This window comes from Podarcis melisellensis (genome assembly GCF_964234715.1).
Source record: "Podarcis melisellensis genome assembly, chromosome: 8".
Taxonomy (NCBI): domain Eukaryota; kingdom Metazoa; phylum Chordata; class Lepidosauria; order Squamata; family Lacertidae; genus Podarcis; species Podarcis melisellensis.
The window spans coordinates 70,956,499-71,244,101 of NC_138540.1; the positions used below are offsets into that span (position 1 = coordinate 70,956,499).

The 287,603-nt window shown below is 43.9% G+C and overlaps 10 protein-coding genes and 1 long non-coding RNA gene across 21 annotated transcripts in view; 7 read left to right on the plus strand and 4 right to left on the minus strand.

The window, feature by feature from the left end:
• The first annotated feature begins 1,563 nt into the window (after positions 1-1,563).
• Positions 1,564-98,397, plus strand: THEMIS2 (thymocyte selection associated family member 2). 3 transcript variants are annotated; one of them, XR_014170813.1, is made up of 7 exons: positions 1,564-1,720; positions 14,263-14,403; positions 16,949-17,179; positions 18,916-19,946; positions 22,988-23,159; positions 25,724-26,110; positions 98,381-98,397. XR_014170813.1 is itself a non-coding variant. In XM_081920667.1 (6 exons), the coding sequence occupies exons 1-6, from the start codon at positions 1,627-1,629 to the stop codon at positions 25,819-25,821; spliced, it is 1,767 nt and encodes a 588-aa protein (XP_081776793.1). In that variant the 5' UTR covers positions 1,564-1,626; the 3' UTR covers positions 25,822-27,113. The 3 variants fall into 3 exon arrangements, 1 of the variants encoding a protein (XP_081776793.1); XR_014170814.1 differs by having other exon boundaries at positions 98,384-98,396; XM_081920667.1 differs by lacking the exon at positions 98,381-98,397 and having other exon boundaries at positions 25,724-27,113.
• Positions 27,332-35,480, minus strand: RPA2 (replication protein A2). The gene is made up of 9 exons (XM_081920908.1): positions 35,332-35,480; positions 33,146-33,237; positions 32,210-32,311; positions 31,760-31,873; positions 31,112-31,186; positions 30,212-30,325; positions 29,313-29,426; positions 28,079-28,173; positions 27,332-27,978 (listed from the first exon to the last, which is right to left on the minus strand). Exons 1-9 carry the CDS (start codon positions 35,348-35,350, stop codon positions 27,894-27,896), a joined length of 810 nt encoding a protein of 269 aa, XP_081777034.1. The 5' UTR covers positions 35,351-35,480; the 3' UTR covers positions 27,332-27,893.
• On the plus strand, positions 35,623-50,023 carry SMPDL3B (sphingomyelin phosphodiesterase acid like 3B). 3 transcript variants are annotated; one of them, XM_081920723.1, is made up of 9 exons: positions 35,623-35,947; positions 39,330-39,550; positions 40,566-40,782; positions 41,783-41,880; positions 43,410-43,553; positions 44,959-45,131; positions 46,445-46,625; positions 47,950-48,083; positions 49,448-50,023. In XM_081920723.1, the coding sequence occupies exons 2-9, from the start codon at positions 39,415-39,417 to the stop codon at positions 49,817-49,819; spliced, it is 1,455 nt and encodes a 484-aa protein (XP_081776849.1). In that variant the 5' UTR covers positions 35,623-35,947; positions 39,330-39,414; the 3' UTR covers positions 49,820-50,023. The 3 variants fall into 3 exon arrangements, with proteins under 3 accessions (XP_081776849.1, XP_081776848.1, XP_081776850.1); XM_081920722.1 differs by lacking the exon at positions 35,623-35,947 and having other exon boundaries at positions 38,462-39,550; XM_081920724.1 differs by lacking the exon at positions 35,623-35,947 and having other exon boundaries at positions 38,463-39,550; positions 40,569-40,782.
• XKR8 (XK related 8) lies at positions 50,027-58,631 on the plus strand. The gene is made up of 4 exons (XM_081920744.1): positions 50,027-50,523; positions 52,458-53,618; positions 54,589-54,779; positions 56,396-58,631. The coding sequence occupies exons 2-4, from the start codon at positions 53,296-53,298 to the stop codon at positions 57,166-57,168; spliced, it is 1,287 nt and encodes a 428-aa protein (XP_081776870.1). The 5' UTR covers positions 50,027-50,523; positions 52,458-53,295; the 3' UTR covers positions 57,169-58,631.
• Positions 63,709-118,206, minus strand: EYA3 (EYA transcriptional coactivator and phosphatase 3). 4 transcript variants are annotated; one of them, XM_081920674.1, is made up of 19 exons: positions 117,664-118,206; positions 113,925-114,064; positions 96,279-96,373; positions 91,600-91,643; positions 89,564-89,643; positions 87,047-87,113; positions 85,280-85,422; positions 81,623-81,760; positions 77,281-77,366; positions 76,902-77,085; positions 75,005-75,144; positions 73,644-73,727; positions 72,473-72,562; positions 72,107-72,165; positions 71,026-71,183; positions 69,708-69,822; positions 67,824-67,945; positions 66,914-67,014; positions 63,709-66,023 (listed from the first exon to the last, which is right to left on the minus strand). In XM_081920674.1, exons 3-19 carry the CDS (start codon positions 96,309-96,311, stop codon positions 65,943-65,945), a joined length of 1,725 nt encoding a protein of 574 aa, XP_081776800.1. In that variant the 5' UTR covers positions 96,312-96,373; positions 113,925-114,064; positions 117,664-118,206; the 3' UTR covers positions 63,709-65,942. The 4 variants fall into 4 exon arrangements, with proteins under 4 accessions (XP_081776800.1, XP_081776799.1, XP_081776801.1 ...); XM_081920673.1 differs by lacking the exon at positions 113,925-114,064 and having other exon boundaries at positions 117,664-118,205; XM_081920675.1 differs by lacking the exons at positions 113,925-114,064; positions 117,664-118,206 and adding an exon at positions 117,188-117,467.
• Positions 118,207-121,680: 3,474 nt separating this feature from the next.
• PTAFR (platelet activating factor receptor) lies at positions 121,681-139,274 on the minus strand. Of its 2 annotated transcripts, none has more exons than XM_081920811.1 (3): positions 138,956-139,274; positions 133,443-133,608; positions 121,681-124,822 (listed from the first exon to the last, which is right to left on the minus strand). In XM_081920811.1, the coding sequence occupies exon 3, from the start codon at positions 124,771-124,773 to the stop codon at positions 123,712-123,714; it is 1,062 nt and encodes a 353-aa protein (XP_081776937.1). In that variant the 5' UTR covers positions 124,774-124,822; positions 133,443-133,608; positions 138,956-139,274; the 3' UTR covers positions 121,681-123,711. The 2 variants fall into 2 exon arrangements, with proteins under 2 accessions (XP_081776937.1, XP_081776938.1); XM_081920812.1 differs by lacking the exon at positions 138,956-139,274 and adding an exon at positions 133,741-134,190.
• A 6,796-nt stretch (positions 139,275-146,070) lies between these two features.
• On the minus strand, positions 146,071-159,366 carry DNAJC8 (DnaJ heat shock protein family (Hsp40) member C8). Its single transcript, XM_081920931.1, has 9 exons — positions 159,219-159,366; positions 156,327-156,428; positions 155,100-155,156; positions 153,528-153,594; positions 153,206-153,300; positions 151,553-151,624; positions 150,428-150,519; positions 147,597-147,672; positions 146,071-146,850 (listed from the first exon to the last, which is right to left on the minus strand). The coding sequence occupies exons 1-9, from the start codon at positions 159,285-159,287 to the stop codon at positions 146,728-146,730; spliced, it is 753 nt and encodes a 250-aa protein (XP_081777057.1). The 5' UTR covers positions 159,288-159,366; the 3' UTR covers positions 146,071-146,727.
• A 1,245-nt stretch (positions 159,367-160,611) lies between these two features.
• Positions 160,612-169,213, plus strand: LOC309375681. Its single transcript, XR_014171002.1, has 3 exons — positions 160,612-160,743; positions 160,813-161,893; positions 168,950-169,213. It is a non-coding gene; the product is annotated as an uncharacterized lncRNA (long non-coding RNA).
• A 469-nt stretch (positions 169,214-169,682) lies between these two features.
• Positions 169,683-172,367, plus strand: ATP5IF1 (ATP synthase inhibitory factor subunit 1). Its single transcript, XM_081920991.1, has 3 exons — positions 169,683-169,843; positions 169,981-170,093; positions 172,114-172,367. Exons 1-3 carry the CDS (start codon positions 169,751-169,753, stop codon positions 172,253-172,255), a joined length of 348 nt encoding a protein of 115 aa, XP_081777117.1. The 5' UTR covers positions 169,683-169,750; the 3' UTR covers positions 172,256-172,367.
• Positions 172,368-175,646: 3,279 nt separating this feature from the next.
• HNRNPR (heterogeneous nuclear ribonucleoprotein R) lies at positions 175,647-196,968 on the plus strand. Its single transcript, XM_081923222.1, is given in 12 exon segments — positions 175,647-175,712; positions 175,715-175,738; positions 183,289-183,457; positions 185,444-185,562; positions 186,050-186,157; positions 187,682-187,795; positions 189,013-189,189; positions 190,812-190,947; positions 192,442-192,647; positions 193,456-193,605; positions 195,400-195,521; positions 195,687-196,968. Coding segments are annotated over 12 exon segments (1,986 nt in total). The 5' UTR covers positions 175,647-175,661; the 3' UTR covers positions 196,297-196,968.
• An 86,120-nt stretch (positions 196,969-283,088) lies between these two features.
• HTR1D (5-hydroxytryptamine receptor 1D) overlaps positions 283,089-287,603 on the plus strand; it is a 5,772-nt gene continuing 1,257 nt past the window's right edge. Inside the window, exons 1-3 of one of the 3 annotated variants that reach the window (XM_081920803.1) lie at positions 283,089-283,541; positions 283,686-283,811; positions 286,255-287,603. The exon at positions 286,255-287,603 is cut by the window's right edge and continues 1,257 nt beyond it. In XM_081920803.1, the coding sequence (XP_081776929.1) occupies positions 286,431-287,522 (1,092 nt within the window). In that variant the 5' untranslated portion in view covers positions 283,089-283,541; positions 283,686-283,811; positions 286,255-286,430 and the 3' untranslated portion in view covers positions 287,523-287,603. The remainder of the gene's footprint in view (positions 283,542-283,685; positions 283,812-286,254) is intronic. The other 2 variants (XM_081920804.1, XM_081920805.1) reach the window with 2 other exon arrangements.

Genomic DNA, 287,603 nt, shown 5'->3' on the forward strand with positions numbered 1-287,603 from the left:
TAAGTATCTATTGTTCTGAACCTGCATATCACTTCATCCTCTAGGGTGTATTTGTTGTTTGAAAAGGTGCCTTGAGTGCATTTCTAAACATGACTTGGGCTGCATATGCACCATACATATAAAGCACATCTCCCCACCCCCACCCCAGTGCAAGGGGGAGAAGCATTGTGGAGGGGGGAGAAGGCTTGGGGTGAGGGGGGATGACCTGTAAAGGGGAGGGGGTTGGTCATGTGTAGAGGGAAGCAGCCCCTAGTAACTGTATATCAGCATTAAACCCTTGCTAGATGTGCAAAAGTTGGTTTGCAGCCAGTGTGAACATAGGAAACTGCCTTATATCAGGTCAAGGCATTGGGCCACCCAGATGAAGACTGTCTCCTCTATAGGGGTGGAATGATCTGTCAATTTCAGTTCTCTTAATTTCTCATTTTTAGGAATGTTAAATTCAGTTCTCCACATTTCTGCAGCAATTAAAAAAATAATAATCATGTAAATTCTCCAGCACGTTAATGCAGATTTCTCCTGATCAACACATTTTTGCATGCTGCTTTGATTAATGCACACAGTTTTGCAAGCAATTTCTCCTCCTGATAGATTGCATTCTTGTGTGTTACTCTCCACCACAGTATATTCATTTGTATACATACTGTCCCCTAATAATATGCCTGTTTGTAAGCAATGGTTGGTTGGAAGAACCGCATTGCAAAATTTGGATGGGTGTGGATTCTGAAAGGTGGCTGGCTGTGTTTCAGTTCTCTGGTTGTTTTTGTAAGGCATGAGTTTCATAGACCTGCCTTTAAAAGTGAACTGAATCAAATTTCTCCCCTATCCCTGCTCCTCTGTGGTTTTCCAAGGTCAGGCAGAAAAAGTCTTCTCCATCAGCTGCTACCTGATTCTTTTAACTGGCGATACCAGGGTCTGAATATTGAACTTTCTGCATCCAAAGCAGGCATGTGCTCTACCACTACATCATGATCCCTCCCTGAACCTGAGAACTTCCTTGTGCGAAACTGTACATTTCCTGCAGGCCTGCTTCAAAAAGATGCAAAAGCACTCTTCTGCCACTGCCAACGGGGCGGTTTTGGTGGGTGACACCGCTCGCATCCATGGCATACATTTAAAGCACACTTCTACAGTCATGGTTCCCTCCCCCCCCAAAAAAATAATCCTGGGAACTTTGCAAAAGGTGCTAACCTCACATATCTACCATTTCCAGCATGCTTAACAAACAGTTCCCAGGATTCCTCATGACTGCTAACATGATATAAGAGTGCTTTAACTGTAGGCTGTGAACATGTCCCAAATCACCCAGGGACTGCATTATGGTTTCCTGTCAAACTCGACTACAGTACTTTAAATGGCAATTTGGCCACCAGTAGGATAAGCTCAGGTGACACAGCCCATTTATGCGGTGCACTGTCACCACAATAAGCCAGTACCTCTTGTCTGCGTTGCACTTCTTGTTAAGTGCCAAGCATTAAACCCAATCTTGGGAAGCCTACCCCTTTAAGACAACCCTTAAAAGAGGAAGTGAAAATCACAGCTGAACATCCACAGACGCAGCACAGCTGTCCTGCAGAGCAGCAGAACCTCCCACACACTTCAGCAGCGCTGCCTGCAACAGGAGTTATGGATTCTGTTTCCTTCCACCAGTACATCTGCGATCTGGATCTTTGCTCCTTGCCTAGAGTGGTGAAGATCTGCTCTGGAGTCTATTTCCAAGGTGAGCAACACTGACTGCTTCTGTCTTTGCCGCCAGCAGATTCATCCTAAAGTTGGGAGGCAGGAGAAGACAAGTAATGGAGCTTTTTGAGCATGCTGGTTGTAATTAAGACAAAGCTTCAGCTGCAATCTTAACCCAAAGCCAAGATTGGCCTGGGATGAGAGTCTTATGCAGGACGGCATAAGGCCAGCAAGCCCCTTCCAAGCCTAGCCCTCCGAGGTCCAGTGCAAGTGTCTCTGGCTGCTTCCCCTCTGCCCAGACCTGCCCAAAGCTGTTAAGATATGCCAGGATTGATTTGCGCAGCCATTACGGGTGAGATGGCCAGTGTGCAGTGTTTGGGGAAGCAATGACTGTGTTGCTCACTGTGAAAGAGTTGTGCGTGAGGACTCCTTCCACAACTATGTCCAAGTGGGGAAGTGGGAACAGGAGGCGTCACTGATCTCCCACCCTGCTTTTGGACTTGCCAAAGGTATCTGCTTGCCCACTAGGGAAATTTGTCTAGCGAAGTGACGCAAAAAACGAAAAACCCTTTCGTCTTGCGCGTTTTTCTTTTTGCGACGCATTCGTCTTGCGGGGCACCACTGTATGGGAAATGGAAACCTCAGTTCTGATTGACCCGAGCTCCTTGAAGAAGACATTGGCATGTTTTTCCCCCTGTTCTTATCAACAAATTTACGGTATATGTCAATCAGTGACTGCTAGCCAATAGCAGCAAAAGGGGACTGCCATGTTCAGGGAAAGTATACCTTGAAATGTTTGTTGCTGGCAAGCGAAAATGGGAGAGGGCTGTTACTTTCATGTAGGCCTGTTTGTAGGCTTGCCAGAGGCATTTAGTTGGCCATTGTGAAGAACAGAATGGTGGACTAGGTCAACCTTTTTTTCTGTCTTCTGAGGTGACTTGAGCAAGGCTGTTCCTGGATGTGATCAGGAGCCATGGTGCAGCATTTATGCAACAAATTTACTTGGGAGGATGGAAGGTCAAGGTTAATTAATAGAGCTCCATTGCTAGCACTATAGAACAGTGGTCCCCAAGCCTTTTCCTTCCATGGACCACTTGCCATGGGCTGGCTGAATGCAGAGGAGGTGGTGGGAGGCAGCAGCTGTGGGGAACCCCCAAGGGAAGAAGGCTCAGAGCCCAGGGATTGGCGGTGGGATGACCATGAGTGGCCAGAGGGACAAGAGGGAGCAGACTGGGAGGAGGAGGTGTTGGAAGCTGAAGAGGTAACAGGGTTTAGTGAACAGGAAGAGTCTGTGACAGAGAGCAGTTCAGAATCGGAGACGGAAGTGGAGGCTGGAGAGGAGGGGGGCCTAGGGGCAGCAATGAGTCAGGCTGGTTAAGAAGCTGGATCTTCAAGTGGCATGACTTGACTTGACTTGATTTGATTTATTTTATTTTATTTCTATGCCGCTTTTCATTCACATAAACTTCAAAGTGGCTTACAATGAATAACATAATAGAACATCACAAACACAACACAAATCATATAAAATAATTAACAAACCATCAGTAAAACCATTACCGTCTATAAAATACTATTAACAAAACAACTAAAAAAAATAAGCTAAACAACATAATTACAGCATTCACAATGCACTACAGCATTGATAATCTATAAAACAATATTAACATTAACAAAATAGCAACTAAAAATTAAGCTTAAGTTTTGTTAAATTCACACCCCCACACTCCCCACCCCCATGACTAATAATCTTCCACTCTGTTCAGTTCGTGAAAAGACATCTGCAGATAATGCTCCTAGGGTTGGTTGGTGGGCAAGACAGGTGGAAAAGCCCATTGCCCGATGACCAGCACAAAGTCTTTCTCCTCCACATTTCAGGCTATATATGTATACTAAGTAGAAAAATGGTGTTAAGACACCAAAAGCATCCAATGAGCTTCTGCCTGAACATTGCATTCTGATGCCACAATTTGGGAAGAGGAGAACATGCAAGCTTTTAAAAATATATATGTAATGATAATCTTCTTAGCCTCAAAGTTTTATTGGAGTAAATTTGGAAAGTGAAATAAAACATTAAGAGATGGCTAAGATGGTGTTAAGAGACTGTTTTGACGGAATAAAAGTTTTGCTATTATGACCAATGTTGTTAAGACACCTTTATAATTGACACAATTTTGAAAAATGGAAGTGTCTGTGTCGCAACAATCACGTGTGCAATTACATCAGTGTTTTGGAGAAAGTAAGAAAAATAAAAGTTTGAAGAAAGAAACGTGTTTTCAGCAAATATGTGTGAGTCTAGAGTGTGTGGGGATTCCAAGTGTATCTTAGATTTTATTTTATTTTTAAATGGTGTGCGTTTGTGGCATGCATGCTATCTGAAACTGCTGCTCAGGGTTCCGCTTTGTTGTTTCCTGCTGACTTGTTTACTTTGCCCGCTTTTTTATCAGAGCCTTTATCCGATCCTCCAGACCTTTGTGCTGAATGTGGATAGGGCTAAAGCAGAGATTGCCCATGATTGCCTTCCTGATGTTGCTGGACTACAACTCCCATCATCCCAGACCACTGGCCATGCTGGTTGTGGATGATGGGAGCTGTAGTCCAACAATCTCTCTGGAGGGCACGTCATTGATTATCCCTGCTCTAAAGTGGTACTCATGTGCGGAGACCTTGAGACCAGGGCTTTGCTTTCTCACTTCATTCTCTCACACACTGATCCAGCCAGGGCTTCTGTGTTGTCTCCTGTACTGAATCCTGTTTTATCTGTATGGGTGGGTAAATCTGTCAATTTTGGTTTCCCTCAGTTCGTTCGTTCTCTCTCTCTCTCTCTCTCTCTCTCTCTCTCTCTCTCTCTCTCTTTTTTTTTTTTTTATAAAAATTTTTATTAAGATTTTTTACAGATACATATTTAACAAACAAAATAGGTTTCATAACATCTTTTCATTCTATTGCGGACTCCCTCACGTCTCCCGCTTCCACTCTCATCATTAAAAACGAATTTTTCCAAGCAAATTATCATCTTGTTTATACTCTTAAGTGCAATGTTTAGGTTAAACTCAAATAAAAAATTATAATTTAATGGTAGACAGTTATTTCTGCTCTGGCTTCCTTGTTAGGATTCAACCAAATTACAATACTTTTGTAAATAAATCTTAAATTTCTTCCAGTCTTCTTCAACCCTCTCCTCTCCCAGGTCGCGGATTCTGCCAGTCATCTCAGCCAGTTGCATATAGTCCATCAGCTGCATCTGCCATTCTTCCAGTGTTGGTAGATCTTGTGTTTTCCAGCTCTTAGCAATAAGTATCCTTGCCGCCGTTGTAGCGTACATAAAAAATGTTCTATCCTTCTTTAACACGTTCTGGCCGACCATGCCCAGAAGGAAGGCCTCTGGTTTCTTGGTGAAGGTATACTTAAATACCTTTTTTAACTCATTATATATCATTTCCCAAAAGGCCTTCACTTTAGGGCAGGTCCACCAGAGGTGAAAGAATGTTCCTTCATTTTCCTTACATTTCCAACATTTGTTATCAGACGAATGGTATATTTTAGCCAATTTCACTGGGGTCATGTACCATCTATATATCATTTTCATTACATTTTCCTTCAGAGCATTACATGCTGTGAAGTTCAGCCCGGTAGTCCATAACCTTTCCCAGTCCTCAAACATAATGTTGTGCCCAATATCCTGGGCCCACTTTATCATAGCCGATTTAACCAATTCGTCTTGTGTGTTCCATTTCAGCAGCAAGTTATACATTTTTGAAAGTACCTTAGTCTTAGGTTCTAGCAGTTCTGTCTCCAGTTTCGATTTCTCCACCTGGAATCCTAACTTTTTATCAATCTTAAACACTTCCTTAATCTGAGCATAGTGTAACCAGTCTCGCACTTTATCTTTCATTTTCTCTAAACTCTGCAGTTTCCAATTGTCTCCATCCCTTTCTAGTATTTCCCAATATTTTGGCCAATTGGCCTCCATATTGGGTCTTTTTCGGGCCTTGGCCTCCAAAGGTGACAGCCACCTCGGTGTTTTGTTTTCTAATAAGTCTTTGTATCTTGTCCAGACATTAAATATTGCTTTTCTGACAATATGGTTCTTAAAGACCTTGTTGATCTTAACCTTGTCATACCATAAATATGCATGCCATCCAAATGCATTGTTAAAACCTTCCAAATCCAACACATCCGTGTCCTCCAGAAGTAGCCAGTCTTTTAGCCAGCAGAAAGCTGCGGCTTCATAGTACAACTTTAAGTCTGGCAGGGCAAAGCCCCCTCTTTCTTTTGCGTCCGTTAATATCTTAAACTTAATTCTGGGCTTTTTGCCCTGCCAGACAAATTTGGAGATATCTTTCTGCCACTTCCGGAAGCACTCCGTTTTATCTACAATCTGCAATGTCTGAAACAAAAATAACATTTTTGGCAATACATTCATCTTAATAGCAGCTATTCGACCTAACAATGAAAGTTTCAGTTTTGACCAGCTATCCAAGTCTCTCTTAATTTCAGACCAACATTTTTCATAATTATCTTTAAACAGACTCAAATTCTTTGCTGTTATGTTTACCCCTAGGTATTTAACTTTCTTAACCACAGTTAACTCTGTCTCTCTCTGAAACCGTTCCGACTCAATATCTGTCAAGTTTTTTCCCAACACCTTGGTTTTTTGCTTATTTAGTTTAAATCCCGCCACCCGACCAAAATCCTGGATTAGTTGTAGTACTCTTTTCGTACTAGATTCTGGCTCCTGTAATGTCAGAACTAAGTCATCTGCAAACGCTTTAAGTTTGTATTGTTTCGCTCCGACCTGTATCCCTTCCACCAACCTGTCCCCTCTAATCGTGTTCAAGAGCACCTCCAGGACCGAGATAAATAGTAACGGGGAAATCGGACAGCCTTGTCGTGTTCCTTTTTCAATTTTAAACTCTTCTGTAACCACATTGTTAACTATCAGTTTAGCCTTTTGTTCTGAATATATTGCATCAATCCCATTCTCAAACCCCCGGCCCACTCCCATTTCTTTTAGATTCCCTTTCATAAACTTCCAGGATATGTTATCAAAGGCCTTCTCCGCGTCTATAAAAATTAAAACAGCTTTAGTATTTATGTCTGTTTGTAAAAGCTCCAATATATCTATAATGTTCCTTGTATTGGCAGACATATGTCTACCTGGGAGAAAGCCTGCCTGGTCTTTATGGATTACTTTGTTTAAAACCCTCTTGAATCTACTTGCCAAAACGTCTGCGAATATTTTATAATCCACATTTAAAAGGGAGATGGGACGGTAGTTCTTAAGCTGTGTCTTTTCAGTTTCCGATTTTGGTATCAATGTGATGAAGGCTTCTTTCCACGATTCTGGCGCCTTCTTCCCCTCTAAAATTTCATTGCTGACCTCCATCAGTGGTTGTATCAAATAGTCTTTCAATGTCTTATAATACTTGGAGGTCAGCCCATCTGGTCCTGGTGATTTGCCCTGTTTCATATTTTGGATGGCCTGCTCGATCTCTTGTCGTGTTATTTTGCCATTCAGAATTGATCTATTTTCTTCTGACAACTTTGCCAGTCCATTTGTCTTTAGAAATTGTTTAATCGCTGCTTCATCTTGTGGCCCTTGAGTGTATAATTTTTTGAAATATCTCTGGAAACACTTTCTAATCTCTCTGGGGTTCTGGATACATCTTCCTTCAATCTCTAAGTTTGTCACTGTGTTTAACTTTTGTCTCCTCTTCAACTGCCAAGCTAGCAGTTTTCCACATTTATTAGCCGACTCAAAAGTTTTTTGTTTCATTAGTTTGATTTTCCATTCTATTTCCTGATTTATCAGTTTACAATACTGTGCTTGGTAAAGTTTGATTTCTCTCAGAATCGGCTGGGACTTCGGATTAAGTCTTAACTTCTTCTCCAACTCCTTGATTTTTTCCAAAATTTTATCTTTCCTTTCGTTTTGTTTCCTTTTCTTTACTGTGTTCTGTTGTATCAGGAACCCCCTCATCACGGCCTTACTTGCGTCCCAGATAGTTCTTTTTTCCACTGTGGTGTTCATATTGATCTCAAAATAATCCTTTAGGGCTTTTTGGGCCTTCTTAGTGATCTCCTGATCTCTAAACAGGCCATCATTCATCTTCCATCTGAAGGAACCGGTTGGAATCAATGTCATGTCCATTCTCAGTGCGTTATGGTCGGAGCATGTCTTTGGGCAGATTTCCACCTTTCTGATCTTAGGTGCCAGACCTCTAGTTATCCATATCTGGTCGATTCTTGTCCAAGTCAGTTGGGCTTCAGAGAAAAATGTTCCTTCCCTTCCCAAGGGGTTTCTCACTCTCCAAATGTCAATCCAGTCCATATTGTCTGTCATTTCAAAGAAGGTCTTTGGTAGTCTCCCATCTTTAGAAATTTTTTGGCTCTGTGACTTATCCATATTGGTTGATACAACTCCATTCATATCTCCCATCATAATGATGTTGTTGTAGTCCAGATAGTCCAGCATGGTCTCATGCAACTTCTTATAGAATTCCGATTTTCCTTCATTTGGAGCATAAATTCCTAATATCAGTATTTTTTCCCCTTGATGTTGTATTTCTATCGCCAAAATTCTTCCATGCTCATCTTTAAACAGAAATTTAGGTGAAAGGCTCTCTTTTGCATAAATTACCACACCTCTCTTTTTAACTGTATCCGAAGATATAAATTCCTGACCAAGTCTTTTATTTATTAACACTTTTCTGTGGAGCCTGGTCACATGTGTTTCCTGTAAGCAAATAATGTCCAAATGTTCCTTTTTTAAAATGTGAAAGATTTTTCTCCTTTTTCCTGGAATGTTACAGCCATTTATGTTCCAGCTCAAAAGTTGCAGAGACATCCTGAATATATCTGGTTATTCTTGCTGTGGGGGTACCTTATTGTCAGATTTTTGGGGGTCCGAGGGTGCAGGAACCCCCGGAGGTTCAGGCCCTGGGGGTAATCCAAGTCCCTTATGAAGATCTTCTCCGTGTGCCACCAAAAACTTGTCTCTATCCTCCGGCGTTCTAATTTTAATCTTCCTCCCTCTGAAAGTAAACGACAAACCTTGGGGAAACTCCCACCTGAAGATGATTGAGTTGCTCCTTAGCAGTTTTACTAATTCCGAGTAGTCTGCTCGAAGATCCAACAGCTGTTTAGGAATATCCTTATAAATTTCAATTCTTTTGTCCAAAATATCCAGTGACTTTCCGTAGTGCAGGCCTAGAATCTTGTCCCTTTCCTCCTTTGATCTCAATATTATCAAACAGTCTCTGGGCTTCTCCTTCTTTATAAGTCTTCCAAGCCTAAAAGCAGATAGTATTTTAAAGTCTTTTTCTTCTAAGTTCCAAAACTTGGAAAATTCCTTGGTAAGGAACTCAGTTAAGTTACCTTCTTCCACTTCTGGAATTGAGCGTATCCTTAAATTGGCCTCCCTGTTCCGAAGTTCTGTCATGGAAAAGTAGATCTGGTGTTCTCCTACTTGTTTGCTGAGTGGTCTTACTTCTTTTTCAAGCTGTCCCAATCTTTGGCTAGTGTCTTCCGCCAGTTTCCGATTTTCACCTACAGCCTCCTTCAATTCTCCAATAGATTGAACATTCTGTGCAACTTGTCCAGTTAGTCTATTTAAACTTTCTGTGTTTAAGTCAATTTTAGCTGATTGCTGGTCAGCCTTTCTGTCCAGAGCCTCCAATTTTTCAAAAATTTTCTCCAAAATAGTGCCACTTGCTCCTGAGGCCATATCTTCCAGTTGTAATTCCTCAGTTTCTCCCTCCCCTGATTGTAGCAGGGAGGCCGCTTCTGCCTCAGGAGGCAAAGTAGTAGGCAAAGCAGGCACAGATGATCTACGCTGTGAGACTGTCGGTAAAGTTAACGTTGTTTGTCTGGTTCTTCCCCTTTTTCTTGTTCCACTCATTCCAAAGTTATCTAAAAGCCAAGGTCAAACTGAATTGTTCCCATGAGAAAGTAAGAGCCCAGATGGTAACACTCAAACAGGAGGCCGGGAAAGAGAAAGTAAAACAAAGTCACTGCTGTAAATCCAAAAATCCTCTAGGTGGAGCTTAGAATGTCTTTGGGGAGGAAGTCCAATCCAATTAAAGTTAGTAAGTCTGAATTGATCTCCAAAGATCTTCACAAAGATAAGTTTTAGCAGAGTTAAAACTTAAAGCCAGACATTGTTTCCAAAAGTGCTTAGACCACAAGTGTTTCAAAGTAACAAATTCAAACTCAGTATGTTCCAAAGTTCAGATTCAAAGTATCCAAAGCTTGCAGGCTGACTGCTCAGTTACTCAGGCAGCTCCAGTACCTGGGTTTCTTACTTTTATTTGTAATCCAATAAATCAACAGAAGACAGGTACCCTTGTCTCAATGAAGGTCCAAAAAACAGCCACTTAAAGTCTTTAAATCAGCCAGAAACAACAGTTTAAATAGATGCCAGATCAGTCAATGCAAAAAATTACTCTTTGTCTCCACTCCTCCTGCTCTTTACTTTCAAGTTCAGTGTCAGCGGAAGACGGACTTCCTGTTTTTCGTCACTCCGCTTTCAGCCAAATTCACAATTTTTAGAGGCTTTAGAAGTATAGTGTCCAAATTACTCACGGGTTGCTGCTTTCCAAAGTTAGCAGTTTCAAGAAGAAAGGTCAGCGCTCACCGGCAACAGCGACGCGGCTTCGCTCCGTTGATCGCGCAACGACCCACAGCGCCGCTACCCCCTCCGCGGTCCGGAGCCCCTTACGGGGTCCCTTCGTCGTTTTAGGGGCTGCTTTTGGCGCCCGCCGGGTCTCAGGACCACAGGCTTCTGCTGCCTGTGGTTTTTCTGGATGGGTCCCCGCTTCGCCGTAGCGGGCGACCCGTTTCAACGGAGCTACCCTCTCCCGTTCAGGAGCTGGCAGCCATTGCCGTTCGCGCCGCCTCCGGAAGTGCTCTCTCTCTCTCTCTCTCTCTCTCTCTCTCTCTCTCTTTTCATTCTTAAGTTCAGTCCTTCAAAGATCCAAATTGGTTTGAGAATTTAACTTATTTAAGTCCTTATTTGCAGACGCTTCAGGTTACAGAAATTTCAGGTTACAGACTCTGCTAACCCAGAAATAATACCTCAGGCTAAGAATTTTGCTTCAGGATGAGAACAGAAATTGTGCAGCGACAGCACAGCGGCAGCGGGAGGCCCCATTAGCTAAAGTGGTACCTCATGTTAAAAACAGTTTCAGGTTAAGAATGGACCTCCAGAATGAATTAAGTTCTTAACCTGAGGTACCACTGTATGCACATTTTTGCAAAGCAATTTCTCCTTATATAATGCATTTTTGGATGTAATCGTCACTAATATGCACACTTCACCCATATGCTGCCTTGCGGGACCTCTTCGGGAAAAGAAAAGCCTAAGGAGTAAAACCTACTCAAATCCAAAATGGTGTCTCTAAGATGGCTGGATGGCGTCTGTCCGCCTCCTTCCAGCAACTCCTGCAGCCAAGTTGGTACCACATCAGCAAGGCTGAGGGGGGTGGATCATGTTGTCAAGGCAGCCCAGGACCTCCATACAGTGGTACCTCAGGTTACATATGCTTCAGGTTACACACACTTCAGGTTACAGACTCCGCTAACCCAGAAATAGTGCTTCAGGTTAAGAACTTTGCTTCAGGATGAGAACAGAAATCGTGTTCTGGCGGCACGGCGGCGGCAGCAGGAGGCCCCATTAACTAAAGTGCTTCAGGTTAAGAACAGTTTCAGGTTAAGTACGGACCTCTGGAACGAATTAAGTACTTAACCTGAGGTACCACTGTATACACTGCCTATATGTGTGCCTTGCAGAGTTCACTTTGGTTCTGCTAATGCAACAAAAACAAAGTGAGAGGCAGACATTACTGGTCTCTGCAGCTACAGCAAGCGCTGCGATTCTCCACTGATTTGACTTCGCCCCTGGAGGCAACACTCCATTGTATTTCGAGACAGATTCTGACAACCACCCATATGCATTTTTGCAAACATTGCACGGTTGAAGAACTGCATTGCAACATTCTGTGAAGTATGAATTTTGAAAAAGGGCTGTTTCAGTTTGTGTATTGTTTTGGACACTGAAAATTGGCAGTATGCATTTCAGATTATTTCTCCCCCATCCCTAATTACATTGGGCTTTTTCTTTCTTTGGGCTGAGCATGGAAGATATTGAGGGAAGCTATAAAGCAGAAGGGCGAAACTACACATATTGCGTCAGAGGAGTTGAAAAGTAGGAACTGGCGATGTTACCGGGAAGACAAAATAGATTGGGTATGTGAAATCAGGAAGTTCATGTGACAGATTGCAGAGCCTTGGGTTAAAGGAGAGCAAAGCTAAGCTACCCTTCGGAGTAGCTTGTATGGGCGTGGGAACAGCAGGGGGCTGGTTTATTTCAGGCCCGGTGGGCTTTCCCCTTTCTCTCCCCTACTAAACAGACAGCAGAAAGTGGCATAGAGTTGTGTGCATTGACGAATGCTCAGAATAGAGAATACCAACTTGAGGATGGCATGTATACAAATTAGGAACATGCAAATTGGAAAGGCTAAAAGCATCATAAATAACTTGGAGGGTTGGTTTTTTAAAAAACAAGCAGCATACTGCTACGGTAAATTCCGGGTGCGAGATTGCTCAGCCACCCAGCTCGTCGGACTAGGTCCACGGGTCCTAGCGGAAGAAAATGAGCTCAGCCGGAGACAGGAGCAAAATGTGGAGACAGGTTCAAGACGAGATTGAACAGCGAGAAAGGGGTAACATAAACTTTTGAAACTTCCCTCCATGTCCCAGAATACAGTGCAAAATACATCCCAGTTACATCATGAATACATTAAGGAAAGGTTGGGTTACACAGATTACATCATGAATACATTAAGGAGAGGTTGGGTTACACCGGATTAACATATGGAGGAGGGAGGGGGGAATATGCAGAGCTGGAGATATGCGCAGATAAGCGCTTCCTGAGTGCTGGTGATGGGAAGACAATGGTCCATGTATGCATAGTCTGCCACCTGGCATTGCCCGGAGGAAAGGCTTGGCAGAGTGATTTGACAGGATTAGGGTCTTGGCACCTTACTTGAGGGATTATGGAGGACAGGGGAGGGGTGATGGAGTCCTAGAGAAATTGAGCAAATTGGCACGTTGATTTTCTATGGATTTTATAGATTTTAGTCCCTGTTGACATTGACAATTGGGAATAAATGGATATATTGTAGCGAAGAAGGTGAAGAAGACATGCCCCCCCTTCCGTAACAGTACAAATTTTATGAAAGAGAGAGAGAGAGAGAGAGAGAGAGAGAGAGAGAGAGAGAGAGAGAGAGAGAGAGAGAGAGAGAGGAAGATGTGAATCAAGGTTTAATATCTGCAAAGGACTCAGATTTCATTGGTCTCATGCAGGGGTCAGCAAACTTTTTCAGCAGGGGGCCGGTCCACTGTCCCTCAGACCTTGTGGGGGTCAGGACTATATGGGGGGGTTGAACCAATTCCTATGCCCCACAAATAACCCAGAGATGCATTTTAAATAAAAGGTCACATTCTACTTATGTAAAAATAATGCTGATTCCCGGACCATCTGCGGGCCGGATTGAGAAGGCGACTGGGCCAGATCCGGCCCCCAGGCCTTAGTTTGCCTACCCATGGTCTCATGCTTTCAGGGATCATTTCCATAGTACTGAGTTAGGGAAATCTGCTTCAAGGTGATGGGGCCCGTGATTGGTGGCTGGGAAAAAGGATATTGAGCAAAATGGGGTTAGATGGGGCAGGTAAGGAAGAATGGGGGAAAAGAGATCTGAGAAAGAGTGGGAAGGTGTTGTGCTGGTTTTAGTCACTTGATTCTGGTCTGTTAGGGCAAGGGAGCACTGACCTGAGGCATTGCCCACCTGTGTGGCTTTTTACTTCTATCCAGTCCTGAATCTTGAGGCTGGCTCTGAGTCAGACACACACCTGTGCCTTCCCTTCACTCATTAGGATTCTGCATGCACTTGATGAAGCAGATGTAGGCCACCTCTTTTCCAAGGGTCATTAAAAAGAGGAACAAAGAATGCTATTTGAACAGATTCGTTCCCCCCCCCGCCCCCACTCCCAAATCTGTAAAGAAAAGTTGCATTAAGTCTCCCACCTAGAGTGGCTGTGTGCCCTACTTTAGAGAGGACAGTCCTCAATTCAAAGGAGTCCTTTATTGAAAGGCTAATAATAATACAATAATAATCTGATCTTATAATAATAATACTTAGTATTTGTAGAATGCTTTTCATAATTTTTTAAAATCTTTACAGCATCCCTGAAAGGTAGGACAATACTGTTATTCCCAACATTAGAGAAAAGAGAGGGGGCTCCTAAAACTGTGATAGCAGCTCATCAAAGTCCCTCCCTGGATTTGAACTAGGAGAACCACAGCTCTGGTCCTACGCTCTACCCACTAGACCATATTGTCTTTCTATCTATCTATCTATCTATCTATCTATCTATCTATCTATCTATCTATCTATCTATTTATTTATTTATAAATAAATAAATAAAAAGTAAGTTTTTACCATATTGTCTTTTTAACCACCCTGCTAGCAGTTTGTCTTCCTGTATACCGGTACTAACTAAGACCTCCACTTTCTCCAGGATCTGTTTATGAAGTGTCTGGCAATGAATGCTGCTTATCAACAGGAGATCTGATGAAAATTATTGATATTCAGCTGCAGAACATCTCCTGCAAGAATGTGGAGAATGGGCACATATATGAGCTGCCGCTGGATTTTAAAGGTATGTGCACTGTTTGCTTGTTTGATTAAATTTGTACTCTATCCGTCAGCTGAAGGTTCCCATGCTCTCAAGGCAGTTTACAATACAAAAAAGTGTCCTCTGCCCTTTTTAGTAGTGCCCACAGTGGAATTTTCACAGATCGCCTCCTGCACACTGAGATGAAAATATCTCCAATGTGGGTCTAGCACCTTCCTGCATGACTGGGGTGTGGATTTTTTATGTTTACGTTTACAGTGGACTTCCGTGTGGAACACACAACTGGTGAGCCACTTTGCTTCCTGTCTCACCTTACATAATGTAACATATATGACGTTATAAAGCCAGGTGCTTTGGGCAGGTAGGCATGGTTTGGCTGAAATTGCATTTTGTTTAGTTAGTTATAACAGCATTTATAAACCCACCCTCTTGTAGAATATTGAGGGTGTGTACAGCAATACAAAAACACCTTATAAAAGCAGTATGGAACAATTCGTGAAAATGACTGGCTACTCAAGAAAATCTTAAACAAGGGCATAGTCCTGTCAGCAGGAAAAAGGAGTTTTCAAGAGACGCCTCAAAGAGTAAGGCAAGGATAGAAATTTAGTGACTCAGAAGGAAGGCACATATTAAGAGAACAGACACCAGGAAGTGGCTTAGCAGAAACAGTATCGAGACAGGGAAGAGGGACATGGGACTAGTGACACCAAATTCCCGACTGGTTAAGACAAGCCGTGGCTCTATAATGTGGGCAACAGCTGCCATTGCTGCTCTGGATTACCTCAGTGGATTTATATCCCAGCCAGATGGGCACGATATAAATTTTTTAAAAGTGTTGTTGTTGTTGTTGTTGTTATGGGTTGCCAGTGCAGATGTCTTAGCAGAGGTGTTGCATGCTGTCAGCCATCTGCCCCGATCTAGCTGTTGCACTCTGCCATACATTGGGCCATAGTTCAGCGGTAAAGCATGGGCTTTGCATTCAGGCCCCAGTTTTCATTCCTGGCATCTCCAGGCCAAAGGACCGGGACTTCTGGCGACATTAACTCTCTCCTCTTCAAACTTCACAACAATATGAATCACATGAGCCCTCTCGTAGGGCAAGGAAACAGAAGAGCCTGACGCTTTTTCTCTCGCGAGTGAATATGTCATCCGCAAGAGCAGGATTTGCCAGGGGTTTAGAAGACGAGGCAGGACCTGGCACACAATCACTTTGTTAGGTAGACCAGGCTCACACTGTGTATACACACCATAAATTTAAAGCAAATAATATTGGCAGCTGTAATTTGTTGAGGGTGCTGGGACTGGGAGTAACTACAATTCCCACAATTCTCTGGAGGAAGCAATGTACTTTAAATGTACATTGGGCCCCTCCTGATGACCTGTTTATTCAGCATTCAATGTGATGTACTTGCACAGAGTTTATACTTGGACAAGGGTGCCAACACGCCCTACTTCCACTGGTGAGAGGCACTATTTAGTGGGCTGTTGCTGGGGCCTGACACCCACCCACCCCTCCAACTTTAGTTTCTTAACCCTCTGTTTTGTGCAGGTTCGATATATCAGAAAACCTGTTCCCTATTTAAAAAATGGTCTACCTGCATGCATGGCCACAATGGACATTAGGTTCCTGGAATAGGGAGAGTGAAGAAGTACAGTACTAATTGTCGGGAGGAGACAAAAACACAGCGTGAAAATGCATCCCATCAAGTACCACCCACGTTTGTGAACGGGAAACACTGAGATTTGAGTTCAACCGAAAGTGCTTGTGTGTGGATGATGGTGCACAAAAGCCCATGTGAATTAACACAGCTCTTGCCTTGTATTTTATTGCTTTAGAAATAGCTTGTAGTGAAAGTGGCGTGTATAGGGCTGTCATATGTTTTGCTTTACACGGAACAGTGCTAGGAACAGGTGGAGCAGGACTCTCCTCCTGACACTGCCATTACTGCTGCTTACCTTCAGAAGACATCTGAAGGCAGCCCTGTTTAGGGAAGCTTTTAATGTTACCACTGTATTTTAATATTTTGTTGAAAGCCGCCCGGAGTGACTGGGGAAACCCAGCCAGTTGTTGTTGTTGTTGTTGTTACCTAATGCAGCAAGGCAATGGTGAGGTTGGGGCAGTGTAGACCACCAGTGGAAGCACCCGACTGTCTCTGCTGCTGTACCAGCCCTGCCTGCAACCTCGCCATTGTCCTGCCCCATCCAGGTAACCTGGTGTCAGGCAGGCGGCCACAACTCACCACACTGGCCATTCCTCTCTCTGAAAGGCTGTTCAGTCCAAGTCTAGTTTAAAGATCAAGAGCCCTATGAAGAGAGCGCAGCAGACTTGGAGTTGCCCATAGACGAACTGAGCAGTCGCCTGAGCCACCTGGTCTTTCCTGCTATGGTGAGATCGTACTGTATTCCTATCAAAGCAATAGGAATTACTTATAATTTGGCGTCTGTACATATAAATTAGCACATGAAGTTGCTATGCAAATCGGTGTCCTCTCCATCACCGCCACCCTGGCAATTTGCAGGTGGACCCTTCTCTTAAAATAACAACTCTAATTTTGCATACCCCACCCAGGTCTTTTTCAGCCCAGTTCAGAACTGCCGCGTGGAGCAAAGAGGAAATCTTTCTCTCGGGGCTCTCCCTTCCGCAAGGACAAGTTTTTGGACTGCCAACAGCCACAGCGCTACACGATCCAGGAGGTCCTGCGGTCAGCAGTCTTGCGGCAGAAGAGGCTAACCTGCCCAGAAATTAGCAAGAGTGAGGTCCAGCTCTACCCAACGTATAAAGTGAAAGCGATAATGCATTGTAAGTATAGACTGAGCTGCGGCTTCCTCTAGGCTGGGAAGGCGTGGTGGAGGGAAGAGCGTGATTTGGTTTGCCTTTGCAAGGCAAGGTGCATGTGTACACATCTGCCAAAATGTCTGCTTGGGGAACATACCTTCCTGATAGAGCATCTTCTTTGCACACGGGAAGTTCCAGGTTCAGACCCTGATATCTCCCTGCTTAAAGAATCTGATAGCAGGCAATGGGAAAACCCAGGCCATTTAGGGGTTACAAAAATGGTAGCTGTGTGAAATTCAATTAAGTTCCACTCTGAAAGGCAAACCTAACGGACACTCTCTGAAGAAATAGGCAAACCGAAACACAACCATCCTTCAAAATTCACGTTTCCAAATTTTGCAGTGCAGCTCTCCAGCTAAGTAAATGTATACAAAAATTTATATACTAGGGTAAAGTCTGCATAAATATTCGTAGACAAGTGAAAAGCACATACAAATGCATTCTTTTGGGGGAAACTGTTTAGCAAAAATGCGTATATTAGTGAATACAAATGTGTATATTAGGAGAAAATCACACTACAATGCTGATAAATTTTCATGAGGACTCTTTAAAAAGGAATCAAAAGTTGATGCAGCGATAGGGAAAGCTGACCTTAACACTGCTGAAATTAGAGAGAGAAATTAAGAAGCAGATTTGCTGTTCTTGCCACCAGTGCTGAAGAATTTTGGTGCATGTGATGAGTTCTACAAAGACAGAGAGATACAGAGATGGTTTGCATATTGATACCATTTGCAGATCCATCCGAGTACAGCCATAGCAGCAGGTGATGGGATTCCCCTGTAGACTCTGGAATGCCACTGATAATGAGTGTGGGCACTCATGAGTCTACGCTTCTATGAATCTATGTCACAGGAAGTTTCCTTATCCCATATCAGGCTATTGATTCATCTGTCCACACTGACTGGTAGCAGCTCTCCAGGATTTCAGGCAAGAGATACCAGGGACTGAAGTCGAGAGACATTCTGCATGCAAAGCAGATGCTCTTCGGTGATCTAAGGTCCTTACCCTTCTGACTGCTGTGAGGCAGATGGGTACAAAAAGCAGGCCTCCATTTTAGTCATGGCACTGATGCTTTGGAATGCCCTCCCCAAGGAAACCACCCTGGACCCATCGCCATATACATTCTACCAGCTGGTTGTAGCACAGCTCTTCTGGGAGGCTTTTGGGAACTGAGTTTGATGGCCAATATATTTCTGCCACTGGGATTGTAGTATGCATCTACTGCCTGTTTCATGGTACAGTGGTACCTTGGTTCTCAAACATAATCCGTTCCTGAAGTCCGTTCCAAAACCAAAGCGTTCCAAAACCAAGGCACGCTTTCCCACAGAATGTAATGCAAAACGGATTAATCCGTTCCAGACTTTTAAAAACAACCCCTAAAACAGCAATTTAATATGAATTTTACTATCTAACAAGACCATTGATCCATAAAATGAAAGCAATAAATTATGTACTGCACAATCAATCAATCAATCAGTTGCTGAACTGGGTTCCACACAGTCACAAAAACAAAACGAAAAGAACCGCAGAAACAAAAACGCAGAATAAATATATATATAAAGTTAAGTCCCCTCTCCCTTAAGCCTCCCACCCAAGTTCCAAAGATAGCTTCCACAGGATGTCTCAACTGATGGTCAGGTTCCTGTTTGTGGGAATCTTTGCCAGGGCTCTTAATGACCATGTGGTGCTTATTTCTCCAGTTCGAAATGACGTTGTGCAAATCAACTCTACCCTGGATGTAGAGGTGGTCGACGTCACCAAGGAGTCACGGCACATCCACTTTATTAAGCCGCTGATGCTCAGCGAGGTTCTGGCAATGGAGGAAGCCCTGCCAGCGGAGGCAGAGATCCTTGAGGCCCCAGAGAGCCTACCTGTCTTCCAGAGCGACTGGTTCTCCCACCTACAGAAGGGCTGCCAGATTCACATCCACAGCAAGTCCTCAGCATGGAGGGTCCTGGCCTCTTCTCGCAAAGGCAAGACCCGGACCTGCTACTTCCTTCTCTCCAGCAGCTACCAAGGCCGCTTTCGCCGATGCCCACGCCGATTTAGCTGCACTTCAGAGCTGGCCCTCAGTTTAGCCACAGCCAAGAAACTGCAGGTCGTTGTCACCAAGGACTGTGAGACCAGCGAAGGGGAATTTCCTTTGTTCAGTGTAGGAGACCGGCTAGAGGTGCTGTGGGTCACGAGAGCCAACAAGCCTTCAGCCATGGACATGCTTGTGTGCTGCAGGGACAATGGAGATGAGGACAGAGAGCAAATCCATGTGCCCCTGTTCCTGGAAGCTGGCTTTGTAGAGGATGTCCGTGACAGCCGGAAATATACCATCTCTGAGGCAGTGGAGCACCTGCAGCTGCCCTGTGAGGTCAAGGTGCTTAGCACTGACTGTGCCTCTGATCCTATAGGCTGCTCCTCTGTCCTGACCCTGGAGGCCAGGATCGACTTGCAATTTCTCACCATCAGCCTGGCTAAGGAGCCAGCTCTCACCTTTGACATTCCTCCACAGTGGTTGGACATGTCTCTCTTCTTCACTGGAGGACCAGCAAAGGCCACCCCTCCCACTTCCAGTCCGGCGGTGGAAGAGTTGACAGAGGCCTTTTATTATCGTTTGCTAAAGTTACTCCCCAGCAATGCATCAGCACCTCCGAGACCTCCAAAGCGAAAGGACTCCAGGTGCAACATGGACCTCAGAAAGGCCAAAGGAGGAGAGAAGAATGCAGCAGAAACATCTAAGGTAATAAGGAATACGGGAGAATTAGAGAAATACAGCAGGGGCAGGATGTGTTTGTGCAAAGCATTAAATACTAGAACTGGAACCATTTAGTCAACTATAGTGGTACCTTGGCTTAAGAACAGCTTAGTTTATGAACAACTTGGATGAAGAACACTGCAAACCCGGAAGTGGGTGTTTTGGTTTGTGAACTTTAACTTGGAATAAGAACATGTTTTGCTTCTTGTTGAGTGTGTTCCATTTGTAAATTGAGTCCCCTGCTTCTATGAGAAAGCACACCTTGGTTTAAGAACGCTTTGGTTTAAGAACGGACTTCCGGAACAGATTAAGTTCGTAAACCAAGGTACCACTGTAATGCATTTCCAAAAAACTGACTGATGAAAGAGGTGCCACTGATTGAATTTATTATTTCGGTCACAGACCAGTTCCAGCCCACAGTATCAAGGAAGTCATAAAACACAATAGGGATACATTTGAATTTGCAATTAGGTATAGCAGGGACAATACAGATATAGCAAGTTAAAAAATATATAAATTAAAACTTGGCCACTAAAATATAACCTAAAATTATCATTTACTTAATCATTATGATAGCACAGCTTGTTGCCACTGCTTAATAAGCCAGCAAGTTTTTAAACAAATAATACTTATTTGTATTTTGTGGCCTTAAAAGTTTATAGATTGCAGGTATCTCAGAAGAGGCATTCTTTCATTTGGGAATGCTTCTTCTAAAATTGTGTCTGCCACAACACAGGTACACATAATCTAAAAATGAACAAAGATAACCCTCACTCGTTCAGAACCAGTTTCATCATATTGAAAGATTGGGAAAGCCAAATTGTGTGCTGTCCCTAGGAGCAGACAAAATAATACTGATGTAAGGGCAGAACCATCTCCAAACCTAGTTATGTCTCCCAACAAGTTGTGCCTTTTGATTCCCCTCTTCCATTTGTTCAACTTCTGAATAGCTTTAAAAAAATTGTATAGGTGGCCCATTTCATGACTTGGATGCATGAGTTGAATGAATGATTAATTCCTAACACAAGGTACTAACTTTGCATGCATGGATCTAATCACAATTGTGCTCGCCCCCTGCCACCCACTGATTTGTTATGGATATCATGGATATCCATGGACGCTGGTGGCGCTGTGGGTAAAACCTCAATGCCTAGGACTTGCAGATAGTATGGTCGGCGGTTCGAATCCCCGCGGCGGGGTGAGCTCCCGTCATCCGGTCTCTGCTCCTGCCCACCTAGCAGTTCGAAAGCACTCTTAAGTGCAAGTAGATAAATAGGGACCGCTTTATAGCAGGAAGATAAACGGCGTTTCCGTGTGCTGCCCTGGTGCTGGCTCGCCAGCTGCAGCTTCGTCACGCTGGCCACGTGATCCGGAAGTGTCTTCGGACAGCGCTGGCTCACGGCCTCTAGAGCGAGATGAGCACGCAACCCTAGAGTCGGACACGACTGGCCCGTATGGGCAGGGGTATCTTTACCTTTTATCATTTTTCCAGTGAATTAAAAAAGAAAGAAAAGGAATGTTAGTACAATATTGGCCATGCAGGTCAGAGTTGCCAACTTGACAAAATAAGATTAAATGTTTGTATTATTTATCTCAGCTGTTGAGGGGATAGCTGAGTAGACAGAAGGTGGCCAGCAAGAGCAACATCTGGTTAAGACTTAGAATAATGGAATCATACAATCATAGAACCATAGAGTTGGATGGGACAAAGGGGATAGTCTAGTCCCCAACCCCCCACAATGCAGGAATCTCAACTAAAGCATTCATGACAATGTTCACCCAACCTCTGCTTAAAAACTTCCAAGGAAGTAGAGTCCACAACCTCTCAAGGGAAACCGTTCCACTGTCTAACAGTGTTTACGCTCAGAAAGTTCGTTCTGACTTTCTGACAGTACAGAGGATGGCAGGGTAGATGGCTCAACACAATAAACAGGAATGGTCCAACAACAGTTATGCAAAGTAATAACTTCAACCCCTGTAAGGCCATTTGAAGTCCAGGAAGTACAGTGGTACCTCTGGTTGCGAACGGGATCCGTTCTGGAGGCCCGTTCGCAACCTGAAAAGAATGCAACCGACGTCTGAGTATGCGCAGGTCACAACTCGCCGTTTCAGCAAATGCGCGTGACATCATTTTGTGCGTCTGCGCATGCGCAAGTGGTGAAACCTGGAAGTAACCCTTTCTGGTACTTCCGGGTCACTGTGGGACGCAACCTGAAAACGTGCAACCTGAAGCAAACGTAACATGAGGTATGACTGTAATACACATTACTATCTTAAGCATCCACCCCTGATAAGACCATTCAGTTAAGTGTAAAATTAACTAACTACACAGGAGCCCTACCTCAACCCCACCACCTTGCTTCCTGAGCCAGACACCCACTTCCCACTTTGGCACTCTAGGAGGGCACTTTCCACAAAATCCAGCTCTGCCCTCAACTATTAACACACTGCTAAAAGATTCTTCTTAGCCTGCTAGCCTCTGCTTATTTACTGTGCAGTAGCTTATCCCACAGGGGCGTGGGTGGCGCTGTGGGTTAAACCACAGAACCTAGGACTTGCCGATCAGAAGGTTGGTGATTTGAATCCCCGCAACGGGATGAGTTTCTGTTGCTTGGTCCCTGCTCCTGCCAACCTAGCAATTCAAAAGCACGTCAAAGTGCAAGTAGATAAATAGGTACCTCTCCGGCGGGAAGGTAAACGGTGTTTCCGTGTGCTGCTCTGGTTCACCAGAAGCGGCTTAGTCATGCTGGCCACATGACCCGGAAGCTGTACGCCAGCTCCCTCGGCCAATAAAGCGAGATGAGCGCCGCAACCCCAGAGTCGGCCACGACTGGACCTAATGTTCAGGGGTCCCTTTACCTTTACCTAGCTTATCCCACTGGCTTCTGAAGCAATCATTAAGTTTCCTTCTTAAAGACAGAAGTTAAGGGCTGGGTTTTGAGTAGGTTTGCTAAACTGGTCTTAGCATCTTAAGATATAAATTGCCTTCAGGGGAAAAAAATACTTGTTCTGTTTTCCTGTACCAGTTACCTTCTGGCAAGTCAAGCAGCACATCTAGAGAGCCTGTAAAACTTCCCTTCTCCGGACCTAAGCAAACAGGCGCAAGTGGGAGTGTCCTGAACAATCTTAATGAGTACACCATGGAATGCGAATGTCAAAGATTCCAGGAGTGTTCTAATCCCGGGAAACAAACCACAGGTATAATTACTTTTTGCTTGTGAACAACTACAGCATGGGTGGGGAACCTTGTTCAGCCCAAGGGCCAAAGGAAAAAGTGGGTGGAGCAGTGAATACTTTGTTGAGTAAGAAGCTAGCCTAGAGAGGGCTCTGGCCTGGGTAGATTGCCCAGAGCCAGACAGTAAGGCTTAGAGGGCTGCATTTGGCCCCTGGGCCTGAGGTTCCTCAGCTCTGAATTACAGTGAAGGCACTGAACATATCAAACCAATCAAATTCTCCCTAGATCTCCCAAATCATTAGCTCAGTATTCTCTGGAAAGGGGAGCAAACAGGCTAAGTGGGAAAGGGACCATAACTCAAAAGAGCATATGCTCTTGTCAATTCCGGTTAGCTGCAGTTAAAAGATCACATAGCAGATGACGTGAAAGACCCTAGTCAGAATAGATGGATTGGGAGCACAGGGGTGCAGTTTGCCAGACTAGCACAGATGCTGAGAAAATGAGGATAAAAGTCCAAGAAGAGGCTGAATGCTAGTACTTCTAATGATAAATATCATTGCAAGACTGAATCAATTAGAAATGCAAATGGTTTAGAAATTGAACCTATGAAATCAGATTACCGTATTTTTCGCACCATAGGACGCACCGGACAATAGGACGCACCTTGTTTTAGAGGGGGGAGAACAAGGGAAAAAAATTCTTCCGCTCTCTGACCAGTGCCCCTTCAGCAAAGCGGCAGGAAGCGCTGCGCAGAGAGAGGGAGAATTTTCCCCCTCTTGTTTTCCCGCTCTAAAACAAGGTGCCGTTTAAGGCGCGTTCAGGCGGCTACCTTGGAAGCCTGGAGAGCTAGAGGGGTCAGTGCGCACCGACCCCTCTCGCTCTCCTGGCTTCAGGTTCCTTTCGACCTGCTCTTTGGGGCTGGCGGGGGGAAGCCCACCACCAGCCCCAAAGAGCAGGTCTGGGAGCAGCGGAAAGGCGCAGCGGAGAGGCTGCTGCCATAGTCACGCGTCACTTCTCCAGCCGGGAGAGGGTCGCGAGGGGCTGCTTTAGTCCCACGCGCGCTCTCCTGGCTGGAGAGGTGATGCGCGGCTATGGAGGCTCCTGCCATAGCCGCGTGTCACCTCTCCAGCCAGGAGAGGGTCGCGAGGGGCTGCTTTAGCTCTGCGCGCGCTCTCCCGGCTGGAGAGGTGACGCGCGGTTATGGAGGCTCCTGCCAGAGCCGCGCGTCACCTCTCCAGCCGGGAGAGGGTCGCGAGGGGCTGCTTTAGCTCCGCGCGCGCTCTCCGGGCTGGAGAGGTGACGCGCGGTTATTGAGGCTCCTGCCATAGCCGCGCGTCGCCTCTCCAGCCGGGAGAGGGTCGCGGGGGGGCTGCTTTAGCTCCGCGCGCGCTCTCCCGGCTGGAGAGGTGACGCGAGGCTATGGAGGCTCCTGCCAGAGCCGCGCGTCGCCTCTCCAGCCGGGAGAGGGTCGCGAGGGGCTGTTTTAGCGCCGCGCGCGCTCTCCCGGCTGGAGAGGTGACGGCGCAGTTATGGAGGCTCCTGCCAGAGCCGCGCGTCGCCTCTCCAGCCGGGAGAGGGTCGCGGGGGGGCTGCTTTAGCTCCGCGCGCGCTCTCCCGGCTGGAGAGGTGACGCGCGGCTATGGAGGCACCTGCCTGAGCCGCGCATCACCTCTCCAACCGGGAGAGGGTCGCGGGGCTATGGTGTCTTCGCTCCATAGGACGCACACACATTTCCCCTTCATTTTTGAAGGGGAAAAAGTGCGTCCTATAGAGCGAAAAATACGGTACTCCCAAGAAATTATGAAAAGGATGGACACACCTTAACAAGTAAACTGTTCCAATTGCACCTGTATTCAATAAGGGGAAACCTTGTGCATCAGAGATTAGAATGGAGTTTTAAATTATAATGTAGTTTAGCAGCAAGCAATCTTAGAAATGAATGGAATCAACAGTAGAGGTCTTCACCTGCAAGTCCCTGGATATCAACACTAGGACAACAGAATAAGTAGATAAAAATTATTTGTATTAATTGCATGACTCCCTTCAGTGTATTGATGATAGAGTACTAGACATAGCCTGAGAGAGACCTGGCTTCACATTCTTGCTGAGGCAACATTATCCTTCTTCACCTGCCTCAGTGTTATAAAATAATTTACCCATTTATGCTGACCAGGGCTGCTTGTGGGGAATAGTGAGTGAAGTTCCTGCTGCAGGAATCTGAAGGCCTAAGTTCATGCTGGGTGTACAGGTGTCAAACTCATTTTTTTAGGCTCATATGGCACGTGATCCTTATATGCCTCTTTAAACATCGCTGTCAACATTCAGATTTGAAATAAGGGATCAGCAGCCTCACCTGTCCCAGGGAGTCTATGGGATATCTAACAATCTGGGATAGCAGCGGGAAATGGCACTGAAATAAGGGAATTTCCCGCAAAAAAGGAAGGTTGACAGCTATGCTCTTTAAATCATGATCCAAGGTCCTGTGTTATATTTCCTGTCTGAACTGCCAACTAGCTAGACTAGGCAAGACACAGCCATTAGTACCATAGTGGGATATAATAAATATTTTACATGAATTATTTTTCAGGCACAGCTTTCAGTGATGATTCGGATCATGACTATGAAGAAGTTAAGGAGGTTTATGAAATGACTTCCAAACTGCAAAGAGCTGTTATTAAACACTGAGATACCTGTCTACAAAGCCACAGTGCTAGGCTAGGTCTTTCGTTCCCCACTTCTATGGTCAGAGCCAGTTCAGGAATGAGGGGAATTCTGTATTTTTAAGCAAACAGATCAACTTTACACTTTCTGGACTAATACACCAATCAGAATGTCATACTGCACATTTCACTGAATTTATGGACCCTGAGCTCAAATACATATTCAGATAACCAGGTTCAGAGGTTCTAGTTACAGGTAGGTAGCCGTGTTGGTCTGCCATAGTCGAAACAAAATAAAATAAAAATTCCTTCCAGTAGCACCTTAGAGGCCAACTAAGTTTGTTATTAGTATGAGCTTTCGTGTGCATTCGTGTTCAGAGGTTGATGTAGAAATGTGTTAAGAATGGACTTGCGAAAGAACACTTGTGAAATTACACCAGAAACAGATTTGTCCATCCCTAGGCCACTGGCCACTATAACAAGCTGCTCGTTCTTTTCCCATTATTTCTGCCCAGCAGCAGCCTCACTTTTGAGCCCAGTGCCAGGAGAGACTGTGTGTGACTGTAATTATAACTTCCAAGCCCCAAACTGGCAGACCATGACCACTTTCTCCATTCTGAAGAAAGCACAACGTATGAAATGTGGTCTTTGGAGCCTCACATGTGTCCTTATGCTTTACCTAAAGGAAGTCTGGTTCCAAAATAAGTCACCAGCACTGCAAGGAATCAACATTACCAAAGACCACCCAGGGTGAGGAAACTGCAATCTCCTTCTTTCAGGAGACTTAGCTTTGGCAACAAAGAGGGTTTTTAAGAGTACTGTCGCCTGTCCCCACCCTTACAGTAAAATGAGGACCTGACGTTAGGCTAGAATAAGGTTACCAGATGTCCCCATTTCCCGGGGACAGTCCCCAGATTTACCAATCAGTCCCCATACAAAATCCATTAAAGTTGGAAAGAGTCCCCAGATTCATCGAAAAAAAATGTGGTAACCTTAGGCAAAAAGCAACCATGCCAAACACAATGCAGTACATAGAAACTATAAGGGGTCCCTCCTATCTGGGCTGCCAGACTCCCTTGGAGATGACATTTCTGGGGCCTAAGAGCTACCATTAAAAAAAAAGTGCTAAAGCATAAAATGATATGGGCCTGCAATTCAAATGCAGCTGTTTTTTTACCAGTGTACTGGGAACACAAATATGTTAAGGGTTTCAACATAAGACTTTTGCCTATTTCAAAACTGCACAGTTGCATTTGCATTGTGTATTGACAACGGTCTATTTTAGCGTAACTAAAATGCAAGTGGTGGTTAAATTTTGAGGCTTGACTGACTTTCTTTTTTAATGTCACTGAACTACTTTTTATGCCACACTAAAAAAAGCCTAGCTTTTAGGTCTTATCAGTACTGCAGTAAAGTATATATGCCACGCTAGATTCCAGAGTCCCCCAGACCGAGAAGTTCCCCACCCTTGCGTTAGCTATATATAGTAATTGCATGATCAACTATTCTCAACAAAAGACAAAGAAACATTGATGCAAAATAAAAATAGCTTTATTGAGATAGGAAATATTTCTTGAAAAAAGGCTACTTGGCATTCAAAGTGCAGTGGGGAACAGACGTGTTCAGAATTTAAAAAAATACAACTCTAAGCATTTTTCTTCTACCTATAGAGAAATCTGACATGCCATTTCCAAACCATGGCAACCAGTCAAGGGTCACAGCTGGGTGGAGTGATCACTTCCAAAATTGCCCAAAATATAACACGCTCAAAGACTTATAAGTTTGTATGTTCTTCCCATCAAGCCCATTTTTCTCTTCTGAAATACATACACTTGCTTGTGTATCCTTAATACTATTATAAATTTGTGCACTACTTATGTCTATCCAGAATACTAAGTTCACCATCAACAGATAAAGATACTACCTTCTATAAATGTACAGCTTGTTGTCACTTCTGCATTATCATCTGATGGTTGATCTGGGCAGAAACCACTTATTCCATAACAGTCAAATTCAAAGGACACTTCAGCTCAGTTCAGATATGATGATCTTGGTCTAACAATTTACTAGACCAAGGTATTATATCTAAACAAAGCATTAATCGGCATCTGTAGATTTAAAGTGTTCATCATCAATAGTGGAATAGATATGTCCCTCGCTGCTAAGAAATTCAACAGCTTTCCTGGAAAAGAGAACAAGAAATAAAAGATCCGGTTGGAAAATTGAGATAAACACTGGGTAAGTTCTCCTTTCAAAAGCCTAGGCTGCCTATATATACGTACTTCAGTGTTGGCAGATTAATACTACGCAACTGGGACTGCAGATCCTGAAGACTTATCCCCTCAGCAGATGTGGAGCTTTTAATCAAATTCAGAATCTTGAACACAAAATAAAACAGTGTTACCCAAACACAAATAGCAGTGCAGTATAGACTTCCAAGACTAATATTTGATCTGCTTTAAGAAATACATTCAATGCACATCACAATTTTAAGAATGTTATTCCTCCTGTTGTCATGATGAACATAACTGCTGAAATTCTAAACAGAGGTGTAGCAAAAGCAAATCAACGTTCAGCAGTGGATTAATATACTAACTTTAACTGATAATAAAGAGGTTAAACTACTACTGACAAAGACTACTTGCACATTTTTAGAGAACAATTCAAGGCCTTCCTCTTCAGGAAGGTCTTTAGCAAGCTATGATCCAAACAGGATTTTATTCTGATATTATTCTTTTTATACTATGATGGATGGTTTGGTATTTCATACTATTACTGTGTGTTTGTCACTGTCACATCAAATTATAACATTTTAGCTGATCATATTCATTTTTTATTTAGCTGCCTTGATTATTAACAAAAAGACAAAATAGAAACGATCAAAAATAAATGTTGGAAATAATATGTATTTTTAACAATAATTTTGCAAAAGTAATTGGGGCATTTTGACAGAATTAATAATTCATATGCAGCTTTCTGTACTTGATCCCAGGGGAAGAACACAGCAAGAAGTGTTTTTACTCTACCCTAAGCAATGTTTACATGAAAAAGAAGAAGCAAGGCCCTAGCATATGTGCATCTCCTCTGTTGCAATTCAGTACATTCTTAGGGTTTTGTTTTTCCCAGTCAGGGAAGTTCCCCACTTTCTAAACAGCCAACAGTCACTCCTAGAAGGCTGCTTTAGTGTTTTATGTTGCTTGATATCTAATGTTAGTCTTACTCATGAGTAGACCCACTGAAAGGGCTAGTCTTAGCATGACTAGAATTGGTTATCACCCACTACATTTATGACTAGACTGTACGGCAAATTCCCGAAGTACAATAAATTGTGTGCATGACAGAAACTCAGAAGAAGCAGTCAGACTGCTGCCTCTGTAGATATAGGGGCTGAAAGCAATGAGTTCGAAGCCAGGAGTGACCCAGATGCCAAGACCTCAGACAAAGCAGTCACTGGAAGACCGAGATACAAGAAATCTGACACGCTGCCCAGAATTGTCCTGTCATCCTTATGCATACCTGAGTTTGGTGTGCTGTGAGCCCACTCACTGGCAAGGCGCCATTTCCTCCATAGCTTGACGTGTTGCCCATCCCCATCAAACCAACTGGTTGCGGCATCTTCATTGACATGGGCTAAGATACATGGAAAAGGAACAACCACCAACTTTGGTTATTATATAATACTACAGGTGTGAAATTAGAAGTTTTAGAACTGGGGAAAAACATTTGAAAGGCAACTACAAGATTCCAAAGCAGGGGTCTGCAACCTTTAAGACAAAAAGAGCCACTTGGACCCGTTTCCGAAGAAAAAAAAAACCTGGGAGCCGCAAAACCCGTCATTATAAAAATAACTTTTTTGTCACTTTTTTATTATTTCTTTGTTTGACCCCTCAGAATTACTCCTCCTCATAGAAATAAACGTTAAATTAACAAGTTACCTTTTTGTGTGTGTGTGTTCTTCACTCCCCTTCAAAACAGTGACCAGGGTACATGCCCCCTTTCAATGCAGTGACCAGCTTACATGCCCCTTACAATGTAGCGGGCGGGCGACGTCGGGACGGTGCATGACTAACGCACGCACCGCCCCCATGCGACATCACAGCCAGTACAGCGCCTGACACAATGGGGAGTGTCGGGGCACACAATGCGCCTCCTCCCCTCGCTAGTATCTGCCCCGGAGCTGCGGCAAAGCTGTAAAAGAGCCACATGCAGCTCCGGAGCTGCGGGTTGCAGACCCCTGTTCTAAAGGATAGGGTTGTTGGGAGGTTGTCTGTGCCACTGAAAAAGACCCAAGGCACCTCTGGCTGTGCCAGTGCAAACCTCCTGCTTGCTAACACTTTCTGTGCTGCTCAATCAAATGTTTCAAAGTTGTCTGCCCTCCATGAAAGGGTTAGTGTGCACCTCGTTTCTACATGTACCATATTGCCTTTTCTGAGGATCATATGGGCATTTACGACTTCAAGCAGGTGCGTGGTAAATTCGTTCATATCTTCAAGCGGCAGGATCTTGAATGCAACCAGGCTCTTCTTGTTCTGTGATAAAGGAAACAAGTGACATCTCATTGAACAGTTATTGCCCAGGTATTACTATTATATATTTATTTATACCCTGCCTTTTTCCTGGCAGGGACTCAAGGCAACTTACAGATAAAATGTTAGCTTCTAAATTTTTTACATTAGTGATAGGGGGAAACAAACTTTTAAAAAAAATGTAAATGTGCTCCCTGCTAATTTTAGTGGCATCTAAAAACAATGGCAGAGTGCATTTTCCTAATTATGTTCATGATCTTAAGAAACTTTCACCCTCCCTTTTAAAGCCAAAGCTCAAATTTTCAGCATTCGGCTGACTAGCCCCACATTTTAAAGAGTCTTCTGCATCCAATAATACATTGGTAAATGAACCACTCCTAATCAACATTTTCAAAGAATTATAATGAATTTGGTACACCAGAAGTTGACAAATCATATTCTCTCTCTAGAAGGAATATTGTTTTCACATATGCCAAATCCACTTGTTCGGACACTATATTTTATATAGCGGTGAATGAAATGGGGAGGAGTATATTAGGCTTGGAAGCATGTCTTCCATCGCAACGAAGCTAGAGTGTATCTACTAATAAACTAAATACAATACAATTCCCAACCAAGGAGGAACACATTTTGAATTAAGTATCAAGGACTGATTTCACAGGAGCACAGATCCTTCCTACTTGAGTAATTCACACAAAAAATGAACAGGACTCTGTATAGCAAGGATTAGTCCTTTTGGTGTGTGGGAGGGAAGAGTAATATTAGTAATGGATAATCTTGTCTTCTTACCTGGAAAGATCGCAGATGGCCTAGAACTTTCACATACGTTCCAGGAGGCACCACAACATTCTCACTGCCTGCCTCCTGTATAATAAAATTGAGAATAGGATAGTGGTTTATTGGCCTTTACCAGCAATTTGGTAATCAAATTTGAGAAAGTGTTTTAACTTTAACAACCATCATATATAATCCATACAACAATATGAGTAAAGCCATTCAAAACACAATTTTTCACTTTTTCATAATTATGGCACAGTTAGAGATGTCAATAGTTTGCATAGTCCAATCAGAAGGGCTCCTCTTGTTTTTATGACTGCTTCCCTACAAGTTTTTCTGCTGCAATGGGTACAAGCAAGAATATATCATTGCCTGATCACAAACCTGTGGAATAATAATGGGCAGGGACTGGGCAGACACTAGCCCAAATTAAAAAATTCTGCACCAAATGAAGTCAAATTCTATTCAACTTGCATTAATAATTCAATCAAGCAAATCTGAACTACTTAGCTATTTTAAATTATGTATTCTACTTCTGCTGCACAGGAAAAGGAGGGAAAGGTAAGATGCCAGGCAAGTCTCCTACCACCAAGTCTCCCCAGTTCTAGTCTAACTATAACATTATGCTGGCTCTCTTAGTTTAGACAAACTGATATTTACATCTGCATCGACCCACTGTCTGACATCCATCGGGGCTGCGGTCATGTCATCCACTTTGTAGAGAATGTTTGTTGGGGCTTTTTCTGCTTGCCTGATTATGCCAACAACAATGACCTGCACAGAGAAACAGATGACATTTCTTAATGACACAACCTCTAGCTTCAAGTTGTATCACAAGCTTAGAAACTATCTCAAGAGCATCTCAAGAGCATTTAGTCAAATAATGTAACATTCTATATGTTATTAACTACTGCCCACAAATCTGTCCACCCCAAATGAATAATACTTTGCCACAACCAGCAGAGATGTCTCATGATTGAGAAGAATGCTCGATTTAAGGAAGCAGGTAGGGAAATTCTGAGGAGTACTTTAGTAAAACAATCCAGGTTGGAACATGACAGATTTCCTTAATCCCAGAACAATATACAGCAGTGTGGCTGGCCAGCTTACCTGTGAAAGCTCAACATCTCGGACCCTGAAAGCATCATCTACCTGCTCAGCAGAAAGTAACTGGGACACTGTGCAGGGAACAATATTTTGTGATCTTGACCTCTGCAAAGACATATTTTAAAATTTTCATCTTCAGGAACTTGCTCTTTGAAAAGAAAATTAACAAGTTTTGTTGCAGCTTTAAAAAAATATATACACATAACAGCAAGAATACTTAGAGGAAGAAATGAGAAACTTTTATAAAAATAAGCAAGAGTAGTAAAAGTGTTCTAATTAATTATCATTGTGCTGCTATGGATCACTGCAAACAATTAAAATGAATGCGTAACAAACTACAAAGCCTGTAAAAAATTTCCTAAAATATGATCCACAGATAAACTGCCTCCAATAGAAATAACGGTTTACCTCTTTCCACATAAATTAAGAATGCCATTATCAAGTTTAAATGTTAAAATGTCAATTTCTAGCTTCAAGAGAACGGGATTTTTGTGGTGCTAACTATTATAACTGTTATACACTAAGAAGCCAGCTATTAAAACTTGCACATAAAATAAACATACTAATGAGTCATTAGGACCAGTACAGCACAACTGGCCCACACAAGACATTTTGCTGCCCGAGGCAAAGAACAAGATACTGTCCTAGCCCATTCCAAATATAGACACCAATCAGACTAGCAATTGACTCTAACTTCAACAGTAGTGATGGAACAATATCTGCACCACTACATCCAAGGGCAATAGGTAAGCCTAGGAGCAGCAAATTCAGCTCTGTCCTCAGATGAGGTGAACAGTTGTGATCCAAACATTATTTCTGTAACAAAGTGCATTTCATTCTATGAAACTGATACGACAACTCTTTCAGAAGTGAAGCAAATAATAATAATAAAATTTCAGAAGTGTAACAGTCCTCACTTGTTACAGGCAAGTTACGTACCGATTTTCTTTCGCCTTGGGTTGCTGAAGGTGATGCAAACCCTCCAGGTGATTGTGTATATCCACTACCACCATAACTATTGTCATAGCCACCTGGGAATGAGATCAGAATAAAAATAAGTTGCAAAGCTATTTTCACACTGTTAGGTCACTGAACTTAAAAAGAGCAAAAGACATCCAAGTGAATGGAGCAAAATCTATGAAACAAGTCACAGAACACTTTAGAGAGAGTTGATAGATACAAGGATCCTAGAAGCCATTAGTTGCAGCTGCCAAGAAACCCCAAAGAAGCCCACCACACTGCCCTGGTTCACTGATAGCCATGGTCAGAAATAAACCACAGCTTACTCACAAAACTTGGCTTCACATTACATGTGAACCAGCACCCAATTTTCTTTCCACAAACCATGGAAGCTAAGGTTTGTTCTTGGCTTATTACTTATAAACAAAGCAGCACTGGTTCATATGCAAAGTTAAGCTAAGCTGCATGGCCAGAGGTAGGTGACAAAACACCTGAGCAGAAGGGAAAGAGTTGAAGGCACGACCCACCAGTCATTTTAACCCACACACCTGTCTTTGAGGATCACCCGCAACATTCTCTTCCACACCCAGATATTTTACATACAGAGCTGCCCTCTTCCCACTTTGATACACCTTTTACCTCCACCTCGCCAATTCATTAAAATTCAATAAAACCATAGAGCTGGAAGGGACCCAAGGCTCATCTAGTCCAAGCCTCCGCAATGCTGGAATCTTAGCTAAAGCATCCATGACAGATGGCCATCCAACCTCTGCTTAAAAACCTCCAAGGAAGGAGAGTCCATACAATTTCATTCAAGTGATTATGCGAATCCTACTGAGACATGGGGTGGTGATTGGGTGGTTTATTATCTTCCCCACCTCCCCCAACTTTGCCTGGCAAAGCCAAGCCATCAGGTGCAGGAACTGAAGCCTCAGAAGTGTATGGAAGAAGGCAACCGAGGAAGAGTCCTCATCCAGAGTCATGGCATTAAGCCACCTAACTCAGTACAGTCCACACTGACTGGTAGCAGCAGCTATCCTGGGTTTCAAGGCAGAGGACCTCTCCCAGCCCTACCTTGGAAGCTGAATGTGGGACGTTCTGCACAGCAAAGCCTTCCCCCAAAGCCATCTCCCTTCCTTGCAGGCGTAGCCACCCAGCTGCCGCCACCAGAAACGAAAATGCCCCTTTGGCCCTACCATACCAGCACTAAGCATGCTGCAGCAGCAGTATCAGTGGCCAGCTTCTCCAACAGTACAGCCCCCACCACTGCTCTCTGTAATGCAGGACACGCATTGGTGCTTTCTCTGGGCATGAACCAAGCAACCCTGCCTAGTGGTTAGGGCAGCCCTGCATAGCCAAACGAACTCAGAAGGGAACGAAAGCTACTTCTGGTTGCTTTAAGCAGCCCCTTGGCAACTCGGTCGAGCCATGTTGAATCTCTTACCCCAATGCACGTGCTCCTGTGCCAATATCTGTGTACCTTTCCACTCTTCCTATTTTGTTAAATGACTTCCCCAATAAAAGAGTCTTAGTTCCTCCAGCAACCTTGTGACTCAGTATCACTAGTTATCTGTGTTGCTCAACGTTTAACAGCTTTTTCCTTATAGGATTAATAATGCAATTAATATTAACAATGAAATGAATGCAATGCAATGTTAAATACAAAGAAGACGTAGGCTGGCTGGTTGCATAAAGGAGGCGCGAAGCTGCTGCACAAATGGTTGTTTCTTGCTTGTGGGGGGAGGGAAGAGGCTTCCTAAAAGGTGGGGACGCTGCCTAGTTTACCCATGGTAGCCAGCCGTGGCTCAGGGGTGCCGCCCCCAAACTGCCCCCCCCTCTATGGACATAGCCAAGGGGGGAGGACAGGCCCTAAATCATTTTTTAAAAAAACAACTCAATGAGGTTCTGCCCCTCCCCCCACGTAAATCCTGCCTGCTCCCGTGCCCCCCCCCCTCCCTCGCCGGGGTTTTGCAGGCCTGAGGCGAGGCACGTCGAGGAGACTTGGGTTGACTCCCAAACTCTGGGCTTGGAGAAGCGGGGCCCGAGGGAGGAGGGGGAGCCCGAAACCCCCACCCCGGGGAAGAGGCTCCGCGGCGTTCCCTGGCCAGCCGCCTTCACGGAACGGCGGGTCCCCACAAGCACGGGCACCGCGCGCAGCCGCTCACCGGCACCGCCGAGCCACATGCCGCGAGGAGGAGGAGGAGGAGGAGCAGCGCGCGCCGAGAGAGGGACCGTTGCGGGAAAGCGGCGCCACGAGCTCTTCTTCTTCCTCACCAGGCTCTTCCCCTCTCTCGCCCCGCCCCATCCCGAGCGCGCCAAACGAGCGCTCAGGATAGGCCAGCCCACTCGAGCGGGCCAATCGAGGAAAGGCAAAGGGGAGGTACTCGCGGGAGGGGCGGGTCCTGTTGACGCGCCGCGCGCGAAGCCCCGGGAGTATAGAGGAAAGGGTCTTGCAGAGAAGCGCGACGCTCTAGGTACTCGTGCGAACGCCAAGGCTGGCTGGTTGGGCTTTCGATGGCGGCGGGCTAAAGCTGTCCAAATCGGTGGCTGCCTCTTATGCGCACGCTAAAGCAATATGCAAAGCCTACAGCGTTTCAGGAAGGCAGGTGCATCATATGCCTTCAGAGTAGACCATTGCTTATTAATTACTCACCACAAATTTCAATGTAAGGGTGGGTGGGAGTTAGAAAGTTGCATTTGCACAACTGCACTCCACCCTGCGATTGCATTTGGACTGGTCCGGCATGATTGATTCGAGGCTTCATGACTCAAGGAATGCATGTGAGTAGAGTTCCTTGGAGCACTTCTGCTTCTGCATTCGAACAAGCCAGGATTCAGCTATTAGCTATAGGTTTCCATTGCATTGCACACCTAGATACTACGGTTAACGTCTGGCAAGCAAGTGGGGATATGAAATCATTGTATAGAGTCTTGTGGCACTTTAAAAATTAACAAAATCTATTATGGCATGGGCTTTTGTGGGCTACTACAGTCCACCTCATCAGATGCATGAGGTGGAATTGTAATCAGTAGGCTGTCTGTCTCCAGGGTTTGTCCTATTCAGTGCAGACCCACTGAAATCAATCAACATGGCTAGCTTAAGCCCGTTCATTTCAATAGATCTACTCGTGAGTAGGACTTCGCAATACAGCTCAGCGAGTTCTGAGGGAAATAAAATTCAGAAAAGCACAGATAGTGATCATTACATAGTTAATGGCTTACTTAGAGGTCCTCCTGATGTTGACAAACCAAGTAACACCTATGAACTGCTGAAACTCCTTTGTCTAGGTACAGTCCACACATCCATCAAGCCTCCTGATTCAGTAGCTTCACTTTGCAGCCTCCTTTAGGAATTCCTTTGTTCCAGAATCGCCACTTTAAGACCACTTACGGAGTGTCCTGGGAGAATGAAATGTCTCCCACGCTGCTTTTTTGGATATTATATGTTTTTATTTAGGGAGGCGGGTGGCGCTGTGGGTTAAAGCCTCAGCGCCTAGGGCTTGCCGATCGAAAGGTCGGCGGTTCGAATCCCCGCGGCGGGGTGCGCTCCCGTTGTTCGGTCCCAGCGCCTGCCAACCTAGCAGTTCGAAAGCACCCCCGGGTGCAAGTAGATAAATAGGGACCGCTTACCAGCGGGAAGGTAAACGGCGTTTCTGTGTGCAGCTCTGGCTCGCCAGAGCAGCGATGTCACGCTGGCCACGTGACCCGGAAGTGTCTTCGGACAGCGCTGGCCCCTGGCCTCTTAAGTGAGATGGGCGCACAACCCCAGAGTCTGGCAAGACTGGCCCGTACGGGCAGGGGTACCTTTACCCTTTATGTTTTTATTTAATAAATTTATATCCCTCCCTGCTTCTCAAAAGAAGCCCAGGACAGCAAACAGTTCTGTAATTACACTTACACATACACATGCATGAAATGAAAGCATATTTTAAACACCTGAAAGCTATTTAAAACTTCTAAAATCTATTAAAAACATATTAAAACATCTAAGTACAACACAATAAAACATCTAATACAAATTTAGGAACAGATGCATCCAACTCATCTGTCTGGGTCTGCCAAAAGAAAAGTTTTCAGCAGGTGTCTAGAAGAATACCGTAATGATGCCCGCCTAATATCAAGAGGCAGGGAGTTCCAATGTACAGGAGCTGCTTCAATGTTGTTGTTGTTGTTTAGTCGTTTAGTCGTGTCCGACTCTTCGTGACCCCATGGACCAGAGAACGCCAGGCACCTCTGTCCTTTACTGCCTCCCGCAGTTTGGTCAAACTCATGCTGGTAGCCTCGAAAACACTATCCAACCATCTCGTCCTCTGTCGCCCCCTTCTCCTTGTGCCCTCCATCTTTCCCAACATCAGGGTCTTCTCCAGGGAGTCTTCTCTTCTCATGAGGTGGCCAAAGTACTGGAGCCTCAGCTTCACAATCTGTCCTTCCAGTGAGCACTCAGGGTTGATTTCCTTCAGTATGGAGAGGTTTGATCTTCTTGCAGTCCATGGGACTCTCAAGAGTCTCCTCCAGCACCATAATTCAAAAGCATCAATTCTTTGGCGATCAGCCTTCTTTATGGTCCAGCTCTCACTTCCATACATCACTACTGGGAAAACCATAGCTTTAACTATACGAACCTTTGTTGGCAAGGTGATGTCTCTACTTCTCAAGATGCTGTCTAGGCCTGTCATTGCCCTTCTCCCAAGAAGCAGGCGTCTTTTAATTTCGTGGCTGCTGTCACCATCTGCAGTGATCATTGAGCCCAATAAAGTAAAATCTCTCACTACCTCCATTTCTTCCCCTTCTATTTGCCAGGAGGTGATGGGACCAGTGGCCATGATCTTCGTTTTTTTGATGTTGAGCTTCAGACCATATTTTGCGCTCTCCTCTTTCACCCTCATTAAAAGGTTCTTTAATTCCTCCTCACTTTCTGCCATCAAGGTTGTGTCATCTGCATATCTGAGGTTGTTGATATTTCTTCCGGCAATCTTAATTCCGGCTAGGGATTCATCCAGCCCAGCCTTTCGCATGATGAATTCTGCATATAAGTTAAATAAGCAGGGAGACAAAATACAGCCTTGTCGTACTCCTTTCCCAATTTTGAACCAATCAGTTGTTCCATATCCAGTTCTAACTGTAGCTTCTTGTCCCACATAGAGATTTCTCAGGAGACAGATGAGGTGATCTGGCACTCCCATTTCTTCAAGAACTTGCCATAGTTTGCCGTGGTCGACACAGTCAAAGGCTTTTGCATAGTCAATGAAGCAGAAGTAGATGTCTTTCTACTTCTGCTTCAATAGACTCCTTAAAAACTTGCCAAATTCTGTTATTTTCCCTGTTTCTTTTTATTGTTGTCTTCATAACAATCATGTAAGGAATACGATACGATACAATAATCTTTCTTGTCATTGTCCCATACAGAACAATGAGATTGAAAAAAATCTACATCAGACATTCAAAAACTAACAAGCCTGCTATCCCAGCCTGGTTAACCCCCTAAAAACTCTGATACCCTATGATTAAATACAATATACTCCCATAGAGACTACCTTAAGGCTTACACTGTGTTTAAAACCAAAATCACAATTGGATAGAAACTGTTTCTCAGGCGGCTAGTCCTAGTCTTTATAACCCTGTACCTTCTTCCAGAAGGCAGAAGCTGAAAGAGATCATTTCCGGGGTGCGCACTATCCTGCACTATCTCTGCAGCTTTCTTATGACACCTGGAAGCATAGATGTGATCGAAGGTGGGAAGAGTGCACCCAATAAAAAGCAAGCATTAAATAGGTCGGGTACAATAACAGCAACCCAGGCTCCTCCCTGCCAGTAAAGTTCACCTGAACTTGCATATTCTTGACGTAGAGAGGAAGGGCCACAAAGCTTGAACTTCCACTCTCTGCCATGCCAAGCTGGCCTTTGTGCCAAGAAATTAGAAACGAGCCAAATCTGCCCTGCTGGGTCAGCAATATATTTCAGCGACTGAAGCCCCAGAGTAGGAGATTCCAAAGCAACGCAGCTTGAGCGCTTTTGGAGAGTTCCTTTGTAAGATGACAGCAGGACCGGCTTCCAGCTAGCTAGCTGCCTCCTTCAGCGTCCTAGCATACACCTTTGGTAAAAGCCTGCAAGTCTCACACACCTTTTTTTTTAAAAAAAGTATTGCAAACCCTCTGCTAAACAGGAAGATACAGTTCTGAATCAGAGCAGAGTTGCTGCTGCAGCAAAAGGCGCCTGTGAGTCAGAGATGTGATAGAGGCAAGCCTGAAATGGAACCTGCTAACATTCCCCAGAGCTGCGACTACAGGCATGGAACTTCAGCCAGCGATCGCTGGCAGCGGAAGATGGGTCTTTTGGGAGTCCTGTTGCTCTTGATGCACTGCAGAGCCACAACTGCTGCCTCAGGTAACTTACCCTTTTGGCTTCACAAGTTGGTAGTTTGAGAGGAAACTAGTTTGGGGGAAATTGCTTGCAGAAATCTGTATATGAATCAACGCTGTGTAGATTAAGAGAAAATTGCATTAAAATGCAGATAATTTATTGTAGCCAAAGTTGATGGGCACTGGATCCCTAACAGAACTAGAAGGGCGACAGGTCCCACACACCTGGTGTAGCAGCTAGGTTTTGGGGTTTTTTAATTGCTGTGTTGTTTTATTAAGGGATTGGTTTATTGCGTATTTTAATTATGGATGTTTATGTTTTAATGCATGTGTAATGGGGCTTTTAAAACAATGGTTAGAAGCCTATCATGGCAAGATATATGAATTGATAAATAATAATAGTTTGCCCTCTGTCAGGGAGCTCAGCTTGTACTTTGGTCTTCTTTTAGCAGATCTTATTGCAGAGGAAGAAGCTACAACTGTGCGCCTTGCGCAACACAAAAGCTCCTCCCCCTCCCCAGAACGTCTTGTGGGGAGGGGAAGGATCTAGTGGGCTGAATGAAATCTGGCTGTGGGCTCTATATGGCCCAGGAGTGCATACTCCTGCTCTGGATTTCACTAAGCACTTCCTAAAGCCAAAGCAGAACCATTTCATAAGACTATCAATGGCTGGATCTACACTGATTAAAAAACGCTATACGAGCTCTCAATGCAAAATCCTATTGGCAATGGATAGCTGCTCTACAGTGCCATCTGGTGCCACATGTTTATAACACGGTTATAACGATATAATTGACGAGTGTAGCCGAGTCCAATGGCTAGCTACTAATCCTGATGACAATATTCTGCCTCCACTATTGGAGGCAGTAGGCTCCTGAATACTAGTTTCTGGAAACCATGGTGCAAGGGTTCGGCTGTTGCTCTCAGGTCCCACAGGTGCTTGGTTGCCCCGTGATAACAAGATGCTGGACTAGATGGGACCCTGGCGTGATCTTGCAAGGCTCTTAGGTTCCTTTTAAAATTTTTCCTTTTGTCCTTAGCAGGTTACTTTTGGCACATCACAGACCTTCATCTGGACCCACAGTACAAAGTGAGCCCAGACCCCTTGAAGGTGTGCCCGTCCGCTGGCGCCCAACCGGTGGCCAATCCAGGGGCTTGGGGAAATTACTTGTGTGATGCTCCATGGATTCTTGTCAACTCTTCTGTTTATGCTATGAAGCAGGTCCTCCCGAACCCAGACTTCATTCTCTGGACTGGGTAAGGAAGTGCTTGTGCATTGTTGTTTTTTGCCGTAAACAAAACAAATACAGTGGTACCTCGGGTTACATACGCTTCAGGTTACATACGCTTCAGGTTACAGACTCCGCTAACCCAGAAATGGTACCTCGGGTTAAGAACTTTGCTTCAGGATGAGAACAGAAATTGTGCAGCAGCAGCAGGAGGAGGCCCCCATTAGCTAAAGTGGTGCTTCAGGTTCAGAACAGTTTCAGGTTAAGAACGGACCTCCGGAACAAATTAAGTACTTAACCCGAGGTACAACTGTATGACTTTCTTCTTTGCCATTTCATTGCTCACTCAAGTTTGGCCAACCTTTGTATCAGCCAGGTGTGGAGATCCTTTGCCCTTCCAGATGTTGCTGAATTGCAACTCCCACCACTTTAACTCTCCCACTTTAAACAGGCATGGCTTCCACACACAAAAATCCTGGGAACTGTAGGCCGTTAAGGGTGCTGAGAATTGTTAGGAGGCCCATATTCCTCTCACAGAGCTACAATGGTCAGAGTTCCCTGTGAAGAGGGATTGATTCTTAAGCCGCTCTGGGAATTGTAGCTCTGTGAGGGAACTAGGGGTCTCCCAACAACTTTGTCGGCCCTTAACAAACTACAGGTCCCAGAATTCTTTGGAAGAATCCATGACTGTTTAAAGTAGTGTCATTGTGCTTTAAATGCATGGTGTGAATGTGGCCTACTAGTTATGATGACTACATATTACCTGCAGGTAATACCAGTTGCTAGGGCCTAAGAGTGGAAGGGGACTATTGCCCTCTTCACCTGCTTATGGGTTTCCTGTAGGCATCTGTTTGGCAACAGAATATACAAAATAAATTTAAAAAACAAAATAAAATAATGTCGGACCAGATGGGCCTTTTGGTTCCTCTTATGTTCTTAATTTGTTAACACCTCTACATCTATCCAGGGACTTGACTTTTCCCAGTATCTCTGTCCTTGAACCAAATAGCCTTTGTGCTGTTTTCCAGAGACGACACTCCTCATGTAGCTGATGAGAAACTAGGTGAAGATACTGTGCTGGAGATAATTGAAAACCTAACCAACCTGATCAAACATGTATTTCCAGGTAGGGTGTGCCAGAACAATTGGGCAGTAAGAAGGCTGTGCCAAAAAAATAGTAATCCAGAAACAGAAGCAATGGGTTTTGAATTGCAGGAAGGAAGAGTTAAGGCTGGCGAATGTCTTCAGTCTCCTATGTGTTTCAACAACGGAGCCAAACTGTGGAATGTAGTTCCTTGAAGAGTGTCAAGAACAGGCAGGGCTGAACCCATAAGTGTAGGTAGGGTTGTGTATATTCTGTATTAGTAAAATTAATAAATTCAACACCAAACGATTCTATGATCCAGGTAGTTATTTTATGGGGGGGGGCATTTTTTCTGTAAAGGTAAAGGGACCCCTGACCAGTCATGACAGATTCTGGTCCAGTCATGACAGATTCTGGGGTTGCGGCACTCATCTCGCTTTATTGGCCGAGGGAGCTGGTGTACAGCTTCCGGGTCATGTGGCCAGCATGACTAAGTTGCTTCTGGAGAACCAGAGCAGCACACGGAAACGCCGTTTACCTTCCCGCCAGAGCGGTACCTATTTATCTACTTGCACTTTAACATGCTTTCGAACTGCTAGGTGGGCAGGAGCAGGGACCGAGCACCGGGAGCTCACCCCGTCACGGGGATTCGAACCACCAACCTTCTGATTGGCAAGTCCTAGGCTCTGTGGTTTAACCCACAGCGCCACCTGCGTCCCACCTGCGTTTTTTCTGTAGTGGCCTGCAATTCCCTTGTAGGTAATCTGTTGCAGGTTAGCAGAGCCAAAAGTGAGTCAAGCCACCCTCTTCTTTCTCTTTCTGACACTTCCTTTCCCTCCCATTTTTCATCTTATCATTTGCACCAGAGTAAGTCAAGGATCACCTGCAGCCCCAGGGCTCCTCCTTGCCCACCCCTGTTTTACATAATGATATTTAGATCCCAGCTTGTTCCCATTAATTTCTTCCCACATCGGAGTGACAAGCAGGATTTACGTAAGCCTTTCTTGCTATACACTTTCCTCACTCCCTGTAGCATAGCCGTAGCTCAGTTGAATCATCATGCTAAACCATGGTTTGTGCTAACCATTGTTATGAACCCATGTCGTGGTCTGAGCCTGCAGGCTCAGAGCTGCTTGCCTGCTTTCTTCTTCCATCTGCTCAGCGCCCTGCTTCAGAAGTTCATAAATGCAGTCCTGTGTCCATGGTGCTCTTAATGGCCCTTAACCATGAATTCAGGCAGACCTGCAAACCACGGTTGGCCCAAACTGTGATTTGTAAGCAGCTTCAAACCATGGCTTGATATGCTGGTTTGGCAGCCCTCACACAAGCTGCCATTTGCCAGCTGAATCAAGTAGATATAGTGTTTGCCTCTCTTGCATTCTGCCTGACATTATGATTTTAGGACAATGTTGTAATGTTAATTATCACAAGCGACAACAAAGCAGGTTCCAGATAGTGCCAGCTTTGAGTTGTTTGTTCTGCAGTCACCTCCAGCCTGTTTGGATGCACAAACTCTTCTCTTCCTCTACCTCTAAACCCACTGCACTGTTGTTTTCTTGTATCCCTTCCAGAAACTCAGGTCTATCCTGCAATGGGCAACCATGACTTCCACCCCAAAAATCAATTTCCAGCTAAGGAGAACAGGATCTACGATGTAACTGCAGACCTGTGGCGCTCCTGGCTCAGCAACAGCTCTCTGCAAACATTCAGAGCAGGTGCGTGCTAGATCCAGTTGAGGAACTGATGAGGGTCATGGGAAATTGAAGAGGGATCCAGTAGGCTGAAATGAAATGCAGGTGAGAAGAAAACTAAAAGATCACAAGCAGGGGGATGTCAGAAGCTGCTTTATGTCAGAAGCTGCTTTGTATTATTGCCTGTCTAGCTCAGTATGGTCTACTCCAGGGCTTCCTTGGGTCTCCAGCTGTTTTTGGATTGCTGTTCCCACTATCCCTGACCACTGTTCCTGCTAGCAAGATAAGAGCTATCCAAAACAGCTGGTGACCCAAGTTTGGGAAACTCTGGTCTACTCTGATTGCAAATGGTTTGGCATGATACTTATCTTCACCTGCTACCTGATCCTTTTAACTGAAGATGTCAGAGAAGTGTTGTAGCTCCACGGTAGAGCAGACCTACTTTGCACACAGGAGGCCCCCAAATTCAATTTCTAGCATCTCTAGGTAGGCCTCATGGGAAAAACTCCAGCTCTGAAATCCCAGATTGCCATTGCCAGTCTGTATAGAAATACTGAGCCAGATGTGCCAATAGACTGATTTCAAATAATGTGTATGATTGAACCCGACACCTTCTGCATGCAAAAGCCTGTGCTCTGGCATTGAGCTATCACAGTTTTATTCTATCATATTTTTTTGTCCTGGTGGGAACAGGACCTTTTTCTAGGTTGGACTACAACTCCCTTCATCCTTGAGCATTGACCATGTTTACTGGGGTTAATTGGACATGGAGCACCACATCCGGAGCACCACCGGTTCTCTATCCCTGAGAATCTAGAGCAGTGTTTCCCAAATTTGGGTCTCCAGCTGTTTTTGGACTACAATTCCCATCATCCCTAGCTAGGCCAGGGATGATGGGAATTGTAGTCCAAAAACAGTTGGAGACCCAAGTTTGGGAAACACTGATCTAGAACAGGCATAGGCAAACTCAGCCCTCCAGATGTTTTGGGACTACAACGCCCATCATTCCTAGGTAACAGGACCAGTGATCAGGGATGATGGGAATTGTAGTCTCAAAACATCTGGAGGGCCGAGTTTGGCTATGCCTGATCTAGAGGGTAGCTTATCTTCGGTTCCGTATAGCTTCCATCTCTTTGTTTTGTGATTGATCCAGTTGGTTAGTATCTATTTGACAGATTAGTAAGGCAAGGTGTTAAAATTTCTGTTCACTTGTCATAGACATGTGCTAATCTGCCCATTCTTCAAAAGACAGTTTGATGGTTTTTCAGCAAAAATAGAAAAGGCATTAACTAAGAGAGTTCAAACCTTCTTTAGGGAAAGCCAATGCTGATTAAAGTGATCTGTTACTGCTTTAAATGTAAGGAGCAAATGAGATGGCATGGGGAACACAACAAAACTAGATGGAACTGTGTTATTGGTTTTTTTGCAGGTGCTTTCTACAGTCAGATGCTATCTGGTCTTGGCCCGGCAAGGCGAATGATTGTCCTCAACACAAACTTGTACTATGACAATAATAATCAAACCAGCAGCCTAGAAGATCCAGGAGGCCAGTTCCTTTGGCTGGAAGACATGTTGACCAAGGCAGCAGAAGCAGGAGAAAAGGTTCCTTAAACTTGCCTTATTGTTTACGGATTACTAAGCTTACCCAGTTGAAAGCTGCATGACTGGTGAAGGCCTTACTACAGATTGGTCACAGAAACAGTATCAATCAGAGGTTTTTTTTGGAGGGGGCAAGGTTGCATGATATCAAGTATTATAGATTGGGCTCAAGGGAAAGTATTAGGTGAAATGAAGCAGGCACCATTGTACTGGGCTGTGACATATATTCGGTAAAATCTGTGTGAAATATAAATTTCCATCCCAGATACTTAGGACTGTGGCATGTGTCTGCTGTAGCAAGGCTGGCTCCAGGTTTCAGGCATCTGTCAGCAAAATGACCTCTTAGTGGGCCCTCTTGTCTGTTTGTGGGCCCTCTCAGGCTTATCTGGCAAGGGCAGGTGCCCACACTTGAAGCAATACTACAGGCAAGACCAGGTAGTTGCGTTTTGTCTCATCATTATTTCCCACAATGCCTTGGAGTGGTGCTACTGCAGGGCATTGTGGGAGATGAATATCATAGCTAGGCCCAGCCAATCAGCAGAGCTTCTTGTGCTGAGGTGGCCATTTTTATAACAGAGGACCAAGATAGGTGTTAGCAGCAGGTCTTATTTGGAGTGCCAAGAGCTCCCCCCAAGGATGTCAGGTGTATTTTAGATAAACTGCTTTGAGATTTCTACTGTTGTTGTTTAGTCATTTAGTCGTGTCCGACTCTTCGTGATCCCATGGACCAGAGCACACCAGGCACTCCTATCTTCCACTGCCTCCCGCAGTTTGGTCAAACTCATGTTCATAGCTTCGAGAACACTGTCCAACCATCTCGTCCTCTGTCATCCCCTTCTCCTTGAATTGATGCTTTTGAGTTCTGGTGCTGGAGGAGACTCTTGAGAGTCCCATGGACTCCAAGAAGATCAAACCTCTCCATTCTGAAGGAAATCAGCCCTGAGTGCTCACTGGAAGGACAGATCCTGAAGCTGAGGCTCCAATACTTTGGCCACCTCATGAGAAGAGAAGACTCCCTGGAAAAGACCCTGATGTTGTGAAAGATGGAGGGCATAAGGAGAAGGGGACGACAGAGGACGAGATGGTTGGACAATGTTCTCGAAGCTACCAACATGAGTTTGACCAAACTGTGGGAGGCAGTGAAAGACAGGAGTGCCTAGCGTGCTCTGGTCCATGGGGTCACGAAGAGTCAGACACGACTAAATGACTAAACAACAACAACCTGGTGGGCGTTTGGGCTGTACAGGAACGTATTGCCAAGCAGGTCCTACTGCTCTGTCCACTCAGACCTTAGCATGTTTTCCTCCTCTTTACAGGTCTATATTATTGGGCACGTCCCTCCTGGCTTCTTTGAGAAGAAACGGGGCAAGCCTTGGTTCCGAGAACACTTTAACCAGAGATATACTGAAATAATTCAGAAGCATCATGGAGTGATCATGGCACAGTTCTTTGGGCATCATCACACTGATAGCTTTAGGATGTTTTACAGTAACACAGGTACATTCCCACTGATGCCATAGCTTAGTGGTAGAACATCTGGCTTGCCTGCAGAGGGTCCCAGGTTCATTCCTCAGCACCTCCATATAGGACTTCGAGAGACTCCCATATGAAACCTTGGTGGGCCACTACCAGTCAGTGTCGGCAATACTGAGCTAGATAGACCAATGGTCTGACTCAGTATACAGCAGCTTCCTATGCCTACAGGTTCAGAAATCCATTGTAGGCTATCAGGTTGTTTTTACACTGCTTTTCAATAGAACCAGGATGGTTTGCATCAAAGGTCCAGCATGCTTTGGTGAAAGTCTGCTGTGCCCCCTTGGATCTGCTCCTTCTTTTCACCATTTTCTTTTCATTTATTTTATTTGTATATCGCTTAACTGCAAATGAAACCTCGAAGCGGTTTACAAAAAAAATGATAACATATACACCAGAATAATCAGTAGCAGCCAAAGTTTGAAGCAAGTTTTAAAAAATTCAAAATATAATTAAAACCAGCTGTTTAAAAGTACAAATGAGAATAATAATTTAATGCCATTCCATGGACATTGCTATTGTGTTTTAAGCTGGAAGTGAAATAGCGACTCTGCTTCCAGACGTATGTAAACAAAAACAAAAAAAAACTGTAATGAACTGGTCACTCCAGCCCCAAATCCTGGAGAGGGCCATTTTTCTTTGGGACTGAAAAGGGTTAAATACTTCGCCTTGCTGCAGTCTCAACCATGATTGCCCCACGTGGCAGGGAGGGCAGAATGAATATAAGACAGTATTAGTTTGGAATGCAAGGGTTAAGGTGATAGAGTTGTTTTGGAAAGAGGAGTTGCAGACCATAAAGAAGGAAATGCCTACAGCACTATCTAGTGGTACCTCGGGTTAACAACTTAATTCGTTCTGGAGGTCCGTTATTAACCTGAAACTGTTCTTAACCTGAGGTACCACTTTAGCTAATGGGGCCTCCCGCTGTTCTCATCCTGAAACAGAGTTCTTAACCCGAGGTACTATTTCTGGGTTAGCGGAGTCTGTAACTTGAAGCTTCTATAACCCGAGGTACCAAAGTACAGGCAATTAACCCCCTGTATAGGCTGAAACAGCTGTACAAAGGGGTTGTCTACACTTGGAAGAAATGGTTGCAGTTCTTCCATTATGTAATAAAATAAAATGAAGTTGGAGCTCTGAGCAGGAAATGCATGGGAGGAGGATGCTTTGATCACCATATCCTGCCAATACCTCATTAAAAGAGTGACCAGAACATGCCTGTTCCACCCCAAATACCCAGTTGTTGGGAAGCAGTCTAATTTAAGTTTAATATTGCCTTTTCTTCCAGGTTCTCCCACCAGCGTCATGTTTTTAGCTCCAGGAGTAACACCATGGAAGACAACCTTACCGGGCGTGCACAATGGGGCCAACAACCCTGGCATCCGGGTCTTCACATATGACCGTGACACTCTGCTGGTGAAGGTAGGGGGCACCGTCATTTGCTTGCGTTTGTCTCTAGTAAAGCAAGCGCTCATGTCAAGGGTGACCTGACAACGAGGCCCTGGAGGGAGAGCATTCTGGCAGAGTTATTAATCCTGCCCAGTAAAGACCAGAGAAGGAAGTGGAACAGCCTTCTGCAGAGATTGGCTGTGACTATCTTTTGCCCTGGATTGCATTACATAGTGCCAGCAAGGCAGTAGATGCCATGAAGACAGCAGCAGCTGGCACAGTCCTGCTAATGTGGGCTTTTAATTACCGTATTTTTCGCTCTATAGGACGCACTTTTTCCTTTCTAAAAAGTAAGGGAAAATGTGTGTGCGTCTTATGGAGCGAATGTAGGCTGCGCAGCTAAGCCCAAAGCCAGAACAGCGAGACGCAGCGCTCCGTCTCACTGTTCTAGCTTGGGGATGACTGAACAAAGTCTCCGCAGGGCAGCGGGGTGCCTTCACCCCGCTGCCCTGCGGAGGCTTCAAAGGCTGTCCCCGAAGCCAGAACAGCAAGAGGCTACCCCAGAAGCCAGATCCCTCTTGCTGTTCTGGCTTCTGGGGTTCAGAATTTTTTTCTTCTTGTTTCCTCCCCCCCAACTAGGATGCGTCTTATCGTCCAACACGTCCTATAGAGCGAAAAATACGGTACCTTGTTTCTTGCATTAAAATACTTAAGCCATTATTTTTAATTACTTTTTTTTTCAAAATGCACCTGCATGTTGCAACAGACACCATCTTAGAAAAAGGTTGTTGGCGTGTATATGTTTGTTGAGTGAGATAGAGACAGGGAGATTTTTTTATTGTATTTTATTGTACAGTGGTACCTCTGGTTAAGAACTTAATTCGTTCCGGAGGTCTGTTCTTAACCTGAAACTGTTTTTAACCTGAGGTAACACTTTAGCTAATGGGGCCTCCTGCTGCCACTGCGTGATTTCTGTTCTCATCCTGAGGTAAAGTTCTTAACCCGAGGTACTATTTCTGGGTTAGCAGAGTCTGTAACCTGAAGCGTTTGTAACCCAGGGTACCACTGTAAAAACTTTTAAAACAATAATGGCAGCCAGCTTCTTTTTTTCTTATAGCACAAAGAACATACAAAGCAGCTTAGGATAAATACTGATAACATAAAGGTGCTTTTTTGTTGTGGTTGATTTATTTTTATTTTTGCAAGGCTAACCATAGCCCCTAGTCCAGTAAGCCCTTCCAAAAGTTTCCATGAGTCTGGGGCGGGGAATACCTTTTCTAAAACGATGCCTGCTGATTTTGTACGCTCTTTTGTTTTAAAGAGTTCAGCATTTAGTCGGTCAAAATAAGTTTAACCAAATACCCACCTTTGACCCAATGTCTTCTCTTCCATTTCAGGATATGGTAACTTATTATTTAAACCTCACGCATGCTAACATGGGGGCCCCTAAATGGGAGAAAGAGTACAGCCTGACAGAAGCTTTCCAGATCCCAGATGGTTCCGCCCACTCCATGCAGCTGCTGGTGGAGAAGCTTGAGAAAGACCAAAGCTACCTACAGAAATACTACCAGTATAATTCAGTTCAATACGACCTTTCAGACTGTGATGATGCCTGCCAGACCGACCACATCTGTGCCATCAGGGAGGTTGATTTTGCAAAATACCACCAGTGTATTCAAGCCAGAAGTGACGCAGCAGTGCCTTCAGTCCCAGAGTTGGGTCTTCTGTTCTTCTGCTGCGTGATGGGGCTTGTTACTCTAGGCCTTTGAGAGCCTTGAATGAACCATGATACCAGCATGGGCACCTGGCTTCTACACAGAAAAAGCACAGGATGCGACCACTGCCACAGGCCTCAGCATCCTAAGGAGATCACCCTTCTTAGGGTTTGGGTTTTATTTGTTTTGGCAAACCTAGGCTTGAAAGTATGCATACAGATGGGTGACTATTGTAGCTCACCTCCTTCCATGGGCTATTGGACAAGATCATTTTAGCAGAATAAGAAACAAAGTTTCGCGTGGTCTCCTCTCGCAAGGAGTTCCCAAAGGATTTCTCCAACTGGGGGAATGGGCAGTGAAATGGCAAGTGGAATTCAATGTAAATCAAGTGTAAAATGATGCACAGTGGGGCAAAAATGTCTAATTTCACATGTATGCTTTTGTGCTCTGAAATTGCACTGAATGACCAGGAACGAGTGCTTGGGTCATAGCGGATAGCTCCATGAAGACATCATTGACCCAATGTATGGCAGCTGGTGGAGGGGGGGAGTGAATTCCACACAAGCGGTCATTAGGAAATAAAATTACCATTATTATACTGTCGTCATGCAAGTCTTGTGGTGCGACTGCCGCTTGGAATGCTGCCTGGGGAAAGTTCAGAAAAGTTGAAGTGAAATGATCACAGGAATGGAACAACTCCTATGATGAACGGTTACAGCATTTGGGGCTTTTCGGTTTAGAGAGACAAGAAATAAGAGGTGACATGACAGATGTGTATAAAACTATGCATAGTGGGGGGGGGGAGGGGAGCACCCAGTGATGCTGAATGTTAGAAGAGAACAGAAATAACTTCTTCACACAACACATAGTGTGTTGTGGGATTCGCTCCCAGAAGATGTAGTGATGGCCACTAATGTGGTTGACTTAAGAAAGATTAGATGAACTCGTGGGTGATAAGGCCATCAGTGTCTACTAGCCAGTATCTACCTCCACAGTTTGGCGCAATACACCTCTGAATGCCAGCTGCTGGAAAACACAAGTGAGAAGAGTTGCTGGCCAAATCTGCTGGCCAGTCTGCTGGATTAGATGAGTCTTGGCCGATCTAGCAGGGTTCTTACATTCTTAAAAACTTACGTGGGACACCTGTTTACCCTGTGGGGAGTATACTATGGTTCCCAGGATTTGGGAAGCTATGTGCATTAAGCCCAAGATGATAACCAAATATATGTCCTGAAGCTCCTAAGAAAATTTGAGCTGCTGTGTCCTGTACTATCAATTGAAGTTTCTGAATACTTTCAATTCCTCCGGCCTTGAAATTCTGCTGTGCACAACTATTCACCTGCTCCCTATTTATTTGTTTTTCCTGGATAACGAGATATCCTCTCCTAGCAGGCCCATAACGCCATTAAGTCCAAAGTCTAAAATAACCTAATTGCACCACTGCCTATGCAACAGGGGTGGGGAACTGCGTCTGCCTGGTGGGCCGGATTCTTATCTTTCCCTGCCCAGGCCAGGTTTGGCATATGGGTGGCACTGCCCATAAATCACCTGGCATCATGATTCCAGGTGACCTGTTTTTGTGGTGCTTTGAAGCCCTGGCAACCAGCAGAACACCAGGCTTTAAGGCTGTATTTGCACCATACATTTAAAGAACATTTCAAGCACACAACTTCTCCCAAAGAATTCTGGGAATTGTAATCTGCTAAGGGTGCTGGGGATTATAGTGAACTATGGTTCTCATGATTCTTGGAAGGGATGCGCTTTGAATTGGCCACTGTTAAGACCAGTATGCTGGACTAGATGGGCCATTGGTCTGAACCAAAAACTCTTATTATGTTATGTTATCTTATTCTAATGGTGTGTATGTAACTAACCCGGGAGTAGTTGGAACCATGAAGGAACAAGAGGGAGGAACCCAAATGCTTGGGTGAATTCTGAGGTTAATAGAAGGACAATTTTAAAAAAAGAAGCAAACTTAAGAGTAAAATGAGGATGGAGCATGCTCAGTAACCATGGAATGGTGTGTCAGAAGAGAGGGATGGAATGTAGTATGTTGGAGGACATGGCTGGCTGGCAAATAGGCCTGGAACCACATGGATGGGGCGTAAATTAAATAAAATTAGAGAGCAAGTATGAGAACAAGCAAGAGAGTGAAGCACTCCTGCAAGGTGAGAATACACTGCAATATTTTGTTGCAGGTCCCACTTGTACATTTTAAAACCCAAACCTTGTTTTTTTTCTCGTCTGCATGTTTAAAGTCCAAGTCAAAGGGTATGTATTGCGACATCTTACCACATAGGCTTTTGCCTTCAGCCATTTCCAAACCAGACAAGACTAAGGAAGGGCTTTTCCTACAGAGCAGTGTAGCAATTAAACTTTTGGGATTAGGACCCCAGAGACTCAGGTTTCAAATGTGTGGTCCCTTCCAACTCTACAATTCTTTGAGTTTCCATGTACACTACCCTCCGTTAAATCAAAATATACACTTATAAAAAATAAGAGAAAAAAACCATTGACGTTTCGTTCCAAGTACAACCAACTTGATTTTTATTGCATTTTATTTTTTAGAGGTTGTAGCAATGATCTTTCTACAACCTCTACAAAATAAAATGCAATAAAAATGAAGATATGGGCATGAATGCGTCACATAACGGAATCTCAGCTAACGGAGCCATGACTTATCCTTTTTTAGCCTGGTGTGTGATTTCCCCGAGGCCAGTTGCACAAGAACCAGCAAAACAACCACGTCTGTTCCAGACTAGACGGCGAGTGGGGCCCTGGAGAGAGAAGAAGCCCTGCCCTCTTGCTGGGCGGGTGATGGGCGTGCTCCGTCCCGCTTGCTATGCCGCCTCTCCGCCCAAAGAGGCTCGGCTCGGCCCGGCCCAAGGAGGACTTGGAAGCCGGTAGGAGGTGGAGACAGCAGCCCGCTCCGTCTGCAAAAGTTTCTGGTAGGCCTGGAGCGCGGGAAGAGACGAAAAGAGGAGGAGGAGGAGGAGAAAGGCGGGCTGACGGTGCCATGGCGATCGGCCGGCGACCTACCCAGAGCGAATCCCCTTCCGTCGTCGAGGAAGGAAGGATCCTGCGCGATCCAGGGCTGCGGAGGAGGAGAACTGGGGAGCATGTAGGGTCAGCTAGCCGCGGGGAAGCCGTCGGAGGAGGCGGAGCAAGCCGGACATAGCGGCTCAGAGAGACGCCCTCGGAAGAGTCCAGGAAGGAAGGATTGCTTGGAAGTTGTAGGGGATTTTTTTTTAAAGGGGGGGGTTGTTGTCCTTGGAAAGATCCCTTTCCTGGACCCTATACCTCCCCAAAAGACGACTGGGAGGGAGACCACCCACGTGAAAGAAGGCGACATTAGGGCACGCCTTAGTTAAGTTGCTCTCACTTGATTTTAGGAAATTTTTTGATGCAATTGAGGTGGGGGACCTTTGTCCCTTTTCTAAGTGACTAGCAGCAGCGAGGTTGCAGACCGCCCCCTTCGGAGTTGGCACTAGGGACCGCAGACCCGCTTTGGACTTGTTGGCCCCCAAACCATGGCATGGTCTGGCTGTGGTCCCAGCTGCAACGCACCTTGGCCTCCTCGGTACCGTTATTGGGACCTAGCCTTTGCCTTGATGGGCACGGCTGCATTTTTGGTGGACCTGGGCGCTGACGCGTGGGTGGCTGCCTGCTACTTGAAGGCCGGGGACTACCACTGGGGTGGGCTGGTGCTGGGGCTGTTGGCCTTGTCTTCGCTGGTAACGCAGTTCTTCAGCTGCGCCTGGTACTGGAGTGACCCCCCAGACTTGATGGAAGCGCTGCCCACACGGCGGACCCTCCTTGTGTTACACATCCTACAGCTGGGCTACCTGTACAGGTAAGGACAATCAGGGATGCTGTGTCCCTTTGCTGTAAGGTACTCGGGGAGCAAGTACCGTGAAGTTCTGTGATAGGATGTGAGAGTCCTCTTTTCCTAGGAGCCCCTCATTTAGGTCTGTTTTTAGTTTATGGAACCCAGCAAAATAATCTGTGATTCTATACAAACATAACTTTGGAGAATGGGCTACGCAAGGAGGATTGATCTTACCTCCTAGAATGTAGGGTGATTATAGTATCTGTTAATCAGACAAGTAAAATATCGGCAGGTGAGGCCTGTAACAAAATTCTGCAGTGTGGCGTGCCCTGTTCTATGTTCCAGACAATCAGCTTCCCTTCCCTTCTCTGCCCAGTTTCCATTTTCCCCCAACAATCAGCATTCCATGTTCACTGAGTGTGATCATCCTTATTTAACTTAATTGGATGATAATAATAATAATAATAATAATAATAATAATAATAATAATAAGAAGAAGAAGAAGAAGTTGTTGTTATATGCCACTCATGTGACTGGATTGCCTCAGGTCAAAAACCCTGAGGGTTGTTTTCACCTATGCCAAAGGTTGTGGGGGTTTTGTACTTTTGGAAACCTCGGGGTTCCCTTGAGTCTGCTGACAGCTCTTTCTTTCATGTGGGTGGTGTCATTCCAAGGAAACTGAACCATAGGTAAGCGTCTTGAATCTCTCACCACTCACTGCTTGAATCTCTCATCACTCAGAGATGCAACAACATTTATTGCATTTTTATGACCCGCCCTTCACACGAAGATCTTTCCTGTTTTTTAGCCTCACAACAACCTCATGAGGTAGGTGAGGCAGAGAGAAAGAGAAACTACCCCCAGGTCATTCTACTGTACGGTTTGGGGCCTTGTGAGGATTTGAGCTGGATCTCCGCAGTCTACCCGCCACCCCCACATTGGCTCTCCTTCATGACCCACCCTAAGAATTTTGTGTCACCTTCCCTTTGCGCAGGTGTTTCTATGTTCTGAAGGTGGGCTTCCGCGTGTGCCGGACGAAAGCAGACAAAGATATTGCTTATGCTGTTTTCCTGTCCCATGACATCAGCTTCTTGCGCCTCTTTGAGACCTTCCTGGAAAGCGCCCCTCAGCTTGTCCTGGGGCTCTACATTATCCTATGCACGAAAAAAGCAGAGATATTTCAGGGTGAGTGTCCGTCCAGAAGGGCGCAGGATAAAGGACTGGTTTGTTTGGTTCCAAAAGTTTCCTTGTGTGGTTTGTGTAGCTCGTTTCAGTTTAAATCCAATAAGAAGACAAGAAAAGGCTATTAAGTTCCCACTGGTCCAGTGTCCTGTTCTCGCATTGGCCAACCAGCTGCCTATCTCGAACCATGGCTAAGAACAGGGCAGGTCCAAGACATTTTGCTACCTGAGGCGAAGAAGAAGAAGATGGGCCTCTCTCCCATTTCATGTACAGAATACAAACGAGCTGGAGGAAAACAACGAACTGAGGGCAACAGACTAGTATTTAAAGCCCTAAATGGCTCAGCCCCCAAATATCTGAAAGACGGCGTTCTTCCCTCTCAGATCAGCAGAGAGTGAGTGCCCTCTTGGTAGTTCCTCCACCCTCTGGAGTTTGTGGTGGCTTGGTGGCAAGAAAGGGCATTTTCTGTGGTGGCCCCTGAGTCGTGGCATTCCCTCCCCGCAGAGGTGTGTTTGGCACACCTCTTCATTATGCAACTTTTGACACTCAAGATGTATATTTTGGGACCCACTGTAATCATGATACTGATTTGTTTTTACTGTTATATTTTATGCCCTGAGACCCTATGGTGAAGGGCAGGTATTAAACCTAAGAAATTATTTATTTAAAGATAAACAAATAAACAAAAACATTCCAATGAGGTCGCCCCACCCACCTTGCTTTAACACCCCAACCCACCCTGCTGGACGCAACCAAAGCATTTTGCTGAGACAAAGGACAAGATGGCATCTCCCATTCCTTGTGGAGAAGCTGGGTGGGTGGGTAGCTGAAGCATACTTCACACCTGAGGGCAACAGACCAGTTTAAAAGGTACAGAGAAAATAGAACCACCCCAGGTGACTCGTATACATCACATTCACTAATAGCAAAATTATTATTATTTATTAAATTTATATGTCGCCCTTCATGAGAAGATCAAAGGGTGGTTTACAGAGGAAAAAACACAAAATGCATAACATAACAACAACACCTCACTAATACACCCCCAAAGGCCATTTTAAAGGCCATAAACATACATTTGTTGGCCATTATTTTTGGCTGCTTCTGCTAATTCACACTGTCTTTCTTCTTATCAGATAAAGGCAGCATATTCTATTCTCTTCCTGCTTAATTTTTTTTTAATCCTCACAACCACCCTGCAAGATGAGAGACTGACAGACAGTTACCAACCCAACATCACATAGTTTGGTTCAGGGCACTAAAAACCTGCCCCAAGACTACAGGAGGTTATGGAAGTGGCCGTCTATCATGGATGCTTTCGTTGAGATTCCTGCATTGCAGGGGGTGAACTAGATGACCCACAAGTCCCCTTCCAACTCTACAATTCTGTGGTTCTATCAGTGCCCTTTGTACACTTTGCCACCCACCCTGGCATCTCAAATTTCGACAGATATCGCCCATGTAGTTTCAAATGCATCCTTTCAGTCTTAAGGACTGAATTCTTATTATTTTTACACCCAACTTGAGAGTGTCAGCAGGCTGCATGTTCTTCCTAGTAGCACCAGTGCCTGTCTTTGTGTAGTGTGGATTTGATTGGTCTCTTCCTCCTCTCATTTCAGTGCTTGGGATTTGCACCTCTTTCCTGTGTATCGCCTGGGCCCTCTTGGACTATCACCAAACCCTGCGCAGCTTCCTGCGGGAGAAGCACAAGCTGGGCCGCCGGTCCTCCACCATCTACTTCCTGTGGAACTTCCTGTTGGTGTGCCCTCGCATCCTGTGCCTGGCGCTCTTCGCGGTGGTCTTTCCGAGCTACGTTTCCCTCCATTTCCTGGCAGTCTGGTCTGCCATGTTTCTCTGGGTTACATTGCAAGGTACAGACTTCATGGAACACTCCGCCTTTGAGTGGCCTTATCGGGCTGTGGTGGCTGTCATTCTCTACTTCTGCTGGTTCAATGTGGCCGAGGGGAAGACATGCTACCGCTCTGCAATCTACTACACGTTCCTCTTGGTTGACAGCGCCATCCTTGCCGTCTCATGGCTCTGGAACACCTTTCCCTTGAACTACGACTCCCACCTTGCGGCGCATGCGCTCTACGCAGCCCTGCCCTGCTACGTAGCCGGGATCCTTTTGAGAAGCGTCTACTACAAATGTTTGCACCCTACTTTGCAGGCTGCAGTCCCGGTCACTGGTGATGAAATGGACAATGGAGATCTAGCTGGCAAAGGCGTGCCAGGTTTTCGGCAGCTGGTTGTTCGAGGACACGGTGACCAAGAGGCTACACGAGGACATATCAACCGTCGGGCATATGGACTTGCTCAAAGCTTCTTTGCTGGTGCTTCAGAGGTTTCACAGCGTCAAGGAAATGGGACTCTTGGGGACAGCTGTTTGTGAGCCCAGCTATATACTGTGTCCCATATGGCCAAGACTTATTTCTAGTAATAAGTCAAGAGACGAGAGGAGTTCTGGGGTGTGTGTACCCATATTTTGGTCTGTACCTGTCAAGATGATCCCAGGCCTGTTTTTGAACATTATTTTTTTTAATGTAAGTGTTTTTTCTAGCTTCGCAGGGACATCATACAGGGCAGAGGGGTTGGGGGGAGATGGTCAATCCCACCACCATCATTTATTTTTCCCATGTGGTATCCCTCTTACGCCTGGGGTAGACAAAACGTTGTGCTCCAGATATTATTAATTCCAGCAAACATGGCCAACGGAAGGAGTGATGGGAGTGGTAGCCAGCAACATCTCAAGGGCACTACGTTGGCTATCCCCGCTCTAAGGAATTCATGTCATCACATGCTGACCTTCACAGGACTGTTGTTGGCCCCATTGCAACTCGTGCATCATCTGGGGTGGGGGCACGGATACCTGGTAAAGCTGCCTCCAGGATCACCAGCATGGGCTAAGCCTAGAAGATGAAGTCAGGAACATGGCTTCCATGCTTCTTGGCCTGAGGCGGGTAACCTGTGGCCCACCAGATGTTTCTGGATTACACCTCTCATCATCCTTGGCCGTGCTGGCTGGGGCTGATGGGAGTTGGAGTCCACCAACAACACGACTGGTATAGGTTATCCATCCTTGCAAAGGTTCATTTCAGATAGAGGTCATGGTTGCTACAGCCCACTCTTAGAAAAAGACACCCCCATCCTGTTTTGTTAGTCTCCTGTGACACCCCATATTGGCTTGGAAGAGTTGTATGTGTGCAAGGCATCCCTCAGCCTGCATACCTGGTGCATTCTTCATTGTAGCATTAAAGGAGAGGAAACTACAGGGGAAGACTGGCGCTGTCCTCCTCTCTGTAGCCAATAGGCTTTATTTCGTCTCTTCAGGAGACAGCTCAAATAATATTGTAAGCTTCATTGCTTTAGCTGTCCCTTGATTGAGTCAGGTGCTATCTGTGCAATACCATCTTAGCCATCCCTTGTTGGACAACTGACTCAGGATCCTAGAACTTGAATCTTGTTAAGTTGTAGTTAATTAGTGTCTAATGCACTTTTGGAGTCTTCCCTTCCTTCCCTTGCTGGTTCCTCTCTTTGGTTCTGACGTTCTTGTCCCATTGAGTGACTTAAGCCCTTAGCTTCAATGAAGCTTCTACTTGCTGCTGGCTTCATGTAGCCAAATGGCCCATTCTCAAAGAGCCGGTTCCATGAACAGTCCTACAAACTGAGTTTCTTGGCACACCAGTCCCAGGTTTTTCTTTATAGGAGCCACAAATATGTGCCCTACATTTCCAGGTGGAATTCTTCTCCCTCCTCACTCACCTGATGTAGTTCAAGATAAAATGCTTCGAGTGTTGTTACATCAATGTGTTTCAGATGTTCAAATTGTTGAGCCTGATTATTGTTATTATTATTTTTTTAAAAAACTGATCTAGGGCTCAAGTGCAAGCAGATTTTTATTCAGCTGGCACATTAATTGTCTCCTGTATTTTCTTTTTCAAGCGAAAAGCAGCTTTGGGAGGCTGCAGGTTTGAGTGGAGGGATGTGGGGAAGGATAGTGAAAAAGAGAGAAAGAGGCTGCTTAATCCTTTCCTCCTCAGCCGTTTTTCTTCTCAAACTTTATCCCAACCTGCTTTTTCACTCATAGGGGAAAGGATATGGGTATTGTGGCACTGAACCTCCCTCTCACATTCCTTCCCCTGACTCACAGCCTCCTGCAACTGTTTTTCATTAAAAATTGGATGTGCCTTTCCTGCATACCTTCAGCCATATTCCCAAGTTATTTGGGTATAAAGGGCACTCACATATTGAAGCTGGAGCAGGGCTGTGTTGTGGCACCACCCTCAACATAACATCCCCGGGGTAGCCCCCTACTCCCATGTCCTTGCAATCAACACAGTTGATGGATTGACAAAGGAACTTTTATGCATGAGCATCTGCTCATGTTTAGTGGGTTGGTTTGAAGACATCCATGTGTTGGGAGTGTGTGTGTGTGTGTGTGGGGGTAATCTGAAGGTGTGCCATCAGGAGCAGGGGCAAGCAGCACAGCCCCATTCCTTACCCACTGGAATACCCAACACATGAGTAACGCATGAGCAGAGCTGCTGAGTTTGACCTTCAGTTTAAAGCTAGTGTTAACTTATTGACATTGTTGAAGTTGTTTAGAAGAATAAAGTGATTCAGTTCCATGTTCAAATCTTGTTTTATCAGCAGTTATGCGAGAGGAGCCCAATCCCAAAGCATGCTAATTTGCAGGATTTTGAAGTGCTTCCACGAACCACAGTTTGAGTAGGCTTCCATCTTCCTCTGTTCCTTAGGTAGCTGCCTGGTTTAGTGGATTTTCTTCAATTAGCCACACCAGTTGTGAAATGTTTGACACGAGATTTACTTGGGCAGAACAGCAGCAGCCCACAAAAGTGGAGTCCACAAGCCTATAAATCACGCAGGCTTCTAGAGAGGCATTTGCTTGCCTTAGCTTTGCACATGCACAGAAATGAAGCCACATAAGCAGAGTTGCAGCCAGGTATCTAGGCAACGACTTTATCAGAAGAGCAAAAGTAACTTCACAGGGACAGGCTTGAGGAAGAACAAGGCCATAGATTCCTCTATTTGTGTCAGCAAATTCCTCCACAGCTTCTTCACAGACATCACAGCTCTTTTACAACACCCAACATTGTCTTCATGCTTTGTTTTACTGCCTGTACACCTTAGGCTATCTAGGGATAAATACAGCAACACATTTTCCACCACACAGTGATGACAGTTGTTTTTTAACCGGGAGCCCCACTAAAGCATTTTCCGCTACCCATTCATTCTCTCCGCTTTCAGTCACGTACAGCATGCATTAAATTGGCTATATTGATGAGCATGGATCCAACTTACTGTTGAATCCCTGCTTGCCTAACAACAAATCTGCTGATGCCATTTTCTTGTGGGTAGTGCTGTTTTGGCTATGTTAAGGCTCCATATTTGCAGAATGACTTCACCGTTAGTCTGCACAGAATGTGGAGGGAATGAGCAGAGAATATTTTCTTTCAGAATACTAGAGCATGGGGTCTTCCTATCATAAGAACATCAGATGAGGCCTTGCTGAGGCTGCCCTGTACTTTATCTGTCCTGAATCTTCTAACCTTTGGATGTCCATGAATTCTGGTGTCACAAGAGGGAGAAAAACTTCTTTCTGTCCACTATCTCCATGAAGGGAAGGCCACCAGCCAGACACAAGTCCAATAGCATTGTCACTTCTGCTGTGAAGCTGCCACAGATCTGAAATACTAAAGAGAATGGAAACTTCTGACAGGAAGCTTGCTTCACACTACCCATTATAAAGTAGAGAGCTTTATGGACATCATGCCTTGTTTCACGTTTCCTTAACAGCCAAGTAGTCTCCAAAAAGAGGAAGAAGCCTTTTAATAGGACTTCTACTTTCCTCTCTCCAGCTTTTGAAACCAACCGCAGTGTGATATAATATGGAACGTGCACCTGAGTTATCAAGTTTTTTGTGCAAATCAACAGTAGGTGATGCTGTCGGCTGCAAAGAACACACACCGAGGAAAATTTATTAATCCTGAGAAGAATGAACTTGCCCTTTTCTCCCAGTACTCAGGCAGATGAGTTATTGAGGTCCTTATCTGCTCTGATAGTAAAGAATCCTTAGATGAGTCATTTGAAAATAGACAAATGCCCATTTGTTTCAATGCAGCCAGCAAATGGTATCCCACAACTGGGTCATGCAAGATAAGGCTTTGTATTCTATTTGATTGAATATGCATTACTGCTGGCGTCCTGAACACCACTGAATGGAACAGCAGGGGCCTATAAATAAATAGTTAACAGAAAAGCCAATCAAACAGTTGAAAGCCTAGCATGATGTTGTGAGCCTGTGGCACAACTCATATAGGTTGGCACACTTATGGGCTAAACTCCAGTTGCTATTTTCCATGTGTTTCAGCAAGCATGCTTAACCTGGCTACTTTTGTTTTGGAGCAAATGCAGTCACGGGGCCCAAGTCTGGAACACATTCCTGAGCTGAACTGGGACCTTGAACAAATACCCTTGGCAGGGGGTTGGACTCGATGGCCCTTGTGGTCTCTTCCAACTCTATGATTCTATGATGAAACTCTCCCCTTCCCTCCCAGCTGTTTTTCCTGTCCTCCCCCCCCCAAAGAAATTTGTTTGCTTCTGCTTTAAAATGAAACATCCAGAATAAACATGTGACTAACGTCATGAATTTGACCTGAAAGATGGGGCCGCTTTTGCAAACTTTGAAGCCCCAAATGCCAATAGCAGCAGCCACTCATATAATCTGGGAGAGTCTGAAAGTTTTTTTAAGGCCTGGGAAACTAAGAAATTCATGTGCCAAGAGGAATGTAGGCCCAGGACATGCCACTCTTGACAGGCAATTCTAGAGTTGCAGCACCTCAGTTCAGTGAGGGCATCTGATGAAGAATCTCCAACAATCTCAGGAAAAGGGCAGGGTGATGCAGAGATAGACAGTACTCCCAAGCTCCTCCCTGAAAAGCGTCAATGTTGAAATAATGTATGTGGGTTAGTGGGTGCAACACATGGCATCCGCATGACATTTCTGAGAACAGTCCTTTCCCTTTGAAGCCAGGTCACCTGTGCTCATTTCTAAGGGTGGAGCAGCTCTCCTTCAAAGGAATTTCAAACCACTGCTCTAGGTATTTTAGAGGCGGGGAGACATGTTGGCTTGGCGTGACTAATCGCTAAAATAAAGCAATACCAACTTTGCTATGAGGCTATGGACTGACACATTGGGAGTTCCTTATCTTTTGATCGTGAGCCCCACAAGTCTGGCTGTGCTTCGTATTTCGGGAAGGGAAGCGATTATCAGCCTCCTCCACATTATACTGGTGGCAGCTGTTTCTCTGGGCTCGCAGGTCTCTGCATCACAGCAGATAAGAACTCTGACCCAAAGGCTCTGGCTGTCTGCCAAGCTTTCCTTGGGCTGTCCCTTGCATTAAAACTACCCAGAGCATATGCATGTAACAGGAGCCACGTCTCACCAAGGGGATGTGGGGAACTGGTGGCCCTCCAGATGCTGTTCTTGGACTCGAACTCTCATCAGCCCCAGCCAGGATGGTCAATAGTCAGGGATAATAGGAGCTGTAGTCTGGCAATATATGGAGGGCCACATGCTACCCATCCATGATGTACACTGTTTTGAGCAAATTGCAGGCAGTACAGGCCACAAACATTTGAGCTAAGGGCCACATTGATCCAGGGATAAGCTAGGGGGGCATGGGGGGCATGTCCAACTTAGCCTTTTAAAAATAAAGGTTGTTGAGGGTTTGGTGACACAAAAAGCTTATTATGGAATCGCAGCAGGGGAATGGTCAGTAAAAAAAATCGAGAGGAAAATATCAAATTTTGGGGACCCACAAACAATCCTTTGGCATCATAGAATTACCTATGGTAATTAAATAAAATTTAAAAATAGGAAGAAAATATTGGGGCAGGGAACTTATCAGAGTCGAGAAAAATGTTTTTAAACCTTCAAGTGGAAAATGTTTGGTGGGCCTTGGAGGATCACGGCATCACAGTGGGGGGAACCATAAAACCAGTATGGGGAAATGGGGGGGGGAGCATAGGGGATTTTTTTTTTAAAAAAGGAATGACAAAATTTTGGAAGGGCACACAAAAATCTCTTGGGCGTCTGGCTATATAAACAGTGTGGCTTATAATTAATAAGGCTTGCAGCTTGAATGTGAGATATAAAGTCTCAATACAGTGGTACCTCGGGTTAAGTACTTAATTCGTTCCAGAGGTCCATTCTTAACCTGAAACTGTTCTTAACCTGAAGATCACTTTAGCTAATGGGAACTCCTGCTGCCGCCGTGCCGCTGGAGCACGATTTCTGTTCTCATCCTGCAGCAAAGTTCTTAACCTGAAGCACTATTTCTGGGTTAGCGGAGTCTGTAACCTGAAGCGTATGTAACCCGAGGTACCACTGTACATACGAATCCACACACACCAACTTTCCTTGCACCGAGAGTGAGCTTGGATCGAGTTTTCAGAAAGCAGGAATAGAACAACGTTTTTTTTATACAGAAAATAAAGACTTTATTTTTCCAGTTCACAAGGACAGTTCCCATTACACAGAACATGATGCTTGAGGAAACCTACAGCCGTTAATGCCTTCTAATCATAACCATAAGCACAGCTGATGCCAATTCTGGACACCTGCAGGACTCCAAGGGTGAATCAGCATTTCTAATCTACACCAGCGCATGCAGCTGCCGCTGGTGCTTGGTGGGATTCAGACTGCAATGGAAACACAGGCAGAGTTGGAGCTGAGAACGCAAGACTCCCAAGCTCACTGCAGGGACGTAAAGGATGCGGAGAGCCCACCATTGCATTAGAAGGGAACTGGCTGGTGCTTGAACGCTAAACAGTGGGAAAGAGTAGGAAGGGGCGAGGAGCCAGTTTCCAAATACTGTACGAAGACCCAAGAGAAACGCAGCCAGTGAGATCAATGATAACAAGAGCCAGGACAATTTTTATTAACGTTAACACATAATATGTACCATCCCCTGAGTGGGTTAGGAAACATCAGAGAGGACACTATATAAATATTGGTATCTGATGCAAAAAACAAAGCTTCACACACGTCAGCTAAAGGTCTTCTGAAATCTTGAAGGCGTTCGAAACAGTTTCGCCAAGTAAAACAAAACTCAGGGCAACAACGGTCAGTTTCCTGGTGGCTTAACAAATCCCTGCCCGCTACGCTTTCTGCAAACACTTAAAAAACAAAAACAAAACACTAGGTTAATTTAAATGGGGGCCGGGCAAGGTATTCCCCTACAGTTGCTGACATATCCAAGAGTTGCAATGGAAGTTAAGGCACAGAGTTGATTTCAAAGTCAAGCACAGCCCACACCGATACAGTAGGAGATGACTCAGGAGTGGCTGCTCAGCTAGTGACCTTTCTGGCCTTCGCAAAGGAGTTAAAAATTCACAGAAAGCTGGAATTACAATAACAGGGTCTCTTTTAGAAGTGAGTTTCCTTTCTGAGGGAGTGGGATGCATTTTCATCCCAAAGAATACTGTTATGTTGCCTTCTGTGAGCTTGCAATAAACGTCAGGAAACAGCAGCTTTCTGGCACCCTGTACGGCTTTCTCTGTGGTGTATGTTCCTCTGCAGAATCTATTATACACTATGTTCTCGCAGGGAAAGAAAACAGAATTCTGCCTACCTAGCAAGAACGTATTCTCCACCTGCTGGTATGAATGGAACTATGAGTCCCTACAGTTCCTGCCTTACTACTTAAGGAGTATGCAGATAAAGCACTGTCGGGGGGGTGATCAGCAGTAGGTACTGCATGGTACCAAATGCAATGGGGACTTTTCTTGGGACATGAGAGTCTTTGACTGGGACTAAAAAATAAATGCATCTGCACCTGTCAAAGCTAGATGCAAAGAACTTGGCAGGGTCCCTAGCTTCAGCAACCCATTTTGGAATTCTGAATATTAAGTGGCATAGAGTTGAAATAAAAATAATGAAATAAATTGTTGGAGGTTCCTCCTTGAAACTTTCGGGGGTTTCCACCCCTATAGTCATTAGCAATTTGCATTTTCTGCTCTGCAAGTGAGTACAGGTGTCCCTACTTCCCTTTCACTAAGCCAGTGCTTGACCTTGACACTATGGTAACCATCTCCTATTCTGAATTAAAGAGAAGATTCGCAGACCTGCAAGTTGCCAGACACTCCATTCTGCCCAACTCCCCCCCACCACAAAAAAATTGCAAGGAGGCAGCACTCTTGATGCAAAACGAGAAAGCTATAAGTTCCTGCCGAGTTGGAATATTGAATGCAAATTTGAATGCAAATTACACTAAAGTATTTGCAAAGGAGGTGTTTTCCTAGCTGGATTTTCTCTGCTAGCTGGGCAGCTCCTATCATTTCACACTGTGCTGCCTCTTAAAAAATCCTGCTTCTACTTATGCAAGTCAGCTGTCAAAAAGAAGGAAGAAATGGTGTTTTCCCCTTTTCTGTCACTTGGGTAATCTGACCTCACCTGCACCTAAATGTCATGCTGCTGCTTGGGAGTGGAGAGACAGAGAGACAGATTATTCAGAAGAACTGGTCCCAGCCACCCCTTCTTGGAGCCAGGCACTGAGGGGATGGCTGCCTATAATCAGTACCCCGGCAGACACTGGGAGAACTTCTTCTGCCCTCTCAACACACAGAATTGTTTTGTGGCCTTTCCATGAAAATCTACAGCCCTTTCTGGCTTTGCAGGAAGGGAAATGTTTCTGGACCCTTTTCTGTAAAAAAATAAACAATCAGTTCACTTCTCTTTATGTTCTGAAAGCTCGAGAGAGAGGCCTGGAGGTGACAAAGTACTCTACAAAAAAACAAAAAACAAAAACCACAACCCACTGCTTTTTTTCCTTTCCTTTTTTTTTAAGAAAATGCATAATATTATACCACCAAAGGTTGCACAGTGGGTTAGGTCTGTACTGCTGGAGATTCCTAGCCAGGATGCTCTGTTTTGGGTCTCCTCCTCAAATTCCCTTTGCCCAAACGCAGACAGCAGTGAAAGGCTTGGGTGGCTCTCCTGGGAAAAACGACGCTGTGGCGCCTCCTACTGTACACTTCCGTTAGCTACATTGCTCTGTCTGGATGAAAAAGGAAGTCCCCAAGTCTGCTCTTGCCAAGATGGGGCTGTCGGGAGCTGTGCCGGACTGCCTGCTGCTCAGCTCCTCACAGAAAGTCCAGTTCGAGGGCCTGGTGGAGCGACACCAGATCGGCGTGATTCGTGATTCTCCAGAAGGGCATGTTGTGCTGCAAAACAAAAGAGGTGGAGGGGTGTTAAGAAACAGCACATAAGCAACTTGTGCGGCGGGAATGGAAGTCAGTGCTCTGCAGGAGATGAGTGAACACAGGCCTCACCCGTGAGGAAATGAAAAAAGAGTCAGGAAAGGTTCACAGGCAACCAGCCAATGTTGCTATTTTCAGAAGAAGAAGAAGCACGCAGTTGACAGCAGTTGCTAAAGTACAGCTAGGCCACCCTACCTAGCGAGGGTGAGGCTTTCCCTGGGAGCATGTTCAAAATCCCCTTTGACATTGAGGTCCAGCTCCGAGGGCCTTCTGGTGGTTCCCTCACTGCGAAAAGTGAGGTTGCAGGGAACCAGGCACAGGGCCTTCTCGGTAGTGGCGCCTGCCCTGTGGAACGTGCTCTCATCAGATGTCAAAGAGATAAACAACTATCTGACTTTTAGAAGACATCTGAAGGCAGCCCTGTTTAGGGAAGATTTAAATGTTTTATGTTTTATCCTGTTTTTAATATATTGTTGGGAGCTGCCCAGAGTGGCTGGGGAAATCCAGCCAGATGGGGAGGGTATAAATATATATATATTATTATTAATTGTTGTTGTTATTATCTGTGGAGCCATCCTTCCGCCTTGTGAAGATCTCCATTTGGATATGCTGGGCCATCCACAGACACCCCAGGCAAGCTCCAACACACTGCGAAATGAAATATACGCAACAAAAAAGGGGGCAAAGGACACCCAAGGATGCTATGGCTGTGTTGTCTCTAAGGCAAACAGGCTCCGGCCATCTGGCAGTGCCTGCAGGAGGAAGGGAGGCAATGGATTATTACTGGGGTGCAAAAAGGGAGCCCGCTCTTCTCAGGAAGGGTGCTGCAAGACAAATGTAGTCAACAGTCTCACCTGTTTGGCTGCCATCTCTTCATCACGCCCATCTCCAATCACCACATATGTCACCTTCTTCCCAAACCGAGAGATAATCCTTTCAAAACAGCTCTCTTTACCTGTCAAGAGATTACAAACACACTGGAGCTTATGGTCAAAGGAAAGGTACAGGCCCCAGTGGGGCTGGCATCAGTATGTGGTACCTGTGGGCAGCTGTTTGGGCCCCAGCACCATGGCAGGCCTCGCTCTTCCCTTGAACCCTGAACCTTGCCTGCAGGGCCTCTCCAACAGCTTTGTTGAAAGGCTCAGCAACCTTTGGCTCTTCTCCAAATTGTTTCCATTCCTACTGTTCACTACAAGATCTCTGTAATTTAGAATGCCTGAGCTTGCTTTTTTCCTATTCCCTCCTAGTTCTTTTTCTTTTTGCATTGTGTCTCTTAGTGAACTGGGGCAGGGGCTGTCATCTCACCGATTTTTGTAAGCCATTCTGGAAGCCCTCTTTGGTAGAAGGGCAGGATAAAAATGCCAAAACTACTACTACTACTACTACTACTACTACTACTACTACTAATGACCTTTGCAAATTGATCAACATTGTAAGACACAGAGAACCTGTTTAAGAAATAGTAATAAATAAATAAAATTATGTAGCTGATAGGAGTACTAAAGCCCAGTTTATCCACCCACTATAGAGATTGCAACAGTATCTGAGAGCCCAGCTTTGCTCCAAAAGGCTTTGAGCCAACAGAGGTCTTTTAAGGAATCATGCAGAAAGTGGAACATGTGCTGTCGGGGTTGCTTTGATGCACTGAAGTCTCCCCCTCTTTCCAGGGAGGTTGTACAAACCCAGGTTGTACAAGAGGGCCGACTCCCTACTGCCACCCAAGACAACTGCCAAAGAGAGTTGGAATTTGATGTCACCACCTACCTATTTTTGTTGCGCTATAAATATTTTCAATTGGGAACACGTCACCTAATCCATACAGCAGAACTTTGGCCAGAGCCGGCACCAGCTGAGTAGTCGTGATCAGAACATTCACACAATTCTTTCTAGAAGATGGCAAGAGAAATGGGTCAGGGTGAGGAGCTTGCTTATACAAAGTCGAAAAAGAGGTGGGATGCTGCCGGCCTCATATTTGCAAGCACTAATGGAAGGAACAAGAAATGACATGAAACTCAAGACTGGATCCTCCCCTTTTATGCATTACAGTATTTGCTATTCTTTGTACCTCTCATCCATATTTCAAATGACCCTAGCTCTCTGGGGCTGACATTTGCAATGGTTCAGTGTTAAGGCTGGACTTGGCTTCCAGTTATTCAAATGGTGATATTGTGAAGCAGCAAATTAATTGCAAAGAGTTTGCCTGATAATGCACTACAGATCCATTTGAAACAATTAAATTAAGCACATAAAAAGGCAAGAGATAAAATCATGTTTAATATCTAGATAGGTATATCCAGTGCTTTTTTCAGGGGGTACTTAAGGGTATGCAGTACCTCTTTTGTTGTTGTTAAAAAGTGTGGTACTTACTATAACAACTTCCTAGGTGAGTACAGGCACCTATTTTTCATTTAAAAAGCACTGGGTATATCTATATGTGTGTGTCTCTATCTAGCTAAATCTAAATATGTGTGTGCATGCAGGTGAACTAATACCAGTGTACTGGAAGAAGCAAAGATCACAAGTATTGAAGCAATGATCCTTCAACATCAACTTCGTTGGACTGGTCATGTTGTGCGGATGCCTGATTATCATCTCCCAAAGCAACTATTCTATTCCGAACTTAAAAATGGAAAGCATAATGCTGGTGGTCAACAAAAGAGGTTTAAAGACTGTCTCAAGGCAAGTCTAAAAAAATGTAGTATAAATACTGACAACTGGGAAACACTGGCCTGCAGGCACTCCAGCTGGAGAATAGCCTTTACCAAAGGTGTCATGGGCTTTGAAGACACTTGAACTTAGGACTCAAGGGAGAAACATGCTAAGAGGAAGGCATGCTTGGCAAACCCTCACCGTGATCAACTCCCACCCAGAAACCAATGTCCCCACTGTGGAAGGACATGTGGATCCAGAATTGGCCTCCACAGTCACCTACGGACTCATTGTTAAAATCGTGTTTATGGAAGACAATCTTACTCAGCTACGAGTGATCGCTGAAGAAGAAGACATAAGCAGGGCACTGAAATTGCCCTCCTTCGCTTCTGATGATGGGGCAACTGGCAAAAGGTATCTGCAGATTACATTATTAAACACGTAATGGGAAGCAGATTGCTGGGTGGGGCCAGCAGTGCATATGCACTAGCAGAGCCAATCTAGTACTCCTGCTGGTGCTTTTGCACTGCGCTCATCACCACCCCCCCACACACACCTCACCCCTCTCCTCCTGTGTAAGCAATAATGACCCACCCATCAGGAAGCAAGTGTAGCACTGCCGCTCTACCCAGTGAGCTCCTTCTGCATGTAATATAATATTGTGTGCATGTGGCATGTACTATGATCAATAAAAAAAAATCTGATCTGACAAATGCATATTTCCTGTACACCTTAATGAGATGCAAATTATCCCATTTCTCTTGCCCACCTCCCCTGGCCTTTAAGTCTTTGACTGGATAAAAGGCAATGCAGCCGTGTGTTTGGGTACCAAGGCACAAGGATCTCCACCGAAACATTGTAGTTGCATCACAATTCAGACCGTATATTTCTACCCAATAGTGTATAAGACACATCACTGTAAAAAATGCATAGCAAGCACCACATTGCACTAGAGCTGTAAAATATGGCAGCTGGCAGAGCAGACACTTCTCTCCATACCTTGACTGGATGAGCAGCAGAGACTTTAACGCTGTTCCCAACCAGGAATCTGTTAACATTTCTATGTCTTCCCTTAATCTCTGCAAAGCCTCCTTCTTTTCTGGGCTGAGAAGGGCTGCAAAATGCACACAAATTACATTGGTCAGAAAGCAGAAACATAAGTAAAGCAAGTAATGGGTTGTATCCAAATTAAGTTCTGCTCAGAGAAGAGCCACTGAAATTAATGGACCTAAGTTAGCCATTAATTTAAATAGATCTGAGCATGACTCACATTGGATACAACCCTATATTATCAGTGCAATCAGAGGAAGGGCCCAACTTTGTGATTTCTGGATTCATTTCATTTGGAAGTGTTTCAGTACAGAAATGACATTATGAAAATGTCAAGCGAAACATTTTCAACCCCAGCATTTATTCATTTTGGAATTTATAGGTTGCTTTTCTGCACTCAAGATGGTTTGCAAATGGTTACATATAAAACATTCCACATTGCACAAAAACAATCTTGCTCTCCATTAATGGGACTCATTTTTGAATTGGCCCCTCACAGATACATTTATGCTAAAATACAGTGATAAATAACCTATTGTAAAAAGGTGAAAGATCTCCGAGTAATCTGTTTTACCTCTTCAGGCATTTCACCAATGTGGGAATAGGTATTTATTTTATAAAACGGGGGATTTCACAGACATGGATTAGCTATCTCTTTTGCCTTCAATATGTCTTTCAATTCCAGACAATTCAGATGTCAAACTGTTAAGACAATCCAGTTTATCCAGTCTGGACAAAATGCTAAGCCACAGTTTAGCATTATGAGGATGAGCTGTGCATGGCTACAAGAAATCTAGAATCTTTCCCTGATGTTTAAGATTAATCACAGCGAAGGGAAGTCAAGAGTATGGTGATGTTATGGTTGTATATACGGATGAGCTAAAAATTATGGTTTGAATTTTTGTTTATGATTTTTTTGTTTGTTTTTTGTTATTATAAAATTAATAAATTGCATTAAAAAAACAATAAAAAAACAGAAGCCCTGGAAGAGTGGAATGCAAGTCCCAGGCTCAGTGCAACTTTTCCTCATAACAGTAAACCCCTCTTGGCATTACATGTGAACCAACCTAGTTACTAAAATGCTGGCATGGTCTTTAAAGACAGAAAAATGAAACTGCCCCACCCCCGTTTTCAAGGTTGGTTGGCTGATTGTGGCCCCACCTCTCCAACACGAAAGAGCTTAATAACGTCAGAAGAACCCTACCCCTGCAGCCTGGTGCCTATACCCTCAGGTTGCAGCAGGAGCATGGATGCTGCTCACACTCACCTACTACGTTGCTTTTGTATTTGTCATAGACCTCGCGCACCTTCCGATAGCGGAAAGCCAGCTTCCTCATCCAATCCACTCCACCCTGGACTCCCGCTGAACCATGATTGGCGTTGTTTCCTGAGCCACTGAAGCCATCCGTGGAAAAATTGTAGTTGCTGAGACAGAAAATGTTGTATTTGTATTACACCTACTGGCAACTTCTACCTGGATCATTGTTAGATGGATGACTCAAGTCCTCTCGCATAACCCACAGCAGATCTCCCTGCACATGAAAATACTCAGCTCCATTCCCTGCTGATCTGCTGCTCAGAAACCTGAATACCAGTTCTAATTTAGACTTTGTGTACTGAGGGTCTGATCACCTTATCATTATCACCAGATCAGGACAGGTCCGCCCTGAGATCTACAGGCATAGGGCGGTATACAAATTTAATAAATAAAATGAAATAAAAATAAATACAGTGGTACCTCTGGTTAAGAACTTAATTCGTTCCGGAGGTCCGTTCTTAACCTGAAACTGTTTTTAACCTGAAGCACCACTTTAGCTCCCACTGTGCCACCAGTGCATAATTTCTGTTCTCATCCTGAAGCAAAGTTCTTAACCCGAGGTACTATTTCTGGGTTAGCGGAGTCTGTAACCTGAAGTGTCTGTAACCCGAGGTACCACTGTATCTTGGGCTCAGTTTCCTCTTGAATCTTAAGTCCTGAAAGCTGGGGGAAATATGGGGTTCTTCATGGACAAGTTACCCTGGAACCTCTGTTAGCAAGTATTGTTTCTTGAGCTGCTTTCAGAAATGCCCCTATTCGAGAGGTCTATAAAGGAGAGACAGCAGCTCAGTGGTAGAGCAGATGTTATGCATGCAGTTCCAGTTCTAATACTTGGTTCCTCCAGTTTTAAAAAAAATCTCAGGTTGCAGGTGGAGGAGGAGGAGGAAGGGGGGGCAGGAAGTCACTGTGACTGCTTCCTAGGTAGGGTGGACAAAATGTCACCTGTTTGAAAGTCCCATAAAAACACTGTAAGGGGTCCTTTCTGTTGCCACATTTTAGACCTTGGAAGCAACCAATACAAATGTATCACCTTAAATCTTGCCCGTTGTCATCTGATGCAACGTCTTCCACGTGAACTTGGTCACACTCCTGCAGTGAGAGAAAATTAAGTTTAGGAAGCTCCCTTATACCAAGTTGCAGGGGGCTGGACTAGATGGCCCTTGGGGTCCCTTCCAACTCTACAATTCTGTGATTCTAAGTCAGACTATGTGTCCATCCAGCCCAGTTATTGTCTGCCTCGTGAGTAGGGAACTTGCTACTCTCCTAATGCTGCTAGACATCCAACTCCAAGCAGCCCTAGCCAGAATAGCTAGCAGCAGGGCATGATAGGAACTGTAGTCCAGTAACCTTTGGAAAGTTCATGCATTCAAACTGGAATCTGGAAGAGAACACATACCTCTAAGTCATTGAAAAATAAGTGTGTGTCGGCAACTTCAAAAATCATTTCTTCCATGGTCAAACCAGAGCTAATCACTAGAGTTGGATCCTAGAAATTAGAATGGAAAATAGAATGGAAAAGAGGAAGAGGCCAGTATTAAACTGCATTGAAGTAAAATGGGATATTTTAGAACATGAAGCTCATTCTACAAGGTGTGACCGGAAAGTTTAGTGAATGGTCACAGAAATTGGAAAGCGAGAAATATTTGAATGTACAATTGGCATTGGAAACCCACAAAATGCTCTCAATTGTGTACAGAGATGAAGCTGTAACTCAAAAGACAGTGTATAAGTGGTTTAAATGTTTTCATGAAGGGTGGCAAGCCACTGAAGATGACCCTTAGTCTGGCAGACCATCAACAGCGGCAAATGTCAACGGAGTTCATGAGTTATTGATGCAGGATCAGCGTTTGTCCATCCGAATGATGGCGGAAGAATTGCATATTCAGCATGAAATCTTTACTGAGGTTACTGAGTTGTCCCACCCTCCATACTCTCCTGATCTGGCCCCACCGGATTTCTTTCTTTTCCCAAAACTGAAATCTGCACTGAAATGGTGCAGATTTCCCAACATTTCACACATCCAAGCTGCTTTGATGAGGGAACTGAAAGCAGTACGAAAAGAGGACTTCTCCAGAAGTTTCCAACAGTTCTACAAATGCTGTCAACGGTGCATTGTATCAGAGGGGACCTACTTCGAAGGCCTGTAAGGTATGTATGTTCGAATGTTTTTCGCTGTCTGATTTCTGTGACCATTCACGAACTTTCCAGTCACACCTTGTATGTAGAGCTGTCACTCAATGAAAGATACACTACAGTGCACTCTTATGCATGTCAGAAGTAAATCCCAGCAAGTTCAATGGGCCTTACTCCCAGGTCTATGGGACTGCAGCCATAGGCTTACCTAGGAGTAAGGCTAGGTCTGAAGCAAACCAAAAAGGAGAGAGAATGGGAGTGTGGATCTAACGACATCCCATCTCTGTAACAGGGCCAGATAAAAAGTTTCTCATATTTCCTTCTGAGCACTATCCCTGATTCACTGCTACTAGATTTGCAATCAGTATTTATTAGCTCAGAGCAAAGATCAAACAATTCAGAAGTTTTGCAGTAAAAGCAAAAATAATAGTTACCTTCCCGTATTTCTGGGCATATGATCCTGTTAGAAGAGAATGAAATATTATGATGGTCTCATCCAAGTCCCATAGGAACACTCGCTGAAGAAGAAAGGACAAATAGTAGAGGTTAGCTTGCTTTTGTTAACTGCCTAGAAAGTCCCCCCACCTCCATTTTGGAAGCTTAAAGAGGACACCACAGATTAAGTCTGCTTTTGAAAAAATCTTAAATGTAGCCGAGGGAAGATCACCCAATGAAGCTCTACAATAGGAGATTCAGCAGAGTCAAAAGGAAGTCCTTCACACAACACATACACTATGGACTTACTTGCCACAAGGTAAAATATTTGCTACCACCTTGGACACCTTTAAAATGGGATTGGACAAATTCATGAAGAATAAGTCTACTAGTCATGATGGCTATGTATTACATCCTGTTTCGGGGATAGCATGGCTCTGAATACCAGTAGCTGGGGAAGACTTGTTGGAGAGGGCTATTGTCCTCATGTCCTGCTTGGGGGCAAATGGTTGGCCTTTGAGAGAACTAGCCTCTGATCTGAATCAGCAGGGCTTTTCTTATGTCCCTAGTAGGGTTTTGCGTCTTCTGTGCAGGAATGATAATCGATGACACTGCATCTTGAATGTATAAATATGTTTATTAAGAGACACTGTCAAAGACTCTGGGGCTTGAAGTCAGAGGCTGAGGCCTACCATAGTAAACCACTGTGAGCTGGGATGTGACCAAGTTATAAAGCTCTTTTCAGCTGCAGGTAACGTGTGAGCAACATTAGCTCCTCTGATTGGCAGGCAGAATGTCGCTTTTCAATCGGCTAAAAAGTAGACGCCTGCCCTCTGCCTTTGCCTGGTCAGCAGAGTACCTTTACTGGGAGGTTTCTTTCATCACCACAGATGACTTCCAAGTCCTTCTAGTGCTACCATTTTGAAGTGGGATGAGTCTATAAGTTACTTACTAAGCAGACAAGATAAAACCACACATTTTGTATGGGCAGTAATTTAGTTTTACATACTTCCATTTACATTTGTACAACTTCTATTTTATTTCATTTTAGCCATTTCAGTATTTGTTAAGAGTAAGAATCACTTCTTTTTGAAGGGGCAAGGTGTGATTTGCCAAGGAATTTCAGCATTCTAAGTTTGTTTATGTTGTAGTTTAGTTGTGTCCAACTACTGTAAACTATCCTGCCTTACTTTTATATTGTTAAACTTTGCTTTGCAATGGTCTATGGACTAGAAACACAGAAGTTTGATCTGATCTACAATACCAAACACAGTGTTAAAGCTTTGGAGAGAGGGGAGGGAGAGAGCGAGAGCGAGAGCGAGAGCGAGAGCGAGATGTGTGATAATAGCTGGAGACTAACTTCAAGCTCGTTGTCCTGTGGTGAAGAAGCGTCTGCTTTCCTCTTCCCCCTGTTTTTCCCAGTCACGCTTTTCCTCGACTGATCCTCTACATCTTTACTAGCTGTCGCTCTCAGCAAAGATGGACTTGTAGATGGGTCTCCTGGAAAAAAGGGACAGCACAGACTTGTTATTTTATGCCTCAATATACCAACCCTCAATACATTGCATTTCTACAGCAGCTGGTGTAACGCAAAGAATAGAACAAAATGCAGAGTAATAAACATGGCACCCAAAACAACAAAGGAGGCAGCAGTATAACACACCTGGGAGTGAGAAACATTTGTGGGTGGTACAAAACATAAATGAGTTTTAAAAAATCACAGTAGGCACCAGATCAGTATCCCAAATGTGAATCTCTCCCCACCCGCCACATTTCAAATGGTGGAGAAACCAGCTAGAAGAGGGTCTTGTGTTAGTATTTCATGCCTCCGATGCTGCAGAAGAGATTGGTGTAAATCACATGCCTGTCTGGGAAGAGTGTGGGAATGGAAGACAGTCTTATCTCTTCCATTGTATGTACTATGTACTGTACTTTTGCTTTTACTTCTGTCTGTTCTTTTCTTGGAGCTGGAGAGAGAAGACGCCATGAATCCTTTGCCTGTACATAGTGTGTAAATAAATATGTAGATTAGCTCTACGATGTCTCATGCTTCTTGCTGTGTTATGCTAGAAGATTACAGTGGTACCTCAGGTTAAGTACTTAATTTGTTCCGGAGGTCCGTTCTTAACCTGAAACTGTTCTTAACCCGAAGCACCACTTTAGCTAATGGGGCCTGCCGCTGAGCCGCCAGAGCTCGATTTCTGTTCTTATCCTGAAGCAAAGTTCTTAACCTGAAGCACTATTTCTGGGTCAGCGGAGTGTGTAACCTGAAGAGTATGTAACCTGAAGCCTATATAACCCGAGGTACCACTGTAGTGTGCATATATCATTTAATATATGTTGCTGAAGTGCACTGGAGTAAGAAGGGAAATGCATTTTCCAGAGCTGCGCATACCGGAGGAAGCTCAGAGTTTGGGGGCTGCAGGGGCATCCCAGGGCATTTTCCAACACTTTGAAGGTGGCCTAAGTGTTCAGGCAGGTTGAGGTGAGATAGGTATTCCTTCAAGTATCTGGGTTTCAATTTGTGTAGGCCTTTAGCATAAGATTTAATTCACGCTCTGGGTCCCCCTTTATTAGGGAGCAATTCTGTGTGTCTCTGGCACATCTGGATGGCAATTCATTGGCTACTTGATGGAATTCACTGGTGTAAGATGTGCGGACGGCCACTCACTTGGACGGCTTTAAAAGGGGACTAGATGAATTTGTGGAGGAAGAGGTGACCAGTGCCTACAAGTCATGGTGTCTATATGCTACCCCCAGAATCAGAGGCTGCATGCTTCTGAATTACCGGTTCCTGGGTTCCGCAAGCAGAATAATGATTTGCCCTTATACTCTGCTTATGGGCTTTCATGGACACTTGGCTTTCCATGGGCTAGATGCACTGCAGGGGGTTGGACTAGATGACCCTTGGGGTCCTTTCCACCTCTACAATTCTATAATTGTATGAAGAACATGTATGCCACCTTGTATACCTTGGGGGAAAGGTGTGATGTGCAAATAATTAAAAAATAAAGTGGAAGTTGAGACCTTTTGGGACTGAGGGTTGGGGCAGAAGGCAATCGGTAGAAGAGCAAAAAATAATTTCCCAGGGATAAAAGCAAAGTGCATTAATCAGACCAAGGTGCACTAAGACACAACTTATTGTATAAGTGAGTCCCCCACCCCTTCACCCCAATATGCACACACATAAGCATTTCCATACACGCAGCATGAGCATATAGGGGCATTCTGAAATCAGTATCCTTTTTCCATATTACCAGAGGAATGTCTCTGCGCCGTCTGAGTAGGCACCATGGCATTTGGTTTTTCAGAAGGATACGTGGTTGTTGCTAAGGTGGGACTCTCTGTGCTGCTGTCTGCTGGTGCTACAACTCCAAAGCTTGAACTTGAGTAATATGGCTGGTATTGACTTTGGCCAAGAATTGTATACGTAGGATACTCCTATTCAAAAATAAGAGGGAAAGGGACAGCAAAACAAAGTAAGTCTTATTCCAAGTAAACATGGCTTACTATTGCCCTGTTAGCATTCAAGCATACAGTCTGAAAAATAATAAAAAGCTTCCTACCATTCAAAAACGAAAAGCATGGAGTAAAATAAGTTTGATGCAGGCTTATTTCTATGGGAGGAAACCATACCTGCTGAGAGATGCTGGCTACTGCTGATGCTGAAATATTGACAGCAGGTGAGGTGGTGGAAACTGAGTTGGCGTTGGTACTTGAAGCTGTAAAAATCAAACAGATGGCTATGTGTCAATCTGTTAGAAGTGCAAGCAGCAAAGCCAAATGGCATTGGAGCAGGGAAACTGCAGTGCTGGCATTCTTAGCGTCAAGTGTGCTTTCCTTAATCAAAGGTGGAGTTTGCAAAGACTGAGCAACAATGTTGCCCCACAGACATCCTTTTGCTAAACAGGATGGAAGTGTCCTCAGTTCTGGAAGCAATGCTTTTAGATTCTGCCAGATAGTAGTAGTTTTTTAATTTTTTAAAAAACCTACATGAAAAAGATTGTTCCTTCCATACATAAAAGTCGGGAAACTATAACTTCAACGGCACAATATTACTAACAACAGACTAAGTTATCTGCATTTACCTTTCAGGAAAACCAGTGTGAAAAATTAACCAACATATTGGTTTCAAGTATGAATAACACTGTCTGGATCCAACCTAATCAATCATCATCTTCATCACTATAGAGAACTATGGTGATTGCCAATAGGATTGGAGCCAAAATAAGGCTACTGAAGAACATGCAAGTGATATCAGTGTGCTCCAGGGAACTCAGAGGTTTACAGAAACACAAGTCTTTATAAAAAGAAGCAAAACCAGAGACAGCCCAAGGAGGACTGAGAATACTCAATAGTCACAGAATGTTGTATCAGCTGGAAAAGAAAAAAAGGAAAGGGGCGGGGAGTGGAAAGAAGTACCATAGAGCAGCTTCCTGGCTAGAAATAAATAATAATAATAATAATAATAATAATAATAATAATAATAATAATAATGTGTTGATCCTCTTAAAAACTAAGGCCAACATATCATTAGGCATGGTGAAGCCGGCTGAAATCAAGGGGTTTAAGCATGCCTCACTCTATGCCGTATTCAAGCCTGAGTGCTGGGCTGAATAATTGTCCCTTTGCAGGAGAATTTCCATATTAAATAAACTGGCCATGAGCTGAATGTGAGAGGGGGCTCTGTCACATGCCACAGCTGAGCAGCAGCCATATAGAGATGCTCTTAATGGAGTTGAAGCAAACAATTTAATCCCCCAGAGTGAATGACCTACTTCATCAAAGGCAATAGAAAGTTACTTAATTCTAGGAAATCAGCTACATTAGCATCTGAAATCCTTCTGGGAGCTCCTTCCAGCTTGTGTGCCTATTGTTTTATAGTAGACTGTTTGTGTGATAAGCAGAAAGCTCTCAAAGCTAGTTTTTTTCCAGTGGTGCTGTATTGCAGCTTACAATTCTTAATGCAACTGACAAAAAGAAAAGAAAAAGAAAGCTGCACTTAGGGGTTATAGCATGCTGTTGTTTTCAGTCCAGATCTACCAGCTGCTTGGCTGTGGCTCTCCTCATCTTACTTATGTGACATTGTTCACAGCTTGTTTTTGATCAATAAGCCCGCTATGCGTCACAAGGACATAAGATCTGGATGAAAAACACCAAATCTATCCCAGCAGTCTGCATTTCCATCTTATGGGCAAGCGGTTAGGTCTGCATTTCTTCCCAGGTCTGCTCAGTGATACCAAAAGTGAGTTTTTGAAATTCATGTACCCGCAGTACACACAATGTGCCAGAGTCGAGGTTTGGTTTCTTGAGACAGCTGCATACTGGTAACCAGAACATTAAGATCACACTCTTCACTGCTGGGTTTTTTAAAAGAACCCAACGAAAACCCTGTGAAATATGAGGATTCACACAAGGCCAGCTGGGTGAATACTATATGTTTTCGAGTTAAAAAACAGAGGTTATTATACCTACTTGAATGTGCTACAAAACTAAGCGTTACTTCAAAATCAAATGTAGACAGGCAGTGTGATTCTGTTCATTTATATAAAATCTGGTTAGGGTCAAACTACATTTTACATTAGTTTAAATGCAGGCTTTTTGCACACAAATGGCCAGTGTGAGGGGCCCAGTCCAAACAGGTGTGGGGGAGCCCTGTGCCTGCAATTTGCAGTTGAAAAAACTACTCCCATTTACTAGAATGGAAGCACTTTTTCTTATACAAACTGCAGGTGTGGGACCTGCTCCTCCCACCCCCACCCCACCCTTCCAAATCCAGATCAAGACTATATAAAGGCAAAGAGTTAAAAAAATAAATTCCTCTCCCACTCCATGCTAGGGTGCTGATCTGGATCAGGGCCCCCACACTGTGTGTGTGTGTGTGGGGAATACCCTATACTTAAAAGAAACAGAGATGTAACTAACGTTAACATGTTCATTGGCTTTTACCGTATTTTTCGCACCATAGGACACACAGGACAATAGGACGCACCTTGTTTTAGAGGGGGGAGAACAAGGGAAAAAATTCTTCCGCTCTCTGCCCAGCGCCCCTTCAGCGAAGCGGCAGGAAGCGCTGCGCAGAGAGTGGGAGAATTTTCCCCCTCTTGTTTTCCCGCTCTAAAACAAGGTGCCGTTTAAGGCGCGTTCAGGCGGCTACCTTGGAAGCCTGGAGAGCTAGAGGGGTCAGTGCGCACCAACCCATCTCGCTCTCCAGGCTTCAGGTTCCTTTCGACCTGCTCTTTGGGGCTGGCGGGGGGAAGCCCACCACCAGCCCCAAAGCAGCGGAAAGGCGCAGCGGAGAGGCTGCTGCCATAGTCACGCGTCACTTCTCCAGCTGGGAGAGGATCGCGGGGCTATGGCTTCTTTAGCCCCGTATGCGCTCTCCCGGCTGGAGAGGTGACACACAGCTATAGAGGCTCCTGCCATAGCCGTGCGTCACCTCTCCAGCCGGGAGAGGGTCGCGAGGGGCTGCTTTAGCCCCCCGCGCGCTCTCCCGGCTGGAGAGGTGACGCGCGGCTATGGAGGCTCCTGCAAGAGCCGCGCGTCACCTCTCCAGCCGGGAGAGGGTCGCGGGGCTATGGTGTCTTCGCTCCATAGGACGCACACACATTTTCCCTTCATTTTTGAAGGGGAAAAAGTGCGTCCTATAGAGCGAAAAATACGGTAGCTTTAGTAGCTTGAGACCAGCAGCCCTCTTTCAGCCGAAGAGGAAGGAGGTGGCCAATTTATATTCTAATTGAACTGTTTGGCATGCAACAAACCATGATTCCCAGTCAGAACATAATACTAAGCCAGGGGTCATTGTTTGTTTCCCCAAAACATTTTCAGGGAGGAGCAAAGCAAACCCAAATTGATGAGTTCATGGCAATACGGAATACTGTGACATGTGAACAAGGTCAGTATTGGGGTGGAGCATAAACCATCACATGCAAATGTGGATGGAAACAGGTCACTTGCTGCATGTGTAACAGTTAAAACAGTTGCGTCTAGCAGCTCTAACAACATGGGGAGCTAATCATCTGTAAGTGAAATGAGCGTTAACCATATTCCCACCACAATCTGAGGAAGCAGCAAGTGGCTTAACTTGAGTCAGCCAGACACAGCATGAATGGGCTTTGGGCCCAGATACTCTCTCTTCTTCCTCCTCCCTCCAGAATTTGTTGTTACATCCAAACTGGATAAGCTAAATGCCAACATAAAACAGATGGCCTGCAAACCACGGTTGGAACAGAGTTTCCAATTCTAGTTGAGAGGTAAACCGTGGTTTGCAGCAGTAGCTACAGTGTGTTTAATTCAGAGGCAACAAGATACTGTGGTAACTGCAAAGCAGGCCATGAAGGAGGGAACTGGAGTGTATATGCAGCCATTGGCCCAAAATAAGCAGCTTGTAGGAGATTCTTCCCTGTCAGAAAGTCCTCTAACTGCCAGGTTACCAGGACTGCAGCAGTGTGGGTAAAAAGGACACATTGATCTCTGTCACTAGCTAGGAAAACAAGAGCTATTGAATAGCTATTTCCTTTCTTAATTGTTGCAATCTGCCACAGAGACCATTTGATCAACAGGCGGGGTACAAATCTCTAAAATAAAGAAAGTAATAGTTGCTAGCTCTTAACAGCTAGGCCCCTATGCATTCTGATAGCTTGAGCCCAGTGATATTGGGAAACGAACACAGACATGCTGAACAGTGGCATGCATTTGATTTCTGTAACCCATTCCTCCCTTTCCCGAACAGTCACCCTCCTGCCTCTGTGAGAGTTTCAGAAGCACGGCAAAGTAAAATTACCCTGTTACAGACAGCGGATCTCGGCAAATCAGTGAAAAGGGAAGGCTAAGGCAAGGTGGGAGGGAGGGAACCATGACTCACAAAGCACAGAGAAGCATGCACAAAACAAAGACAAAAACGTGCTGGCCTCTTCGCGGTTTCTAGACCGGGTTACAGGGAAGAGGTACGTAGATAAATAACCATGCTGACCTTTACCTTGAATAGGATAAGAATAATGTGCTGGGCTGGATTGGCTTGTGGTTAACCCTGTAGTGCAGGTAAGAACACTGTGCTGACTTGGAGATGGAGTCTGAATTAAACCACTCTCAGGTTTCATACCTGGCCACAGTGCACCTGAATCAGATAAATTGCACCAGTTACAAACAAAATTGGTGGTGGTCAAGCCAGGCTTCCCAATGAGATTCTTTTTGCCTCAGAGTACAAGCGACAAAACCCATCACCTAAATATGGAAGGTGGTTAATGTGCAAATTTTGAGGCACAAGCCTAGAGAAAACAGCAAAGAGGAAGAAGATGGGGAGAAAAGCTAGCCAAAATTAAAAGAGGGAGAAGAGGTATGGTAAGGTTAATTTCCAAGCCTTTGCAGGGGGAAAATGTGCTGGCGTTTCTAATGAAACTCTTACTAGACTGATGCTAAGGAGCTGATTGTCACCCTTTCGATTCCTGCACAGCACTACAGGGAGCTGGTTGTGTGGAGGATAATGTTACCAGCATTTGTTTCCGTTCTGAACTGTTTCTGTGGCACACTATCCACAGGAATATTTCACTGACACATTCAATGATAATTACTGCATGATGCATTTAAGATCAATTACCAAGAATATACATGAGAGATAAGCACAAGAGAACAGCACACACACTTGATGAAATCAATTTGAAAAAAAGGTATTTATTTTGCTCAAACTATCCTCTTGTCACGTACAAGAGCAGCTAGACGCGACTCTCTGCTACTGTGCTCCTCTGTAATCTTTTATCTATTGTCAACTATGTTTAAAATGACCCAGATTCGAGGTAACTCTTCATTTATCAGAACTTATCAGATGTGTTGGGTAGAGAGGGAGACCACAGGTCAGTATGTGCTTTGCACAGAGAAGATCCCAGGTATAATCCCTGGCATTAAACAGATCAAGTAGCAGTTATGGAGAGATCCTGGAGAGCCACTGGCCATGATCACATGTGACAATAAGCCAGATAACAATGACCAACATCCCAGGGAATCTGCGAGAATTTCTGAGGCACTCCTAGCTACCAGAGACACCTGCACCTCCAGTGACAGAGCTTGATCTAAAAGTACCTGCAGACTATGTACCTGCCCTTGAGGGAGAGTGCAACCTCATCCAGGGCAAACAGGACTAACTTCCTGGACCCAGGACTAACTTCCTGGACCCAGGAACTGCTCCCTCACAGAGCATCCACCTTGCCAGGATTCAAGCTGAGCTTATTAGTCCTGATCAAGCCCAACACTGCATCCAGACACTGGTCCATGGCTTTCATAACCACTCCTGATGTTACAGAGAAATAGAGTTGGCTACCATCAGCATACTGATGACACCTCACTCCTAATGACCACTCCCAACGTCTTAATAGATATTTAAAATAGCACCAGAGATGCCATAATGCCCCGCAGCATCCCACAGCTCAAGGGCCAGGGGCCCAAGAAACACTCATCCAATACTGACTTCTGGAAATAAGGATAGAACTGCAGAACAGTGCCCCAATACCCAAGGCTGATGGTATCTGATGAGAGATTGGGCAGAAAGAGCAGGGACACTTCTCATCCTTTTTCTGATAAAGGTCATCCATCCTGATTCACTCCTAAAGCCAGATCTGAACCCAGATTGGAAGGGGTTTAGATAATTCATAATCTCCAAGAATGCCTGAATTCTATTGCCATGTCTTTCCGTCTCAGAGTGTGCCTCTGAGGGTGAGGTCAAACTGCTGTGTTAGCACCAAAGTGACCTCCCCGGGTTGCAAGCCTGAGCAGTGTGTATGGAGGTCCTGGGCTGTCCAGATGACAAGATGCCCTCTTGGCCTCACTGAGGTGGTCCCAAGGAAAGCAGCTTGGCTGCAGGAGTTGCCAAAAGAAGGCATACAAGGAGACATCCAACTGCCTTAGGGACTCTACTCTCGATTTGCACAGGGTTTACTCCTTGGCCTTTTCTTCTCTTGAATATATCCTGCAAGGCAGCAGAGGTCTAGGATCAAAGTTTTCCTTCTTCTAGATGGGCTACCTTCCTAGGTTGTTAAGCCCTATCTGCCTTACTTTCTTGAGTACTGTGCCCCAAAACAGGGTATTTAAGACTAAGCGGTAGGAGTTGCTAAATAATCGGTTGTTTTTTTCAAGAGAGGCTGCACCATTTCCTCCTTCAAGGTGGCAGTCACCACCTCTTTATGCAAAGATCAATTAACCACACCCTGGACCCATCCAGTTATGCCCTTTCACATTGGCTAGCCTTAATCAGCCATGAAGGTTTGAGGGAGAATGTGGCTGGGCATAAACTTGCATGTCACTGGGCTGCAAAAACTGAAAATGATCCCGCAAAACAAGGCTTGATGGAACATTAGAAACCTGACGGAGCTGTGATAACCATGGCATCAAACTAACTATGGAGGTGGGTGACTTTGACCTCAAAGTGCTCATCACAGTGGGTCTCCCAAGGGTTCTGGGCTCTGCCTAAAGTTAGAAATATCAACAGCCAATGGACCACCCTGATGAGCTCCACTGAATGCTTACTTGAGGATAAGATGAAGGCAGCAAAGTACACTGTTACATCTTTGCTACTTTCACCACAACCCACACTCCAGATGTCATCTGGCTTGTTTCTTAACAAGCAGCTCTCCAGTATACCAGGAAGCCAAACACATTCTGCAGCACCAGAGACTGCACTCAGGAGCAATTGTATCAATGCCATTCCACATCTTGCCATTCCACTGCAAAGTGAGAGCCTGGGAAGGATCACCAGCATCGAGAAAGGAGTATCAAGAACTCCATCAGAATCCATTAAGTATCTGGGGTTGGACCATCTTAATTGGTTCTCCACTCCTGTGGGGGGAAACTGGTAGCATTAGCCCAAACTTCATCAAAAAGTGTCACAGAACTGCCCACCCACCTTATTTCCAGGCCGCCAAACGTGCCACCGAGGGCAAAACCCAAACTGAGCGTGTACCCTTCACTATGTAACAGGTCAAAGACATCTTGAAACAGCTCTGTGGTTGACATTGAGGTCATGAAGCCTTGAGTCAGACCACTGAGAGCAGTTTCAGCATGGATGTTGAAGTCACCCAGGACAATATTCCCAGGATTCTCCAAAACCATGCCAGAGACCTCCCACATCAGTTTGGTAAAGAAGGCTGCTGGACAGCAGGTTGGGTGGTACTATCACAACGGTAACAGGATAGATAGTGCCTAGGTGAATTTCACCCAATAAATTTTAAAAATTGCCATCAAATTACTAGAAAACTCTCTGTGAGCAGCTTGGTAAACCATTATGATAAAGTTAGTACGCTAGGGTTAACACACCCACACCCAAAATTAAGAATACCAAATAGCTTTAGAAAATGCATGATGCTTTCACATTCAATAATTCAGGCAATGAAGCAAGTACAGTTTCTTATGTAAGACTCATGTGTCTCATTCCAGAAACATGCGTGGCTTCTTGCATTATATATACAAGAAGAGCTGCTTATGGGTTTCCCCTGGTATCTCGCTGGACATTGTGAGAAGGAGATGGCTGGACTAGATGAGCCTTTGGCCTGATCCACAGCAGGGCTCTTCTTAGGTTCTTATGAAGGAAAATGGTAATTTACATACACAGTTTCACAAAATACCTTTTACTGTAAGAACTCTGGCTTACCAAAAGGAGGTAGTCCATAGGCTTGGGTTGTCTGAGGATAAACAGCGTAAGTCTGCGACTGCTGCAGTGCTTGGTACTGAGTCTGACCAGAATAAGAGGCCATCGTTTCCGATACAGGTACAGAAAGAATATGTGCATATGGCCTGGTTAAAGAAAAGAAAAATATTGCCATTAAGGAATGTTAATAAGTAACTATGTAAAAGGGTTGGGTAAGGGAGTGAAGAGTTTCCCACTCCCAAGCTCAACCTGTCCCTCAACATATATTCCCTATAAGTAGTATTACAGCAGAAAGAGAGAGTATGCCTGGGGTACATGGAATTGCCTCCCCTTCCTGGCTTCCTCCCGATAGCACAAGGCTGCCACAGGCTGCACACTTGCTTCTTTGGGGAGAGAGAGGAAACGGCTCCTCGCTTCAAAGCAACCTCGTAACAGCCAGGGAACTCAGGAGACAATGCTCATCTCTTATGACAGGCACGTCCAACATTGAGGAGGTTGTGATCTGTAATTCAATATCAAAAACTGGCAGTGATCTACCACCCCCGAAGTCATTAAACAAACAAACAAACAAACAAACAAACAAACAAACGGATCTTTATTGCACAGTAAGAGCGTGCACGGCTTCTCTCTCTCTCTCTCTCTCTCTCTCTCTCTCTCTCTCTCTCTCTCTCTCTCTCACACACACACACACACACACAGCATATTCATTCCACCTCCAGCTTTCCCCTACTGTTGCTTTTAAATGCAGCTGACTTTGTGTCAGCATCCCCAAGCCCTTACCCCACCTCTCTTTCCCCTAATGTTGCACGTTAAAGCCTTTCCCTCACTCAAGCTCATGGAGCGCTACGGGGGCTTTCCCCCGTGTGTTTTGTTCTTTGCCTCCCTCGCTGTTTGTGGGGGGGGGGCTCCTTTCTTATTTATTTCTTTGCTTCTGAACTAGCGGGCAAGCAGGCAAGGAGCTTTTCGTTCCCTGCTTCCCCCCTCCAGTTTGTCAAACACGCAGGCAATGCAGAGGGGGCAGCAAGGAAGGAAGGCGGCTCAGATGGAGGAGGAGGAGCTCAGGCTTACATGAGACTGGCAGCAGCAGTGGCTGCTGCTGCTGCTGCGTCCAGCTGCAGAGAAAGGCTTTCCTTTCTCAGCCTGCGATCAACGAAAATCAGTCTACAGTCCCTGAGTCAATCGCGATCGACGTCTTGGACATGGGGGTCTTATGAGATTCATGGTCTCCTATTGCTCACATTCAGGCTTCTGGGGTGTATACACCCTCTAAAAGACAGGAGCACGTGGTCTCCAGATTGCTACATGCACTTCTGTCGCACAGAAGGTGTACACATCAGGCAACGGAGGAAAATATATTTCTAGGTGCAATGCATTCGCCCTCACAGTTTAACAGGTATTTCTGACATGGGAAGAAGGACTGTATGGTGTGCATTTTTTAAGGGCAACTCTTCCAAGGAGGGGGGAAAGGGCAAGACAGGCTTTCAAGAAGTCATGCCCATGGCTGATTGCTCCCCGTTCCCCATGTAAGCACACAATCCTTTTCATTGCAAGGAGGTGGTCTCTCTTGCCATTTAAAGTATTCTTTAGCTATGGGCAAAGTTGCTACCGATCTGAGAGTGAACGCTGTGTCGTCAACGTAAAGCGTCTTAAGACGAAAACTGGGCCCAAATCCCTTCACCGACTGAGGTAGTAGTATCTGTTGTGAAAGTGGAACCCTATTGAACACTATGGAGAAACAAACCATCAGTTGAGCCAAACTATTCAACTTACTTTGCAGAATACATCTGTGAGGTATATTCATTTGATGACCTTGAGATGTAATCAGTGCATGGCATAACTGGAAAATATATAGAGATTGATAAGTACACGTATATTATTTAAGAGAACAATAATTTTGAACATATCGGCGCAAGAATCACAAAGTTGTAATGTTCACTGTTGTATTTAGAAGACATATGCATTCCAGTGTAAATAATACATGGAAGTGGGAGTTAGGAAGTGGGAGTTTTCACCCTCCTCTCTCATGAGGGAATATGGAGATGAGGGGAGCAGTCCTAGACCTTGAGCCTCGCTGTGACTCATTCACAATCATCCAAGGCATGGCTTAGAAGGCATCTGGGTCCACCAGATGCTGTTGGACTCAACTCTCCTCAGACCCAGTCACAGCATAGCTAATGGTCAGAGATGATAGGGCTTGTAGACGAACAACAGATACATGGCCAAAGGGTCTCCACTCCCGGTTTAAATGATTCTCTGAACTAGGCCAACATGGGAGAATTATTAAGCCAGAGAAGCATTACATAGAAAAGAAGAAATCACAGCAAGAGCTAATTCTAGCTGTGAGAATGTGTGTAGCAGCTCACTAAAATGAGCTACTTTGCCCAAGCTTTATGCCAGAGGAGGGTATTCAAGGACAGCTGTATGGTTAGTTCCACGTGTTCTGCATGCTGTGCTTACAGAAGTAACTGTATATTCCTCTGAGAATGCCCTCCTCCTATATTACACAGTGCTTATCTATAAGCAGGCAAGTCAGCAGGCAGTGGGGGTAAGTCCTAGAAATTACTTATATAATTGCTTTGTATAATTAGAAGTCTTCAATATACTACCATACACCCTTTTCCTTCTTTGGGCTTAGTATACATCATACATTTAAAGCACATCTCCCCTCCAAGAACCCTGGGAACTGTGGTTTATCCAGCACAGAGCTGCAATTCTCAGCACTACAATCTACAGTTCCCAGAATTCTTGGTGTGTAATGTGTGTATTCTTAGAGTCCTATGGCTCTTTTCCTATGTTAGGGAGATAACAATCTGGCTAGTGTGATTGCATAGCATTTCAACGATAGTATCTGAAACTCAGCACCTACTTCCCAAGCTACCAGTTTGTAACTATACTTGCTATGGGGGTGGTGTGCCCAGGACAAGATCCTTCCCTATAGGTTACCTAAAGTTTGGGTGGGTTTACTATAATTAGCGATGTTGGGAAAGATGGAGGGCACAAGGAGAAGGGGGCGACAGAGGACGAGATGGTTGGATAGTGTTTTCGAGGCTACCAGCATGAGTTTGACCAAACTGCGGGAGGCAGTAGAGGACAGAGGTGCCTGGCGTTCTCTGGTCCATGGGGTCACGAAGAGTCGGACACGACTAAACGACTAAACAACAACAACAACAACAACTATAATTAGCTGTGTCCCATAGGAAGCTGCCTTGTTCTAAAGTCAGACTAAAGCCCATCAAGTTCAATATTATCACCAGTGACTGACTGTAGCTCTGTAGTGTTTCAGGCAGGATTCTTTCTCAGCCCTAACCTGGAGAAACCAGGGACTGAACCTGAAAACATGGTTATTCAACTACAGCCCTTCCCACCATTGCCTTTAAGCTGTGAGCAGTAGTCTCTTAGTTAGATACCCAGGTTAGGACCAAATGCCAGCTATGGCTGAACCAGCAGGAGAGAGCAAAAGGCAGTTTTGGTATGCTTCACCTGACAATGTATTGACTGTCACCAGAATGACCCAGCCAAACAATTAAAGGAGCAGAGAGATTTGAGAAAATACTGTGGTGGACACCCCTTCTTAAAAAAACAGTGCTAGTGGCTCACGGCTTTCATTTTCATTATTAGCATCATATGTTCTCTCCTGTTGCAGCAGCCCCTTGATATCCTTACTCAGCAGCCCCTCACAAACAATAGTTTGTAAAGAAGGTGCAGGTGCCAACATTATGCCAAACCTTGGCTTTACAAACCATGATTAGTGTTATGCCTGAATTTAGCCTTTGACAGACCTAGGGGACCTTCAGCCAGATGCTTTTACATCCCCAAGTACATGAGGCAATGGGGCTAATACAATCTTCATCTGGTTCCTTTGTGTTACAGAACAGAGAAAAGGGAAGAGGCTGTAGCTCAGTGGTAGTGAATCTGCTCTGCCTGCAGAAGGTCCCAGGTTCAATCCCTGAAATCTTGGAGGAGCCTAGACAATATTCAGTATATTGTCAGCATAGACAATATTGAGCCAAATGATCTGACTCAATATAAGGCAGCACCCTATGTTTCTATGACAGAGAGAGGTAGTACATTTTCTTCCCCATTTGGTTTCAAACTGACAGGCAAGTTCAAAGGAATAGCTTAATGGCTCGTTGATTCAGGAAGCCTTGCATTTTTCTGGTGTGTGTGTGTATGTTTGTGTAGATTCTCCTCAGAAACCTGGGAATTCTAAGCACTTGTCTGTACAATTCAGGCACACAAACGTACCCAGTTCTTCTACTCAACTATAAAGATAAAGAAGGCACTTACTTTCATTGGACATGGACAGGTTTGAACCAAGGCTTGAGGATTCAGGTTTCTGATCACTATCGTCTGTGCTGTTCACTTGCCTGAAAGGATCAATACAGAAGCAGGAGCTGTTGCTTATCTCTGCAGCACAGAAGCACTGGCTCAATTTCAACATCAGGTCAAACTATAGCTTGCTCTCTAAGCACAGTTAAGAAGACAAACCAGAAGGGATGAATCATTGCAAACTGAGTGAGGTGCCTTGCACAAATGGAGCTCCACTTGCACAAGGTGCCTCCACCCAATTTTGGGAACACTTCTCCTCTGATGGTCCCACATGGCCCACCCCACACCATGCAGGAGGATCTCATACCATCTAGGAAGACTTGAGGGGTGCATGTTCTGGGGGGCAGGAAAGTCCCTCTCCATGTTCTTCATTCCATTCCCAGTTTTCACAATTGAAACCGTTGTGAAGTTAAATACTGTATTCCTTATCCCAGTTCAAGACAGAGAGCTACGTTTAATGCTGCAGTTCTGTGTGTGCAATGGAACTTCTTCCTCTCCTGTCCCCACAGCCACCCTCCACCCATCCATTTTGTGTTGTGTCTTTTAGACCTTGCTTTTAATCTGTGCACAGTGCTTAGTAGACATGAGGTGCTTTAGACATCATGATGATGATAATTTTTTATTAGCACAATGTACAGCAATGGTTTTATCCCTAAACCAACATTTTTGGAATATTTGGTAGGTTGTGGACTCTCCTTCCTTGGAGGTTTTTAAGCAGAGGTTGGATGGCCATCTGTCATGGATGCTTTAGCTGAGATTCCTGCATTGCAGGGGGTTGGACTAGATGACCCCTGGGATCCCTTCTATCTCTATGATTCTATGAAAACATGTGCTTTAACTGGGATCTAGTAATCATTTGCTCACAGCTGAAAATTGTGTATGAAGCATAACTGTGGCAAGTATGTTTTCCTAGTGAGAGGGTACACATATTAAGTTTTCCCTTAGCTAAAATTCCTGAAATGACTATAAAAACTCCAATTTAGAGATGGGAAGTGTCATAGCAATAGAGCAACTGCTTGGCATGCAGAAACTCCTGGCTTTGATGCCTGAAGTGCTGCGGTGCCATTGCCAGGCAATGTAAACAATACTAAGCTAGATGAACCAATGATCTGCCTTGGTAGAATACTACTTTCTATGTTCTTGAGTGTTGTTAGAAGTGTTATTTGCACTCAATATAATGTGGAATTTGGGGGTTTCCCAGCTGTAAGTAAAGTAATGCTTTAAATAATTTTCTAGAATGCAACATTACACACAAAAAGCATGCAGGATGTAGCATGCAGTGGGATCCAGTAAACAGTTACGCAGAAGCAGAAGCTATCTGTAAAACATCATATTGTTATGAGAATGAGCAATTGCAAGCCTCAAGTGTTCATGGCTCCCTCTTCCCTCCCCCGTGTGGGTAGAGACAGAAAACTTCCTACAGTTTGAAACAAACCATAGTTTTCCATTTCAGAATATGGGAAACTGTGGTTTGTGCAAACTATAGTTGGGATGCAAACTAGGATCAAAGCATGGTGCAATATTCTGATTTTTACAAACCAGCCTCCCATACTCAAATGAAATAGAAAACTGCACTTCCTTGCAATCTCTTCCTCTTTCATGCAAAGAGGAAAGGGGATTGGGTGCACTAGCCTGAGGCTCAGAGATTCACATTCTCATAATAACCAACTAGGCTTTTTCTTGTACTGGGGCACTATACCCAATGGGACTTTCCCCCTCTCTGAATTTGGCTCCAATCCCTACTTCATGAAAGCCTTGAAAACAAATGGCTCTTTTTAAAGTTCCTGATCACCATCTGTGAAATGTTAATAACAGCGACCTACTTCACAGGGTTATTGTAAAGATTAGTCAAGTAAGATTTGTAATGTCCAACAGATACTAAAACAAAGTACAAATATAAACAGAGTAATAGCTCTTTCTTTTAAACAAAATATACAAAAACCCCACAGAAATCTGACAAGTGCAGTTAAAAAACTAATTCAAGAATTACACACCTTAACAGCTGTTCGCCTGATTCCTGCATCTTGGCTTTTTTCATCTGCAAAGAGAAATATATTCAGTAATATCAGGTTAGCCATGCCATTAATACAACTCTCGACTACAAAGAAAGGGCTGCATGCTGCTGGTAGTAAATCAATATATTTATGTTTGCCTAAATATGAAAAATAGCATACGAGTCACAAAGGTTTGGCTCAGACATTATGGGGAACCACGATTAAGAAAGCAGCCAAAGTACCCTAGAGCAGTTATCCAAAAGATCTAGTTTTCATAAATTGTTTTTTCCTATTCTGTAAATATGGTGAGGAATATGTTAAAAGCGGGGTCTCCCATCTAAGTTTAGAGCCACTGGACCCTAACAAAGTGAGGCATATAAGGTTAGTTTTACCCTCTTTTAGTGCCCTTACTGCCATTTTCGCTTGTTGGTTTTCTTAGAATTTTTTAGATTCACACCTTCCTTGAGTGTTTTTGCCTGTCTGGAATATGTCTTGAACTGCGATCAGGCCTTTTGCTTGCCACAATGAAGGACAGAGAAAGGCGTGAGGGTATGTTAAAACTTGCCTATTGTGTGAGGTAAAATTTACATTGCTCCACCCGCTTTTGCCTCTGGCATGTGGCCCCCAGAAGGGAATGTGGCCCTCAATCTGAAAACAGTTCCCCACCCATGCCATTAATTATAGCTTGCCAATTCAGACTTCACGTTAGGGCCCATGCTTAGGGAAATCACCTAAAGTGAGCCTGTATCGTCTGCTTCTACCTTTCTCCTCTCTCTAGGGAAGTGAAAATGAAAGACCAGCCTCACATCTGGAAAGATCTGCCGATGCTTTGCCATTAAGCCTTGAGCTCTAACAAGCGCAGATAAGAAATTTTAATTTTCCTGCAAACCTGGCATGTGGCACACGTCTACAGCACTTGTAATAAGATCACTTAGCACGTTTTAACGATAGCCATCTGTGCTGAAATAAACACTGGGAAGCGACATTAAATTATCTAGTCTGGGTTACTATGTCAATAAGAGGATACAATCTAACCTTTAATGTAGAGCACTTATATAAATGTTGCGCACAGCGCAGCCTAGAGGAGCAAGCGGAGACTTTGTTTTCTTCCACTGTTCAGCCAAAACAGAACTAGCCACTTGGAGAAGCTGATTTTAGTATTAAAAGTTCCCTCCTCAAATGAACTTCACTTGGGCAAGGGCCACAGCACAGTGGGAGAGGAGCTGCCTTGCATGCAGAAGTCCTAGGTCCAGTCTCCAGTAAGGAGAATTCAGGCATGCCCCCTGCCTGAAACTGCTGACAATCGGTGTAGACAATATGGACCAAAGTTCTGACCTGGTGTAAGGCAGTGTCTTGTGTTGAAACCACTGAAAGCCCAACAGTTTCCATGATCTGCTAACTCCCTACTGCAAATATTCTGAAAGTTGTAACTTTTTCAGTGAACGTTTATCTTGTGAATATTTGGATGAAGGGCAGTATATTATTATTATTATTATTATTATTATTATTATTATTATTATTCAGGTGGCGGCAGCAGAAAAGCTAAAAATATTTTTTGGGGGGGGGGGGAGACACATACATTTTGTGGCAAACAGGACATTCAGTGGCAGCTGAAGAAGTTTGCCAAAAAGTGAGGAATGTCAATGCATTAAATGGTGTAAGGAAACATGACAATTTGATGATTATTTGTTGTTGTTGTTGCTGCTGCTGCCGCCGCTGCATTAGATATGCTTTTATAACAGCAAGTCACTTTGAGACATTTTTGTTGTAAGTAGCAAATAAATGTAATAAATATTATTAGTAGTAGTAATAGTACTCATTGAAGGATAGAAGATTTACATGTGAAAGCTCACAGTGTTAAATTGCTTTATTACTTAGTGTTAACATTTATTACTTTATTACTAATTGTTAAATGACTTTGTGACTTTACTGAAAAGAGTTTGATAGCTACCTTTGTACTACATAAACTGCTTTGAGATTTTTTTTGTTGAAAAGCAAGATATAAATACTCTAAACAAATAAATGATATTAATTTCAAGTAATTATAATTTATTGATCCCACTGTTTTTACAAAAATATTGAGGAAGTGCCATAGCAAAACACATGACTGGCATACAAAATGCCCCAAGTCCAATCCCAGGTAAGGTTGGGAAAGAATCTGGCCTGAAACTCTGGAGAGCTGCTGCCAGTCTGTGTTGTCAGTACTGAGCAAGTTGGACCAATGGTCTGACTTGCTATATGGCAGCTTCCTAAGCTCCTCTCCATGAAAAAAAAAAAAAAGATTAACTGCATCAAAACAAAAGCATAATTTTGTTTTGAGACAAAAATCTGTCAATGGTGTGGATAATAACCATTTTACAAATCTGACATCAGCAAAACTTCCTTAAAAACCCCACATTATTTCACAAATAAAACTGAACAGTGTACAAAACAGAGAGTTAAAGGGTAAACACGCAAGATTTTAGAGAAGCATTAAAAGTTTTCTGCCTCACAAACTACCCAAGAGAGGGCTTTCCAGAAGGTGGTACTATCACTGTCACGATCAGTTGGGTATAGAACAACCTACAACAGGAATCAGCAAACTTTTTCAGCAGGGGGCCGGTCCACTGTCCCTCAGACCTTGTGGGGGGCCGGACTATATTTTGAAAAATAAAAATAAAAAAGAACGAATTCCTATGCCCCACAAACAACCCAGAGATGCATTTTAAATAAAAGGACACATTCTACTCATGTAGAAACAGGCTGATTCCCGGACCATCCACGGGCTGGATTTAGAAGGCGACTGAGCTGGATCCAGCCCCCGGGCCTTGGTTTGCCTACCCATGACCCACAAGGTCTCCTTGAAATATTTCAAATACCAGCTTGGTCTGGGACTGGAGGTGGGAGAGGAGAGGTGGTCTGCTAGGCACCTTGATCCCAAATTGTTTAGGTTTTTACATTTCCGCAGTAAAACCTTCAACTTGGCCAGGTGACTAAAAGGTAGCTAAAAGGTATGCTTTCTTAGCTGCTGTGAGTTGTTTGTTATAATGGAATATATGGGGCACAGCTCTTTGGAAGAAAACCCATGTAGGAAATGCCTTGCTAAATCAAGTAAACTATTCACCTGGTCCAGGTCCCTGATGCCAACAGTGGTGCTGGCCAATCAGAACAGCCAGAATGAAAGTTCCCAAGCAAGACATCTAAGGAGATGCTGACTCCCAGCATCCTATGACCAGCTGGTCAATTTTAAGCAATTGTGGTTAACAGTAATAACAATGCCCCATTTTAAATAAACCAATAAAAATAAAAAAATAAGACACCCCCTCTCCAAATATTAAGACAATGGGTGATATCCAATTATCATGCCAGTGGGCGCAACAAGACTTCTCCTTCCGCTCTTCAAAAAAAATTCCCTGGGCAGGTTTTGGAAGCACCCAGGGGCTGGGGGGATGGGAACAGATGATCTTATGCAAGCCAGATGATCGTATTTGACATCATCCTATGTAATGCATCTCCAGGCACTCACATCTTTTGTCTCTACAGCCTTCTGCATCCCTTAGCTAGGATTCAGAATGTTTCTCTCATGCACAAAAACCTCCCTCTCAGTTGTTATTAAATTATATGTTTCAGCTGGGAAAGATCCAAAGATACATTTGGGGGGAGGATAGTAAAAGTAATTCATCAAAATATTTCATTTTGTTTCCTAACCCTTATTATTGAAAAAAAAATCCAAATGCATGTCCATAAAACAGAAGAAAAGTACTTTGAAAACACCACGTTTCTGAACATCTGCCAAGAAGAAAACATAATCCCCAGTCCCTATAATAATCTTCATGTTCCCAAGTTTAATTTACAAAGCTCTCTCTTGTTTGGAACCTCGTTGTCTTAGAGATCTGACATGATACACCTTCATAAGAATTAATATTTCTCCTATGGCTCTTGCTAATGTTGCCACATTTTGACATCAGCATATGAGTGTTCGCCACAGAAATCTCATCCTTTAATATTTCTATACCTCCATTCTCTTATCTGTGTTCCAAATTAGGGACCTTCAGGAGACAGTATAAAAAAGTGATGGGATGAAGGTCAGATTGGGAAGCTATCTGAAGTTCTTGTATTTTTGTTGCTGTTGTTGACTGCATTGAGACCACAGTTTCACAAAATGCTTTAGGTAGCTGCCTCTTGCATTTCAGTTGTGTAGAAATGCAAAAAGAGCTGTTTTTGAATGAAGAATTGCCCCAAAGCAGTATCTATGGAACAGAAGGTATACATATAACTGTGATGAATACTTCTTTAGATTTATGAGGCAAACTTTTTTTGCATGCATTTGTACGTCAGAAGTTCCCAAGTCAAATTTCAGCTTCCAATCATCAGCAAGTTGTGCACTCTAGATAGATACAGTTGAATTTTAAAACTTCGTTTTCCCACAGCATCACAGAAAATTGAGATTAAAAAATAATGCTGAAATAACTGCTTCTAAAATTTCTTTTCTGGCAAAAATAAATTCATTAAAATATTATCAGTGAACTCTATGGTGTTACAAATATCCTGCCTATTAACCACTGGGTTCAGATATAAGATTCTCTACTTCTTTGTTTTCTATTCCTGCAAGCCAAATAGGACACAGAATCAATGTACCGCACTTCAGAAGACTCACTTATTCATGTCTATAGCTGTTGCAGTTTCTCCTATATACTCACAGGCTGTTCCGCTAAATCTTGTACCTCTTCCATGGATGTCTTTTCAAAATGCTCCAGTGGGCAGAATGTGTGTCTTCCTCGGCTGTCTTCAAAGTCTGGAACAAAAGATGGCCATAGCTTTATGTACTTTTGGAAGTGCTTATCATCTAGGCTATCAGTGACTACACTCATATCTAATGTGACAGTTTTAAAAACAAAACAAAACAGGTGGGCTTGCCCAAAACAAAGAGACACCACATTCACGTAGGGGAAACAGCAAAGATTTACCATTAAGCCCCAAGGTACAATAGATAGGGCAAGATAACAGAGACTTGTGTATGTGTGCACACCGCGGCACGTGGCACATTTCCACAACATTTCCCTTGCAACATAGCCTGCACAACAAAAGACAGCATTTCCAGTACTTCAGAAGAGCCACGTGTGGGGCACTTGCAGAAATACTTCAGGATTACCAGAGTTACATTAAAATGATAAAAGTGCAGGCCATGTTGTTAGTGAACGCTACGATACAATCTAACCTGCTTTAATGTAGAGCACTTACATAACCGTCACACACACACATGCGCAAGCACATATCACCAACGCAAAACCAGGACAAAAGTTATAGTCACAGCTGCACAAACAGGTAAATGCCACTAGTATAGATGGCCTTAAAGGAGGGGGTTAGACAAATTTCTTGTTTATTTTATTTGCCACTTTTTTTTAGTTGCTCTAATTATTTTCCAAGATTAACAACACAAATAACAATATTGTACAATAACAGGAAAATACAACTATCAACTTAGAAAGCCACCAACAGCTCAAAGTCAAAAGAGTACATTTTGCAATTTTTGTAAACAAACAAACATTCAAAACAGGGCCTTTTCAGTGGTGGTTGCATGACTAGACAATTCTGATGAAATCCATCATGCCTCCTTTCTTGCAATCTTTGGGCATGTTTTAAAACTTTTTTGTCCCACAAAATATTTAAAGATAAAGCCTTTTTGCCTCTGCAGCGGCTCTTTGATTCTGTTTCCCATTTATTTATTTTTATGATAATTTTTAACCTGCCTTTCTAAAATGCATGCATAATCCAGGGTAGCCTATAATATGTACTCAGAATTAATTTTTCGTTGAAAATTTCACACATTAAAATAAATGGAAAGAAGAGCACCTTGTGCCGATTTATCCAAATGTTCCTTTTAAATAGTGCCTATACAAAATGCTTCCTTGGAAAGATATTATGTTGAAAGGATTACCTAATAAAAAAATAATAAAAAAGAGATAGCTATCCTACCCAAACCTTGGGCTGAACCCTTCCCAAAGGCATTAAAAAAATATCAAAGTAGTAACTTCATTCTGAAGGAATGTGAAAAATATTGTATGAACATAATCATATAATCCCAATATGGCCTTTACACACTGGACAGTTTTCAGAGTCCAAGAGGGTGTTCCAATGGCAAGATCCACTGAGATGAGCAGTTTAGGATGTAGCAGATCTCCAGGTCAGCCATCGTGAAGTCCCCAACCCTGGATTAGCCTAAGATACCCTGGTTGCTCATGCCAGCTCAGCTGGGGTTCAGTTGGCTGAGCCAAGACCAGTCTAAATCCCCAAAGGGGCATTCCAGGAGTGGGACCAGAGAGGGAGGGCATAGGCTGGATCCTAAACCCATTCAGCTCATTTATATGACCTGGCGAGAAACACTATTTTAAAGGCTTGTTTTCTCTTAGGTAGAGCAGCAGCAGCAGCCCCGTTGCTGAACAGGGTTTGGATCTGGTGTAACTTTACGCCGACTTAATTTACAATGGCTGGCTTTACATCAGCTTCTTGTGCATAGGATTGCTCCCTAAGTAAATCCTTCTTCAAAGGACATACCAGGCTTTGGGGCAGCCCAATACCTGATGCCCATGTCTCCATTCAACGTCAAACAGCACATACATATCCAAAATCAGAAGGGCTCCCCTCTCCAGATTATAACCACAGCACGCAGACTGAAATGTGTTTTACACAACATTAGGCACGGCTGTTAGCTTTATGAAAAAATAATAATACACATGACATTTGTAGTTTTGTGGTTTTCAAATTTGTTATATTATATGAAATAAATTAAAAAATGGTCCAGTAGCACCTTAGAGACCAACTAAGTTTGTTCTGGATATGCATACACACGAAAGCTTATATCCAGAACAAACTTAGTTGGTCTCTAAGGTGCTACTGGACCATTTTTTAATTTTTTAATTTATTTTGACTGTGTCAGACCAACACAGCTACCTACCTGAACTTATATCGTTTTCATTGTTCTATAATTATTAAAGACTCTCTTGATAGGATTTTGGCCTGAAAGGCAGCAAAAAATAATACTTGTCTTAAAAAATGCACAGGTTGCATATACTTCAGTATAAAATGGACAGGAAAAATTATTCTCTCTAGCCACAAATGATCAACAGAAACAAGGTAAAGATGAATCACAATTGCTGGACTAGTTCAAGATAGTTTTATATAGTTATCTATTTATGTAAAATATTACTATACTGCTCATCATCAAAAAAGGAAAAATATGCTACATAATTTAAAAACAAAGAAAATTACAATAAAGAGTCACAACAACATTAAGATAAGCCAGCAGATCACTTTGTCATAAGTAGATCTAAAATGCATAAAATTCCTTGAAGAATAAAAAAAATTTTGCCTGGGGGGAAAATGATGATCATGCAGAAAACCTCCCTGGGGTATTCCACAGTTTATCCATAATTTTCGCCCCAGTGTGTATATTTGTTATGGTGCTGTGCCTCACACCAATTCTCTAGATGTCATTCATGACAACAAGATTAAAAGATCACATAAGGATACAGTCAAAAGTAAATTCCAAAGCCAGTACAAACGAATAAAACCAATACCAACCACAATCACATTATTTAACTCAGAAGGAGAGAAAAAATTCAACCAATTTCCATTACTAGCAGAGGCTAACGGTGCCACCACAGAAAAGGTCCTCAGTCAAATGGCTATATGCTTGATGGGAAGGCACAGAGAGAAGGGCTCTGGCAGATGGCTAACAACAATTTCTTAAAATAAACGGCCAGAAGATAACATAAAACCCAACAGCAACTAAAAACTGCATTTGGCACTGAAGCTCTCCATGGAAAGGTTAAAATTTAACAGCAAATGATTCTGCTAAATGTTAATGTTACTACCTTTTTGCTCTCTGCTCTCACTCTGTCTTTCTGCGGCTGCACGAAGATTTGTAAGATGGTTTATCGCCAATATGCGCCTGCACTAGGATTTGTAAGATTGTTTATCAACAACAATGTCCAGTGTGCATTAGCATTTGTAAGATAGTTTATCAACAATTGGCTTTCAAAGGTTAACTCTTCCGTGGAGAATTTCATGCATTTATTTTACAAAACGCTTGCATATATATTATATGGAAAACATTTTTGCAACTTTGGCCTTTAATCTTTCTAAACTTCCTAAAGCAGACTTAGCTGTGCAATCCTGTATCTGTCTACTTACCGCTGGGGAATTGTGTATCTGATTGCACCTTTACTTATGTGATGAAGAAACTAATTCAATCTATGAAGAAAAGATCTTGACCACACACACAAATTTACTTAGAGAATTAGGTATGTCATATATTGAAACCGTAAATTCCAAAATGTTATTTATTCATGTGTTGTTTTCTGTATTATAACAGAAATGCAATCCTTTTTGCATTTATGTTCTTTTGTTTCTCATGTTACAACGGTTAATTTACCCAAAAATAAAGCTCCTAGGCGAGAAAATTTTAGGAGCCAGGAGAAAATCTGTCAGTGCCAGCCTCCAACAGTGTTGGCTATATTTTCTTAGGTTCCAGCATCACATTTTAACCTTCTCCAGCACTATTAATGAGGAACAAGTTAAATAAGCTTTAGCTTTCTAAATGTTATGCATTACCACCAAAAAGTAAATATTTCTGAAGATTTTAATTCAGAACTGCAACACAAATGGCCTAATAGCTCCAAACAAAAAAATCAATTCTAGGCAAGAAAAATCTGCTTTGCAGTTCAATGCCTTTCTTCCTCATGAATTCCCCAAGAGAGACCCTTTAAGCATAGAAAACTAAAAACACAGTCCAGAAAAGCAAAGAGCACATTTATTCTAAGAAATACTGAAATCCACAGTACATAATTCAATGCAAAAATTACTGCAGTGTGATTTCACGTCACATTTCCTCCAAGCAGTATAAAGTTATGGCTGGGCTGCAAACTGCAATAATTTCCTCCCCATTTTTAAAAGGGGGCTCACATGACTAAATGCTCCTTTTTAAAAATCATATATGCTAAGGAGAAGGCTAGGCTAGGACCTTCTCCCTGCCATCCTGGTTTTCTACATGGAAAGCATTTTTTAAATTATTTGAACTCTTGCAATCTGAAGTGGCACAGTCCACATACAGACTTACAATCTCAGTGGCCAAATTTAGAAAATCCTTCTCAGGATAATAAACCACGGCTTAATAAACTCCTCTTTCCAGTACATGATAAATATTGATCCATATAGATTTATGAACTTTTTGATTTCCCCGCTCAGGAGATACCTTAGTCAGTCTATTTCACCATATATGCCACAACCCTTTTCAAAGAAACCAGTAAGGAATACTGAGAATAAATGTGGGTGTCCCCCTTCCCCCAGTTATAGGAAACATTTTACACTAAAGGTACTAACAAGCTTGATACAAATTTGATACCTTACTTTGGAATAAGGGAATCCCTTTTAATTAATATTTAATGTTAATATTAAATATTTTAATTTAGCAGTATGATAGCTTGGTAACACATTTTATTTGAAATTTGGACTAATCATGGTGTGTATCTTATTCAAAATCCATTATTCCAAATCTTTATCAAATAAAACAGATAGTAAGTCTTTTCTTCTTAAAGGTACATTGTGTTCAAATCTAACAGCAATGAATAAGTATGCCCAAGCCCCAAAACCCATGTTTAGACATTACCAGATTTTAATTTAATACCCACTTCATCCTTAGATGAAACAAAAACAGAATCATGTTGGTGCGCAGAAAACAAATCTTGATGATGCAAAACTACGGTAAGTGATTAGAAATATTGCTTTCAATATTTTTACTCTACCCAACTCTACAGTTGCATCCGTAAAACACAAATCATTTCATACAAACTACAAGGTAAACACCTGTAATCTGAGAAATATTAATATCAGCATCATTTGCACTCAAATCCTCACTGCATGTTTTAACTGCACTCCAGCCCATAAAAAGGCTAAATGTGAACGTATGTTTTATTTGTAATTTTTGAAAAAGGCTAACATAATGCACTGCTGGAACAATGCAAAAAAAGGGGGGGCTACCTTATAAAATTAAAGAAATTAGTAAGGAGATGTTGTAAGGGCAAAACGAAAACAGTAAATGCTTCAAGGCAGATCAAAACACTAAAAATAATCCCAAGGAGAATAAAGAAACAACAGCATTGTCACTGGGCATTTATGTGCAAGTAAACACTTCTGGTGGAAGAGTTTTTATACTTTATAAATCCAAACAAACTATGATGAAATTATTAAGAGCAGTTCTCCACAGGTGTGTGTATTCTAGTATTGTAGAGGGATTTGGTTCCGGCTACAGAATTCATCATAGCCCAGGAATCTCAGCTTTGCATTTGCAGAAAGTGCCACATTTCTAGAATTTATGGCTGCAACTTCCAGAGGGGTTAGCCACCTTATCTGACACAGCAAAAACAGCAAAAAGTATTGCAGCATCTAACACATTTATTATGTCATAAGCTTTCGTAGATTAGAGTGCATCAAATGAAACTTTATAGCTGAAATAATGGGCCTGAAAGTGTCCAGGCCAGCAGTCTCCAACCTGGCTCTCTCCAATGTTTTGGACCACAATTCCCACCATCTCTACCAACTGGTTGTGCTGGCTGGAACAGACAGAGGTTGTAGTCCCCAATATCTGAAGCTCACTGGGTTGGGGAAGCTGATATAGGCAATACAAAGTATGGGGGGGGGTTGATAACAGGATTTCCGGTGGCCAGGGGGTGGAGTTCAGTCCATTGCATAGCTTCTTAAACATCACCAGGACTATAAACAGATAAAAGCATACAAACTGCACACATTTAGTTCATTTGCATATTCCATGCAACAGACAAAAATCCCAGTTCCCCGATGCAGTATTTGGGTTATTTTTTGTTTTCTTGTACAGCCCCCACCCCACAAGATTTATCTGTCAAGAGAAAAGAGTTTTAAACCGAGAACCACGAATAAGAACAATAATCTCCCTTTGATCCAAATAGTAATTTTGATACCACAGCTTCCTGGATGGTCGGTTTCATCCCACAGAAACCCAGAAAAATCAAAGAATCCAAAGGCCTCGTTCTCCAGATTTGCCACTTTTCAACAACTTTCTCTCCTTAAATGGCAGCTTTAATGAAGCATGTGCCACCGTTTTCCAAACCCAATAACAATGTTGTATAAATTTCCCTTGCTACAAAGTGTCGTTTCCTATTGCTTAGCAACGTTTAATGCCCATGCCAATTGTTTTCTTAGATCTTCAAATTACTTAAATGCTAAACCCTCCCAGTATCTACAAGCGGATGCATGTGAAACTGTGCAGAGCAAAAAAGCAAGCTTCATTAACCAACCTCTGGTTGAACGAGCTTCCCCAGAAGCTGTACAGAATGAACGCGACAAATTACAAACGCATTATCGACTGCATTTCGCTTCATTTCATTTAACTGTCTTGAGACTCATTGAATCAAAAGGTGGTTATCAAACAAAAGATGCAATTTTTTGTGCTTCTATAGAAAGATACCATGACTCAACACTTACGCTTCTTATTATTGCCATTAATAAACATTAAAAGATGAGACCAACCTCACATTCTCTGTCAATCTGTGCTAAAATCAGTTAAGTGAAGATGATATAACTATTTGTCATAATCCATGGTCCGTTTATTAAGGTAAACAGAAGTGGGTATTTTAAATTATTTTGAAGAATGAACAGTCTATCAATTTTATTAAAAGCCTTTATGGTACAAAGTTCTTTTTTTAAAAAAGGAATGAGGTTTGTCTTTTGCTTTTGAAAATAATCAAAGACACACGTCTTCTCAATATATCAAGGACAGTGACTACTTTGGGTATCTGTCCCTTCTTCCTTTAGGCTTCAACCATTTTTTTTAGAAATGACATCGAGCAGATCCCTCCATCTGTAATAGAACTGACTGTCATACGAGTGTGCTTAGCACTGTAATCTAAGACGGGATAATGTTCCTTTTAAAGAATTGAAAGAGACAAAAACATTAACAAACTAGATAATAAAATATATAACATTTATCTATGTTTTTGAATATAAATCACACTGGTTCTGTTTCCACGCTGTTTGTTTCGTTTACTTCCAAGACTCTGATAGTGTTTTTTGGTTCCAATACCTAATATATATATATACTACAATTCAAAGAGCATTGGGTTTTTGCCTTAGAAATCCCTTCCAAAATTTCCTATTACAGTATACATTGTTTTAAAAATTAACGTTCTGTGCCATATACGTCTTCCCCAGTCTTCTTATAATGGGAGTTGTGGTTTCCCTTCCCCTAGTTTCTAACCAATAAAGATGCTTCTTGCTTGTTTAGTGTGACCACAATTTAGTAGTACCATTGTACACAATTTAGTACAATTTCAGGTGCACAGATGTATGGGCAAATTGCTGAGTGTTTAGACTTCTTTTTCCAGACAGCCTTTCATATCCTGTAAAGCTGGAGTCTATGGCTATTCAGATATTGCTGCACTTCAACTCCCATCATCCCTGACCATTGGCTATGCTGCCTGGGGCTGACAGAAGTTGGAACACAACAGCATCTAGAGAGGCAGAGGTTAACCAGTGGAAAGTAGAGGGGAAGAGCCACAACTCAGTTCTATCTAGACCATCTGCCTTGCATGCCATATTAAATCCTTGGCATTGCATGTAGGGCTGAGAGACATCTTTCCCTATTTAAAATGTTGGAAAGCCACTGCCAGTCCATGCAGTAGGCAATACTAATCTACATAGACCAATGGAAAGACTCAATATAAGGAAATTTCCTGTGTTCCTAAGTATACTAACAGCAAATTCTCCAAGCATGAATCCTTATACAGTGGTACCTCGGGTTACAGATGCTTCAGGTTACAGACTCCACTAACCCACAAATAGTACCTCGAGTTAAAAACTTTACCTCAGGATGAGAACAGAAATTGCACGGCGGTGGCGTGGTAGCAGCGGGAGGCCCCATTGGCTAAAGTGGTACCTCAGGTTAATAACAGATTCAGGTTAAGAATGGACCTCCAGAACGAATTAAGTTCTTAACCCGAGGTACCACTGTATTGCCAAAGTGGTGCCACCAATGCATAAGAGGGAGGTGTCAGTAGGTTTTGGGGAAACTTATTTTTTTAATGCTCTTAGCATGCAGTTATTGCAAGGTAAATTAATACAGCAATCAAGAAGGAGCCATCCACAATGAGTAATATTTAAGCAGAGTATGTACTTGGGAATAATCCTTTGTGTCAGAATTGAGGCATTATGAATAGATAAGGGCACCCCCCATTTTGTTTGTGAAATGTCAGAGGGTATGCATTCATGGCTGCAGTCTGCTCAAGCAACTGGCTGGTATAAGAAAGAGATTTCAAAAACAATCCAGCTTCTATGGTGTACTATAGTAAAGTTTAAGATGTTAAAAAACACCCCCTCACTGACTAAGAAACAAAACTGATGCCTTTTAAAGAAAAGAGTCTACTTGTAAGACTGGAAATGACAAAAGCATAACATAAAAAGGGGGGAGGGGGAGTGAGGGCTGACCAAAACAATCACCAGTAAGAAATTCACTGTTCTATTCCATCTGCAGCAGCAAAAAAATGGTTTGCAAGGAAAACAAAGAAAAGAAAACCACCACCATTCTAATCACCCCTTTACTATTTATTGAACAGGATTTCTATACCACTTAATCATCAGAAGTGATTTACATAAAATTGGTTTTCACAAAAACCTCTTTTACATATAACCCTGAATACTTTGGCGAATTTATGTGTTTATTTATGTTTGCATTTGTTTATTATTAATAAATTTTGTGTAGTGCCCTTCATCTGAAGATCACAGGGCGGTTCACAACAAAAAATAAAAAATGAGAACACAAAACTAATTAGCAGCCACTGCAGTTGGGCCAGGATCAGTGTAATATGCTTAAATCACCTTGCCAGGTTAGCAACCTGGCCACCAAATTCGGCAACAGCTGAAGTTTTTGAATCATCTTCAGACAGTTATTCCCTATGTATACCAGAGCATAGATGACAGAAGTTAGGCTATCCCTGTGTGGCTGAACCACCAACTAAAATGATGTAAGGCACTCAAGTGACAGCAAAGAAGTACCCCCAGACTACATATCCGCTCCTTCAGAGGGAGTGCAACACCATCAAGAGCAGGCCACCTCCCATCCAACCATGCTAGGGAAGCACCCACTAACAGTGTCTGGATTGAGATTCAGTTAGTTGGCTCTCATCCAGTCCATTACCAGGGCAAAACAATGGTCCAGCACATCCACAGCCACGCCTGCCGATGTAAAGGAGAAGTAGAACTGTGTGTCATCAGCAAATTGCTGACAACATACTCCAAAACTCTGGATAACCCCATTCAGTAGTTTCATGTAGATGTTAAACAGCACAGGGGATAAAATCGAACCCCACATTGAAGGCTCCACAAGGCTAAAGAGCACTCCTCAAGCATCACCCTCCGGAAACAACCATCCAAGCACACCTGAGGGCTGGCTGAAAGGACAACCAGAACTCCTCAGGTTGGAAGAAGGCTGGCACACAACACAGTTGCTAACTGTCTGCATGCCGTGCGCCCCACCTGCACAATACCTCCCCTTGCACAGAACCACATCAACTGGGGTCATCCCTGCTCTCCCCAGCTCCTCTCTTCCCAGGCACATCTTAGGTCCCTTAATTTTAAAAAACAACAAAACCCCCCAATTTAAAAACACACAAGTTAAAAAGCAGTTTAAACAATTAAGGCAACAGTAACAGCAACAGAATCCCCACCCTGCCTTCCTAGGCCAGGTGGAAAAGGCATGCAAGCCAGGAAGCATGTTCCCCAGGATTTGCAACCAAGGTGGTCTCTTGCACCGATGGAATGAACTGGAGCCAACCTTTGAAAAACCTTGCATTCAGAAAACTAGCCTCTTTCTCAAATGTGTAGAAAACTGACACATTGGGGCTAATAGTATAGTACCATTCTCAAATAAAGCTAAAACAGAACAGCAGTATATCTATTTTGGTTTAGGACAATGTGATAGGGGCTTGTGCCTGTCTCCACTCCTTGGGATACTGGATTGCTGCAGCAGGTAAATTTACTCTCATTCCAAAAAGTAAGGATACGTCAGTACTAAAACATATCTTTGATTCCTAGTGCCCTCCTCTTACTGTCAGAGTCCAGCCAAATTTACAGAGCATGTTCAGGGAATCTTCCTTTCCCTTCCCCGGGCAGGGACTCTCTTCTCCTCAACTGCAGAAAAGCAGCTTGTCTTAGCACAACCTTCACATGCCAGGTGGTCTTTGCAGACTCACTTCTGGGTCAGCTGTCCTGGATAGCCACTCCATCATGTCCATGAATTAGTCACTCAGGAATTCTGCATCAACTTCCGTTTTCTCCTCCCCAAAGAGCCATTTAAGGTCCCAGCCACCACAGCTGTAGTATATTTAGTATATGGCTTATCCTGCTTCCACTGAAACCCCACCCCAATCACTCATCCCTCGTCTTTCTGACATGTATTACTGAACAATGCCAATCTGGGAAACACCATGATGGAGAGGCAGCTGGATGCTGCAATGAAAAATGTGATTGATTAGGAGTGGGGTGCTATATGAATGCCACTGGCATTTAGGTAAGTGACTTTTTTTTTAATAGCATCATTATCATCCCTGAACCCTTTGGCTGGATAGATGAGAAATAACAAAATTCAAGTAAGCATTCTCTTTACTAGCCTTCTTTGATGTTTAAACAGCCGGATTTTAACTGTTTATTCATGATTTGTATTTTAACATTTTGCATTTTATTGATTTGCATTGATTTTTATAGACCTGCATCAATTTATTGCGTTTTAACTGGGTTTTAAAAATTGATTTGCAGGTGTCTTTTTATTGGGAGCGGCCTCAAGTACACTTTGGCGTAGAAAAGTGGGAGAAGAGTCATTTAAATAATAATGAAAAGCACTTCAAAAAACAGTCTGAGAAGCACTGTATAAATTGGGAGATGGTGAGAATATAAAACTATTTAAAATACATCCAATGAAAATTCATGTATCTCTCAATTGCCTACGTTTTGAAGCACAGCTACCCCAGGAGACCTTCACTATTATAATGTTCTGTTTTCCTATTTTGTATTGATTTCCTTCTAATACTCCTAGCTTGTCTTTCAATAAATACGTTCATGCAATAGTTAACAAATTAAAAATACATGTATAAAAGAAAGCTAATCAAAATCATAGAAAAAATTAATTAGTACTCATTCTACAACTCTGAGGCAACCCAAGAAGAGGCCATACTCCGTGTTCCTTCACATCTCTGTGAGATTTGCCCATTGTACCTTTTAAGCCAAATGAATAGAGCTGCAGGTTTTTCTAGCTTGGGGGGGGGGGGGAGTATGGTATTTGGGTTTATTTTAACGGTGCCAATACTTGAACACTCCCAGAAGTGCAACAGTACAGTAATGGGAGTGTGCAAAAAAATGTTAAAGGAGAGACAATGGAAAAAAAAAGATGTTCCAGGTAACATCCACATACAAAACGCAGAAAAAAACAAAACAATGAGAAGAGAATATACGGTATATCACTTTGTGAAGACTGCTGAAGAGGAAGGCAGGGGGAAAGTCAAGACTGTTTTAAAAAAGAAAACCTAAACAGTACTCCAACAAAGGTTGATGAGGTGGGAATGGAACTACAAAATGAGACAAAACTCTGAAATGCTTCTCCACAGTGGCATTTCTACTGCAAAAGACAAACACGCAGGCTGACTCCAATATTATGTGGTATTCATTTTCATGTTTTATAAATTCAAAAACAAAACACATATAGAGAGAGGTTATTTGCTTCCATTCAGTGTCTTGAAACAATGGCTTTTCATTAATTCAAACACAGACAGAATACAGCATTTGGTTCAGTCTGCAGAAAAAAACGGATTAAATGAGAACAGATCACTGAAAAATTGGCTGGTGTGGACACACCTCTGGGGAAAAGCAGGGATTTCTGAAGTTGCTTTCTCACTCTTATGCAACCACCTTAGATAATAAATACAATCAATTACTAAAGTAACAAAGAGTAATATCTGTTAAACAACTTGTAGCCTGATCTTAACCATGTTTACTCAGAAATAAATCCTGTTAGCATGCTTAACAATGAAGCTTGAGATTTATTTTTTCCTGGTCTTAATAATTACATCATATGACCTAATTTTCCTGGAGGCGTCACAAACAAATTTTCAACAGCACCGCTTGTTGCTTTTCCGAAAAAACCTTCATGTTTGGAACAAATCTAATACCCTTTAAAGCACAGTGTACTTTATTTTATTTTGTAACAATACTCAATATGAAATCTTTTTTTAAAAATTAAAATAATTATGGCACTCGGGCCATAAGCACAACTTCAAAGTGCTATAATTTATTTAAGATGAGCTTGCATTACAGAGCTGACTGTCTATGTTGCAGTTTTTAAAAATATTGTGAAGCCAGAATGAAGGAACCACAACATTTTAAAAAAAAGCAATAAATTGTTAAAATTACTATCACTAATCTAGCTATTATTCAACATATCTTAGATTTCCTATCACTGGGAAAGAGCAAAAAAAACCACACAACTAGTTCCATGTTCCCAAGGTAGCCCTGGATTTGAGATACTGTAGTGGTTAAGAGTGTTGGAGGACTTGGGAGAACAGGGTTGAAATCCCCATTTAGTCATGAAGCTCTGTATCTTGCTGTGGGCCAGTTACTGTCTCTCGGCTGAACATAATGCAAACAGTGTTTCTTTGAGAATGAAATTGGAATTGGGGAACCACATACACCACTTTGAGCTCCTTAGGGCAGTGTTTCCCAACCTTTTTTGGGCAAAGGCACACTTGTTTCATGAAAAAAATCTCGAGGCACACCACCATTACAGCCCCGTGACGTCAGCGCGCAGCGTCACGCCGGGAGGGACGCACGAAAGTGTAAGTTTCAATTTTTCCCCTCCCCCTTGCCTTCCTTCTGTGCCAACCGCCAAAAAGCCAAGAAAAAAGCCAAGACTTTAGGGCAGCAGGTCGACACGGAAGAAGCTCCTACCTAAGGACAGGTGCGATGGCCGTGTCCTCTTCTGCCACACTTGGCAGCCCTGCCTCACGGTCGTGACTCCCACCCTGATTTCTCCCCGCAGGTCGAGCGGCACAGGCAGCCCAATGTGTCCAGCCCAGACACAAGCCCCGCTTCCCCACTCTAGATCCTGAATGCGACCAAGTGCTCTGGACTCCCGAGCAGGGTGGGAAAGAGGACTCGCATCTGGTAGCCTCCGGGCTCCTCGCCTGCTCGAGGGATGGCATTGCAGGCAAGCTGCCGGCCGTCGCCATCGCCGCCCCCTCATGCGAGTGGACCTGCCCGGAGTGGTGGGCCGGGGGAGGCTCGCTCTCTGTGGGGATGTGGCCCGTACGCGCGGCCCCGCTTCCTCCTGCCCAGGGCTGAGCTCCTTACCCGCGATCTCGGTCTCGCGCACGCGGATCCCACTTATTCCGAAGCTCGCGCCACTAGCCGGGGCTCTCACACCGTGCCAGGGCGAGGCGGCGCGGCCCACTGACGTCATCGCAGCTCGCCGCTGCCCTCAACTTCCCTGTTCCCTCCCCTCCCTCGGGTCGCCGTGGTTACCGAGGACTGCAAGCTGCTCGGGCGAGCGTGGGGCATTAAGTGGGAGAAGGAAAATTAAAATTAAAACTCGCCTGAAGGCCGCCTCTCCGGATATCTTTCGAATTTTTTAATTTTTCCCGCGGCACACCAGGCAACGTCTCGCGGCACACTAGTGTGCCACGGAACACCGGTTGGGAAACACTGCCTTAGGGAAAGGTGAGAAATAAATGTAGCATCTGAAAGACTGCTTGATTCCTCATGCTGCTACAACCTAGATCACTGACAACTTCTGATTGGGCACTTTGGCCCTGAGGTTTGCCCCTGAGGTTTGGGCAATCTTTCTCAGGAACTAACCCTTTAGTGAGGCAGACCCTACCTTGTGGAACTCCTTGCCAGCAGAAGCTCAGCAGGAGTCATCCCTGCTTTCTTTCAGGCATATTTTAAAAACTTTGCTTTCAGACATGCCTTTGGAATAACTTCTAACGCAATCAACTTTTACTGAGGTGTTATGTTTTTTAACTGCTTTAAACGGCTCAGGACTGCGATACCTCAAGGACCGCCTCTCTCCATATGAACCTATCCAGACCCCGAGATCATCTTCTGAGGCCCTTCTTCATGTGCCTCCTCCATGAGAGGTTCAAAGGGTGGCAACCCAAGAATGGGCCTTTTCTGCAGCGGAAGCGATGTTCTGCACTTGCAGAATACTGTTCCCAGAGAGGTTTGACTGGTGCCTTCATTATACACTTTTAGGCACCAGGTGAAAACATTCCTCTTTAACCAGGCCTTTGGCTGAATGACATCTAATGCCCTTTTAAAATGTATTGTGGAAGGGGGGATTATTGGGCTGTCTCTGTTTTTGTTTTTATTATGTGTTTTGTGGGTTTTTTATGGTGTACTTTTATGTTGTGAACCACACTGAGATCTCCAGTTATAGGGCAGTATACAAATTAAATAAATAATCATGATCTGATGGAGTCAGAAATCCATATTCTAAAGCAGAATGCACTGTTTTTCATGCATAATCTAGCAGCAGAGGGCCCAGACACAAATGGGAATTCAGATGCCATGCAAATGATTGGGCACCCCAAAACCTCCCCAAAAAAATATCAAATCAGCGTTTTATTACGTTCTTATAGAGCCTCTATGTCCAACCCGTCGATCCTGATCAATCCATCGATCACAGGGTTGATCTGGGTCGATCACTGGCCCAAGGCAGCCGGAACACAGCAGGCTCCTCAATAGCCATAAAGACAACGGCTTTAGGGCATGAAGGAGCCAGGTTTCTGATGAGGGAAGGCAGGATCAGGACCAGCAACAGCTTCGCCTGCGCAGGAGGGAGGCAAGGAGAGAAGGCAGGATCGGCATCAGGATCACCTGAGTAGCTCTCTTTGACAGGGAGGGGTGGAGGGAGGCAGGGGGAAAAGGCAGGATCGGCATCGCCCGCCCACCCTGCACCAATCCCTGCCCCCTCTGGGGAAGAGGCCAGCAACCGCCCACCCACCCTGCTCCCATTCCTGCCCCTGCGGGAGAAGCAGCCAGCAGCGTGCGCCCACCCATCCCTGGGTGGTAGATCACTGCCAGTTTTTATATTGGATCGTTGGACATGCCTGTTATAGAGGGCTTTAAAAGAGAACTGAAAGAATTCTTGGAATAGCAGGCCATCAATGGCTCTTGGTCAAGAAATCAATATGTTACCTCCAAGTTCAGAAACTCAGTACAGGTTCCCAGGGAACAACAGAGTGAGAGTGGGTGATAAATTTAGAATTATCTTAAGATAATTATTGTTGCTGTTTAAAAACTGAGCATACCAACAAACCAAGAATTGCCACTGTAACATTCCAGGCTGCCAAACTGATTCACAATTTAAAAACCCCCACCAAAAACAGATGTCAAGGTTTGTACACACACAACAAAAAATGAGACCAAGACTTTGCCCTACTCCTTGTGTCAAAATTACAGCTACAACATTTAGTCTATTACTTAGCCAGATAAACCAATTTTAAAGCTTTTACACTGACTATAAAGGAATTCCCATTTATCAGGCAGCAGATATACACAATTTCTTAGTACACGTGCTTAAAAACTGCAGCATCTTAAATGAAGCATTCTTGTTTCCAATGAAAGATAAATGACTAAGGATGATGTTTACTATGGTATATATGTACGTAATCTAAAAACACAGGAAGAATGTCCCTGGCTTCAGAAATGCTGTTTTTACCCATTGACAGATGAACTGATTGATCAACTAGTATCTATGAAAAATCTGTTAAAATCTCTTATGAACACCTGCAACTACAGTACAGGATAATCAAAAGAAAAACAATCAGCTTTAAAGAAACACATTGGCTGCAATCTGACAAGGGAGGATGCCAAACTGAACACAGCAGGACTTACTTCCATGTAGACATGGACAGGATTGAGCTACTGGTGTAATCAGTAAGCATGTTTACTCAGAAGAAAGTCTTGTTCAGCAAGTGCACTGAGGACTGCAGCCTTAACCTTTCTGTGTTGCTAGCAGTTGGCTGACAAAATCAAAGCACTAAACAAGAGTTGCATTTATTTAACTAAGGCTGCCATCAGTCTTAATTTCGTTAGCTAATGCTTGCTTCAATTACCAGCAAGAGCAAAATGTTCCAAATGTGTGCAGGGCTTCGATATGTTGTTGGGGTTTTTTGGTAAGTAATTTTTATTCATTTTCATAGATGTGTAAGTAGACAATTAAACATAACAGTTTCACATGTTGACCACTGAAGGCCGCAAGATTCTGCACATCCTGCCTGTATAGATCTCTAGCAAGATCTTTTATATTTGTTTTCCAAAACATGTTTAGTGCTTTGCATTAGCCTATTCCTCTGACAAGAACACTGTTCAAAGCAAGAAGCAGCCATGCCATTTGGCAGTAAGCAACCAGGTCTAGTGCTTTATGCTTTAGCAACCATGTTACCATAGTAACAGGCTCAAAACAATGCAGATAAAAATTATTTTGAAAAAATCAAGAAAATCAGAATTTTACTGAAATCTAATTTCCCTTTAAGTTTTCTTTAAAAATCATATTTTCTCTTTTAAAAAACTGATATAAACGAAGATCTGAGTACAAGGCAAGTGTACGCTCATAATCTCATGACTGTCTATCAGTGTGTCTCACTGTTTAACAGTGAGTTAAAGCCTATTTTACTGTGGCCTGAAGAGAATCCTAGAGCCTCATTTGGCCCCATGCTCCCCCACCCCTGGCAAGCTCTTGCCCTACTCCCAAACTTGGAACTGGGGCAAAGAGCAAAGAATCCACTTAGCAACTGCTCTTTAGATATTCTCTGAAGTTTGGACTGGCTTCAGAAACAAGGCCCTGCCACTCTGCCAAGTTGCTTCAGGAAAGGAACGATTCTGACTAAACATCAGGAATAACTTTCTGGCAGGAAGAGCTGTTTTGACAGTGGAATGGACCCTTGGGAGGTGGTGGATTCTCCTTCCTTGGAGGCTTTGAAGCAGAGGTTGGACAACCATCTGTTATGGATGCTTTAGCTGAGATTCCTGCATTGCAGGGGGTTGGACTAGATGAGCCTTGGGGTCCCTTCCAACTCCACAATTCTATGATGGGGTGGTTGTGTTTAACAATGTGACCATTTGTGTGAATGCTCCACTACACCATAGGCATTGTCAGGTGTACCTTACAATCTCCTAGCTAACCCAGATTTCAAAGGAAGCCAGGTTTGTCTATATAGCATGCAAGATCATGTACACAAATGGCCACCACCTCCATTACTCAGTTATTTTACCTGAGTCTTCATAGTTAGCTTCTGGGTCTTTCTTTCTGCTGCTGCAGGATCTATTTTCTTTTTGCTGTTGTTTTTATTAGAACCTCAAGATCCACCAACTGAAACCAGGTGTAAAAATATAGCCGAGGGGAGAAATATTCCTAGAATTAAGAAACAGGGTACCTCTGGTTACATGCTCAGGACAGGAATTTGTTTTCAATCCCAGAACTGAGCTGTTCTTTCCCACAAAAAACTACAAGTATACCTCACAGAATATATTGTTGGTTCAGTTCTAGACCACTACAGTAAAGCAAATTTTTGCAGTCAAGTGAGTCACTACTTTTTTGGTTCCCCCATGCATATAAAAGTTACGTTTTACCTACGGGACCGCCTCTCCTGGTATGTCCCATGGAGGACCTTACAGTCTTCAAATAAAAACAACTTTTGAGATCCTTGGCCACAGGGGGGTTAGGCTGGCCTCGACCAGAGCCAGGGCTTTTTTGGTCGTGGCCCCAATCAGGTGGAACACTCTGTCACAAGAGACTAGGGCCCTGAGGGACTTGACATCTTTCCGCAGGGCCTGCAAGACGGAGCTGTTCCGCCAGGCCTTCGGCCAAGGCACAGTCTGACCCCTTCTCTCTTTCTGTAACCCTCATAGACCTCTAACTCAATGGTTGCCATTAATTTGATTCTGAATTTATTTAAGAATATATTTTAATTAATTGACTGTGTGATTTTATGTACACTGTGCTATTTTTATTTGTTGTTAGCTGCTCTTTGGCCAGGGAGGGCGGGATACAAAAAAAAAAAATCATTATTATTAACTATATTGCAGTCTATTAAACCAGACACCAGGGTGCAGGAGTTGGAGGGGGGAAACCCTAGCCAGTTCCACTCCCATGGCCAAAAGAGGGGCAGCAAGGGGCTTCCTTCCCCTATGTGGCTGGGCTGCTTGCAATTGCACTCAGTCTCATAAGGAGCAATAAACAATGTATGCTTGTACCCCCAATCTTTATCTCTTCACTCCACTTTTATTCCTCTCAACAATCTAATTTAAAAGAAAGATGCCTTTTATTTTATCTTCTGCAAATAACTTTGAAATCCAGGAATAGGCATCATCAAACCACATTCTCCACTCCCATTACGCTTCTATATTACAAGCACGTACTTCAGATCTCAGAACAGTCTTACAGGTTAATGTTTGAATATTACATTACCTAAGCTGAACTTACGAGAATTGCCTGTTCCTGTAACATTTTTGCAGTTGAGTGAATAAAATAAAAAATACTAGAGTGACAGTGGTATGTCACAACTATTAGAATGCCTCTGATGGCAGAGCAAGTCCATGATGGAGCTCCAATACCTTTTGTAGCCATTAGAGTTTAAAATTAATTATTTTCCCCATTTTTTCTGGTTCAGGTCTGACCTATGTACCTTTTTCTTCAAATAGCAATAGGAAGTTGGTTGTTCAGCGACATGTATCATCCCATTTTGTATCCCTTCCTAGGGATGTCTTAATAATGTTTTGATATGACAGTTATTTTTGAAGTGTTATTCCTGGTATTACTCCCATTGCAGTTCTGGATCCAGTATAGTTGATTTAAAAGATCGTCATGTGTTGAAATACCAGTAAAGGTAAAGGTAAAGGTACCCCTGCCCGTACGGGCCAGTCTTGACAGACTCTGGGGTTGTGTGCCCATCTCACTTAAGAGGCCAGGGGCCAGCGCTGTCCGGAGACACTTCCGGGTCACATGGCCAGCGTGACATCGCTGCTCTGGCGAGCCAGAGCTGCACACGGAAACGCCGTTTACCTTCCCGCTGGTAAGCGGTCCCTATTTATCTACTTGCACCCGGAGGTGCTTTCGAACTGCTAGGTTGGCAGGCGCTGGGACCGAGCAGCGGGAGCGCACCCCGCCGCAGGGATTCGAACCGCCGACCTTTTGATCGGCAAGTCCTAGGCGCTGAGGCTTTAACCCACAGCGCCACCTGCGTCCCTTGAAATACCAGTACTGTATGGCATTTTGCCACAACTGTTGTACCACTGTCCATTTGTGCCCGGGTTCAGGAATCTTTTCAACAAATTGAGATTCCCAGGGTCCACACAAGGGCAATCAAAGAACACACACTTGGGAGTTGAAATTAACTTGGGGTACATAAATGGCAAAACAGATGCACAACTCCATCAACTGTGACCAACACATGCACATTTAAATGGCCACAGGTGTCCCTATCTCAAACGCAGAAGCATGGACCATTCCTGTTTTGATTTCATTCGCGTTTTTCAGCTTCACTTACTACTTCCCCTCTCCCCTTTCAAATCAGCAGTGAACAAATAAGTGGTACCTCGGGTTACAGACGCTTCAGTTTACATACTCCGCTAACCCAGAAATAGTACCTCGGGTTAAGAACTTTGCTTCAGGATAAGAACAGAAATCACGTGGCAGCAGTGGGAGGCCCCATTAGCTAAAGTGGTGCTTCAGGTTAAGAACAGTTTCAGGTTAAGAACGGACCTCCAGAACGAATTAAGTTCTTAACCCAAGGTACAACTGTAAAGCTACAGACCAACAGAGAAAAGGCCCAACAACTACAATGGAAGACCGCTGAGCTGACATTTTACTTGTTATGAGTCCTATATTATTAGACTCCTATCTTCTTTTAAGGTAAAGGGACCCCTGACCATTAGGTCCAGTCATGGCCGACTCTGGGGTTGCGGCGCTCATCTCGCTTTTTTGGCTGAGGGAGCCGGCGTACAGCTTCTGGGTCATGTGGCCAGCATGACTAAGTCGCTTCTGGTGAACCAGAACAGCGCATGGAAACACCGTTTACCCTCCCGCCAGAGCAGTACCTATTTATCTACTTGCACTTTGAGGTGCTTTCGAACTGCTAGGTTGGCAGGAGCAGGGACCGAGCAACGGGAGCTCACCCCGTCGCGGGGATTCGAACCGCCAACCTTCAGATCGACAAGTCCTAGGCTCTGTGGTTTAACCCACAGCAATTTTCCTCAGGGACCCAACTACCCCTATATAAGAGGTACTTCAAGATCAGTCCAAAATTCTTATCTAGCCTAGAATTCAGACTGGCCAACCAGATATGGCCAAGGGGGCAGGCTGCACAAGCAGAACTTGAAAATAACAACCCTTCCTCCTCCTGGGTGCATCGCCACAGTCACACGGTATTCAGATACACTGCCTCTGAACATGGTGGCTCGATTTAAGCCACCAAAAATCACAATGCAAAGCAATGCCGTTGCTGTGTCCTCCTCCTCCTTTCAGAGGACCACACACCTTCTTCACCTTTGCGACTCTCGTCTGACCTCCAAAAAACCCCTATTAACCTTCGAAATATGCCTTTAGCTGCACGAGTGAGAAACCTGCGGCCCTCCAGACATCATCAGCCTCCAATTCCCGCCAGCCCGCCCAACGGTCGCGGCTGCTGAGGAGCTGTAGCGCGACACCATCTGCAGGGCCACAGCTTCTCTGCCCATGTTTTAAAGCCGTCACACGCATGATGTGGCAGTGAGTTCCACAGGTCCGCCACGCCGTTCCTGGGAGCGAGCAGCTCTCCCTCCCACCGCTCTCCTTCCCTCCCTCCCTGCGCTGACTGACAAGGTAACCGGCGCGCGAGGGGGAGGAGCCACGCCAACAGCTGCCCGGGCCACGCCTACCGACCGCGAGCCGATCGCGCGAGAGGAAAGAGGAGCGGGTGAGGTGGGGGGAGGGCGGAGGAAAGGAGGCGGAGTAAGAGCTCTTTCCCCTCTCACCGTGACGAGTCGTTTGCGCGGCCGACCTCAGCACTGGGCGACATGGCAGCGGCGACGGACCGGACTCTCAGGGAAGAAAGGAAGAAAAAAGGAAGGGAGGGAAGGAAGGAACCGAGACCCGCTTCGGCAAACCTCGGCTAGGCTTCACACCCGGAAGCGGAAGTTCTGTGCCGGAAGTGACGAGAGGGGAAAGCGGGGATTTGGTTGGCCGAATTTTTGCTATGGACTTCTCTGAGGCGAGTCCTTCTCTCTCCCCCCACCCCCACATGGCGCTTCGTTTCTGCCTTTCAAAGTGACCGTTGGTAGCCGGGGGCGGGGGAAGAGAGGAGCTTGGGCTGCGTGACTGTCAAGCAACGGCCCGCTTAACTTCGCCCGCCTTCGCTCCCCCGCTGAAGAGGCCGGTCAGTTACAGCGCATGCGCCGCTTTTTTGCGAACCCGACCTTCGCCAAAGGTTAGCAAAGGGCGGCGGTGAAGCAGCGGCCGTCCGCCTGCAGATGTGGCGGCGTTACTCCTCTCCGCCCCTAGGTGTCGCCCGCCGCAGCGGCAGCCTGCACGCCGTGCGGTACGCGGCTTCCCTCAAGGGAATCCTGGGAACTGTAGTTCAAGAGTACTGGAAGGTAGAACTCTCGAGTGTGAACTGCAATTCCCAGGATTCCTTGTGGGAAGTCGTGAGCTTTAGATAGTTGGTGTGCACGCAGCCGATTGTACTAAACATAAATGCATGCATGCAATTTATATTACATTGTGCACTGCCCTGGTTTGCTTTAGGACATAGGGCAGTATATAAGAACTTTTTTTATTATTATTAGTTAGCCTACACAAGCCATCCTGAAACTCTTGGCAGGTTGGATTTTAAACCAGAGATGAAGGACCTGTGGCAGTCCAGAACTGGCTGGATTCCAGCCGAGACAGCATAATCTTTTATCAGGGGTGATAGGAGTTACAGTCCCAACAGCTGCAGGGCCACAGCAACCCCTGCCTTAATTGGAGCAGCTGTTCCAAGAGTTGGGCAATGAGGTGCCCTATTCTAGCACACTCCTAAAACGAAGTATTTGGACCCATTGCCTATCGCAAGGGTTCAGTTTAGAAAGTATTGAGTTTTTGTAACTTTCTACTTGTATAATCCCTTCCTCTATAAAGTTCAGAGCAGCCTTTTATCCTCACAAGAAGCTAGGCTCTGAAATGGTGTCTTGCCCAGAACATCTAAGTCTGCTAATCTCCCTTACCCATACTAAAAGTATGCCAGTCTGGGCAAAGAAAAACTTAAGTGAGGGCAATTACATCTGAGGGGTTTTGGCTTTCCCAGTTTCCAGCTTTTCTTCAACTCACAGGATCTTAGAATGATGTGTGTGGAGTTGCCAGATTGCCTCTCTTCCAGTAATTGCCAAGATGGAGATTTGCCCATTGTTCCCTTACATGTGGCCTCATGTAACATATTTTCAGGCTTTTTTTCTAGAATCCATGCTTGTGTAAAAACAACCCATACTCAATGTTCATTTTTTTAAAACTGAAGATTCAAATGCATTTTTTTGTGAACTTAGTTTATTTATTTTAATACAATAAAGCCTTTCCACAGAGTCTTATTAGTCTTTTCCAATTTCTCTTGCCCTTAACATTTTTGACATTTATAACACATCACTGTAGCGTCTCTGTAAGCCTAGGTACAACATCTGGCTGTAGAATCTAACCACTTATTTGTAGTCTTCACACTGTACGAAAACCTTCCGTTTCTTTGCTGAATGGCTGTCACCATGATTTGAACTTTATAATACTAGGAAGTTCAACTAACTTTATAATGCTATGAATGTAAGATAAAAGGGTAGTGAACTAACAGAGTGTCTTGATAATTCTTCAGTTGCCAAGCTACTTTAGAAGAAATAACGTATTTTAAAAGGCATCCTCCCATTTTTGCACAGAAAATCACACAATGATTGTTAGACACTGGAAAAGAATTTAACAGCTGTAAGGTCCTATTGATCCCATTTCTCCTCTGAATTCAGTGGAACCTAAAGGTAAAGGAACCCCTGACCGTTAGGTCCAGTTGCAGATGACTCTGGGGTTGCGGTGCTCATCTTGCTTTACTGGCCGAGGGAGCCGGTGTACGGCGTCATGTGGCCAGCATGACTAAACTGCTTCTGGCGAACCAGAGCAGTGCACAGAAACGCCGTTTACCTTCCCGCCGGAGCAGTACCTATTTATCTACTTGCACTTTGAGGTGCTTTCGAACTGCTAAGTTGGTAGGAGCTGGGACCGAACAACGGGAGCTCACCCCGTCGCGGGGATTTGAACCGCCGACCTTCTGATCGGCAAGCCCTAGGCTTCCCTGTAATTAGGATTACAGCCCAATTCAATCTACATTTACATGGCAGCAAGTCCCACTAGTTTCAGTGGAACTGACTTGCAAGTAAGCATGCTCAGAACTGTAGTTCTGGTTTAAAGGAATCTAGATGTACATCTAACATCTAGATGGGTTTGATTTTATTACTGTGAGGCTACTGATGTGCTCTGATTAAGTATTAGGATGGTAAGGCTTGTTCTGTACTAATACAGAAAGTTTATACAAAAAAAACCCCTTTCCCAAATAAAAAGTTTGAGAGCAAAAGCCGAAAACCCTTTCTATTATGATATGGACATATTATAGATACTTTCCCCACAGCTCTTGGGATGGAGAACATTTCTATCCTGTAGATTGCTGAAACCAAGATCAGAGGTCACCTCCTGCAATGGTCTTGTTGAACAGCAAAGGGTTAGATGAGGATTTTAAGTCCTGGTTGCGTGTGGCCGAAGTAGCAACCACCGTTTCCTCAGACACTCCCGGAAAGAACTATCTCATCTTGCACCACCTGACCTGCTATATTTGGCTCTTTGTTAAGAAAGTACTTGGCCCTTTGCCTGTGCAACAAAAATATCTGTTGCTTTTTTAGCTTCCTGGTATTTGATTTTCTCGCCTGTTCCGCCCCCTTCTGGTTCTTATATTCCTATCCTTCCATTCCACTCTGCCTAGTTCAAATAAACCTATTGGTTGATTTAATAACACTTTACTTCTGAAAGCACTCAAAGAATCTATATTTAAAAAATGAGTAAATATGTTAAAATGTTAATGTTGCTACTCAGGTTCCACTTCCCTCCTGAGGGTTGATTTCACCCATTGAAGCTGCTGGGCTGTGTTTTGAATTGTTGACAATACATTGGAGGACAATAGTATACTGTTAACTTCAAGAATAATCACATTATTGGCTTTTAAATCCATTGGAACAAAGCTACCGCATAATAGACAGATTCAGCAAGCAGCATAGAGCACCAGTGTGTAACGTAGGGACACTGCAGTGGTAACCTTTATGTGGTGCTATGAGTATGGCAATCATGTCTGTATTACCATCTATGAAATGTTAAGACAGTATCCATTTGGCTCTCCACTTTGTCTACTTTCATTATACATTGGTGAGCCCCACCCCAACATCATTGGACAATTTTATATTCACAGAAGGTCTCTCCTTTAAGGGATTGAATTAGAGTTCTCTAGAACAGAGGTTGACAACCTATGCCCCTCCAAATTTTGGCTTCCTATAATCTCAGACCATTAGCCTTACTGGCTGGGATCAATTGGCATTGAAATCTTAACAACATCTCAAGGACCACAAGTTCCCCATCCTTGCCCTACAATGACATTCAGCCTTCCTGTTCTATTGAGGAAGCTTGGGTAAGAGTTTCAGTGCTCAAATCTCCCTGGATTGGACAGCAGGAGGAAGAGTGAGGATTCATCCTCTAGTGGACCCAGAAGCTGCAGTGTAGCTCTTCCACATCCCAGACGTTCCACTTGGTGGTCTTCTGTCTCCCATCCTGTTCATGTTTTCCTGCCCCTCTCTGGTGTTCTCAGCCCATGGGTAAAAGTCCCTAGCCTAGAACCTGCTATTCTTTTCCACACATCTGTACTAGCGTGACCCTCAATATGATCCTACACCAAAAAAATCTACAGACATGCCCACTGGGCTGAAAGTAGCAGTGCTGAATAGCTATAACGGTTAGAGCTGTCGTTTTTATTAATGAAACTACAGACAAGCAACAGGTATACAGCTTTTCAGGCTTTCCATGATAGTATGGTGTTAGCATAGTTTTTGTATATGCAGTGAATAAGCATGGTGTTTACAGTGGCTTCTCACTTTTACTTCTGAGTGCCATTTCATTGGTGCTATGTTTTGCCAAGCAGAAAAATGGATAATCTATTTGGGTAGGGACCAGCCCTCTATGATCTAGAGTAGGCATTGGCAAACTCAGCCCTCCAGATGTTTTTGGCCTACAACTCCCATGATCCCCAGCTAACAGGACCAGTGGTTAGGGGTGATAGGAAATGTAGTTTCAAAACATCTGGAGGGCCGAGTTTGCCTATGCCTGATCTAGGGCTTTCTCCTACCCTCCTCACATCACAAAAGCAGTGATGTGGAAATATTTTAAATACATGTTAAGCAGTCTTATATCCAATCTGAATATTAGCCAACACCTGCTATCTGAACTTTTCAGCTAGAGATGGCATGAATTTAACCTTGGAACTTCTGAATGAGAAGCAGCATTTTTTTTTATTACTTATTAAATTTTTATACCATCCTTCATCCAAAAATCACGGGGCGGTTCACAGCATAAAAATACAAAATGAGAATACAAAATAACACAATAAAACAAAAACAAACCAATAACACCCCCCTCCCCACAAAAACATTTAGAAAGCCAGAGAACATAAATCAGTCAATGACCTGATTATAGCAAAAGCATGTTCTCAACCCCCTGAGAACTGAACCCATTCCTTTCCTCCCCTCAGTTCCTGAAATTTCTACCATGTGTGCATTGAATGCACACCTGAGACCTGCAGGTAAATTTACGCAAAATCTCTGCTCTCAGATTATGATGATTTCTGGATGACAGCCTATGGTAGAGATGGAGAACGTGGCCCTCCAGTTGTTGCTGGGCTCAGCTACCAGTCAGCATGACTAGTAATCAGGGATGATACATAGCTGTCAACTTTTCCCTTTTCTTGCGAGGAATCCTATTCGGAATAAAGGGATTTCCCTTAAAAAAGGGGAAACGTTGACAGCTATGAGATGATGGAAGATGTAATCTATCAAAGTCTGGAGGGCTACTGGTTCCCTTTCCCTGTTCTATGGCCACTGAGTGTTGCAATAGTCCCTGTTGCTTTTGAAGCCCAAATAGTATTAATTCAAGAGTGATTGGGGGAGTGTGCATGTTTTAGGTTAGATGCCTTCAGTGGAGCCTCCTCCCTGACAGGCCCACTTTCTCCATGCCACTGTCACAGTTGCCAGTCAATTATCTTTCTCTGGGTCAGGGTGGCTGGTGCCCACTGGGTGAAAGTCAGGGAAACCAGCAGTAGGAGCCAGAGCCATCCCATGGCCAAGTGTAAAAAAGAAAGCAGGCAGGTTCGAGTAGGCTCAAATTTGTGGGGTTGTGCCCCATTTGCCCTTATTGACCAGCTTTTCACTGCTGAAGGCCCAATCTGAATGGCTACTGAAAAGAGGAAGCTGAGCTGAGCCAACACTGATGTTCCTTTTTCTTGTTCATTTCACAACTGAGATAGCTCAGTCACTCTGGGGGAATAAGTAGAAAGCCAGGAGGCTCTAAGGGTTGGCAGTGGGCTTTGCGATGAGAGACAGATCTCAGCAGGTGCCCAAGGATGCCCATCCCTGATGCCCAACCCTCTCCGGAGAGTTCTGAGCTAGCTTCAGGATGAAATTATGGAACTAAATGTCACTACAATCCGGATCCGAACCAGAAAACGAATGTAATGCCCATCTTTTTAAAAGACATCATAAGTGATTCCAAGCATTTCCCTTTTGTTACAACAACAAAGGACAACTTAGACAGTCCGCGTTCTTCCTGAGTCACAGTCTTCTAGCTCTCCTAAGTGCATTCCAGTTCCTGCCGTTGCATCTAGGGAAGAGCTGGAAAGCTGTGTGCATCTGCCAGGCTCTTGATGAAATGCTGAGTCTGTGCCAGTCACCAGCTTGTATTTGCTGCTGCATAAGCAGATAAGAAGACTTTTAAGGTTTGATGGAGGCATGGAAGCCCTCTTCCATCGCCACCATCCCTTCCACGGTGGTCTCAGTTGTTTGCCTGGAACACTTTCGACTGTCCTTTATGTTTTTCAAGTTCTCAGAAAGGTGTTTCCTGAACTTTTTGGTGAGGAAGCAGTAAATGACAGGATCCAGAACGCAGTTGGCACCCAGGAGGAACAGGGTCACCTGGTGGATGTGATCCCACCACCTTTTGCTCCTACAGCTTATATCCCATTTGCCCAGAACCATCAAGGTCCAGGGAAGGTCCACAATGTGGTGAGGCACGAAACATACCACAAACACAATCATGACAGTGCACACCAAATAGAGCGCCCTTTGCCTGATGTGGGCGCTCTTCCGAGCTTGAGGTTTTTGGGCGAGCAGTGTTCGGATAATGGAGGCATTGCATACCACGACGATCAGGAAGGTGATAAAGAAACAAATGCAAATGACGATGTGGGAGGCAAGGACAGGGATGTTACTGCTTTCTGGGTCGTAGCGCTCAAAACAGCGTGTCACATGCCCTTCTTGGGTAGTGCCGCTGCCAAACAGGAAGTATGAAGAAGGGCCCGCGATCAGGACCCAGATAGCTATTGTGACATAGATGCCCCTTCTCCGCGTGGTAGACTGAGCTGCCGAAATGGGCTTTGTAACTGCTTGGTACCGATTGTATGTTATGACTCCCAGGAAGGCAACTGAGCAGTAGGTGTTCACAAAGAATAAGTAACCAGCCAAGTTACACAAAAAGCTGGGCATGATCCAGTCTCCTCTGTAGTGGTAATATACGATCCACATTGGCAACGTGATCAGGAAGAGCAGGTCGGCTGTCGTCAAGCTGACCATGAATATCTTTATTTCGTTTAGTTTCTTCGTAGCATAAACCCGTGTGAAAAGCCACAGGACGTAGCTGTTGGCTATAAAGCCCAGAATGAAAATGATGCTATAGTAGACAGTGAACAGGGTATATCTGAACTCGGAATCCACGTGGCAATCTTCCTTCGTAATGGGAAGCAATGAGAAGTTGTTACTTTCACCCTTTCGGGACATGGCTGCAGCAATCACGTTCTTCTTTTAATGAAGCTCTGTTTTTCTTATCCTGAAAAGAGAGAGAACTAAATGAATAATACAAGAGGGAGGCAACATTCAGCAATGAAACACAACGCTTTGTGTGCAGAAGTTCAATCCCTGACAGGGAGGTGGTTAACCCCCCTGTCCTGAGATGGAATGAATAAGCAAACTGGCATTTCAGTTCCCTTTTCCATTTTTGATAGACTTTAACATCCCTAGTTTTAAAAAAAGTTTTTGAAAAGTGGGGGAGGGATAGGAGATCTGGGGCCCAAATGAAAGGACCTGGAGTTTGGGGGCCCTAGACTAAACCCTGCAAAACCCGGAATGGCACCACACCTGTTTCCGAACAGAAGAATCATTTGACTTTTTCAGACTACACAGCTTGATTGACACTTTGTAAAGCGCTGTGACTATGTTAAACCTCTTACTGCTTTCTAAGAGGAAGTGAAAGCTCTGTAGAAAAGAGACATCTGCAGAAGAGGCTCTTTCCCCGTGAGATTGAGAAGTGCCCATGGGTCACATTAACCACAGAAAGAATTGTGTAATTTGCCAATGTGGTGTGGTTAAAAAAATAAAAATCCCCTGCTTAATTTGTTCGTGTTTTCTTGGATAAAACAACAAGATGCCTATGCTGTTGTTGTTTTTTTAAAAAAAATAGATTTGAAAACAGCTATTTTTATGAGGCCTAATGCTGTGGCTCCAATATTTTGGCCACCTTATGAGAAGAGAAGACTCCCTGGAAAAGACCCTGATGTTGGGAAAGATGGAGGGCACAAGGAGAAGGGGACGACAGAGGATGAGATGGTTGGACAGTGTTCGTGAAGCTACAAACATGAGTCTGACCAAACCGTGGGAGGCAGTGGAAGACAGGAGTGCCTGGCGTACTCTGGTCCATGGGATCACGAAGAGTTGGACACGACTAAACAACAACAACAATGCTGCAGTCCTATGCATGCTTACTTTGGAACAATAATTTATTATTATATTATTACAGCATAAAACTGTAGATACATAATATAATAAAAGTAAATAGTAATTGTAAAAGAGATACCACTGCCGACTCATCAATTAACTGGGTTTTCACATTTTAGGATTCTGCCTTTCACAGGGTGTAAATTGAGTCTCAGGCTGAAAAAAACCCACATTCATTTTTCAGAGGACAGAATCATAGAGTTGGAAGGGACTCCAAGTGTCATCAAGTCCAACCCCCTGCAATGTAGGAATCTCAGATAAAGCATCCATGACAGATAGCCATCCAACCTCTGCTTAAAAACCTCCATGGAAGGAGAGTCCACAGCCTCCCTAGGGAGTCTGTTCCACTGGCTCTTACTGTCAGAAGGTTTTCCCCTATGTTCAGTCGGAATCTCCTTTCTCATATTTTGAAGCCATCGGTTCGAGTCCTACTTTCCAGAACAGGAGAAAACAAGCTTTCTTCATCTTCCATGTGACAGCCCTTGAAATATTTGAAGATACTCATCATATCTCCTCTCAGGTTTCTCTTTTCCAGGCTAAACATACCCAGCTCCTTCAACCACTCCCTGCAAGGCTTGATTTCCAGACCCTCTTATGGTGTACATACCTCTTTCCCCATACTACTGTTTCTTTTCAAACAGATTTGGTTGTGTGTGTTTTTTGTATAGTAAGAAAGCCTGCCAAACTCATTTTGCCAAGGGGTGAAAATGATTTGAGTACAGTCATCACAAGCAACTCATCCACACAGGAGTTTAATGTGGATTTTGAAACTGCTTGTGTCTATATTTTTTTGCGTTGTCCACCTCACCCCCCTGTTAAATTTAGATTTTCCCAATCTGCGGGTAATCAGACCAGGAACAAAAATCTGATATAAACTTGAACGTTACCCAGCTGTGGACATACTGAAGCGAAGCATGCTGTGTAGACAGATATTTTTACATGTGTGGTGGGAATTCTGTTGTCACACAACCTCTGCTTCCATTTTACTTCCATCAGCCCAAAGGAAAGGATGTAGCCTGTCCTTTCCTACTAGTTGTTGCGGAACGTTTTTTTTTTCCTTTTAGCAGAGCTCTTGTGGAAAACTACCGTTTGCCAAAATATCTGCATTGAAAATAAAAATAACATTTACTCATGCATCTACAGGATGTCAGAAAGGAAGAACGGAAGACAGAAAGTGGCGGCCTTCGATACAATCAGCTCCAAATGCTTGCTTGATTTGAAGTGACTCATATTTATTTACTTATCTTTGACTGCTCTTTTGTGCGGATCTCATATATGGGAAAACGTGTTTTTTTTATATAAAAAAAAATGTGTAGTCACAGCTAAACAAATACCTGCATGCATGGCCAGCAGGCATCAACCAGGCATTGATTCCTGAGGAGACCACATTTGGACATCGCCTGATCACACCTGTGTGAGAAGAAGGGCAGGGCACATTCCACCTGCTACCTAATGGCAGAGAAGGAGCTTAGCTGTGGTACCTTAGGCAGAAGGAAGGAAGGGGAGACAGGGAGGATGTAAAAAGCACCAGAGGGAGGGGAGAAGAGGAGGAAGCCTAGTGTAGACACAGGGAACAGGTTGGTTAAGCTGAATGCCTAAATTAGATACCTCCCCATAAATTAGGTGGTCCTCACATTGGAGGTCTTCTTCAGGCTGTTCCCCTAAGCATAATGGGGTGTGGTCAAAGGGGTGAGACCAACGGCCCATGTTTAGCTAGTCCCCCTGCATCCTGGGGAGGCATAGATCTCATAGAATCTCAATGAATCATAGAGTTTGGACCTTGAGGATCAACCCCCTGCAATGCAGGAAAGTGCAGCTGTCCCTTACTGGGATCGAACCTGCAACCTTGGTGTTGTCAGCACCACGGTCTAACCTACTGAGCTATTCTGTGAGGCCTGGATTTAAGCGCTGCCTATAGAATTGATACAGAAGACCCCTGTCCACTTTGGGGAAGAGCCTCCCCTGGAATCCTGAGGCAGCTCTGGGCGAAATTGACTATCCCTGGGGTTTGGGACTTACTCTTGAGGAGACAATATTGGAGAAAGGAGAGTTTGATGCTCTGAAGAAAGCATGATGCTGAAGTAGCCCTGAGAATCAGAGGTCTGCTGAAGGACTTGGTGCCTGGAAGAATCTAGGCCTGAGGTGCAAGCTGATAAAGTGAAGCTGCATTTCTGGAATAAAGAGTGACTTATAGCTGAGCAGACATGCATTGCTGCCTCTGTTTTGACCTCTTATGGAAGTCATGGCGCATGTCCCCTTTGAGGTTATCCTTCCCTGAGGGTCCTGCACAAATACCTGGGTGCATGCCCAGAACAGATCTCAGACTTGAGGAACTTAGGGAGGGTGGGGAACTGTTGACTGAGGGGAGGAGACAATATCCCGAATATATCCCAACAAGCACCACCCACTAGCGTGGATGGGAAACAGTGAGAGAGATTTCAGAGGCATAAAACTGAAGGTGCACAAACACACACACATATGAAAGCCCTAGTGTGGACACAGCCTTAAACAAAGAAAAGTGCAAGAGAGTATATTGTAGTAGTAAGAACAGCTTTGTATTTAAGCACTAGCTTGATACCCACAGGTGAGAAGGAAATGCAAGCAGGTGAATTATTGGAATTCTACACAGGTGGGAAGGCTGGGAAAGGATGGGCAGAGTGCTCTGTCTGCCCTCTGTGCTCAACGCCAAAATGAAACAGGTTGTTGGGGGGAGGACTGAACAGGGGCAGATATTGGTTGTTCAGATTTCAATGGCACCCTGTGCAAGGCCAAAATTCAGTTCACCCTCCTGACCCTCGCCTTCTGTTCTGCTCAGTTCACCAGCTCATATTTGCAACACCCTCTGGCACCCCCTGCGCTCAGCGCCCAGTGGGGTTGGGACCGGTTGCACTGCCCTAAATCTGCCTCTGGACTGGACTCACCATCCCTTTTTTTGCCAGCTCCCAGCAGGGTAGTAAAAAAGGCTAAAAATGCAGGCTAGTAACTTTATTCAGACGTCTGGGTTACAGTGCCAGATTAGGATGGGTGCTACATGGGCCCAAATCCTTATTCAGCTATGACAAAGATCTCATTGGTAGACTTGGAGAAAGTCTCTGTCTCTCTCGTTAATCTACTTTGCAAGATTGGTGTTAGAATTTTTTTTAAAAGGAAGGAGGGGGGGAGACCCAGATACACTTCCCTGTTCTCCTTGGAGGAAGGGTGGGGAATTAGAGTAATAAGTAGCTAAGTGGAAAATAGAGAAGTTTGTGCCCTTATTTGGCCCCGGCATGAAATATTTTAAATGTGTGTTTTGGGGTTGTTGTTTTTTGTTGGTAAGCTCCTGTTTCTTCAGTTCTGTTGCTTGGAAAGAGGAAGTGGAACCACAAACACCTTTTCTTTCTTAGAACACTGAGCTTCCTCCTCCCACAGTCATATTTTACCACTTTTTCCAGATAAGGTCATCTGCCCATTAACTTTGTGCCATGCTGCTTGATTAACTCTGGAAGCCTCTTTACACTTTGGGTGTCTCTTGTCCTTTAGAGCAGGGATGAGGAAGCTTAGGCCTGAGCAAGGCAGACCAAGAAATTTTGCAGTCTGAGGCAAAGAGCAAAATGGCACTGACTAGGGATGGGAGCGGGAGAGTTCAATTTGGTATGCATTTAAAGCCTAATCTTATAAAGTCCACACTTTTCAAAACAATATAACAACCGAAACACAGCTATCCTTCAAAATTCACATATAGCAGAATTTTGCAATTCAGTTCTCCAACAAACCAGTTTGCAAAAAATGCATCTATTAGTGGAAACGTCTTGCAAAACTGTGTACAGAAAGCAAAACTGCATATAAACTGTTTATTAGGAGAAACTCTCACAAAACTGCTGATTAATTTTCATGAGGATTAAAAAAAAATCACAAATAGCTGCAAGATGTAGAGAACTGAATTTAAGCTTGGAAAAATGAGAAAATGAGCAAACTGAAATTGGTAGATCCTTCCATCCTTGACATCTGCACACCCATTCCATTTCTTGTACAGCGTACTTCCTTCAACACTGCACCCAAGTGTAGCAGTTCACATTTAAAGGTGAACCTCCTTAATATGCATTTTCCGAAACAATATGAGAACCAAAACACAACCTTCTCTTGAAATTCGCACTTTGCAATGCAGTTCTCTAGTGAAGTATTGTGCACAAAAATGCACATACAAATATGTGTTTATTGGGAGAAATATACCGTAGAAGGCTGGTGAATTCTCATGGGAAGTTTTTTTAAATAAAATCACAAGGATATGTGTAGAACCAAACTTAAGAATGGGGGGGGGGGGCGGATAGAAACCAAAACTGATAGATTTGCACATCCCTGAATTCTGAGGGTGCTTCCTTATAAGCTAAGTCTATCCAAATCAATGGAACTTCAGAGAAAAAATGTTTAGCATAGGAGTGTGAATACAGTCACGAAGAGTCGGACACGACTAAACGACTAAACAACAACAACAGTGAATACAGTATCATTTCTTTTTCAGAAGTCTTAAAATGTGGGACAAATCTTTCTTCCTTTCTCTGTTCTCCCTCCCCTTGTCCCATCACCACCACCATAATTGAACTTTGGCCCTTTTCTTCCCACTCTAGAATTCATTCTCCAGGTGCTGTTAACTCCAGGTTGCCTCCACCCCCATCTCTCCCTTCTTCAAGTTATTTATCTTTAAGCAAGGCTTGGACTGAACAGTCCTACGGATAAAAGGAATGTCAAGGGGGGCACATGAGCACTCTAAAGATACTTCTGAGGGTGTAATTTGGTAGAACAATGCCTGCAGTCAGGTCCTCTTATCTCTCCACACAAGTTCAAAAGCCTGGAGACTTATTTTGATTTGATTTTTTATTTAAATGAAAGTTGGATGTTTGGGACATTGCTGAGGGGACTAGTCCGTCACATGCCCACCTACCTCAGTAGGTACAGCTCTGCAATACATTGAAAGGAAGTTTAAACACCCTATCTGCGGACACACCAAACATTTAAACAGCATAACTTCCCCTTGCCCAAGAATCCTGGCAGCTCTACTTTGTCCCTCACAGAACTACAATTCCCAACACCCTTTACAAACTACAGCTCCCAGGATTCTCGGGAAAGGGGGAGTCATGTGTTTCAAACACGTTGTGTGCATGCAGCCTCCAGCTCATAGACGTAGCATAAGTAGCCAGCATTCTCGGGCAGCAGAACTCAGTTAGGGTTCACCTTGATAATGGGGTTTTTTTTTTTAGGCCTCTCCCTGCCCTCTTGCCAGACCAGGTCTGGTATTACTTAGCAGCAATGGTAGGTGGCTGAGAAACCGCCATTTCAAAGTGCCCACAGTACTCCAAGCAGCTGTCTTGTCAGTGCATTGTGAGTACAGTGGTACCTTGGGTTAAGTACTTAATTCGTTCCGGAGGCCCGTTCTTAACCTGAAACTGTTCTTAACCTGAAGCACCACTAGCTAATGGGGCCTCCTGCTGCTGCCGCGCCACCGGAGCACGATTTCTGTTCTCATTCTGAAGCAAAGTTCTTAACCTGAAGCACTATTTCTGGGTTAGCAGAGTCTGTAACCTGAAGCGTATGTAACCCGAGATACCACTGTAGTTACAACGGTGGACAGCTCAGAGCTGTCCACCACATATAATGGCGCTGCTGCTGTACAGTGGTACCTTGGGTTACAGATGCTTCAGGTTACAGACTCTTCAGGTTACAGACTCCACTACCCCGAAATAGTACCTGCTAGTTACCTGCAGAAGTTCATGGCTCATCATACTCACTGCTGACCCCCAACGTCATATAGGGAGCTGCCTTAAACTAAATCAAACTCTTGGTCCACTCGGCTCAGTATTGTCTACACTGATCGGCAGTGGCTGTCCAGGGTTTTGGGCAGGGGGCATGCGCAGCCCTACCTAGCAATGCCAGGGATTGAACCTAGGACCTTCTGCATGCAAAGCAGAGGCTCTGTCCCTGAGACATGGCCGGTCCTCTGCCCTCTCTTGGACTAAGTGAGCAGTGACAGGAACAACCTCAGCTCACCCCACCTGTTCTCTATGGACGGTTATTTACATTGGGCCTAGAGGAAGAGGGCAATCTTAGGATCGCAGGGACAGTGGCAAAGAGGAGGGGAACAATCAGGGAGGGACCCCCTGAGTGAATCATCATCATCATCACTGCTATTATTATTATTACAGTGGTACCTCGGGTTACATACACTTCAGGTTACATACGCTTCAGGTTACAGACTCTGCTAACCCAGAAATAATACCTTGGGTTAAGAACTTTGCTTCAGGATGAGAACAGAAATTGTGCTCCGGTGGCGCGGCAGCAGCGGGAGGCCCCATTAGCTAAAGTGGTGCTTAAGGTTAAGAACAGTTTCTGGTTAAGAATGGACCTCCAGAACGAATTAAGTACTGAGGTACCACTGTATTATTGTTGTTGTTGTTGTTGTTGTTGTTGTTGTTGTTGTTGTTGTTGTTGTTGTTAAATTCAAAATCTTTTCCTTCTACCAGAAGAAGCATACCAAAAAAAGAGAATTTTTGCATTTGTAATGGACCATATCAAAATACACAACATTATTAAGCATACACACAGACCATTTGGTGAAAATAATCTTATATTTACACCTCAAGCACTATGATATTACACTTCTAAACCTCTTTTACCCATTGTAAGAGAAAGTAGTCCGTTCAGCCTCTGGATATTCTCAGTTCCCTTTTTTATGTAACTGGTTAGTAAACGCCATTTGCCAAGTTGCTATTGATAGTTTCCTCTGTTCTTTAACATAGTTGCTAATAACAGTTACAGATAGGTAGCCGTGTTGGTCTGCCATAGTCAAAACAAAATTTTTTTTCCTTCCAGTAGCACCTTAAAGACCAACTAAGTTAGTTCTTGGTGTGAGCTTTCGTGTGCATGCACACTTCTTCAGATACACACTGTATCTGAAGAAGTGTGCATGCACACGAAAGCTCATACCAAGAACTAACTTAGTTGGTCTTTAAGGTGCTACTGGAAGGAAAAAATTTTTTATAGTTGCTAATGTAATCAAGTTTTATTGCTCACCATTTTCCCTCGTTATATCTGATTTGTATGGTTTATGGACTTTCGCATACATCAACCTTGTAGTATTTACTATGTGTAGGATTTGAATCCCCTTCATTGATCACTGCCTTGTCATAGCAAAGGGCTTGAATAACTCAGAGAAGCTATGAGCTATGCCATGCAGGGCCACCCAAGATGGACTGGTCATAGTGGAGGTCCATGGGGTCACAAAGAGACACGACTAAACGACTAAACGACAACAACAACAACAGGATTTGAATTCTATATGTTTGGAATGGTTAATCCTTGACACAGTTTAAGAGACAAATTAAAAAGTCCAATGGAAGCCTGACCTGAAAAATAATAATAATTACTTTAACATTATTAAATATAATTATCATCACCATTATTTCTTCTGAACCAATTTTAATATTAAGCACAGAAACAAGGTCTGAGACCTAGTGGTGAAGTGTAGGAAATAAATCAAAATATAATCACAACCACAAAAATAATTGTACTTGTTGTTCAATGGAAATGCAGTGTTGTGAGTGCAACCAAGCTCCTCTGAGCATTTTGGGAAAGGGCTGCGAAATCAGAAGATGTTCCCAGCAAATGCCCTAAGAATTGCATCTGTAGGGGCAGCCTCCACTTACCAGAGTCTAGAGGAAGGATATTCTCCACTGAATCCAAGTTAATGGAGGGAGCTCATCAATAGGTGAGTCTTGGGTGCTTGCGAACGAACCCTCTGCCAGTCTGAAGCTTGAGGCTCTTTGCCACGCTGCCAACTTCCACAAACCAGAAGGACCCCGCAAGAGGCACCTGCGTAGTCATTGGGAGTGAAGAAACAACGGGTGTCATCACTGCCACCAAGGAAACGCAATGTTGAGTAAGGCTAAGAGGAAGACAATGAACTGCAAGAGGGCGGGAGAGCCACGGCAAGCCATTGCTAACCTAGATTTGCTTCTGAAATGCTCTTGTGACTGAGCCACGGTCTGTCTGCTACCAAAGCTCCAGGGAAAGAGCTTCTCGCTATCATTAGTCATAAATCTAATGACAACGTTTAATGACTTCCTTCCAGTAAGCACAGAAAGCCATCGCCCCAAAGCTGCACGGACGCCTTCATCTGGCCTTTGCAAGTGAAAAGTCAGTTTGCAGCAGGAGGACAACCTCTCTCCCCACCCCAGCTGCCCTTAGAGTGGCACGCTTTTGCCTGCAACCACACGCTTTTCTCACAACAATCTCAGCCACTTCAGAGGGTAGGATTCAAATGGAACTAGTAAAACATGATGCAATGCTCACAAGGCTTCCTGACAGATATTGGAGAGGGTCAGAAGCAGGGCACATATCTCCTGCACTGGATCATACCTCTCTGTACACAGGATGTCCGCAACATTTTTCAGTCTCATATTTTTTTGATCTCAAGATCAGTTCTTCACATTTCAACACCAGTTTGTGATTTCCCCCCTTTAAAGTCCTCACCAGCATTTAATTGCAAATTTCCCCAACTATACACGTTTTTGTATAAATGCACATTTCTGCAGAGAAATTTTATTTAGTATAATGCTCTTTGGAATGTTACTTTCACTAATATATGTATTTATATGCACAATTTATGGTAGCGTATGTATTTTTGTACACATTACTTGCCTGGATAAATTCATTGCCAAATCCGAAGAATTAGTGTGAATTTAGAAGTCTGGCTCTGTTTCGGCCTATGTCTTTTTTCAGAAAGTGTTCACCTTTAAATGCAAATGGAATCAAATTTGTCTCCCATCCCTGTTCAAGAATAGACAACGTGCGGGTTTCTTGATGTTATATTGGACCACAATTCTCGTCATCCCTGTCGATTGGTCATGCTGGCTAGGGTTGGTGGGAGTTGTAGTCCAACAACAAAGGGGCCAGCCGGCCCCCAAAGTTAATGAGCATTGCCATTCAAGTGGTGTGCATGTGCTACATATGCAGGGTGGTGCTTACCTGGGCCCCCCAATATTTTATTCAAGATGGCACCCTTGCCCACTGCCCCATTGGCTGGTGATCAATACAATAGCAACAAGCCTTTTAAAGCCCTAAACAGCCTTGCTCCTTGTTATGTACTGAATTGAATAGGATCCAAACTGCAACAGTCTGATTGGTCCTAGAACAATAGGATCCAAAAGGCAGCAGTTTGATTGGTCCTAGAACAATAGGATTCAGAATGCAGCAGTCTGATTGGTCCTAGAACAATGCAGCAATATGATTGGTTGGCAGGAACCACCCAATCATGCTCCAGATAGAAGTGAATCCACAACCTGATTGGCTTACAGTAGAATTCCAGAATTAGCCAATCATGTGTAAATAATGTATATAAAGCAGATACTTTGAGGGGACTTTCATTCATTCCTCCTCACCACTATGAGCTGAATAAAGAGCATGAAATCACTTTGCGACTCTGAGTATATTTCACTCCTGTATACCTGAAGGAGCGTCTCCACCCCCATCATTCAGCCTACACTGAAGTCCAGCTCCGAGGGCGTTCTGGCAGTTCCCTCATTGCGAAAAGAGAAGTTACAGGGAACCAGGCAGAGGGGCTTCTTGGCAGTGGTGCCCACCCTGTTGAACGCCCTTGCAGCAATTGTCAAGGAGATAAATAACTAGACAACTTTTAGAAGACATCTGAAGGCAGCCCTGTATAGGGAAATTTTTAATGTCTGGTGTTGATTATATTTTTTATATTCTGTTGGAAGTTGCCAAGAGTGGCTGGTGAAACCTAGTCAGGTGGGTGGTGGGTATAAGTAACATATTCATATCAATATCATCATCATCATCATCATCATTCCCCCTGCCACGCAACAATCAGAATTCTGTGCTATCTTGCATGAAAGTACAATGTTATGTGTTGTGAGAGCTACTAGGCCAAAGAACTCTGGAGCTTGTAAGGATGAGAATGACCATAATTTGACTTATGACCGAGTCTAGATGTGCTTGAAACTTCAGGGCGGCCGGATATGAAAACAGATCAGAATCTTAACACCACTGCTGAATAGGGCTCTGAATCATCAGGAGACCTTGTTTCTGCAATTTCCTTCTGATCTCAACAAACCTGTTCACCCCACACAGTCTGGCATCAACTAATTGCATCATACCTTCTCTCCGCACAAGAAAAAGTTGTATGATATAAATCACAGGATTGCTAATGGGGTGTAAAACAAAGGGTTAAGCAGGCATGAAGAGACCAGGGATGATAATTGGATAATAATAATAATAATAATAATAATAATAATAATAATAATAATAATACCCTTACCATCTGGCTGGGTTTCCCCAGCCACTCTGGGTGGCTCCCAACAGAATATTAAAAACACGATCAAACATTAAAACTTCCCTAAACTGGGCTGCCTTCAGATGTCTTCTAAAAGTCAGATAGTTGTTTATTTCCTTGACATCGGATGGGAGGGCGTTCCACACGGTAGGTGCCACTACCGAGAAGGCCCTCTGCCTGGTTCCCTGTAACTTTGCTTCTCACAGTGAGGGAACCACCAGAAGGCCCTCAGAGCTGGACCTCAGTGTCCAGGCTGAACGATGGTGGTAGAGATGCTCCTTCGGGTATACTGGGCTAAGGCCATTTAGGGCTTTAAAGATCAACACCAACACTTTGAATTGTGCTCAGAAACATACTGGGAGCCAATGTAGGTCTTTCAGGACCAGTGTTATATGGTCTTGGTGGCCACTCCCAGTCACCAGTCTAGCTGCCAAATTCTGAATTGTCGTTTCGGGGTCACCTTCAAAGGTAGCCCCATGTAGAGCGCATTGCAGTAGTCCAAGCTGGAGATAACTAGAGCATGCACCACTCTGGCGAGACAGTCTGCGGCTCCAAGGTACATGAAGATAGGTGGTGGTGGTAACTTTGCCTCGATTAGAGGTGCTAATGCAGGGGCAGGGAACCTGTGGCCCTGCAGATGTTGTTAGACCACAACCTCCATCAGCCTCACCCACCATGGCCAGCAGTGAGGGATGATGGGAGTTGTAGTCCAACAATATATGGAGGGCTCTAGGTTCCTCCACTCCTTCTCTAAATGTAACAGAGTCTAAAAGAAAACCAATGATTTTGAATTCCATATGAAATAAATAAACACAAGGGAGCGGGTATAGGGGAAGCGAGTGAAATCACCTCCCCTTTCCCCAACACAATATATAGGAACCTCCAAATTCCCAGATTATCCCTGTACCTCTAACCTCCTGAGTTAGGATAGACCAGGAAACATTTCTATCCAAGTTATGTTCATCCTACAATGAACTACTTGGATATTTTTATTACTCTACAAACATCACTGTGCATGGCTGCAATTGCAATGAGTGAAGTCTACTCTTTAAGGTTCATTCGCCAAATGTTGCTCATTCCGCATGCAAAAGGGGTTCACCCAGTTAATCACAACAGGACCCATGGAGGATGTCTTGCCTGAGGGTCTTCCAAAACATGGTGCTGCCACTGCTACTCATGTTCTATTTGAAATGTGCAAACACACACAATTACATGTGGAAATAAGTGTCTCTTTGAGAGTAGTAATCATAATCAAGAAACGTTGGAAGCCACCTTGTATTGAGTCAGACAAATTGGTCCATTGAGCTATATATAGACTAACTTGACTGGCTACCCAAGGTTTCCAGTAAGGAGTCTTTCCCAGCCCTCGTTGGAAATGCCTGGAATTGAATCAGGAACCTTTCGCTTGCAAAGCAGATGCTCTACTATACGAGAACAAAAACACAGCCCTTCTTCGAAACCTATCCCAATTTTGTGATGCAGTTCTCCAATCAACGTTTGCCAAAAATGCATATGTCCAGGAAAAGTGCACATAAAATTTAACAAATTAGTGAAAAGAATAGACAAAAATGCATTGCGTTAGGAAATGTCATTTGCAAAAGTTGTGTGTATATTAGTCAAAACAGCATACAAAAATGTGTTTCTTAGGATAATTTCTCACTCAAATGCTGATGAATTTTCATGAGGATTTTTTTTTTAAGCAAAGTGCAGCAGGAATGTAGAGAACTGAATTTAAGAATGAAAACATGAGAAACAGAGAGAACTAAAACTGACAGTCTTCCATCCCTTCTTATGAGGCAGTTCTTCATATATGACATAAATAGTTCCTTGTTATGTTCAACAATATGCACACCCTGGCTTTTCTCTGCTCAGCACATCTTATGCAAAGGCCAGGGGTCTGTACCGGAACTTAAAAGAGTAAGCTCAATAAAAGCCTGAAATACAAAATGCCTTGTCTGTCCCAGCATCCTCCTCCCAAAACATTTGATAACTCTGAATTGGGGGTTTTAGGGTGAGGGAATAATAATAATTAGAAAAATCCTCTTTGCTCTGTTTGCATCATTAACTATCTGAATCTCTGTCATGCCAGCAACTGATAAAGAGAGTAAGAAAAGAGATGCTTGTCAGGGAAGGAGACCTCCACTACTAGCCCTCACAAATCTGAAGTTCAGGAGGAGCCAGTGGAAACCATAAATTGCCTAAAGTTACACTTAAGGAAATCAGCCCTGAGTGCTCACTGGAAGGACAGATCGTGAAGCTGAGGCTCCAATACTTGGGCCACCTCATGAGTAGAGAAGACTCCCTGGAAAAGACCCTGATGCTGGGAATGATGGAGGGCACAAGGAGAAGGGGACGACAGAGGACGAGATGGTTGGACAGTGTTCTCGAAGCTACCAGCATGAGTTTGACCAAACTGCGGGAGGCAGTGGAGGACAGAGGTGCCTGGCGTTCTCTGGTCCATGGGGTCACGAAGAGTCTGACACAACTAAACGACTAAACAACAACAACAACACTTAACTGACCAGGAAGATGCTCCACTCAAGGTGGTTACAGATTTTAGGGCTCCGTACTACTCTGACTGAGCCCACTTCCTACCTTTGGATCCTTCAAATTCATACAAATGTATTCCACCAGGGAACATTGTTCTTCAAAAATGTGTCTATTAGGCAAAACTACATGTGAATGTGTGCATATTAGGATAAATTGACACAAAGTGCCGATTAATTTTCATGAGGACTTTAAAAAAATAAATGCGGAAATGTGGAGATTGAACTTAAGGCTTGAAAAAAGAGAAACAGAGAGAAAGTGGAACTGCCGGATTCACCCATCCCTATTTAGCGCCACCTCAAAACCAAGCAGAGGTCTTACCCCTTTCCACAGGATATAGATCAGCCCAGGTCCTGGACCTTCTCCTCAGGCTGCTTCTCAGATTCTGTTCCACATTCTCCCACAGCTGAGGGAACGTCTTCCTTGGAAGGACTTGGGAGGCTTTTACTGGGCTTTCTTCATGTCAGAGGTGCTCTGTGTGGCTTTTTACTTATTCGGGAAGGGAATAATCACTGGTTGAAAATCAAAGGAAAGCTTTCCCTGTGTAGAAAGAGTAGGGTGCCGGAAGCACCGAAACGCACACACACTCTCTCTGCGTGTTTATGGATTAAGCCCTGGGAAATCCCATTATGTTGAACGTGTTGCCCAACTCATTTACTAGTAGTAATAGCAGGAAGCAAAAAAAACAAACGCGCTGCAGAGGGAGTGGACTCTCTGGTGAGTGAGTCACAGCCCATGGCATGCTTCAGCAGGTCTCTGCTTCTAATTTTATTCTAGTATCACCTTGTGTCTAAGAGAGCAACCTATCTAACAAATTCTGTATCCCATTTTTAAAAAATCACTTTCACTGTTATTTTCCAGCAACTCAGGATCTACAGTCCCATACAACACAATTTGAACAAGGACTCTTCATCAGAAAAACACCACACACCAGCTTCAGCTCTGGGGACCCCCATGTGATGTTAGCATTTCCCTTACAGCTGTAGCATATTGCTTTATGACAGAAGGTAAAACAAACAAAGCACAGGTTATTATTTGCTACGCTATCCACAAGTCGGCACACACCTTTGAGATTGGTCTTTCACTTTCCAGAATGTTTGTGTACGTAATAAGGTTCCGACATTCTCCATCAAAAGCATCCTTGTGTTTTATTCCTTTTGCTAATTTCAGTTTCTGTGTTAATTTCCCCATGAGAGCTACTTTATCTGCCATGCCCTCTTGTACCAAGATGTTAGGATGGCACCCTTGAAGTCCTTCCAAAACATGGTGATGATCATTATTACATCCTGCTACTAGAGGAAATCCAATTAGGACTTTGTGCTTCTGGACCTGGTTTTACTTCAGAAACAAATTAAATAAAGCCAGCACTGGGGGTTCTGCTGCCGTATTTCATTTTTAAAGGAGGGAACTCCTCACAAAGAACCATACAGAGTGCTCAAATTAAACCCCATTTAAAAAAAAACACGTTCTGCCCTGTCATGACACCCACATCAACTCCCTGAGGAGGCCGATGATTCATAACACTCTGCCTAATGGTAGGGCTGGCCCTGAGCCCAGTACTGATTTGCAAAGTTGTGTTCCAATTCTGTGTTACAAGCAAGCCGTCTCCTCAGAGAATGTACAAGTATATATTGAAAAGGCTCTGGAAGTGATCCACTGGACATAGCATGAAAGGGTAAGTCAACATGCAGTTGCCTAATCCTGGAATACACCCAGGACGCTTATCACAGCAAACAGCTTCCGTCTGTGCAGAAGAATAACTGTGCAATAGCAATAAAAGTGACACCACCAAAGGTATTCTGTGTGTCATCCTGACACTTAAGCCCATGGTCCTCCTGCACGCAACCATCACCACTGATGTGATGGACAGGCATAGCAATTCCAGGCATGAAAATTCAATAGAGACCAGTTAGGTATTGACTCCAGTCTTCTCAAGGCTACCAGATCTGGCTTCAGCTGGAGCAGATCTTGATCGAAGTGTCCTCTATTGGACTTGTTCCTCCTTGCAAACTAACCTTGCCTGCCCGCCTCTGCAGTGTTGACTGGCCTGGATCTAGTGCCATCTTGGAGTTACGGACTGCACTCCCTGCTGAAATATGGGAGGTCCCCTTTGTATTGACATTCCACCAGCTTCTGAATACATTCTTCCCTTGAGGCTGCTGGCCCACAACAGAGCATAATGTGGATTTGCATCGGCCTGTTTACCGTTAATATAGAGGCATCCCCATGATGGTCTCCCCTATCCCACCACTGTCCTGTGCCCTTTCCTCTTTAAATGTGGCATTTTTTTGATTCCTGGAAGAGTTTGTGCCAAGTAGACGTCTACCATGGCAATCAAGTGCTCTTGGCTTCCACTTCCTGTGGTGGGTACATATTGCTGTCCTAGGGACCAGCAGAGATCAGCTCTCAGTGCAATCCTCTTGAGAGAGTAAGGAGCAGTGAGTGGATCAAGGCTCAACTGCAGTTTCTTTGATGGAGTCCTTGAAATCTGAAGATGATGGTAGTGTGATCTTAGGTTGGGAAAATAGTGACAGAATGACATCCAACAGTCCCTCGGGTTCAAGGGCGCTGCAGTAAATGGGTCCGCCTGGGGTCTGCGCTGAGATCAAATCCCTCTTCCATTCTTCATCTTTCTTGGTGCTTATGGCCTCATTCCTCAAGTATGGAGAGTTTGCCCCAGGAGCCCATGACATGAAGTATCCTCAGACCCCGTCTAACATTCTAGCCTTGCTCTTATACCTTATACAGTGGTACCTCAGGTTACATACGCTTCAGGTTACATACGCTTCAGGTTACAGACTCCGCTAACCCAGAAATAGTGCTTCAGGTTAAGAAATTTGCTTCAGGATGAGAACGGAAATCGGGCTCCAGCGGCGCGGCAGCAGCGGGAGGCCCCATTAGCTAAAGCGGTACCTCAGGTTAAGAACAGTTTCAGATTAAGTACAGACCTCTGGAACGAATTAAGTACTTAACCCGAGGTACCACTGTACTCAACTGCTGTTACCACAGTTTGATGAATCAGGGATTAACCTAAATTAAATGATGGGTTTTCATAAACACTGCTGTTGGTCCACACCATTCCGGTTAATTTGAAAAATGCTTGTAAAGCGACAACATAAACAGGAGGATTTCCACACTTTCTGGTCAAATTGTACATTTTCCAAGCAATGCTGGATCACGCGTGCAAATGGTCTGCAACATTCGCTATTGATGCTAACAGTTAGTAGGCATTCTTGAAAGGTCAGTATTGGAGAGATAAATCAGTTTAATGTGCTGGGATAGTATTCTGTTTTGATGGTTGTGTATGGAGATCTAATGCATTCCCCCCCACTTTTTGGCATTATTTTTTATTGTTTTGCAACCAAAAGAGCTGTGTACATTCTCCATGCCTCTGCTTGCAGGAACTATCCCTTGTGTTTATGCATATTAAACAGTAAACTCAATCTGACAGTTTCCCAATCCAGGGATTACAAGCACCATCTTGTGATTATTTGAATATAATGACTCCTAGTTTCTTTAGGGTGGAGATGGAGAACCTGCAGCCCCCCCCCCCCGATGATTCTGGACTCCAGTGTCCATCATTCCTGACCATTGACTTTGGGCTGATGGGAGTTGGCATCCAAGAACATCTGCATGACCAATGCTCAGGAATAATGGAAGTAATCATCAAAAAATATCCAGAGGGCCACAGGCTAGACCTCACCCTTGATCCAGCAAATATCTTGCTGCAGGTCTGCAGAGCCCCAACCAGGGACTATCAGGGTAGGATGGGACAAGGGGAGGGCAGGAAGGCCATTTGGCCTGGGGCTTCAAGCTCAAAGTAAAGGTAAAGGGACCCCTGACCATTAGGCCCAGTCATGACCGACTCTGGGGTTGCGACACTCATTTCGCTTTATTGGCCAAGGGAGCTGGTGTACATCTTCCGGGTCATGTGGCCAGCATGACTAAGCCTCTTCTGGCAAACCAGAGCAGCGCACGGAAACGCTGTTTAGCTTCCCGCCGGAGCTGTACCTATTTATCTACTTGCACTTTGACGTGCTTTTGAACTGCTAAGTTGGCAGGAGCTGGGACCGAACAACGGGAGCTCACCCCGTCGTGGGGATTCGAACTGCCGACCTTCTGATCAGCAAGTCCTAGGCTCTGTGGTTTAACCCACAGCGCCACCCGCGTCCCACTTCAAGCTCAAAGGGGGCTTCAGATTTACATACACGTTCATTTTTTTGCAATTGATAACGTTCACTGCGTGTTTTTATGCACATTGGACCAAAATCTCTCACACAGCTTAATTTAAGCAAATAAGATTTGTGATTTGGCTGATTGGCATCCCTCTGTCTCAGGAGACAATGGAAGAGTGTGCCTTTGAGGGTGAAGTCAAACCTTTGGAGAGTTACAGAGGCTCAGTTGTGGCTGTAGATGTCAGGCGTCAGGGAATCCAATCCACCCACCCCACCCCGGTAGGCAGCCAGAAATAGAAAGACAAGGGAAGCTCTTACCAAGGTCTTTTATTCAATATTCACAGAGAGAGGCTTAGAAATGCCACCTCTTGGAGTAATAGCATTGCTCCAAGCAAACTCCACCCCACTTCTCTCCTCAACCGTCAACAGCACCACCCACCTTACAGTGGCTGCTTAGGGCCATTTGACTACGAGCCCTTTGCCATCCTACTTTCAATGCTTGCCAGGTTCTGGGAGAAGGGGGGGGGGTCCTGGAATGCTTCCTGGTGATGTCAGCCAGCTCTGCTTCCTCCCCCTTCCTTTCCCATGACTTCCCAACTCTGCTCGTCATCTACCTCTGAGCCGTGACCTTCCTCAAGCCACTGTTCTAAATCTACAGTACCATCTTCCTCTTCTCTGGAAGGTTTAGGAGGAGGGGGAGGCGGTATCCACCATTCCTTCTCTGTCCAGTCCAACATTGAGACCGATATGGGAGAGACATGTTTTGTTGCAGCTAGGGGAGATGAAGACATCTGGTTGTGCTGATGCAGATGTACCACAGTTTTTCTTCTTCTCCTCCTCCCAGTGATCATTCCTTCTCTGGTCACTGCTGTGCACACAAACCCGGACTGTCTTGTCTCCAGGCACTGTGGTCATCTACAAAGGAGCCCCACATGGCAGGGTTAATGTTGCCACCCTAGTAAGCGGCTAGGGAGAATGGGCAGCAGCCTTCACTTGCCTTGCCGTTCTTCTGGACAGTGATGGGGACTGAAACAGAGAAGGCCACTGGACACAGAGAACATTTGACAATGACAGACGCCCAACCACTTGGGTGGAGAGCCCCCCAGATGTAAAGCCAGCAACACTCCACTATGAACTCCTTGGAACAAGAGCAGCACAGAAATAAAAGCAAAACGCAATATTGAGATGGAGATCTGCCCCCACCCCTTCCTCAATTATGATGAGGGATATTGTACTTGTTCAAGCCTTTTTATGCCTAAGACTTCTTCAGGGAGATTCATACCATAAACTTAAAGCACATGACTTCCCCCAATGAATTACAGGAACTGTAGTTTGTGAACAGTTCTGGAAATTGTAGATCTGTGAGTAGGGAACTCCATTTCCCAGCATCCTTTGGAGGAAAGTCATGTGCTTTAAATGTGAGTTGAGGAACTGCCCTTCTTAGTTTCACATGGATGCTTCTTCTCCAGGGATTTGTGCTAATGTGTGGATTGCAGAAGTTCAGCAGGAGAGGGAAGGGTGGCTGCTTTTGCAGTGTTGCAACAAGAGCTCTCACACATGCTCTGAAATCACCACAGTTGCTCAAGCTCTAGGGAGTTTCCCAAGACATTTGTAGCAAGCCGGCACATAAAAGTGTGCTGCTTTTTAAAGCTGGGATTTGTCAGAATGTTGCTGCTCATACAACTCAATGAGATGTCATTAACGTAGCATCAAAGCAGCACTGTGGATTGGGGCAGGGGGTTACAGAAGCCCCCTCCCCCATCTCACACACAACACTTCATCAAACCTAAATGGAGATAAGTCTGCTTTCGTTCCTTACTGCATTAAGGACGCTAGCAGCCAGTTAGTCTAGACAAAGCAAGGAAGATGGATAATTATTTTTAAAGCAGAAGTTTCTGAACTACAATTCCTATCGTCCCTGATAGGATGTGGTCGAAAGGAAAGCAAGAGTTGTAAGCATGTGCTGTGTGAAGACAAACTTTCTTTTGTCTGTCCTGAATCTTCCAACATTCAGCTTCATTTGTTGTCCCCGAGTTCTACTGTAATGAGAAAGGGAGAAAATCTTTTCTTTATCCACTTTCTCCGTGCCACACATAATTTTATATGGTTCCATGTCTCCTCTTCTCTGAACTAAAAAGCTTCAATTTTCTTATTTTTTCCTTATAGGGGAAGCTAAACTAGAGGAACCTAAGCTGTGTACAGATGACCGACTCCCTGGGGGGTGGGGTGGCATGCACTGTATGTGTGCCTCTGCTTCTTTGCATGTTTGCTTATCAGGCATGGCCAAACTTGGCCCTCCAGCTGTTTTGGGACTACAATTCCCATCATCCCTGACCACTGGTCCTGTTAGCTAGGGATGATGGGAGTTGTAGTCCTAAAACAGCCGGAGGGCCAAGTTTGGCCATGTCTGGCTGATATGAAAGATTGAACCCCAGAATCAGAATAGGTGTGTCAGCTGAAGGTGATGATACATCTTGGAGGCTTGCTAAAGCTGCACCCTGTGGGAGACCTTCTTTGGAAGTGTGCCCCATTTGTATAGTCTGACCTAAAATGCCTTGGGGTGTTTCCACTGAGGATTTCCTGTAGCAACATTCATGTTCAAAACTCATGCCTGCACTCATGCACTCAGGCATGAAGTAAGAGGAAAGATTTCTGATGAAAGTGCTTGACTATACAACCATGAAGACTAATATGCATGGCTGACATCATGTAAAGGGCTGGCTGAGTATTACCTGATGACTAAAACCCCTCACTAACAGCCCAGTAACAAGAAGTGGTTTGCATGCGACAATCTTAGAATTTATTTCTTAAGAAATCACAAAAGTTTGCTGAACGGATGCACTCGGGACAGCTGCACTCTAGTATGCTTGTGAGCAGCTGAGCCACAACCCCAAATGTGTTAGATCTACTTATGTGCTACAACTATTTATAGATGTCCTCTAGCGTGTGATTGTTGTTCTGGGGCGGAGCTGGAACTGCAGCCAACTGTCTGGTGTGTGAAACTTCCTCAGAAACCAGGGTTGAGGCCGCACTTGGCTGTGTTATATCTGAAAGGCACTGTCAGACACTGATAGTGCAGCACGTTGTACTCCTAGTTAGGGGAGCAGTTTGGTAAGCCATTCGGTACGTTGGGCAGTAGAGACAACCTTCCACCAATGCTAGTTAAACAAATCAAATGCAGTTTCTTAAATGAGATTAAACGTTATTAGAGCAGGCAAATCTCACATTTCAGGAGCGACTTGAGCCATCAACACCAAAAGGTTTTGGGTAAAAATTTATTTTACATACTGAACATTGCCACTAACTGAATATTCAATGCAAGACTTTTTATTTACAAGGGGCGGGGTCTGGTAGTCTAGTTGGCCAGTTAACTCATCTGCAATCCTGGAAGAAAGGAGTTGCCAAGCTGCAAGTCAGAGCTGGGGCGTAAGTTCAGCTCCATGCAGCTGAGTTGGGAACTTTTGCAAAGTCCAGCTATTCATCTCCATGGCAGGCTCCAATTTTCACTACTGACAGTGGAAACTGATGCAGACAGAAACATGACAACCGGCCTAGGTGAACAAGGGAGTCACCGGGCATCAGATTCTCCAGCATCTGCCTTAGCTGGACACTCACAAGTTAGGCCTAACGACGATTTGAACAGCAACATCCTTGGAATACAGAACATTAAATTACAGGGACTACGAGGAAATGCAACAGCAGTTATGGTGGGGGTCTTCCTAAGTTAGCCAAGTGTTCTAAGTGCAGTAGGCTTGGCCCTGGACATCACATCATGAACCTCAGGGCAAATGGGCAGGAGACAGTAAATACTTTGACCAAGATTCAATCATACTGAAAACAAAGATCCTACTGGAAAAGCAAGAAAGGGTTCAATGTGACGGTAATGGGATTGTCCGCTGGAGTCTGAAAAAGCCAGGCTCATTCACGCTGCTCCATCTTCACCTTGGGGGGCCTCAAGAAGGTTCTGTTTTTCTTCTCTTTCTTCCCTTTTGTATTTGCCTGGAAATTTCTCCAGCTGTCCACACGTCCATCCCGACTTTCCTACGTATGAGGAAGATGAGAGTGTAAACAAGAAGCAAGTGCCATGACGCCAGAGTGTCCTTTCCTGTTTATATCAAAAGGGAAGCGTTTCCTGAGACACCTTTTAAGGAGCGCAAGTCACCAGAAGGAGGGAAAGGGCTTCAAAGCACTAAAAGGGTGAGTTGGTGGAAGAGGTTTTGTAGTAGTCTGTCTTAGTAGCAACAGCTAGGGCTTGTGGGAAGAACAGAAAAGCCATATAACAAGCAGGGGGAATGTATGGGGAGGAACCACAGCTCAGTGCCAGAGCACATGCTCTCAAGTGAAAGGCTCTAGTTTCAGTACATGCTATCTCAAGTTAACAGGATTTCAGCTACCAGGGATGGGAAAGGGGCATCAGGCTAAGAGTTTGGAAGGCCACTGCCAGACATGACAGCTTCAAATGCAAAAGAAAAACTAAACTATACATTTTGGGGGGCACCCTGGTGGGTGTTCCGAAGCTTCTAGAATTAATATCTGAATCTGCAGGGAATGCTGGGAGTATCCAGAACATAGCTGTGCACTTTGGTAAAAAGGTCAGGGTGTGCAGGTAGGCATGCATACATGCATATGTATAATAACCCTTTCAACACAAGCCTTGCAGCACAATCCTAAGCACATTTGCTCACAAGTCTGACTGAATTCAGTAGGACCTACTAGAGAATAAGTGCGCTTTGAGATTAGACTGCTAAAATGCTGATAGGACAGCCAAAGCTGCAAATAATAATTACCTCAAAATTCTTCTGCCACTCTCGCTCACGCTTGGCTTTCTCTTGAGCCTCTATTTCTTCTTCTCTTTGCCGCTTCCTAGAATAAGAGCCAAGGAGAAAAATTAGCATTGCATTCCCTGTGAGTAAAATGGTACAGTGGTACCTCGGGTTACATAGCTTTGGGTTACACACTCCGCTAACCCAGAAATAGTGCTTCAGGTTAAGAACTTTGCTTCAGGATAAGTACAGAAATCAGGCTCCGATGGCGCGGCAGCAGGAGGCCCCATTAGCTAAAGTGGTGCTTCAGGTTAAGGACAGTTTCAGGTTAAGAACGGACCTCCGGAACGAAATAAGTACTTAACCCGAGGTACCACTGTACTGGGGAATGGGGGCCAGGACTAGATTAAGGATCAGCGTTGGTCAGCAAGGAGACAGGACGAGTTAAGGGAGATCAGCTGTATGTTTCCCTCGACAAGGATACAGGAGACAGAACAGATGGGAGAAATCTGGGAAAGGAATCCTATTTGTGTATATGACTCCCATCATCCCTGGCCATTGGCCATGCTGGCTGGGGCGGGTGGAAGTCGAGAGCCCAACAACACCTGGAGAGTCAGAGATTCCTCAGTATATCCACATCTCTATGCTATGACCATCCATGTATCTCCTCACCACCTTTTAAATTTAAGTGTGTGCCTCTGAGAAGGAAACAGCATATTACCCATAACAACCCCTTGGTAGAGGACAGGGTACGAATTTAGAAAATATTACATTAGGCTTCTATATGGCAAGCCACCCACACTGTCTTGGATAAAGCCCTTTGGAACAGCTTGTTCCTGCTATAAGATGACACTTTTGAAAATGGGTTGAAATCTGGCGTATTTAACGCTTGCTGCAATGAAAAGGGCCTTGGGTGCAGAGTGCTGGGGCCCAAAATAAAATGCAGGACTTGGATCCGCCCAGAGGAGACGCACTTAGTACAAAAATAAACCTGGCTTCAGAGCAAAGAAAAGGACAGAAAGCACATTAACTGGATCTCTCAGCCTACAAGCCTTGCAAAACAAAGACTGCCACCTGGAGCTCCAATCTCGATATTACAATGCAAGAGCTCTTTTCTCATATACAGTACCTAAATTATGTATTTTCTCCTAGTTATCCTAGATTATTACTTTTTCCAGTACAGTGGTACCTCAGGTTACATACGCTTCAGGTTACACAATCCGCTAACCCAGAAACAGTGCTTCAGGTTAAGAACTTTGCTTCAGGGTGAGAACAGAAATCGGGGTCCGGCGGCACGGCGACAGCAGGAGGCCCCATTAGCTAAAGGGGTGCTTCAGGTTAAGAACAGTTTCAGGTTAAGAACGGACCTCTGGAATGAATTAAGTACTTAACCTTAGGTACCACTGTACATGAGACACACTGCAACCCACCTCATCACCTTGCAAATAACTTATGTAGTGAAGAAGAAGAAGAAGAAGAAGAAGAAGAAGAAGAAGAGTTTGGATTTGATATCCCGCTTTATCACTACCCTAAGGAGTCTCAAAGCGGCTAACATTTTCCTTTCCCTTCCTCCCCCACAACAAACACTCTGTGAGGTGAGTGAGGCTGAGAGACTTCAGAGAAGTGTGACCGGCCCAAGGTCACCCAGCAGCTGCATGTGGAGGAGCGGGGAAGCGAACCCGGTTCACCAGATTACGAGTCCACCGCTCTTAACCACTATACCACACTGGCTCTCAGCAATACTCTTTCTCCTACAAAACTTAAGTTTGCGGTATAAGTGGGCAGAGCACTGGTTTTGGGCACATATTAGGTGAATTCAAATCCCTGTCTCACAATACAGCTCAGAGGGCTGCATAAGACAAGTATTCAATCCCTTAATGTAACATACATCATGAGCTAAACAAAACATCTTGTGGCAACTTAAATAATAACAGATTTATTGTGGTATGGGCTCATGCATACAGGCATAGAATTATTTATTTTATAATAAATGCCAGTAAAAGACAATATTACAAGTCTGTGGTTACAAGTACAAGTAAAGGTTAAATTTATACAAGGTACCACAGTCACCATCAGCAATAGGTAGAAAAATGAATCCCAATCAAAACAATTTCCTAGTTTTGGCATATTTTATCTTGGAAGATTTCTGAACCACTCACATTATAGCATGCTATGCTATCACCTATTTACAGCTGATCAAAAATGGTCACCATGCCTGCCTTGTATACGTTTAAGCTTTCTGTAGAATTGTGTTGTATTTCTTGGCCATTTTTTTCAATTTCAAACACAAAGGTAGGTGTATGTGTGTGATATATATTTATATACCCACACAAGAAAAAAGTAAACTGAGGGTAACAGTTCATGCATCTGATGAAGTAGGTTCTAGACCACACATGCCTATTACCCAAACAATAAAATGTATTGGGGTTCTTTTTAAGGTGTCAAAAGCCTCTTTGTTATATTTCTTGCAACAGATTTAACATAGCTGTCTCTCTGGGAGCATGTGTAAAGCTGTTCATTGGGTTAAGCCAGAGGTCAGCAAACTTTTTCAGCAGGGGGCCACTCCACTGTCCCTCAGACCTTGTGGGGGACCGGGCTACACGCTGATTCCTGGACCATCCGCAAGCCGGATTTAGAAGGCGATTGGGCTGGATCCGGCCCCTGTGGCTTAGTTTGCCCACCCATGGGTTAAGCGTTATAAAAATGCTTAATAAAATAGCATTTCCCTCCCCCTAAGGCTACCTTTGGAAAACCGCAACTCAGATTTCAGGTGCTGCCTACATGCTCCACGATTCCTAACTACATGGGCTTCAAGAAAAGCAACACCAAACACAATACCCCACTGCTTCTCCTACCTTTCATGCATTTCTTTTGCTTCTCTTTCTTTCCTTTTAATTTCGAGTTCTGCAAAGAGCTTCATTGTCTGTTTGTACACCGCTTGTTTGAACTGTAAGAAACACAGGTTTAGCACTCATACCAAGGGCCCAGTTGCAATGTAACCTTTCATTTAATAACCCCTGGGCCTGGAAAAATGAAAAGCTTTATACAAAACTCCTTCCCCCACCCCCCTCCGCAGGACTGCATGCACACAAAAATGACACTGCAGCACACACTAGGTGGACACTTCAGAGGCCGGGGCTTAAAATACTACATCTTCTACCAACCCATCACGCCGCTAGCACATTCCAGTGTAATCTTTCAAATGTTTATACAAGACACCACCCTGTAGTAAAGTTCTTAAGAATGGAATTATTTTCGAGTTTGGGAAAGGTAACAGAGGCTGCAATCTCTGAGTAGACATGGTTAAGGCTATCCCATAAAACTGCAGTGAAAAGCAGTAAATCTCAGCACACGACAGTAAAATGAGGACGAAATAATGAAAAGGAAGGGACAGCGAGCAGGGACTTGGCAAATATATATATCTGTTGGGAATACTTCCATATTACCTGCTAGCCGAGGTTTCCCAAGCAGGTCACAGTATATTTAAAACACGGTGAAACAGACCGGGCCCAGCATCAGCCGTTTGAGACAGCTGTGGTACCCAAGCCACCTGACAGTGTCCCCACCTTCAAACCCTCCCCAGCACACCAAGTGGCTGGGTCTGAGTGAGCAGGTGGTAAGCATATTGACATTAAGGGAATAATGGCAACTAGGCCATACATATCAGGCCCCAGGTCTGGGAGTGCTGTCATTTAGATGTCCCTCAGGTAGCACTGTGGGGAAATTTAAATAGCAACAGCCTGGCTGTCCAGCACTCATAAAGTGATGTTGCATCCCACCAAGCCTACTGCAGGCCCACAAATGTAAGAGGGGACCCAAAAGGCACTCAAGAGACACTGAGGAGGTTTACAAGCCTCCAGCCTCAAAGCCTCAGATGTTCCAAGATGTGTATTGCCCCCAAATCATAAACCAACAAAGTACACCCCAGGCCTGGGAGAACCCAGCCCTGCCAACGAAGTATATCCTGCTAGTCAACTTACTACTTCTTGATCATCTTCTTCTATGTTGGTTGGCCTGCCTTCTTTCTTTAACTGTTTCTTTTTCTCTTTTGCCTAAAAAGGTATCACAGGTAAGGAGCACAGAAATCTTACAGAACTCTGAACTGCACTAGGCTTGTTAGCACTTCTGCGGCTCATTCTGACAGCCGTAAGGTCAATCAGCACAGGCACTGATGTCATGGGCCCTGAGTGAAAACAGATTTCCAAATTTGTTTACTTTTTACTGTCTGGATATCCAAGTTAAAAATATAAAAATGCAAGTACAAGGAGACATGATCAGCGATAATGCTCCAGGATTTTTTTTTTTTTAAAGAATAGTTTATAGTTATCCTGGCTAAAAGGAGGCTAGCTAAAAAGACTGCAAGTTGAACAGAAGTTGGACACTCTATAACTTTCTCCTACTTCCCACATATATGTCATTATGGTCAGGCCCTCTCAGTCCCAGGCCACCTCCAGCTTTTGGGACCCCTAGCCATAATAATAATAATTTAAAAATGATGACATATGTGGGGAGGGAGGTATAGAAAAGAGCCGGTGGTTGGTTGGCTTGATAGTCACCTGATCTTAAGAGAACATGCTGATCTGTCTAATCTTGTGCCATCAGAACTGATATATTTTTATTCATATCTCCAAGTTACAGTTCTTTAATGTGGCAAAATCTTTATCAGTTAACAAACAAACCATGTCTTTTACTACATCTCATCTCTTATTTGCTTAAAGATACATCTCTAACCTGAGAGTGTGTCACATCTGGGTGTGATGCACATTTTTAAAAATTCCAAACGCCAAAGAAATGAAAAGCATCTAAAATTCAGGCACAGGCCAAATGCATCCCCCCCACCCCACCCCTGGATTCACCCTGATTATGATACAGGATTCCAGTTCAGTCCCAAACGGTTTCCCATTTGCTTTTAACAGAGCTCATTTTCTAGCTCTGCAATATTCTGCTTTTGGGGTTGGTTGGAGACAAAGAAGAGTGAGGAATTTAGAGAAGGATGGAAAATTAGGCGGCATTCTAATCCCTCTCTAAGCTCCTCACCCATCACATACTCAAAGGTAAAGTGACACAGCAAGAATTCCATCTAATTCAACAGCAAGAATGTGAGCAATGTGGGAGCAAAGAGCTCTGAAGGGATATGGCCTAGCCAAACTAAAGCACTGAACGCATGAAAACGTTTAAACAATTTAACATAATCCACTCAAGCTCGTGTCTAGGATGGTATATGGCAGAAAGTATCATAATAAATCAATCTTATCTCCCATCAGCAAAAATGTTTCAGTTACATTTTTTCCCTAGCAGAATTTTAATAAGACAGCTTCAAAATAAGTTTAAATGATCTATTAGATTTCATCTGCATAATAATTAACATTTATCAAATTCCAAGCACCAATAGTTACATTTGGTATGCCTCCCTGTTCCCATTTCTAACATTTCAGTTCTAGTTATATTTGCAGAAAATCAAAATCATGGTTGAATAAAATACAGAAAAGCTCTGTTCTAACCTGAACTATGACGAGGAAACACTTTAGCTCCAAGCAAACATAAAACTGCACCCCCTCCCTAGGCATCAAGCTCAGTCGCTTAATCCCCTCCCTCAAATCAGAGGCTAGCTGTCACACACCCAGGGTACTTACAATGTGCTCTACATATTCCTTTCCAGCCTGTATCACGTCCAAGGCCCTCTTCTTTTGTTCCTGGTCCAGCAACAACTTGTATGCTTTGTCGACAGCTGACAAACCAAACATTTCTATCAGCACACTCAACATAACTTGAATGGTCTACACTGCTTATGCGATCAGAGCTTGAGAAAACACTAAGCCGTGTTTATTTCCAGAGATCCAACAGAGCAGCAGTAGGCAGCTCTCTTTCCAAGCTCTAGCATCAAACCCAACCACATTCATTTAGTGCAATGCTAGCATCTGGAGCTTTGGAAACACAGGAAAACCAGCGAGGTACCTTCAAATGCCTTCTGTGCCCTTTCAGGATCATCTTGGTTTTTGTCGGGATGCACCAATATGGATAACTGTAAAAGACAGAGTAAAAATGTACTTTTATCAAAAGGTGTGCTGTTAACACAGGGCTACCCATAACAGAATGGTCTGGATTGGCTTCTCTGCCTTGTTTATTAATAAAATGGCATCAAACATTCGCCACTCATTCTCCTCTTTTTGGAATAAGCCCTTCATCTGGATTCCCAGGCCTCCCCAATCTCAGCAAAGCAGCTGAGTAGATCAAATGAAGAAACCCACCCTGAATAACTACGGATTTGTGGACCTTAATACTGTGAATCTTTGTATAGATATTCAGTTAGGACAAACTAATTTCCTAGAGGGCCCTCAAATCTTGCTCCCCTGCAATTTATTCAAACTGTTAATAAAAAAACAACACCAAAGTGTTCACATCTGGGATTTCACAGTGCAAGACCAGGACTTGTTACCTGGTACAAAATTTGGCATTTTGAGAGTCTCAGCTTCAATTTCAAATAAAACAAAACAACAACACACAGCTTGCATACTATTTAGCTGGAAGAGAAAGCTTGCAAAAATGAGTAGTCTCTGATGCGACCTAAGTCAGAACTGAACTTCCAGTGCTCAAGGAATTAGAATGGCAGTGGGGATGATGGGGCTTCAGGGTTACTTGCACAGTCCCAATACATGACACATGGCACATCCCAAACCAATACAGTGGTACCTTGGTTCTCAAATGCCTTGGTACTCAAGCAACTTGGAACCCAAACACTGCAAACCTGGAAGTAAGTGTTCTGGTTTGCAAACGTTTTTCAGAAGCTGAACATGCTCCATTTTGAGCGTCACGCTTCTGATTTGAGTGCCACATTTCCTTTTTGAGTGTTACTCTGAGGTCTGTCTGGTTTTGCTATTTATTTAGCATTTTTTTTTTGCGGCTCTTTTTTGTTTTTGTGACTGTGTGGAACCCAGTTCAGCGACTGATTAATTGTGTGACTGCAGTACACAGTTTATTGCTTTCATTTTATGGATCAATGGTCTCGTTAGATAGTAAAATTCATGTTAAACTGCTGTTTTAGGGGTTGTTTTTAAAAGTCTGGAACAGATTAATCCATTTTGCATTACTTTCTATGGGAAAGCATGACTTGGTTTTGAAACGCTTTGGTTTTGGAACAGACTAAATTTGAGAACCAAGGTACCACTGTAGTAGTAAAAATAAATAAACTGTTAAATAACTAGTTCTCTAACAAATACTCTGGCTAGGCATGTGTATATGGACATACAGGATGCCTAGTAATCAGTAGGACATGAAACCAAATTTGGGTATAATTATGCCACCAAGAATACATTCTGGGAAAACAAACCCCAGGTTTTTCTAGAGGAAGCTCATATCCAGCTTCAAAGCCATTGTTGTTTCTCTGCAAATACTAGGGGAGAACACTTTTCCTCCTACTTCTGCCATATCCCTGCTAAATTGTCTTTGAAGGAGAAGTACTTTCCCCTCTCTTCACATGATTTGCTCCAAGGCTCTTTGTATTACAAAAATAACAACAGAGGCATGTACCTGACGGAATCTCTTCTTTATCTCCTCATCTGTAACTTCAGGGTCCAGCTGCAACACCTGGAAGAGACCAAAGTAACATCATCATAAGCAGCTACATTCTGAGCCTTTCTGCAATCTGGAAACTACATAAAACTTTCTTCAGCAGAAGGGTTACACTCCAGCAGATGAGGCTGTGATAGCATGTCATGCCAAAACTCATGCTCTTTCCCAAGCTTACATCTTTGGTTATGCAACTGGATCTAGGCCTGTGTGTGCCTAAATTAGCATTTTTTTTCTTTGGTACACAGACTGAGAAACTGACAGAAGTGGCTTCCTTGAAAGAGGACTGGCTCAGAAAATCCTATATACAAATAAACTCATTTTCCAGGTGATGACAGATATGTAGCCCACATCACCCATGTTTAAGAGGCAGACACCAGCAGGCTCAGAAAACAATGTTTGCAAAAATATAAAACCTTCGGTCAGGGGGCTTAGATGAAAAAGTCCCCAAACAGCCCAGTGACCATTGAATGTTCACTGGCTATGGATGTGTGTGTGTGTGTGTGTAAAACCAGGGCAGAGCAGAGAATGGAATGGAGTATCCTAGAAAACAGCATGGCTGGCAGGCGCAAATAATAAGATGTAATTAAAAAAAAAAGGTATAAGAGCATTTGCAGATGACGTGGTGATATCTGTAGAACCAATGGAGTCAATCCCAAAAGTATTACAAGAGATTTAAAAAACTGGAGATGTAGAAAGTCTTAAGATTAATAAAGACAAAAGCAAACTCATGGTAAAAAATATGAATGATGAGAGTTAAAATAAATTACAAGATGTGTCAGGTCTAAAGACTGGAAGGAAGGTTAAGTATCTAGGTGTATGGTTAACAGCAAATAATATAAATCTGCATAAAGATAATTATGTAAAAATATATTAAAAGAAATTTGCAAATTTAGGACAGAAAGAGGAGTAAGTCGAGTTATGAAATGTTAAAATGATTGTAAAACTATTGAAATGTGTATATCTGAAAATCATAAATAAAACATCTGAACAAGAGCACTCTACACTGCAACACTTTGTGGCAGGTACTCTTTGCAGGTGCAAACTCAAGAGACAAGTATGACATTGCAGCTTCCATCTGCCTTAAAGAAAGTGCTAGCTATGAACTGAGCATGACTGTCAATCACACAATAAAAAAATTAACAGCTGTAAAAAAAATCGTTTGAATGAAAATGTGCTTGGACTTACCTCAAATGGATTCAGATTGAAATAGGATGATCCAGGTCTAGTAAGCCTCTCAATCTGGTTTTTTGACGTTAGAACAGAGTCCCGCTTTTCTATTTGTTTCACCTGCAGAAATTAAACAGCCATCCATTATTAGAACTGTACATTACTAAAACATATGTTGAAAGGAACATCTGTAAATAAAGGTTATCTTCAGAGCCCAAGAGCAAAGCATCATTATGGGTTGGATTCAGAGATGCACTCAGGGAAGTGCTGCTCATGCTGGAAGGAGTGGAAAGCAATTTTGACTGATCCCTCCTCCTCCAGCAAGCCCCTGCCACCTGAACAGCTGCCCCGGAGGGTCAGGAGACCTTTGCAGCAACATGAGAGGCAGTATGGGGTACTTCAGGGAAAACTGGTACAAACTGTCTTCCCTGTCCCTTCCTCAAAACAAACTACATTGCTGGGGGAAAAAATATTTTCCAGATGTGTGAATAATTTATGGTGCATGCCAGAACCATATTTGTAGTGCAACAAGTTTCAAAATAAAGGAGATGGATACTGGTTTGTGAATTCAGTGATATAGTATAGGCTTTCTTTTGAGTGTATATATTATTATCATTATTTCATCCTGCTCTTACATGAGGTTCCAAGAAGTCTCCCATTAAAGGAGTTAACCAGGTGTACCATACCTGCTTGGCTTCTGCAATGTTACAGCATCAGGTGCTGCCAAATGACTAACTGAACCATGGTATAGACATTTATTATAATGAAGGCTGATATTCTCTGAATGACGATTTCTGTGCCCGATACCAGTTTCTGCATTTGCACATTGAAATCATATGGTACAATCCTGCACCAAGTGCGTGCCAGTACTCAAACATGTGGATCGGACTGTGAGGTATCAAATTCCAGAGGGCACACAACTGCAGCTGCATTAATTATTCCAGGTGTGCACCAACAACAGTTAGTCACTTAGAAGACTTTACACAGGATGGATACATTAAACCAGGCATCCCCAACCTTTGGCCCTCCATATGTTTTGGACTACAATTCCCATCATCCCTGATCACTGGTCCTGTTAGCTAGGGATGATGGGAGTTGTAATCCCCAAAACACCTGGAGGGCCGAGTATGCCTATGCCTGGGTTACAGGGAACATGTTACTCCCCTGTTAAAATAACTTCACTGGCGACTGGTCCATTTCTGGACACAGCTCAAAATAATAGTTCTGACCTAAGCCCTATTGGGCTTGGGCCCCAGGCTGCCATACAGACTGTGCTGATCTTCAAGCTGCTGCCAGGACAAATAATATTTTAACTGCTGCATTTACATACACAGAGATGTTATTTTAATTATCAGTTTTGTGCAACTTATGGTTATTATACTGTAATTTAATAAACAATGCTTTTAAATGTTGCAAACTGCCTCGGATCCCCCACTTGGGGAGAAAGGCAGGATGCAAGTAAATAACACCCAACAAGTCCTGCAGTGTGAGTCAATGTGTCTTATCCACAGGGTGGTGGGTTAGTGGTCCCAGATAAGCAGAAATAGGACTACAGCCACTTTTAAGAAAGCCCTGTAGTTAACAAAGTATGTGATGGCCACAGTATGCCCTTTTTAAATGTGTTGAGGGGTGTTATACTGGGTTGTGGTTGCTGCTGTTATTTTGATTATGCACTTTGCAGTTTTATATTCTGATTTTATCCTGCGAACCACCCTGAGACCTGAGGGTATAGGGTGGTATATAAATTCAATTAATACTGTAACAACAACTCCATGCATACAGCGCCGGATTTACATATAAGCTAAACAAGCTATACAGCTTAGGGCCCCACTCTCTTGGCGCCCCCCAAAAATGTAAAGGAAAAAAACCTGGATGTACATTTCCAAAATACAAGTTAAAAAAGAAATAAGACCTACATACAGCAACAGTCTTTTGTGTTGTGTAGCTCTTATGGTGCAAGTAATGGGCCCCGCCTGCTAGCCTGCTCCCTAAAATATCACTGGGTGCTCATTTCTATATATAGGGTGACTACATTCTGCATCATGGACTGGTTTCATGGCAACATGTGCAAATGGCTTTAGATATTTATTAGGTCCATAAATTACCATATAGCATATACAGTGGTACCTCTGGTTGCAAATGGGATCCATTCCAGAGGCCCGTTCGCAACCTGAAGAGCCCACAACCTGAAGTGCCATATCTGTGCAGGTGTGTGGTGTGATTTGGTGCTTGTGCGCATGCGTTAAGCGCGATTTAGCACTACTGTGCATGCGCAAGCAGCAAAACCCGGAAGTAACCCTTTCCAGTAGCACGGGATGCAACCTGAAAAAACGTAACGTGAAGCAAACATAACATGATGTATGACTGTATTCAACACAAAAACCTGCGACTATTTGTTGTTGACAAAGGACAGCTGGACATATAAAAGGCCCCATTACCTTCAATAGCTTTGGGTCTCATCAAACCTAAATCCGGCCCTGCACGCACACCAGATGAGAAATGGGTCCCTCTACCCCTTCCTTCACCATTAAAGACCCTCCCCGGGGTCTCTGCAAAAACACCAGATTGGCAACCCCAGGCAGCCATAGCCAGGACAGTCAGGGGGGGTTCAAGAGAGGCCCTGGAGAACCGCCGATGCTCTAGTCATGCACCCCGCAGTAACACCCATAAATGGGCCCCTCCGCCCCAGGGAGCGGGGGGGGGTGAGGTGGGAACGGCAGAGGGAAAGGCGCGTCCCTGCCGCCCTCGCGGGACAGGAGTCGCAGGGAGCCCCAAAGGAAGAGGCCAGGGAGGGAGGGAGAGCCTTGTGGATCTCCCCCCGCGGCCTAGCCAGGGCCAAGGCCCGAGGAGGGCGAGGGAAAGCGGGGGGCTCGAAGCGCAGGGGGGGAAAGGGGCCCAGGGACTCCGCACCTCTGTGTAGAAAGTGAGAAACGCCTCCTCGGCGCCGCGGCCCGCCTCTCGCTCCGCCGGGGTCGCCATCTCTCGCGCCACGTGACCCTCCGCTCGACCTTCCCACGTGATACGGACCCCCTTTCCCCTCCTCCTCGGCTGAAGCCGCCGACACGTGACCGGCAGCTACTCGCCTTGCCTCGGAGGGGACGGGAGGGGCTCTTAAAGGGCCAGTGCGCGGCTGCAGCAGCTGTCAGAGAGTCTTATGTCGCAGGTTTCTTGCCACCGGCAGCAGGTGTGCTGTAGCAACCAACGGGGCTAAGCGACATGGCAGCTTTCCCCCTCCCCCTCCACAAGGGATGTTGTTAGCCTGAGTTTATGGTCAGTTCTCCCTCTCTCCTTCCGCCTGCCTCACAACAACCCTGCATACACACACACATATTCCAAGTTTGGGGCAAGTACTCCTGGGTGAGAATCCTAGCAGAGAAAGTCACAAAATAGGCAGTGAAGTAGGGTGTGGAAATATAGGCTGTTAGCCCTTCCAAGTGAGTTCTAAAATGTCCCTCTTCCCACACGCAGGGAAAGGCCACACGTTTGGCAAGTTACAAATTGGTTTACTTACCACCAAACCCTTCAAAGGTCTGGTTATGTGCTTTTCCATACATCAGTCAGAAGCAGTAAAACCTTTTTATCGTTACAAAGTAGTGAAAGTTTCTAAATTATTGGTATAGGAACACAAGAAAGGCTGGTGAGAGCAATGTGGCTGAGATGGAGCAAACCAGCTCAAAGTTTTTCACACACTGAGTTCTCTGGTAGACTAAGAGGGGAGACAACACAAATGCTTTATTTGCCTATCTGCTCCCACCAAGCTAAGGGGAAGTGACATAGATAAGCCTGGCAAGACAACTTACTCTATGGTACTACTGTGGTTCAGTTTAAGTAAGCATAATAATAATAATAATAATAATAATAATAATAATAAATTTTATTTATATCCCGCCCTCCCCAGCCAAAGCCGGGCTCAGGGCAGCTAACAAAAATAAAACAGTACAAAAGTATAGTACAAACAACACTCTAAAATCATTCATTATAAAATTGATTCAAATCAGGCCACTGGCAACCATTGTGCCAGAGCTCCACAAAGATTGCCGAGGGAGGGAGTCAGGCTGCGCCCTGGCCAAAGGCCTGGTGGAACAGCTCTGTCTTGCAGGCCCTGCGGAAAGATGTCAAGTCCCGCAGGGCCCTAGTCTCTAGTGACAGAGCGTTCCACCAGATCGGAGCCACAGCCGAAAAAGCCCTGGCTCTAGTTGAGGCCAGCCTAACTTCTCTGTGGCCTGGGACCTTCAAGATGTTTTTATTTGAAGACCGTAAGTTTTGTGCAAACATATTGTGCAAACATTCTAACTTCACATATACATGAGTTGGTAAAATATATCCCCAATATCTGAAAAAGATACTGGGGTCATTTGGATAGCTCAAATGAAAATGTCAATGCAGTATGCAGCTGCTGTGAAAAAGTGGATTTCTTGCTAGGAAAAACCAAAGGGTTACACACACACACACACACACACACACACACACACACACACACCCTTTGCATCCAGGCAAGCAAGAGGCATTATTGTAGTTCAATGATACATTCAGCCAGGCAAAAGTACCTGAGAAGGGTGCAGAGCAGTGGCAGTATGGAATATGGCTTGGGTCGAGTGTGTATTAGAGAAACTAGGAAAGGTGGGTGCTTTTGGCCACTCTTGTGAAGCCTTATAAATAAAATGAAATATTATGCACTGTTCTGGTCACTGTATCACCAAAAGGATATTGCACTGTTGGAAAAGGTGAAGAAAAAGGCAACAGATTGGTAGGACAGAGCCACTCCCTTATGAGAAAAAAGTTACATTTGGGATTTTTTAGTTGGGAAAAAGACAAGTAAGGGGGGTATATGAGAGAGGTTTATAAAATTATGTATGGTATGGAGAAAGTAGATAGAAGTTTTTCTCACTCTTTCATAACCTAGACGCTGGGGCTATCCAATGAAGTTCAATGGTGGAAGATTCAGGACAGACAAAATGATGTACTTCTTCACACAGTATGTTTTTAAATGATGGAGTTTGCTGCCATGAGAAGTGGTGATGGTTTCCAATTTGAACAGCTTAAAAAGAGGTGTAAACCAGTTAATATCATCAGTGCCTTCTAGTCATGTTGGATGTACTACCTACAGATTGAATTGGCTTTTATGTTTCTGTTTTTACTCTGGTCTATGGACTAATGCAATCTAGCTCTTTTTATGAATTGGCTTGCAACCTGCATTTTATATGTCTACAGTGGTACCTCAGGTTACATACGCTTCAGGTTACAGACGCTTCAGGTTACAGACTCTGCTAACCCAGAAATAGTACCTTGGGTTAAAAATTTTGCTTCAGGATGAGAACAGAAATCGTGCGGCAGCAGTGAGGGGCCCCATTAGCTAAAGTGGTACCTCAGGCTAAGAACAGTTTCAGGTTAAGAACGGACTTCTGGAATGAATTAAGTTCTTAACCCAAGGTACCAGTGTACTCATAAGTAAATTCCATTGAGGCCTACTCTATTCCCAGCTCAGGAATGGAAGGCAAAATACTGGTGGACAACAAGAGGTTTAAAGCCACTCTCAAGGCAAAAGAAAAGCAGTATAAGCACCAAAAATTGGGGGACACTGGCCTGTGAGCGCTCCAATGTGGCATCTGAATATAGACTGCATTTTTAATCAAGACTTATATTGGCTTATATCTTGATCAGGTTCCTAAATTAAATGGGCTTAGATTTTCAAAGGTTTCATGCCAGGCAGAAAAAACCTTGGCAAGAGGTTTTCTCCTAAGACAAGAGGGCCCCATTGATTTATGGTAGAAAAAACAATTCTCAAAGTCATAAAAAGGGAGAATTACATATGCTGCCCCAAGGCTGAAAAAACACTATTAAGAATGGGTAAATAGTAAAATAATACCAATGTGCCTCCCAGTAAAATGAGCCATATCTTCTTCCTAAGGTTGAAAGGCCAAGAGCAGTGAAAAAGACAACTGACTTGGCTGGAGAAGAAGCTTCTTTTTACTTTATTTTTAGGCTGGAAAGGGGGGTGAAAGGAGGAGTGTAAACTAAAGAGGCTTCTTTTAAAAGCTGTTTTTTACTGAGTTCCTTCCTTTTTACTTTGAGAAGCTTTATTCTTTTAAAAGGCTACCTATGATAATGTATGAAATATAATAGCTTAAATATATTGGCTTAAATGTAATTATGCAAAGGATTTAAGAAATGCTAGATTCATAGAGTCATATTGCAATAGGAGACCAGAGGGGCAAATGAGCCTAGCCCCCCCTTGCCAGACAGGAGACGCCATCGAACACTTCTGATATATAGTTGTCAGGCATTTGTTTAGAAACCTTAAATGAAGGAAATCTTTCAATGTTGATGTGAACTCAAGATCCTTGACATCTGTTGAACATAAAAATGTAAGATTAAACATTTGTTTTAGAAGGCAATAGGGCAAGAGGTGAGCTGGTAATTAAGATTCCATGTAAGATATATTATTACTTATATGTCAAATATATAGCTCTTTGTCTCCCTTATAAGGATAGGAGGATATGGGTGTATCTTTTTGTGATTAGTTATAGCAATCAGCCAATAGGAAATCCAACCAGGCTGATTGAACAGAGGCAGCCCCAGGAGGAGCAAAGGGGGCTGGATTAAGGGAATATAAGTGCTGGCCATAATGGCAGGAGGCAGGCCAGAGCTTGGTAACCATATACCACTGTGCCTCTCATTTATTTGTCTGACAAATAAATTAATATTTTAATTTCTCTGTTGCTGCGTTGAATATTTCATTCCAGCTAAGCGTTAACCACAAGCAGGGTGCTACATTTTATGGTGCCCTGTGACTCGGATAAGTGGTCTGCTGGAACGCAGCCCCTTCGCCCTACTGGGCAGGGTACAAGAGAGAGGACAACTGCTTACCCAAAGCGCGCACTGGTAAATTTTTCCAGGGGGAACGCAGAAGACTCGTCTGTCTGATACCCTGCTCACTGGCGGCGACGGAACCGGGGGAAACAGGGAACCAACCAAGGGTAAGTGCACAAAGGGATTTTTGGCCCTCCAATTAATTAGGAGGAAGAGAAGTCTTGATCAAACTTCTGCGTCTCAGTAAGGGGAAACTGAGTACGCTAGGTGGTTGGGTACATCAGATGGTGGTCTGGTGGAGGAAAAGGGAAAATTGGGAGGTAGAGTGTGGTGAAGTATCCAGCGCATTGTATGTGTGAGAAAGTACAGAGCAATCTGTAGCTGACCTGAGTGTGGAGTGGGCAGTACTTCGGTTCCTAGTAAGGCGACTTCACTAGGCAAGGAAACCCACAAAGCGTGTCTGTGAGTGACTGAGTGGATACTTCACAGGGCCATACAATGGGAGTTGGGGGTTCAAAGGGGGAAAATACACCTCTTGAGTGTATGTTAAATAATTTTAAGAAAGCCTTCTCAGGGGCATATGGAGTCAAAATGACGCCAGAGCGCTTGAGAACGTTATGTGAACTAGAATGGCCAAAACAAAATACTGGATGGCCATCCCAGGGAACCTTTGATATAAATTTAGTAAGCAAACTTTGGTCTAACATCACCAAAGAAACTGGAGGGTGCCCAGAACAATTTTCATATATAGATTCCTGGCTGAGCACATTAAATAAAAAAAAAATCCTCCATGGATAAGGGAATGCAAAGTCCAACGATGCAAATTATTGGCTGTAAAAGCCGAAGCTAGGAAAGGAATCTTGCCAAATAAACTCAAACCCATTTTGAGGGACCAGAGGAAGAGGTGCTTCCACCTCCACCCTATGCTCCACAACGAAGGGAGCCTAATCCAAACACTCCACCAGTTGTAACCCCAAGGCAAGAAACTGGAATGAATAATGGGGGTGGAGTCACAGAGCTTGATTCCTTGATAGATTATGATAAATATCTTCAGGAGGCATTGGAGTCCTATAATGAAGCCCAAGCAGAAGTGGTTATTCCACCTGTGAGTCCCAGTAGAACTCCATCTACAGTCTCTTTTAGTGGAACAACTGATTGCCTACCCCAAACCCCTGTACATCCAAGTCCTAGAGAATTATTACAGAAGTTACAGGGAGACCTTAATCGGTCAGCAAGCAATACAGCCAGGCGTATAAAGCTGCTAAAAGAACGCCTTGGGACAAATACCATCCCCTATGATTTGAGGCCCCTAGAGCAAAGTGAAGAAAAAGGTCACGTAGTAGCCCCTCTTAGAAGAGTATTTGATGCACTTGAGGAGCCTGTGCTGGTTAATGGGCAACCTGGACCACGGCCACCTCGAACTTCGACCCTGCAATGTATTCCATTCACAACTACAGATCTGATGAATTGGAAAACACCCCATCTTTCGCAGAAAAACCTCAGGCTATGATGGACTTGGTGACCTCAATAGTAATAGTCCTATTTGGACAGATTGTCGCCAGCTCCTGAATACTCTTTTCACCACTGAAGAAAGGAGAGACATAATTGAAAAGGCACAGATATATTTGCGTGAGCAGGCCAGAGTGGGAAATATTTATAATATTGACCATCATCTCCAGGACAACTTTCCCTTGGAAGATCCTAATTGGGATCCAAACAATGCAAATCACCTGGCCAGGCTTACTACCTACCGCCAGACGCTTGTGCAAGGCATCTGCAGGGCATGCCAGAAGCCCACTAATATGTCTAAAGCAGGGGTGTCAAACTCAAATTCATCGGGGGGCCGCATCAACAGTTTGGTCACCCTCAAAGGGTCGGTTGTATCTGTAGGACTATGTGTCCACTCTTTATTTGTATGGTGCATGTATGGGGACATATTTATACTACTGCTGGCATTATATCACTCCGTTTCTCCTCTCTTCTACAATGGGAATAACCATGGCCTACCTCCTAGGATTGTTGTGAGATCACATTAAGTGTGTGCAGTCGGGTACTGCTGCTGCAAGGCTGAAAACAAGAAACCAGCTCCCTAAAATACAAGCTGGCAATAGCCCATTATGTGGGTCAGAGGCGGCTCTGGTGCAAGTTCAGCTTTTCTGCGGAGCTCAGAGAGGCATTTGCCACCCTAACCCACCACGCTCCGTTGGCCCCAGTGTCTGTTGCGTGTGCCCCCGGGGGGGGGATGATTGCCACGAGGCTTCCGGCAGGTGCTTCACCCAGGAGGGAGAGGGCCCAGCCTGCCTCCATCTCTTACAGCCCTGCACCCCAGGGACCAGGCCGGGCTGTGTCAAGCCTGCAAAGGAAAAGCACAGGCTGCTTTAATATCCCCATGTGCTTGCTGACCCATAACACTGTTTCGTGTTCGGTGCGCACCCACAAAAAGACTTAAGTTGTCACCTTTTGAGCTCCTGTATGGGAGGCCGCCCTCCTTTGTTCAGGATATTCCAACTGACCTCAAACAAATAGGAGACCATGTGACACAGGGACAAGTGCAATCTCTCCCGTGTTTTTGTCTCTCTCCCGTGTTTGTTTGTTTTTTTATCTTAACAGGTGGGCCCTCAAGCACACGCCGTGCAGCATTGCCAAGCCGATTCATCAGCTCCAGACTGGCATAGCATATGGGTGAAAGAGTGGAAACGTGATCCACTTGCACCTAAGTGGCGTGGACCTTACACCGTCCTGCTCTCTATTCTAACAGCGGTGAAGGTAGCTGAGGTGACCCCCTGGATTCATCACTCTCGTTTGAAAGAAGTCTGAAGGCAGTTGGACATGCAAAGGTGACCCCTCTAATCCTTTAAAACTGACTCTCTCCAAAAACCCCTGTATCTAGCCCTACCGGGAGCGGGTTAGGTCACGGGCAACATTTGACGACCGGCCTGCTGCAGCCACAACCTGGAAGCTGGCTGACCTGCGCACGCCTGAAGCTTGAGGAGCGTCTAAACCAGCAATTGTGAACGGGAAGATTCTCTTATACAATTGATTGACTGCCCCCTTGTGGAACAATTATAAGTGATATTACTCATTGGGGATCCTCGGGATATATGTTTCGGTCTTGGTGGTTCCCCATTTCTGTCACTGGGGGAATTATATTGGGGCTAATAATTATTTGCTATCACAATAAGGTAATCTTTTGTGGAAGGAATGCATATGCTAGACATCAACATGATTTCATTATTAATCCTGATCCCTTGGGAAGGGGAAGGGTCCATGAATCTGACCAAATTTGCTAAATATGGATTCCGCCATGACCACAATATGTGGGTAGGCTTAGCTGAGATGGTAGCCAATGTTGCAAATAGGACTAATTGCCTTGTTTGCTCTCTTGGGCCAGATGATTCAGAGGGAGGTATGCCCTTATTACCAATACCATTAAGTGCCATTGGTATGGTAAGCGAAATGCCACACCAAACAGAAGTACAGAATTTCCCCGGATGGAACTCAACTAAACCAATACGAGTTATACCTGTGCAAGGGGAAATCTGTGTGCATAAATCATCAGATGCAGCTGATCCTACCATGATAGGCTCTTCTCATTGTCACTATACTTGGGATTATATTAAGAATAGTCAAACCTGGGCAAACGGTACTACGTATCGAACTCGGAATACCTTGCCCTGTGCACCTCCTTTTATTTATGCATGGAAAGTGGTATGGAACATAACTGTGACAGAAAAAGGCAATCTAACATACTGCACTGTGAACTCTCTACCTCTTTTGATATTTTCGCCTTCTGTACTCCACGTACCAAAAACCTCAGACCCAATGGTTGTGGTGGATATGTGGAGAATGGGCATACAAGAAACTCCCTTCCAAATGGAGTGGGACTTGTTTCTTGGGTTGGGTATTACCACCAATGTGGATTATGCCCACTAGTTCGGCCAAGCGTACACGAAGAAACGCTGATATTTCTCGTATAGCAGGAGGAAGTACCCAAAGTTGGAGCGGTACTGATGATTGGCCGCCAGAGTGCATTATAGCCTATTATGATCCTGCCTCCTGGAATCCTGGTGAGCTCATACAAGGGGCACGGGATCCTATTTATAATCTAAATAGAATAATTCGATTGCAAGCAGTAGTGGAACTTGTAACCAATGCAACGGCCCAGAGTTTGAGACTTATTGCACAACAGTTGGATGAAAGTAGAGCCGCCATTTTGCAGCTGAAAATGGGAATGGATTATGTACTTGCCAGGCAGGGAGGCCTATGTGGAGTCTTGAACTTGACAGGGAATGCCTGTTGCTTTAACATTTCTGATAATGGTGAGGCAATCCGTGTGTTGGCTACAAAGATGGAGAATATAGCACATGTCCAAGTATAAACATGGGAAGGATGGGATATGGGATGGCTCACCAATTGGTTACCTAATGTTGCGGGACTCAAAGGGATATTATTGTCTTGCTTGTTTTTCTTGACGGTAGTAATAATGGTTTTATGTATGGTGCCATGTATCATCTCATGTTTTAGAAGTACAATTAGCAAGATGATTTCGAATGAAACTCTACCTCATATCATGGCCCTATACAGAGCTTTACCTCAGGAATATGATGAAGATCAAGCTATCAAGGACACTTGGTAAGCAAGGTCCTTGAGCTTGAAAGGGGGGAATGTGGCATCTGAATATAGACTGCATTTTTAATCAAGACTTATATTGGCTTATATCTTGATCAGGTTCCTAAATTAAATGGGCTTAGATTTTCAAAGGTTTCATGCCAGGCAGAAAAAACCTTGGCAAGAGGTTTTCTCCTAAGACAAGAGGGCCCCATTGATTTATGGTAGAAAAAACAATTCTCAAAGTCATAAAAAGGGAGAATTACATATGCTGCCCCAAGGCTGAAAAAACACTATTAAGAATGGGTAAATAGTAAAATAATACCAATGTGCCTCCCAGTAAAATGAGCCATATCTTCTTCCTAAGGTTGAAAGGCCAAGAGCAGTGAAAAAGACAACTGACTTGGCTGGAGAAGAAGCTTCTTTTTACTTTATTTTTAGGCTGGAAAGGGGGGTGAAAGGAGGAGTGTAAACTAAAGAGGCTTCTTTTAAAAGCTGTTTTTTACTGAGTTCCTTCCTTTTTACTTTGAGAAGCTTTATTCTTTTAAAAGGCTACCTATGATAATGTATGAAATATAATAGCTTAAATATATTGGCTTAAATGTAATTATGCAAAGGATTTAAGAAATGCTAGATTCATAGAGTCATATTGCAATAGGAGACCAGAGGGGCAAATGAGCCTAGCCCCCCCTTGCCAGACAGGAGACGCCATCGAACACTTCTGATATATAGTTGTCAGGCATTTGTTTAGAAACCTTAAATGAAGGAAATCTTTCAATGTTGATGTGAACTCAAGATCCTTGACATCTGTTGAACATAAAAATGTAAGATTAAACATTTGTTTTAGAAGGCAATAGGGCAAGAGGTGAGCTGGTAATTAAGATTCCATGTAAGATATATTATTACTTATATGTCAAATATATAGCTCTTTGTCTCCCTTATAAGGATAGGAGGATATGGGTGTATCTTTTTGTGATTAGTTATAGCAATCAGCCAATAGGAAATCCAACCAGGCTGATTGAACAGAGGCAGCCCCAGGAGGAGCAAAGGGGGCTGGATTAAGGGAATATAAGTGCTGGCCATAATGGCAGGAGGCAGGCCAGAGCTTGGTAACCATATACCACTGTGCCTCTCATTTATTTGTCTGACAAATAAATTAATATTTTAATTTCTCTGTTGCTGCGTTGAATATTTCATTCCAGCTAAGCGTTAACCACAAGCAGGGTGCTACACCAATTGCAGAATAGCTTCTACCCAAGGCATAATGGATTTTGAAGAAGCACGAATATTGGACGAAAGGGAGAAATGAGCAAAGAGGAAGGCACGTCTGGAAAATCCTCAGTGTGATCAATTCCCACCTGGAAACCTATGTCCCCACTGTGGAAGGACATGTGGATTCAGAATTGGCCTCCACTGTCATGTAGGAACACACTGCTAATGCTGCATTCATGAAAGGCAATTTTACTTGGCCACTAGTGATCGCCAAATATGCCCAACACAGTACAACTGAGCTCAAGGCACGTGTGCTGGGGATGGCATTAGGTCTATGTAACCCCAGGGCTTTTTTCTGGGGGTACGCATAATCCCTAAACGTTTTGTGAATCTAAGTTTGGCCTCTTTGAGGGGCTGCATTTCAATATGAGTAGGAAAATGAGTGTGTCCCTAAACATTTTTTAACTATCAGTACATTCCTCCTTCGGCGAACTGGCCCGGAATAACTTACACCACCATGACAAAAAAAAACCACACACGAGCCTTGCAATCTGATGCCGGAAGTTCAGAATGTGAGCGTCGGTCGCCTTTCTTCCCCTCTACTTTCATATCTCTATGATTTCGCCTTCCTCCCTTTCCACTTCCGCATGACCTTCAGGGCGAAACGTCGATTGGTCCGCTTTGTCTCGCTCCTTCGCCCTGATTGGCCCTTGCTTTACTTTCCCCCCTCATTTCCGGTTACCAGACAGGAAGGCGCATCATCAGATTTTGCTGGGGCTGGTTCCACGCCCCTCGACAAGGGCAGACTTGAGATGGCTGCGGTGGGTTCCGTACTGAGGTGCGGTTTTCGAGGAGCCCTGGCGTTGCCCCAGCAACAGCGGGCCTGGAGCTCTGGCGCCGACCAGGTACTGGGCTGGGGTGAGGTGGGCAGCGGAGGGCTTCGGGGCCGCGAAAGGCCTCGGCAGGCGCGGTTGGAAGAGGGAAGCGAATCTGGAGCCTGATCCTCCTCTTCTCCCCTTGTTTCCCCTCTTCCCTCCCTCAGCTGGGCGAGCTGGGCAAAGGTGCTGGGAAGGGCGGCGGCGGAGGCGGCGCCGTCCGTGAAGCTGGCGGGGCCTTTGGGAAGCGGGAAGCCGCCATGGAGGAGCGCTACTTCAGGTACGTTGCCCCTTGCATGTCGACGTCTTCTATCCTCCCTCCACCCCCGCCATCCTATCTGCTGCCTAAATGTACTGGTGGAAGCGTCACGCCTAGTTCTGGGTCGTGCCCACGTAGTGTCTACTAAAAGCCGGATCTGTAACTTGTACTTTTGTATTTTTGGATATAGCTTTTGGGAGAGGAGGCCTTCGTAGGATTTGTTCAGCTCCTCTCTCTCTTTTGGCCTTGTGTGCCAAAATAAACTGGCGAATTGTTTTAGGTTGGTGGATGATTATTTTAGTGGATTGTGTTACAGTATTTACCTAAGTGTTGTGTGTTGATTTTTTTTGGTAAATTCTTTGTTATAATGTTTTAAATATTGTTTAAAACTTATCATGTTTTTGCCACTTAAAATGCAGGACATACATTTATTAAAGGAAATGCCTGTCCCTTGCTTTCTCCCCTGCTTTTGGTGACTCGGTGGTGGAAGCAAACTAATGGGGGTTTTTTTTTTTACACAAAACAGTGACTTTGCTTTATGTACAGTTTGAACTCAGCACAGAAATGCCATAGACTCCAGTCCCTGAATTGTACGGACGTTTAGCCCCATTGATCACATTTTTGCTCTGTTTATGCGACTGACCTACCTGCCCCTCTATATTAAGGATAGCACTTAACTCATTTGATGTTGGATATAAATTATAAAACTTATACCGCAATAAACAAATTATTGTCCTTTTTTGTTTTTGTTTGTTCTTTTCTTCTTAGAGTTAAATTGAAACATAAATCATGATGGTTCATCTTTTTCTTACCCTGCCCCAGCCTTTAAGGAGATGGGCTGACGTGGAAAATATGATTTGATGCAGAAAAACAGCAGAAGGGGGAACATTGAGCCATTTTAATTTTTTTGTCTTCTCAAAAAATTAATAATCATCAGTTCAGGGCTTTTATAACAGACAATTTATTGTAATATGTAGCTTGGCATGTGGCTGTAGTAGTTGCAAGCATCCTCAGAGGCCTACTTAACTCAGTGGAACTTGTGTAGAAGTACATGTGGAAGGAATGCTTAGTCTGTTTATTCCATTGAAGATACTTAATGACAGGGACTATCTTAGAAAGTTAACCAAAAGCCAGTGCAGTATACTGGTTACACTAGAGAATTGGACTAGGAAGACCCAGCACTATTATTTCTCAGCCTAAGGTGCAAGATTGTGATGGGAAAGAACCATACATAGTGGCTTGAGCTCTTTGAAGGAAAGGCAGAATATTAATGTAGTAATAGTAAATATTACAGGAATCAAACTCCGTGGCAAACCTTGGAAAACAGCAGTTGCTTAACTGCCTGTCTTATGGTTTGTTTTGTGCCCTCCGAATGAGCTGGACTATTTTTATTATATTGCTGTATTGGCTGACTGGAGTGTATGGGGTGTTGGAGGAGGGGTAGTACATCTAGTGGTTGACACACACTGTGCTCCTTCTGGGGTAGGTTGTCCATCTTTGGTCCCCACCATGCACTCAATTATCTGTGGCTCCTATAAACTGTCAGCATGCAACAGCAGCCACAGCCCTGGAAACAGCTTCAACTGGTCAGCTAAACCAGGTGAGGGTAGCCAATGGGTCTCAAACAGTCAGTGGGTTATGGACTTCCCCTGCATGCGAAGACAGGCTCTGGCAGATAGGGCATACAAGACGTTTAGAGTACATCAGCAAGACCAATAGTTTTTGTTGTCTGGGCAGCCCAGGTTCTCCATACACACAGCCCAGGCTTCCGCCCCGGAGAAATCACATTGGTGTTGCTAATGCAGTGCAATACATTGTCTCTCAAGATAGACAGATATCAACAAGTATCTGCTGAATATGGGTGAAGGTGTGAAATGGTGAGGCTGCACCTACAATTGTACACATCTAATAGGCTTGCTAAAGTTGCATATGTAGATGGGGGTACACTGTATTGCACTATCTTTTGTGCATTGTCTTTAGCTGAAACTTGAATGATTAGCTGTGGTAATCTTCATTATTAATTCATACCATACTATTGCAGGGAGAAAGGGAGAGAACAATTGGCAGAATTGAAAAAACATCATGAAGATGAAATACAACATCAGAAGAAAGAAATAGAGCGCCTGCAGAAGGAAATTGAACGTCATAAGTACAAGCTCAAGAAGCTTACTGATGATGATTAAGTAAATTCCGTCCTTATTGGTGTGAGATGTATCTGGCATTGCTTTAAAAATGGTGTCTGCCGACATCCAAGGTCTTGCTCTTATCACAGTGTGAAATAAACAACTCACTCTCTTCCTGGTCAGTTTTTTCTTACTTAGCATATCTAGCTATAATTATGTCTACTGAATCTTCCCCGTGCCCCAGGGTGAGATGGCAGGGGGTTAAATTGAAGATTGCTAGCAAAGTCTCACATTGAGGAACAATTTGGGATGTAATGATTGCATTACCAAACCATTTTTCTTACTGTTTTGTGCACCTTTTTCTTGTAACTGTTGGCAAATATAAGACTCCCTTGGCATTAGTCGGGGAGTAGTAATAACTGGTCACTTGCTACTACATCAGGAGTGGGAAACATGTGCCTCTCCAGATGCTGTTGGACTTGAAACTCTCTTTACTTCCAGCCTGTGTGGCCAGAATGGTGTGAGCTGACATCCAGCAACACAATTGGTGCCATAGAATGAATGTGGGTTGTGAACACTAGTGAAATTAAAGCTAAGAGAAACCACTTTTATATCAGAATCCAGTATTTCTCATCAAGCCCAAATTATTATTCCCAACAGAAGCATTTTGCCCAGTAAAGCAGGGCCAGCATCAGGATCTGGTATCCTTGGACCAGTGGTGCCTCTGGTTGTGAACGGGATCCATTCCAGAGGCCCGTTCGCAACCTGAAGCGCCATATCTGTGCAGCTGCGTGGCGTGATTTGGTGCTTGTGCGCATGCGCGAAGCGTGATTTAGCACTACTGCATGCGCAAGCAGCAAAACCCGGAAGTAACCCTTTCCAGTACCACGGGATGCAACCTGAGAAAACGTAACGTGAAGCAAACATAACATGATGTATGACTGTATTCAACACAAAAAACTGCGACTATTTGTTGTTGACAAAGGACAGCTGGACATATAAAAGGCCCCATTACCTCATCAAACCTAAATCCAGCCCTGCATGCACACCAGATGAGAAATGGGTCCCTCTGCCCCTTCCTTCACCATTAAAGACCCTCCCCGGGGTCTCTGCAAAAACACCAGATTGGCAACCCCAGGCAGCCATAGCCAGGACAGTCGGGGGGGGGGGTTCAAGAGAGGCCCTGGGGAACCGCCGATGCTCTAGTCATGCACCCCGCAGTAACACCCATAAATGGGCCCCTCCGCCCCATGGAGCGGGGGGGGGGTGAGGTGGGAACGGCAGAATCCTGCTACATGTCTGATACAGGCTTCCTTAAAAAAGAAGAGGTTTTGTCTCAAAAGCAGCATGGAGGTGTTTGAAAAGGGCTTTCAAAAAACCCATGCTGCTCATTCTAGTCCTAATAGTTGGGGCTTCAAAGTGTAGTGTCAGCTGCTTGATACGTTGGTGACTGCTCACGGGTGGTCAGTAGCCAAGATGGGCATGGAACAAGCACAGGCAACACCAAATTGCTAAATTGAGTGTGAATAAACTGGGATAAATTCAATGAAATCACAGAGAATGAAAGATAGGGACACTTCCGCTATGGTTTCTGATTTGTCAGTAACATCCAAGTCTGAACAGACGCAAACAAACCCTACAGAATTATATCAGCATGGCAAGTATGCCTACCAACCACATTGGAGACTGAATGTAATATAACCTTATACAGTGCAAAGAAGGGAAGGAAGAAGGGTTTGTTGAAAGAGGGCATGCTTTGCATTCAAAGTTTCCAGGTTCAAACCATGGCAATTCCAGATGGAGCTGGGGAAAATACTTTCTGAAAGTCTAGTCAATGCACTGCAGATGATGCTGAGCTAAATGAATCAATGGTCTGGCTTTGAAATGACAACGAAGCACCTTCAATTGGGTTCAATGTGGGTCATTTTCCCATTTTGTTTCTTTCTTACTGAAATGATAAACACTCAGGCTGCATGTACACCATACATTTAAAGGACATTCAAAGTGTGGTCCAGTCCGTGAATCCTGGGAACTGTAGTTTGTTAAGGGTACTGGGAATTGTAGCTCTGTGAACTACAGGTAAACTACAGTCCTCAGAATTCGTTTTTGTGGGAGATCATACTTTAAATGTATTATGTGTACACGGCTGAAGTTGCATCCGTTGTGACCTGTAGTTCAGGTGTGGTTTTACTAATTAACTGAATCATTTATTTTCCTTTCATTAAAAACGGCACTGGAGGAAGATGACAACCACAAAATGTAACGGGATATGTTACATCGCAAACTATAAATAGCCTAAGGTCATTACAATTCAAAATTAAATAAAAATGGATTATCAAAAAATATACAGTCAACAGGTTAAACACTAATAAAGCACATGCCTCTAGTCTTTACAAGAGTGTTTTAAAATGTTTAAAACTCAAAATAACTTTTAATACATTAAAATTAAATAAGCAGTATAAGGACCAAGCAGCCCACAATTGTTTATAATTTATGTTACACATAATATATAATATAGTGTAACATCATATAGTATAGAAAGTTGAAAATCCACAAATATACAAGTCAACATATTGTGCAGCCCTATACATATCTACACAGAAATAAATCCCACTGAGTTAAATAGGGGGTTGAAACCTAAATCCAGTCCAACACAAAATCAACAAAATAATGCACTGCAATATATATATATATTTAAAATTAAAGGAAAAAAGCCACCGTAATATAAAACGCTAATGCCCTATCTTCTTCTTTTCTTTCGAATAGAAAGGTTTCAATCCATTTATTAAAGGGAAATATGAAAGGGTCCTAGTACACAGACGTCTTTGGGAAGAAAGGACGTGATTTAGAGGCTACAACCGAAAAGGTCCGACCACTGCCTCTGCTGCAGAAATACACCTGCGCCCCCATAAAATGATAAGGATAAATCCCTAAATCTAGAAGAGGAGCGTGTCAGGAAGAGAGAATCTGTACTAAACTTCTTGCGAAACTAGGCTTTGTTTTTGGTTTTTACTTGTGAAGGGATTTATTTTGTGTGTTTTTCAAGAGGGAGCCCTCAAAGACGTCCAGGCTGAAGTACCGCCAGATACCTCAACAGTGAGGCCTTCGCAAGGCTGAAAGAGCCAGGCGACCAGCGAGCCTCCTTTGTCTGCAAAAGAACTACAAAAAGCGGGAATCGTCCGCTCTTTTTTTTAAGCGCTGGATTCCTTCCCTCTCTCCCCCCCTCACCTCCTCCCCCGCCTAACCCTACCGGCGCGCCATGGCTTTCCCAGCCGTGCGGATTGGCCGGGGCTCTCCTCGGGCACTGATTGGCCGCGGGGGCCCTCCGCCTGCTCCCGCCTCCTGGCGCCGATAGAGTCTCCGGCCTGCCTCTCCGAAACGCCTCCCCCGGATTGGACGCCGGGGAGCAGTCCCTGGAAACAGTTCCGGGAAACCCCTCGCGTTGCCGGGGTCGCTCCCGCCGTCCATGAGGGGAGGGAAGAGGAGGAGCGCGCGCCATTTGCAGCCGCTGCCTCCAAGCCGCGCCGCGCAGGTCCCGCTCCGGTGAGTCTGTCCGCCAAGGCCCGCCTGGCCGAGGAACCGGTAACCGGGGGGAGAGAAGGGATGTTGGCAGGGTGGGAGAGAGGAGTGCGCGCTCTCGTAGTTGGCGGCGGCGCGCGCGGGGGGGTGGGGAGAGAGAGATGCCCAGGCCCGCGCTCTCCGAGGCGCCTTTTGTGGCCGCGGCGCGCCTGGCGGGATGCGTCTGGGCGGCGCAGGCCCCGCGCCGTCGACGTGGGGGCGGGGAAGGTAGGCCCGGCTGTGTGCGACCCCCTCCCCCTCCAGAGGCGCCTCCTCAGCTGAGTGCGGAGGGCCCTGATCCGCCGCATTCCGGGAGAGGGAGAATGGGAAAAGGAAGGAGGCCTAACCCCGTTATCATGACCTGGGATGGGGAGGAAGGAAGAAGGTGTGTGGGCGTTTAAAACCAATGCGGCGATTCCTTTTTGAGCGCCTGGCGTGTTTGCAGGGGGTTTCCATTCCCTTAGAAATGGAAATTATTATTATTCTTATTATTCCTGCCTTTCCCCCTCCTCCGGTTTGCGAATTGCCGCCTTGAATGTCGTGGTCCCTAAGGGGTGTTTGCTTGGAGAGTTGAGGCAGGCGGGTATAATATTTCTCTCGGATAAGCCTTAGGCACCTTTTGAAATCCGGGAATGAGTCCCATTGGAAGCCGGCAGGGCTTTTTAAAGTTGCGGGCGAAGCTGTAACTCGGGGATCGAGCTGCAGGGCTGCATTCCTGTGCATCGCCGGCCTGCGGGAACACAGCACGGTTTTTAGCTTCCGAGCATATGTGCCTTGAGTTACTGTCCTTAAAAACAAAACAAAAAAACCACCCATCCGCCAAATGTTCCTTTTCCTAAGGGGAGCCTGGATTCATCCCCATTTTTTATTTTTGCAAATGGAGCATATCCCTGCCCCGCCTACAAGTACCATTTGATTTGAAACTTATCACAGTGCTTTTTCGTGGCGCTGTCAGAATCAGATTTGGTTGTGGTAAGGGTTCTTTGTTCTTTGTGAAAGACAGTGATTAATTGGGAATTCTGGTTGGTGAGAATACCATAGGAGCTGTTGACAGCTGCTGATACTTGTTTAACTTTGATGGTAGAGGAAATGGGGTGGAATGTTTTAACTGTAACAGTACCACACTTGTGAAGTTACTGTATTTGTAGCACCATCCATGCGACCTGTAGGCTAGCTAAATTCTTTCTGCAGCATGTGCTATTTTCAGGAATTACTTCAATGTCTTGTTTAGGTATATTAGGTATATGGTCCATCCTGAGTGTGTGTGATAATACTTGGTTTACTCTGCCGGGGACTTGTAATTGTAGGAATATATACCTATTTTACATAAGCAGAGACAGTGTAGAGTTTATTGTGAGTTTGTGGTGACATGTAGAATCATTGGAGAGCTATGGCTTTCATTTTTAAGTTCAGAAAATAATTGGGTTATTTCTGAAACTCTCATTGAAATCTTGATGTGAGTTAGAAGGGATTTAAAAACTCCACATACAAAGATTGCAGCTGTGCTGTGTTGTTAGCTTGTAAAAACATAGTAACTTGCTATGGAGTGGGGAAACTTGCTGAATAACTTTTCAGTTACAAAAAAATATACACAAATAATTTTGATGTAGTTTGCTAAACAGTAGTCTGTAACATTTTTGTCATAGCATTTTGTCATACCTATATCCTCTTTCAGAAGTTGTATTAGGATGTCAGTAGTACTGCAGTGGTTTAAGTTATAATTTAGCTTCTATTATAGATCAGTATCTGTGGCTACAATCCTGCAACTCTGTACTGACTCACTTTCCTGGGAATAAGCCCCATTAAACTCAGTGGGACTTGCTTCTTTATAGAATTGCACTATACATGTCTCTCATTTCTCAAATTTCAGTAGACTCTAGTGGGCTACTCTGGTAACAATAAATCTATTTTGCTTATTTACCTTCTCTTGAAGTAGGATATAAAATTCCAGTGTAAGAACAATGTTGTCCGTTGGTTGTGTGCCTATTTTAATTGATTTTAACTATTGATCAAACTTTAGGATAACTTACTGTATTAAGATTTTTGCTTGGTATAAAAATAGAAACACTAAAATAGAATAAACCTCACATTACTCTAGTGTAAAATGTTGTTCTATAATCTTAGAATAAGTTTATTTCTTGAGTCATAGTCATGTCAGGAAGCAACAGAGCTGATTAGGGTCACAATTAAGGAACCAACCCATGGTGAATACAGTGGGACTTGAGTGCAAACAAGCTTAGGATTGTTTTGGATGTGCCCTGCATTACTGTGTCTGTAAGCCCTGTTCCTACACCAGTGCAATGAACTTGGGCAGCCCAGTTCAACACATAGCACTATAAAGCTTTGCAGCAGTTCCAAGTGGATAACAGTGTGTATAGGAGGCATAAAGTTAGTTGGCCCTCCTGCATAGGATGCTGGAATTGGGACCCTAACTGGCACTAGTGCAAGGCTACACTTTTGAAATGTGAATGAGAACTAAATGCATAAGACTAATATCCAAGTGCAGGGGCCCATAGGATAAGCAGCACATATACTCTATTCTGCACATAAGAATTTACAACATTCATGGTCAAAAGAAGATTCTTCAGTATGTCTCATACAGCTGCCCTGTCCTGCTGTCATTCCACAAATCTTTGGTCTAACACATTGGAGCAGGTTGCTAGAACATAGAATAGGGTAGCAAATATATCTCACAGGGGCATTACAAAAGCCACAGGTGCATTGACAGAATATCAGCCAAGTACTAGTGCAAAGGAATCTTGCATGGTAAAAGGGTAAAGTACCCCTGGATGGTTGTCCAGTCAAATTTGACTATGAGGTGTGGCACTCACCTCTGCTTTCAGGCCGAGGGAGCTGGTGTTTGTCCGCAGACAGCTTTTCCAGGTCATCTGGCCAGAATGACAAAACTGCTTCTGGTGCACCGTGCACAGAACACCATGACAAGTGCAAGAGTGCATGGAAACGCCGTTTGCCTTTCTGCCGCAGCAGTACCTACTCACATTGATATGCTTTTGAACTGCCGGGTTGGCAGGAGCTGGGATAAAGCAGCAGGACCTCACCCCACTTTACACCCCAGCCTGGACTCGGTGGTTTAGACCACAGTGCTACCCCCTGTCCCTGCTCTTGCATGGAGTGATGGCTGGAGCATAAGATGCAGGTTATTTTGCCTAGGTGAAAGCAAAAAAGTAGTGTTTGGGAAGAGCCCGCAAATGAGGGGCTTTGTTAGCCAGCCATTATTTATGGTCACCTCCAACTCTGGCCCCACCCCTACCCCTCTGCACAGAGTGTCTATATGTGTGTGCTCCATCTCTGACACTACACAGTGTCATGCAGTGTAAGAGACTGAGCTTGGACTAAGGTTAATAGGTGGGAGGGTCTCACCCTTGATTTCACACTGTTCCTTAGAGGCATTCTGAGTGCCTTTAGCCTGAGTTCCAGACTTGGGGCAGCAGGAGGTAGGGTAAGTCTCTTTATCTTGCTTTGGAAGTTTAGTGACTCGAAAGCGCAATGTGAAGTCAGAGTCTAGGGAAGATGGGTGGTTGCCATGGTAACTGTGATGAGTGAATCTGTGGACCTCTGAGCATAGCATCAGGCTTTTAGTTATATGCATTGCTGTATTTGCAGCAACCTGTGCTTGGTGGTGGTAGTAGTAATATTAGAGCAGAAGGCCGAGAAGAATAGCCTGGTAAATACCCAGTTTCTGTAATTATTTGTGTAACGAGTTAGTTTAGTTTTTAAGTTTGCCATAGCTGGGTATATTCAGAAGAAATTTTATGCCTTTTATGGAAAGGCAGAACAGAAGCTTGATAAATGTGTGAGGAAAATTCTTAACTAATTGTATTGGATCATAAACTGTGTTATTGAATTTTTTTTATCTGCATTTGTAAATTCAGTGTGAATGAGTCCATTATAGTGAGTTGTGAAGGTAAAACTCAAAAACAGTAGTAGTACTGGATCATGTGAATTTGTTGATGGGTTTCGATTGCACAGGGACTGTTAGTTTATTTTTTGTTCTTCCCATCTTTCTACAGAAGGTCAGGGTGTCTTAACAGCAACTATAAAAAACAAACACGATAAAGCAATTTAAATCATCAGCTGTCTATATGAAGAACTATAATGCCATGTAGTGAAAAATAAACAGTATTTTACAGTAAAGATTTAGGCTCCATACCAACTGTGTTCCAAAAGCCTAGACATAAATGTTTTCATGGTGCCTGAATGTTATCAGCATGGGCCGGGGGGGGGGGTACAATCACATTTCCTCCAGAAAGGATTTCCCTGGTCCCAAAAGATTACTTCATGTCAAAGCTTGTATGCAGTTCTTCCACAGCTGCATGCAGAATAGAACGTTAAAATATGCAGACAAATCTTGAGTTTTGCTTGTTCTGACATTCTGCTTATACTGTATATATACATGAATATTTGTTAAGTAATTTGTGTAACAAACTGAACTGTGGTGAAGGTGTCATTTCCTTGGGATTGATATATTGTTGTTTTTTAATAGGTTATTTAGTACACTTACCTTCCTTCTCTTGTGACACTTAAAAGTCAGCATACATAGGATTCCCATGGAGTCTCTCATCCATCCACTGATCCAACCCAGACTTGTTTAGCTTCAGCAAGGTTACTGCTTTGCTAATAAAGCTGTATTAGCATATTTCTAATAATGCTAATAGCTAAGTAGTTCTATAAAATATGAACCAACCAGCCCCTCCCCATAAACACTCTAGACACTGATTCCTTGTGGAATCCACACCTGTCTGCAGAAAAGCGAAGCTCTGTCCAGGAGGGCGAAGTTTCTTTTTCATTGTGCTACCACCTCTGAAGACAAATTAGAATGGCCTTGAAGTATTTTCTAGGAATTCTATGTACATAGGGTAACTAGACTTATCTGTAAATATCTTAATCAACCAATCATCTTTTTATCACTAAAACATCGATAGACATGCTTGTGTCTTCTGTATTCTTTTTCAAGCCCTTGAGAGATGTACTGAAGTGCATTGAGAATCTTTATAAATGTCAGCTATATGAACATTCTCTTGGAGGAGAATGCTTTGAAATGACAGTATTTAGAATAAGAAGTAAAGGTGGTGTTAATTTTTGTTCGGGTGCTACATATCCCCATATCCCTCAAGTTGTCTTTGCTTTGGTAGTGTTGGCATTTCATTGTTGGAGATAATCAAGCCCAAGTTCCTGTGATCAGGCGAAGGGTCCCGTCTGCACTTTCTATTTAAAGCAGTATTATATCACTTTAAATAGTCATGGCTTCCTCCAAAGAATCCTGGGAAGTGTACGTTGTTAAGGATGCTGAGAGTTGTTAGTACACTTCTATTCCCTTTAAAGAGCCACAATTCACAGAGTTCTATGGGAAGAGAGGATGACTGGAGGTTGGAACTCTGTGATGGTACCAGGGGGGGTCTCCTAAGTACTCTCAGCACCCTTAATAAATTAGGAGTCTTAGGGTGAAGATGCTGTTTTTAGTGGTCTGATGCTGTTTTAAATATACAGTGGATCCTCTGGATACGGATTTAATTTGTTCCGGGGGTCTGCGCACCTCGAAAAATCCGTAACTAGAGGCACCGCTTCTGCGCATGCGCATGGCGTGATAGAGCGCTTCCACGCATGCGCGAGTGGCGAAACCCGGAAAAATACTTCCAGGTTTGCCACTTTCGCAACCCGAAGATTACATATCCAAAGAGGTACGTAACTTAAGGGTTCACTGTATAGTGCAGATGAGGTATCTAGAAACAATGAATCTCCCAAAATGGGTTACATTTGTCCCACTAGCCTTTGCTTGGATACAATTTTCATTAGAAAAATGGCTTTGTGTGTGGCGGACCTACTTTTTTCGGTGTTGTGTTCCCCGCAAAGGAAGTAACACGTGACAAAGCAGAACTGGAACCCATAAAATGCTGCATGTAGTGTGGATGTAACACTTCTAAACATGCTTTCACTTGAGGGGGGGGGGAATGAGGTTTAATATAACCAGACTAACCACTGAGAAATTCTTTGGGGAAAACTTGTAGCATCATAATCCCGTGTTCAGGGTGCAGTATTTGCTAAGAAGCAACTGGTCTTAATTCTTTGTGGGGTTTTGTCTCTTCATGCACCACTGCTGCTTTTCATGTAAGTGCAGAGGTATTAAGGAGCAACCTCAATAAACTAGAAGGCCTCAGTTTTGTGGATCACCAAAACAGTTTTGTTCAGCTTGAAAGCTTTTTGTGCTTTTGGTCTTAAAGCAGGACATGTGCTCAAAAACACGCAGTAGCAAAAACTTCAGGGGTTTTATACAGTCTGTAGTAGAAAGGAGTGTGGTGGCATCTGCTACAAAAATGAAATAGTGTACCAGTTATTCTGCACAAGCTACAGTAAGGTCATAGCCCATTAAAGTACTCATTGACCTTTAACTAAAATGTTTTGATGGCAAAACTTTTCTGGAGTGGGACATCTTTTGTCTTGCTTTTGATACATTAATTGTATTGCATGCTTTTAATTGGATGATTATCTTAAAGTTGTATCTAGTATTTGAAGGACTAGTTTTAGTGTTCTGCACTTAAAACATTTTTAAAAAATCTTTGTTTCATATGTCTTACTGAGTTTTCTGGTGAAATCAAGATTGCTTTGCCTCTGCTAATATGGCACTGTCAACCAGCCCTCTTCCTTAAGTAGTTGTTTATATCACCTGTGCTGTCCTGCCTGAATATTAAGCACCAGTTTGTAATCAGACACATAAAATAAGTTGGCAAAATACCTCAGTATTTGTTTGAGAAGATAGTGCTACTTTTTTTTATTCATATCTCTGCAGTCTTCTTATTGACTTTCGCATCAAGTCTTTCTCACTGATATGGAAAATTGAAGGTGCTGCCTTTCGTTTAAAACTTTCATTTAAACTCTAATATCTGGAATAACATGCTGTGCTATGATATGCAGAATTTAATACAAGTTCATCTTGCTGGTATGTGACATGCAATTCGTTTATCGATTGTTCCACTTGTGCAAAACCTAATGTGGCATGTTGTTTTTTATTTTATTTTTAAAAGTGTTCTGGCAACTAGTGTACATTAAAGCAGCATGGCTTCTCTTATGTAACAGGATTTGAAGGAAGGTATGGAAATAAGCCAGAAAACTATGGGAAAGATGGAAAGCAAGTATTGACATTTGCATATTAAGCTGCCCTGTAGGCCTCTGTATTAAGCACATTGACTTAAAATCTTTTTGAGACCAGGGTAATAATGGCAGATGTTCATGCATTTCAGTATACTCCCCACCACTAAGATCACAGAAATTAATGCCAAAATCAAAATTAGATCTGATGTACATGAAGTGCTTAAAATTGTGCGCTATTCCATGTACATGTTCCACAGTATTTAGAACTGTACTTATTTAATGTAGGTGAGCTGCATTCTAAAGGCTTTAAATAATAGGTTTAATTCAAGTCACTTGCAGCATGTTTACAAATTAGTTTAGATAAATGCATTGTCCTACAAATTAGTTATTTCTGGCTTTATGTAATATAGCTCCTGAATTTTTTCCAGCAGCATAATAAAATGGCTAATCAGGTGAATGGTAATGCGGTACAGTTAAAAGAAGAGGAAGAACCAATGGATACTTCCAGTGTAACTCACACAGAACACTACAAGACACTGATAGAGGCAGGCCTCCCACAGAAGGTGGCAGAGAGACTTGATGAAATATTTCAGACAGGTATAATATGCATTTCTTGTTTCTGATTGGTTATGAAAGTGAAGGCAAACGATTTTCAAATTTTTAGGTTTTAAAGTTGAAAAAATTTACTTGTGTTTTGTACTGTGTAGCTTTGAATGTACAGCTGCTTTCACTTCTTTGAGGTCAAATTGGGTTTGACATGTTGACAGTATCTTAGGTCATCAGGGCACTTAACTGTTTCATAGACACAAGTAAAAGTGGACATTCCAGCTTACTGAATTATAAGTTTCCTCTATAAAATAATCATTTGTTTCTACCTTTCTACCATCACCAATTTATAGTTACTGTGTTAAACACTTAATATTTCAATAGGTGCTTGGCTTATTGAGGGAAATAGCTTGCTTGCTTGACTTAGGGCTACGTTTGAATTCCAGTCTGTAAGTGAATTTCATGTTTGTCCAGCTCCTAGTGAATATTTCAGTCCATATCAGTAATTACACTGATGTGTTCAGATTAATAATTATATTTGAATTATGTTTATCTTGCATGGAGCAAGTGGCTTATTGTGTATTCTAAAGAGAGAGAGAGAACACATGTTCTGCTTAGGAAACACATATTTTTTGGGGTGTGAAATAGAAACTTCCTCTTCCTCTTTAGTATGCGTGTTGTGAATATATTTAGAAATATAAATGGAACTGCTTCATGCCCTTATCTCAAATATTTCAGTGGCAAGATCTGCTTTATCTTTCCCCCCTAAAATACTCCAAAAGTTATGTAAGTTTAAGGCAGTTCAAAACAATACCATATCTGTCTTCTTTATGTTGATATTTTGACTCATGTGGCTGATCTGTCTTGAATGACAGTCCCAATGAGTGCCTGCCAGATAGTTTTTATTTCCTTAGAGAGACACTTCTCTAAGGCGGTGCTATATGATGATGTACACTTAGTGGCTTGAGTGTAGGTGTCTGAGAAATGCATGTACAGGATTTTAGAATGTGTTGCAACTGAGGTTGTGTCATGAGGAGTTTGACATTTATCTAAACTTGTTAAAACATTTTACTACCTAGTATTCAACAATATTTGTACAACTATCTTCATGGTTAAACTTGCCCCACTGGTGTCCGTTAGTAGTGTTCACTACAACTAATTTTATAATTAAACTTGGGGCTGAACTTCATTACTTTTAAAACCTCTGCTGAGCTTTGTCCCAGTACAAAATATGCCTTCCAAAATGCAGGATCAATTCTGAAATGCAGTCTTTGTGCACTGCTATTCTGTGTGATAGAGAAGAAAGATGTTTTCAGTGCTCTTTAAAATCCTGAAGTATTCAAAACACTCTGGATAGCTATTGGAAGTTGGTACAAATATCTCAGCACCTTACCATTTAATACTGATGGAATTAGAATTTTTCTACATTTTTCATAAACTTCTATTAACTTTAATGTAAAAGAAAGTACTTTATGCTTCAGAACTGGTCCTACTGTATGTGGGTCTGCACCTGTAAGCTTAATATTAGTGTACTTGATGTACATAACAGGGCTTGAAATAATGTCACTGGCTGGAAAGTTGTGGCAAAATGGTATTTATCTGTAGTAAAAAACATTTATTGTAATCTCCTTTTTATAGAAATGGGGATAATTTTTCACTTTAGTTTTTTTTGAAGGGGAGAAGTTGGTTTTATAGGTTGCTCGAATAGCTGCTGTAGCACAACTGTTGTTAGATTATGTAGTGTTTATGCATCGTTTGTAATGGCTCCATCTTAAAGAAATATCCTAAAAGGGAATGTGAGCCAGAGTTCATTGTTTCAAACCCTGATATGTAGTGTTGCTTTGCGCAGCAGAATATCCACACAGTTCCTCAAACAATTTTGTTTCTGGATATAACTTTTTAGTTTGCCGTAGTTACCTTGATGTACTGAGCTCAAATTACTTCAAATTTAGCAAAATAAAATAGTGTTTTTGAATGAAATTGCCTCTGTATAATTAAATGGGAATCTGTAACTTTTTTCTATTTTTAATTTTTTAGGATTGGTAGCTTATGTTGATCTTGATGAGAGAGCAATAGATGCTCTTAGAGAATTTAACGAAGAAGGAGCCCTCTCTGTATTACAGCAGTTTAAGGAAAGTGACCTGTCGCATGTACAGGTAAGGTAAGAGCTCCTGTGGTGTGAAGAAATAGGTTCACAAATGTAGCATTCTTTCTAACATGACTATAACAAGCACCAAAAAGGTTGTCATCCTTTTTTTTTGAACTCTTCTGCACTGTGTCTTTTTGACAACCTTACCCCTCAAACACTGCATTTAGGCTGGAATCCTAGGTTTCCTTAGTTGGAAGGAAATCCCATTCAACTCTGGGGCTTACTGCTGAGTAGACATGTATAGGGCTGCACTGTTAAAGTCTAGAGTTGCATGCGTGTAAAAAGACTCTCATATTCAGAGTCCTTGGCCTGATGTGGTGTTCAATGGAGTGGTTGTTTGTGTTAAATAAATTGTACAAAGTGATTTATTTTTTTTAAAGCACTCTACTTAGTTCTGTCAAAAGTTGCAGCAGTTGAGTGTTATGCAAGGTTCAATGGCTTCAGGTTTCTTTTTATGCCTTCCTCTTGAATGGTGTCATAAATTGTATCTGCAGAACAAAAGTGCATTTTTATGTGGAGTTATGAAGACTTACAGACAGAGAGAGAAACAAGGAAGCAAAGTACAAGAATCAACAAAGGGGCCAGATGAAGCAAAAATTAAGGTAATGTATACATATGCTGAGTGTACAGAGCAACAGATAAAGGTTCTTCTGAACTTCTATGTGGATATTTCTGTATTTAAGTAATTAATTGCATTGTTCTGATGTTGCTTTAAGGACTTGTACTGGAGGAAAGAATCGTATTGAGGGGGTCAGGCTTGTATGACATTAAATAGTTAAAATCACGAGTGTTGCAAATGCGTAATAGCAAAAGAGCCCTATCTATATATAGGAGAGAAATGTGCCTCCATTATTATAATTATTATATATTTATTAATTTATACCCCACCCTTTTCCCTGACAGGGACTCGATGGCTGCTTCTTTCCTCAATCACTTTAGCATGTGCAAGCTACCTCTTTCTCCTGGGAGAAAGAGGCAGCCCTCCCCCACCTGTCCATGCAAAGGCGGCAGCGGCTGATGCAGGCGCACAGACGGAGCATTTATGAGCCTTCCTCAGTTGCCTTAGAATGGGTGGGAGCTGGAGGAGGAGGTGACTTCGCCCTGTTCCTTGCATGGTTGGGTTCCTTCCTCCATGCGCCGTGCACTGGAAGAGGTGGCTGCGGTTTTGGAAGAGGCAGAAGCTGTGCACAGTGACACTAATTGTCTCTGTGGCCAGCAACTGCCTGCCTCCTCCCCTTCTTCTTTCCAGCATCGTAATATACCACCATATCACAATGTTTAGCTGTCGGTGTATTACGACGATGGCAAGCAGGTATTACCCAGCCCTAGTCATTAATTTCAGTAAGCTTACTCTGAGTAGTACTTAGTTGGATACAACGCCTAGTCTGTGGTCCCAATAAGCAGCAAGAGGAAGAGCACTTCATTTAGCTGGGTGCAGCACCAAGTTGTTCGCGTGGCGACACAAGAATGGTCCTTCTCTGCAGTGGTTCCCTGTCTATGGAATGCTCTCCCCAGGGAAGATCGCTTGGCGCCTTCATTATGCACCTTTAGGTGTCAGGCAAAAATGTTCCTTTTTAACCAGGCCTGAGAGCCAGCATGGTGTAGTGGTTAAGAGCAGTAGACTTGTAATCTGGTGAACCGGGTTTGCTTCCCCGCTCCTCCACATGCAGCTGCTGGGTGACCTTGGGCTAGTCACACTTCTCTGAAGTCTCTCAGCCTCACTCACCTCACAGAGTGTTTGTTGTGGGGGAAGAAGGGAAAGAAGATTGTTAGCCACTTTGAGACTCCTTCAGGTAGTGATAAAGCAAGGATATCAAATCCAGACTCTTCTTTGGTTGAGCTTACTGACACCCAACACCCTTTTAGAATGTGGCCTTTTTGTGGGGGGTTATTGGGTTACTGCTTTTTATATGTTGTGGTCTTGTTGTGAACTGCCCTGAGACCTCGGAGTATAGGGTGGTGTATAGGATAGATACATACATACATACATTCATACATAGAATATGCAAGAGGTTCTGTGGATGGGGCTCTTTCTGGTTTGTTTTTCTGTCTTGGTAAAGAATGTGTTGTTGAATGCCACTTGTGTGATGAAAACATCTGCTTCTAATTCTTCATCCTTTATTCAGGCTTTGCTAGAGAGGACTGGTTATACTTTGGACGTGACTACAGGCCAGCGGAAGTATGGTGGCCCCCCTCCAGATACGGTCTACTCAGGATCCCAGCCTGGCATCGGCACAGAGGTTTGTATGTACATACTGCTGCACATAAATTGCAGATACATAAAGATTGTCCTTACCTAACAATGGTTGCCTATTTCATCTAATAAGACTTAAAAACTAATTATTTAGTTTTAGCTATAATGAAAATAATTGTTAAGCTGAGTTTTCTAACCAGATTTTGACAGGAAACACTTTGAAAAGCCTGTCTTTTAACTGCAGTAATATTCAGAGCTGTTGTTCATTTGGCTAACTTGTGGCCCTCCAGGTGTAATAGAAAACAGTGGTTTACTCACTGCAGCTTTGAGCTACGGTAAGCAATGAGCTCACATACTCTTCATCGCACCCCCCCTGCAAATAGGAGATTGAAACTTCTGCTTTCATTTTTAAACTAGCCTTGGTGCCCCGTGACAGCCCAACTTGGAACTGTGGTTTGTTTAAACTAGGGTTAGTGACAGCAAGTCAGGATCAAATTAGGTTTCAAATCCTGATTTGTTCACAAAGCAGGTGGGGAACAAATGCGGTCATTTGCCTCTCTTTTTCCAGCCCATAGGACTCTCCCCAGGCCACACCTCTCCCTGACCGTGTTCCATGCCCTCCCAAGTGTTTTTGCCTAGCTGGAATGAGTCCTTGAACTATGATAATTCCTCTTGTTTCCCTGGATGGGAATGGAGAAATGTGTGTGTAGAAACCTCTGACTTTTACCTGACTGGAATGTAGTCTATTGTGAAGGTAAGAGTCCCATCAGTTGGACTGCCCCTATTGGCTCCTGGCCTCACCCACTTGAAAAGGTTGCTCAGAAAGGAATGTGACCCTCTGACTGAAAATGGTTCCCACCGCTGGGTTAAATGACCAGAGTTCCACAAATTCGCCATCACAGGGAACTGCGGCTAGTTTAAAATTGAAAACAGAAGCTTTTGCTGTCCTTTTGGGTGGGAAGGAGGGGAAGTGCATAAGCCCAAGGTTGTGTAGTGGGAAACCATTGTTCCCTGTTACATGTGAACTGAGCCAGTATTTGTGTTGTGTGCAGTGATTAAAGAAAGGGTATTCCTAAAGTAGCTCTAGGTAGTGGCCCATGTGCTTAGAGCAGGAGCTTCTCTGTTCTGAGTGTTTGAAAAGGAAGATCAACCATTTTGAAATATCACCTCACACAAATCTATTGCGTTTTTCTTAATTGAATTAAGAATTTTTTAAATGTCATTTACTAACAAACAAAATATTTTTTTTCTTTTCCTCACCAGGTTTTTGTTGGTAAAATTCCTAGGGATTTGTATGAAGATGAATTGGTACCACTATTCGAGAAGGCAGGCCCAATTTGGGACCTGCGGCTCATGATGGATCCCCTCTCTGGCCAGAACAGAGGCTACGCTTTCATCACTTTCTGTAGTAAAGATGCAGCACAAGAAGCAGTCAAATTGGTAATTATTATGCTATGCCATATATCTTGGAGGATGGAATGACTTCGCTGTGGTCACAAACTAACTCATAGATACTTTCTTTGCAGGTGGGCTCCCATAGTATTCTAGATCACTCAGTCATGAGCTATAAATTAGCAGTTAGCTAGTTATAAACAACTAGTCATTAATTGCTGCTACTTAAGGCACTTCTCAATTTAACCATGCCATCTGATGTTAATAAGGAAAATTGCAGGATGAATCTGACTTGAGTTCTCCTTTTGGACCTTGGACACAGAGTTATTATTGAGACCTCCTTGATAGCTCTTTTTCAGCCCAGGTAAATTTTAGTTGAAAACATGAAATAGTAAGGCATCTGCAAAGGCTTGGTTAACATTTTTTGAATTATTTACAGTTGTAGGTAAGGATGCTTGGTTCCTCACTGAAGCTCCTAAAGTTTGATAGAAAAGGGACAAAATGATGGATAAAACTGGCTAAAAAGGGGCAAGGGAAAATTAACTGATAGTTAATTTTCTGAGTACAGAGAAGTTTTCCAAGTACAGAGAAGGGTCCCCAAGGATCTGTAATTGATGGTATTTATCTTTCATAAATTAACTGGAGGCACAGTTAATTGGTGAGTTAGCTAAGTGTGCAGATAATAGCAAATTAGGATTTTACCAATCAGGCACTAACACAATCCTAAACTAGTCTACTCACAAGTAAGTTCCTTTGAGTTCAGTAGGACTTACTCTCAGTAGGACCTACTCTCAAGTAAGTACCAATTGGATTGTTCCATAAAAAGCTCTCTTCAAACAGAGCAGAAGCTGAAATGCTATGTAAGAGCATCTTGAGTGATGTACTGAGTGGGTAAATGGGAATACTAACTTTGCTGATACACTAATGGATTGTAAATTGTTGGTAACAGCCTAAAAAAAACCTTCTTAAGGAGAAAGCTTACTGAAAATATTAGTGTGTACCAGCAGCGATAAAGGAAAATTCACACTTGGGAAATGGATTGAAAATAAAATGGAAGTATAATAGTGATGACTTTATATAAGTTCTGGGGTGTTCACTGTCATAAAAATCTCCCGAGTCCAGGCTGCTTGATCTGAAAAAGGATGTTTTATCGATAGTGAAGTAACAGTAGATGATGTGCTTAGGAATGGAGTGTCTTCCTTTTGAAGATAACCTTCAGAGCTACATTACAGTGAATTGTACTAACATGCACAGCTCTTTAATAGAGACATTTATGAATAACAATGACTACAATAGCTAAGAATCTAATCTCCATGTTCAGAATCAGTGTACCCTTGAGTACCAGGTACTGGGATGAAACAGGAGATTTGTGCATGTGAGCTTCTCAGACATCTAGCCTGAAGTTTGTGAGGCTGGATTTAGCATTCTAAACCTGAGAAGTCTCCTTAGACAGTGTATTTTGAGCTGGCAAACGCCTATTATTGGGAAATGAGCTAGATTACTGGAAACCTTAAATCTTTCCAAAGTGGGATGCAGGTATGATGCTTTTTTTGTAGTAGATAGCATTTTATTTTGAGATCTTCCCCACTGGAGCAGGTGGAGAGTTTGTTGATCTGTGTACCATTAAATTGGAACTTTAAGATGAGTGTTCAGCTTAACGTTCTTTTCAGTGTGACAACTATGAAATCCGTCCTGGTAAACACCTTGGCGTATGCATCTCTGTGGCAAACAACAGGCTGTTCGTTGGATCAATTCCAAAAAACAAGACCAAGGAAAACATACTAGAAGAGTTCAGCAAAGTTACAGGTAAGGAGTTGAGCATATGACGTGTTGTAAGGCATTAACATTTCACTCATGAAACAAGCAGACTAGTGTTGATAATAAACATGCCTGTTAAGACTCTGAATTTATTTAGTACAGTTATATCCTCTATCTTTCAGAATATAAACCCTTCTAAGGCACCACTTAAAATGCACACACCAAACAATATTAACCTATGAAACACCACCCAGTTCCTTTTCATAGGGCCTGAATGGTATCCAGCTTGAAGTGGCTGTGCAGTTAAATTGCATTTTACTTGAACTTCCAGCAGACATTTTGTAGGAATCGCAGGCACTGATTTGGACTTGGGAATTTCAGGGTGTTTGAAGTCTAATGAAAATTGATGTCTTTGAGAGGGTTGCAGGCTGGTCTTGCTTCTTTCTCTTAACCCTAGGACCACTGGTACTTATTTAAAACAAGTTTGCTTCCCCCCTTCTTTCCGCTTCCATTGGCTTAAAATAACTGAGAAGGGAGAAGGTGGCAAGGGGAGAATCTATACATTTGGGTGCCAGTGCTATCCCACTTTTAGAGGAAGTGATTTGCTGTACCAGGTGCTTCTTTGCCTTCCTGTAATGGCCAGAAGTGGTTTTGATAAGGTGGGGAAGCTTCCAAGTAGCAAAGGAGGGGTGAGAGTGTGCAAGGAGTGGGGAGTACAATATTGAACATCCAAGTTCAAATCCAGTCAGGACTGGTGTTCCCTTGAATGCATGTTGAGGTCATCTATGGTAAAAATGAGTCTCCCAGTGGCAGCAAAATGAGAATGTCAGTACCATTTGCAGGGCTGTCTTAAGCATATGCGATGCCGGGATGCAAAGATCTGCCTGGCACTCCCACCCGCCAGGTTGCCCAGTCCCAGGTGTGCAGGAGGGCGGAGCCAGCCGGCCACCTCAGCATCTCACTGGCTCGGTTGCCCCGCGAACTCGCGGTGCAGAGCCCCCTGCAGCAGAAGAGCCAGCTGTGGCACTCTGACCGACGGGCGGGCTCTTCCCCGGACTCAACTCTTGGGCCCCAGACTCTCGGCCTGGCGCCCTTGAGAGCCTGGGTGCCCCACACCCCTAGCGCCTATGGGTAAGACGGCCCTGACTATTTGGAGCGCTGCCATTTCATTGAAGAAATCTCCCTCCGCCCAGATGGCGTTAGATTTGGTAGATGGTGTCATCTTTATGGTCATTGGTGCAGACCTTGCAACCTGGGAGGCCATATAAAAGAAGAGGAATGGCAGCCCTGGATCAGATTTTGAGTGCTGGGCAAAGAAACATTACTTCTGCCATCTCCTCATGCTAGAAGTAAGTTTATGTTCAAAAGTCGATGGAGCCAGTGCCTAGAGAAGGGAGAACTTAATTGTGTGTGTATTCTGGCACTGCATCATTTGAGTGTGCTGAAGACTTGATCTGCTTATGCTGAAGCTTCTGCATTCCAGTTCGCATTTGAAGCCAGAAATAGGCTTCTGTGTTACATCCAGGTGTCTTGTTCTTACAGAGGGTTTAGTGGATGTAATCTTGTATCACCAACCTGATGATAAAAAGAAGAATCGGGGATTCTGCTTCCTGGAATACGAGGATCACAAATCAGCCGCTCAAGCTCGGCGTCGGCTGATGAGTGGGAAAGTAAAAGTCTGGGGAAACGTCGTTACCGTGGAATGGGCTGACCCTGTAGAGGAACCAGATCCAGAAGTCATGGCAAAGGTAATAGAGCAAAGGCTGTACTGCTGAAGTGACTAACTCCAGATTGGGACACAGATCCCATCCCCCAAGATCTCACAAATTTTTTGGGGGGGGGCAAGAAAAAGGAAATAAAAAAGACACTATGCTTGGGTGGGTGGACCCCAGCACCCTGATGGAGATACGAATTGCCTTCTCCCCAGTCATCGGATCAATCATTTGATGAGCCTGGAGGGGCCAATAACACATCCCCCTAAGCTGATTGGCGTGCATCAACTGAGGTGTGGGGGACAACACCCATCACTGACCTGGACACCCCAGAGGGTTTAGCCAAGAATGAACATGCAGCCCTTTGAGCCAAAAGTAGTTTGCCATTACAATAGGGTGGCCATGTCTGCAATGATACTTTGCCTTTCCCCCTACCTGGGGTGTAAGAATTACTGAAGTATACAATTCCAGGTACATCCATGCTTTTCCTCCACCTGGCAGTAGGGTTAATATACTGATGCTGGTCAATGCCATCCGTTCCCTGGGAATCTTACAAAAAATAAGCAACATGGAATTGTGCCTGTATCTCTTAAATGAAATCTTGAAAGTAAAAGTTGATGGGAGCCTAATTCAGAAGCCAACACTGAAACATGCTGTCAGTGGTCCATGTTGTTAGTTGCTGTTTCAGTTTTAGTGATAAAATTAACGCCTCTTGTGATACAGAGATAAAGCTATCTTTTCCTGGATGGTTATTTAGTGCACTCTTGCATCTGAGCAAGCATGTATTGTAAGAGTTACTGGATTTCTGAAGCTGATATCAAAATCCCACCCCCTTTTTTAACAGGTGAAAGTTTTATTTGTGAGAAACTTGGCCACTACAGTGACGGAAGAAATACTGGAGAAATCCTTTTCAGAATTTGGAAAGCTGGAAAGAGTGAAGAAATTAAAAGACTATGCTTTTGTTCATTTTGAAGATAGGGGGGCAGCGGTCAAGGTAGGTATGCACAATTTCATTATCTAGGCCAGTGGGTGGGGAACAGTCCCTGATTATGCCTGGCAAGGATCCTCTTTCAGCCTGTGAGGTCGTTTCCCCCAAGCCACGCCCACCTGCCCAGCACATGAGGTCATATATAATATTAAGTGCACTGTAGATGAAAACAAAGCTCCCAGCCAAAACTGGAGTTTGCTGTTCACTTCCCTGTTTCAGACTGCATGGGCAAAGGAAAACTCTTCATTTGATGTCGTGGTGATGCATACAGACCTACGTTATGCAGCAAAATGGTAGTTGCAGTCAGCTTCTACCTGACTTCTTCCTCCCGCTACAGCCTGTACTTCACATCTCATGCCTTTCTTGAGCCTCTTTCCTAACCTCAGGAGATGTTTTTCAGGGCATACTGGCAGGAGGAGTACAAGCATGGTATTGGATGCAATCCAACGTATATGCTTTGAACCCCCTAAAAATGCTCTATAAATGCTGAATATTGTAATTGGTTCATCTAGTCTGATGCTTTCCATTTAAATCTTCTTGCTCTCCCTCACACACACACACCCCCCCCGGTACGTTGGAAAGGTTTTACCAGTGCATTGTTCACATTGCATATGTTAAACAGCATATGCTGCCCTGTATTTAAAAAGTTCTCTCCCTCCCCCTAAAGACCCCCAATCTTTTCGTCCCGCTTCATCTTCGGTGGTACCTTGGTTCTCAAACTTAATCCGTTCTGGAAGTCTGTTCCAAAACCAAGGCGTGCTTTCCCATAGAAAGTAATGCAAAATGGATTAATCTGTTCCAGACTTTTAAAAACAACCCCTAAAACATCAATTTAACATGAGTTTTACTATATAATGAGACCATTGATCCATAAAATGAAAGCAATAAACAATGTATTGCAGTCACACAATCAAGCAGTAGCTGAACTGGGTTCCACACAGTCACAAAAACAAAGAGCCACAAAAACAAAAATGTAAAATAAAGAGCAAAAACAGACAGACCTCAGCGTAACGCTCAAAACTGAAGTGTGGCACTCAAAATGGAGCATGTTCGGCTTCTGAAATAAGTTCACAAACCAGAACACTTACCATATTTTTTGCTCTATAAGATTCACTTTTTCCCTCCTAAAAAGTAAGAGGAAATGTGTGTGCGTCTTATGGAGCGAATGCAGGCTGCACAGCTATCCCAGAAGCCAGAACAGCAAGAGGGATCACTGCTTTCGCTGCACAGCAATCCCTATTGTTGTTCTGGATTCTGAGATTCAGAATATTTTTTTTCTTGTTTTCCTCTTCCAAAAACTAGGTGCGTCTCATGGTCTGGTGCGTCTTATAGAGCGAAAAATACAGTACTTCTGGGTTTGCAGTATTTGGGTTCCAAGGCGTTTGAGAACCAAGGTACCACTGTATTTGCTTTCCAGACTTCTCCTTCTTTAAAAGCAGCTCAAGCAAGAAAAAGTGTTTCTCACTGTGAAACACAAATGGAGACTGTCTTATCTTCCTTCCAGAAAGAGTATTCAGCCTTCAGTCTAATGCCCTGTTTTAAAACAAAGCTAGTAGTAGTTCTTCATTGTTACAGAAGTCTCTCCTACACCAGAGTAGACACACAGGTGTTCTGTTCTTGTCCCAGGCAAATTTAAAGCGATTCACTTCATAAAACATTCAGTATGTAAATATGCATTGTGTTGAAATGGAATTACTTTGGACATGAGAATATCAGAATTTAGAAGAGTGGAAAGGTGGGAAATCCTGAAGGATTCTTCTCTGTAGAATGGAATTTAAACTTCTTTCCCCTTCCAAACAGGCCATGAACGAAATGAATGGAAAAGAGATAGAGGGGGAAGAAATTGAAATAGTATTAGCTAAGCCTCCAGATAAGAAAAGGAAAGAACGCCAGGCTGCCAGACAAGCCTCCAGAAGTACTGCGTGAGTGTTAACTTCATTAACTGTACTGTAGTTCAAAGACGAGAGTTTCTGTCTGATAGCAACATAGTAAAAATCTACTTTAATCTGGCATGCTGAACTCCGCTTGAACTTTTAAATTGAGAAAGCAGCATGAACTAATGCTAATGCTTTTTTCCTGCTCACTAGGTACGAAGATTATTATTACTATCCTCCACCTCGTATGCCACCTCCAATTAGAGGCCGAGGGCGTGGAGGGAGAGGCGGCTATGGCTATCCCCCAGATTACTATGGCTATGAAGATTATTATGATGATTACTATGGCTATGACTATCATGACTACCGTGGTGGCTATGAAGATCCTTACTACGGCTATGATGATGGCTATGCTATAAGAGGAAGAGGAGGAGGAAGGGGTGGGCGAGGCGCACCTCCACCACCTAGGGGGCGGGGAGCACCACCACCAAGAGGTAGAGCTGGCTATTCCCAGAGGGGGGCACCAATGGGACCACCAAGAGGAGCCAGGGGTGGGAGAGGGGGTCCTGCCCAGCAGCAGAGAGGACGTGGTGCTCGTGGAGCCAGGGGCAACCGTGGGGGCAACGTGGGAGGCAAGAGAAAGGCTGATGGGTACAACCAACCGGATTCCAAGCGCCGCCAGACCAACAACCAGCAGAACTGGGGCTCCCAACCCATCGCTCAGCAGCCGCTTCAGCAAGGTGGTGACTATGCCGGTAACTATGGTTACAATAATGACAACCAGGAATTTTATCAGGATACGTATGGGCAACAGTGGAAGTAAGACAAATAAGGAGGGCGTGGGAATATTGGAAAGATAGAATTTGGCTATAGCTCTACATCCTTCCAAAAATTAATGTTTCATCCTTCAGTAGTGATTGGCTGCCATTTGTATTGGGCTGAAGAATCACTCTATTCTGTATATACTCAAGTCTTTTATTATTTTTTTCTTTTCTCATAAATGCACTTGGACATTACTGAGCTTGCAGAATTCCCAAACACAGTTTTGGGAGACAGTGCTTTTTATCGTTTTAGGCTTCATTTTAGCAGTTTATCAGCAGGATGGGCGACACTGTTAAATCATGATTTTGCAGACCTTCTGTTTTTGGACAGTTTCATTTTTTCCTTTTTCTTTTTTGGATTTGGAATAGACTACATAGGCATATGCTGTACATAAAGTAAAGCTAGTACTTTGTCTCCGTAGTTTTAAGAAATTAAAACAAAATTAAGTTTTCTTGTATTGAAAATAACATGACTGTATGTTTTGCATTCCTAGAAGTAGGTTAACTGTGTTTTTAAATTGTTATAACTTCACACCTTTTTGAAAATCTGCCCTACAAAATTTGTTTGGCCTAAACGTCAAATCCGTGGCAATTTGTTCCTTGATGTGATTGTATTTCCAATTTCTTCTTGTTCATGTAAGATTTCAATAAAACTCAAAAATCTATTCAAAACATTACCTATTTCAAATTCAATTGTGTCCTAAAACATTTTATTGGTAATTCTTGCAAGAAACATCTTTTTTAGATATAAAAAAAAACTGCCTATGTGAGTGATCAAATTCATGCAAATTTCTTGCAATTTCCAACATCTGGCACTTGTGGCATATGAGTCAGAGCTAGGTCTAATCATAGCATCAAATTGAAATTTCATAATTGTTAATCTAATCTAGTTGCATTTAACTTTCAATTGGTTGCTTTCTTAACAGCTTCAGGTACATTTGTAAACGTGTGCAAATTGTTTTTAGTCATATGATTTTAAGTCCTGTCTGGATATATGAGAAGTTTCATGTAGGAAGGCAGTCAATAAACCTATCCTGTTTTTATGTTACTAATATGGATAACATCTAATGACTTCAACTCAATTTGATAGTGTGCAAACATAAAAACAGACAATTATGTGCTCAATTTTAATGTTTTTGTTTGCTTTGAACAAAGATATGAGAATGGTTGTAAATTCTTACAAAGTACAGTGAAAATGTAAATAAATATTTTATGCTCTAGATAACAGAATTGCTAATTTGATTATAATATTAGATTTTACATCCTTCTGAATGAATGATTTAAAGCTCAAATTTCCATTGATTTGAGATATCTTCAGAGTCTAAAGAACTTTTTGTACAAACTATTTTTGCCATATTTTTAATATTCATTTGACTCTCAATTTATGATGTTTTACCTGTTTGCATCTTTTGCACTGTGCTAAACTGCAGTGAAGTACATTTGCATTCTAGGAAATAAATTCAAAGGTCTTAAATTTACAGATCAGATTGGCCAACTTGAACATCCATAATAAATAATTAGCCCCTAATTTATGAGTTTGCCTTTGATTAGAACATAGTGAAAAATAACAAGTCATTGGGAACAAGCTGCTTGTCTGAACCTCCAATAGTATCATCTGTTTGACAGAATTACATTGTTGTGCGAACAGTGTTCGTTCTTCCTACAATTTTGTATGCTGTGAGTCAGGAAGATAATTTTCGTGGGTTTGTAGTTCTTGACTCATTGAGGAAGGAAAACCTTGTAAAAATGCCTTTTCAGTCCAGCCAGTTATTTGGGGTACTATGGTAACAGTAATTGACCATGGTTCTGATAAAAGAAAAAATCCTGTAACAATATGTCTTTGTTTTGTCTGAGTAAAGCTGCAGGATTTGTCTTGTGAAGCTTATCTGGCTCTTAGGTCTAGTAGAAGTGGCTGGCTTTCTAATACCTAAATCACAAACACACACACTCATCCAAGTGCTTGACAATCAACTCCACAGCTTAACATTATTTGGTCAAACCAAATTTGAGCCAATTTAAAATACTTGCCCATGTCCTAAAGGGCTTTAAAGTTATCCTTTATGATGGAGCATATACAAGGACTGCCAAGAGAGGTAAAAAGCAATTTTGTATTGATGTGAAAATGTCTATGTCAGAATCTAGAAAGATTTGGAAATGTAACACACACATGTGCTTGTGCATAATGAGGAATCTTGTGATGTGTTTGTTAATCTTGCCCAAATGCCAAGTCTGTAAAATTCTTATATCCAAAATGCAACTAAATTCTGGAAGTTCTTTCAAGTAGCAAATTCTGCATACAAAATTAGCCATCCTACCTGTCCGCAAACATCTGTTATAAATTCCATCTTTAAAGACAGCACTATTGTCCAGATATCTTAGTGGTATGTATACGCTATGAAGAGGACAATTGTGTTTCAAATTAAATACAGAACACAATCTAATTAGACATTCATGGCTTTAAGAAACTTTGCTTCACAAAAAAATTTAAATATAAAAAACGCACTCCAAAATATATTTTGCTTCATCTGTGCCTTGACCTTTTATTCAGCAAAGCAATTCAGAGGGACAAAAACCCTGTCACAGAAGAATATCAATCCTTTGTTCTTCAAGGTGGGGACGGAATCATGAAATGGAATTCAATATTTGATCACTCATTTATAGCAGTTGCTTCAATGTCTCTATTGATACAAAGGTGACTTGAAAAAAATAATGATGCCAGAGTTTTGGTACTTCGGAAACCTATATCAAAAGATTTCTACAAATTCCTAATTACATAGATCTAGCGTTGCATTGCAAGCCAGATTATACTTCAGAGTTACCCACTTAACAGAACCATTCCCATTTATGAAGGAAAATGTCTAAAACTTCTAGAGGTATAGTAATTGTTCTAGGCTTACAGTTCCTTCAGTAAGGTTTGTTTTTTCTAGCTGAAGATATCAATCTTCAATTGTTTAACTGTTTTAAAGCATTTTTTTCTGTTAAAATCCAAACGTATTGGAGGTATTAAGCTTAATAATCGGCTATATGAATGACCATCATTTATCAAAGCCTGATTATATTTTCACCTTGTCTGCATTTGTATGCCATTATTTGAACCTCATTTGCATTTTGAACATTAAATAACATGCTTGTAATAAGGCTATTATGAGCAAAGCAAAGAAATGTATGAAAATATTTTGATAAAAGGAGTCCAAGGGGATTCTTGGAGTCCTTATGCAAGCAAATCTTGGAACTTCAGTAGGGCTTTTTTTGCCTGGCCAAAGCATGAATTGGGTTCTTGCAGCTCCTCATATATGAGCCAGATTTTTCAAACCTTGTACATAATCCTTTGGTTTAGATTGAAATATTTGTGTGAACGAGTATTTCGTGAAATACTGAAAGTGGGCACAAATAGATTTTCTGTGGTTAAAAATGAAAGCTTGAAGCCACTAAAGTTCTGTGGGCTTTATAAGATGAGAACTCTGGGCTGTATTTCCCATTTCTCCGAAAATGGGAGCTTCTGTTAACTTAGGGCTAAAATAAAAAACTGCTTTGCTTGATGAATTTGATAACAAAATCCTACAAAGTACAAACTTGCTCACCAAGGTGCACATGTTTAACTTTTGCAGCTGTTGGAATAGGGGGGAAAAACCCTCAGTAGAAATGGGCTATTAATGCCTCTGATCTTCATTACACAATGAAGTTATCTCATGATAAGTATATCTGGGTATTGGTTAGAAACTGCCAAAAAACTATTTTTGTTTCTGTTTAATTTTCTTCTGGAGAAATATATTTTTAACACCTTGTAAGGCGGTTACCAGAAGCTCTGAATGACAGTTCGGAATGTATTGCATTACATTTTCTGATGTTATCCAGAAATCTGCAAACGTAACTTCTATTTTAACTCCTTCCTTTTATTACCTGACTATCAGGGAAGCGTGGTTGAGGCTGCCCTGACCTGACATGTCACGATGTCGACTTGCTAGGTGGGGTTCGCAGGGGACAGTAACCATTGGAGTTATCGGTAAGAGAACTTCCTTTCTCATTTTTCTCGAAATAACATGAAACGGCTGGCTTTCTTCTGGGTGGCGGGAGGATTGTGCTATTTGCCTTCTCTCTCTCTCTTACTAAACTATTAATTGTTTTGGGTTTCTTGTTCAAAAAAGCCCTTCATTCTAGTAGAGGAGTTGACTGTCTGTGGGAGGTGAGTATGAACGAGACCCTGTAGGTTTTCTGGAGTTCATAGGTTTGAATTATATGGGAAGAATATTGTTGAAGGTGTAAAAAAACATGGTTAGAAAAGCAGTTCGTAAGAGTCATAGACCCAAAAGTGCTTTCTGCTTGTGGCAGGACAGTTCTGCATCTCACACTAGAACAGTTTAGTGAGGAAAGTGAAACAATTTCCAGATACATTAGGATGTATCCAGTGCAAGTCTTGCTCAGAGTAGGCTCATTGAAATTAATGAACATTAATTTCAGAACTGCTATTGGACCTACCTGCTGTAACACTGCATGAACTCCTGCAAGCACTATTGGGTATTTCCCTTCTGCTCACAGTTCTTTGGAGCCAAAGCATAGTTACTTGAACAAAAGAGGTTTGGAGCTTTGTTTCTTGAATTCTGGTCCATCGTTCTACATGGCAAATGCCCCGCCTCCCAAAAAAGGGCACTTGTATAGTTACATTAAAAATTAAATAAGAAAAATAACTTCCAGAACCCAGACGTATCAGTCCAATAAAGACACTTTCAACAAACCCAGCAGTCTTATATTTGTTTCTTACGAAACGAGCTCTCCCCATTTAAGTGGCTCAAGAGATGTTCAAACCACATGACTGTACTAGAATTTGATGGGCCTTTCTGGGTGGCTGTTCTTTCTGCTGCTAAAGAGTGCAAAATAAAGTCTCTGCACATGATACCTTGCTTATCTGATGGAAACATGTTCAAGGTTTTTTGACACATTTCATTTTAACATTTTATTAATTTTGAGTAGGCAGTACCTCCCATAATTTCCTGTTTGGGAATGAAACTGGCAAACCATCTTTCTTTTCTTTTTTTGAAAAATGGGAAAATTTCAAAAGCAGTTTGTGATATGGCATGGTAGTGTGCTCTTAAAAATAAATAAGTAACATCTGGGTACACACAAGTCCCTGGACACTCTCAACTAGCTCTTTCGATTGGTTTGATGAAAATATAATCTGATTTCAAGGTAACAAGAGTGACAAACTTTCTCAGTGCCTGCAGAACTATTGGAGCCAAGTTTTTGGTTAGGAAGAACGATCTCTCGGTTCCGTAAGAAGAGTTGTGGTTTCATCACCAGACTTTAGTGGAAACTTGACCCTTTACAGCGTTGCCGTAGTTCATTCTTCCCCAGTCTGGTACCCTCCAGTTGTTTTGTACTATAGCTGCCATCAGCTGTGGTCTGTATGGTTGTGCTTTGTGTGGTTGATGGGAGTTGTAGTCCCAAAACATATGGAGGATGCTAGATGAGGGAAGGCTGCCACAGTTAAATCTAGAATGCTAATTCAGTTTGGGGCGGAAATGGCCAGATTTCTAGCAGCCAGAAATGGGGAACAGGATGTTTCCCAGAGGGTTGGATGCAAAGAGAGAAGTTTTATACCGGAGTTCATATCAATGCTCTTATCTCAATCACCACGTTCTCTTTTGGCAACTCATGCTTTCAAGGAGCTGTGTTTTGAACATGACACAGGTCGGCTTAAAAAGAGAAGCAACCTCCACATTAACAAGCTGTTTTTGAATTCAGATAAACTGAAGCTTTGCTGTAGAGTGTTTAACAATCACATATTCTCTTGACTACTTCATTTTAGCTTACTTCATAAAACCTTAAATGAATTATCTAAACATGCCAATAAATTTTCTTTGCCTTCCTTTGTTTTGGCACAGTTAACCGTTTTCCCTCCTACCAGCTTGAACCTATTTCATCCTTGCCTTCCTAGGTTCCCCAATTTCTACTATATGTTTGCGATTTCTCAGTGTAAAGGGGATTTTACCTAGATTTCTGCTTAATCCTGGAGTTCCTGGGTTTCTCTAGCTGTACTAAATTTTAGAAAAGTGTGTATAAACGAAATACCTTCTTTCTAGTCATTGGCAAAGAACTTCTAAATTGGACAGAAAGGATCCAGTTTTTCTGCTAAGAAAATTGCTTAGGATATAGCCAAACCAAGCTTTTCTCTCCTTAAATGTCTTGTACCACACTCTTCCTGGGAATCTTCAAGGGCCCTTCAGAACTACTACAAATTCTCATTCAATAGTGGCATATATTCCAGTGAGAGGTGGTGGACTCTCCTTCCTTGGAGGTTTTTAAGCAGAGGTTGGATGGCCACCTGCGTATATTATTTAGTTGAGATTTCTGCACTGCAGGGGGTTAGACTAGATGATCCTCGGGATCCCTTCCAGCTCTACAATTCTATGATTCTAAGAGTTCCCACATACTTTAGAACCAAGGCAGGATTTACCAAAGTGGCACTCTCCATTTATTCTTGGACTACAATTCCCATCACCTGTGGCTGTTTGTCATGCTGGCTTAGGTTGGTGGGAATTTGAACCCAGCTGACTGAAGGGGATCTCATTGGAGAGGTCTGGACTAAGACTAGCTCTCATCCTGAACAAAAGTTGTTGTTTTTAATGGAAACAAATATGCAAGTACAGGTGACTTACACGGGGGTTATGTTCCAGGCCCCCTGCGTGCATAAGTGAAATCACGTAAAGTGGGGAGCGCCCTCTAAACTCCCTGTCTGCCACTCTCTCTTCAATCCATTCCAAAATACTGTATCCAAAAATATCTACAACTAGATATTGTTGCCGGGGCCGGCAGAAGGCTGGAGGGTGTACAGTAAAAGGGCTGCTGCGCTACCTCGTGTGTCAGCTGATAGTTGGGGAGGCTGAGCAGCCTAAACAAAGCCCTGCTGCACCTCTGGTCTCTTTGGGTCTTCCTCCGCCTTCACTGACATCTTCTTTGGGCTTCGGAGTGGGTCTCCTTGCAAACCATGAGGACTCCCACCATTTCCAGGTATGAATTGAATTAATGAATTATTTCCTGGTGTTGTGCATATACATGGTTGTGCGTGAGAAAATCACTTGTAAGTGGGGGGACGCCTATCAGTGAAATCTAAAAGTTCTATACAAGTAATATCCAAATTTCTCATAAAATTGCAGGGTGACTTTGCTCTTTGGAATGCTTCAATCTTCTTACCCCCCCCCCCCATTTTCTCTCAAATGTAACTACTTATCTTTGCCACTTCTGTAGTTTTACAATATCTTAGCTACAATATCTTCAGAGCAGGTGGGTTCCATACATTGTTGGCTTGACACCAGTATTTTAGCAGTAATTAAAACATTCTGTTTTAATGATGATATTCCAGTACTAATCTTATAACCAAGCATAACAAACAGTAGATCATGAGGAGCTGCCAGAAAGATCACCACCACATACCACAATTCCTCTCTCTCTCTCTCTTTCTCGCTCTCTATATATTATCCATTTATTCAGGTGGGGTAAGAAACCGTTGAATGGCATTTTGTAACATTTCTCCTTAAGCTTTAACAAGGAAAAAAATGGTTTAAACTGAAATCATAAACTCTTTCAGTGGAGATAAGTGGCTGAAAATGTGTGTGCTGATAAGTGTTGTGTGTATTTATGTATAAATTGCATATAGATAGCTCCTCATTTCTAAACAGTTAATAAAACAGCCAAATATTAATGAAATAAAAGGGGCGGGGAGGGGAGTAGGATTTTCATAAAGACTCTGATGTGGGTAACTGCATTTAAAGGGGCGTGTTTGTGAGCTACACAGTCCTGAATACAGGAGCAGAGTGGAAGTTTGGTTAGCTGAGAAGAGGAACACATTTGCAGTGGAGTGCGGCAGATCTTTTTGGAAATGGCCCTGCTTCCATAAAAATATGCAAAAGCTCTGGTTGGCTTGTATTCCTAATTGCACAGTATGTCAACTTTTAGTAGAATTATTTGAGCCAATTTTCTTGACAAAACCTTGCTAACTTTATAGGGTTGTTTAGAGCATTGCCGTCACATTTTATTTTTTAGTATCCAGTGACAAGTCACTTCCTCCTTGTAAAATCTAACCTTGTGGAAGCTGATCCATCCATCAAATGTTGAATTCCACTGGTATAGCTACATTACATGGAACGCTTTCTAGTAACAACTAGTTTTTGTCAATTGAGATGTGTTTGTAGAACAAGTTTCAGCTGCTGAAGAACTTGCAGAGAACATCGTAACTCCTGGTGTCCAGCTGGTCAAAGGTGCTGTCAGTTTTCAAGAGGAAGAGATCACAGAGCAAAGGCGTGTGTGTACTGGAAATCGAAAGGTAAAAAATTAAATAAAAAGCCACCATAAAGGCTTCGTACTGAATTGGAACGTGGGTTTAAATGGGGAGAATTGCTGTACATATAAAAGGTACCATTTTCCTTGGACCGAACCTTTTAAACTGAGGGCTTATCCACACTTTTGCATGCTCCCCGTGCCTAGAAACCACGAGTCCAAGCGGTTTACTGTTTGTCCCACCACTTTCCCAAGGGAAGCCTGCTCTCTAGTGCTAAATCGGAGCAAACATCAAATCACTTCTAAAGAATGAGTATTCCTGGAGGGAAGTGATGAAACAAGTGGATGAGCTCTGGGGACAAATATGCTGTCAACAGAACCAGGGAAGATTTAACTTTGGCTAGACTTTGTTTGAAGGAATCCATTTGGGAATGTTAGCCTAGTTCTGGCTAGATGGCAAACCTCTCTTCCTTGCAGTCTTTTCATAACTCAAGGCTGGTATTCAAAATAAGAGAGTATGAAGTTACTTTGTACAATCAGTCCTTTTAGCCCAGTACTGTCTATTCCCCTGTTGAAGTACAGAAAGCCTCCTGGAACAACAAAGTGTTATACTCCCACTGCCCCAGGGTCATGTGTTCTAGGTAGAGGCACCTTTTTTTACTGGATGCGGAAGCATTTAATGAATGCATATAAATACACTTTGCCCAGCTGTCAAGAACTACACTGAGGCCTTCTGGATTCTAATGTTTTGAAAGACCAATGGAATACTTTTTGTTTGTATAATAGTTTTTATTAATTTTCAATACAATAAAAGCCACATTATCACATTACCAAATTGCAATCCAATTAAAAAGAAGAAAAGAGCCAGTTATTCAGACACCAGATGAATCAATACTTTTTGCTAAATATATGCTAGATTGACAAGTATTCTCAATGACTTGCCTCTGTTGAACCTACTGCTAAGTGAAATCCACTCTCTTGTCATTTAGTAGCTAGCAGAACTAATCTTAAGTCATGATGCTAGCTGGAAAAAAATTGCCCAATTTGTGCCACAAACTATCGGTGTCTTTGTGGTAGAGCACTTGCTTTCCACGAAGAAGTTCTCCAATTCCTTTCATCTGGAGGTCACAGGAGTAGCTGGAAACCACAGGAAGGGAGAGTGTTCTTGTGCTCAGGTCCTCCTTGTGGGCTTCCCACAGACATCTGGTTGGCCACTATGAGAACAGGACACTGGACTAGATGTGCCAGTGGCTTGATCCAGCTGGCTGTTCTTGTGTTCTTGTCCCTAGCCAAAAGGATCTGTGAGACTGAAAAGTGCACTCACGCATGCACACACCTGTGACTCAGCCAGTCAGTTTAGACCTGTAGTGGGAAAAGTTTGCCCTCCCTGCCCAGACGCTCTTGGGATTACATCTCCCATCAGCCCAGCAAACATAGCCAGGAGTCAGGGATGATGGGAGTTGTAGTCCACCAACAGCTGAGAGCCAAAGGTTCCCTGTGAACTACTGAGCATGCTAGCTCAGTGGTCGTAACATTGTAGAAGGTGACTTCATGTGCTCTTCATATGTTCAAGCATCAGCCTGGAATTTATGAGCATTTTATGGTTAATGGTTGAAGTAAATAATCATTATTGCTTCCTGTTTCTCCATTAGGTATATTTCCCCCAAATATTTGACATCTGGAAGAGCTACATTTTACAGCAGGGCTGTTCTGTTAGTACCGTTAAAACTCTGACTGCAATTTAAAGAGTTTGGCTCATGCAGTGTGCTTGCAGTATTCTGGTGGAATTTTTTTATTTCTTCAGTAAGTTTCAAAAGCAGTTTGCCACAAGGCATGGAAAGCTGCTGTTTGAGGAAAATTGGAACCTTTTCAGCTTAGGCCACTGGCTTTACTGCTTATTGGAGTCTGGCCAAAGTAATCCACTCTTAGCTCAGTTACATTGTTGTGGAAAATAAAATATGGGCTAGTAATATTTTTTGCATGTGAGGTGCCCTGTGTTCAGGACTTAGATTATTAAAAAAAGACATTAAGGACAAAGACCTCAACATACTAGCAAATGCTGGTGCATCTGCATTTAATTCCAGGTCCTGTCATTGATTTGAAGGTGCACCTAAGGTTTCTCCCCCCCCAATGCAAAAGTAAGTACCTTCTCAGATTTCCCTTCCATTTAATCTAAACCAGCGTCCTAGAACGTCTGTCCTCCTGAGCCTCTAAGGTAAGAGCTGTTCCCCCTCCCTTAATAATAATATACTTATCCTGCCATCTGTATTACTGGAAGGGGGGAGAGAAGGGGTGAATGCAAAATCCCTATTTTTGTACTCTCCACAAAGAGCTCAAGCCCACATATGAAGATGGTACAGGCAGCTTACATTATTAATGAAATTTATATATTCATTGTTAAGAACATAAAATTCAGCAAGCAGCTTAAGCTCTAAATAAAAAATTGCAATGAGCATCTCAATCCTGGAAGAGTAAGCACATGAGAATAGCACCAGGATAAGGAGAAATAAACAATCAGAATATAACAAGTACCCATTGTAGGGTCATGAACTAGTACAGTGGACACTGGTTCAAACGTACTTCAGATTCCCACATTCAGTAGCAAGCTTTCACTTAGCATGAATGAATCGTTCCTTTAAAGAGGCTCATGCCCTTCTCCCTGGAAGTATTTCAATTCAAGCAACCTGTAAAGCAGGGGTAAGGAACATGTGGCCCTCCAGATATTGCTGAAATTCCCATCAGCCCCAGCCAGTGTAGCCCAATGGTCAAGGATGATGGGAGTTGTAGTCCAACAACAGCTGGAAGGCCACAGGTTTCCCATACATGCTGTAAATAGCTCTCTTCCAGTGGTTGAATGGGCAACAAAACAGCAGGTAAGTGCAAAGTGTTGCATATTCGGTTTTTAAAATCCTGAGTAGCTCTGAATATAAATGAAAGTGGCTGTGACTATCAAGAAGGGAGATCTTGAGGTTGCGATGGAGAACTCGCTCAGAACCATCCTCGTGTTTGGAAGGGGATTGGAAATAACATGACAAGTATAATGCTGCTGTATAAATCTATGGTGAGGCTATACTTGGAATAGAAAGCCCAGGCATACCCATTTAATGTTGCAAAACGGGCAGAGGTAACTGTATGCGACTTGGGAGTAAGTCACGCTAGTTCAACAGGGATTGCTCACAGATAAATTGGTACAGAATTGCAGCCTAAGGGTTCAGATCACTTCTGCTATGAGAAACGGCAAACTTCATTTACAGCTTTTTTTGGTGGGGGGGGATGACAGGTACAGTAAGAAGCTATACAATTATGAGATAAGTTTTCAATATAAGAACTCAAGGCTCATTCAATGAAGTTGATTGGCAGTAGCCTCTGGACTGACAAAAGAAGGTATTCTTTCACATACTGCATAATTTCGTAACTTGCTACCATGAGATGTTAGTTGCTTATAAAGGAAGGAAGAACTTGGAGACTTTGCCAGAGGCTGCTCTTTTGGAGCCAACAGACTTCTCTCACTTGCTCAAGGGCTGGATCTGACTCCCTAAGGCAGAAAATCAGGAGTCAGCTAACCAGCTTTCAATGTGGCAGAAAGGTATGTAAAACCAAAGAACAAAAGGCAACCAGAGGTATGCTTGCAGGAGTGTCAACCTGGCCGTGGGTGCCATGCAGTGTGCATGGCCCTGGCACCAAAATTTGAGGGTACCCGGCCCCTTCGTGGGGAATTTTGTGGGTGCTTGGGCACCCAGGGCCCCAGGACTTGGCACATATATATGCTTGTGAATGGGTTCTGAAATGGATGGATTTGGTTGCAAAACAACCCATGTGCTTTAGAGCCAATCAGAAGAGCTGCTTTTGCTTATTTAAAAAGATACTTATGCCTTGATAATTCAGTAGATTCTCAAGGCAGCTTACAACACGACTAGTGAGCCTATTCCATGCTTATTATAGACTGTTCTTGTACTGAGCAAATAAACCAACAAACAACTGGTAGCAGGTCATATAAATAACTATTATTGAGCATTCTGCTGTATGCTGCCTGGCTGTCCACTTAAACCGGAGCAAGATGAAACTGTACAAAGCATCCAATATTTAGGGAGGGGAATAGTTGTACCAGAAGAAAGATGAATATCCTGGAGTCTGTTTCTAGTCCATGTAAATTATAAACATTTGCTGCAGATTTAAAAACAATAATAGGCACAGCTTGATCGAAACAGTTCTACTTTAAATGGTTGCATTTTCTTTTTGCCTATGGACATTGTCCCAGACGTGCCAGGTGCCTTTTGTATAACTGCTTTGTGCAATTGGGATTTAAGTGCTTCCTTAACTTTTAGTGATTGACCCAGTTTCTTAATCCACAGCATAGCTTACTGTGTCTTGTTTCATTTACCTTTATGGACCAGTGCTGAACAGTAGCTAAAGAGTTCATCAGTAAAGTAAGAGCAAACCTAACACGGAAGCTTAACTAGTTGAAGGTTGTGATTTATTTATCTTTAAAGAAGCCAGAAGCTGCATTGTCTGCTATGGGTTCCTTTTCCCCTACATGGTGTACCCACTTACCTCTTCCAACTAACTTTTTTAAACCTCAGCTGAGAGTCTTGCTTGTGATATCCGTAGTAACTAATCTCTAATCAACTGACTCTGTTACAGTGGTACCTCGAGTTACAAATCCCTTAGGTTACAAACGCTTCAGGTTACAAACTCCACTAACCTGGAAGAGTTACCTCGAGTTGAGAACTTTGTTTGAGAACATCATGTGCTGGAACAGTTTCAGGTTAAGAACGGACCTCTGGAACGAATTAAGTTCGTAACTAGAGGTACCACTGTATAGGGGAAAGCAAGACCATCACATTTCTAAAATTAGTATCTATGTTCTTTTGTAATCAGATAGGCATGATAGATACTAGAGAACAAGCATTTATAGCTTTATATGTTGTCTGATCAGACATGCGTGATACACGGGCAGCTTGTATGTCTTGAAGAGAGGCTCCCCCCTCTAAAGAAAACCCCCAGTAATTGTGTTATGTAGCACTTCATACTTACATTAAGTAGAGGCTATATGGAAAACAAACCTTCTTAGACATTTCAGGTTTTCCTGAGCATCTGAAGGATCTTTGGAATTCAGTTCACTGACACCGTACTAATGTGAAAAGAAAGTGCAACATTCCATTGCAAAATTGTTGTTTAAAATACTACTAATTTTTTTTAATGGCGAGGCATTAAAGATATTACTTGGAAAATCCCAGATTTTATACACTGAAGTTGGCCCACTATGAAGCTGGTTTAAATATTCTTTTCTTTCGGGATTCCTCCACCATTGCCACCATTTCTTATGTGGACTCAAATTATGAACGTTCTGTTTTCAACTTTGCTAGCCTGTCTGGAAAACGGCTACAATTCAATCAGTAAATAACTAGGAGAATTAAAGTAACAAATTAAAAGTAGTTAACTCTCTTGTTTCCTTAAAATGGCATGTATAGTTGAATAAAGACCACAGATCAGGTTTGTTTGTATAATTGCAGCTATAATGAAAATGTCTTGCTTATGCTGTGAAACCCTGAAATTTCAGAAGTGTCAAATGAGGAAGACAGAAAGGTCCCTTTGGGGACTCTATGCTGCTATGATTCCTGTGATTCTGGAATGATGACACCACCCAGACCTGGGAAGACAAAAGGGGTGAGTTAGCTACTGGGTTGACTTCTCGGTGGGTGGAAGACCACCCATCCCAAATAGGCAAAGTAAGTGTTGGCAGGACCCCAAAGAACCACCCTCAGTCTTAGGTGATATGCTTCCAAAAGACAAATTATATGCTGTTTTTCTGAAGGCACACATCAGAAAAATGAGGTGTGCATCCTAGAACAGTTGGAGAAGGTTGTACATCATTAGCCCAGTTCAGGTGCTCTTAGTCTCCCAGTTACCGTCACATGGACCAAGTAGGTGGGTTAGTGCTCCCGGTTTCTGACAGTGCATTCCCTGCTCCCTCTTTCCCCCAATCCTGTGCTGTGGAGGGTGGTGTTACACCTAAGAGGTAGGTGGCTGGGTGAATGAAGGCCTGCTGTTCCTACTGCAATGGTAATATGTTGGTAGCAATGCCTGAATAAGGAAGGCTTCTGTGAAAATAAGAATTGGTTGCAATAAAAGTATCCATTTCTGAATCACTTCAAAATTGGGCATTGCTGAGTATTAACCACCCTTTTAAACATAGGCCGTTAGGCTCACTTGTTTAAGAAGTGAAAGCAGGCATCTTGTTTTATATTTATTTTTTGAAGAATACAGGGTATTTTAATACAAGGATGGGTGGTGCAAAAAACAAATTTACATAGGACAGATTGCCTTGAAAGATACGACATCTTCCAATTGGGCTGTGGAGTTACCGCAAAGTGCAAGATGGGTATAGTACCTCCAGCAAAGAAGTAAGAATTAACTGCGGGAAAGAAATTTATATTTTGTGTTTCATTTGCCTGCCTAACTCTCTGTAATTGGCTTGTTTTCCTTAAATAAACACTTTTCCGAAGTGAGTGTGTTGTGGTCTTTTCCGAGAGTCTGCTTGTTCCTGCTCAGAGAACTTTACAAAGATACACGATGCAGTTCTGTTGCTGGAGATCAATAAGTTTGGTGTGGGAGACTTGGAAAAGGTGCACATAAAACACTCATTCCTCGGAGGAAGAACAGGATAGAAGTGAAAAATACATGTCACGCTTTCTGTTGTTGGCATTCCCTTATTAACCAAGGGGAGGATAGAAAATTCTGCTTGCATTTTTGGGGCTGGCTGGTGGATGCAGGGACAGCTGCTCAGAGATATGCTCTGATGTGTAGGAGAGGGGGCAGGGGGTGCTCTGTTGTTAGTGCCATCGGAAGCCCCCCTACAAAGGAAAATAAAAATCCTTCAGGCAGATGCTTGTATGCTCAGGATGTGGGTCTTAACATTTTGGGTTTCGTTTCATCATTGGCTCAACTTGGCATCTTAGAAGTGGACAAAGGCTACTTAAGGCTCTGTATAAAAAGCTGAGGCACAAAAGTGATGCAAAGCAGCCTTGTGTGCTTGAAGTGTCTGTTTAAAAAGCGTTTTTTAACAAGTTGATGCACATTGGTTTAATTAACACATCAATTGCTTTGCATATGTTTTATCATAACCGCTTGTCCACACAATGCTGCATTAGTTGTGCAGCTAGTTTGATTCCGCCCCCCTTTTTCGTTTTCATAGAGAGTACTTTAAGAGCTTTGAATGAATAAGCATAATAAATAACACTTGCATCACAAGAAACTTGAATGGGGCAGCTTTCTGTCTCTTTCCACATACAGGGAGAGGTATATGGAAATGGTGCCTCATTCAGTTTAACGTCTACTTGAGTGGCAGCCCATATCCAAACAGTTTAATTTCCAATAAGGTAAATGAAAACAGTACCATTTTGCTCAAGGTAGATTGGAAATAAATTTGCTTTTCCTCCGATGAATATTTGTCGGCACTGCACTGCAGAGAAACAGGATGATTATTTCCAGTCTTCTGTTAAAGATATTTCTTTTTTGCAATGCTGATGATTCTTTTTTAAAATTGGAGTCCCATTTAAAGAAAGGTTATTGAAATACAGTACTGTTTCTTACATGGCTGGCGTTTTTATAAAGCTATAACCAAACACTAAAAACCTCATAGGGGAATGAATTGATTTGTTTTCATTTAAAGTGGAAGTGCAAAATGGGAATGGATTTGGTTATTGTAAGAGTAGGGCAACAGAGTGTGTTTAAACAGTGTTTAAAGGCTGGTTAATGGTATAAAATACTGGAGAGGAAGAGGTTTGTTTGTTTTTTAAAGGAGAGCTTGTTTGGAAGAAATGCCTTCAACAACACTTTTGGTAGAGGATTGAATGCTAACTTTTTCACAAGGCTATGGGTAAGTGAAACAAATTTTCAGTTAACACAATTTACACCAAGCACAGGGCACAATTACCTGTTGGTCTCCTTTTAAGTTCCAAACCTAGATTTGCCTGAGATGTGGAGCAACAAAAAGTGCAGTAGAGAATAAGTACTTAAAATTTGCAGCAGGTTGTCCTGGAACTCTGCTGCAGGTTGTTTTTGTTTTAAATTTTTGATTATTCATAAATAAAGGATAAAAAGTATGGAATAAATAAACACAACAAACTACAATTGAACATTGCAGCTGCAGTCTTCTTGTATGCTTTGTGCAGGTTGCCAAAAGTGGCAACTGCTGTAGTTTTTAGTCAACAGGGGTGAATAATAGGAAGTCACAATGAGTGCTAAATTCAAACTGTCCCTATTTCTCCTCCATACTTGGAGCGGAGTAGTTCCACATACAGGCCAGGGAAGGTTATGTTGACGCTGCTTCAGCAGTAAGGCCTGCATGTACACACTTAGAGTGCATATGAAGGATGTTGTAATAAGTTTATCATTGGTCTCTGGTTGTACAGCACATTTTTGTTACAAGTGTATATTGCTGGGGAATGTTTCCTTGCTACAATTGATGGCAGACTGGACTTCTTGCTTTACTCTGCTGTAACCAGCTACCCAACTTTACACACAAACAGATAACAAGGTGTATGTGGGAGTGCATCAAACGTACTAACAGAAAAGAGAAAACCAAAGCTGGTTTAAAGTGCAAAGGGAACCGCTGGGCCAGCTGAATTAGTTAAAAGGGGGTGGGAATTTGCTTAGTAATTCAGCTGCATAATCCCTTTGGCCCACTAGATGGCACCACAGTTCTAGTTAAATGCCGCTTAGTCTCCTGAAGGTAAGTTTGGCTTTTCATAACATCGATTCACATCGTTGATTTGCTACCTTTTCAGCCATTCAGCTGCATTCCTGCAGTTCATGGACTGGAGCGTTTGTTGAGGAAAAGCGAAAAGCCATTGGCTGTTTAAAGATGAGCATTCTACCATTGTTGATGAAGTTGTCCTTTGTACCTAAAAGACGGCAGCTAACACGGCTGTTAAGCTTCTACGCACTACTTGCCAAACTGTTCCCCAAATAATAGCTGCTCAGAAAGGGAATGGGGTACAGGCAAAGGTGTACTTCATCATAGAATCTCCATCATGGAATTGTAGAGTTGGAAGGGACCCTGAGGATCATTCAGTCCAATCCCTTGTAATGCAGGAATATGCAGCTGTCCCATAGGGGGATCAAACCTGCAACCTAGGCATTATCAGCACCATGCTCAGTCTGACCGACTGAGCTATTTAGGTTTATCCTCATTTCCTACCCATCAGACTCTTATAAGAGAGTTAACCTACATGACTTGAGACCGCTGTACCCCAGATAGCAAATTGACTCTGCACATCTTTCAGTGTGTGGTGAAAACTGGCCTAGTGACATCTGCTTTCCAGAGGAGAAGGGCTGTTCTCCAAAGATTCCTACTTCACACAAACTAACCTTACTTTGCCTGCTTAGACAAGGAAGTTCAAAGCCTTACGCTGCAAAAAAAAAAGGGGGGGGGAGCCATTGACTTCCAAATCATTTCTTTTTCCGCTTTGGTTCCCTTAAATCGTCTTGCACAAAACAGGCCTTGAACACATCATGCCGTCTGAAATGTTGGTGTAACTGCAAACAGGAAAACTCTTATGCCCTCTAATGCAGCGGTGGGGAAAACCTTCAGCTTCACAGTTTCTGGAATAGACCCACCATCTTTCCCGATTGTGGCCATGGTAGCAGACGGGAGCTGTGGACTGCTGACCTCATCCCAAGAGCCACAGCTTCCCTATCCCTTAACCTTTCACAGATAAAAATGGGGACGTGATTATAAAACCCTTACAGCCAGCAAGGATTGTGGCTGAAGGTGACTCCTCCATTACTCATCAGAAATTTGCCATGTAGAAAGCAGAGAAGATTCCCCCTGTTGCTCCAGAGGGCAGGACTAGAACAGGTGAAAATTGCATGGAGGCGGATTTTGGCTACAGGTTGGGAGATGCTTCCTATACAGTGAGAGCTGCTTGACAGTGGAATGGAGACTGTCTTGAGATGGTGAGATCTCCTTTGCTGGAGATGCTTCAGCAGAAGTTGGGTGGCTGCAGGATTCCTATGTTGTCCAAGGGCTGAACTATATAATATAATAATAATAATTTATTATTTGTACCCCGCCCATCTGACTGGATTTCCCCAGCCACTTTGGGTGGCTTCCACAAAGACCAAAAATACACTAAGATGTCACACATTAAAAACTTCCCTGAACAGGGCTGCCTTCAGATGTCTTCTAAATGTCAGGAATTGTTTATCTCTTTGACATCTGATGGGAGGCCGTTCCAGAGGGCGGGCGCCACTACCAAGAAGGCCCTCTGCCTGGTTCCCTGTAGCTTTCCTTCTTGTAATGAGGGAACTGCCAGAAGGCCCTCGGCGCTGGACCTCAGCATCTGGGCAGAACGATGGGGTTGGAGACGCTCCTTCAGGTATACTGGACCAAGGCTGTTTAGGGCTTTAAAGGTCAGCACCAACACTTTGAATTGTGCTTGGAAACGTACTAAGTGACCGTCAAGAGACCGTCTCTTCATTCTGTAGGGTTCTGTATTTCTTTTAGAATAACCTGCCCACCACTGTTTCAAAGGGTTGCATTTTTATGTTTTAAGATTTGGAAAAAGAATGGCCCCATGTAATACTGTTCAGAATCAGCCTTGCTGCCCTCTCAAATGGTAGACTGTAATATAGGGCACCTTAATGTGCAGGTATATGGTTTTTCATCAATGATGAGGAACCTCAGGCCTGGGGGTGGGGGCTACATGAAGTCCTCTAGATCTCTTTCTGACCCCCTGCACTCTTCCCCAGGCCACACACACCTCGTTGACCCTGCTTTCTTCCCTTCTCAAATAGTTTTGCCAGGTTAGAATGTTTCCTTGTCCCTGAAGGGTGACGATGCAAGCCTGGTTGGAGTGTGTGTGTTTAAAAACCTCTAACTCTTCATGGCTGGAATACAGCCTACTGGACAAAGGTAAGGGTCGAATTAATTGCTCTGCCCGCCACTAGTGTGCAGCCCCCTGGAAATTTGCTACAAGGAAATACAGCCCTTGGATTTAAAAAGGCTTGATCCTGGTCTACACAGATGTACATTAGCTGCAACACACATCCCTCTTCCTCTTTCTAGAGACCTAGAGGAAGGAGCTAGACTCAAGAAGAAGCACCTCAAGCAATCTGTATTGGTGAAAGTTGTACTGAGGCATTCCTTAAAAGGCAGAAATAGGGACTTGAAATGAACGGAGAAACAGAAAGTACCGTATTTTTCCTTCTATAACACACAGATTTTTTCTCCTAAAAAGGAAGGGGAAATGTCTGTGCGTGTTATAGAGCGAATGTGTGGTCCCTGGAGCCGAAAAATCATGCAAAAATCAAATCGCGGCGCTTCACGGAGAAGGGAAAACTGAAAAGAGGAAGTGGCTGCTTTCCTGCATTCTGCCTCAGGGTCTTACTGCCCACCCTCCTCTGTTTTGTTGCTGTGTTTGCTGAAACGGAACAAAGAGCAGGGAAAGCCCCTCCCCTCCAGGCAAGCTCCGGTGCTGCTGGGGGAGAGGGAGAGAGAGGGGGGAAGGGAGAGGGAGGGAGGGAGGGAGAGAGAGAGAGATGGCTGGCTTGGGTGGGGGGAAACTTTTGCCTTTCTTTCCTCCAACCTGTTAAATCCCTCTCCTGCACTCCTCCCCTCCAGGCAAGAAGAGGGGAAAGTGTCGTCTCTGTGCTCCGGTACTGCTGGGGGAGAGGGAGAGAGAGGGGGGAGGGGGAGAGAGAGAGGGAGGGAGGGAGAGAGAGAGAGAGAGATGGCTGGCTTGGGTGGGGGGAAACTTTTGCCTTTCTTTCCTCCAACCCGTTAAATCCCTCTCCTGCATTCCTCCCCTCCAGGCAAGAAGAGGGGAAAGTGTCGTCTCTGTGCTCCGGTACTGCTGGGGGAGAGAGAGGGGGAGGGGGAGAGAGAGAGAGAGAGAGAGAGAGAGAGAGATATGGCTGGCTTGGGTGGGGGGGAACTTTTGCCTTTCTTTCCTCCAACCCGTTAAATCCCTCTCCTGCATTCCTCCCCTCCAGGCAAGAAGAGGGGAAAGTGTCGTCTCTGTGCTCCGGTACTGCTGGGGGAGAGGGAGGGGGAGAGAGAGAGGGAGGGAGGTGGCTGGCTGGCTTGGGTGGGTAGGTGAGGGAGAACTTTTGCCTTTCTTTCCTCCAACCCGTTAAATCCCTCTCCTGCATTCTTAGCCAGCTGCTTCTCTGCACACCCCTCTAATGTCTCTTCTTTGTTTTTCCTTCGCTCCCCACTTAAAATGTGGTTACAAAGCATAGATCCACATGGATCCTCAGGATCTTTGCATTGGGTCACCCCAAATTCACCATCAGATCACATAGCATGTCCATGGCTACAGCCTGCCCCCCCAAAATCACGCACCCACTGTTGCCTGGGGCTGCAATGGTGCAAAAACGTGGTTACAAAGCATGGATCCACAGGAATTCTCAGGATTTTGGCATTGGGTCACCCCAAATTCACCATCAGATCACATGTCTGTGGCCACAGCATGAAGCCCAAAAATGATACATCCACTGTTTCATTCAGAATGTTTTTTCCCTTGTTTTCCTCCTCTAAAAACGATGTGCGTGTTATGGTCAGGTGCGTGTTATAGAGCGAAAAATACGGTAAAAACTCCCTGATAAATGGAGGCAGTTTGTGTCGCGAATTCCTTGCGGCGCTTTTAGCAGAAACGCTCAGAGTCCCAGGTTTCTCCCAGTGCAGTCTTTTTAATGTGAGCTATATACAGGTATTTACAAAAACAGTCCATACAGAGTACCTGCTCCTTAAGGCAAATGAATACTCTCCACCACAGCACCACCATACCACAGCACAACCACCACACAACCACAATTACTGTTAAACAGGCTTTCCTTTTAAAACAGGTGATAGCCAATCACATTAATCACATTCCTGCTGAGTCACTCTGACCCAGCACTTCACAGAGTATTGCATCATCCTGTTGAAGCCTGCAGACTTACTCAGTATCCTGCGAATCCCAACAGTTTGAGCATGTGGACACAACGGGGCCAATGAAAGAAAAATACGACTATACTATGGCATCCTTTCAAGAAGGATGCTATCTTCTTTCCCTTATCTCCTCCCCCCCATCCCTTCTGCTCTACAAAAATAGACCAAAGTTCTGTAGCATCCATTAAGAAGAGAGCAAATGCAGAATTGGTAGAAAGCCAGCCTATTTAACAGGGTTTGCTTAACAGCATTCGCTGGTTTTTATGTGGGCACTGGATCTCTGGAGGTTCTGCGGCAGCGGAATTTGCAAAATTAGGAATATATATACCCTGTATAAGTGGGTAAGAGATTTGGCATGGTGCCAAACTTGCCTGATCCTGTCTTCTGCAGCATGTGTTGTGGGTCAAGTGATTTGCTGAGGCTGATGCCTGGTAGGCTTTCATTCAGACTGTATTTGAGGATTCTACAGCAGTTTGGGTGTCACCTTCCTTATTTTTAGCCCACTATGTTCATCTTAAAAGAAGAGCCCGTTCCAGCATAACGCTGTACGTGTGATTTCTTCCTTCTTTAGTATATTAATCTTCGTGCCCACAATGTACATGCTTTGCTCAATGTGAGCGCAAGCCATGCAGATGAATCCCCAAATTAAGCTGGTGATGTGTTCACAGGAACAAAGGCAAATTACAGAGAGTTCTCCTTTAAAAGGTTATTTGGAATGAAGTCTTCTTAAAGAACGCCTTATTACTATCCTTTTTTTAAAAAAAAATTAATGCATTTGATTAATAATCCAACACAGGCAGACACCTTTTGAAACCTTTGTGTGTGTTTCTCCTTAAAATGCAACTGTTGAGCAGAACGTTTTATTCTGAAGTTCAGAGAACACTAACCACCAGAAACTTGTCAATCGGATCTATTGGTTTTTCAAAAGTGTCTGTGTCCATTCAGACTTTTCCGTTGCAGCAATGCAAACTATAACCTTGAAGGATTCTAAGGATTTCACCTGTTTTTTGCTGCTATTAGAAAGATCAGGGATGAGACGCAGTTGGACTAAAACTCACATCGTTCCTGACCTTGATGGCTTGGGCTGATGGGAGTTGTAGTCCAACAACATCTGAAATGCCACAGGTCCCTACTTTTGGAACAGTCAAGATTATTGTGTTGGTACTACCTGGATATTTCTCTTAAAATGCTTGTTTATAGCCCGCTGTTTTCAAGTGGGAATCAAAATTCCATATTACGGTGGATATAATATGCAGAATTTGGCAGGGCTGAGTATGTTGGCATATCTCTATACATACAATGTCTAGATCTTTTGGTTACTTATAGGAAATGTTCGTATAGTTGAACTCAATATCTGAACAGCAGAATGCTGGTTGCCCTTTTAGGTACCAAGAGTCTGGAATTTGCTTGAATTGTATTTTTTCTTTCAGCTTTGCGTAAGCAACCCCAAATGAAACATAAATAAATGAATATATAAATAGCAAAGGAGGCTTTCACTACCCTACATAGTGAATTGTCCCATGGTGATAGGTGCTGCACTTGAGCACTGCAGGATCAGGCCAGAAGTCTTCCTGTTCCAGCATCCTGATTCACACTCTAGCTAGTCGGATGCTTTTAGGATGGCAAGAGAGAGATAACCTCTGCCCCAGCCACTGATAGCCAGAGCCCCTGAAAGCTGGTACATTTGGGCAAATGGGGCAGTGCTCCACCAACCTCAAGCCTACCTCCAGTCTTAAAAAAATTATTTATAAAAAGCATTTGTATACTGCTATTCACACAGACTCACACACACAAACAAAAGCGGTTTACAACAAACATCCAGTGATACAATAAAAACCATGTAAAACTAAAGCCAGAGAACAACCACCTAGTATAGAAGGATATTTTCTTTTTTCTCCCTTTTTTCTTCCATTATAAGACTTTTTATTACGATTTCCTCATAATACAGTCAAATTACAACTACAACAGAAAAAAATGAGAAACAAGAAAAAGGGGCAATAGAAATAAAGGAAAAAGAGAAAAAGGCAGAATAAAATAAAAAGAAACAGCAAAAAAAATTCAAAGGAACTTCTGATTTTTCAACTGCGGGTAACATTTTAAAAGAATATGATTATTTAAAACCTTTGGTCCATGCAAACATCCATCTTCTCCAGTTTCTGTTAAACAATATTTCTTTTAAGTCTAGGTGTCTCGGAATCATTCAATTATTCTTCCTAGGACTAGGATATTTCCTAGAAGGATATTTTCTTAACTGCTGGCTTACACTTGGTGGCATGAAGCATGAAACTGAAGGTGCTGGCTGAATATCTACAGGCAGAGCATTCCCCAGGACTGGGCTGATGATACGAAAGGCTCATTTTCTTGTTACTGTCAGATGAGCCTTGCCAACTTAGAGAATGACTACTGGTGGTCCTGCACACGATATCAATGACTTGAGATAGGAGATAAGGATTTAAGTGGTCCCACAAAGTACCCTGGACATGCAACCATTCAGAGCAGGTGTTGGGAGTCTAGGTGGTGCTGGACTCCAGCCGCCATCAACCCCAGCCCAGTAGGGCCAATTAGGGACAATGGGGGTTGTAGTCTGGCAACGTCTGAAGGAAGAAGAAGAAGAAAAAGAGTTTGGATTTGATATCCCGCTTTATCACTACCCGAAGGAGTCTCAAGCGGCTAACATTCTACTTTCCCTTCCTCCCCCACAACAAACACTCTGTAAGGTGAGTGGGGCTGAGAGACTACAGAGAAGTGTGACTAGCCCAAGGTCACCCAGCAGCTGCATGTGGAGGAGCGGGGAAGCGAACCCGGTTCACCAGATTACCGCTCTTAACCACTACACCACACTGGCTCTCTGGTTCCCTACATCTGAGTCATGGGGGGGGGGGCTCTCTCCCTGTAATTGGCTCTGGCTCCACCTATTGTTGATCTTTCCAACTTCCAGCCCACCAGCACCATGGCCCACTAGCCACTACTATTCCAAGCTGCACTGCCTGATGAATAGTTTCCGAGCGAGACTTTTGACGGTCTGCTCAAGGGTGAAGAGGCCATCTGGTGGTACCTAATCATCACGGTGATTAGAGGTTCCCTTCTTGGTATGCAAATAAATGTTTAGACAAGAGTACAAATGACTCTTGAAATCACTGTCGGGGTATTCTAATGAGCCCATGGGAGCAGAAAGCTTTGAAAGCTCATTTGCACACTCAGTTCTAAACGCTCATCCTTGACATTCACCTCTGCATGACTATTCTCCGCACCGGAGCATGTTGAAACAGGGCTGAATATTAATGTCGGTGTTTCAGGCAAATCCCAGCTCCTGTCCTATTTTCAACACTGTAACCTGCAAGCTAAACCTGAAACAGGGCCAAGCAACCTAAATTTGGTTTCATGCGGCGCGCTGATGGCGTACAATGTGAAGGTGCTTTTACACATGGTAAATATAAGAAGAGCCCCTAGGTAATCCAATTAAGGCTCCCAACTAGTTGGAATCTTGTTTGCAGCACTGGCTTGGCAGCGGAAGTCCTCTGTTTGACATCAGTATGGAGTATTCAGATATACTGTCTTTGAATAGGAAGGTACCATATAGCATTTTTGATTAATCCTCAGTATCGCCGAGTAGGGTTGGGAGAACACCTTTTCTAAAACCTTGGAGAGCTGCACCCAAGAGCCAGCGTGGTGTAGTGGTTAAGAGCAGTAGTCTTGTAATCTGGGGAACTGGGTTTGATTCCCCGCTCCTCCACATGCAGCTGCTGGGTGACGTTGGGCTAGTTACACTTCTCTGAAGTCTCTCAGCCTCACTCACCTCACAGAGTGTTTGTTGTGGGAGAGGAAGGGAAAGGAGACTTTAGCCGCTTTGAGACTCCTTCGGGTAGTGGTAAAAGCAGGATATCAAATCCAAATCCAAACCCAAGTCAGTGGCGGCAGTACAGAGCTATATGAAACAAAGGCCTGCATAAAGCATAAACTTAGAATTCCTCCCTTCCTGTTAGTTTCCTCCTTTTTCTTCCTAGCTTTCAGAAGTGGGCTTTTCCCTTCCTTTCTGTGTCGTTTCAGAATGACTAAAAGAGGCAATTCTTTATTTCATAAAAGTAGATTTACTCCCTGCCGCCCCCCACACCAGTTGTATGACTTGGGGAATAAATTCCTTTCATTTGTTTTCCAGACTAGTGGCTGGCTATATTGGTCTGTTCAACTGTTTTTTATTTTAGCACATCTCTGCATACTTATTTGATAGCAGCCCTGTTAAGACCAGCGAGGCTTACTTCTGAGCAGACCTACAAAGGATTGGGAATTATAATCTGTGGCAGCCACAGCAAAAATTTGATTCAGGATGGCCTTTATGCGGGATTAGTTAATCCAGAATACATTTGTCTCTGGCTCCGCCCATCATCAACTCTGGCCCCGCCTACCATTGACATGCCCCTCCCCTGGTAGATTAATTCCAGGGAAATTCAGCCCTCAACAGGGAAAAGGGGGGGGGGTCTTCGTGCCTTTTATATTATTATTATTGCACATTCCTGATGATTTTCACTCATGGATTTTATTGCAGCAGTTATACATGATCTCATTTTCAATACTGTTTGCATCTACGAGCACATGTCTGATGTGCCACATCATTTCCAATCAGTGCATTTCTTGTAACTTCCTGATGAAAGCCTGACAATTTTTACACCACCAGTATTCCAGTTCATTTAATTTTTACATTTATTTGGTCTTGCTTTTGAGAGAAGCACTGCAGATCAACTGATAAAGTGGAGTCGTATGTGAATGGCCCAGTGTAACGCCACCACTTTTGTGCTATTATTGTGTCAAGGACATGTTGCAAGATATACCTGCCCCGTCTCTAAAAATTAAACGGTCCAAGGTTGCCCATTAATTGTCCTTTCCTTTCCTTTCTTTTTAGCAAGCATGCAACTCAACCAAAACGATAACCACCTCTTAACTGGTCTCATTTTAGATAGCACTTTCATATTATGCTATACTTTGCCCTACAACCCTGCCAGATTGAGTGACGACTTGTGCGTCCTCTGTGTCCTTCAGAGCAGGTTGCGATTGCTACACATGGCTAGATGTGTCTTTAATGTGAAATGTATGTGCCCCCCAACTCTGCTTTTCTCTGCCCTGAATTTGTCTCCGCTAGTCTCAGGGACTTGCAACAACATTTCCTTCCCAAAAGGAGCCACCTTTGGACAGGCAATCTGTTGCCATAGGAATGTGACAGTCAACAGCTCTGCAAAAATGAATCAATAAAGCCTTTGACTGACAGCCCAAGAGATGCAGCTGACAGGCGGGAGTTGCGAATGAGCTCGCTGTTGTGCCCTTGAGAGAAAGTTTGAAGAGTTGGAGGGAGACCAAGCTTGGGACTCTGAAAAGAGGCGGCTGCAGGAAAATGTCCAGGGAAGGGCCATGGGTCAGTGGTACAGAACATGCATTACGTGCAGGAAGGCCCCAGGTGTCATGGAGGATAAAGATCTCAGTGGCCACTAGTCATGATCTGGAATGGGTGAATATGTCAATTCCAGTTTCTCATTTTCCCAGCCTTACGTGTGGCTCTCCACAATTCCACATAATGAAAATGCATGAAAATTCTCTTAATGTATACATTTTTTGCAAGGAATTCCCCTCAATAGAATGCATTTTCACTCAAGCATGCACTTATATACACACTTTAACCTGGCATATGTATTTTTGTACACATTTCTTAGCTGGAGAACCACGTTGCACAATTCTGAGGCATGCGAATTCTTCAGGATGGCTGTGTTTCAGCTCACATATTTTGGAAAGTGCTAATTAGATAAGTTCACCCATAAATGCAAACCGGATTTCTCCCCCATCCCTGGCTGTGATGGCTTATGTGGCCTCCAAGATCAGAGGTTATAGGCACCTGAAGGTGGAGAATACAATACTTATGGGTACAGTGCAGGGACCCATGCTGGTTATAATTAATCTAGGGCTCACCAATGTGCTGGGCGCACATGTACCAGCAGAACAAAAACCTTCATAACAGTAGTCTAATATGTATGCATGTATGTATGTTAGTTAGTTAGTTAGGTAGTAAGTAAATTTTTACTGATTCATTCTAACTAGGTAAAGGTAAGGGGACCCCTGACCATTAGGTCCAGTCATGGCCGACTCTGGGGTTGCGGCGCACATATTGCTTTATTGGCTGAGGGAGCCGGTGTACAGCTTCTGGGTCATGTGGCCAGCATGGCTAATCTGCTTCTGTTGAACCAGAACAGCGCATGGAAACACCATTTACCTTCCCACTGGAGTGGTACCTATTTATCTACTTGCACTTTGACGTGCTTAGGATCTGCTAGGTTGGCAGGAGCAGGGACCGAGCAACGGGAGCTCACCCTGTCTAACTAACTAACAAATACAGTGGTATCTCGGGTTACAAACACTTTGGGTTACAGACTCCGCTAACCCAAAAGTAGTACTTCGGGTTAAGCACTTTACCTCAGGATGAGAACAGAAATCGCACGCCGGCAGCAGCAGGAGGCCCCATTAGCTAAAGTGGTACCTCAGGTTAAGAACGGTTTCAGGTTAAGAACGGACGTCCGGAACAAATTACGTTCGTAACTGGAGGTACCACTGTAAACAAATGGGTTGCCAGGTCCAGACTGGGGGAATTTTGTTCAGCTCTTGAGCCCTTCTAGGCAATCTCCCAAGGGCTGCATATCTGTGATAGGTGGGGCCAGAGGTAAAAGTGGTCAGAACAATGTGAATTTTACCTTTGCACAGTAGGCTACATTCTATACACACTCACGCATCCCTATTTATCTTCTTTCTGTACAAGCAAAAGGCATGATCTAAGTTCAAGGACACATTCCAGCCAGGCATAAACACTCGGTCTGGGTGTGAAGCAGGGCCGGTGAGGGGATGTGGCCTGTGGAGAAGGGGTGTGGCCTGTGGAGAGTTCCAAGAGCCAGAAAGGGAAGTCTGGAAGGCTGTATTCAGCTCCTGGCCCTGACATGGGAAAACCCACTGACTGCAATCATCATTTGCCATGGCAGATCTCTGGAGGGGGGAAAACCACATTGGTTTGGCACCCACAATGATAACAGGACCTCTCTTTCGCTTGGTCATTTTCAAATCCTTCTGAAGCAGAAGCATAAATACATATAACACAGCATTTCTTGGGCTTTTTCATTCTGGTTTTGTTTTTTCCTTTCTCAAAAGAAAAAGAAGAAGAAAAAGGATTCGAGTGCCCTTAATCTGTCCTTCCTTCTGAGTTGTAAGGACAGGATCCATATCATTAAAGGCTTTGCTTTCCTACTGAAGGAACACGGTTAGTTTATTGTCTGTTCCAGGCACTTCATTACTTGAAATGTCTCACCCCACAAATGCAATCTACCACTCCTTGAAAATGCTGGTTCCACTGCATTAAATTCGACAACGAGGACAACGCTGCAGTCATAAATTTATCCCGGAGCCACTCGGTTCAAGAAAGTTATTCAAATACCCATTTTCTCCCAATTGTACAAGAACAATGAGGTGTGGAATAGGCAGGGGACTTAGCTGCAAGGGTGTTTCAAGAAGGACACGGCTCGGTTGGTAGTGCATCTGCTTTGCATGCAGAAAGACCCAGGTTCAACTCCTGACACGTCAAGTGGGGCTGGGGAAGTCTCCACCTGAAACCCTGCAGAAACGCTGACAGTCTGAGTGGACAATACTAAGCTAGACAGACTGGTGGCCTCATTTAATAATACATCACCTTACCAACAAAGGTCCGTATAGTTAAAGCTATGGTTTTCCCAGTAGTGATGTATGGAAGTGAGAGCTGGACCATAAAGAAGGCTGATCGCCAAAGAATTAATGCTTTTGAATTATGGTGCTGGAGGAGACTCTTGAGAGTCCCATGGACTGCAAGAAGATCAAACTTATCCATTCTTAAGGAAATCAGCCCTGAGTGCTCACTGGAAGGACAGATCGTGAAGCTGAGGCTCCAATACTTTGGCCTCCTCATGAGAAGAGAAGACTCCCTGGAAAAGAGCCTGATGTTGGGAAAGATGGAGGGTACAAGGAGAAGGGGACGACAGAGGACGAGATGGTTGGACAGTGTTCTCGAAGCTACGAACATGAGTCTGACCAAACTGCGGGAGGCAGTGGAAGACAGGAGTGCCTGGCGTGCTCTGATCCATGTGGTCATGAAGAGTTGGACATGACTAAACGACTAAACAACAACAACAACAACAATTTTTATTTATACCCCGCCCTCCCCAGCCAAGGCCGGGCTCAGGGCGGCTAACAAGCAATAATAAAAACAAATTGAATGAATACAGCTTAAAAACAACATTAAAATACAACATTAAAATATTGAAACCTCATCGCAGGAGAAAGGGAAAGAAAAAAAAGAAAGAGGGGGAAGGAATCAAATTGGCTCCAAGCCAAAGGCCAGGCGGAAGAACTCTGTCTTACAGGCCCTGCGGAAAGAAATCAGATCCTGCAGGGCCCTGGTCTCATGAGGCAGAGCGTTCCACCAGGCTGGAGCCAGAGTTGAAAAGGCCCTGGCTATGGTTGAAGCCAATCTAACTTCCTTAGGGCCCGGGACCACTAGGGTGTTGCTATCTATGGACCTTGAGGCTCTCCGTGGGGCAGGAGGTCCCGTAGGTATGAGGGTCCTAGGCCGTGAAGGGCTTTAAAGGTCAAAAGCAGCACCTTAAATCTGACCCTGTACTCCACCGGGAGCCAGTGCAGCTTAGTACAAGGCAGCCCACGTAAAGAGATCATACCTAGAAAAAGAAAAATTAGGGGAAGGCGTACCATACTTTGTGGTCAAATATAAGCTTTGCATGGGTAGAGGCAGCAATGATTCTGAATACCAGCTGTTGGAAGCTGCAGGAGGGGCTATTGCTCTTCTGCTCAAATCCTGCGTACAGGTTTCCCACAGGCATCTTGCTTGGTCACTGTGGGATTCGGGTGCTGGACTTGATCCAGCAGCCAGCCACTCCTTTTGTTCTTATGGAGACACACTGACAGTAGGCAATGCAGAGTCAGGTAGATCAGTGGTCTGACTTGCTATAAGGCAGCTTCCTATGTTCCTTCTATGCCAGCTAGGGATTTGGGAGTAGTTTTTAAGCAGGTTACTAACTCTCTGCTTCAGTTCTCCAGCTAGTTTAGTATTGTTTGCAATGAGTGGCAGTGGCTTTCCAGGGTGCCAGTGGGAGGACATTCCCAGTCTCACCTGAAGATGTCATGAATTGAACCCAGGACCTTCTGCATGCAAACCAGATGCTCTGCCACCTTTCCCTGTCTATCTGGGTTTGAAGAAAAATAGATTTGGTTTTCTGTCTCAATTCTGAGCCTAACCCAGGGAGGTGACGCCATTGCTTTGAATGGTCAAACAGTGAATCTCTCCCTCTTCCCCCCCTCTCTCTCACACACCCCACTTAATTATCTTAAATTGAAATAAATAATATTGTTGTACACCACCCCAATCTCTGAGCAGTGAAAGATTCAAAGGATTCCGGCACTTACCCAGGGTTCAGTATCCTTGGAATGAGGAACAGCAGAGACTTGTGGTGTTTTTATGATAAATGGCTTATTTACACACATATACAACCTGAACCTATGATGGAGGGGCTCACAGCATTAACACCCCAGAAAGTCTTGCTTCTCTCATAGCCACAGCCTTGGATTCAAGCAGAAAACAAGCATAGCTCTCCCTCTCAGGCTTTTGCCTACCTCTTCCTTCCGGCCCAATTCACACACACACTCCTCTGGCCCTTGTCCTCCACACCAACAGCCCTCTGGCACAGAGCCACTTCCTTTGTTACTTTAAGACCCATACTTAGGGGGACATTAACCCACCAAGAAGCTGGCCTGGCCATTCCAGCAATTGGATCTTTGCTGATTCCAGGAATTAGAAGGGACTCAGGTATACAGCCTAGCCCCCGCTCCCAGCCCAAAAAACCCTCACAACAATATGATCAAGCAAACGGTAACCGGCTGGCTACCATGCCTGTTGGCTTGGGCTATTCCTTATCAACAGTCGTAACCAAGGCAGTGATGTTTCTAACTTCTGAGAAACTGGAATAATCTTTGCTGTGGTTTGTGCCCCTTGTTCCCACACAGATCTGCCCACATCCTCCATAAATCTGTTAGGATGTTTTTTCTTGATGCTGACTGATGATAGCCAGAAGTGTATTAATGCCGCTCTCTGACACCCTCCACTAAAGGCAGTTTAAGCTTTCTGCAATTGGCATCTTAAAGAGAACTCAAAATAGGTTTCTTCAAATAATATAATTGTCTGAGTTACACAAGTGCTTCTGCGAGAACATTTCTTTTCCATGCTGAAAATTTCGACACCTTAATTGGCTGCCACTCACCAGGACAGTCATTTGTGCCCGATGAACTGTGGATCGGCATGCAGCCGAAAGGATGGGCTCTGAGGGATCCCACACCTGTAGGCGCAGACTAATCACACCTGCTGCTTTAGGGACCCCACTGAGATGACATTCCTTGTTTATTACAGCAGCTAAACAAAGCAGATACTGCCACCTGCTGGCAGATAAAGAAGGAGGAACAAAAACACTGCAATTCACTTTGGTGCCACCCATTTTAATCTTACCTTGGTTGTTTAAGGGTGTCTCTAGACCATATTTGCAAACCTGGTGCCCTCCAGCTCTTTTGGATCACAATTCCCATAAGACCTAGCCAGCATACTATGTAGGAGGAATTAAAACATGGATCTTTAGGTTTGTAACAGAAGTGCTCTGCTGCCCTAGCACAACAAATCCACTATATAAAAAAACCCTGACTTTTTGCTGTTAGGAAAGTGATGTGGAAATGCACAAAAAAGTGTGAAATGAACAAATGATTAACAGGAAGATGTGCAAATGATCCACAGACAAATAAGGATGGCTCCAAAGGGAATGTTCACTGTCATACAATGACCTCGTAAGTAAATCACAACAATACGTCTAACAAAGACCATACATAGTCTAACCTCTACATAAGCTTTGTGTAAACGAATCAGGATGAATGCTGAATAAACAGGTCATCTTGAGGAACCCTAAAACAGGCATGGGAAGCCTGTGACCCTCTAGGTGTTTTTGGATTCAAATCTTATCAGCCCTGGCCATTGTATAGCCAGTGCTCAAGGATGATGGGAGTTGTAGTCCAGCAGTATCTGGCGGGCCACAGGTTCCTCTAGTGTTGTATAAGTAATATCTATCCTGCCTTTTTCCCTGACAAGGACTCTCACACACAAATATGAGATCTATTAAAACATACATATATAATTACAATAAAAACAAGATCACCATATCTCACCCACATTGTTACACTGGGATTATATAAGGAGCCATCTCATACAGCACTAAGTAACACAGTATGTCTGTCTTGCTCATTACTGTCTATATCAGGAATGAAAAACCTCTGGCCTGCCACCTCCATGAAAAGGTTGGCTCTTCAGCTTTTCTGTTCTGTAGAGACAATCATAAGGAGGGATCACTGTGGCTGCTTATGCATTGCCCCAAAAAAGGATGAAAGGGCATATTTGCATATGCTAAAGCACACACACACACACTGTTTAGGACCAATGACTACCACTTAAATAGAAATACAGTACATCTTACTACAGTGGGCTAGCTTTGTGTCTGTCACCAGGGCTGGGGAACTGGTGTCCTATCAGATATTACTGGACTACAACTCCCATCAACCCTGACTGTTGGCTATGCTGGCTGGTAGGAGAGCTGGAGTCCATCAACGTGTGGAAGGTGACTGGACTCCAGCCCTGCCACAAATGATGGCCTATTGTGATGCTCCAGTGCATATGTTCATAAATCTTAGGCATCTTTTGAGGGCTCGTGTCACCTGAAACCACTCAAATGCTGTTCATGCGTGTGGATTTCTCTCCCTGCATACCAATGTGGATTAACTATATTCCAAAAGTTTGTTTTCCAAAAAACTCACAATTTGGGGCTTACAAAATTGCCACTACAGCCTGATTTAAATAAATCTGCAACCCAGAGTACCTTCTTCTGAGCCACCTCTAAACCCAGATGTCCCTACCTCCAAGCCCTTCTCACAAGCCATTTCCCCATATAACACCACCTGTCTCTCTGCTACACAATTAGTTAAGGTTCAATAAGAAGCAGGGCTGATTCAGTGCATGAAAACAGTCGGATAGGATAATTTGAGGTGCTCTTCTTGACTGTCTTCCTTCTGAGCAATTAATGTTTCAATGAATAACATGACAGCTGTGACACCTGAATGCAACACATCCCACCCTGACTGTGCATTTAAATACCTGGGAAGACTTTTTAAGCAGGGCAACCATATGCATCTTCACGCTGGTGTAAATCTAAGCTCAGCGGCACTTCCTCCCTAGTAACTTGAGAGTAAACCCTACTGATCTCAGTGCAGTCTCAGCAGTGGCGGTTGGTGCCCACTGTGACTTGTAGGGTGGGAGGCAGGAAGCCCAAACAGCAGGTGGACCCAATGATGCACCATACAAGGAGAAGATAGCAACCCTTACATGTGGCCTCCAACGATTATCAGAGTGCAAAATGGAGAAAACGTTCTCCAGGGTCCTGGTGCTCAGTGACTGGTTTTCGCTCTCTTTCCCCAGAGCTCATATCACCTTGGTGACTGCCTCATTTTGCTCCTTTTTGCCAGGACACAGGAGTTCAGATCCCAAGCTGGAAGCAGAAGTGTTGTGGGGTGATTTTAGACTTCACTGGTCTTTTGGGGCTTCATCTTTAGAGTGTATAATCACCATCACTTCCATCAAGAGGTGCTCAGTCAGCCCTTCTGTGTTGACTTTTTTGGGGGGCCTCCTGCTCATTTTTCTGAGTGGGTCTTTGGGCTTTTCCCCTAAAATCCTGCTCTGATGGCACCAGTGCTTAGAAGGAACCTCAGCCTGGCTTTTCATCATACTTTCCTAAGACTCTGTTTCATCTTTTTCATTTCCTTCTGAAGAAAGAGGAAGATGCACTCATCTCCACAGAGAGATTAGATATGACTTTATTAGATGCTGCCAGAGCATGACTTCTAAATGAAGGGTGAACAATGCCCAGCTATTGGGGCCAAGACCACTGCTTCGATCACAGGGTTGCCAACTAGCCCCTGTGGCTATTCCTTTTAACTGTGGCCATGGTGGCAAGATGCATTGTGAATAATAATAATAATAATAATAATAATAATAATAATAATAATATTTTTTATATGCCTGTTGTCTTTCTCCATGGAGTTTTCTTGGCAGGGATACTGGAGTGGCTTGCCAGTTCCTGCTCCAGGTAGATCACGTTTGGTCAAAACTCTCCACTATGACCTGTCCATCTTGGGTGGCCCTGCACGGCATAGCTCATAGCTTTTCTGAGTTATTCAAGCCCCTTCGCCACGGCAAGGCAGTAATCCATGAAGGGTTTTTTTTTCTTCCCAGTAGTGATGTACGGAAGTGAGAGCTGGACCATAAAGAAGGCTGATTGCCAAAGAATTGATGCTTAAGAATTATGCTGCTGGAGGAGACTCTTGATAGTCCCATGGACTGCAAGAAGATCAAACATGTCCATTCTTAAGGAAATCAGCCCTGAGTGCTCACTGGAAGGACAGATCCTGAAGCTGAGGCTCCAATACTTGGCCACCTCATGAGACGAGAAGACTCCCTGGAAAAGACCCTGATGTTGGGAAAGATGGAGGGCACAAGGAGAAGGGGACAAAAGAGGACGAGATGGTTGGATAGTGTTCTCGAAGCTACCAGCATGAGTTTGACCAAACTACGGGACGCAGTGGAAGACAGGAGTGCCTGGCGTGCTCGGGTCCATGGGGTCATGAAGAGTCGGACACGACTGAACGACAAAACAACAACAACAACAATAGTAATTTTTTATTTGTACCCCGCCCATCTGGCTGGGTTTCCCCAGCCACTCTGGGTGGCTTCCAACAAAGATTAAAAATAAATTAAAACATCAGTCATTTAAAACTTCCCTAACAGTGCAGGAATTATCTGGTAATCTTGCTTACTTATTTCCATGCAGTAAAAAAAAAATCCCACCTGTTCACACTTGAAGATAAAACCTCCCCATCTTGTTCCGTTAATGGCGCAGCTTTCAGGGCCAATTAAAAAGTTGACAACCCTGCTTTATTTCACCCCAGCCCCACCAAAAAAGGAATTTTATTGTATACAATCACTACATCAAGCTACAAAGAACAAGATCAGTGCAGAAGATTAAAGCTCAGGGACCCACAACCCTCTTGAAATATCACAGCTCCGAAGCTTTAAGATAGAATCTCCTGAAGATAGGCAAGGAGTCTTCTATCTGGTGGCATAGGAAGTGGGGTGTGGTGGGTGCAGAAATTGGCATTATCTGGAAATCAGCTTTTCAAGGCCCACGCTTCCAGGCTCTGTTCTGCAGCTTCAGCAACACTGTGAGCAGGGGTTTTTATCAGCCAGAACTTACCGAAACTCAGTTTCAGCCCCTCTCAGGTGGGCGCCATTGCCATTAGAAGAGAACAAGGAAGGCGTTCATGATGAGTTCTGGCACCTCTTCTTCTAGAAAAATAGCCCTGACTGTGAGACATTTACTTGGCCCTCTGTCTCATCTTTCTCCTTTTGTGCTTCAGCCTGCGTATTCGCTTCTTTCGCCATTTAGCTCTCATGCTGTGGTTGGTCGCCCGGCTGGTCTCAGTCCCTGAGAACAGACTGCAAGGCTGTGGTCAGATGGCGACGGATAGACTTGCCAGCCACCACACAGCAGCTGTGGCCCAAGATGGTGGTGGCTGCACTTGGGTATGTTTAGCTTGGAGAAGAGAAAACTGAGAAGTGATATGATAGCCACCTTCAAATATCTGAAGGGCTGTCAAACGGATGATGGAGCAAGCTTGTTTTCTGCTGCTCTAGTAGGCAAGGACCCAAAATAGTGGATTTGGATGAAAAGAAAGGAGATTCTGAGTAAATAATTGGGAAGAACTTCCTGGTGGTAAGAGCTGTTTGACCATGGAAGGGACTACCTCATAAGGTGACGAATTCTCCTTCAATGGAGGGTTTTAAACAGAGGTTGGAGGACCATCTGCCAGGGATTATTTAGCTGTGATTCCTGCATTGCAAAAGGTTGGACGAGATGATCCTTAGGGGTATCTTCAAACCCAACACTGCCATCATTCTGTCCAATCCTATTTTATGGATCCCCAGTTGTCTCGACTGGATTGTAGCAACGCAAGGGGGAAATCTGTCTCTTGCTTGGAGAAGCAGGAAAGAGACTCGCAGGTTATGTCTGCTCCATCTCCCCCATCCAGATCTTCTCTTATATCCCACAGGGTACCCATTTGCCTCTCAGCTGCCTCCTCTGCAAAAGAAACTTATCCACAAAGCAGATTCCCCGCTGCTGTTCCTTCCTTGAGAACAAACTATTCCCCTTTTGACTGACAAAAGCGCTTTGATTGTCTTCGCTGTCAGCCGTCTCCTCTTTGAGCTCGCACAGTGCCTCGTATGTAGGATGGAAGTGTTCCCTTCATCTTGTGCCGAATAGGGCCAAGGTTACCAGTTTTAATCATCTCTTCCTCTTCATCCACATGGCATAAAAGAGATCCCATTGAGTGAACCACGGGGCTTGGCAGATAGCTCCACTTCATCCTGGATGACTCTAGCTAGGTAGGTGGGGGAAAGCCACAAACAGGAACAGCTGGGACAAAAAAAGGCAAGGAGGAAATCAAGGCATGCAGGATCACACCGCTCTCCAGGAAGAGTTTTGTGTCTGCTATGTACTGAGTTGAATAGGATCCAAAATGCAGCAGTCTGATTGGTCCTAGAACAATAGGATTCAGAATGCAGCAGTCTGGTTGCTCCTAGAACAATGCAGCAGTATGACTGGTCTGCAGGAGCCACCCAATCCAGCTCCAGATGGAAGTGAATCCACAACCTGATTGGCCTACAGGAGAATTCCAGAAGTAGCCAATCACGTGGGGCCCATTGTGTAAATAATGTATATAAAGCAGACATTTCGGGGGAACTTCCATTCCTCCTCACTACTATGAGATGAATAAAGGGCATGAAATCCACACTCGACTCCGAGTATATTTCAGTGTCACTTGAAAGTGATTATGCATCACTTGAGGACTGGGCCTACCAATAGGCAGAGTGAGGTAGCAGATGTTGTGGGAGCAGGGAAGTGTGGCGAGATGAAGATAATAGAATCGTAATATCATAACCATAGAGTGACCCAATCTAGTTCAGCCCCCTGCAATGAAGGAATCTCAACACCCGGTCCTCCATCCAATTTGAAACCATACTGGGCCCTGCTTAGCTTTGCAAATGTGCTAGCAATGAAGGCCCGAGCTGTGTAGGCCATTTAGCTTGCCCCACACTGCCTTAGCTAGCCTGTTAGGTGTGGTGGGAATGCTACCCTGAAACAAATGTTGAACTAACAGTCACCTGCTGGTCTGGTCAGTTTCTGACTGTGCAATGGAAGGGACACCATTTTGTCCTTCATGGGAACCAGCAAAATACCTCGAGCTGACCTTGGCAACCAGCAAAATTGGCAAAGCCTTGGAGTAAAAGTTTCTGCCGCTTGGCATGTGGAACGTCTGGCCACCTTGTTAACAGCAATGGGAATATATCCATCCCAAAATGCCCAGCACAGAAACTGAGTTGCTGGGTCAGACCAAAGGGTCATATACTGTCTCCTACAGTGACCTGTCAGAGACCACATGAGAATGCCACAAGCAGGCATGGTAGTGATATAACCATCTTTAGTTATCTGTTTGCAGAATCAGGTATACTGTCTTTTAATATGGAAGCTGCATCAATAATGGTCTCAATTTTTTAAGGGCCAGTTCTTATAGAGCCAAACTGGCACTGACCATATACAAGAGGAAGGTGTTAGCATGGTCAGGGAAACTCTGAGGTTTGCAGAAGTATGAAATATATTTAGGGGAACCCCCTAAATAAGTAGAAAAGGCTAAGCAAAATAAAATAATTCTGCACTATTTGTGGGCAGTGAAAAAGGGGTGGGGCTGTTTTGCCAAATATTTTTGCAGGGAGGTAGGAAATTTTCCCAACTGTTTTTCTCCGAAAACTCTCTTCTGATTAATTTCGTCTCACTCCGTGTTGAATGAATCTCTATTATTAGATCATATTGGTGGTTGAATGAAACAAAGAACTAATAAGAGGGGACTGGAAGTGGCCAAGCAGCAATATTAAAATAATATTGAACAACAATATTAAAATTGGATCCTGATGGGGACCAAGCCCAATAGCTCCTGCAACAATATTAAAATAAATGATAGTAAATGATATTGCAATTGGACCTTCAGTTGCTCCCAAAACTGATGGATGGTGAAATTGGGGAGACCAGTTATCTGAGTGTCCTCCAGGAAGAATTGAAATTCTCCAGCAGTTCAAGATGTAATCTCTTGAATATTCTAAAAAAAAAGAAAAGTCAAATTTTGAAGATTTTTATTTTATTTTAGGGGAGGACATTTGAAAAAAGGGCGTATTCAAAAATTGTTAGAAAGTTGTTTTTTGTTAATTTTTTCCTCAGTCCTGGGTGGAGGTGAAGGAAGAGGAATCAAAATGGCCTGAGGACTACTGGACATATTCAGTGGACATAGAATGAGGACTGAGTGTTGGGAGAAATAAATGGAAAACTGGGAGGAAGGGAGTGAATCAAGTATCCTGTGCTGGCTGGGAAGCTGGGAGCAGTAGCCCAATACATCTAGAGGGCATTGGGTTGGCAAAAGCCGGTTGAATCCTTCATCTAAGAGAGTGGGCCATCGCCAAATCTTGAGGCAATGGAAATCCATCAATTATGCATTGCAGGAAGAAACACTTCTGTCCCAGACCTGCTGCCAACCTATCAATTTCGCAGAGTGACCCCAGGTTTTAGTGTGCTTGAGAGAGAATTATTGCCCTCTCCATACTGTACACAATGTTTTTAATGCCAATCAAAGCCAAAGTACAACAGAACTGTGAAACTGGAGGAGACCGGGGAGGCCTTCAGGTTTTCCCTATCTTCTTATGCCAGGAAGTAAAATTTAATAATTCCCATAACTGCTACCCACAGATACACGGAATAATTTGTTTGATTTTTTTTAAAACCCCTCCTTTCCTCTCAGAAATTGCTTATTGTGTCACCCACGCCTGCTAGCATCACCTTGCATCCTTCCCTCCCGTGTATTCTTTTGTCGAGATATCTGCTTTTAACTCTGAAAGCTTTGATGGCTTTGTTTTTGAGAAGCCAAATAATGCACAATGGTGGGGGAGGGGGAAGAGTAGGCACAAACAACTGAGGGCCGGCCCTACTGTTAGGGAGGAAGGAGGCTTGAAGCCCTGACAATCGCCACCTGACATTGTTGCGACGTCAAGGGGGATGTGTGGTGGCGGGGAAGGACTGCACTGTAAGGAGATATAGGGAGTTCAGCCTATGCAGTGGTGCCCCGCAAGACGAATGCCTCGCAAGACGAAAAACCCACAAGACGAAAGGGTTTCTCGGGTTTTGTGACGCTTCGCTAGACGATTTTCCCTATGGGCTTGCATCGCAAGACGAAAGCCCATAGGGAAATCTCGGGGACCTTTTTTTAAATGCTGGCGGTGGGGAGCAAAGCCTTTTTCCCCCCTCCGGACTTCAGAAGAGGTCCAGGAAGGCCGGCGGGGGCGAAAGGCTTTGCTCCCCACCACCAGCATTTTAAAAGCGGTCCGGGATAGCAGGGAAGCGCTTCCCGCTATCCCGGACGGCTTTTGAAGGCAGGCAGGGGGGGCAAAGACTTTTGCCCCCCCGCCCGCCTTGGGAAGAGGTCCAGGACCTCTTCCCAAGGCGGGCGGGGGGCAAAAGTCTTTGCCCCCCCTGCCTGCCTAACCGGGGGCTTTTAAATCGCCCCGGGACAGTCCGGGGCGATTTAAAAGCCCCCGGACGGCTTTTGAAGCCTCCCCCCGCCGCCCGGCATCGGGGCATCGTCCCGATGCCGGGCGGCGGGGCGAGAAAGCCTCCCCCCGCCGCCTGGCATCGGAACCATGTCCCGAAGCCGGGCGGCGGGGCGGGAAAGACTCCCCCCGCCGCCCGGCATCGGGGCATCGTCCCGATGCCGGGCGGCGGGGCGAGAAAGCCTCCCCCCGCCGCCCGGCATCGGAACGATGTCCCGAAGCCCGGCGGCGGGGCGGGAAAGCCTGGGCGCGCTTGCAACTCTCCGCAAGGAGCGCGCTGCTTGCGGAGAGGTCCGCGCCTGTCCTGGACCTTTTCTGAAGGCAGGGGGGGGGGCAAAAGTCTTTGTCCCCCCTGCCTGCCTTCCCAGGGGCTTTTAAATCGCCCCGGACAGCGGAGAAGTCCTCCGCTGTCCCGGGCGATTTTAAAATGCCGCCCGCCAGAAGAGGTCGGGGGAAGGCGGTTTCCATAGGAACGCATTAATTGATTTTCAATGCATTCCTATGGAAAACCGTGCATCGCAAGACGAAAAACTTGCAAGACGAAGAGACTTGCGGAACGAATTAATTTCGTCTTGCGAGGCACCACTGTATAGGGCACAGGAGGGGCAGAGCAATGCACCCACTCCCCACATACTGGGATGTGGGGTGTGTGAATTGAGTGAATGTGCCCCTCTACTCAGTGTGATACAAGAGGTCTGGTAGAAAGCTGTTCTGGGGTGGACGCTGAGCCTGTCCAGGATTCTCTAGATCAGGGGTAGGCAACCTAAGGCCCCGGGGCCGGATCCAGCCCAATTGCCTTCTCAATCCGGCCCGTGGACGGTCTGGGAATCATTGTGTTTTTACATGAGTAGAATGTGTCCTCTTATTTAAAATGTATCTCTGGGTTATTTGTGGGGCATAGGAATTTGTTCATTTTCCTCCCTCCAAAATATAGTCTGGCCCACCACATGGTCTGAGGGATGGTGGACCAGCCCACGGCTGAAAAAGGTTGCTGATCCCTGCTCTAGCCAGTCTCACAAATATTGCTGGCTGGCATTGGGCCTGTTCCGGACCACGCTGGAGCAGGTGCAGAGATCAGACTAAATCATCCTTCATACACACACAAGCCTTCTGTGGCAGCCACCATGAGTGGCCATGCTGTGGATGTGACAATGGCTCTGAAAATCCTCATGGCAGGTATGTAGCAGGTTAGGATTGCTACATAATCCTAGAACTCAATGGAACTGGGGACCCAGGGGAGTTGTGCACTGCCTTGAGAGCTCTAGATATAGGGCGGTGTACAAGTTGAATAAATAATAAAATAAAAATAATAACTTACTTTTGAGTAGAGGATCGCACTGCTAATGGATCCCTCACCACCACCCAATGTATTTTATTTTGTTTTTGTAATAATAGACCGACAGGCAGGCAGGCAGGCAGGCAGGCAGATGTTTAATTTTACTATATGGTCAATTTGGCTTGTAGAAACAGTTTATACTACAGAAGTGTTTCCATTGCTGTTTTGTTTCATTGCTGTCCGCTGTGGGGTGGGGGTTTGTTTTGTTTTTTGGGGGTTTTTTTGTTGTTGTGATGTTGATGTTTTTAATGAAACTTTACTAAGCTTCCTTGAATGCTGTGTATTGTGGCAGAAAGGTGGGTGGCATACGAAGCTTTCAAGCAACTGAAATACATGTGTGCGCATTAGACAAGATGCACCCACCCACATAACACTTGCAGCTTCAACTTCTTGGGACCCAAGGGAGGGGGGGGAGAGAGAGAGACAAGGATGGTTATAGGTCAGCCTTACCAGGCACCCAAAGAAGACCATGCTCCAGCTGGGAAGGGGACACTGCCAGCCCTCTGGCCTGGTTCATTTTTATTTATCTTTACAGAGGTACCTCGGGTTAAGAACTTAATTCATTCTGGAGGTCCGTTCTTAACCTGAAACCGTTCTTAACCTGAGGTACCACTTTAACTAATGGGGCCTCCCACTGCCACGCGATTTCTGTTCTCATCCTGAAGCAAAGTTCTTAACCTGAGGTACTACTTCCAGGTTAGCGGAGTCTGTAACCTGAAGCGTCTGTAACCTGAAGCGTCTGTAACCCGAGGTGCCACTGTATTTCTTTATCAGAACGTTTCAAGGCAAGTGCTCTTGCAAGGTTGTGGCCCAAGACCATATAATAAAGCATTTATAAAACCAACAATTTCAAACCTAGATTCACCTCTTTAAACAGGGGCGAGCAACCTTTTTTTTCCCCTGCCAAGAGCTGCATTCTCTCCTGTAGGGTATAATTTTCGGTGCAAGGAGGGAGTATGCAGGTGAGTGGAGCTGAAGCTTAACAGTGGGCAGGACCAGAGCAAAGAGCGAATGGGGCCACCCCTTATCTCCCTCTGCCATCCACTTTTCTCTCTCTCCCTTTGTTTTTTTACACCCCTTCTGTCTCCTTCCCTGCTCTACTTCCTCACCCAGCAAACCTCCAGAGGATGATAAGCTTTAAGGTAAGTTTTGCCAGAGGTCTGATAACTTTTAAAATTAAGCAGTGGGCCCACCCCCTGCCTTTAAAAACGAGACAGTAAGACACAGCAATCAAGAGAAAGTGACTGAAATAAAAACTTCTTTTGGAACGTTTCTTAGAGTCACAAACGAAGGGGCTATGCACAGTTCATGGCGTAAAAATGGGGCCAACACTGGAAAGACCCAAACCTTGCTAGCCAGGGGCTTAATCTCTCTTACTGACTGGGTTTGTTTGTTTTTCTGCTGGGGAGTTTGCTTCTCAACCTTGGGTCCCCAGATGTTGTTGGACTACAACTCCCATCATCCCCGAGCTCTGGCCTTGCTCGCTAGGGGTGATGGGAGTTGTAGTTCAACAACATCTGGGGACGAAAGGCTGTTAGAGAGTGATGCATGATATCTGGATTGCATCTCTACTGACACCTGTTGATGCTGCCGCAAACTGTCTCCCTCCCCATAGCAGCGCTGCAGAAGCAGGTTGATAGACACCACCATTGTTCAAGCATTTGTCGCTCCGATTCTTTCCCCATCTATTCAAGGTTATGCTTTTCTAATGGCTGTCATTGTCACAGCATTTGAACACCTTCCAACAAGTAATCTGACATCTGCATGTGTTCCTCATTCTTTCTCACTCTTTCATAAATCTCTGGCAAAAAAACCAAACCCGAACCCTGAGTGCAGTGTGTGTTTTCTTTAGAGTTACCTTTGGAGCAGGAGCAGGAGGGGGGTTGATGAAAATGCTTAGCAAAGTCAGGATATATCTATATAAAGTATGTTTTGCTCATAGCTGAAGACAGCTTGGGCTTTTTTCTATACCTTGCAATGTCAGCCTCAGCGAATGTCAGCCTCAGCGAATGAGTGATGCCATTCCATATTTTGTAGGGGTGTTTCAAAACTGTAGGGGTGTTTCAAAACTGTAAGCCAGGGCTCTTACTTGTTTGTTTAAAAACACAGGTTCCTAGTCCTCATGTTGGGGAAAGATTTTTGGATCCAGGGAGCTGGGGTTCCATTTTTGCCTGACTTCTAGTCGTATTTTCCTAGAGATCATATTCTCCAGCTCCACCTCACTCCTCCCCCCCCCCTTTTTGGGGTACTTTCCTAGCCACACAATTCTTTGCTAAAAAAAAAAATTATAGGTGCAGGTGAAGAGGCAGCAACAGCAAGGAGGAGAGAAAAAACAGGTCCAGGGTTGGGCAGTGGGCATCCTCCTTTGGTGTGGCCTTTGGCAGTTGCCCAACAGTGTCAACCTTTGTGGCTGGGCACAATGAATGATCTCTGAATGGTATCTGGGTGACTCTGTGAGCTGGAACACAGGAAGCAGCTCTTTACTGAGTGAGATCATTGGTCCATCTAATTCAATATTGTTTGTGGCTCTCCAGGAATATAGGCAGGGTTCTCTCTCCCACCCACACCAGGAGGATCAAATTTGGGATCTTTGTGCTCCTATCTTGGACCAGCCATGACAGCCGCACACAAACCACTAACATGTTCCTCAAGCAACTGTAAAGGGTTAAACAAAGTTTAGGGGGTAGAATGGAGAAGACCACACTTTGCATTGCTTAGTTACCATGGCAAACACCCACTGTGAGCACAGTTTTAAAAGCTTTTCTGCTCTTTTAGTAATGTAGAGAACAAGGGGGAAAGTAGGAGAGCACTGAGACTCTTTAAGAATTCACTAAGGCTTTCAGTTAATAACATTATCATTCCCTCTAGAAATGAAATAACCTGAAATTCAGAGCGTCAAGGTAATACTCACCATCCTTGGGGGATGTCTGAAAACTAAACACAGGATGGACAGAGAAGCAGCAGCAAATGTGGGCCATTTTAACAAGCGATTACCTCTCTGCATTTCCCACATTAGTGATTCAGAGGTAAAAATCAAGATTAGTTTGGAATGCATATCCGTGTTTATAATGAGTCTCTCTGTTACAGTTGTTCTCGCATGAACAGGACAAGCGATGTGTTCATTAGACTGAGGCCACAATCCTATTCATGCTTTCTTTGGTGTAAACCCCACTGTCCTCTGTTGGAATGTTCTTGAAAGTAAAAAAACCACTGTATGCTTAGCCTGCAACCCTGAACCTAAGAACCTAGTGGGTGACTTCCAGTGGATCAGGGTACTCAATATATGCTACTTAGAATTTAGTCATTCATTTTTGTGTTTGAAATACTTATATTCCACCTTGCACTTTGTTGTTGTTGTTGTTTAGTCGTTTAGTCGTGTCCGACTCTTCGTGACCCCATGGACCAGAGAACGCCAGGCACCACCTTGCACACCTGCAGAAAATCTAAGTGGGCTAAACAATCATCGCTTAGAATAGGGGTTGGCAAGGTCTACCTCGCCTGGGCCGGTTCACTCCAGCGGAGATCCCTCTGTGGGCCGGATTGTGCGCACGCCCACGATTTCCGGCTTCTGTGTTTGCGCAGACACAATTTCTGGCCTCTGCGTAGGCGTGATTTCCAGTGTCTGCACATGTGCAGACACGATTTCTGGCACCACAGAAGCAAGTTGCTGCGCCGCACTGGTTTAGCGCAGCAGGCAGGGACTCACCAAGCGGGCGGCTCAGTTTGGGGCCGGTTAAACAATCCCTGTGGGCTGCTTGTGGCCCATGGGTCTTAGGTTGCCGACTCCTGGCTTAGAATAAGTAGTTTCTTTTATGGTCTTTAAATAAACCAACAGCAGAAACAGATTGGCAACAACAGAAGGCCTTTGCTGGGCATTAAGCTATGCAGTCACCAAAATGCCCTCCTAAAGAGCCATGCCTTCTCTTTAAAGGTAAAGGGACCCTTGACCATTAGGTCCAGTCGTGACCGTCTCTGGGGTTGCGGCGCTCATCTCGCTTTATTGGCCGAGGGAGCCGGCGTACAGCTTCCAGGTCATGTGGCCAGCATGACTAAGCCGCTTCTGGCGAACCAAAGCAGCACATGCAAACGCTGTTTACCTTCCCACCGGAGCAGTACCTATTTATCTACTTGCACTTTGGCGTGCTTTTGAACTGCTAGGTTAGCAGGAACAGGGACCGAGCGATGGGAGCTCACCCCATCGCGGGGATTTGAACTGCTGACCTTCCGATCGGTAAGTCCTAGGCTCTGTGGTTTAACCCACAGTGCCACCCATCTGGGGAGAGGCCAGGACCAAGCTTTGCATATTGGTCCTGAGTTCAGACCCTGGCATCTCTCATTAAAAGGATTGTGTGAGAGGTGATGGGTCATTTTCTCAAACCGGGGTAGCTAATCTGGGCCAACTAAAATTTATTCCAGGGGCCATGTTCACCCTTTTTTAGTCTAGCAGAAGCTGAATGCTGGTAATAGGTGCTCATTTTCTCCTGGGTGGTTTTAGCCTATTATCCTCCTTTGTGTGGCAAATGACCTTTAAGCTCTTTAAGTATTTTCAGAAGCATGTGAGATGATTTGAAGGGTGATGTGTTTGAGAGAATGAGCTGCGTAAGTGAAATAAGGGATGAGCCAGTGTGGAGGAGGTGTGATGGGAATGAGGACCGATGAGGAGAGATTGGGACTGAACGATGGAAACACAAACTGTGCCAAACTGTCACTCATGCAATGCCCCCTTGAATCCACCGAGCCCCCTTTGCAACTTTAATGGATGAGACCATTGCATATCGCTCGCTGAGCCTTTAATTAATGTTCTTGCAAGATCGAACGAATTTATCACTAGTTCCATCTTCAAGCGCAGGACAGCCCTTCTAAAGACTCACATAACAAGAGGAACTGAAATATTTTTAACCCTGATTTGTGCGTGGGAGTGTTTCCCCAAAGAGGTTTGCAAAATAAAACCATAAAGATAGTCACAGTGCGGTGTAGTTGGGACTAGGACATGGCAGACCAGAATTCAAATCCCCACTTGGGTCATGAAGCTCACTGGATGACCTTGGACCAATCACGGCCTCTCAGCCTACCTAACCTACCTCACAGGGTTGTTGTGAGGGTAAAATGGGGAGAAGGAGAACTCTGTACACCACCTTGAGCTCCTTGGAGCACAGATTAAAATAAACCAAGTAAAAGAAGTGCAAAGCAGAGTTGTACTTAAAACAGTGCAAAACAGTGTGACACCAATGGAAAACAAAGATAAAATGACTGATGGGTGGGGAGGAGAATTGAGCATCCTTTTAAAAACAAAAAAGGGGGGATGGTTTTTGAACCTCTCCAAAGAGAGAGAATTTCACATTTGTGATGCCACCACCAAAAAGGCCCTCTCTGAAGATCTTTCCAAATGATGGGCAAGAGAGAAGGGATTCTGACACTGATCTCAAGGCCTTAGGGCAGATATGGGTGAAGGTCCTTGAGATAACCTGGTCCAAAGCCAGGCCAGCAAGTAAAATCCTCTATGGCCAATGTAGATTCCTATCAGCACTGCAATATTTTAATGCCATCCTATGCTTCTGATGAGGGGGACACAGGTGGCGCTGTGGGTTAAAGCTTCAGCGCCTAGGACTTGCTGATCGAAAGGTCGGCGGTTCGAATCCCTGCGGCGGGGTGCGCTCCCGCTGCTCTGTCCCAGCGCCTGCCAACCTAGCAGTTCAAAAGCACCTCCGGGTGCAAGTAGATAAATAGGGACCGCTTACCAGCGGGAAGGTAAACGGCGTTTCCGTGTGCGGCTCTGGCTCGCCAGAGCAGCGATGTCACGCTGGCCACGTGACCCGGAAGTGTCTCCGGACAGCGCTGGCCCCTGGCCTCTTGAGTGAGATGGGCGCACAACCCCAGAGTCTGTCAAGACTGGCCCGTACGGGCAGGGGTACCTTTACCTTTACTATGCTTCTGAGGGAAATGTGTGGTCCCTGGAACCAGATGCTACAAAGAAGGTGGTTGGAGTTGATTGGGCGATCCTTTACCTTGCACTTGACACTCTGCTAGGGATGGTGTATCTGTCAGTTTCAGTTTCCCTCAGTTTCTCATTTTTCCCCAGTGTTAAATTCAGTTCTCCACATTTCTACGCCATTTTGTGATACTTTTTACAAAGTCCTCGTGAAAATTCATCAGCAGATTTCTTGTAACATACAAGTGTTTGTATGCAATTCTGCCTTATGTACAGATTTTTGCAAAGCAATTTGCCCTAATATAATGCATTTTAAATGTTATTTTCAATGATATATGCAATTTTATGCACAATTTACCCTAGTATGTATATTTTTGTTGCTTTGCAATTTAAAAGGTTGGCTGTGCTTCGGATTGTGTACTGTTTCAGAAAAGGCAAATTTGGTAGGTTTGCCTTTGAATGCATACTTATTAACCCCCCCACACACTCTATTAAGAAAGGTTTTTTTAAGTGGGAAAGGCCCACATGACTGGACCTTGCCTGTGTGCTTAGAAAATGGACACACACACACTCTAGAAGCCCTGGTATCACTCCGCAGAGAAGTGTCTCTCAAACTACTGGATAATTCTGTGGAAGAGCCTTGGTAAACAAGCCATTTGTACTAACCCACTGATTGAAGCTCATTGGCTTTTAAGCATGCCCACAAGAGCTTGACAATAATAACTTGATGCTTTTACTGATGTACTCATTATAGTCAGTCTATAACACACATTCAAAAGGAGACGGCATAAAGTTTTTAAAAGATCTCTTCATCTTGTGTAAGTGTCAGGAACAGCTCACAGTGTGCTCAAGGATACTGGAGTGCTTTGTGCTGCAGAAGACTGCCAATTTGTTGTAGGGGGGCAGGGAGAGTTGTTTAATTAACTTCTTTCTTTCTTTTTTTCACTCTTTAAGGTGCTTTTCCATGCCAAAGGTGAAAAGAGAAAAGTGGTTAAGCAGCTCCTCCCCCCAGCAGTGGAGGAAGCCGGTCGGTCGCCTGGGGCAGGGCACACCGTGGGGTCTCTGGAGTCTGCCTGCTTCCTCCCACTAGGCCGCCCTACAGCTGGGGGAAAGGCAGCGGGCGGGCCATTTGGGCAGCAAGGAGCCTGCACAAGCCAAAGCCACCATGTCTCTCCCAGGAGAAACGCGTGGCTTGGGCGTGCTGCAGGCCCCGCAGTGAGTGCCTCCCAGCATTTTGTCACCCCCCTCAGTGGTGGCACCCGGGGCGGACCACACCTACGGCACCCCCCTTCCTCCACCCCTGCTTACCCCTTCCATTTTTTCCTTCCTAGAAGCAGCCTCGCATGGCTGCATTTCATTGAAAAGAACAGAACGCATTGGGAGACAGTTATACGCATCTCCCTTGTAGAGACTAAGGGCACTCCCAGACAACATGTTTACGGAGCATTCCTCCTGCTTTGTTTTCAGGGAATTTAAACCATTTTGGCTATTTAATGAGTATCTATTCTGATTTATTTGTAGGGAGGTGAGATGACGTTTCATCAAAGCAAATGTAATCCCACAGTTTCCCATGCTTTTCCCTGTTACTTTCCTTACTGCAAATAGTCCGAAATGTATGTTAGTGGGGGGCCTTGTTTGAACACACTTTACGATGTCAGGATACATGTCATTCATTGGCTTAGTACAGTGGTAACTCTGGTTGAGAACGTAATTCGTTCTGGAGGTCCGTTCTTAACCTGAAACAGTTCTTAACCTGAGGTACCACTTTAGCTAATGGGGCCTCCCGCTGCCGCGATTTCTGTTCTCATCCTGAAGCAAAGTTCTTAACCCGAGGTACTATTTCTGGTTTAGCAGAGTCTGTCACCTGAGGCATCTGTAACCTGAAGCGTCTGTAACCTGAGGTACCACTGTATTACATTTATAGCTTAACTTTCCTTCCATGAACTCAAGGTGGCATGCATGGTTCTCCCCGTCCCCCTTTTATCCTCACAACAACCCTGTGATGCAGGTTAGGCAGAGAGGCAGTGTCTGGTCCAAGGTCACCTCATGATCTGAGTGGAGATTTGAACCTTGGTCTCTCAAGTCCAACATTCTAACCACCACACCAAACTGGTTGCCTGTCTATTTCTATTCCCCATATTCTGTTATTTCTCCAAGTAGTAATACAGTGGTACCTCGGGTTACATATGCTTCAGGTTACATATGCTTCAGGTTACACGCTCCGCTAACCCAGAAATAGTGCTTCAGGTTAAGAACTTTTCTTCAGGATAACAACAGAAATTGTGCTCCGGTGGCGCGGCGGCAGCAGGCCCCATTAGCTAAAGTGGTGCTTCAGGTTAAGAACAGTGTCAGGTTAAGTACGGACCTCCGGAATGAATTAAGTACTTAACCCGAGGTACCACTGTAATTAGAGCTGGTTCATTAACATCTGTCTGTCATAGATGACAGTGGAGGAGTGTGCCTTTGCTGGTGAGGTCAAGCTGCTGGACGGTTGCAGCACCTGCTGTGGCTGCAGAAACCTATATAGGAGAGACATGTTTGGCTGCAGCTGGGGCAGATGAAATTTCAAAAACTGGTTTTGAAGGTACTGGGGGCATTTGAACAGCAGCCACCCAAGTAAAATACCTATATACTTGGTTGTAGCCAACTAAATTATACACACAGTAGACCCATTGAAATTAATGGACCTAAGTCATGCCCCATTCATTTAAATAAGTCTACTTTCAGTAGGATTAACGTTGAATACATAGTGTGGCTCTTCCTGCCTCCTGCCTCCCCCGCCCTAATATTTTGGATCTCTCTGGCACCAGGGCTGGAAATATATTCCAATTTCAAAGCTAGCATCAAAACTCTGCTTCAGAGCCAGACCAGTGTTCTTATAAGAAAGTACTTCTTGACACAATGCATCATTAATTTATGGAATCTGCCTGCCCCAAGATCCGGTGATGAGCACTGTCTTAGATGGTTTTAAAAGCGGATTAGACAAAGCTGTGAAAAATAGATCCAGCTGCAGTTATTAGGCATGAGAGCAGAAAAAGAACGTCAACATTCAGAGAAAGAGCTGTAGCCAATGCTGGTCCTACTCAGAGTAGACGTAGACCCACTAACATTAATGGGCCTAAGATAGTCATGTCCCTGAATTTTAATGGATCTACTCTGAGTAGGGCTAACATTGAATGCAACACAGTGTACACCTGAATAGCAGATGATTTTGAGGACATCCAGCAGGGAAGAGCTGTTGTTTTCATGCTCTGCTGATGGGCTTTTTGGAAGGGCATAGCTAATCATTGTAGGGAACAGAGTTTTGGATGGGATGGACCATTGTGTCTGATCCAACTCTTCTCTTCAAATTGTATTGACTTTGGTTTTTTGTTTATATCAAACACAACAACTGTGTAATTATGCAATCGTTCTATGTAAGCACAATGAGGACAATAAGAAGATCTGAAATAAAACAAATGGGCTGGTGGTAGAAGGAGGCAAGGTGGGCACTGACACATTGCCAGAAAAGGTACAAATAACTTCTCTCTGTGTTTGAGGTCAGTGGTGCCTGATATAGGTGCTTCTCCTCCCCACAGACCAATCGATGGGTGCGGTTGACGGGGGAGATGCCTGCACCATTTTGTGTCCCTGTCTCTTTTAGTGCCTTTTTAGATGTGGTAGCCATTTTGAGTTACGCCACACTCACACAGCAGCTATTTTGTGTTATTACACACACACACCCCCATGGCAGCCTTTATGTGACTGGTGCATAAGAGCCAACTCCTAGGGGGAGAGGTCGCTTCAGCACCCGCTATAAAATATTTGAGGGGGCCGCCTCCACCACAGTTGATGGGCATTGACATTCAAATGGTGTGTGTGTGTGTGTGCGCGCGCGCCACATCATGTGATTGATTATGCAGAGTGGAGCTTACCTCGCCCCCCCAATATTGTATTCAAAATTCCAAGTGCGCTCACACAAGATTGGCAACATCTGATTTATACATTACACGGCGGTCTTCTGTACCTCTGGTTCAGCCTTTCCCACCAAAATATCTGGGGCACACTGGGTTGGGGAAAGCTGGCTTTGTTAAACATATAACACAACGACAACAATGTTTTGCTGGCTTCTTAACAGATTTATCATGTAAATACCAGGGAAGCCCCCTGTTTCTTTCTTCCTTCAGCTGTCATTTTTATAGCTGGAAGGTTTGACGCCTGTGATATGTGGCACTATTCCTAATGTGGCAGGTAACCGTGTTTTTAAGGTCCCATTTCTCCCCAGGACTTCACTGCCCTTCATTAGGCCTTTTCTGTCTGTGTTACAGCTGCCATGACTGAAATGGTAAGAGACAGTAGTTTCCTCAAACAAAGTGCATCTCCCGGACACAACTTGTGGGCCCTCAAACATAGGTGTGGAGAACCAAGTTTTTATCTGGAGAAAGAAGCTTGAGGGCAAGAGAAAGAGGGGTTAAGAACTCTGAAGCGGAAGCCACAACCCGTAAGAGTGAGTCCCAGTTGAATGCAGTAAACATGAACAAACATGCACAGGACTGCTCTGTTAATCTTCCCTCTCCAGTTTTCAGTGAGCGGAGGTTTCCATATCAAATATAACTATCTTTTTAATGGCTACTGCCCAGCTGAACTTCACCCATTACAGAGCTTCTGTGTGGCAGTTCCCCACACATCCGTCTCCCTCATTATTAATGTTTGGGAGGAATTTTAAAACAACCTTGTTCACCCAAGAATTTGATGGCTGAAAGATACTGTTACTGGTAACTTCGAAATAACTAGCTTGGAGGAGGATTTTAAAATGCTTTTCAATGTTTTTGATTGCTTTAATTGGTGTGTTTTTTAAAATCTAATTGTTTTTAAATGATTTTTTAAGGGTATCGTTCTACCTTTTTGTGTTTTTACCCTGGGCACCCTTGGTGGGAAATAAATTTAATCATAATAATAACAAAACAAAAAAGTATTGAGGTATTTGAAGAGAAAGTGTTAGGCTACAGTTACCCTTCAGCTGGTTCCACTTGCAAGCAATAATAATTCATAAATACTAAATGAACTTGAAAAGCGTAAGAAGAAGAGTCCTGCTAGATCAGATGAAAGGCTCAGAATTATGTTCTTTTAGTGGCCCACCAGATGCCTATGGGAAGCCCAAAAAGTTTATCCCCACCTGATAGACTCCATTCAAAATTATTATGGGCAAAGTAGTGGTAATTGACACCCACTGGGACTAATGGGTGGAAGGCAGAGAAACCAATGGTAGGTAGAGGCAGAGCCAATGACAGGCGGAGCTAACTAATTCTAGTTCTGCCCCCGTTCTTCTCGTTGCTGAGTTCTATAAAGATGTTGTTGTTGTTTAGTCGTGTCTGACTCTTCATGACCCCATGGACCAGAGCACGACCAGGCACGACCAGGTACACCTGTCTTCCACTGTCTCCCGCACTTTGGTCAAACTCATGCTGGTAGCTTCAAGAACACTGTCCAACCATCTCGCCCTCTGTCGTCCCCTTCTCCTTGTGCCCTCCATATTAGGGTCTTTTCCAGGGAGTTTTGTCTTCTCATGAGGTGGCCAAAGTATTGGAGCCTCAGCTTCATGATCTGTCTTTCCAGTGAGCACTCAGGGCTGATTTCCTGAAGAATGGACAGGTTTGATCTTCTTGCAGTCCATGGGACTCTCAAGAGTCTCCTCCAGCACCATAATTCAAAAGTATCAATTCTTCGGCAATCAGCATTCTTTATGGTCCAGCTCTCACCTGGAGCTGGAACCAGCAAGCCACTCCAGTATCCCTGCCAAGAAAACTCCAAAACACCAGATAGGGCTGCCATATTTCAAAAAGTAAAAACCAGGACACCCTGAAAGTTGTTGAGCTTTTTCTTACGAAAACTCAAAAAAACCCTGCTGTTTTGGGGTTTCCTTGGCGAAGATCCAAAACAATCCACTGCCTTCAGGAATTTCCCCCTGGACGGCACTTCCGCCATTGAAATCCCAGGAAAATCTGGACATATGGCAGCCCTAACAAAGACTAGTTCTTAGTTCTACTAAGACTAAAGGAAAGGAAACTGGCTTGGTTGCAAACATGGAGGCAGGCTGGCTGGCTGAAGGCAGACTGAGGTTGGTGGGGTAGTGCCCTCCTTGCCCAAATGGATCAGCCATCACTGGGCCACACACACACACACACACACACTAGTGGACAGTTTGTAAAAGGAAGCAGTGGCGTAGCGTGGGGGTGCAGGGGGGGCCGGCCGCACCGGGCGCAACATCTGGGGGTTAGGTTAGGGGGCACAAATCCACGGGTTAGGGGGCGCAAATCCACGGGTTAGGGAGTGCAAATTACTTGTCTTGCCCCGGGTGCTGACAACCCACGCTACGCCACTGAAAGGAAGGGGGGAATTATCTATGTTTCCAGTTCCCTTCTGCAATTTACTTATCATAAAACGAAACTCTAGCACCCTACCACCCCTAATAATTCTTCACACATGCAATTCTCTGTAAGAAGGGGGAAACTTTTTACTAATAGGTAGAAAGGGGGGTAAGGTAAAGGACCCCTGGATGTTTAAGTCCAGTCAAAGGTGACTGTGGGGTGCTGTGCTCATCTCGCTTCAGACCAAGGGAGCTGGTGTTTGTCCACAGACAGCTTTCCGGGTCATGTGGCCAGCATGACTAAACTGCTACTGCCGCATGGAGGACCGTGACAAGTGCCAAAGTGCATGGAAATGCCATTTACCTTCCTGCCGCAGTGGTACCTATTTATCTACTTGCACTGATATGCTTAATACAGCTGCCCTGAAGCATGGCTGAAGAAATTTCCCTTCTCATGTTATATTCTCAGCTTGTTGAAAAATCCATACAGCTAGCCTAGCAAGCTGGTGCCCTCCTCCCTGAAGAGAAAACCTCAATGATTAAATCCTCTTAAAAGCAAATTGTCACAATGAATGGAAGGAAGGATCTGCGCTCCCTCTCGCTCCTTCTCTCCAATTGATAGTTCCATTCATTTGGTAAAGGCCATTGTGCCCATCGCTCCCATGATGGAAAGGAAGGCTTGGGCTACTTTTGTATGATTCCCTGCTGTGTTCAAAACTAAATTAGAAACATGCCCCCAAATCATGACATCTCTGTAAAGTGATTTCTGTGCCGTTAGAGGAGTTTTTAATGAATAGCACCCAGCAGACAACCACCACTTCCTTCAGCAGCTAGGAACGACATATGCAACAATTTCAAACATATGAAATAATGCACACCCTGGGAGGAGAATCGTGATATGAAAGCAAATCTTGCTGAAAATGGACTTCTCCCTAGAAAGCTGTATTGCCCTATATTTTACATGTTTGTAACATACCAGTTGTCATGCTAAGGAGCCCTCTTCCTCTACACATCATTGATGACAATGGCAGCTGTTTTAATTCATTCATGTATGCTGGCTCTGTTAATTCATTTATTCTGAAATAGCCTTGTCTTCCACTGATTTAAAATCCAAAGGGGAGTGATAGTTCTTTGGGTTAATTTTATATTTTAAAATTTAATTGTCCTACAATCAATCATTAAAAACAGGGATGGGGAAGTTGTGAACCTCCGCATAAAGCTGGATTACAATGGCCAAACCCAGTACAAACGCAAGATCCCAGCACATATAAAATGGTGCTATATTTTGCTCACAAGCAAGATATCTAGCACTACTTTCACACTTGTAAGGAAATTATCTTCAAGTGTGGCAGAATCAACCCTGGAACCCCTTGCCCATTGAGATTAGGCAGGTGCATTTGCTGTACAGTGGTACCTCGGGTTACATACGCTTCATGTTACACACTCCGCTAACCCAGAAATAGTGCTTCAGGTTAAGAACTTTGCTTCAGGATAAGAACAGAAATCGGGTTTCGGTGGCGCGGCAGCAGCAGGAGGCCCCATTAGCTAAAGTGGTGCTTCAGGTTAAGAACAGTTTCAGGTTAAGAACAGACCTCCGGAATGAATTAAGTACTTAACCCGAGGTACCACTGTACTGTTTTTGGCACCTGCTATAATCTCTTTGGGATGCGGGTGGCGCTGTGGTCTAAACAACTGAGCCTAGGGCTTGCCGATTGGAAGGTCGGAGGACGGGGTGAGCTCCTGTTGCTCAGTCCCAGCTCCTGCTAACCTAGCAGTTCAAAGGCATGTCAAAGTGCAAGTAGATAAATAGGTACTGTTCCAGCAGGAAGGTAAACGGCGTTTCCTTGCACTGCTCTGGTTTCGCCAGAAGCGGCTTAGTCATGCTGGCCACATGACCCAGAAAAACTGTCTGCGGACAAACGTCAGCTCCCTCGGCCAGTAAACTTAGATGCTCACAGCAACCCCAGAGTTGTTCACGACTGGACTTAACTGTCAGGGGTCCTTTACCTTTACCTTTATAATCTCTTTTGTCTAGGCAATCCAACTGAGATTTATAAAGTTCACACACACATACTTTCAACTGCTGATTTTATTTATGTTTAGAAAATAATCTAGGTCTACTTGTTTTTAAGCTTTTGGCCTTTTCTTGATAGTTTTAATTTATATTTTATGTAAAACGGGGGGGGGGGTGTTTTGTTTTTACAACTGAAGCCATATACAAATTCTGGTAATTAATTAATTACAGTCATACTGTAAGTCATCCAGAATTAGCCTGAAAAACATTCCCTTGTATAGTAATTACAACAAAGCATAAAATTACCCAGAACAACAGAGTATTGATGATCAATTGCTTCGACACAATACATGTTTCAAAACTTTTTTTACTGTTGCTTTCTAATCCCTCGGGAGGAAACTACACTCCCACATTGAGATACGTGCCATCTGTCAGGTCAGCCAAGGCTGCTTTGATCCCGAACTCAGGCCTGAAGTCAGATTGGAGTGGGTCAGCAGATGGCATGGTGTGTGAGAGAAAGCCCTGTTGCTGTTTTATTTTAAATGTGTGGATTGATTTTTTTCAAAGAAAACAGCCTACAAGCAACATAAATTAGTGTACAAAACAAAGAACAACTGCGTGGAATATATAATATATTGCTTTTGGTACCCACTCAGAGGCTCTGCTTGGCTCCCAGTAAATGTCAGAGGTTTTGTTTTGGTTGTTAGCGCTAGTCAGAAACTCTGAGTGGTTACAACTTTCAGACAAGAAAGACCCATCTTTCTTACATTCATTCAAACTAGCCACAATTTGATTTCCATAACTGAGGGTATGGTCTTCTTGATGGGAACAACCAATACATTCACCTTAATGTAAACACCATGACTCCTTGAGCCTATCAATGTTTGTATCATCATCATCATCATCATCTCACCTTTTTGCTAAGGAGCTCAAGGTGGCATACATCATATTTATTTCACCCATTTTATTCTCATAGCAATGCTGTGAGCTAGTAGGTCTGGTCGAGTCACAGTGACAGGTCCAAGTTTACCAAGTTAGTTTCATGGCAGAGTGGTCTCCTAGGCCCACACGCTAACCACCACACTGCACTGGGTTTTAACCTGGAATTGCTTCTATCTCTCATGTGTGTAATCTGTGGGATAACCAACTTCATATAACCAACATACTTAAGTCTAATTAATGCATGAAGAAGTTGAGATCATGACGTAAGCTGTCCTGCCAGGCTTAGTTTACCTTGGGAGGAACTACATAATCAAGCTTTTGTTCCCCTCAGTCTATATGAGAAGCTCCCTGTTTGAAGATTATTGAGCTGATTGCACATGGCTCTCACAAGCCACTCTTTGAGTTCCTATACCAATAATTTAAGAACTTTCACCATTTTGAAACTAAGCCAAGTTTTAATGCCTGTGCAACTTTCTGAAGCACATGAATCTGACCTTTGAGGAGATTGTAAGTAAACCACTTTAAACTTACCAAACATGTGGTCGCCCCCCCCCCCATGCTGGGGAAAGAGGAAACTTTTGGAAAGCACAAGGCATATTTTAAGTGTCTGACAGCTTATATTTCCATGTTTTACTTTGCTGCATTTTAAATCTCTGTTGGAGTTCTCTCACCAAAGAGTACTTGCCCGAAACTTGGATCTTGGCATCTAAGAATTCTTCTTTTCATCCCTATTTTTCCCTTGAACCAACATACCCATCCAGTGTCATTACTTCACACAAAACTTTGTGATATCTGATGGATCTATGAAAGAGCTCGTGCTCTTAACCTTGTACACATTTTGCTGGTGTTTAAAAATGTAACAGTTCCATCACTAGTGTAGCAAAACTGCATCACTATGGTGCAAAAAGAAGCATCTGTTGAATTTCTGCCTGCCATCTGCAGAAATCAAGCGTACTGAGCTGCTGCCAGGGGAAAAATATAAATAAGAAGTGGTAACTCTTGACTGTGACTTGGCATCCCACACAATCATGAAAATGATATTCAAATGGTTTTAATTGCCTGTCGCTAAAATCAGCTGTGGGCCCTCGTGCTCTGGATATGCATTGTGCAGTGGAAAGCAGGTTGCTCACTCCTGTAAGGCAAGATAACTCAAGCTTACTCCCATCCGCTAGACAGAGCCACCTGGAATTTCCAGCATTTGCATATCTACCCAGTTTAATTTCCCGGTCTTATGCCGCTCAGTAGTGTTCAATAAAGCAAATTACTTTGGAATTGATTTACATGTAAATAGCAATTGAAGGATAAAGTTAATGTTCTTATTCACGGGTAGAGGGTAACAAAGGACAGCTGTGCCCTACATTACCACTCGGTTTCCTGCATGACAGATGTGGGTTCTTCTTCCTCCATGAGGTCCACTTGCAGTGGGGTATTCCTACCTCTTCAGCTTGCAGCGCAACCCACAAAATATCGGAAAGATCACTGATCATAGGGTGTTAAAATCAGCCGAGGGGGCTCTCTTGGTAGTCCCACTACCCTCAGAGGTGTGGAGAATGACACTCAAGGATGGAGCTTTCTTTGTAAGGTAAAGGTAAAGGGTCCATTAGGGTCCAGTTGTGACCCTAATGTAAACTGACCATTAGGGTCCAGTTGTGACTGACTCTGGGGTTGCGGCGCTCATCTCGCTTTACTGGCTGAGGGAGCCGGTGTACAGCTTCCAGGTCATGTGGCCAGCATGACTAAGCCGCTTCTGGTGAACCAGAGCAGCGCACGGAAACGCCGTTTACCTTCCCGCTGGAGCGGTACCTATTTATCTACTTGCACTTTGATGTGCTTTCGAACTGCTAGGTTGGCAGGAGCTGGGACCAAGCAATGGGAGCTCACCCCATCGCGGGGATTCGAACTGCCGACCTTCTGATCGGCAAGTCCTAGGCTCTGTGGTTTAACCCACAGCGCCCCCCACTTCCAGAGGCTTTCTTTGTAGCAGCACCTAAACTGTAGAACTCCCTCCCTGCAGAGGTGCATCTTAGCACCTTAGTTTTATAACTATCATCATATTCTGAAGATGCACCTCTTTAACCCTGGCATTGGATGGTTATTTCGCTTTGTGGCAGCAGCATTCTTGGTGGACTGATACTGTCCTGTTCTGGTTGGAACAGCTTTATTTGTTTTCATAATTGTGACTGTTATTCTAATTGTATATTATGTTGTTGTAACCCACCCTCGCATCTTATGGTGAAGGGTGGGTAAGAAAGAACTCATACAAACAAATAGATGAATATGCTTTCAAACCCATGTTCTTACTAACACAGAGAGACTGCCAAGAAAATGTCTGCCGTCGTAACTCTATCACTCCTGTGACATTTCTATGATCAGTTATCATATGATTGCTTGCCTACTGTTCTCCTGAGCAGAATGTGCTTTCTTTTTGATGAAGGATCAAAACATATGGCTTCATTTGGTAATACATGCTAACTAAGGAATAAGTTGCCTTGAGCTTGGCAGAACTTATTTCTAGGGTGGCTGCATGGCAGACGGACATTCCTCTATTTAGGTCCAAGTCCTATGTAAAGAAAGGGACACGGGTGGTGCTGTGGGTTAAACCACAGAGCCTAGGACTTGCCGATCGGAAGGTTGGCAGTTTGAATCCCCGCGATGGGGTGAGCTCCCGTTGCTCAGTCCTTGCTCCTGCCAACCTTGCAGTTCGAAAGCATGCCAGTGCAAGTAGATAAATAGATACCACTCTGGCGGGAAGGTAAAGGGTGTTTCCATGAGCTGCTAAGGTTCGCCAGAAGTGATTTAAGTCATGCTGGCCACATGACCCGGAAGCTGTACGCCAGCTCCCTCGGCCAATAAAGTGAGATGAGCGCCGCAACCGCAGAGTCGGTCACGACTGGACCTAATGGTCAGGGGTCCCTTTAACTTTTACCTATGTAAAGATAAAGATTCATTGGCACAATGGGTCAGTGCGTCTGGCTGTCAACCAGAAGGTTCGTGGTTCAAGCCTACCCAGGGATGCCTGTGGGCAGGATTCCTGCATTGCAAGGGGTTGGACTAGATGACCCTCAGGGTCCCTTCCAACTGTAAAAATTCTAGGATTCTAAGTAACGGGAGCTGTGCACACACCATACATTCAAAGCCCATTTAAAACACATGGCTTCCCTACGAAGAATCCTGGGAACTGAAGTTTGTCCCCCACAGAGCCACAACTCCCAGCATCCTTAACAAAGTAGAGTTCCCAGGATCCTTTGGGGGAAGGCATGAGCTTTAAACCTATGCCAAGAGCAAACCCCTTCAATTGCCCTTCTATACTTAGCTGGACCATAAAGAAGGCTGATTGCCAAAGAACTGATGCCTTTGAATTATGGTGCTGGAGGAGACTCTTGAGAGTCCCATGGACTGCAAGGGCACAAGGAGAAGGGAACGACAGAGGACGAGATGGTTGGACAGTGTTCTTGAAGCTACCAGCATAAGTTTGACCAAACTGCGGGAGGCAGTGGAAGACAGGAGTGCCTGACCTGCTCTGGTCTATGGGGTCACAAAGAGTCTGACACGACTGAACGACTAAACAACAACAACAACAACTTAGCACCTGGACAGCACACTGAGCAAGCACACAGCAAAGTCTTCCCTGCCATGGCAGTGAGATGCATTGCACTTCTATTTCAATCATAGGAATTATTCCTAAATCCGCATCGATAGTTATACATTAGCATGTGCATATTTTATGCAGATCTGTGCCATCTTTGCTGGTGATGTGTGAGCAATTTATTGCTGAGCAAATGTTTAAAATGCAGAGACACTTCTTTTTTTATGTGTGTCACTGACCATCTCTGGGATGACTTAAACCCATTCCTTGCTTTATTAGTATCGGTTTGTTTGTTCAATTGCACCCCATACCTTCAGCCCACCAAGCTCCCAAGGCGGTGAAGGAGACATATAAAAAGCACCCTCTATTAATTAATAATAACAGCCAATAGCATGACAAACAACAGCAAATAAAACCAAGCTAATAAATATGTAAGCAAGATGTGTCCATTAGCGCTAGATCTCTTTTACTTTATTATCCTGCCTTGTTAATTTACCCCACTTCCTCTAGTGGGAATCTGAAAGATGTTTAGGGTAATAGAACCTTGAATTAATCTCACTGCCCAGGCCTATTAATTGTAATGAATTGTGCACTGTAATATACAAGTTTCTCTTATACAAGTAGAGAGAATGCTGAGGAAGAATTGTTATTGCTAAAACCAAGATGCTTGTCTGTACCTTTTTTGTCCAGGGAGACATAACACGGTGTGAGAAGAAAGACAGAATTTACAAGCTGAAAGTTAAAGCAAATTAGATTATCTCCAGCAGCAAGCATGAAGTACCTCCAGAGAACTGTTGCTGAAAATTGGGTTCAATTGAGTAAGCTCACGGAACCAGAATTGAGGAGTATCCAGAGCCAGTGGCATGCGGCAAAGCTGAAAACCGGGGCCAGATTACCTGTGAACTCTGACAAATCAGAAGGCAGTACCCAAGAGCGAGCCAGAAGCATGAACAGAGAACAATCAAAGGTTACACTGCAGGTGCGACAAACCTTTGGCGCTCTAGAGGTTGATGAACTACAACTCCCATAAACCCTGGCCTTTGACCAAGCTTGTAGTTCAGCAACATCTGCAGGGCCAAGCAGTAAATCATCGTACAGTTCTTCTTGTCCAGGGGGATACAACAGCCCATTTGGCTAGGTACGGTCCCTCACTACCATTTGCCCAAGCAAAATCCTATGTTTATGTTATGGTTTATATGTTGTGTTTTATGGCCCAAAAGCCCCCAAACAGGTTAACAGGATAGTAATACCAAAATAAATGCACTAGGTCACTCATTGAAATAATAAAAGATAGCCAAAGCAAAATATCCACCGTGAACCAGCCAAAAGAGGATAGTGATTGACTGGCCTAGGACTTTCTCACTAAACCCACCTCAAACCTCAGCTCTGTATCCTCCTCTCGCTACATCAGTGCAAACAAGCAAACCCCCACTGCTTTGTTAATCAACCCCCTCCCCCTGCTGGTCCCTGCTTCCCTGTTACAAGACCCTGACAATCCATTTTCCCAACGATAGACAACAAAAGATTAGGTAAAGATAAAGGGACCGCTGCTGGAGGAGACTCTTGAGAGCCCCATGGACTGCAAGAAGAACAAACCTATTCATTCTTAAGGAAATTAGCCCTGAGTGCTCACTGGAAGGACAGATCCTGAAGCTGAGGCTCCAATACTTTGGCCACCTCATGAGAAGAGAAGGCTCCCTGGAAAAGACCCTGATGTTGGGAAAGATGGAGGGCACAAGGAGAAGGGAACGACAGAGGATGAGATGGTTGGATAGTGTTTTCAAAGCTACCAGCATGAGTTTGACCAAACTGCGGGAGGCAGTGGAAGACAGAAGTGCCTGGCATGCTCTGGTCCATGGGGTCACGAAGAGACGGACACAACTAAACGACTAAACAACAACAACAAAAGGGACCCCTGACCATTAGGTCCAGTCGTGGCTGACTCTGGGGTTGCAGCGCTCATCTTGCTTTATTGGCCAGGTTAATCTTTGGATTTTTCCATTCTTAGGATCGGTTCCTCACATGTACACTTTGGTTTGTGGTTTAAGTCCTTGTGACAATGCACCAACACTTTTGTGTGAATTTCTCCTAATCTCTTCAAATTCTTATGTAATTTCACCTAGCACACATGTTTGCAAAGCACTTTCTGCTAGTAGATGCATTTCTATGCACATTTCTTAGCTGGAGAACGGTATTGCAAAATTTGGAGAAGTGCAAATTATGAAGGACAGCTGTGTTTGGAGTAGTTTGGAAAGAGAAATTGGTTTGCCTTTAAATGTGAACTGGATTAAATTTATCCCACTTCCCATGCCTACACGTACTCAATGAGATACGGTTACATGATAACATCTGAAGCCAAACAGAGTGGGGGGAAAGCTCCCTGTTCTATCTTGAATATTTCTTCCTGGGAAAAATACTAAAGTGCAAGAAGATCTGGAAGAGGAGATGCAAATGGCACTTTGGAACTTCTGAGCTACTGGAGGGAAACTGGAGGGAACAAGAGAACAAACTAGAAAAATAAGAAAAAATGCAAAAGTTGGTTAGGATGTTGAAAGAATGTTGGCCCAAAGCCAGTTCTCAATGCCATGGGAAATGAAAGTTTCAGAACCCAGACAAAAGTTTAGCAAGAGAAAAGGGGATTTTACTCTGAAAAGAACAAATTGTCCTTCTAAAATCACTGAGACCAACTATGCTGGGAAAGATTCCTACAGGACGTTTCGTCACAGTTTCATGCAAACAAAGAGAGGCATGTGAGGTATATGATATTGGCCTGGCATGAGTGCTCAGATAGAACATAATGATATCCAGGTGTTCCATATGTTTGAAGTATCAAGAAGAGCTAATAACAGTTGGAGCCATCCCTGCCAGGACATGGCTGCAAATTTAATCAGATCTGTTCACATGGGAACAGAAACATAACTTGTTGATAATGCCCAAATGCAAGGATTAGAAGTGAAACTACAGTTTGGTGTGATGTCTGAATTGACAAACAATTATTTGCAATCAGCCAGAATCAGAAACCATGGTCTACAATGTATTTTCAAAGCATAGTTTGTGCTAACTATGGTTTGGTGTGATAACTCAACTGACAGATCATACAGTCGTACCTTGGTTCTTGAACGCCTTGGTATTCATACATTTTGTCTCCCTGTGTTCCTGTTTTCGAATGTATTTTGGAAGCCGAACATCCAGCGTGACTTCCACTTGAGTTCAGGAAGCTCCTGCAGCCAATTGGAAGCCATGCCTTGGTTTTCTAATGTTTTCGGAAGTCAAATGGTCTTTCAGAATGGATTACGTTCAAGAACCAAGGTACAACTATTTAGGTGTTTTTATCTTCGTTAGCTATCCTTCTATCACCACAGGCTTCTAAGCCATAGAGGAAGGTGTGAACCTATGAAGCTGAGTGCTGAGAAGGGAGGAAATGAAAGCCAATGAGCCATTCTCAACCATGGTTTGCCCATTGTACCTTTGGAAACTGAAACTATGGAATGCATTCTCAACTACAGTTTGCACAGATCATGGTTTGGCATGGTCTGCAGCTGGACTAACTAAAAGACCATGGTTTATATAAGGCAAAATTTACAGTACTTCATCAGATGTGTGAGCTACACTTCTATAAGACAGGTAATTCCTGTCTTTAATGTATAATAAGGGACACAGGTGGCACTGTGGGTTAAAGCCTCAGCGCCTAGGACTTGCTGATCGAAAGGTCGGCGGTTCGAATCCCTGCTGCGGGGTGCGCTCCCGCTGCTCGGTCCCAGCGCCTGCCAACCTAGCAGTTCGAAAGCACCTCCGGGTGCAAGTAGATAAATAGGGACCGCTTTCTAGCGGGAAGGTAAACAGCGTTTCCGTGTGCAGCTCTGGCTCGCCAGAGCAGCGATGTCACGCTGGCCACGTGACCCGGAAGTGTCTTCGGACAGCGCTGGCCCCTGGCCTCTTGAGTGAGATGGGCGCACAACCCCAGAGTCTGTCAAGACTGGCCCGTACGGGCAGGGGTACCTTTACCTTTAATGTATAATAAGAGCTCTCCAGATCAGGCTACAGATTCATTTGGACCAGCAGTGGTCTGCTTCCCACAGAGGCCAAGCACATGCACCCACGAAACAACAAACATCTGTTGTTACAGGAAATATGCATGCTTCTAGGATACACAGAATTTTTCATTTGGCAGAATTCTGCCCAGTGTAACTCAAATGCTTGTATGCTGTTACATCTATAGGATGCTGAATAAATAATCTCACCCAGTTAAATAAATAATCTCACCTAGTGGGAATCCCCTTGGAGTTGCATTGCACTGGTAGTGGTTAAGGAGAAGTTACTGCTATTCTCTGTTAATGTAAAAGATGAGATACAGAGAGAGGGAGGGAAGGAGAGAGTAAGGGTTTAAGGCTTACAGGCTTGATGTGTTGCAGCTGTTTATATTTTGAACCATCAAGCACATACTTCCTAAGAATCTTAATTCCACAATGCTTTGAATTTTGGTGTCACGCTTGTCAAAACAAATCATTATGGCCATAGCTATGGTTGACAGACGTCACCATTTTGTCAATAAAATCAAAGCGCATTGTTTCCCAGGATTTTGTATTTTGGGGTTGAGATTCCACTCACATATTTAATTGCAACCTAGGCTGCAAGGCACCAGAGTGCCAGAGCGAGGGACACAAAACTATCACTTTTAATCAGGAACAAAAATATTGAGGCACGCACATTGAAATGAGCTGCTCCCGGGAGCCATGAAGAATAGTTCCTGTATAATGGAGGTCAATATCATGTCAATTCAGGAAATCAAATTCTGTTTAGGAGTGCTGCGAAGCAAAAGTTATTTGCTTAACAGTATTTGCTTAATTGTCTACAGGACACTCATAGAGTTTTTTGGGGGTGGGTGGGCTTTGTCAAGTGGTAGGAGACCTTAGGACCACCATACAGGGCCAGCCAGTGGGGTGTCTTCCTAATACTTATTGGACTACATTTCCCATCATCCCTGACCACTGGCCATTCTGGCTGGGACAGATGAGAACTGGACTCCAGCAACACCTGGAGAGCACAAGGTATTGTCTACCCCCACATATTAGCAGGTAAATTTTCTCTCGAGAGGTATGATGATTTTGTAGTGATTTATTTAGGCATGTTTGGCTATGTCTATATCAGTCAAGTAACATCAACATGAACTATGCCTTTTCAAAATCCATCTTTGTGCAACCTGTGCAAGGCAAAAATTGACCCACAAGAGAATTGTGTGTAACTGCAGAGGCCTCCGATACATCACATGAGTTGATGACCTGATCGACTGCAGAATGGGAGGCTTCATGCAAGAACAATGAGGATCTGGGAGATCCCATCTGATGCCCCACTGTCCATATAAGGACTGGCTGGGCTTAGCAAGAGCCCTTGGGCACATCATAGGGTGATGCACCTTCCTCCTCCTGAGTCAGGTGGTGATGATGCTTGCATGTTGTTGGCATGTTGCCTCAACTGGTCACCTTCTCCCAACACATCACAACCATTTCCATTTGAACAGGCCCCTGACCAAGCAAGTAGGTAGGCAGAGGAACAGATGGGACCACATGGTCCAGTGCTTGCTCTGCTCACCTGCTGCATGCTGGCACCCACCAGCAGCACTGTGCTTTTGCAGCATTTATTTGGAAGGGCAATCAATGAGCAGGTGCCGGACAGAGCGAGGTGTTGGAGGAAATGCAGTATGTACTGTGCTCCCTAAGCTGTGTTCCCTCAGGTGTGATGAAGGTTCTACATAGGCAACAATGAAATGGAGGAGGCAGAGCAACCAGAACCAACTCTGGGATTGGATGCAAGCAGGCAGATGAGGTCTGACTGAGGTTGATGGGTGTTATGTACTGAGTTGAATAGGATCCAAAAGGCAGCAGTCTGGTCCTAGAACAACAGGATTCAGAATGCAGCAGTCTGATTGGTCTGCAGTAGCCACCCAATCCAGCTCCAGGTGGAAGTGAATCCGCAACCTGATTGGCCTACAGGAGAATCCCAGAATTAGCCAATCACGTGTGGCCCATTGTGTAAATAATGTATATAAGGCAGATATTTTGGGGAAACTTTCATTCCTCACTACTATGAGCTGAATAAAGAGCATGAAATCCACACTTGACTCTGAGTATTTTGTACCAGCCTGATAGGTGTGGAATAGCATCTTCTTGTTACCTTATACAGGGTAGCATGAGGGACCCCAGTGGCCTGCAGGAAGGCTACTCCGCTCTCCCCAGCTGCTTCGGTGGTAGGAAATAAAAGGGAGTGAGGGTAGGAGACCCAAAGAGGAGTGAGAGGACCAGGGGGAGAGCAACAGGAAGCTACTCAGGATGGGCTTACCTACAACTCCAAGCAGCCAGTCATGAGGTGGTGAGTTACCCTTGCTTGAAGTCCCATCTGCAGAGCAAAGTGTGAACATGGGATATTTGGCTTGCAATGTCAGAGCTGTGTCCTTTGGAAAACATATGGGAGGAAGCCTCCAAGCAGCATGAGGTGGCGTGGGCCCTAACAGGGAACAATTTATTTTAGATCATTCCTGGTTGTACAACCTCCCCTTCCCTCTTCTGCCAGCCTGAGGGTTATTCTCATTTTTTACATAGCACAGCAAGGGACAATTAGCGCTTTGTGATAATTACCGAAGACTCTTTTCTTAGACACCTTCATCTTCAGACCAAGCTCCAGCCTTGTTAAGTTTTGTTTCCACCTGTTACATGTCTTTAGATGACCTCTGTCCCAAGTACATGGTTCCCCCCCACCCACTCCCATCCTGCTATTTTAGGACCTGCACCTATCCCAGGATCTGAAACATCAATGCAAACCACAACGGCCTTGTCAAAATCCCAGGTCAACTCCAGTCGGGAGTGTTGTTCAGGCCAGCTTCAAGCCATCAAAAGATTTCTGTCAGAAATCCATCCAGCAGACTTCATCTGATCTATCTTTAGAAAGGCGCAGCAACAGAGCTGGCATTTGGAACAAAAGCCCAGCAAAAATATGCTAAACCTATAAAAAAGGCTGATAATTTCTGAGCACTAGGCCCATGCAAACAGTAGCATTTGCCAGCAGGGTGTAGCGGGTGGAAAGGAAGCACAGTTCCAGGATTTTTGCTTTTAGAGCAGGAATGATGATCTTGCAGGTGATAGTGAGGTTACCAAGGTTCTTGACAGATTAGCACAGAAAAGGAGTGAGGGATTTTTTTTTCAGCTTGAAGGCCACATTTTCATCACAGCAACCTTCTAGGAGCCACGTGGACAAAGGCACGCAGAACAATAAATATATATTTTAGACAGCAGGCAAGTTTCTGCACACAGTCACATATTCCTCTCTATCTTTCATTGGGGCAAGGAAGAGGCATTATCAGATTCCCAGGACTTACTCCAGCCAGACAAAAACACCTCAAGGGTCATCTAGTCCAACCCCCTGCAATGGAGGAATCTTCTGCGCAATGTGGGGCTTGAACCCACGTCCCTGAGATTAAGAGTCTCATGCTCCGCTGAAAAGTCCCAAAGGGCCTGATAGAGAGGCCTAGAGCGACACATATGGCGTCTGGGTGTGAGGTTCTCTACCCGTGACATACAGGAAGTCAAGAGAATGGGGGAAAAAATCAAATGGAAACCGGGTCCTCCCTTTCCCCCATGCTTTGACTGGTTCCTCCTATTTCACACATCCTCCAGATGTTTTGGGACTACAACTCCCATCATCCCTGACCACTGGTCCTGTTAGCTAGGGATGATGGGAGTCGTAGTCCCAAAACAGCTGGAGGGGCAAGTTTGCCAATGTTTGGTTTAAAGGGTAACACTTCTTTGCAAGATCGTTTGCACTGCTATTTAAAAGCTAAAGGTTGCATTTCCGCTGGCTGGAGATCTTTTGCTAAAGCTCAATATGTTATTCAAGTTGAGTTTGTTCTATAAAAATCCTGTCATGTGATCCTAATAAACCAGATTTCATTTTACTGCCACTCTTTTTCTTTTTTTGCAGGGAGTGCATGTGTGTATGGATCAACACATTTGCCTGCATTGATGGGCGGGGGTACGTATTATGCTGGAATTATTCTGTGAGAGCCTTGTGTTCCTTAGCTGCAGATGTTCAGGCTTGCAATATTGATTTTTTACTAGAACCCTGAAAGCCAAAAACCAGAGCAATATGCAAAAAAATTAGTGGCTGTTGTGCTCTGGGACTGATGAGAAGTGGAATCCAACAGCATCTAAGGGGCCAAACAAATCCGTTCCTCTCCTCTTTTTGGATGAGGTGGATCCTTGGTCCAATAGGGCTCCTCCCTTAGAACAGGGGTCAGCAAACTTTTCCAGCAGGGGGCCGGTCCACTGTCCCTCAGTCCTTGTGGGGGGCCGGACTATGTTGGGGGGGGGAGTGAACGAATTCCTATGCCCCACAAATAACCCAGAGATGCATTTTAAATAAAAGGACACATTCTGCTCATGTAAAAACACACTAATTCCCAGACATCCGCAGGCCGGATTTAGAAGGCGATTGGGCCGGATCCGGCGCCCGGGCCTTAGTTTGCCTACCCATGCCTTAGAACTTCCCTCAGGAGATCAGCAAACAGGAGTGTTAAGTAACATCTTCATGCTTTCATAAGGAAAGGTGCTCTTCTTCTTTCCCAGGTGTTTTTTAATAACAAATCTGTCACTAAAAAACAATCTGCCGTTTGTGGGGTGGAGGGGACCCTCTAAGGTATTTGTCTCGTCTTCTGGAATCCTTGTATGCTATGACTCATCGGCTTTTCGAAAGACGGTGTCGGCTTCTCACATTCATAACTTCAACTCTTCCTATGAATTTCCTGCTGTGCGTCTTCCTTTCATCTAAACAATCTTTCTTTTATGGCCGCCCTCAGGAGCAAGGAAATTAAAACCGGCGAGGTTAACATCTCCTTCCGCATTCGCTGCATTCTATCAGTAATTTAATCTTTTGGCTTAAAACCTGTGTTTTGGAATGTGCTTGATGGCACATTCATAAGGTAAGCAACATTTGGTCTCCTCTGCCTTGCGGAACACACGTTTTCACAGCCAGGCGTAAACAAAGGAGGAAATTAAAATTCACTTATGCTCCCATTTCTGATTCTTTTTGGTGGGGAGGAATGTTGTAGCAGAATTACTAAATTACTGGGTCAGACTTGAGGCGTCTGTAACATGATACTGCATTGATCTTGCATTGTCTAGTAGGATTTAGCAGGGTTCCACATGCCAGGCTGGGCCAGCTGCACATTGTGTGGGTCCTTTGCTCTCTAATGTCTAACCTATTCTACTGGTTTGATAAATTGCCCCAGGTAGTAAATAGGAACAACCAGTGCTATTTTTCTTTTTTAAAAAAATATTTAGGGGTAGTCTCATTTTGACTCAAGAAAATCACCATTTTATAATTCAAATTGGGGGAAATAAATACAGTAAATGGACAAAAGTACAGAATCATCCCTAACTTTACACTTCTTTGCTGGCTGTGATAATGAAAAATAGTTAGTAATTTTCCTACTCATATTGAACTGTACTGCCCCTCAATGAGGCCAAACTTTCATCAATAAAACACCACACATCCACATTCCACACTGCTTCACACATTAAAGGCTCGCTTCCATCTGAGACTCAGGAAACACCGGAAAAGGAAATGAAGCCGCCATCAGAGGCAGTAACAACGAAGCTGACCAATCACCATGCTAGATTCCGACACCTACTTCACACATTAAATGTTCGCTTCCGTCTGAGACTCCAATTCACCGTGCTAGAGAAGAAACTATTTTTTTTAAATAGTTTCTTCTCCCGTTAGATTCACAAAATGTTTATGGATATGCATACCCCTGTGTCCCCCCAGAAAAAAAAGCGCTGGGAACAACTAATACCTGTTCGAAGTACATCTAAAGCAGATCTAAAACACTTGGCTTCTCTTAAACAATCCTGGGAATTGCAGTTTTTTAAGGGTGCTGAGCCCCTTCATGGATCACTGCCTTGCCGTGGCAAAGGGGCTTGAATAACTCAGAGAAGCTATGAGCTATGCCGTGCAGGGCCACCCAAGATGGACAGGTCATTGTGGAGAGTTTTGACCAAACGTGATCCACCTGGAGCAGGAACCGGCAAGCCACTCCAGTATCCCTGCCAAGAAAACTCCATGGACAAAGAAAACAGGCATATGAAAGTTATGACGCTGGAAGATGAGCCCCTCAGGTCGGAAGGCGTCCAACATGCTACTGAGGAAGAGCAGAGGACAAGTACAAGTAGATTCAGAGCTGATGAAGCGGCTGGGCCAAAGCCGAAAGGACGCTCAGTTGCGGATATGCCTGGAAGCGAAAGGAAAGTCCAATGCTGTAAAGAAAAATATTGCATAGGAACCTGGAATGTAAGAACCATGAACCTGGGTAAGTTGGAGGTGGTCAAAAATGAGATGGCAAGAATAAATATTGACATCCTGGGCATCAGTGAACTAAAATGGACGGGAATGGGCAAATTCAGTTTGGATAACCATCATATCTACTACTGTGGGCAAGAATCTCGTAAAAGAAATGGAGTGGCCCTCATAGTCAACAAAAGAGTGGCGAAAGCTGTACTGGGATGCAATCTCAAAAATGATAAAATGATCTCGATACGAATCCAAGGCAGACCTTTTAACATCACAGTAATCCAAGATTATGCACCAACCACTGGTGCTGAAGAAACTGAAATCGAGCAATTCTATGAAGACTTACAACACCTTATAGAAATGACACCAAAGAAGGATGTTCTTCTCATTAAAGGGGATTGGAATGCTAAAGTAGGGAGTCAAGAGATAAAAGGAACAACTGGCAAGTTTGGCCTTGGGAGTTCAAAACAAAGCAGGGCAAAGGCTAATAGAGTTCTGCCAAGAGAACAAGCTGGTCATCACAAACACTCTTTTCCAACAACACAAGAGACGACTCTACACATGGACATCACCAGATGGGCAGCATCGAAATCAGATTGATTATATTCTCTGCAGCCAGAGATGGAGAAGCTCTATACAGTCAGCAAAAACAAGACCTGGAGCTGACTGTGGCTCTGATCATCAGCTTCTTATAGCAAAATTCAAGCTTAAACTGAAGAAAGTAGGACAAACAACTAGGCCGGTAAGATACAATCTAAGTCAAATCCCTTATTAATACACAGTGGAAGTGAGGAACAGGTTTAAGGATTTAGATTTGGTGGACAGAGTGCCTGAAGAACTATGGATGGAGGCTCGTAACATTATACCAGAGGCAGCAACTAAAACCATCCCAACGAAAAGGAAATACAAGAAAGCAAAGTGGCTGTCCAACGAGGCCTTACAAATAGCGGGGGAGAGAATGCAAGCAAAATGCGAGGGAGATAGTGAAAGATACAGGAAATTGAATGCAGATTTCCAAAAAATAGCAAGGAGAGACAAGAAGGCCTTCTTAAATGAGCAATGCAAATAAATAGAGGAAAACAATAGAATGGGAAAAACCAGAGATCTGTTCAAGAAAATTGGAGATATGAAAGGAACATTTTGTACAAAAATTACCATAATAAAAGACAAAAGTGGAAAGGACCTAACAGAAGCAGAAGACATCAAGAAGAGGTGGCAAGAATACACAGAGGAACTATACCAGAAAGAATTGGATGTCTCGTATACCCCAGGTAGTGTGGTTGCTGACCTTGAGCCAGACATCCTGGAGAGTGAAGTCAAATGGGCCTTAGAAAGCACTGCTAATAACAAGGCCAGTGGAAGTGATGATATTCCAGCTGAACTATTTAAAATTTTAAAAGATGATGCTGTTAAGGTGCTACACTCAATATGCCAGCAAATTTGGAAAACTCAGCAGTGGCCAGAGGATTGGAGAAGATCAGTCTACATCCCAATCCCCAAGAAGGGCAGTGTCAAAGAATGCTCCAACTACCGCACAATTGCACTCATTTCACATGCTAGCAAGGTTATACTTAAAATTCTAAAAGGCAGGCTTAAGCAGTATGTGGACCGAGAACTCCCAGAAGTGCAAGCTGGATTTCGAAGGGGCAGAGGAACCAGAGACCAAATTGCAAACATGCGCTGGATTATGGAGAAAGCTAGAGAGTTCCAGAAAGACATCTACTTCTGCTTCATTTACTATGCAAAAGCCTTTGACTGTGTTGACCACAGCAAACTATGGCAAGTTCTTAAAGAAATGGGAGTGCCTGATCACCTCATCTGTCTCCTGAGAAATCTCTATGTGGGACAAGAAGCTACAGTTAGAACTGGATATGGAACAACTGATTGGTTCAAAATTGGGAAAGGAGTACGGCAAGGCTGTATATTGTCTCCCTGCTTATTTAACTTATATGCAGAATTCATCATGCGAAAGGCTGGGCTGGATGAATTCCAAGCCGGAATTAAGATCGCCGGAAGAAATATCAACAACCTCAGATATGCAGATGATACAACCTTGATGGCAGAAAGTGAAGAGGAATTAAAGAACCTTTTAATGAGGGTGAAAGAGGAGAGAGCAAAATATGGTCTGAAGCTCAACATCAAAAAAACGAAGATCATGGCCACTGGGCCCATCACCTCCTGGCAAATAGAAGGGGAAGAAATGGAGGCAGTGAGAGATTTTACTTTCTTGGGCTCCATGATCACTGCAGATGGTGACAGCAGTCACGAAATTAAAAGACGCCTGCTCCTTGGGAGAAAGGCGATGGCAAACCTAGACAGCATCTTAAAAAGCAGAGACATCACCTTGCCAACAAAGGTCCGTATAGTTAAAGCCATGGTTTTCCGAGTAGTGATGTATGGAAGTGAGAGCTGGACCATAAAGAAGGCTGATCGCCAAAGAATTGATGCTTTTGAATTATGGTGCTGGAGGAGACTCTTGAGAGTCCCATGGACTGCAAGAAGATCAAATGCATCCATTCTTAAGGAATCAGCCCTGAGTGCTCACTGGAAGGACAGATCATGAAGCTGAGGCTCCAATACTTTGGCCACCTCATGAGAAGAGAAGACTCCCTGGAAAAGACCCTGATGTTGGGAAAGATTGAGGGCACAAGGAGAAGGGGACAACAGAGGACAGTGTTCTCGAAGCCACAAATATGAGTCTGACCAAACTGCGGGAAGCAGTGGAAGATAGGAGTGCCTGGCGTGCTCTGGTCCATGGGGTCACGAAGAGTCGGACACAACTAAATGACTAAACAACAAGGGTGCTGGGAACTGTAGCTCTGTTCAGGGTTCCTAGGATTCTTTGGGGAAAGCTGTGTGCATGATGTGGAAGTGATTGGGGAAACTAGCAAAAGACAGAACTTTTTCTAGCATAAAGATGCAAATGGTGGAGACAGCATCACCCATTGTATTTTTGCCTACCCTGCCAGAAGAAGAAGTGGCCTTCAATTTGTGTTCAGATTTAAACATACTGAAGTGAGTTCAGCTACTGGTCCATCTGGCTTAGAACTATCTAAATCTGACTGGCAGAAGGTCTGTGGGGACTCATAGGGGAAGTCACCTACCCATTGCTACAGTTGAGATCCTTCTAAGCGAAGATGCAAATGACGAGCAATGCAGTTGTATAACATATCTATTCAGAAAGAAGCTCCAGTTGAGTTCTGTGGTACTTACTACTTCTGGTATGGTATTGTAGCCTGAATTTGGGCCCTTCTGCATGTTTGCTTGATCACTGAGCTCTGGGCCTTTCCCAGTTTTTTTCTTGCTCATCCTCATTCAGAAGGGTGAGGAAGTGAGGGACAATTTAAATGCATCATCTTTCATATTCTCCACTTCCAAGGAAGCGATTCCCCTGATAGCAAGTATGGCACAACAGCCAACAACCTTTTGCTCAGGAGGAATGTGCTTAACCAAAATCCATAAGTTACCGTATTTCTACAGTCCTCCCCTTGTGATGGTCTCCACAACTACTGCACAAATCCTTCTAGTCGTCCTTGAATTTGGCATTATAAAACGAATAATGCATCCTTATGTTGGGTGCTTCTAAAGGAAATCAACAAGTTATACTGTCATATTGAGACTCCCTTTCTTGCCCTTCACCTTTTTGCTTTTTACTCCATTGTAATTTCCCCCCACCCCTTCATGGATCACTGCCTTGCCGTGGCGAAGGGGCTTGAAGAACTCAGAGAAGCTATGAACTATGCCGAGCAGGGCACCCAAGATGAACAGGTCATAGTGGAGAGTTTTGACCAAACGTGATCCACCTGGAGGAGGAACCGGCAAGCCACTCCAGTATCCCTGCCAAGAAAACTCCATGGACAAAGACAACAGGCATATAAAAGTTATGACGCTGGAAGATGAGCCCCTCAGGTCGGAAGGCGTCCAACATGCTACTGGGGAAGAGCGGAGGGCAAGTACAAGTAGATCCAGAGCTGATGAAGCGGCTGGGCCAAAGCCGAAAGGACGCTCAGTTGCGGATATGCCTGGAAGCGAAAGGAAAGTCCAATGCTGTAAAGAAAAATACTGCATAGGAACCTGGAATGTAAGAACCATGAACCTGGGTAAGTTGGAGGTGGTCAAAAATGAGATGGCAAGAATAAATATTGACATCCTGGGCATCAGTGAACTAAAATGGACGGGAATGGGTGAATTCAGTTCGGATGACCATCATATCTACTACTGTGGGCAAGAAACCCGTAAAAGAAATGGAGTGGCCCTCATAGTCAACAAAAGAGGGGCGAAGGCTGTACTGGGATGCAATCTCAAAAATGATAGAATGATCTCGATACGAATCCAAGGCAGACCTTTTAACATCACAGTAATCCAAGTTTATGCACCAACTACTGGTGCTGAAGAAACTGAAATTGACCAATTCTATGAAGACTTACAACACCTTATAGAAGTGACACCAAAGAAGGATGTTCTTTTCATCATAGGGGATTGGAATGCTAAAGTAGGGAGTCAAGAGATAAAAGGAACAACTGGCAAGTTTGGCCTTGGAGATCAAAACGAAGCAGGGCAAAGGCTAATAGAGTTCTGTCAAGAGAACAAGCTGGTCATCACAAACACGCTTTTCCAACAACACAAGAGACGACTCTACACATGGACATCACCAGATGGGCAGCATCGAAATCAGATTGATTATATTCTCTGCAGCCAAAGATGGAGAAGCTCTATACAGTCAGCAAAAACAAGACCTGGAGCTGACTGTGGCTCAGATCATCAGCTTCTTATAGCAAAATTCAAGCTTAAACTGAAGAAAGTAGGAAAAACCACTGGGCCGGTAAGATACAATCTAAGTCAAATCCCTTATGAATACACAGTGGAAGTGAGGAACAGGTTTAAGGATTTAGATTTGGTGGACAGAGTGCCTGAAGAACTATGGATGGAGGCTCGTAACATTATACAGGAGGCAGCAACGAAAACCATCCCAATGAAAAGGAAATGCAAGAAAGCAAAGTGGCTGTCCAATGAGGCCTTACAAATAGCGGGGGAGAGAAGGCAAGCAAAATGCGAGGGAGATGGTGAAAGATACAGGAAATTGAATGCAGATTTCCAAAGAATAGCAAGGAGAGACAAGAAGACCTTCTTAAACGAGCAATGCAAAGAAATAGAGGAAAGCAATAGAATGGGAAGAACCAGAGATATGTTCAAGAAAATTGGAGATATGAAAGGAACATTTCGTACAAAGATTTCCATAATAAAGGACAAAAGTGGAAAGGACCTAACAGAAGCAGAAGACATCAGGAAGAGGTGGCAAGAATACACAGAGGAATTATACCAGAAAGAAATGGATGTCCCGTATACCCCAGGTAGTGTGGTTGCTGACCTTGAGCCAGACATCCTGGAGAGTGAAGTCAAATGGGCCTTAGAAAGCACTGCAAATAACAAGGCCAGTGGAAGTGACGGTATTCCAGCTGAACTATTTAAAATTTTAAAAGATGATGCTGTTAAGGTGCTACACTCAATATGCCAGCAAGTTTGGAAAACTCAGCAGTGGCCAGAAGATTGGAGAAGATCAGTCTACATCCCAATCCCAAAGAAGGGCAGTGCCAAAGAATGCTCCAACTACCGCACAATTGCACTCATTTCACACGCTAGCAAGGTTATGCTTAAAATTCTACAAGGAAGGCTCAAGCAGTATGTGGACCGAGAACTCCCAGAAGTGCAAGCTGGATTTAGAAGAGGCAGAGGAACCAGAGACCAAATTGCAAACATGCGCTGGATTATGGAGAAAGCTAGAGAGTTCCAGAAAGACATCTACTTCTGCTTCATTGACTATGCAAAAGCCTTTGACTGTGTCGACCACGGCAAACTATGGCAAGTTCTTAAAGAAATGGGAGTGCCAGATCACCTCATCTGTCTCCTGAGAAATCTCTATGTGGGACAAGAAGCTACAGTTAGAACTGGATATGGAACAACTGATTGGTTCAAAATTGGGAAAGGAGTACGACAAGGCTGTATTTTGTCTCCCTGCTTATTTAACTTATATGCAGAATTCATCATGCGAAAGGCTGGGCTGGATGAATCCCTAGCCGGAATTAAGATTGCCGGAAGAAATATCAACAACCTCAGATATGCAGATGACACAACCTTGATGGCAGAAAGTGAGGAGGAATTAAAGAACCTTTTAATGAGGGTGAAAGAGGAGAGCGCAAAATATGGTCTGAAGCTCAACATCAAAAAAACGAAGATCATGGCCACTGGTCCCATCACCTCCTGGCAAATAGAAGGGGAAGAAATGGAGGCAGTGAGAGATTTTACTCTCTTGGGCTCAATGATCACTGCAGATGGTGACAGCAGCCACGAAATTAAAAGACGCCTGCTTCTTGGCAGAAGGGCAATGACAGGCCTAGACAGCATCTTGAGAAGTAGAGACATCACCTTGCCAACAAAGGTTCGTATAGTTAAAGCTATGGTTTTCCCAGTAGTGATGTATGGAAGTGAGAGCTGGACCATAAAGAAGGCTGATCGCCGAAGAATTGATGCTTTTGAATTATGGTGCTGGAGGAGACTCTTGAGAGTCCCATGGACTGCAAGAAGATCAAACCTCTCCATACTGAAGGAAATCAACCCTGAGTGCTCACTGGAAGGACAGATTGTGAAGCTGAGGCTCCAGTACTTTGGCCACCTCATGAGAAGAGAAGACTCCCTGGAGAAGACCCTGATGTTGGGAAAGATGGAGGGCACAAGGAGAAGGGGGCGACAAAGGACGAGATGGTTGGATAGTGTTTTCGAGGCTACCAGCATGAGTTTGACCAAACTGCGGGAGGCAGTAGAGGACAGAGGTGCCTGGCGTTCTCTGGTCCATGGGGTCACGAAGAGTCGGACACGACTAAACGACTAAACAACAACAACAAAATTTCCCCCCAAATTTCCCAGATACAAGAATGGGAAGCACACATAGAAACGAACTCCCCTCCACCGCTTTGCAAAGGAAATTCATAGGTGGGTTTAAGCAGAAATTTCATTTGAAAAACTGTCAACACATCCCATTTCTTCTAAGATAGGTGTTTTTTTTAATCAACAAACAACAACAAGTGACAAATTATAGACGAAGGGCATTTTTTATTTCCCTTTAAACATGCATTGCAACGATTGCTGGATTTTTAACGGGCTGGATTCAGTAAACATGGGGGGGGGGGGTTGAATGGAAGAAACCAGCTTGAACGGGTCTCGCCCTCCCGCCTCTCCTTCCCTCCCTCCCTTGCTCAGCGAATTACTCGGGGATGGGGGGAAGTTCCATATGAAATCTAGGAGGTCTCAGAGGATCGGACAGCCGATCCCTCCATCGGCACACCCGCTGCCGCCGCCACCTGAATGAAACAAACCTCCTTCAGTTCAGGCAGCCGAGCCCTCGCCAGAGAGCTGCTGCTGCTGCTGCTCAACATTTTCCTTCCGCCGTCGGGGAATTCGCAGCTGCCTGGGCAGAGGCGCCTTAAAAGAGTTTTTGAAAGGGCTCCCAGTCCTGCACCGGGACCGAGGCGGTGACGCTTCCATTTCCGGACCGGAGTGAGAACTGTGCACTTCAGGCGTCAGCAGAGACCCAAGGGGGGCGTACCGTTTGACCCGGCCGGACCGGAGTGAGAACCTCCGCGTTCGGAGGAGCCCGCCACGTGGAGGAGGAGCAGCGACGGCGGAGGAGGAGGAAAGGAAGGACGGGCCCTTTTGCGCTCCTAGCTCGCACTTAATCGCAACGTCTGATCCTCTTTCCCCGAAGAAGCAGCAGCCCCTCGCGGGGCTTGGCGTTGCCGGACCGACTGCGAAACTCAGGAGTAAACGTGGTTTTGTTTCCGCGTCTGCCGTAAGTCGTGGGAATGTGCGTGTACACGCGTGTGCCGAGGGGATCGGGGCGAAAGAGGAGGGCTCCGGGAGGGACATATTCAGCAAAAGCCGCTTCAGCTGCCTGGTCCAACTTGGGATACTTGGAGCTCAGGAGTGAAGTCTGTTGGCAGTGGCGATCCTCGCCACGGGCCACTTCGACGGGGCTACGCGGCTTGCCATTTCCCTCTGTGCTGCGAGAGATGCCACCACCTTGAAATCACCACTTTTGTAACTGAAAGGGGGTTTGTGCGTAAGGGATACTCTCGCGCGCGCGAGGAAATGGCTACTCAGCAAAGATTAGGTGAAGAAAAGCTACTTGGAAGAAGAGAGAAAGCGATTGGTAAAGTGGGGGGTAACGGTGCCATATGTAGACGGAGAACTTGCTTCGACTAAATGTAGTGTTTGATGGGCGATTGTCTGATTCAGTCCAAGCTACTCTGTATGAGATCTAGGAGCTGCGGCTTGCAGTTTTGCCTTTCCGAATCAAGGCAGAAATAGAGTTGGTGAGCTGACTCGACTTCTAACTAAATCCAGCCTGATTGGAAAGAGATTTCCATGAGCTTTCACTTTGCAGATTGGGTCTGGACCTCAAATCTGGATGCTTTAAGACATCGGCCCCCCCCCCCCACTATTTGCCCAAAGAGCAGATCCGCATAAAATCATTGATCTGGTTTGTACAGCTGTGTCCAAGCTAACCTCCTGCTTAAGGGCTAAGGAAGGGAAGCAAACGGAGGAGTCCCGTGACACCTTGAAACTTACTTATTGTGGCATAATCTTCCATGGGCCAGAGCCTGTACCTGAAAATGTGGGCTCCCTGACCCACAAAAGCTTCCACTGCAATCAGCATGTTAGTTTTTAATTTGCCACAGGACTGTAGGTTTTGCTGCAATAGTTTATGCCACTATTGGTTGCAGTGGGAGAGAAGCAGGGACAATCTTCCAGTTGCCTCATGCAAAAAATTGCAACTTGCTCCATTACAATTATTATTTTTAATCACTTGTCCTACTGCTATGTACTCAAGTATTGCATTAGCCAATTCTGCTATGCACACGGAGCTAGGGTCAGGCTAGCTTCTTAAGCTGCCTTGTGAAGCAAGGCCAATTGAGCTCAGTGAGACTTACTGCCAAGTAAGAGTGTATAAGATCACTGCCTTGAGCAAAAAACAATGTTCCAGCATTATTCCAGCAGATCTGGTTAGGGCTGGTTAATGTGGGGGATGAATTCCATTGAAATCAGTGGGGTTTTAGCCTTCGACTGTTGTTTGCCATTAGCTGTCTTGGTGACAGATTTTTATCTCTGCTATCGGAATATTGCCCTTTGAGTCAGTTTTTAAGCCTGAGTTTGATATGATGGCTGTGATTATTCTTCACTCATATCCTGCTCTAACTGTATCTAGGATTTCTAGCCCTCCCACCCATGAAGCAAGGTGAGGTAACTGCCTCAGATAACAGGCAGGATCTTCCAAGGCAGCAGATCCCGTTGTATATCTTTATTCCTGTCCATGGGCATAGCTGGGGGGGGAGCTGCCCCCCCAAGTAGAAATAGAAATACTTAACTAACTGACCAATCAGGTTGGTTTTTCCTCCCCTAACAAAAGTCCTGACCCCCCCCCCAACAAAAATCCTGACTATGCCCATGCTTCTGCCCTGTTTGTGGTGTTGATCTTCACTCACCCCTGCTTTCCTGGTGGGGAGGGAAGGCATCCTTTTGTGGTTCGCCTCAGGAGCCAAAATGTCTTGAGCCAGTCCTGCCTTCCAGATTCACTATTTAAGGCTTCCTTAAATGACTCTGCCTCCCCCCCCCCCTATTTGCTGGCCACTATGTCAGGAACTCTTTCTCAGCACACCTACTGATCTCTATCTCTTCCAACAAATCCCCCATCAAAATCACAGGGAAGGGGTTGTTGCTCAGTGGTAGAAAGAAAGCAAACATCCCTAAGCTGGGAATCATAATAGGCTCTGTACAAAGCCTCACTGATAAGTATGTACAGGATTTCAACCTGAATCTGTTAATTTTAAAGACCCTAACAAGGGATCCCATAAATTTTGAGACCAAAGGGAAATTTTGAGACCTTACCCAGTTTATTCATTTCTATATCTTTTTTCCAGAATTTAGAATAAGGTGAAGGGATGTTAACTAGACAAGGATTTGGGTGTTCAGGATTAAATTTGTTATGAAATTTACTGTGAAACCTTGGGCCAGTCACTATCTCTCATCCTTACCTACCTCACAAGGATAACATGGAGAAATGGAAAACTATGCGTGCCACCTTGGAAGAAAGGGGGATTTAATGTTATTGAGAAGAGCTTCAGGTTGTGTACCCCTGATCCTTAAGGGGCATCAGGCTAGGTTTGAAATAATACAAGAACAAACCTAAAAATCAAAGAAAAAAGACTCTAGGACACAATGCAGTTCAGACTTTACATGCAGGTTCATGGCAAGTCCAATGTGCTGGGACAAGTTTGCCTGGATTTGAAAATGCAAGTGTCCAGTTCTTTTACCTATTGAAGTTTGCTGGCAATTTAATACATTAAAAGCACGCACTCGTTTAACACCCAGACAGTTCTCTGATCCTAAGAGAGATGGATGTGTGGTGCCATTGGCTCAGTCTGTGGGCCAATGCAGGTACCATAAAACAAATGACTAAGGGCTGAACTAGATGTGATGTAAATTGTATAGATGCAGTTAACATAAAAAATGTAATAGTAGCCATATAGGGGGCAGGCGGCTAAGCTGTATTGGGACCATATGGGAGGGATAGAGGGACCACCCTCCCACTTCCCGTTGTGGTACGTACTAAATAACTTGCCCCAGCTACTTTTACCCAGAAGAAAACAGTGGTGTGTGTGTGTATGTTAAACTCTCCCTCCTCCTGCAGTCTCAATGCTGCACAGTTAACATCATGTCCGCCTTGGCCCTTATATGAAGTAGATTATCTTAATGGACTAGTAACTTCTGAGGAATTTTATGCAAGACAGTGGCACAGAACTGACTGAATTCAAAGCTGAAAGCAGGCAAGTTTGACATACCTGGCCCCTACAAGCTGTTACTGGTCTGGGCTGAGTATCTCTTTCAACAGGGCTCTAGTTCCAGAAATGTAAGAGGCAGGATTATTCTACAAGTCCTTTTCCATAGCCCTCCTCCATTACACTGCTTATTCCACAGATGCCCTCCAGATGGGCTGCAAAGTCCCATCATCCTCAACCATTTCTCATCCTGGCTGAGGTTGATGGGAATTGTAGTTCAAAACATCTGGAGTGCACCCTGCCAACTATTCCTGTTCCAGGCACCTGGGGAGAGTTTTCCCTAACCTTGCTATAACCAAGATCCTTTGGGGCTGAGCATGGGACTTTTTGCACACAAATCATTTGCTCTGTCACTGAGCTATTGCTCTTCCCCTGATGTGCTATGGAAAATATCAGCAGGACTGTGCAATGAAATTTCAACCCCCCTCTAAAGAGAAACACGTGTGAAAAGGTTGCACTAGAATGCCAGATTTACAGGAAAGGCCTATGAACAGGAGCAGACAAGAACAGGTGGGTCTTGCCAGCACCTCATATCACCTAATGGATTTTACATTCCAGCATTGGTTTCTCATAGCTATTTCCCCATAGAGGCATATCATTAAATGAGAATCCATGCTTAACAGCTTGCCTAGAAGATCTGCTTTCTCCTTCATCTAGCTTTCGCTACCAAAGCTGAAAGCAAATGCTGTGGTGCCCCCTAACGTCAAATCCTAGCCAAACACAGAGAAACATGTTCACTTGGATTGTGGACACATTATAGACCAACAATCTTCAGCCTTCATTTTTGGACTCTGCGCACACACCGTTAACCACAGTCTAGAACCTGCTTTCAGTTCTTCGTATGGGGATATACAAAATTAGAATAAAGCATTTAACAGGAAAATGCAGATAAAACTATCTACAAACACACAACTGAAACGTATAGCGCCTGGTAAGAGAAATAGCAGCAGCAACCGGGCAGTGATTTAAAAGGGCCATTCATTTTTAACTTGGGAAATTCATTGCCACCAGTCTATAGAATCATAGAATTGTGGAGTTGGAAGGGACCCCAGGGGTCATCTAGTCTAACCCACTGGGATGCAGGAATCTCAACTAAAGCATCTATGACAGATGCTGTCCAATCTCTGCTTAAAAACCTTCACCCATGAAGGAGAGTTTGCCACCTTGCAAGGGAGTCTGTTCCACTGTTGAACAGCTCTTACAGTCAGAAAGTTCTTCCTGATGTTTAGTCAGAATTGCCTTTCTTGTAACTTGAAGCCATTGGTTTTCTCCGGGAGAGGAGAAAAGAAACTTGCTCTATCTTCCATGCAACAGTCCTTTAGATACTTGAAGATGGTTATCATATCTCCTCTCAGTCTCCTCTTTTCTAGGCTAAACATTCCCAACCCCCTCAACCATTCCTCATAAGGCTTGATTTCCAGACCCTTGATCATCTTGGTTGCCATCCTCTGCGAATGTTCCTGCTTGTCAATAACCATCTTAAACTGTGGTGCCCAGAACTGGACACAGTACTCCAGGTGTGGTCTGACCAAGGCAGAATATAGCAGTCCTATTACTTCCCTTGGTCTAGAAACATTATGCTTCTGCTGATGCAGCCTAGAATAGCATTAGCTCTTTTTGCTGCTGCATTACACTGTTGACACATGTTCAGCTTGTGATCTACTCAGACCCCTAGATCCTTTTCATACGTACTATTGGCAAGCCAGATGTCCCCCAGCTTATATTTGAGCAGCTGGTTTTTCCTGTCTAAGTGCAGAACCTTACATTTGTCCCTACTGAAATTCATCTTGGTAGTCTTGGCCCGGTTCTCCAATTTGTTAAGGCCATCTTGAATCCTGATTCGATCTTCTGTAGGCGTTAGCTACCCTTCCCAGTTTGATGTCATCTGCAATTTTGATGAGCATCCCATCAACTCATGAATCCAAGTCGTCTCTAAGCTAGAGATGGTTGTAAGAGAGAATTAGACAAATTCTTGGGGGATTAGTTTACCAGCGGACTACTAGGTACCCATAGTTTTCCTTGTTTGACCTAAAAGAGCAGAGATAAGGAACATGTGGTCTTCCAGATGTTGCTTGACTACAACTCCTATAATCCCATACAATTTCATGCTAGCCGGGACTGATGGGCATTGAAGTCTAACAACATATGGAGGGCCACAGATTTCCCATCCCTGCTAAAATGAGACAGGACTTTTTGTAAGGTGTACCCTATTTTGCAACACTCTCACTGGAGCTAACCAGCTGATTGGTTCCAGGTGTGTACAATGTGCTTTGTCCAGGCATTTAACCACCAGGTACTTTACCTGACTAATGCTGATGACTGCCTTTTAAAGTTATGTTGGCATTGATGCTGCTTTGCTTATGGTTTGATTGGTTATTTTAGATTTATAATTAGTCTTTTTGCTTGTTTTTGTAAGCTGCCTTGGACAGATATGTGGGGGGGAAACAGGCTATAAAAAAAAGCTTACATGGAGTAGCGGCTCAGTGTGTTAAACTAGGACCTGGGATGGGGGCTGGATTCAGATTCACACACTTAAGCGTAGAAGCTTTCTGTGTGATTTTGGATCTGTAATTTTCTGTTAGTCTTAACCTTCCTCCTAGGTGAGGGTAACATGGCAGCAGCAGGAGAGAGATTGAAACTTGTACATTACTCTGAACTCTGTGGAGAAAAAGTGGATTGTAATTAAAATAGGCATTTTAAAATAAATCAGCATGGATACATGAACAATTAGCTTTATATTATAGGGTTTCTATTATATTATGTTAATCTGGAACACAGCAAATTGTCTTGTAATATTTGTCCATGTAGCCATTCTGACTGGCGGCATCTCTTCTGGGTCTAAAACAGAGGTCTGTCCCCACCACTTGCTAACTAGAGATGGCAGGGATTAAACCTAGTACCGTTTACATATCATCTATCCTGCCAAAAATAACCAGATAGAGCCACAGTGAGAAATTAAAACGGTTGCTAGACCCAACTGCCTGTCACTATTTGGACAGGCAGTAAAGGTAAAAAGCTAAAGGACCCCTGGATGGTTATGTCCAGTCAAAGGCGACTATGGGGTTGCGGCACTCATCTCGCTTTCAGGCCGGCGTTTATCCACAGACAGGTTTCCTGGTCATATGGCCAGCATGATTAAACCACTTCTGGCGCAACGGAACACTGTGATGGAAACCAGAGCACATGGAAATGCCATTTACCTTCCTGCTGCAGTGGTACCTATTTATCTACTTGCACAGGTGTGCTTTCAAACTGCTAGGTTGGCAGGAGCTGGGAGAGAGCAACAGGAGCTCACCTTGTTGTAGGGATTTGAACCGCCAACCTTCTGATCGGCAAGCCCAAGAGGCTCAGTGGTTTCGACCACAGCACTACCCGCTATGACCCACCAGCAGGGATAGGACCCAACCAAAGGCTTTTTAGCATTTTAGCATTGGCCATTTATGGAAGTGAGAAGTCTAGTCACTTAACAAAAAAAGTATAGAAGAAGGGTTTTGTCAGGATACCGTCTTAGATTTTGGCTGAACGATTTCCTTTTTTTATCATTGCCTTGGAATCCCAGTTGCAGTGACAGCAATTTTATAGACTCTTGAGTCCAGAATCTTACAAAATCAAGGACTGTCTTCTGCCAAATGTCAACAGAACAGGGAAGCATGACTCTGTTTTCCACTGCTGCTGAAATAACTAGCCCATGACTGTTCATACTGATAGCTGCCTCAGATGAGTTATTTCATCCCTCTTGCAGAACTCATGACATATTCAATGGGAACTATTTAATCCAGACTACCAGAGGCCTGGGAAAAAGCCATTTAATTGGCAGCCTTTAACCTTGCAAAAATCAAGTTACTGCATTTTTCTCCATATACGTACACATGTAACATAAAAATATCCTTTTGACGTGAACTATAAACAAAGCTGATTGTAAGCATGGCACTGATAAAATACCAAACGTAGTACAAAGCACTGTTTTCGGAAGTGAAACGATTTCTATGGCATGAGATCCAAAACAGCAATTTTCCAACAATGTTATAGTACACTCTATCATTTGGATTTGCTTGTCCTTTGTAGGACACACCATTATTTGTTAAAGTCACAATGGCTCACTGAAAACTTTCCAAATTCAGCTCCTTCTGTACTTTGTTGCAGCTATTATGTTTTTATATTCTGCTGAAAGCTGCCCAGAGTTTCTTCTTCTTCTTCTTCTTCTTCTTCTTCTTCTTCTTCTTCTTCTTCTTCTTCTTCTTCTTCTACTGAACAAATGAGAGGCAGGATAAGCCGATTTATATGTAAACCTAGCAATGCCTGCTTGATATCTAGGGAACACCTTTGTGATGTATCTGTAATCAAATTTTCCTATATGTTGAGTACATCTGCAACAGAGTGCAAAAGAAACTGTGATTATATTTATTTTCATTGTTTATATCCTGCTTAAAAATATATATCCCTAAATGACTTACAAAAATAACAAATGAAAACAAAATATCCAGAACAAAGTAACTTTTTCAAATGCAAGGAGATAGCATTTCAATGTAAAAAGAGTTTCAGTGACCCTCTAAAAGCTGGAAAAGAGGGGTTTGGCAAAACTCCCAAGGGAGAAAATGCCACAACTGCAGTGCCAGCACTGAAAAGGCCCTGATTTTCTAATGTTTAAGAACATAAGAGAACCAGGCTGGATCAGACCAAAGGTTTCTGTTTCCACAGTAACTAACCAGATGACCAAAGCAGAAAATCGGTACAACAGTGCACTTACCAGTTTTCCCTCTAGAAAAAGACTGACCCCTCCTTTCTATGGGACCCTGTAAGTGGCCTCCTTGGCTCTTTCTATCAGCCCCTACGGTTATGATTCGTGGGTTCCCACTTAATTTTTTTTTAAAAAAATGTGATTCGAATTGTATTTTAAACTAATTGTTTGATTTTGTATTTTTAATGTATTATATATTTGGTGTTAGCCGCCCTGAGCCCGGTCTCGGCCGGGGAGGGCAGAGTATAAAAAAAATTATTACCAGAGCATCACCATCATCATCATGACAGTTATTATTACAGATTATTAATATATATTGCTCTGCAGCTGAAAGGCCCACAGTGTACAGCATATTAAAACAACAAAATATACAATAGAGTACAATAAAATGTCATATATTAATCAGCAAGCAAAAGTTTAAGGCTGCAAGATCACAACTTACAAAGGCCAGACAAAAACATTCTCAAGCTTGAGAAATAAAGTGCACTTTCACCAACTATATATGTAACAGGCTAGAAACCCGAACAATGAGAACTACTAAAGATAAAAAAAAAATAAAAAGGAAAGCTTACCCCTAGAAGAATTAAGGGTGTTCCCATCCTTAGTATAGTGAAGCTTTTAAATTTATGTTTCCAATCTCTCCATTTTCCACCCTCAGACGGTTCACCTTGTGGATGTGGGTCTGTGTCTCTAAGGCCAGGTAAGAATGTGCTTCTGTCATTGCTCTCCTGTCACCAGCTTAATGGGTGACTCACTGGGCAATGTTAAATTAACCACATGGCTCTATGTCTTAATAATAGAACCTTTTAGCAACAAAAGGTGTAGCGATGTGCCCAGAGTCGTTCAGAAACAAGGTCATTCTTGGTAATTGGAAAGCTGCCCTGACAGCGACACAATTTAAAAGCATCATGGTTGGGGATTCCAGTGGATTTGAGGTTTGGACTAGGCCTCGGAGTCTCAGGCTCATTCTGGCTGACTTTAGCCTACTCCTCCATGACAGACTAGGCCACAGCCTGGGCAATAATCCTCCAAATTGCAGATGGGCCCCAATGCCATGGGATGGTCCGTGCCTTCCGAATAAAAGTAGAATAAATGAATAGCACAGGGGTTTTAGTCATGGACAGAGGAACTCTTGCTATCTGTGATTCTGTCACTGCTCCACTTACAATATATTCTTGGGCTAACACGCTCTGTTTCTTCCTTTAGATCCAGTCCCAGAATAATGAGCAGGGTCAGCTAGTCAAGGTCTTTCTCTGCTCTGGGATCCCTGTGTGGCTTTGCTGTTAAGAATAATAAAACATCCTCTGCCTGATCATGAACTATTTGCAGAAGGTAAGATCACAGAACCTGCAGAGACCTTCGTCCATGCATGGCAGTAGATGGCAGCTCAGCAAAATGACGTCGTTGCAGTGAACAGACAATGATGAAGGAGAGAGAAAGCCTTGCAGATTTAACGTGGTGTGGAGAAAGTGGATAGAGATAGAGGGGAAGGTACCTAAGGAAATACTTTCTGTTCTGAAGCAAGTTCTAGTGTTATGAGAGAGGGGTTGCCTCCCTGTACTGCCAGTGTGGTATAGTGATTAAGAGCAGTAGTCTCGTAATCTGGGGAACCGGGTTCGCGTCTCCGCTCCTCCACATGCAGCTGCTGGGTGACTTTGGGCTGGTCACACTTCTCTGAAGTCTCTCAGCCCCACTCACCTCACAGATTGTTTATTGTGGGGGAGGAAGGGAAAGGAGAATGTTAGCCGCTTTGAGACTCCTTAAAAGGGAGTGAAAGACGGGATATCAAATCAAAACACCTCCTCTTCTTCTTCTTCTTCTTCTTCTGCTTGTAGATATCTCAGAGTCATCAGGAAAGTCACTGTGTGCACCAGAACAGGACTGTAGACTAGACAGGCCCTTGCTCTGATCTAAAAGAGCTCTTTTTGTTCTATTCAGGTATCACAAAGACTTGGTGTGTGTGCCTTGGCATTTAAAACTGAATTTATTTTTCTATGTATATAGTTCAGTATTTCTTCAGATCTATAGATTTCCTAAAGGGTTCAAGAAAGTTGCCCAAGTTTCTACACTTATATACTGAAAAGGAAAAGGGGTAAAAAAAGTATCTTTGCCCCTGAAGGCCTTACCATTTAATGGTGCTTAGCAGTGGAAAATAACATATTCAAAAACGATTTAACGCTTTAGCGAACAGCAATTCCTTTTGGACTTTCTGTCTTGACTCATTGCAAAATGCCAGTGCAAACTTTTCTTTGCTAAGGTAGGAATTGCTTTTGACAGCCAAAGCAGCACCAGTTGCTGGATTGGCCTTTGTTACTGTCCTTCCCTCCTTCCTTGGGCAGCTCTACTTGTTTAACTCTGGAACCTGTAATCCCTGAAGGCAGAGGAGCGATGGTTTGTTGAGAACAGTTGGGTAGGTAAATCACTACAGTGATGATGGGACACTTTCTTTTCTCATTCTTGGATGAGAATCTAAGCACAAAGTGGAGGCTTTTACTAATTGAAAATACAACTCACAAACACCAGAATATCCAAGGTTTGGGTTTGTTTGCTTTCTTAAATCGGTTTAAGAGTTCAGGAGCTTACAGAGAAACGCATTGAAATTGTATGTTGAAGTGTCTGCCTTAACTCCCATGCAGTAAATGCATTCCGGAACATTCTGCAGCATTATCTTTTGCAAACAGGAGCTACATGGGAGTTGCATTTGCTGAACTCTGGATCCAACCGCTTTTTAGGGCAGAGCTAGCTATTGTGCCCTCCAGTTCTTGAAGGACTGCAGTTATGATCATCCCTGACATTGGCCATGCTGCTGTAGGTTGATGAGAGTTGAAGTCTGACCACAGCTTGAAGGTGCCATGTTGGCTACTCCAGATTTAGGGAGTATGTTCCAGTGAACCCAGTAAAGCCTGGATTTGGGGCCAAACTAGAGGGTGTGTGACATGTGTGAATGTAAAGAGTCAACTCTTTCCCCACTCCCACCACTGCAGTCCTTACAAAAATCCCCTCTCCAAAACTGCTGTTTGGCCCAGGAAGGAAACTTCTATTTGTACAAATAGCAGCTTTCATCCTGGGTCAAATAAGAGCAATTTTGGGTTGGACTTCAGCACAGCATGTAAGTTTTAACACACAGGCATACACGTGCCATGGTCCTGGTCCTGATTCTGCCTCCAGCAGCTGATGTGTGTGTGTGTGTGAGAGAGAGAGAGAGACAGACAGACAGACAGACAGACAGACAGATGTATATTACATATTTCACATACTGTCTAGTTTGGCTCTTACTTTTGAGTGAACACGGTTAGAATTGCAGTAGAAATTATATTATTACTGTTGATTGTATAGCCTGTGTTAATATGCCCCTGAGGATTAGCTGCTGGAGTCATAGCACAGGTATATAGGGCTGTGCGAGTGGTGCACACTCACTGGCCACAAGCAAAGGGGGCGCAATCTCAAAGCCAGGTAAGCAAGGCTCTGGGCTTTGGGAAGGAAGTGTGAGGTTCTGACAGGGTCCTAGAGTCCTCCCACCTCCTTGCCAAAGCCTAGTTAGCACTTTCCCAGTTTTGGGAAGGAGGGCTCTAGGACCCTGCCAGAGCCTCATGACTCTTTCCCAAAGCAGCCACCTCCTTACTCACCTTTGGGAAGGCAGCATGAGGGCTTGGGGGGGGTCCACCAGATTTTGGCCTTGCACTGGGCTCCATAGTACCAAAGTCTGCATCATAAAGTGCACTGTAGTTAATGCTTGGTTAATGCTTCCGTTATTGTCTTTGCTTCTGTTTCACAGTGGCGTGCTTTTTTTACCAACCTCGAAGATCTAGTTCAGAAAACCTGGTTTTGTTAAAAACCGAGACAGACGTTATCAAGTATATGTAAAGGATTAAGTTCAAAAGAGGAGGGGAGGAATCCAACACAGCCAAGAAGACCCAGTACAACTGGTCTGCAAAGTCTATTCTCCTCAGTATGTCAAACAGGTCTCTCAATGCCAGTGAATTGCCGGAGGAGTGGAACGAGGGGACGCTGCTAGGCCTGAAGGTTTCGCTTGCCGCCATCTTGGCTGTGATCACTCTGGCGACGATGCTCTTCAATATGTTTGTGATCATCACCATCATTCTGACCAGGAAACTCCACACTCCTGCAAATTACCTCATTGGTTCTTTGGCCGCCACAGACCTTTTAGTGTCCATCCTGGTCATGCCAATCAGCATTGCTTACACCATTAGCCACGAATGGAACTTTGGCCAAATCATGTGCGACATCTGGTTGTCCTCAGACATCACCTGCTGTACGGCCTCCATCTTGCACCTTTGCGTGATTGCCTTGGACCGGTACTGGGCCATCACAGATGCTCTTGAATATACCAAGCGCCGGACTGCCAGCAGAGCCGCCTTGATGATCACTGTGGTTTGGGTCATTTCCATCTGCATCTCCATGCCGCCCCTTTTCTGGAGGCAGGCCAAAGCTCAGGAAGAAATACTGCATTGCGTCGTGAATACGGATCAGATCTCCTACACCATTTACTCCACCTGCGGCGCCTTCTATATCCCAACGGTGCTGCTCATAATCCTCTACGGTAAGATTTACGTGGCCGCTCGATCCCGGATTCTTAAGCCGCCATCGCTGTACGGGAAGCGATTTACCACGGCCCACCTGATCACTGGCTCAGCAGGCTCCTCCCTCTGCTCCCTCAGCTCAAACCTTCAGGAAGGGCATTCTCATTCTAGCAACTCCCCAGTATTAATCAACCACGTAAGGATCAAAGTCGCCGATAGCATCCTGGAGAGGAAACGGATTTTGGCGGCCCGGGAAAGAAAAGCCACAAAAACTCTGGGGATTATTTTAGGAGCGTTCATTTTCTGCTGGCTCCCGTTCTTTGTGGTGTCTTTAGTTCTGCCTATCTGTCACGAAGCTTGCTGGTCTCATCCCATTCTGCTTGACATTTTCACATGGCTAGGCTACCTGAACTCACTGATCAACCCCGTGATATATACTGCCTTTAACGAAGACTTCAAACAGGCTTTTCAGAAAATGATTCGGTTTAAGAAGTGCTCCTAGTCCCGAAACTCCTTCCGGGTTTGACATAGCTGCCAATGCATAAACTGTACCCCACCTGCACTCATAGTCTCCTATGGGGTA

Excerpts from the sequence above, each read along its gene's own strand:
- THEMIS2 (XM_081920667.1), top strand. The coding sequence starts at position 1,627 with ATGGATTCTGTTTCCTTCCACCAGTACATCTGCGATCTGGATCTTTGC. Across the intron at positions 14,404-16,948 it reads GCTGCCGCTGGATTTTAAAG|GTCTTTTTCAGCCCAGTTCA; the intron begins GTATGTGCACTG and ends TACCCCACCCAG. Across the intron at positions 23,160-25,723 it reads TCCCGGGAAACAAACCACAG|GCACAGCTTTCAGTGATGAT; the intron begins GTATAATTACTT and ends ATTATTTTTCAG.
- RPA2 (XM_081920908.1), bottom strand. Across the intron at positions 32,312-33,145 it reads CCCAAGGCGAAAGAAAATCG|AGGTCAAGATCACAAAATAT; the intron begins GTACGTAACTTG and ends ATGTCTTTGCAG. Across the intron at positions 29,427-30,211 it reads TCCTCAGAAAAGGCAATATG|CCCATGTCAATGAAGATGCC; the intron begins GTACATGTAGAA and ends CATGTATCTTAG.
- SMPDL3B (XM_081920723.1), top strand. The coding sequence starts at position 39,415 with ATGGAACCTGCTAACATTCCCCAGAGCTGCGACTACAGGCATGGAACT. Across the intron at positions 40,783-41,782 it reads GACTTCATTCTCTGGACTGG|AGACGACACTCCTCATGTAG; the intron begins GTAAGGAAGTGC and ends GCTGTTTTCCAG. Across the intron at positions 43,554-44,958 it reads TCTGCAAACATTCAGAGCAG|GTGCTTTCTACAGTCAGATG; the intron begins GTGCGTGCTAGA and ends GTTTTTTTGCAG.
- XKR8 (XM_081920744.1), top strand. The coding sequence starts at position 53,296 with ATGGCATGGTCTGGCTGTGGTCCCAGCTGCAACGCACCTTGGCCTCCT. Across the intron at positions 53,619-54,588 it reads CAGCTGGGCTACCTGTACAG|GTGTTTCTATGTTCTGAAGG; the intron begins GTAAGGACAATC and ends CCCTTTGCGCAG. Across the intron at positions 54,780-56,395 it reads AAAAGCAGAGATATTTCAGG|TGCTTGGGATTTGCACCTCT; the intron begins GTGAGTGTCCGT and ends CTCTCATTTCAG.
- EYA3 (XM_081920674.1), bottom strand. The coding sequence starts at position 96,311 with ATGGAAGAGGTACAAGATTTAGCGGAACAGCCT. Across the intron at positions 85,423-87,046 it reads TCACAGATGTATTCTGCAAA|GCCATATGCACATATTCTTT; the intron begins GTAAGTTGAATA and ends TTCTTTAACCAG. Across the intron at positions 69,823-71,025 it reads ATACAAAAGCAACGTAGTAG|CCCTTCTCAGCCCAGAAAAG; the intron begins GTGAGTGTGAGC and ends TGCATTTTGCAG.
- PTAFR (XM_081920811.1), bottom strand. The coding sequence starts at position 124,773 with ATGTCCCGAAAGGGTGAAAGTAACAACTTCTCATTGCTTCCCATTACG.
- DNAJC8 (XM_081920931.1), bottom strand. The coding sequence starts at position 159,287 with ATGGCGACCCCGGCGGAGCGAGAGGCGGGCCGCGGCGCCGAGGAGGCG. Across the intron at positions 153,301-153,527 it reads GGCACAGAAGGCATTTGAAG|CTGTCGACAAAGCATACAAG; the intron begins GTACCTCGCTGG and ends TTGGTTTGTCAG. Across the intron at positions 146,851-147,596 it reads AGTGGCAGAAGAATTTTGAG|GAAAGTCGGGATGGACGTGT; the intron begins GTAATTATTATT and ends CCTCATACGTAG.
- ATP5IF1 (XM_081920991.1), top strand. The coding sequence starts at position 169,751 with ATGGCTGCGGTGGGTTCCGTACTGAGGTGCGGTTTTCGAGGAGCCCTG. Across the intron at positions 169,844-169,980 it reads GGAGCTCTGGCGCCGACCAG|CTGGGCGAGCTGGGCAAAGG; the intron begins GTACTGGGCTGG and ends TCCCTCCCTCAG. Across the intron at positions 170,094-172,113 it reads ATGGAGGAGCGCTACTTCAG|GGAGAAAGGGAGAGAACAAT; the intron begins GTACGTTGCCCC and ends ATACTATTGCAG.